This window comes from Rattus norvegicus, chromosome X, assembly GCF_036323735.1.
Source record: "Rattus norvegicus strain BN/NHsdMcwi chromosome X, GRCr8, whole genome shotgun sequence".
Lineage (NCBI taxonomy): Eukaryota > Metazoa > Chordata > Mammalia > Rodentia > Muridae > Rattus > Rattus norvegicus.
The window spans coordinates 109,138,529-109,391,514 of record NC_086039.1 but is presented as its reverse complement, the minus strand read 5'-3'; the positions used below and the strand labels follow the sequence as shown (position 1 = coordinate 109,391,514).

Here is a 252,986-nt window from a genome sequence, read left to right as displayed (position 1 = left end):
TCTCTCAGAGGTATAGCTTCTGAACTCTTGCATGGTGGCTAGGATTTTTTTAAATCCTTTTTTTCCATTTTCAAGTTTGTGGGCATATATATGACATATGTGTCTGTGTGTGCATACGTAAGCCCAAGGTTAATGTTGAGAATCATCCTCAATTGTTCTTTAAAGTGGCAAGTTTGAATTGAAATGTGTTGTGGCACAACACACACATCAGACTATTTATTGAAACAACATCTGGAATCCATTGGACTAAATAAAACATAATGTTAAAATCTTTTAAAGTTTAAAAAAAATGGAGTAGTTTAAAGACTGTGAAATTCATGTCTCACCAACCCTATCACCTCTGTGAACAACCTCGTCGCCCATTCTCACCACGCTCTGCTTCAGCCACACTACTCTCCCCTCAAAAGGCAAGTTCCCGGCAAGTTCTCATTTTTAGAACATTGGTTCTAGTGGCTCACACTACCTATGAATATTTCCTCTCACATATGAATAGAGAAAATTCTTTTTTTTTATCTTCTAGTCTCCACTAAACTGGTTTTCCCCAAGGTTTCCATTGTTTGCTTCCTGTTTTAAAAGGCAAGATTTTGCTACGTAGCCCTGGCTGACCTGGAACATCAGACTGGTCTCAAACTTTCAATGATTCTTCTGCATCTGAGGGTCTATGGAGTGCTGGAATTATGAGCTGTTTATATACAATTTTCAATTTTGACTTCTCACCAGACTTCTAATTACCCTGGACCTTTTCATTTGTTCTCCTATACAGTACTTTCCCCTCATCAACGTTTGCCCCATGATTTCAGTTAACTGGGGTCAACCATACCTCCAAATTACTAAATATTAAGTTCTAGCAATAAAAAAACCTCTCGTTAAAATAACTTTCCTTATATTTTATTTTAATTATTCTATTTTAATTATTAATTTTAATCCCTTACCAACTTAATTTATAAACTTTGCCTTTGACTTACATGTATAGGAAAAAGCAGAGTGCGTATATGATAGTAAGCAGTATCGTCAGTCTCAGTACACATCAGGGGTTTTAGAACATATCTTAGAAGGGGATACCATATTACAGTTTTCCCAGCAAGAGTGTATGATTCAAAAGGGTAAAAAATAATTTTGTTCACTATTTATTCTGAGGGTTTAGCACAGTGCCTGATACATAGCTTATGTGTGGGAAACTTTTATTAAATGGAAAACTTATGAATACGGGTTCAACCCATTTAAAATTTATTTTTCTGGAATATGAGATACAGCAAAACAATTTTAAAATACTTTAATGTCCCACATAGTGTCCAAACATTATTATCCCTCAAGTAAGACTTGGTCAAGGCAGTTATAAGTCTCATTTATAAGTAATGTTGCTTTGTAGTTAAAAACGAGCTGTAATTACAATAGATAGAGTCTGTATTTGGTTTGAGAGCAGGTTCAGAGGCAATCTGAGGTTTTCAAAGAGATCTATGCCATTATTGTGGAAGCTACATATGAATTAGAGAGAGAGAGAGAGAGAGAGAGAGAGAGAGAGAGAAACAAAACGTGAGAGTGGAAAATGGAAAATCTTGGCCTAAAGCATTTCACATATATTGTTTTTCACCAAAATAGTTTTGAGGAAATTGAAGTTTACGGGACTTTTAAAATATTTTTATCTTTCATATTTTAAATTTTAATACTTATGAATAGGTATAATATTGTCAGTGCTTATGAACCTACATATTATGTTTCTGGGGCTGGAGAGATGGCTCAGCCATTAAAGGCTAGGCTCACAACCAAAATTATGTTTCTGTTGAAAGATTCCAAAGAAGGTGTTTCAAAGACCATGTAAGTGCCAGAGCCAGGACTTCCAAAGTCACCCAGCTTGGGGACAGGTGTTCTTAACATGTGGATAAATCACTATGGTTTCAAGGATCAGGATTGATGTTGGCACCTATTAGACGCTTAAAAGCAATATGGTGAATTCTATCTTTCACAGTCATGGTCTCTCAAACTTAATATTTTGAAGAATAACACTTATTTAGATGCATTTAATACGGCATTTTAAAAACTCTAAAATATCATCATTCCTATAACAATGGATTGCCTTATTCCAAGTTAACAATGAGTTACCTTGCAAACAATAAAAAGAAGTATCATGTAGAATGTCATTTTACAGTTGTCTTAACAAAATTGGAAGTCCAGGGTAGGCTATCCAAGTCAAAATCTCAAGTGAATCTTGTGGTGTTATTTATTACACGAGGAGAGCAATCCGTACCCTAATATGCCCATGTTTAAGGCCTAGGATTTCTATCTGTAAGGAAACTAAAACAAGTTTGCAGTTTTCAAGCGTGCATTCTGTGTATCTGAGAATCTTCTAGTAACTTCTAGAAAAATGCTTATTTATACTATGAAGCAGAAGCACTTTAGGTGTATATTTATATATTGAATTTGGGAAATATTTTTTCTGTCCTAAAGGGAAGAACTATGCAGAAAGTTCTCCTTTTACAAATCATGTTATAAGAGTAAGAATGAGTCAGCTTCCATTGAGTAGTCTGAGATTGCTTACCTAGCGATAGTAGAGAGGCTGGAAAGGGTTAGTACCAGGAACTCTATGTTAACTGATAGTGTGACTCAACTTGCTGTGTACATTATAGGGTTTGGGGAAGCCTACTCCTAAGTAATTTGTATTGACACACTGTACAAACACATGTCATAAAGTCTGCTTTGGGAAAAAAGCACACGTATGAGTAGCTGCACAGCACCCATGTGGATAACACATACGTGTACATATCCATATTTAACACAAAGGCATCCTTGACCCTCAGTTCTTTCCATTCTTCAAACTATCAAGAATCATATTCTCATGCATGGCCTTGATATTTTAACCAGTTACATCCAATACTCTCTGAAAATGTCATACCTGATCAAAACGAATCCTAAAAGTGGATATACCTGATACTGAAATGAAAATACTGAAACATTTCACAAGTGTCCAAGATGGCTAAGGGAATTTGAGATATAAAAACAGGCTACCTAGTAATAACATTTTACTAGATGATAGCCGTGAGGTTACTTGATAAATGGTCACGTAGCTTGCCACTGGCGAAACAAGGGCTTATGTTCAGGTGAAACAGAAAAACCCATAGTCAATACACAGTCCCTGATTTCCAAGCTTTTGTGGTTGCCAAGAAGACAAGACATATACACACAGCACAGAGATTAATACTAAGTAATATAGGATTGTGATAGGTTGTGCTGTCAGGTGACACAGATAAGTACAAAAGGGTAATGTGACCTGTGTCAAGAGATGCTGGTGAATCCCCAATTATCATTGTTGCCATGAGTTGCATGGAGGTCTATATGGCATTCTAAAAATAGGAATTTCGGGAGGATTTGAACAGGATATTATTTGATTAACTGACATTTAGTAACCGTACATATTTATAAGGTGCAATGTGTCATTTCTATACACGTGCAATATGCAACAGAACACAGCAGTGTTTTGAAAATGAAAGTTTTTAATATGTGGTGTGTGTGTGTGTGTGTGTGTGTGTGTGTGTGTGTGTGTGTGTGTGTGTGTGAGAGAGAGAGAGAGAGAGAGAGAGAGAGAGAGAGAGAGAGAGAGAGAGAGAGAGAGTCTGAGAGTCTGAGGACAGGAGTAACAGAAAGGCAAAGGTCACTTACGTGAAAGTCCTGGAAAGAAACCAGGATTGATTATATTTGAAATAAAGAAAAAATTTGGAATGGGACTCAGGCATAAAGAGGCTCACAGATCACACAACAGAAAAGCTGTAGAAAACAGCCAAGTTGGTGAATCCATTGAATTCACTTAAAAGGAGAGATAATCAATAAAAGGTCTGGTTTGTTTTGTTTGTTTGTTTGGGGTTTTTTGTTTGTTTGTTTGTTTGTTTTGCTTGTTGGTTGGTACGTTGGATGTTAATTCTGTATTCTAAGTATTTTGTTTGCTGTAAGTAGATGTGTGTGTCTGTGTGTGTATATGAGTGTGTGTGTCTACCTGCACATATATGTGTATATGTGAGTGAGCATACATGTGTGCCTTTGCATGTGAATGCCATCAGCCAGCCTTAGTTCTACGAGCACTAATAACCTTTCCTTCCTTCCTTCCTTCTTTCTTTCTTCTTTCTTTCTTTCCTCATTTATTTATTTATTTATTTATTTATTTATTTATTTATTTAGAAACAAGGTTTCTCACATGTCTGGAATTTGCTAAGCAGGCTAACATGGGTGGTCACTGAGCCTCCAAGAACTGCCTGTCTCTTTTTTCTTGACACTAGAATTAATATCACGTACTACTGTGCCCTTTTTTTACATAGCGGAGCTGGCTAGTTTTATGTCAACTTGACACAAGCTGAAGTCATCTGAGAGGAGGGAATTGCAATTAACAAAATGTCCCCATAAGATCAGGCTGTAGACAAGCTTGTGGGGTCATTTTTTTAATTATTAATTAATGGGGAAGGCCATTGTGGGTGTCGTCATCTCTAAGTTGGTGGTCCTTTGTTCTGTAAGAAAGCAGTCTGGGGTATCTTCATCAAATCCCTTCTGTTAGAGCTCAGAATGCCCCATGGAAGAGGAAGCAGAACAAGAGTGAGAACCAGAGGGGATGGAGGATACAAGGAGAAGATGATGCTGTAAATCAACTAGGCAAAGCTCATAATTACTCACAGACATTACTAGACATGCATGGGTCTAGACCAGGTTGTTTATATATTATAGCTTTCAGTTTAGCATTTTTATGGAATTCCTGAGTATGTGAATGAGCACCTTAACTGGGGGTTCTTTCCCTTCAGTTTGTTTGCCTTATCCAACTTCAATATGATACTTTTTGGCTTTATGTTACTATACTTTATTTTGGTATATTTTGTTATTACCTGTTAGAAGTCTGTTCTTTTCTAATGAGAGACAAAAAAGGAGTGGATCCAGATGGGAGGGGAGGTGGGGAGCGATTGAAAAGAGTAAAAGAAAAGAAAACCATAATCAAGGTATATTGTATGAAAAAAGAATCTATTTTGAATAAAAAGAATGATGATGATGATGGTGGTGGTGGTGGTGGTGGTGGTGGTGGTGGTGTTAAAGCAGACTGAGCAAGCTATGAGGAGAAAGCCAGTAAGAAGCACCCTCCATGGCCTCTGCATCAGCTCCTGCCTCCAGGTTCCTGTCCTGTTTGAGTTCCTGCCGATTTCCTCTAATGATGACCAGTGATGTGGAAGTGTAAGCCAAATGAACCCTTTCTTCCACAAGTTGTTTTTGGTCATGGTATTTCATCACAGCAATAGTGACTCTGAACTAAACATGATTTCTAGGGATTGAATTCAGGTGCTCATGCTGGCAAAGCACTGAGTTAGTTGCCCAGCAACTGTATTGGGTGTGGGATGTTTTGTTTTTGCTGTGTTTGGTTTGTTCACTGAATCTGTACTGGACCTGTCACCAACTGATGGGCCATAGGCAAGTTTCTTAACATCTTTGAATTAACATTTCATTTTCTTAATCCTTTTGATAATATAAAACAAAGCCTACTTTATAAGAACTATAGAAGTTGTTATTTTCATAATGCTTAGGACAGCATCTACAGGCACTAGATGCTATCAGTGTGCTTGCTGTATAATTATTAATGTGATTCATTACCAGTGCAGAAATGTGAGAAAATTCTCATTTCTTATGAATATCTTTCTTCTGTGGGTAATAGAATAAAAGGATAAATATCAGAAGCAGATACCAAGAGGAAGGAAAGGAACCAGTTGAAGTTGGGGAGGAGTCATGTGGGGCAAGAAGGGAGGTGGATGAATGAAAGGAAGGTATAATCCACTACTTTCTATGCTAAATAATAAAAATCTTTTTTAAAAAAGAGGTTTGTTTTCTGGACCTTGGTTATCTCACTTAATATAGGCCAGAGTTAAACCCAATGGTCCACAGAACGAACAGAAAAAACAAGTCTCTGAGAAGCTAGGTGCTTCATCCCCATCTAAGATCAGAGAAGGCAACTGAGTTAGAAGAATATATCTCATGAACAGCCAGCAGCTTTTGGGAGAGCCCCCATTCCAGTTGTTAAGGACCCACATGAAGACCAAGTAGCACATCTATTACATATGTGTGGGGAGGCCTGGGTCCAGCCCATGTATACTCTTTGGTTGATGGTTCATTCTCTGAGAGCCCTAAGGGTCCAGGTTAGTTGACTCTGTTGGTGTTCCTGTGGAGTTCCTGTCCCCTTTGGGGCCCACAATCCTTCTTCCTATTCTTCCATAGAGTTCCCAAGCTCCATCCACTGCTTGGCTGTGGGTGTCTGCATCTGTCTGAGTCAGCTGCTGGATGGAGCCTCTCAGAGAACAGTCATGCTAGACTCCTGTCTGCAAGCATAACAGAGTGTCATTAATAGAGTCAGGGACTGCTGCTTGTCCATGGGATGGGTCACAAGTTGGGCCATCAACCAGTACTTTGTATTCATTCTGAGAATTTCATGCAATCTCTTTTGATTGTATTAATGACTCCCCCAACTCCTTCCACGTCTACCTCCTCACCCTTACCTGCCCAACTTCCCTTCCTTATTGTTTTAAGCACACCTAGACCTTTGTGGTCAACGAGGGGAGGGGGCACACCTTTAAAGAAAATCAGCTGTTCCTCTCCCAACACCTATCAACTGTCTCAACTGGGGGTGAGACTTTGAGCCCAAATTTTCTCTGGCTTGAGCTTCCTTAGGTCTTGTGTATGTTGTTCAGCACCACTGTGTATTAATATATAACTGCTGTGTAGTATAAAGAAAACACTTTTTACTTGTAATCACCCATTGCTCTGTTTTGTACAATCTTTCCACTCCCTCTCCCATGATGACCCCTGAGCCTTGTAGGAGGTGTGTGATACAGACATCCATTTAGGGCTGAGAAGTCCACAGGCTCTTAATCTGTGCACTGTGATCAGTTGTAAGTCTCTACATTAACTCCTGTCTATAGCAAAAAATACCTGTCTCTGATGAGGGCTGAGAGATAAACTAATGTATGAGGATAACAATAAGTCATTAGGAGTCAGTTTAAAATATGTCCATTTAACAGAAATAATTGTAGTAGTAGGTTCTCCCCTCAAGTGCATGATCTGTCTAGTTATAGGTTCTTGGCTCTAATAATGGTAGACATTGTGGATTTCATCTTGTGGAGCAGGCCTCAAGTACAACCAGAAAGTAGTTGGCTGCTCTCGTGACAACTGTGTCATTACTGAATCAGTGAGGACAACCTGCCAAGCTGGTTGCTACTGGAGCTCACAGGGCTCACAGCTGGGTAAGTTTGAACAATCACAGCACTATGGAAAGCTGACAAGTATCAACGAAGCTTGATTTCTCCACATCCCATGGCACAAGTATGTGGTATATTCTGTAGCTGGAGGTCTGGGAGAACTCACTGACCAAAAATTCAAAAAAGTGTAACAATTCCTGGCTCTGGAAACACACATATATATGTTCCCACAGTATTGCATTTCCATATGGCCTTTTCAAAAGTTCTGTAATAAATGTCACGTATAAACTGGGAATGTTGGCACAATTCCATTTACTTTGGTGGCATAGGCAGAAGGATCCTAAGTTCAAAGCCATCCTTGGCTTCATAGCAAGTTGAAAGCTAGCCTATGCCATATAAAGCCATATTGCTCATGTGTACACAGAGGAAAGAAATATTTGTCTTAGGACAAATAAGAGAACAAACAAAAACATAAGTGGGTCATCCAGGTGGGTTGCAACATGGTAAGAATGAGTCTAGCTGAATAGTGGCTCCTACCTTCGGACAAGACAAGTATGGCTCCCACAGATCCCGGTAGTTCTTGGTGCCACTTGAGGTGACTCATGATTTAAAATAAAAGGAACATCCTGGTTCCTACTATACTTTAATATTTACAATAGAGTTCACAAAGGAAGTTATATGAGTCTGGAACCTGGGCTTGGCCAAATTCACAGCCTGTTTGAACTCTTGAGAGTGTAAAAGAAATTTCTGTCTTCTTCCTTCAACAAAGGTATGTCTTTAACTCCAGGTTCTAGGTCACTGGGTTACAAGCACCCTAGTTGTAAAAGCCACAGTCTCATGTCTTTCTGCTCTGTTTAGTACTTCAGATAAGAAGGACTTATGGGTCCCACAGTGCTTTGTGGCAACAACACAGGAAGAAGACAGAGCTGAGATCAGCATGAACATGTGGCATTCTTAGTTGTCCAGCCCTGACAAATTGTGACCTCCTCTATTTGTTCACTCCATTAGTGAACTACACTGTGCCTTGAGGCCTGAAATACCCACAGCTCAGGGATCTTTTGCACAGTAGCTTGTTCCAAAGCAAACTGATAGGTCAACCAAGTTTCCCTTTAGAGCAACCACCAGGTAAAACTTATTCCCAGCCAGTGAGCTTCCTCCCCTGACTGATCTTGAGAGAGAGTCCCACGTGAGGCTCTCCTGAAGAATTCTAATATTCTCAGAGACTGTATCCTTCACTAAAAGAAATATCTTTTAATGATATTTTAAAAGAAAAATCTTCATTAAAAGAAATATTCTTTTAATGCTTCTAGGTGGATGAATGAGGTATATAGACCTATTGTTTCCTCTGTATTACCCTTAGAGAGAAGCCTATCATTGTCTGTGAGACATAACTAATGGGTATGTCAGAATATGCAGAAGAGAAGCCAGGGAAAGGGAAGTTAAGGAGAAAAGACTTTGGGAGTTCAATTGAAACCCAGATCTGTTCTGCTTTTGAATAAATAGTCCAGCTCTGCTGAGGCACAGGTGGAGGAGCCTGAGGAGAGGCTTAGCAATCAAGTGATGCATCATGAAGAGAGCATGGCCGACAGCATTGGAACGCAGCTCAGGTCTTTCATATTATAGGATGCCACACTTCTCCCAAGGTTCATGGCTTGTTGCTGAGGCACACTTTGTGGAGTAGAAGCTGGGTCTCCCCACTATTGGTATGACTTACTTGAGAGAGAAAGAAAGAGGTGCAGAAGTGAGAAACTCGAGGGACTTGTTCTAAATTCCAGCATATCAAATGAATAACAGATCTGGAGCCCTTTCCAACTGGGTGGAGGTACATAGTCTGTTCCCAACCCCAAGCAGCAGAAAAGAACTTTGGCCACTCTCCACCAGCTCATGATCCTCCCAAGGCAAACACTTCCTGCTCTGCTCTGCTACCTACATGAGAGCCTGTTGGGGTGGGAAGGTTCTGGGTAGGAGACATCTAAGGGAGTCATTTATCTGTAGAAAAGTCTGTTTGGGCCCCTGGGGCCCCCACCACTCATTCTAGCAAGGCAAACAGTCTTCACTCCAATGCTCAGCCAGGTTTTGTGTTCAGTGGCGGTAGATTGACAGTCACGTGATCTGACCCTTTGCTTTCTCTCTTGGCTCTTCTTTCAACCACTGTATACTTTCATCTTTTTACAATTATTGTGGCCTCTTTGTTATTCCTCAAACATGATTTCCATGCTATCACCTCAAGGCCTTTGTACTTGCTGTTCCTTCCCCTAATATGCTCTTCCTCAGTTTTGCTCACATGTTAGCTGTTTCAAAGATCCTGTCCTCAACTTCTCTCTCTCTCTCTCTCTCTCTCTCTCTCTCTCTCTCTCTCTCTGTTCAAATTCCTTTCTCCTTACAGCATTTTTGCCATTTTACATTATAATACACACTGTACTGTACTTACAATCTTCCTGCTGTGTGAGCATCCAGACATTTTCTAGTGTAGTCAGTCCTGTACTCCCATCCCCCACAGTAAGATGGCACACGACTTCAATTTTTTTTTTTACTGAATAGATGTGTCTCTAGAGAACAGGATTTCTGTGATTTCCTTAGTGCGTGTTTGCTTAGAGTTCATGGCATATTTATTAATTTTCCAAACAAATATTTCTTACATGCTCTTATGACTAAGGATTATGCACTCAGCATAGTGGAAAAAATGAGTAGGCAGGAAATGACAAAATGGTACAATAAACACTACATGAGGTTTCAGAAACATAGAGGAAGAACCTGGGGAAGTTTTCAAAGGAGAGAGATGGCCCATGAAGAAATACAACACATTAGGCAGAAGAACATTGAAGTGAAAACAGGGAGAAAAGCACTCATAGTAGAAGACACAACATATATAAGAATATACAGGTTAAGATGTAGGAAGAATGAAGACTACTAACCAAGAAAAGGCTGTACTTTGAGACCCTGGACTGCTATTCTAAATATAGAGGCCCCCTCCTATCTATACAGAATATGTCTGGAGGCTTCCAGTGGATACCTAGAACCATGGATAGTGTCAAGTTCTATGGCTATGGTTTGAATATGTAGTATTCTTCAAAAGAATTATGTTTAAGTCTTGGTCCTAAGCTGGTTAGTCCAATCACTGAAAGTGGGTAAGCTCATAAGAGCTCTTCTCTAAATGATGGGTCCATCTCTGGTAGATTCATAATCTGGTGGCATTATTAGGACATGCCAAAACTCAAGAGGTAGTGTTCAGTCTGAGAAAATATGTCACTGAGGATATGCTCTAGAAAGACATACCTTAACCCTAACCCCATCTCTCTCTCTCTCTCTCTCTCTCTCTCTCTCTCTCTCTCTCTCTCTCTCTCTCTCTGTGTGTGTGTGTGTGTGTGTGTGTGTGTGTGTGTCGGTGTGTCTGTGTCTGTGTCTGTGTCTATTCTTACTGATAGAATTTTAAAATGTATTTTATTTCTGCATCCTGGCTATAATAAGGTGAGCAGCCTCTTCTAGAGTCTCTTGCTGCTACGATAGTGAGCTTTGCTTTTGACCCACAGCAATGGAAGCAGCTGACAGACATCTTCTGAAACTGTGAGTCAAAATAAATCTTGCCCTTTTAAGTTACCTCTCTCAGATATTCCATCATAGTGGGATAAATGTAAATAATGCACTTATATATGCTGTGTTCTTGCCCTATACATTCTTCTATGCTGAAGTTTAATTTATGGGGTTTCAGAGTAGGCTCAGCAACTAAGATCTCCTTCAGTGGGCCTGAGTCTGGTTTCCAGCACCCACATAAATTGGCTCTCAAATGTCTCTAAATCCAGCTTCAGGGGACCTGACGTGCTATCCGGCCTCTACGAGCATCCACACATCCATGTGACATACAATCCCACAGACACATGTACATAAATAAAATGAATCTTCTTTATATAGTTTCATTTATAAATTAAACACACTAAGAGATTAACAGTAATAACTAGTAAAAATAATTATGCCAATATAATGCACTAAAATCACATAAAACTTAGAATATTAAACTTCACATGAGGGAGACTACTGTGGAGAGTTAAGCTTCTGAGACTGAATGGCAAATGGGAAACTTGCAAGGATATGGCCTAAAGACGTGCACAGCTAGAACTGTAACATTTGCCTTTTGCATTTAATGGCTGACATTTTAATGACTGAAATAATTGGAGCTATCCCATTGCGTATGAACCCTCTTTTTTCGTTGTTGCTTTGGTGAGACAGATTCTTAGCTAAGGAGTCAGCTCGGTGGGGCGAGCACTTGCCAAGAAACTAGGAGGACCTCAGTTTGGATCCCACATAAAGGGGTTAAAGCAGGCATCTGTAATCTTCACACTCTCACAGCAACGTGGAGATGTTCATGAGACATTCACAGGCCATTTCAGTGTTTCCCTCCACCCAAGAGTCCTCTACATACCAGTTCTCTTGCCCTCATCTCCTCCAAACGTAGCCATAAGACTAGTCACAGCTATGAAGTGGAGGAGTAGAAAATACAGGGAGACTTCATTGAGGCAGTAGTATTACAGCTGGACAAGATTTGCCAAGAAAGATATGGACAGAAAGACCGAGTAGATGAGGAAGCTACAATTATGTTCATTTTTCAGTTTCCTGAAGTAGCATCTTTGTGCCAGGAGCTCATTCTGTCCTAAGAAACTGTAACTTGGTACGTCACATAAGCACAGGCCAAGCTAAGGACTCTTCATCCTTCTGCTGTGGAGGCCCCTAATGAGTCAAACAATAAGTCCTGTTCCCATTCATGTGCACTAAGTGCTTTGTTGTAGCATGAAAATTGCAGGGTTTCATTTGCCAAAGAGTTAATGGATTTGTGAGACTGAAGCCGCTGCCTCTATTTTTCTTTTGCCTTTTGTGTGTATGAGAGAGACAAGGGATTCTTATTATGTGACCCTGGCTGGCCTAGCACTTACTATGTAAACCAGGCTGGCCTTGAAGTCACAAAGATTTGCCTGCTGCTGGCTCCAGACTGCTGGGATCAAAGACCTGTGCCACCATACCCAGCTCCTTTTGAGCTTCTCCAACTTTTCAGTTCTCAGGGAGCAGAGAATGAGCTGACAGCCATAGGCTAGGACAAGGCCTTTTTCTTTCCCACTGGTGCTTGCTTTATAATGAACTAAATGGTGCGACTTCATGGAAGGCATTGGGCCATTTGGGAGTCTCCTGATGTGTAGAGACGCCTGCATTTGCATGGTGCCAGAGAACAAAGTGGAAATTAGAGAGCTAATTTACAATGAGTTTCTGGCCTTTGGTGGAAACTTAAAATAAAATTTTAAAAAAGCAGAGAAAAGAAATGATTCAGAAACATTCTAATGTGCTGAGTCATCTCCAACCAAGGCCAGCTTTCCTCTCCCCACAGTCCTTTCTACCAAACCCCGCTCCCATTACCTGACTCCACGCTGATATCCCTCCTACTGGGACCTGTGCTCTGCCCTTTTGCCTCCTCTTTCCCTCGTTTTTTTTTCTCCCCACCTCTTGGTCTTTACCAACACCCTCTGCAGATATCTCAATTTTATAGAGATCAAAGAAAGTCTTTTAAAGGCTATCTGTAAGAGCTGTCAACTGGTTCACTACCCAAGGAATAATCTAAGCCTGTCAACAAAGTCCTAACAAATCTAACCTTAAGTTTAGTGACTGATGGAGAACAACTTTAAAGGAATATTGATATTAATTTTAACACTCTGACAACAGTCTACGCCTTCTTTCATTAATGACCCGAAGCCGTAAATACCAGATGCTATTCAGAAGCATAAAGTGGGCTGTCAGAGAGAACCTTTTGTGACTTACGATGCATTGAATCCAACACTCTCTGGTCAGTGTTTTATGGACAGCATAGTAAACACAGAAAACAACACATGTGACATTACAAATCAGCTGAGAAAAACAAAAGGCCCTACACAAATGCCACACAGGCAGACAGGACACAGCCACTTGTGACAGACAGAGAGGAGACACTGGATCGACAACTCCACTGCTTTGGTGGAACCAAAAGAAAAACTTGTGTTGCCAGTTTTTTTTTTTTTTTTACTTGAGATAGGATCTCATTGGGGAGCCCTGGCATGAACTCACTCTATAGATGAGCTGGCCTCGAACTCACAGAGATCCACTTGTCTTTGCTTCCTAAATGGTGTGATTAAAAATGTGCTTCCTGGTGCCCAGCTAGTATTGCTATATGTAACAAAGAAAACTAACTGTAAATTTGAATTTCAGACAAATGAGTAATAATTTATCGTGAATATTATGAAACATTTAGTATACTGTTATCCTAAGAGAGGATTTGTTGATTATATTATATTTGATTAACTGCACTGCCTGTAATTCATCTGGCAACCTAACATCCTCATTATTCCCAGTCTTCTTCAGATCAGCAAGGAAAATCATCTCCTTTCCTCAATGGGGTCATAAATTCATAAATAGTTGTCTTATCTAGTTTTTAGTAGACTCACCATACTCCTCACCATTAACTCTTTCTACTTTCCTATTATAAACATCTCAATAGTAACTTCAGGGGTAGACTTACCAGGGAAACAAACCTTTCCACTCTTCAATCCTTTGCCTGTCCAATCATACATACTTGGTTGAGTCCTTCTACTTCCTTTCCACTCAGGATCTCTTGAATTCCCATGACTCCATACGCCATCTTATGGTAGCTTCCCTCAACTTCTGTGCTTTTCCCCTCTTCATTTCACTTCCCAAAGCAAAGCTTCTGTTACTGCCACGTTGGGGAGAACTGGATATTTAGTCCACAACTCTGCTGTTGTTTCATATATGTTGGTCCTTAACATCCTTACTTAATACAGATATCACCAAGAATCAATTGGAGAACATTTTAACCCTTACAAGATCACTTGTACCTAGTATTAATCCTTATTCATACCTCCAGCTCCAGGCTCCAATAATTTACTTTATGTTTCTATATATTGGCCTATTCATGATTTTAATGTGGAATCACATTAATCTGGGGCTTTTGTATCTCACTTATTTCACTTAATGTCATTAAAATGAGTTTCATCTGATATTGTGGTCTTTTTACATTTTAAGTAATTTGTTTGTATGTATATGTATATGTCTGTGTGTCTTGTTTGTGGAGATCAGAGTACAACATGCCAGAGGCAGTCAGTTCTGAGGAAACTCAGGTTGTCAAGCTTAGAGGCATACTGTGCTTCTTCATACTGCCCTCAACTTTCAGCCATAATCTCAAAACTTCTCAGATTCTTGAAGGCTATTGAGTCTCTACCTTTGTTCATTAGTAGTCTGCCTGACAGACCTGATCTAACCTCTTTTTTTCCATTTTGAGACATAAAGTCTTTTTTGTTTTGTTTTTAGTTGTTATATATTACTTTTATTGTTTTATAGTCTAGCTGTTGCCCCCCTTCCGGTCCCCCTCCCAAAGTTCCTTATCCCATTCCTCCTTCCCTATCTTCAAGGGGATGTCTCCCCCTATCACTGCCCCCTCAGCCAGGCCTCAAGTCTCAAGGGTTAGGCATGTCTTCTCTCACTGGGGCCAGACCAGGCGGTCCTCTACTATCTATGTGTCGAGGGCCTCGGACCAGTTCCTGTATGGTACCTGGTGGCTCAATGTCCGAGAGATCTCGGGGGTCCAGGTTAGTTGAGACTGCTGGTTTCCTATGGGGTTGCCCTCCTCCTCATCTTCTCTCAGCCTTTCCCTAATTCAACCACAGGGGTCCCCGACTTCAGTCCAATGGTTGAGTATAAGTATCTGTCTCAGTCAGCTACTTGTTTGGCCTCTCAGAGGGCAGTCATTATAGGCCCCTGTTTGTAAGCACACCATAGCATCAGTAATAGTGTCAGGCCCTGAGGCCTCCCCTTGAGCTGGATCCCAAGTTGGGCCTGTCACTGAACCTCCTTTCCCTCAGTCTCTTCTCCATTTTTATCCCTGCAGTTCTTTTAGACAGGAGCAATTTGGGTCAGAGTTTTGACTGTGGAATAGCAACCCCCTCCACTTGACACCCTGTCTTTCTGCTGGAGGTGGACTCTATGAGTTCCATCTCCACACTGTAGGGCATTTCATCTAAGGTTCCTCCATTTGAGTCCTGAAAGTCTTTCACCTCCCAGGTCTCTGGTACATTCTAGAGGGTCCCCCCACCTCCCACCTCCCAAGGTTGCCTGTTTCCATTCTTTCTGCTGGCCCTCAGGGCTTCATTCCTGTCTCCCCGAGCCAATACCTGATCAGGTTCCCCTTTTCCCCTCCCTGTCCCCTCTGCCATCGAGGTCCCTCCCTCCCTCTATAAACCACCCCCATAATTGCTGTCCTCTCCCTCCCAAGTGGGACTGAGGCATCCTCACTTGGACCCTTCTTCTTGCTAACCTTTTTGAGTTCTGTGAATTATATACTATGTATTCCGTACTCTTTTGGCTAATATCCACTTATTAGTGAGTGCATACCGTGCATGTCCTTTTGGGCCTGAATTACCTCACTTTAACCTCTTCTTAAGACTTTATCTGTTAAACATAGCTATGAAGAGATGTTAAGTTTGTAAGTGTTGTGATTACAAGCAGGTGTGTTTGAAAGAGATTTTTCTTTGGAAACAGGCTGGCCAAGACCACTTGTTCCTCCTCCCTCTGCCTCTTGAATGCAGGGTTTACAGACATGTATCTCTACCCAGCTCCTGTGATTTTAATCATGTTACTACCTTCTCTAACCCATGAAGTCTACAGCCATAATTCCTTGGATGATTCCCATAGGGATGGAGAGCTGGCCCTTCACCAATTATTTATTCCAGAATATCTCAACCTTGAACCTCTTGACATGGCTGCTTTCTAAGGTAACATAATTCTTTGTCAGACAGGAGGAAGGGAGCTATCCTGTACATTGATGTTTTGCAATATACTAGTCTTGACTCACTGGAAGCAAGCCCAAACAGAGCCTATCTTTAAAACTTTTATCAGCAGAACATACTCGTTGAAATAATGAACTTGGATAAGATTATCCAGGGTTAGCATTGAACATAGGAAGAATATACTATGGAGAATTGATTTCTTTTTAAAGGAAGCTAAATAAGAATTCAGAGAATTAGGAATGATAGCAATTTAAATGTTACTACCACTTGCCATATTTGCTTTACAAATATCACCTCATTCAATACCAAACAAAATGTTATAATATAGGCATTATCATTCCAATTTTACTGAGGTAAAAATTGAGGCTTAACGACATGAGTGGAGTCTGATTGAGTCTTTACTAATAATTGTTAGCAATGACAGAGTTCAAATTCAAATTCGCTTGCTTTTGTAGTTCAAATATTTGCTGCAATGAAACCTCATTGTTCTGGATCTAAGGGATGGTAGAATAAAACTTCAGCCCAACAATTTTGGTCAGGGACAGATAAATACAAAAAAAATCAGTAAATTCACAACAAGGCTGTGTTGGTAGACTCTGGAAGGGACAGTTTTGGGGGAGACAGAAACTCAGGCCAGACCCTTCATAATTGAGGAGAGAGAGGAACAAAATGTTCAGATTCGACGATGAGGTCTGAGACAGGGCTAGCGTAGTTAGAGTAGCCTAGTGTCTAGGGAAGTTGTGTCTTCTGTGTTTTCTCAGTCTCTGACTCTGTCTGTCTATCTCTGTCTCTGTCTTTTCCTCTCTCCCTTCCTCCTCTCTCCTTCCCTTCCTCCTCCTTTCCTCCTTTTCTTTCTTTAAAGCAAGTTATCGCATAGCCTTCTATTGCTTTCTTTGTTTTCCCTTTTGTGAAAAATAGATTTTTTCCCTCACATAACATATCTTGATTATGCTTTCCCCTCCTTTTACTCCTCCCACTTCTTCCCATTGCCGCTTCCATCTGGAGTCATCTCTTTTCTGTAACTCATGGGAGAAACAGACTTCTATCAAATAACAAATTAAATTAAATATAGGATAAAAGAAAAATAGCACATTGAAATTGGGCAAAACAAACAAACACATGGAAAAGAACCCAAGAAAAGACAAAAGAAATGGACCCTTCCGTTAATCCTCTCACGAATTCCATTAAAACACTATAATCTGGAAGCCATAACATGTACACAAATGATCTGTAGGGTTAAAAGAGAAAAGAAAAAATATATGTTAATAAAATAAATAGGAATTTTTTTTTCAGGAGAGAAAAGGAGGAGGAAGATGAGGGTGAAAAGAGGAGGAGGAGAAGGGGGAAGATCTCTAACACCACATTGGTAAGACAAGGACCCTCCAAAGGTGCCACTGAGTTTGCTTTCTGTTGACTACTTCTGAGCATGCAGCCTACCCTTAAAGTAGTTTGTTTCGTTCAGTGAGGCTCCTTTAGAGGAAATTACATTTTGATTTGCAAGTGGCTACCAATTGGAGATAGCTTTTGGGTTAGGGATGGGGGCATGTGTCCACTTCTCCTTTCAATTCTAAGATCCCATCTAGTGCAGACTTGTGCAGGCACACTACTCTGCATGCTGCCCCAGTCTCTGAGTTCAGGTGTGCCTTGATACTGTTGATGTAGAAGGCCTTGTTTGCTTGGTGGCCTCCATCATCTCTGGCTTTTACACTCTTAGATCCACCTCCTCTTCTCCAGGGAGCTCAGAGGAAAAGGATTTTGATGGAGACATCCTGTTTAGGACTATGTGTTCCAAGGTCTCTCTTTCCTGCTGTGGGTCTCTGTATTTGTTCCCATCTGCTGCAGAAGGGATTGTCTCTGATGATGGCCGTGCAAGGCACTGATCTACAAGTATGAGGCTCTTTTCTTTTCTTTTCCTTTTACAGATTCAACAATCAGCAAAATGTGTTTTACTTATACATAACACAAAATGTAAATTCAATAAATTATATTTAATTATTAAGATACAAAATTCTGAAGATTCAAATGAACTACCATAGTTTAAGTGGCTCTTTTTCTCACACAATATATCCTGATTACAGTTTCCCCTCATCCTACCCCTCCCAGCTCTTCTCCATTTATTTAATTTCTGTGGATCATATAAATACACAAATCAAATCATATTTTTGCATATAGAATTTCATTATTTTAAAATCTTCACTTGGAAAGTTACAACTTTTCAATTATATCATTTTCATCTCATCAAAGATTAAGAGTATTAAAAGGTATTGTTTTGTGCTGCTGATGAACCAATATAATCACTAGGAAAGTACAGTTATTAACCCTACTCTACCCAATTGGACTGCTGATGTATCTGTGAAGTGTTTGTGAGTGGATCGAGCTGCTGCTGCTGACCTGTGAACTGAACTGCCAATTTCCAGACAATACAGACAAGAGTTGCTCCAAAGAACCTTTCTAAACAGGTTCACTTTCCTTGTATCCTTTCTTTCCCACTACCTCTGGTATGCTTTAATCTACAAGAGAAATTAAAGCATATAAGAACCATCATTAAAAATAAGGTTTGAAAAAAATTAAAATTACAAACAACATGCTCCTGTCTGCAAGCGTAACAGAGGATCATTAATAGTGTTAGGGATTGGTGATTGCCTGTGGGATGGGTCTCAAGTTGGGCCAATTATTGGTTGGCCATTCCCCCAGTCTCTGTTCTATCCCCCGTGCCTGCATGTCTTATAGACAGAATAAATTTTGAGTTGAAGGTTTTGCAGGTGGGTTGGTGTCCCTGTCCTCCACTGGGGTTCCTGCCTAGCTACAGGAGGTGGTCTCTTCAAGTTCCATATCCTTCCCAATGTTGTGTGTTGTTTAATTTTGAAAACTTATTTTAAATAAGGGTTCTTAAATGTTTTAACCTCCCTTCTAGCCCACTATCCATCAGAGGTCATGGAAAAGAAAAGTTATTAGGATACAGGGGAAATGGCCCTGTTTAGAAATAGTTCTTTAGAACAAATCTAATCTGTGTTGTTAGGATATATACCAGCAGTCTAGTTCGGTAGTGTCAGGATAGCAAACATGAATCAGCATAGGAGGCATAGACTAGCATAAACAGCCAGGCCTCCAGTGAATTAGCACGAGTCAGCAGAAGCAACCAGGACCAGCAGAGATGCCAGAAGTTCTCTGCCAAGCCTCTCTCAGCAAAGTGAAGATCAGTGAAGATGAAGATGTAAGACAAAGGAAGCATTACAAAATCAGTTCAATAAGCCTGCCATCACGGTCGGTTGGGTCCCTCCAAACATCACTCATCCTCCCGCAGGTCTTGCTTCACCACGTGAGTCTGTCTTAGCAAAACTCTATATGAATCTGTATCAGCTGACATCACTCTGCCAATTGGTCCAAGTCTAAGGAAGTGGCAAGAAGCTACCAGAATGCCATGAGAAGTTTTCTTTCTGTAAAGTCACAACAAATGATAACCATTAAGGAATGGCAAGGTGTACCAATACCATTATTCAGTATCGTCTAACGTCTGTTGGGTCTTTCTTAACATCATGTGTCCTTTCATCTGCTTTAGTAAAACACACTTTCATCTGTGTCGTTTCAGTTAAACATTCCTTCAAACATTCCTCCCTGTGTCTGCTTTAGCAGAACATCCTTTCACCTGTGTTTGCTTCAGGAAATCACTCCATCAAGTGTCTGCCCCATCAAAACACCATCTGACACAACCAACTTTCCAAGTAAATCATAAGTTTCTACTTTAGTTGTGATTTCTTGGGTGCTTCCCTTATCCCAGGTCTCTGTCTCATCCTGGAGATGCCACCTCCCTCCTCACCATGCCAGTTTCAGATTTCCATTCATTCTCATAGCCATCTAGCCATCTCTCCTGTCTCTCCCCACACCTAATCCTGAAGCCCCCAATTCCCCCTCCTTCCCTTTACCTTCCTCCATCTATCAGTCTCTTATGAATATTTTATTCCTCCTTCAAAGTGAGATTCAAGCATCCTCACTTGGGCCTTCCTTCTTGTTTAATTTCTTTGGTTCTATGGGGTGTACCATGGATATTATGAATTTCATGGCTAATATTCACTTCTAAGTGAGTACATACCTAATGCATGTCCTTTTGGACTGGGTTACCTCACTCAGGATGATATTTTCCAGTTCCATCCATTCGTCTATGAATTTCATGAAGTCATTGTTTTTGATAGCTGAATAATATTCCATTGTGTAGATGTACCACATTTTCTGTATCCATTCCTCTGTTGAAGGGCATCTGGGTTCTTTCCAGCTTCTGGCTATTATAAATAAGGCTGCTATGAACATAGGGGTGCATGTGTCTTTGTTATATGTTGCAGCATCTTTTGGGTATATGCCCAGTATAGGTATAGTTGGGTCTTCAGGTAGTACTATGTCCAATTTTCTGAGGAACCTCCAGACTAATTTCCAGAGTGTTTATACCAGTTTGCACTCCCAACCACAATGGAGGAGTGTTCCCCTTGCTCCATGTGTGAGAGAGTTTTGTTGAAAAATGTTTGTTTAGTGTAGAAGAGTCATAAGATACTCAGAAACTAGAGTTGTCACCCAGACCAGAACAATCACTGGTAGCACTTTGGCAATTGTCTTTATGAACTATCATTGTATTATGCATATAATAGACATATTTTTCTAAAAGTGAAATCAAACCATACACACTGTTTTCTGATTTGTTTTTTCAATTAAAAATATTATAGGAATTGGAGGGATTGCTCAGTGCACTGGCTGTTCTTCCAGAGGACCTGGGTTCAACTACAAGCACCCACATGACAGCTCAAAGGGAATCCAACAGTTCCAGGGAATCTTTCACCAAGACATGCACATGCAGGTCAAACACCAATGCACATAAAATAAAAATAAGTAATATTAAAAAGATACTATGGATGCTTTTCTATGATCACACATGTGCTCTACAAACATCATTGTAATCTTTTTTAATATTCAAAAAAGGGTTGTAGCAAAGCATCATTTCTTACATTGTCAACACCTAGGTTCTTCTTTCTCCTCCCTTTCTTTCCGCCCCCTCTCCCTTCTGCTTTCTCCCCACCCCAACCCTCTTACAAGCTGTTGTGCAGTGGAAGAAGAATTAATTCAGTCAAAGTGGGTTTAATAAATGTCATAGAAATATTTGTTTGAAAGGAAATTGTGTTGTTTTAGGCTGAATGATACTGGAACATACTTAGGCCCACCCCTGTGGGGGGGGGGGCGTGCGCGCACACATGTATGTGTGTGTACATCAGATACTGTTTCAGAAATCTGAAACAGTAAAGAAGTAGCAAAGGGAACGTTGAAGATACAGCTGGGGATCAGGGTGGGTTGTAAAACGGTACCAAAAGCTTCTTAAGAAAGAAGGAAGATATGGAGCACAGATGCCATGACTAAATTTACGTTGCTAATTTTGTGAAGGATTAAGTTGACTGGAAATAAGTTGAGGTTACTTATAGCCTCTACATCTAGAGTAAAGTGAGAGTCCAGCTGATAGGTTTGTTGAGAGATATGGAGTGGAGGATTTAGGGAGATAGGGGAATCACTTAAATGGCTTTTGGGGTGAACAGAAGACAGTGGTAGCAATGGACACATGATTCCAAGGCAGTGTTGAAAGCTGAGAACCCAGCTGAGACTAAAGCCAATTGCTATATAGAAATGGTAGAATTTTTAGTATGAACTACATTCAGATTTATGATATTCTGTAAGATAAATGGATATATACTAGAGGCAAGACTATTGGAAATAATGCAAAGGTAGCTGTTAGGACTGAAAATAATGTTTGGTTGAATTTTTGGTTTACTTGTTTTGTTTTGAGTCTCAATATGTAGCACTGGACAGCCTGAAACTCACCATTTAGACTATGCTCACCTTAAACTCACAGTTATCCTTCCACCTCATTCTTAAAAAAGCTGATCTAAAGAGAGCTGATAGCGTGCCTGAGAGATAATGGACAGATCACAACAGTAAGGAGCTAAATGACTTGGAAAGTAGCCATAGTCACAACAGAAATGTAGAGAGATAAGATTTTTGTCTTAGAAGAGCGTGTCTAATCACTAGGGTTGTTACCACTCCAGACCAAAAGGATAGGAACTGAAACTGTCTTGCCTAGGACTGATGCCACTCCAGATCATTCCAGTGCAAAAACTGTTACCCTGATACTTTTAGTATGTAGAAACTGTGAACTGGAAGCTGGAGGGAACTCTAGTCATTAGACCTTGTTACTATTGTCCATCTAAGAATCTGCTGAGAATAAATCCATAGAAAACCTCTCCTATATATGGCACCTCCTGTCTATTCCACCATCATCTATCTCCATATTGTCACATACGTCCTTGATGCTGCTCCTACCTGACAGTCCTCTCCCAGATTGATTGTGTATCTTTGCAATTATCTCACCCAGTTCAGCAAACTTCCCTAAATCCTTAGGCTCACCCAGAGTTCCCTTCACCCCTGGAACCTCACTGAAACCTGTTGTTAGGCTGGTGTACTGCTTGACCCAATCTCTCCGTTCAGATCATTATTTTCCCATGTTCCTCAAACAATAAAAGGAATTATACATAGTTTTAGCCACCAAAACTAGGTAAGATTGATGAAGCTAAGAAGTGCATGCTGACAGGAGCCTGATCTAGATGTCTCCTGATTGACACAACCAGAAGATGTTAAATACAGAGGCAAATGCTAGCAGCCACTAAACTGAGAATGGAACCCCCATTGGAAGAATTAGAGGAAGGATTGAAACCCCTTGCAACCCCATAAGAACAGCTATACCAAACAACCAGAGCTCCCACTACTCGAAGACTATATAAATGGAATGACTCATGGCTACATTTGCATATGTGCCAGATGATGTCCTTGTTGGGCACATACAAAAGGAGTAGCCCTTGGACCTGCCAAGGCTGGACCCCACCCCTATGTAGGAGAATGGTGGGGGAATTGGAAGGGGACAGACGGGGAAGGTAACACGCTTATAGAAGAAGGGGTGGGGAGGGGATAGGGGGCTTATCTCTGGGAAACCAGGGAAGGAAATAACATTTGAAATATAAATTAAAAATATTCAATAAGGCTCCCAAACCCCGTGGGAGAGAGACCTCACCGCCTGGTCAGGTGGGCACTCCTGAGGCTGCAGAGCGGAGGAGACCACCAACACTGCCCACCCCTGCCCACATCCCTGGCCCAAGAGGAAACTGTATAAGGCCTCTGGGTTCCCGTAGGGGAGGGCCCAGGAGCGGCAGGACCCCTGCGCCTGAGACACCGCCGGAAACTGAAGGAAACAGACCGGATAAACAGTTCTCTGCACCCAAATCCCGTGGGAGGGAGAGCTAAACCTACAGAGAGGCAGACACGCCTGGGAAACCAGAAGAGACTGCACTCTGCGCACATCCAGACGCCAGAGGAAAACACCAAACACCATCTGGAACCCTCATGCACGGAGGCTCCCGGAAAGAGCAGCGCAGATCTTCCCGGTTGCTGCCGCCACGGAGAGGACTTAGGCAGTACCCCACGAGCAAACTTGAGCCTTGGAACCGCAGGTAGGACCAACTTTTCCCCTGCAAGAAACCTGCCTGGTGAACTCAAGACACAGGCCCACAGGAACAGCTGAAGACCTGTAGAGAGGAAAAACTACATGCCCGAAAGCAGAACACTCTGTCCCCATAACTGACTGAAAGAGAGGAAAACAGGTCTACAGCACTCCTGACACACAGGCTTATAAGACAGTCTAGCCACTGTCAGAAATAGCAGAACAAAGTAACACTAGAGATAATCTGATGGCGAGAGGCAAGCGCAGGAACCCAAGCAACAGAAACCAAGACTACATGGCATCATCGGAGCCCAATTCTCCCACCAAAATAAACATGGAATATCCAAACACACCAGAAAAGCAAGATCTAGCTTCAAAATCATATTTGATCATGATGCTGGAGGACTTCAAGAAAGACGTGAAGAACTCCCTTAGAGAACAAGTAGAAGCCTACAGAGAGGAATCGCAAAAATGCCTGAAAGAATTCCAGGAAAACATAAATAAACAAGTAGAAACCCATAGAGAGAGACACAAAAATCCCTGAAAGAATTCCAGGAAAACACAATCAAACAGTTGAAGGAATTAAAAATGGAAATAGAAGCAATCAAGAAAGAACACATGGAAACAACCCTGGATATAGAAAATCAAAAGAAGAGACAAGGAGCTGTAGATACAAGCTTCACCAACAGAATACAAGAGATGGAAGAGAGAATCTCGGGAGCAGAAGATTCCCTAGAAATCATTGACTCAACTGTCAAAGATAATGTAAAGCAGAAAAAGCTACTGGTCCAAAACATACAGGAAATCCAGGACTCAATGAGAAGATCAAACCTAAGGATAATAGGTATAGAAGAGAGTGAAGACTCCCAGCTCAAAGGATCAGTAAATATCTTCAACAAAATCATAGAAGAAAACTACCCTAACCTAAAAAAAGAGATACCCATAGGCATACAAGAAGCCTACAGAACTCCAAATAGATTGGACCAGAAAAGAAATACCTCCCGTCACTTAATAGTCAAAACACCAAATGCACAAAATAAAGAAAGAATATTAAAAGCAGTAAGGGAAAAAGGTCAAGTAACATATAAAGGCAGACCTATCAGAATCACACCAGACTTTTTGCCAGAAACTATGAAAGCCAGAAGATCCGGGACATATGTCATACAGACCCTAAGAGAACACAAGTGCCAGCCCAGGTTACTGTATCCTGCAAAACTCTCAATTAACATAGATGGAGAAACCAAGATATTCCATGACAAAACCAAATTTACACAATATCTTTCTACAAATCCAGCACTACAAAGGATAATAAAGGGTAAAGCCCAACATAAGGAGGCAAGCTATAACGTAGAAGAAGCAAGAAACTAATCATCTTGGCAACAAAACAAAGAGAATGAAAGCACACAAACATAACCTCACATCCAAATATGAATATAACGGGAAGCAATAATCGCTATTCCTTAATATCTCTCAACATCAATGGCCTCAACTCCCCAATAAAAAGACATAAATTAACAAACTGGATACGCAATGAGGACCCTGCATTCTGCTGCCTACAGGAAACACACCTCAGAGACAAAGACAGACATTACCTCAGAGTGAAAGGCTGGAAAACAATTTTCCAAGCAAATGGTCAGAAGAAGCAAGCTGGAGTAGCCATTCTAATATCAAATAAAATCAATTTTCAATTAAAAGTCATCAAAAAAGATAAGGAAGGACACTTCATATTCATCAAAGGAAAAATCCACCAAGATGAACTCTCAATCCTAAATATCTATGCCCCAAATACAAGGGCAGCTACATATGTAAAAGAAACCTTACTAAAGCTCAAAACACACATTGCACCTCACACAATAATAGTGGGAGATTTCAACACCCCACTCTCATCAACGGACAGATCATGGAAACAGAAATTGAACAGAGATGTAGACAGACTAAGAGAAGTCATGAGCCAAATGGACTTAACGGATATTTATAGAACATTCTATCCTAAAACAAAAGGATATACCTTCTTCTCAGCTCCTCATGGTACTTTCTCCAAAATTGACCATATAACTGGTCAAAAAACGGGCCTCAACAGGTACAGAAAGATAGAAATAATCCCATGCGTGCTATCGGACCACCACGGCCTAAAACTGGTCTTCAATAACAATCAAGGAAGAATGCCCACATATACTTGGAAATTGAACAATGCTCTACTCAATGATAACCTGGTCAAGGAAGAAATAAAGAAAGAAATTAAAAACTTTTTAGAATTTAATGAAAATGAAGGTACAACATACCCAAACTTGTGGGACACAATGAAAGCTGTGCTAAGAGGAAAACTCATAGCGCTGAGTGCCTGCAGAAAGAAACAGGAAAGAGCATATGTCAGCAGCTTGACAGCACACCTAAAAGCTCTAGAACAAAAAGAAGCAAATACACCCAGGAGGAGTAGAAGGCAGGAAATAATCAAACTCAGAGCTGAAATCAACCAAGTAGAAACAAAAAGGACCATAGAAAGAATCAACAGAACCAAAAGTTGGTTCTTTGAGAAAATCAACAAGATAGATAAACCCTTAGCCAGACTAACGAGAGGACACAGAGAGTGCGTCCAAATTAACAAAATCAGAAATGAAAAGGGAGACATAACAACAGATTCGGAGGAAATTCAAAAAATCATCAGATCTTACTATAAAAACCTATATTCAACAAAACTTGAAAATCTTCAGGAAATGGACAATTTCCTAGACAGATACCAGGTACCGAAGTTAAATCAGGAACAGATAAACCAGTTAAACAACCCCATAACTCCTAAGGAAATAGAAGCAGTCATTAAAGGTCTCCCAACCACAAAGAGCCCAGGTCCAGACGGGTTTAGTGCAGAATTCTATCAGACCTTCATAGAAGACCTCATACCAATATTATCCAAACTATTCCACAAAATTGAAACAGATGGAGCACTACCGAATACCTTCTATGAAGCCACAATTACTCTTATACCTAAACCACACAAAGACCCAACAAAGAAAGAGAACTTCAGACCAATTTCCCTTATGAATATCGACGCAAAAATACTCAATATAATTCTTGCAAACCGAATCCAAGAGCACATCAAAACAATCATCCACCATGACCAAGTAGGCTTCATCCCAGGCATGCAGGGATGGTTTAATATACGGAAAACCATCAACGTGATCCATTATATAAACAAACTGAAAGAACAAAACCACATGATCATTTCATTAGACGCTGAGAAAGCATTTGACAAAATTCAACACCCCTTCATGATAAAAGTCCTGGAAAGAATAGGAATTCAAGGCCCATACCTAAACATAGTAAAAGCCATATACAGCAAACCAGGAGCTAACGTTAAACTAAATGGAGAGAAACTTGAAGCAATCCCACTAAAATCAGGGACTAAACAAGGCTGCCCACTCTCTCCCTACTTATTCGATATAGTTCTTGAAGTTCTAGCCAGAGCAATCAGACAACAAAAGGAGGTCAAGGGGATACAGATTAGAAAAGAAGAAGTCAAAATATCACTATTTGCAGATGACATGATAGTATATTTAAGTGATCCCAAAAGTTCCACCAGAGAACTACTAAAACTGATAAACATCTTCAGCAAAGTGGCTGGGTATAAAATTAACTCAAATAAATAAGTAGCCTTCCTCTACACAAAAGAGAAACAAGCTGAGAAAGAAATTAGGGAAATAACACCCTTCATAATAGTCCCAAATAATATAAAATACCTCGTTGTGACTTTAACCAAGCAAGTAAAAGATCTGTACAATAAGAACTTCAAGCCTCTGAAGAAAGAAATTGAAGAAGACCTCAGAAGATGGAAAGATCTCCCATCCTCATGGATTGGCAGGATTAATATAGTAAAAATGGCCATTTTACCAAAAGCGATCTACAGATTCAATGCAATCCCTATCAAAATTCCAATCCAATTCTTCATAGAGTTAGAACAATTTGCAAATTCATCTGGAATAACAAAAAACCCAGGATAGCTAAAGCTATCCCCAACAATAAAAGGACTTCCATGGAATTAGTATCCCTGAACTCAAGCAGTATTACAGAGCAATAGTGATAAAAACTGGTGTTGGTAGAGAGACAGGCAGAGACCAGTGGAATAGAATTGAAGACCCAGAAATGAACCCACACACTTATGGTCACTTGATTTTTGACAAAGGAGCCAAAACCATCCAATGGAAAAAAAGATAGCATTTTCAGCAAAATGGTGCTGTTTCAACTGGCGGTCAGCATGTAGAAGAATGCAGATCAATCCATTCATATCACCCTGTACAAAGCTTAAGTCCAAGTGGATCAAGGACCTGCACATCAAACCAGATACACTCAAATTAATAGAAGAAAAAGTGGGGGAGAATCTTGAACACATGGGCACTGGAGAAAATTTCCTGAACAAAACACTAATGGATCAAGGATCGACAAATGGGATCTCATAAAACTGCAAAGCTTCTATAAGGCAAAGGACACTGTTGTTAGGACAAAACGGTAACCAACAGATTGGGAAAAGATCTTTACCAATCCTACAACTGATAGAGGCCTTATATCCAAATTATACAAAGAACTCACGAAGTTAGATTGCAGGGAGACAAATAACCCTATTAAAAATGGGGCTCAGAGCTAAACCAAGAATTCACAGCTGAGGAATGACAAATGGCTGAGAAGCACCTAAAGAAATGCTCAACATCTTTAGTCATAAGGGAAATGCAAATCAAAACAACCCTGAGATTTCACCTCACACCAGTCAGAATGGCTAAGATCAAAAACTTCAGTGAGAGAAGATGCTGGTGAGGATGTGGAGAAAGAGGAACATTCCTCCATTGTTGGTGGGATTGCAGACTGGTACAACCATTCTGGAAATCAGTTTGGAGGTTCCTCAGAAAATTGGACATTGCACTACCTGAGGACCCAGCTATAACTCTCCTGGGCATATACCCAAAAGGTGCTCCAACATACAACAAAGGCACATGCTCCACTATGTTCATAGCAGCCTTATTTATAACAGCCAGAAGCTGGAAAGAGCCAAGTTTCCCTTCAACAGAGGAATGAATATAGAAAATGTGGTACATCTACACAATGGAATACTACTCAGCTATCAAAAACAATGACTTCATGAAATTCATAGGCAAATGGATGGAACTGAAAAATATCATCCTGAGTGAGGTAACCCAATCACAGAAAAACACACATGGTATGCACTCATTGATAAGTGAATATTAGCCCAAATGCTCAAATTACCCTAGATGCACAGAACACATGAAACTCAAGAAGGATGACCAAAATGCGGATGCTTCACTCCTTCTTTAAAAGGGGAACAAGAATACCCTTGGGAGGGGATAGGGAGGCAAAGTTCAGAACAGAGGCTAAGTTTAGAACAGAAGGAATGCCCATTCGGAACCTGCCCCACATGTGGCCCATACATATACAGCCACCAAACTAGATAAGATGCTTCATGAAGCAAAGAAGTGTAGGCTGACAGGAACCAGATGTAGATCTCTCCTGAGAGAAACAGCCAGAATATGGCAAATACATAGGTGAATGCCAGCAGCAAACCCCTGAACTGAGAAAAGGACCCCCGTTGAAGGAATCAGAGAAAGGACTGAAAGAGCTTGAAGGACCTTGAGACCCCTTAAGAACAACAATGCCAACCAACCAGACCTTCCAGGGACTACGTCACTACCCAAAGACTATACATGGACTGACCCTGGGCTCCAACCTCATAGGTAGCAATGAATAGCAATGGAAGGGGAAGCCCTTGGTCCTGCCAAGGCTGGACCCCCAGTGAATGGGATTCTTGGGGGGAGGGTGGTAATTGGGGGAGAATGGGGAGGGGAACACCCATATAGAAGGGGAGGGGGAGGGGTTGGGGGATGTTGGCCTGGAAACCGGGAAAGGGAATAACATTTGAAATGTAAATAAGAAACGCCCAATTTAATAAAGATGGGGAAAAAATAAGGCCATGAAATAAACATTCTTATATACACTTTTCAAATAAAAGAAAAGAAATGTAAATAAGAAATACCCAGTTTAATAAAGATGGAAAAAATAAATAGGGGGAAATAAATAAATAAATAAATAAATAAATAAATAAATAAATCGAAGTACCCCATCTTCTAGACACAATCTTCTATTCCCAGATTTTCACACTAATACTCTACCCATTCCTTTGGTCCTCAAGTCCATTCCTTAACGCTCTCTAATTAAAAATCACCCTTATTACTTAGCTATGTTTTCCTGGGTTATCATTTCCACAATCTTTCCAGTCTTAATTTTCATTGCCTTTGACTTCTTTTGTAAAATTTATACCCTGCCAGACCCATGCCTCTGTGCTACTGCTGTTAACAAATTTAAAGTATTAGGGCGGTTGAGGCAAAAGGTTACAAGACATGTCTGGGCTTCCAAGTGAATCAAGGCTAGCCAGAGTTACTCAGGAAGACTATGTGCAGAGACTGAGAGACTTTGAAAGACTCAGTCCAAAATGGAACGTATTTACCAAATGCATCGCCTCAGGGCTCAGGTATCTACAGGGAAGAGGAGGTAGACAGATTGTAAGAGTCAGAGAGGAGAGATGACTTCAAGGAACTGTCTTCCAATCACAAAAGGACTGGTGCACATATGCACTGAGAGAAACTGTGGCAGAATGTACAAGGTCTATACAGGTCCAAGCCAGACAGGGTCCCAGCACTGTGTAGGAGGGAAAGAACAAAAGCTCACATCTCTAATCAAGAATCTGCCTCCAACTGATAGCTCCTGGAAACGGAATCTTCCTGGGCATACTCATCAGGGTGGGCCCCATGCCCAGGAGTAGATGATCAACACAAAACAAACTCAATGGTATTTTTGGAGACTTTTGTCTCATTTTGCTTTCTTTGGACATTTTTGTCTGACCTGTCTTTTGCTTGATTTGGTTTTCATTTTTATGGTGGCTTTTTGTGTATGTTTTTTGATTTTTTTTTGCTTATGTTTGTTTTTAAAGAGAGAAAAAGAAATAGAGAGAGAAAGAACATAAAGTTGGGTGAGTAGGGAGATAGGAGAGGATGTTAGAGGAAGTGAGGAAAGGGAAATATTATTATAACATAGTCTATGAAAATTTTCAATAAAAAGATTTAAGAATGAGAAATGTAGCTGGAACAACTGAAGAGCTCATTATAAATTTTTATTTAACAGAAGTTAGTTTCAACTGGTGTGTGCCTTAACATTGTTTGGCAAGCTTCTGAACTCCATTGCATAAACTCTCTGCAACCATGCAGGCCATATTTTTCCTTTTAAGAAAATAAAAAATAGCATAATAATTAAAAATCAAATATAACAAGTATGCATGCAGAAAACTTTACAGAAATGCTGACTGTGTATAAGTTCATCAAGCTGTATATACTTTGGGTCTGGAAAAATTTGGTGTCTGCTCTTTTTATTTCTTTGCAAGTATTTTTAATAATAAAGTTTATATTAACATGAAGGTTTCCTGTAGTCTGGTAATTCTATGGAACATTGTACACTCAAACTTATTTTAAACAGACAACAAAAAAATTGTTGCTGGGCAATTGTGATGGCTGATGGCTCTTCACTGTTGTCAAGACTCCAGATGGTGCTGGCTGAGATATACCATTAACACCACTGGTGGTTCTGGTTACAGCCACTGCTGTGGGTGCAAATACTTTCAGTTCACTCAAGAAGAGGTATCCACTGAGTTTATTCCTCTCTTTCTTCCACCTAGAGTCTAGAATCACTGTCTTCCCAGCTACAGAATTAACACTGCATTTATTCACTCATGCATGCTACTCTCAGTCATGATGTGGATTAAATATATGCAGGATATATTAGATATATGCATTATATCTAACACATTGTATGTTCTCCATAAATGATACTTATTGTCAGAATTATATCACTGTCCTGATCTAAGTGTGCTTTTACTAGAGGTATTTAAACAGTGGTTCTATCTTCTCTGTCCAACTAATTTTATCAAAGTCAATATTATGCCCATGTATCTTTTCATACTTGATATACTTTGTACATTTCAGGAAGTCCATTTGTTAAATAGGATGATTCTTTATGTGTCCGCTCTCATTTCCTGTTTCTAGCTGGAATCTAAATAAAGAGCTATGGTTGTCAAGAGCACAGGTTTTGGTTTCATAAATTTGGATTTTTACTTTGCTGACTTGCTAACCCTTGTGGCCTTAGGTAATAATTTGATATTGCTGGGTCCAGGGACAGTATCACAAAATAAAATCTACTTCACAGAATTAAATGAGAAAATACAGCAAGGCTTTCCAAAGGTAAGTTTTTAAATTGCAAAAGTTCCCATCGCTTTTATTAATATCTGTTTCCTTTATGAAAGGTGGCATATGCTCGGTCTATTCTAATCTTGATTAAAGAGTAGTTTGGTGAAATGGGGCACCAGAGAATGAAACAAGTCGCTCCACTTTCAGCATTTTCAGGGAAGGTTTCCTACAATTAGAAAAGTAAGAAAACAAATGATCCATGTGATTGAAACTCACAATAAGGGAAAGCAATTGGGGCGAGGAAAGCAAGAAAGTGTGAAGTGAGCAAGAGAAATCAAAACAATTAAGGCTTGAGGCTAGAGAGATGGCTCAACAGTTAAGAATATTGGCTACTCTTCCCGAGGACCCAGATTCAATTCCCAGCATCCCTAGATGGTCTAATTCTGTCTATAACTCCATTCCCAGGGGTATTTGGCATCTTCTTTTAGCCTCTAAAAGCACTGCATACATGTGATGTACAGAGGTGCATGCATGCAGGCAAAATACACATAGACATAAAATAACAATAAAGGTTAAAAAAAGAAGTACCAGCCCCTACCTACATCACCAGCATCTGAGGCTGCCACTCTCAGGAGGTCTTTTCTTTCTTGATAAATTGTCTCTAGTTCTATTACTTACCTCACGTCTCTAGTGGAATTCTTTGCCCTGGAACATGAGAACCTGGAAATCTCAGCAGTTGCCTCCTGGACTCAAATCCATGACTATGACAGAGGCTCACAGATAAGAGAAAGCTTCAGAGACTAGTCTTCCAAGTAGTGACAACTTCAGGTGACAGTGACTGGATTCAAGGCAGTTAAGTGTTGGAGATGCTAAAAAATGTATCAAAAGAAAATACTATCATTGAGAATGCTATGTGAATACCAAATGGAGGGGCTGCGATTTTAAAGTGGGTACTGCAGCTATTGCCACATTGAAAATGTGTCAAGAGGTTACTGAGAGGGCCTGACCACTGAATTTCCTTTTTCTTTTGTTTAAAGCTTTCTCTAACTAAGGGCCCAGTAAGAAGCTTCCTATATACAAGGATGTTTTCCCCATCTATTAACTTGCCCCTCAGTCTATTCCCAGGCCTTCACATTTCCCCACCAGGTTCTCTTACCTATAATCCCAGCTACACAGGAGCCCAAGGTAGGGAATCTGCCTGGGCAATACAGTGAGATCCTATTAAAGGAAGAGTCAGAGGAAGAGAGGGATGGGGTAAATGGAAGAAAGGATAAAAGAAAGAAAATAAAAAGACTTGGGATACAGCTCAGTGGTAGTGTCTTTCAAACAATGGGTAAGGTCCTGATTCCCTAGGACCACAAAGACAAAAAAAAAAAAAAAAAAAAAAAAAAAAACCAAAAACAAAAAAAAACCATGCTCAAATATACTACATAGTAAAGAAACAGGAAGCTGTTAACTGACCAATAACACCTAATCTCTGATTAGGTTAAGGACCTAGCCCCTAGTTGGTTCCTAGGGGTCTAGATCACACAGGGCAAGTAGGTTTTTGAGAAGAGGGAGGGGAAGAAACAGCTTATCAGTGAATGTCCAATGGAGGTGGTAAGAATGCGGTTGCCTGGGAAGGAACTTCTGTTATAAGTGTGGGTCTGAATCTGGAGTATGGGGCTGGCACCTGCAGAGATTTCCAGTTTCTCGTATCACAGAACAAAACACTGCTCCAGAAATAAGAAGGTGAGGTTAATAGAAATAGAAGTTAAGAGAAGGGCACTCCTGAGAATGGGGGTGAACTGAGGAGCTGGGTCAGGAGTCTGAAGACCCTTTAGGTTATCTACACAATACCCCTTCTCCAGACACATTGTGGGCTTTACTGTCATATATTCAGTTGCATGTAGCCCAGGTGGGAAAAAGGCCCCAGTCTTCTTCCAACTGGCTTCTTTCACTTATTAGCTTGGTGCAACTCTCTACAGTCCTTACTGTCCCATTTTGTGTCCATTCCTACACAAGTCACCGGCCACTAGTACACATTTCTTTCATTTTTAAAATTTGATCTCTCACTCTGTAATGGTCTGCATATGCTTGGCCCAGGGAGTGGCCCTATTAGAAGGTGTTCCTTGTTGGTAGAAGTGTGTCACTGTGGGAGTGGGCTTGGAGACCCTCCTCCTAGCTGCCTGAGGATGCCCAGTCTGTTCCTAACTTCCTTCCGGGTGAAAATGTAGAACTCAGCTCCTCCTGCACCATGCCTGCCTGGATGCTGCCATGCTCCCTCCTTGATGATAATGGACTGAACCTCTGAACCTGTAAGCCAGCCCCAACTAAATGTTGTCATGGTGTCTGTTCACAGCAGTAAACCCTAAGACATACTCTCTCTGTGTCTCTGTCTCTCTCTGTCTATCTCTGTGTCTGTGTCTCTGTCTGTCTCTGTCTCTGTCTCTCTGTCTCTGTCTCTCTCTGTGTCTCTGTCTCTGTCTCTCTCTGTGTGTGTGTGTGTGTGTGTGTGTGTGTTCAGACATGTACCACCATATGACTCCACCATGTGCTGTACGCTTGTGCAGGAAGTACTTTCAGCTGCTAAATCATTGTGCTGGCCAAACCAGTAGACAATGCTCGACTCCTGCAGTAATGGGTGCTTAGAAGCTATTTTGTTTTCAAAGCATTGGTCCTCACTTGGGCTCAAAAGCTAACTAAAAGCATGATAAGTCAGTTATCTCTGTCTACCTTTAAAAGTTGTTTTTGTTATTTTCTCTTTTAACTTGGGTCAACCTGCCTGACAAGATCCATTAATCACTTAAAGAATACTAGTGTCCCGAATCTATCTCACCTCTCTTTGCCAGGAGCCATCAACTCTGGCTTGTGTGCATCTCTGTATTTTTGATCCAGATGAGAGCAAGTGAAGCTAAGGATGGAGCATAGTAAAGAAAGAAATTAAGATACCCCTTGTTAAAAGAGCCTGGTAAAGACAAAATTATTATGAAACTTGGGCAAAATTTGACCTTGGAGGAGGAGAAATTTACATTGAGTAAGGAGACAACAAAATAACACAAGTCTGAATGGCTTTGCCTGCAGACCCTAAGGAACCAAAAGGGGCCTATGCCACTGTCAGAGGGATTTGTTGCTGCTATGTGAGGTTATTAGAAAGAATAACAAATGGGGGTGCCTGGAGCAGCAGTTCAGCTAAAATCTCCTGATGTCCTCCTAAGGGACCTCCTGAAGGCACCATGGAAGTAATACAAGCCAGCATTCCACCTCTGGGCAGGAAATAAATATAGTTCCTGGGATCATTGATTTTTACCAAAGAAATTAAGATTATTATACAGTTCCCTACCAAAAAAGTTTCAGATTCAGGACCAAAAAAACCCACCCCATTATTTCCTAGCTGTTTCACAATTCTAGAAATTGCCTATTCTCTCTTGGACACATTCAAGTTCATTCTATGTTTCCTGATCCTGTGTATGAAGGTAAGGATAAATATAATTCCTTGAGAAAAAAAATTGTTGCTTTTTCTACAAAGACAGCTTAACAAAATTTTACATCATCAAATCACCACAGCACTCAGTAAAACTGTTCCCGCAGAGCTGCCACTCCTCTTGGTAATACCACTACCCCTCCCCCACCCCAATGAGTCTGTGTCCTTGTGACTTAAGGCACACAAACCTTACACATATCCTGTCTTGAGGAAATTAGCCTTTATCCTTGTATACATGGACTCATATTTCTCATTGCTATTTATGCCTTTGCCAAACCTGAGAAAGCTTTCAAAATACAATACAGCATTTGTTTTACTAACTTAGAGCTGTGGGAATGCCAAGGGCTTAAAAATAGACAATTCCCTTGTTTATACTTCAAAAGCCTTTCAAAATTGGTGTTTGACTCTTACTTCCTCGCACTCCACTGACATTCCCTATAGTCCACAGGGACAAATTATTATGGAATGAGTTTATCAGGTCTTAAAAGTCATCTGAATTTTTAAAATGCAGATAATAATTACTCAACTTCTTATCATTTCAAGCCTCTACTAAGATAAAAGACCTACTAACTGGGTAATTAAAAAAAGACTGGATATTTTTCCAGGAGAATCTCTGTTTGTATTTTCCCACAGGTCTCTATAGATGCCAGGACAGAGACTTCCCCACCATCACTTCCTTCATGCCCACTTCAGCCATCAACATCTGCAGGCTATGTCAGATATCCCATCAAAAGAAGACACTGAGGGCATGGTTCCTGATGCACGTGATTGGACTCTAATTCTATGTTGTTCTCTACCCAGGGGTTATAGGAGATATATAACTTGCTAAATATGGGTCTATTGCATATGAAAATAATGTTAGTATTCTGTCTAAACCCCATCCCACAGTTACCTGTGAAAGAATAAAAAATGCAGCTAAGAAGTCAGAAGTTTAAAAAAGCCCTAAATACCTCAAATTCCAGACCCTGCCCTCTACCTATAGGTAAAAGGTCACATTTCTTGAGCCTGCTCTCCCAGGAACTAGATGAAAGGACTTAAGATAAGGCCCTTAGAGAACAATCTTGAGAAACAGGAAGCTCCTCCCAGGAACTGGTGGACCATAAGGTTTAACAATCTTGAGAAACAGGAAGCTCCTCCTTGTGATTTTTCATTAGTATTCTCGACACTTTCTAATGACACCATCCCTGCCCCCTCGGGTTGTGGTTTCTCCCTTTAAATACCCTTTCTCCCAGCCTTTCGGGGTCGAACTCCACTGCCCCTGCGTGGGATACGAGTCTCGACCCCAGTGCACTGGTTCCTATCAATAAACCTCATGTTTATTACAGCAAGGACGGTCTCATGTGAGTTCTTGGGGGGTCGCATCATCCCAAGACTGGAGTGAGGGTCTCCCTGCTCCGGGGGTCTTTCACCTGGCAAAAGCCAGGTGTGCCTGACTCACTATTAAAGAGGCTGCTTGCTCCTCCTCTCTCTTGCTCTTGCTCCCATTCTGTCCCCTCGCCCCTCCCCCACTCTCTCCACAGGCTCATGGCTAGCCTCTACTCCTCTGTTCTCTCTCTCTGCCTTTCTCTGCCCCTACTACCCTCTCAACTCACCTCTCCATCCCCTGAATAAACTGTATTCTATACTATACCATCATGTGACTGGTCCCTCTAGGGGAAGGGATGCCTCAGTATGGGCCAGCGAAGGCAACCCCTTCCCCCATACCTGACTGCACACCCACCAAAACATATGCCCTCTCTATCTTTTTATAAACACAACAAATACTATTTGAATAATTGTATAAATTCCACCATGAATCCTAATGTTTTTTCTCATTGTACGTTAGCCAACTTAGGTTTTGTTACCTGTTAATTTTTTTCACAACTTTGGTATGACAGTTCTGCTATATATACCTTGGAATGGGTTGCTAATGTTCTCTTGCAGCCATACAAGACAACACTTGTTTTAGATGATGGAATCTATGTTAGCTTTTCTGCCTCTCTAATTTAACAAACGCACACCCCTAATCATGTAAATTTGTTATCCTGTAGTGCCAGGGAAATGTTAGTGATCCCCCCAAAAAACAGACACGAGCCGATCTGAAGGAACTTACAGCAGGGTATTTATTCTTTTGAGCTCCTCCCCCCCTACTCCCCCAGCACACCACCATCATAAAGGATAGACAGTTTTGGTGGTAGGGAGCCTTGAATATCAGACAAGGCTTTATAGTAAGCAGCAAGTGGGGCTGAGTATGCAAGCATCTAATTGGAAAGTTACTGTAGCCTTTAACATAATTGGCTAGTGCTGGGAGTCATATCATAAACTTAATTTCTGCTCCCCTCTGCATTGGTGGTTGTTAAGCAGGGGTTGGGCTTATAACCTGGTGGGGGGTGCAGGTTCCTTGGGGAAATAACCTGGCAATGCTGGTCTTGTTGGGAGTATAACCTGGCTATGCTGGTCTTGTTGGGAGTATAATCTGGCGATGCTGGTCTTGTTGGGAGTATAATCTGGCGATGCTGGTCTTGTTGGGAGTATAATCTGGCGATGCTGGTCTTGTTGGGAATATAACCTGGCTATGCTGGTCTTGTTGGGAGTATAATCTGGCGATGCTGGTCTTGTTGGGAATATAACCTGGCTATGCTGGTCTTGTTGGGAGTATAATCTGGCGATGCTGGTCTTGTTGGGAATATAACCTGGCTATGCTGGTCTTGTTGGGCATTAGCCTAGAGATTGGAGCTAGGCTCAGGATTTGTTGGGGGACAACTTGGAAACTAATACTATGTACCAGCCTGTTAGTTTACCTGAGTTCAAACTTAGGTCAGGTTCTCTAAAATGGAGATGGAACTTAAAAGGTTTGGCCTCTCAATCCCAAAATGTTCCCTTGGCATTTGATTACTCAAGCAAAAATTGATCAAGGTTTGGCAGAGTTAGTATCTTAGGGAGAGTCATACTTTACATAGGGACTCAGACTAAAACTATTAAGAAACTTTAACCACTTCATGTCATGCCAATCATAAATGGTACTCCTCTTATTGGACCAGAGATGTCCTAAGGGCAAATACAAACATATTTGCACAGTGTCTAAAATAATTTACAACTTGCTACTAAGATGGAAACTTTACATTTTCAGATTAATACCAGGAGCTGGTTAGCTAGTTTTCTAACTCAGCTAAAAATTTTGTTTAAAGTAATTTCATATGGAGTTTCCTTTCAAATTCAGAAGTTATTTTGCTTCTTTCATCTTTACATATGGAGGGTAAGCTGCAAAATAAAGATATTCATGTTTTATTTATTTGATCTGAATGGAGAAGATGTAGGGAGCCATCTAGGATAGTCTATGGCTAACAAGTGGACTTCCTGGAAGTGGTCCACCATTTTTGCATTGTCTATGATGGGTGAGCTGGATGTCAAGGTTCCAAAGAGACTTCATCTCAGGACTGCTTCTTGCAGCTAATATGCCTTTGCTGTGATTATTAAATTAATATAATATAATTAATATAATATAATAATCCCTGAGCATTAGCCCACCGCATTGATTTCCTGCAGATCACTGTAATGATGAACTTTTATGAATTAATGCAGTTTAGATGAATTAATGATTCTGTAGAATTCTTGATTTGATTCAAATAATTTGAGGAAGAAAGGGTTTAGAGATGGTCTTAGTTGTTTGGCTAAAAAGATGTAATAAAGTTAGAATCAAGAATAGAATGTGCCCACTCCTCATAATAAGAAATATGAGCTTTCATAATCACACTAAAATGAGAAATAAACTTGGGATAAAGTTGTGTTTAAGGATAAACGTTAGATCCAAGAATATAGCCACAAGTATACACTTTAAGGCAAGGCTATGCAAAAACTGTTGCTTTAAACTTATAATAAGCACATAGAATGAAACACTGTTTTGAACTTAATATCAATATCCTTCTGTAACTCCTATTTTATGTAACCTTTTTTCTTCTGAGCTTCCTTATGAATTTTTAAAAATTGTTTTATTTGTTTACATTCCACATGTTGCCCCTCCTCCATTCCAGTCCCCCCTCCAAGAATTCTTCACCCCATCCCCCATCCCCTTTGCCTCTGAGAAGGTGCTCAACCTCCCCTACCCTCCCCACATCCCCCTTCCCTGGGGCAGTCTTTATGGCATGAGGTGAATCCTCTCCCACTGTAGCCAAACAAGGCCGTCCTCTGCTACATATGTGCTAAGGGCAGCGGACCACCCCATATATGCTGTTTGGTCGGTGGCTTAGTCTCTAGGAGCTTCCAGGAGTCCGGGTTAGTTGATACTGTTTTATCTCTGAGGTAGTTTTCTAAAGAACTTTTAATCTAAGAAGGTATAAAAAGACAAAAGAAAGGAAATAAAGTTGTTGTTTGGATGGTTTGGCTTGGGGAGCTCTGTCTCATCCATCCATCCATCCATCCATCCATCCATCCATCCATCCATCCATCCAAATGTATGTGTGTTTTTCTATAAGTATGTGTGTAGGTATATGTATATATGTAAGCCTGCATGAATACTTGTGAACTGTGACAAGATGGTCAGACCAAGCCAGAGTATAGGTATATGAATTTATATGTGCCTGTGCATATTTAACCGTATAAAGCATTTTGATTATTTTCCTTCCCTTCTTCTCTGGCTCACAAGGAGTTAACTACCCAGGTCTGTGAAGGGCTTTGAAGGGCTGGCCAGACAAAGGAGGCTAGCAATAAATCCTTTACTGAATTCCCACTGCTAAACAGCATGCATTAATCACCAGATATTAGCACTTACAAATAAGAAAAAGGTTTTACCACAGAACAGTAAGAAAGCATTAAGTTTCCCTGCGCTTAATGAAGCACAGAACAGTCATAGAGAGCTAGAAAATAAAGATACAGTAGGGGATTTAGCTCAGTAGTAGAGCGCTTGCCTAGCAAGTGCAAGGCCCTGGGTTGAGTCCTCAGCTCTGAAAATAAATAAATAAATAAATAAATAAATAAATAAATAAATAAATAAACAAACAGCATTTAATAAAGCACAGAGAATCATAATGAAAAGAAGAAGAAAGAAGCCACAGAGAGCTAAAGAAAAAAGCTAGCAGGTTTCAGCCACAGAATAAGCAAAAAACTGTTAAAGTCTACAGAAGCCATCAGCAAGCACTCAGTACAGTTAGAGAGCCGGAAGGCCGGAGACCATCATCAGTCTTTAAATCTAAGTCCAAAGCTGCGTCCTGCTTCAAACCATTCCAGGCTGGGGAGGCTCCTGGCATCTCTTCAAGGCCAAAGGCATGGAGGCATCACAGGCGTGTATTGTCTCGCTGTGTGGGGGGACACGTGCACAGTGAAAAGGGAGTGCAATTTGTTCAGAACTAAGACTGCAATGAAGTCACATGAGGTATGGGAGGAAACAAGGCCAGAAACTCCCTGGATTCATTTTGTATTTGATTTTAAATTACTTTTAGTTATTGTATGACCACAACCCTTTTATTATTGGCAAATTGGTTGTGACCCCCACATTCTGTTACATGAAAATACATGGGTTGACAACCCACAGTATAAGAAGCTGAACCCTAGGATACTAACTCCTCTTTTGCTCACCTTCATGAGTTTAAACACGGATACACTGCCTTCCAAGCCAGTCTTTGACAGTTCACTGGTGTGTGTTTAACAATCAGTTCTCAGGGGAAAGAGTCTCTGCTCTGTATTCTGTTTGATAATTTATTATACCTACTCTCAGTATGACCAACTTCAAGCCACCAGTGTAACCTTATTGAAACGTTAATTAAAGAGGGGCTAGGGAGATGACTTAGTGGGTAAAGCGCTTGCTATGCGTATCTCCAGCATCCAAGTAGGAGCCCATCTGTAATTCCACCACTCTGCACATAAAGAACAGGGAACTCTTAGTTCAAGTGAGGGATCATTCCTCAAGATATAAGGTTGAAAGTAAGCTGGGACTTCCACACATGTTCACATGCGTGTGCATATGCACCCTCTCACACACACGTTTGCACATCACATACATATGCAGGACAAAAATAGGAACCTTAGGAGTAACTGAAGGTAAAAACTTCTAAAATAATTAGAAGCGATGAGTTTGAATATTATCTATATTTTAACACAATTTAATTATATTTTATTAATCGCTGTTGAGTAACTAATTTGCGAATTCAAAAAATACCCCCAAAACAAAAAGCCTGTCAGCTTTCACAGTCATCTGCAGCACACTACTGAAAATATTCTGGGAAAAATCAACCCTTTCCGTTATAAGTATGTCTTTCCCACAAGTGTGGTATAGAAACCTGTAAAATCCAACAAATAATAATCCTTCCTTGGACCTGTGCCCATCACCTGGTATATTAAAAGGATTAATATCCAGAATAAGAACACTTATACTCTTTATATTTTAATATATATATTTTTATTTTTATTGTTCTGAGACAGGAACTTACTATGTAGCCCTGGCTCATCTAGAAGTTGCTATGTAGATCTTGTCAGCTTCAAATCTGTGGTGCTCTCCCCACCAGCTGTCTTCCAAATGCTGCTATTACAGGAATATACCACCATACCTGGAAAGAACATGTAAATTTGAATCTCAGTCTTATCAGGAATAAGTTGGGACAACCTATTTGGACCAAAGGTTCGGAATAAAGGAATTAAAGAAGTGTTACCTTCAAATGACTTTCAGGGCAGAAGAGATGGCTCAGCAATTAAGAGCATTTACTGCTCTGGCAGAGGCCCCAAATCCAGGTCTCAGCAAATATACAGCTATTCACAATTGCCTGAACTCCAGTTGCCGGAGGGCCAACATCCTCTTCTGGACTCCTTAGGCTCATGTATGCATGTGGTGCATGTAACTCTCACAGGTCCACATACATGAAAAATTAAAAACCTAAGTTATCCTTTTAGACATGTCTGTGAGGGTGTACATGAATATATGTGTTTATAAGCCATATTAAAAGATAGCTGGCATACAACTGGGCACATTTTTAAAAATACAATTAAACATTTTTTACTGAAATAGTAAAAAGAAGCAAACATTTTCTTGTGTCTATCCTAAATTCATCCCTCTTCCTAAGAAATTTCTGATATTTTTTGAGCACTATAGAATATGTTCTGAATTTTCTAGAAATTGACAAATAGTGGGATTATATATTCTATGCTCTCATATGTTGATTCATTCGGCACCTTTATTATGAGATACACCCATATTGTATAGTGAGTCAATCATTTTCTCTTTTTAAAAATTTGATGTATTTCATCAAATGTTTACAACATAAATGTGTTTATCCATTCTTAGTGATGGCATTTGAGTTGTTTATAAAACTGTTCTAAACATTTATGTAAAAGTTGATGTATGTGTATACATGATATCATTTGTCTTGGAAAAAATACATAGGAAGGAAATGGTTTAGCTGTGTGTTAGGGAAATATTTAACAGTGTGAACAAGGTATAGTGGCGCATTTCTGTAATTCCAGAACTCAGCTGTGAAGTGGAAACTTCAAGTTTCTTTAGAAAGTTAGGTATGTCAAATGGTGTTTTGCTGGGCCACACAGGTGAAAGGCTGTCTTCCTAAAGCAAACATGCGAGACTGTATTCCTGAAGCAGATGCGGGTGAAAGGATGTTTGGATATAGCAGACAAGTGGAAGGATGTATGATGAAGGAGGATAATATGAGCCCACAGACATCGGGAGATGAGCATTGGTTTGCTTTGCTCTGTTTGCTATTCTTCACTAAAGACATGCCTTAAATAGCCTGGTTGAGCCCAACTTCTCATAATGCTGCCACTGAGAGAAACTCAAGAACTGCTCCTGAGGTTCCTGCAGAACCTTGCTGCTTCCTCAGCCTCACCTTAGGCTGGTGGGCACACATGGTGGTTTCTTCAAGTTTGAACTACAGCTGCCTGGTGTCTGCTTGCTGAAAGGACTGACTGCACTGCAGGTTCATGCCTGGTGTCTGCCTGCCGAGAGGACTGGTCTGAAGCTGTTAAATCATCTTTGGTGTTTGCTATGGGACTGAACTGCTGCCAAAGAACATCCAGCTCTCCTGCAAAGAACTATTGCTGAACAGGTCCACGTCCCCCATATCCTAATAACTTTTCTCTTCAACTGCCTCTGCTGGGTGATGGGCTAGAGGAGAAGTTGAACGCTTATTAAAAGTGGGTTACAAAAAATTTATGCCTAAACAGGAGGCTGAGACAGGAGCATTGTAAGTCTCAAGTCTGAGCTACATAGCAAAACCCTGTCTCCACAATGACTACATCGTGGGTCTACAAGTAAAAGCACTTGCCACACAAGCCCAGTGACCTGAGTTGGATTCCTGGAACCCAAGTAAAGGTATAAAGTGAGCTCATGAAACACCACCATGCATGCGTGTGTGTGAACACTGAGAAAAACTAATGAACTATATGTTAAACTAGACATACAATTTTACATCCCTAATAAATGTTTGAGAGTTCTGCCCATGTAAACGTTAAATATGGTCAATGGTTTTAATTTAAGCTGTAGCACTATCTCATGTGGCATTGATTTATATTTTGAAAATGTAATGAAATCTAATGAGAAATGATACTGAATGCCTTTTCATATGTTTAAGTGTTTGAATTTTTGGTGAACTCTGTTCAAATTCTTGCCATTTCAAAAATCAAGTTACCTTTCCATTAAAAAGTTTTCAAAATTCTTTTTTTTAACTTTTTATTGGTTATTTTATTTATTTACATTTCAAATGTTGGGCCCCTTTCCAGGTCCCCTCCACAAAACCCCTATCCCATCCCTCTTCCCCGCTTCTCCTATGAGTGTGCTCTCCCACCCACCTACACACTCCTACCTCACTTATTCTCATGGCATTCCCCCTACCCTGGGGCAAAGATCCTTCACAGGACCAAGGACTGTTCCTCCCATTGGTACCCAACAAGGCCATCCTCTGCTACATATGCAGCTAGAGCCATGGGTCTGTCCATGTGTACTCTTTGGTTAGTAATTTAGGCTTTGGAGACTCTGAAAGGTCTGATTGGTTGATATTGTTGTTCTTCCTATGGTTGCAAACCCCTTCAGCTCCTTCAGTCCTTCCCCTACCTCCTTCATTGGGGTCCCTGTGTTCAGTTCAATGGTTGGCTGTGAGCATCCTCCTCTGTATTTCTCAGACTCTGGTAGAGCCTCTCAGGAGACAGCTATATCGGGCTCCTGTCAGCAAGCACTTCTTAGCATCAGTAATAGTGACTGGGTTTGGTGTCTTCATAAGGCATAGATCCCTAGATGGGGTAGTCTCTGGATGGCCTGTCCTTCAGTCTGTGTTCTACTTTTTGTCCGTGTATTTTCTTTAGACAGGAGCAATTCTGGGTTAATATTTTTGAGATGGGTGAGTGGCCCCATCCCTCAACCAGGGGCCCTGCCTAACCTCTGGTCTCTACAGGTTTTCTCTCCCCTTTGTTGGGTATTCCAGCTAAAGTCATCCCTGTTGGGTCCTGGGAGCCTCTTGCTTTCCTGGCATCTGGTACTTTCTGTTGGCTACCACCCAGTTACCCATCCTGCAATGCTACACACATCTATTCAGCTTCCTGACCCTCTATACATCCCCTGCCCCAGTCTCCTCCCACACCTGATCCTGTCCCCCTTCCCCCCCTCCTTTCTTCCTCCTAAGTCCCTCCCACACTTTACCAACTGTGATTATTTTGTTCCCCCTTCTAAGTAGGACTGAAGCATCCACATTTTTATCTTCCTTCTTTTTGAGCTTCATATGATCTGTGAGTTGTATCATGGGTATTCTGAGCTTTTGTGCTAATATCCACTTACCAGTGAGTACATACCATGTGTGTTCTTTTGTGATTGGGTTACCTCACTCAGGATGATATTTTCTAGTGCCTTCCATTTTCCTGGGAATTTCATGAAGTCATTGTTTTTAATGGCTGAGTAGTACTCCATTGTGTAGATGTACCACATTTTCTGTATTCATTCCTCTGTTGAAGGGCATCTGGGTTCTTTCTAGCTTCTGGCTATTATACATAAGGCTGCTATGAACATAGTGGAGCACGTGTCTTTGTTATATGTTGGGGCATCTTTTGGGTATATGCCCAGGAGAGGTATAGCTGGGTCCTCAGGTAGTTCAATGTCCAATTTTCTGAGGAGCCTCCAGACTGATTTTCAGAATGGTTGTACCAGTCTGCAATCCCACCAACAATGGAGGAGTGTTCCTCTTTCTCCACATCCTCGCCAGCATCTGCTGTCACCTGAGTTTTTGATTTTAGCCATTCTGACTTGTGTGAGGTGAAATCTCAGGGTTGTTTTGATTTACATTTCCCTGATGACTAAGGATTTTGAACATTTCTTTAGGTGCTTCTCAGCCATTCCATATTCCTCAGCTGAGAATTCTTTGTTTAGCTCAGTATTCCATTTTTAGTAGGGTTATTTGGCTCTCTGGAGTCTAACTTCTTGAGTTCTTTGTATATATTGGATAGTAGCCCTCTATTGGATGTAGGATTGGTAAAGATCTTTTCCCAATCATTGGTTGATGTTTTGTCCTGATGACAGTGTCCTCTGTATTACAGAAGCTTTTCAATTTTATGAGGTCCAATTTGTTGATTGTTGATCTTAGAACCTGGACCATTGATGTTCTGTTCAGGAATTTTTTCCTTGTGCCAATGTGTTCAAGGGTCTTTCTCTTCTATTAGTTTGAGTGTATCTGGTTTGATGTGGAGGTGCTTGATCCACTTAGAATTGAGCTTTGTACAGGGAGATAAGAATGGGTCAATTTGCATTCTTCTACATGCTGACCTCCAGTTAAACCAGCACCATGTTCATGGATTGGCAGGATTAATATAGTAAAAAATGGCCATTTTGTCAAAAGCAATCTACAGAGTCAATGCAATCCCCATCAAAATTCCAACTCAATTCTTCATAGAGTTAGAAAGAGCAATTTGAAAATTATTTGGAATAACAAAAAACCCAGGATAGCAAAAAAACATCCTCAACAATAAAATAACTTCTGCAAGAATCACTATCCCTGAACTCAAGCAGTATTACAGAGCAATAGTGATAAAAACTGTGCTATAGTATTGGTACAGAGACAGGCAGAGAGACCAGTGAAATAGAATTGAAGACACAGAAATGAATGCACACACCTATGGCCACTTGATCTTTGACAAAGGAGCTAAAACCATCCAGTGGAAAAAAGATAGCATTTTCAACAAATGGTGCTGGTTCAACTGGAGGTCAGCATGTAGAAGAATGCAAATTGACCCATTTTTATTGCCCTGTACAAAGCTTAAAATCCAAGTGGATCAAGGACCTCCACATAAAACCAGATACACTCAAACTTATAAAAGAAAAAGTGGGGAAGAGTCTTGAACACATCGGCACTGGGGAAAATTTCCTGAACAAAACACTAATGGATTATGTTCTGAGATCAAGAATCGACAAATGGGACCTCATAAAATTGCAAAGCTTCTGTACAAAACAGCAGCCAACAGATTGGGAAAAGGTCTTTACCAATCCTACATCTGATAGAGGGATAATATCCAATATACAAAGAACTCAAGAAGTTAGACTCCAGAGAATAGCCCTATTAAAAATGAGGTACAGAGCTAAACAAAGAACTTTCAACTGAGGATTATCAAATGGTTGAGAAGTACCTAAAGAAATGTTCAAAATCCTTAGTCATCAGGGAAATGTAAATCAAAACAACCCTGAGATTTCACCTCACACAAGTCAGAATGGGTAAAATCAAAAACTCAGGTGAGAGCAGAAGCTGGCGAGGATGTGGAGAAAGAAACACTCCTCCATTGTTGGTGGGTTTGCAAACTGGTACAACCACTCTGGAAATCAGTCTGAAGTTTCCTCAGAAAATTGGACATAGTACTACCTGAGGACCCAGCTATGCCTCTCCTGGGCATATACCCAAATGATGCTCCAACATACAACAAAGACACGTGCTCCACTATGTTCAGAGCAGCCTTATTTATAATAGCCAGAAGCTGGAAAGAACCCAGATGCCCTTCAACAGAGGAGTGGATACAGAAAATGTGGTACATCTACACAATGGAATATTACTCAGCCATTAAAAACAATGACTTCATGAAATTCATAGGCAAATGGAAAGCACTAGAAAATACCATCCTCAGTGAGGTAACCCAAAGACAAACAAACAAACAAAAAACCCACACATGGTATGTACTCACTGATACGTGGATATTAGCCCAAATCTCAAATTACCTAAGATAACAATTCACCGACCAAGTGAAGCTCAAGAAGAAGGATGACCAAAGTGTGGATGCTTCACTGCTTCTTAAAATGGGGAACAAAAATATTCATAGGAGGATATGAAGACAAAGTTTGGAGCAAAGACTGAAAGAATGGCCATTCAGAGCCTGCCCCATCTGAGGATCCAGCCCATATACATACAGTATACATACATACATACAGCCCAAAACCTGACAATATTGCTGTTGCCAAGAAGTGCAGGCTGACAGGAACCGGATAGAGATGTCTCCTGAGAGACACAGCCAGAGCATGACAAAAACAGAGGCAAATGTTAGCAGCAAACCATTGAACTGAGAACAGGGTCCCCATTGGAGGAGTTAGAGGAAGGATTGAAGGAGCTGAAGGGATTTGGAACCCCTTAAGAACAACAATACCAACCACCAGAACTCCCACGTACTAAACCACTACCCAAAGACTATACATTTACAGACCCATGGCTCTAGCTGCATATGTATCAGAGGATGGCCTTGTTGAGCACCAATGGGAGGAGAAGTCCCTGGTCCTGTCAAGACTGGATCCCCAGTGTAGGGGAATGTCGGGGGGGGGGGACGGGAAGGGGTGGGTGGTTAGGTGGGGGCAACACCTTCATAGTAGAAGGGGGAGGGAGGATGGGATAGGGGGTTAATGGATGGGAAACCATGAAAGGGAATAACATTTGAAATGTAAATTTAAAAATATCTAATAAAAAAAAAGAAATGATCCTGCCTAATATTTTCTGGTTCTTACAGGTCAAAAGACATTATAAATAATGTCATTTCCTAGGTTCTTTATGGAGTCAAAATGTTTGAAGTGATAAAGGAATTTAAATCCTGGGTTGAGGAGATTTCTAAGTGGTTAATACCACTTTTGCTTGTCGATGTCAAAAGTTAATACACAATACTACATTGTAGCTAACCACCTTCTGCAACCCCATTTTCAGTGGATATTAAGAGCATGAACATTTTGCCCACACATATATGCAGGTACACTCTCAAAAATAAGGTCAGCTTAGACTACAGAGTGAAACATAGGTACTTTCACGGATATGTTTATCAGAAATAAAGTTATATTAAAAAATGAAATTGAAAACTCTTTAGAGTTTTCTGGTAGAGTCTTTTTTTCTGGTAGAGTCTTTATAGAGTCTTTAAATCCTGGCATATTCAAAATGGATAATTTAATTTCTTCCTTTCTTATCCATATCCCCTTCCTTTCTTTTTGCTTTAGCTAAGATTTCAAGCATCATATTTTGCTGTGAGTGTGAATACCATTCTTTCCTTAATTTTAGAATAATTGCCTTCAGATTTTTCACACATACTATAATATGATTGCATATAGCCTGTAGTTTGTTGAAGTGTATTCCTTATAGGCATCTATTAGATTAGCCTGTGACTTCTGTCCTTAAGTATATTTATGTGTCATGATGTGATATGGTGAAGGAGTCTTTTTTTTTTGCTTTTTCTTCTTTTGACTGAGAATTTCATACATACACATAATGTCTTCTTCCCAAATTTGTTCCCCCCTCCCTCCACTCCAATTCTTCCACTATGCCCGCATCTCTTTTCCTTCCCAACTTCAAGCACTCTATATTTTTTAACACACTGAGTCCACATGGTACTTCCTAAAAGTATGATAGGGTATAACCACATGCTCTTTGTGATGGTTTGTATATGCTTGGCCCAGAGCATAGCACTGTTAGGAAGTGTGGCCTTGCTGGAGTAGGTGTGTCACTGTGTGTGGGCTTTAAGACCATAGTTCTAGCTTCCTGGAAGTCAGTCTTCTCCTAACTGCTTTTGGAACAAGAGATAGAACTCTCAGTTTCTCCTGCACCATGCCTGCCTGACACTGCCATGCTCCTGCCTTGATGATAATGGACTGCACATTTGAACCTGTAAGCCAGCCCCAATTAAATGGCATCCTTATAAGAGTTGCCTTGGTCATGGTGTCTGCTCCTAGCAGTAAAACCCTAACTAAGACACTCTTGAATTCAGTTTGCAAGTGTGTAATTGAAAAATCTTGCATGTATCATGAGAACTGATCTATACTTGTCTTCTTAGTTCTGCTCCTATTGAGTTTGGAATCATAGTGAGGCTCGCTTCAGACAATGAGTTACTTCCTTTTTATCTTACAGTTTAAGGGATTTTAGTATTAGCTCCTTTTTTTTCCTTTTTTCTTTTTTTCCGGAGCTGGGGACCGAACCCAGGGCCTTGTGCTTGCTAGGCAAGCGCTCTACCACTGAGCTAAATCCCCAACCCTGTATTAGCTCCTTTTTAAAGGTTTGGTAGAATTTAGCAGCAGATCCATCCAGGTATGAACTTTTCTTTGTACAGGCAGAAAATGTTTCTCTACCTACTTTAATAAATGCTCACCCCCCCCCCCAGCCTACCACCCACCAGCGGTAATGGAAAAGAAACGTCATTAGGATATGAAGAAGTGGATCTGTTTAGAGATAATTCTTTGGGTACAAGTCCAATCCTTGTTGTCAGGATATCAGCAGTTCAGTCCCGCAGCAAACACCGAATATGAATCCGCAGCTGCAGTCCAGTCCTGTCAGCAGTCACTACTACACATCAAGGGCAGTTCAATGCAGAATCACTGCAAGGCTCTCCAAGTAGCCAGAGGCCGCAGAAGCTGTAGGAATCTCAGGAGAAGTTTTGACTAGTTTCTCTCTCTGGGGTCACCACAAGGGGAGCTCAGCAACGTAATGTAAGGTGAATGAATACATGTGTGTTGTTGTTGAAGAACAGCAGGGTGGAACAAATCAAACCAATGCTTGAGCTCCCACTGTCTGTGGGGTTATATTTATAGTCCTTCTGAACATCATGTGTCCTTTCACATGTCTTCTATAGCAAAACATCCTTTCACCTATGTCTGCTTCAGGAAAGCATTCTTTCATGTGTCTGCTTTAGCAAAACATCTTGTCACCTGACTTTCCAAAGGCAGAAGTTTCCACTTCATCTTTGTTGTAGGATTCTTTTTTAAATGTCAGTGCTCTGCCTGCATATACACCTGCACGCCAGGAGAGGGCACCAGATCCCTTTATAGATGGTCATGGGCCACCCTGTGGTTGCTGAGAATTGAGCTCAGGACCTCTGGAAGAGCAACCTGTGCTCTTACCCACTGAACCATTACACCCCTGTTGTATGAATTTAAAAAAAAAAACACTCTTTAGATTCTACTGCTTGCTATGGATGATCAAGTTGTTTATATCCACGTGACTGAATTATAGTTGATTTAATATGTATAGGAATTTACTATTTTTTTCTTGATTTCCTACTTTGTAAGTTCTCTCAGTATTCTCCAATGGCGGACCTCTGGACTTTATTTGGAATCTGCCATAATATCTCCCTTCTCGGGTGTAGTTTTATTGATTTGGCTTTTTTTCTTTCTTTTGATTAACTTAAAGATTGTCGATTTGATAAACGATAGCCTCTGATAGGTTCTATGGGCTGTCCTTTCACCTTTTCTGCTCTCAAGTTCATTGCTCTGTAATGCTTCATGTTTTAGGGCGTGGCTTTTACTTGCTTTTCCAAAACCTTGAGGTGATCATTATACTATTATTTAACTTCTCTCTGAGTTTTTTTTTTTTTTTTTTTTTTTTTTTTTTTTTTGGAGCTGGGGACCGAACCCAGGGCCTTGCGCTTCCTAGGTAAGCGCTCTACCACTGAGCTAAATCCCCAGCCCCCTCTCTGAGTTTTTAATGTATGTACTCAGAACTTTACTCTTCGAACTCTCTTTGTTGAATCCCAATGTTCTCACATGTTGTGCCTTCTAAGGCCGAAAAAAAAGTCCTCCCTGATTTCTTCTACTTCAAGAAACTATTTTTCAGGTTCCAAAGGTTTATGTCGTTTTTTGAGGTTCTCTTGTGTCTTGCCTGGGGTTACTATGGCTGTTATAAAATATCCCAATCAAAAGCAACTCAGGGAGGAAAGAGTTAATTTGGCTTCTACAATGAAGTCATAGAGAGGTACTGCTCACTGGCTTGATCCTTATGGCTTGTGCAACCTGCTTTCCTATAGAAGCTAGGATTACCAGCTCAGAGGTGGCACCACCCACCATGGGCTGGACCCTCCCCATCAACCAGTCACTAAGAAAATGCTCTGCAGGTCTGTCTGTAGCCCAATCTTATGGAGGCATTTTCTCAAGTGGAGGCTTCTTCTTCTTAGATGATGCTAGCTTGGGTCGTTAATATAAACCCAGTCAGAATATCTTGCTATTGATTCTCAAGTTTATTCTGCCTTGATAAGATGCAAGTAATTATTGTGATCATTTTGAATCTGTTATAACTTCCACTGTAGCCTAGAATATGATGTTTCTCAGAAAGTTCCATGGGCAAACCCAAGTACTCTACAAGAACAAGTGCTTTGAACCACTATGCCTAGCTCTCGGCCCCTCAGCTTGTCCCTCTGCCCCTAGGTCCTTGGTGCACGCCACTCTCAGCCTGACACCACCCTGCACCTTGGCCTTTAGCCTGCCCTTTGGCCCCATTACCAATCAGCTTGCCTCTCTGTATGCTACTCTGACACTCTGCTGGCCTTTCTGTCTCTTGGAGCATCAAACTGTCCCTAGATCCCTCAGTCTGCCTTCTGCCTCTCAGGCCCTTGGCCTGCTTCACTGGTTCTTGTACCCTTGACCTCTGAAACTGTCCCAAGGCCCATTGTCCCTGCCTTTTGGGCCCTTGACCCCTTGAACCGCACCTAGTTTACCAGGTGTGCTTCTTGGTATCTCTGCCTGCCTCTGCCACCTTGGCCTGCCTCTCTCTGCCTCTTGCAAACTTGACCCCTCACACTGATACTTGGCACATTTCTAGGCCTGTTGGTCTGCTTCTGTCCTTTGGCTTGCCCCTCCTCCCTGCCTTTAGGCCCCTCTGCCTGCCTCTAGGCCACCTAGCAAGCTTCATGGACCCTCTGCCTGACCATAAAACCACCATCATCCTGCCTCTTAGCCCTTCCCTCAATCTGTCCCAGTGCCCCTAGGCCTATCTATTAATTTACCTGACTCTTCTATATACCTCTCAGACCCTCCACTTGCCTTTTTCTTTCTAGGCCACTCAGACTGCCCTTGATCCCTTTGGTACATCTCTAGTCCCTTGGCCTACCCCTCCTCCCTGCCTCTTGGACCCTTGATCTGCCCCTGGCCCCTTGGCCTTCATCTCTTTCCCTTGGTCAGCATCTTGTCCTAGCAGCCTGACCCTTGGCCTCTTTGCCTGCCTCTCTGCCTTTCAGCTTCAGCCCCTCTAACTGACACTAAATCTACATCTAGGCCAGTTGGTCTTTCTCTCTGTCCCTTGGCCAGCCCACCCCCTGCCACCTCTTGGAACCTTGACTGCCCCTATGCCCCTATGCCTGACTGTAGGCCTCTAGGCCTGACTCATGGACCCTCTGCCTTCCCATAGGTCTGCCTGCCTCTCAGCAAGTCTTGAAGGCTCCCTGCCTGTACCTAGGCATCTCAACCAGCCTCTTGCCCCCTAGGCCTGCCCCTTGGCTAGCCCTTAGGCTCCTCGTCCCTCCTCTCAGCACCTCTGCCTGACCCCAGAACTATTCTCCGGCTTCTCCACCCCTCAGCCTGCCTGCCCCTGGGCCCCTCTTTCTACTCCTTGGTGTGCCTCCACCTGCTTCTTTGGCAACTCGGCCTGCCTCTTGACACTTTGCCTCAGCATGCCTCTCTGCCTAGTGTCCCCTCAGTCAGCCTGCATCATGGAATCTCTGTCTGGTCTTAGGCCTGAGCCTCAGCAGGCACCTCAGGACCTCTGCTTGCTCCTAGGCCCCTTGTCCTGCTTCCTACATCCCCTTGTCCTCAGCCTACATCTGTGACAAGAGGCCTGCCCCTTGGATTTCCTCTTGGTACTTCTACCTGTTTCTCAATAACATGGAATGCCCCTCATGTCTTGGTGAACCTCTAGTCCCTTGGACTGCTGCGTCTTGGAAACTTGTTTACCCCTAGGCCCCCAGGCCCCCATGGCTGCATCACAGACCCTCTGCCTGCCCTTAGGTCTGTCCCTCAGTAGGCCTCTGGGGCTCTCTGCCTGTACATAGCCCCATTGTCCTGTCTCTTGGCCTGAGCCTCCTGCTGCACCCCTCATCTGCACCCTTAGTTACCCCTCAGCCCCTCTGCCTGCATCTCAGCCCAAATGCCTGCCTCTTGGCCCTTTGGCTGCCCTCAGCTGGCCCTGAGGCCCCTTGTCCCTACTTTCAGCCCCTCTGTCTGCCCTTGGGCCCCTTGTTCTGCTTCCTGGCCCCAAAGCCTGCCTGCCCCTGGGCTTCTTGTCCTGTTTCTTGCTCTGCCTCTTGGCCTCTTTGACTGCCTCTTGGCGCCTCGGCCTGTCTCACTGCCTAGTGTCTCCTCAGACAGCCCCTAGGCCCCTGGGCTGCTTGGCCCACTTCTAGGCCCTTGGTCTGCTTCTCTGTTCCTTACCCTGATCCAATTCCCTGGCTCATGGCCTCTTGATCTGCCCCTGGTTCAGTGGGTCTGGTCTGCACCTTATTCCCTTGACTGGCTTCTTGGCCCCTGGGCCTGCCTCTCAGTCTCTCAATCCCTGGTCACCTCATACTGCCCTTCAGCCCACCATTTGGTCTCTAGGTCATTTGGTCTCCTTCTGTTGGCCTGTTCCTCCTACCTACCTCTTGGCCCCTTGGTCTGTATCTCTTATGGTCTGCTTCTTGGCCTAGCTGCCTGCCCCTCAGCCCTTTGGCCTGGCTCTGTCTCTAGCACCCTCAACCCTTCAAACTCTAGGTCCATTGGTCTGCCTCTCTGTCCCTTGGCCTGCCCACCCACCCATCCCTTTGGAACCTTGTCTATGCCTAGGCCCCTCTGCCTGCCTCTAGGAACCTAGGCCTGCCTCATGAACTCCTTGCCTGCCCTTAGGTCTGCTTCTGTAGCTCTATGCCTGCACCTACACTACTCAATTCAGTCTCTTAGACCCTGAGACTTCCTGTGCCCCTAGGCCAGCCAACCTCATCTGCCCCACAACTCCTCTGCCTGCCTCTCATCCCCTCTGACTTCCCCCTTTGTCCCTTGTCCTGCCCCATGGCCTGCCTCTTAGTGAACCTGTCAGGACCTCTGCTTGTCCCTACCCCCCTGTACAGGCTCTCAACTTCTCAGCCTGACAGTTGTGGTACTAGGCCTACGCTTTATCTGCATCTCAAGCCCTCAGATTATCTCTCAACAACTTGGACTGGACCCGCATGCCTTTGGTCCACCTCTACTATCTTGGTCTCCGCTAGCTCCCTGCCTCTTGGTACCTTGCTCTCTACCTTGCCCTGCCTCTCTGCCTCTAGTACACTCAACCCCTGAACTGACTCTTGGCCCACCTCTAAGCCAGTTGGTCTGCTCCCCCTGTCCCTTGGCCTAACCCATCTCCCTGCATCCTGAAACCTTGTCTACCCACAGGCCCCTAGGCCTGTCTTGTAAACCCTCTGCCTGCCCTTAGATCTGTCCCTCAGCAGGCCTCTGGGGCTCTCTGCCTGTGCATAGGCTTATTGTCCTGCCTCTTGGCCCCTGACCCTTCCTCTATGCCCCTAGGCCTGCCCCCTTGGTTTGCCTCCCTCTCATCCCAACTGCCTGCTTCTTGCCCTCTTGGCTGCCCTTAGGCCTGCCCCTCAGCTGGCCCCTCAGCCCCCTGTCTCTCCTCTCAGTCCCTCTGCCTGCTTCTGGGCAACTCAGCCTGCTTATCCCGGGCCTCTTCTGCTCCTTGGTCTGCCTCTTGGCCCCTTTGCTTGCCTCTTGGTACCTCAGCATACCACTCTGTCTAGTGTTGCCTCAATATAGACCATGGACCCTGGCTGCTCACCCCATCTCTAGGCCCTTGGCCTGCTTCTCTGTCCCTTGTTTTGACCCAATTCCTTGCTTCTTGGCCCTTTGGTCTGCCCCTGGTCCAAGAGGTCTGAACCTTTATCCCCTTGGCTGGTTTCTTGGCCCCTTGATCTGTCTCTCAGCCTCTCAATCCCTGGTCCCCTCATATTGCCCCTCAGCCCACCTCTAGGCCATTTGGTCTGACTTTCTGTCCCTTGGTTTGCCCCTCTTCCCTGTTTCTTGGCCCTTTGGTCTGGACCTTGACCCCATGGTTTGCACTGTGTCCCCTCAGCCTGCTTCTAGGCCTCTCTGCCTAATCCTGGCCCATTGGTGTGCCTCTCTTCCTAGCCCACCCTCAGCACTACCAACTTCCCTCTGGCCCACCTCTAGGGCAGTTGGTCTGCTTCTCTGTCACTTGTTCTGACACAATTCCCTGGCTCCTGGCCCCTTGGTCTGCCCCTGGTCCAATAAGTCTCTACCTCATTCCCTTGGCCTGCTTCTTGGCCTCTTGACCTGCCTCTCATCCACTGGTCCCCTCAAACTGCCCCTCAGCCTACCTCTAGGTCATTTGGTCTGCCTCAGTACCTTTGCTCCTCCTCCTTGCCTCTTGGCACCTTGGTCTTTACCTCTTTCTCATGGTCTGCTTTTTGGCCTGGCTGTCTACCTCTAAGCCACATGGAGTGTCTCTCTGCCTCTAGCACCCTCCACTCCTCAACCTACCACTCGGCCCACCTCCAAGACTGTTGGTCTGCCTGTCTGTCCCTTGACCTGATCCTCCTCCCAGCCTCTTGGCAATTAGTCTGTCCCTAGGCCCCTCTGTCTGCCTCATAGATCCTCGGCCTGCCCTTAGACCTGCCCCTTGGCCAGCTCCTAGGGCTTTCTGCCTGCCCATAAGCCTCTTAGCCTGCCCCTGTGCACCTATTCCTTTCCCTTGGTCTGCCCCTTGGCCCTTCTGCCTGCCTCTTGGCTTCCCTTTCTACACCTTAGCCAGCCACTAGACTAGCCAGTCAGCCTACCCCTCAGCCCAACAGCTTTCCCCTGCACACCTCTCTCTCTCTCTCTCTCTCTCTCTCTCTCTCTCTCTCTCTCTCTCTCTCTCTCAGTCGCTCGGCCTCTCTTCCTAGGCCCAGATCTAGCTAGGCTCTTTGTCCATGTCTGTCCTTTGGCTTGCCCCTCATCCCAGCCTCTTGACATATAGGTCTGCCCTAAACCCCTCAGCTGGTCTCACTGCCTCTTGCACCAGTGGCCCTTCACCCATCCTCTCTGTTCCTTGGCTTGTTCATCCCCATGCCTCTTGGTCCCTCATCTTCCCCTATGACCCTCTGCCTCTTCTCAGCCCCTCAGGTTTCCTCTGTGGTTCCTTGGCCTGCCTCTCTGCCTCTGGACACCTAGGCCCAACAGACTGTCCCTTGCCTACCTCTAGTAAAATTGGTCTGCCTCTGTGTCCCCTGGCCTGCCCTTCCTCCCCACACCTTAGCACATCTGTCTGCCCATAGGCCCTTTGTGCTCTCTTTAGGTCCTCTGCCTACCTTTATTGCCCCTTGGCCTGCCCCTCTGCCCATAGGCCCCTCTGTGCCTCCCCCTGGACCCTTAGCCCCATGGCCTCCTCTTAGGCATCCTAGACCTCTCCCCCAAAACCTGGCCTGCCTCTCTGCTACTCTGCCTTCCTCTAGGCCCCTTGATCTGCCCTCAGCCTACCCCTTGGTTTGCCTCTGAGCCTCTCCCACCCTTGGCCCCTCTGCCTGCCCCTCGGCCCATCTGTAGGTCCATTGGTCAACCTCTCTATCCTTGACCCCTCCTCTCTGCCTCTTGGCCCCTTGCCCTACCTCTCACCCTTCTGCCTGCCTCTAGACCCCTCAGCCTGCCCCTCTACATGCTCTTAACCCTGCCCCCAGGCCCCTCTACCTGCCCTTAGGCCCTTAGCCTGCTCCTAGGACCCCCAGCCTGCCCCTGTGCACCTAAGCCTACCCCTAGGTCTATCCCCTTGGACCCTCTGCCTGCCTCTTGTCTCCTTGGCCTGACCTCAGGGCTACTCCCAGGCCTGTCCTTGGTCAACCAGCCTACCATTCAGCGGACCACTTGGCCTCTCAGCCTGCCCCTGCGCCCTTAGTCCTGCCTCTTGGTCTGCCTCTCTCCACCCCTATGCCTCTCTTTCTCAGCCACTGCCTCTGAGCCTAGACTCCTGGGCCTGCCCTCCTGCCTGCCCCTGCCTGTCAGCCTCCTGGGCCTGCAGCTAGGCCCCTTATCTTGCCTCACTAAGCCTAGGCCCCTCAGCCTGCCCTTCAGCCTCCTCTTTGCCTAGTCCCCTTGGTGCTTGGCCCCTTCTGTTTGCTCTCTGCCCCTAGGCCCCTCAGCCTGCCCCTGTGCCCCTCAAGCTTGACTCTGTGGCTCTCAGCCTTCCCCTGGGTCCTTCGGCCTGCCCTTTGTTGTGCTCCTTGGCCTCTCAGGCTGCCTCTTGGCCCTCCTTCTTGCCCTTAGGCTGCCCCTTGTCCTGACCTTCAGCCCCTCATCTTTCCCCAGCAGTTAAAAGGACACTTCATGAGGATAAGAATTTAGATCCCAGTACCATATCTGGTATTTCACAAACATCTGTAACTCCATCTCTAATGAATAAGGGCATCCTCTTCTGTATCAGAGGGCACTGAAACACATGTAATGCCTATATTTATACAGACACAGATAGACAGATACACACACACACACACACACACACACAGAGAGAGAGAGAGAGAGAGAGAGAGAGAGAGAGAGAGAGAGAGAGAGAGAGAGAGAGAACCTAAGCCTAAGTATTAAAATAAAAATTGTAAAGAAAAATGTTGGAGTAGCTTCTTTCTGGATCCCTAAAAATTGCAGACTCCGAAGTATGTGTGGTAAGGGAAGGGAGATGTCTATTGAGGATTATGTTCTTGGCTTCCATGAGGTATGCTGGTGCTGAGCCTGTATTAGAAATGTGTCTGATGTTTGACAGATAGCTCCATTTTAATATTTCCCCCTCTTTTCATATCAGGAGATTCTGCTAACTACCCTTAGTGTTATAGTTTGTGGGCTGGGCAGGTTCTCCCACTTGACTGAAATCCCACAGTTAACCTCTTGTGGTTAACAGTCTAGCTGGAAAGGTGTATCTTAAAAGCCTTGGGAATGAGTGAAGCTTCCACAGGACCGTCTATACAGGCAAAACTATATTTTTACTTTCAAAGTCCACTAAATAGTAATAACTTGCTGTAGGTGCTGGGTGGTCCAGTAGAGTCTTAGTTCTTTGGGTTCATTAACAAAGTGACTTTCATGGCAGATGGGTAGTTTCTGAAGCAGCCTTATGAAGGGGAAACATAAGGGTTCTTTGGAAAGTCATTTGTGTTGGATGGTGTTTTGCTTGGGTAAACACGTGAAGGAGTGTTTTCCTGAAGGGGACAGAAATGAAAGGATATTTTACTAAAGAAGACACTTGAAGGAACATTTCACTGAAGCAGACACAGGTGAAAGGATGTTTTACTAAAGCAAGCACATAAAAGGACGCACAATGAAGGATTCTTCATTAACACACATATATTAGTTCACCTTACATGTGTTGTTGAATACCATTTGTCATGACTCCATAGAGAGAAAGGAACCAAAAAGTTTCTGGGTATGGTGGTGGCTCCTTGATACTTCCACAAGCTCTGGCCAATTGCAGAGTGATGTTTGCTGATACAGACTCACTTGAAGTTCTGCTAAGACAGACTCATGTGCTGAGGCAAGATCCATGGAAGACAAGTGATGTTTGGAGGGAGTATAAATAGGACTCTATAGACAATAAGAGGACCTTGCTTGGAGAGCTAGCTGTACAATGCTTCTTAGTCTCATGTCCTCATTGATCTTCACTTTGGCAAGAGAGGCATAGCCAAGAACTTCTCCTGAAGACTCTTGCCAATTCAGCTGAGACCTGGCTATCTAAGCCAGATCTGACCACCACTGCTGATTCGTATTAGCTATCTCCACTCTAGTGAACTGGACTGCTGGTATATCCCTGAAGTGTTCGTGAGTGGATAGAGCTGCCACAGATGGCCTGGGAACTGAACTGCTGATTTCCTGATAACACAGATGGAATTTGCTTCAAAGAACCTTTCCTAAACAGGTCCACTTCTCCCATATCATAATAACCTTTCTTTTCCAGTACGTCTGGTAGGTTGTGGGCTAAAATGGAGGTTAAAGCATATAAGAACCATCATTAAAAACATAGTTTAAGAAAAGTGAAGTTACAGACCCACTCATTAACTTAAGAGTCAGGACTATTATGTCCTAGATGTAGTCTCAATTTATTAAGTTGGTTTCCACGCACCAAGTGCAGAGCTAGCCTTCTCCATACATTTCATATAGCGACAGTCTTTTAATTTGAAATCTATTTTTGTGAAAATATATTCATATATCCTCTCCTGTCTTTTACATTTAATCTATTTAAGTTTTATGTTAACTTTAAGAAGATTTATTTTTAGTTATGTGTTATGTGTGTGGGTATGTGCACCTGAGTGCAGATGCCCTTAGAGGCTAAAAGGTCTCACATCTCCTGGAACTGTAACTATACATGAATATGAGCTACCTGATATGGGTGGTGAGAATTGAACTTGGGTCCTCTGTAAAATCAGTATCTGCTCTTAATCTCTCCAGTCCCTGTTTTTTAGGTTTAAAGTGGGTTTCCTATAGGCAGCATGTACTGGGGTCACTACAAATTCTCCCATTCTACCAATCTCCACCATTCCCCCCATTTTGCATTTATTTTTGAGATTATAATGTAATTACATAATTTCTTCCCTCTCTCCTAACCTTCTCATATACCCCTCCTTGTTCTCTTTCACATTCGTGGCCTCCTTTTTTTTTTTTTAATTGGGTTCCCATAAGCTATTGGCATGATTAAGTTTATATCTACAGTCTTGTTATGTTTTCTTATGTTTCTAATATTTGAAATGGAACTTTCTAGTTCTTTGGAAAGTTAGTTATGTCCAATGATGCTTTGCTGGGGGACACAGGTGAAAGGATGTCTCACTAAAGCAAACATGTGAAGCAGGTACAGGAAAAGGATGTTCGATATAGCAGGCATGTGAAAGGATCCAAAATGAAAGACTATAAATATGACCCCCAAAGTCAGTGGGAAGTGAACACTGAGCTTTGGTTTGGTTTTCACTGCCTTGCTATTCATTGTTAAGGAAATACATGTATTGGTTCTTCTTACATAGCATTGTTGAGCTCAACTTGTGGTAATGCTGCCACTGAGAGAAACTTGCCAAAGAACTGCTCCTGAGGTTCCTGCAGGACCTTGCTGCTTCCTCAGCCTCACCTTAGGCTGGTGGGCACACATGGTGGTTTCTTCAAGTTTGAACTACAGCTGCCTGGTGTCTGCTTGCTGAAAGGACTGACTGCACTGCAGGTTCCTGCCTGGTGTCTGCCTGCCGAGAGGACTGGTCTGAAGCTGTTAAATCATCTTTGGTGTTTGCTATGGGACTGAACTGCTGCCAAAGAACATCCAGCTCTCCCGCAAAGAACTATTGCTGAACAGGTCCACGTCCCCCATATCCTAATAACTTTTCTCTTCAACTGCCTCTGCTGGGTGGTGGGCTAGAGGAGAAGTTGAATCTTTATTCAAAGTAGGTTGCAAAAAATTTATGCCTATAATTGTTCAATGTCTGAAACACCCCCATAGCCTCCCACATACAATTTTTGAGTTAGAATAAGAGGATACATTGTCATTTTTACTTCAACATATCCGGAAGTAGAAGAACCCCAAGTTTTGTTTTCTCATAGTGACTTGCTACTTATACTGTGGATATTCGCCAACCCCTTATACATGTATGCCAAGCATGTTTCAATTGATCTATAGAGTTTTTAACTTTATTTTATAATGTAACCTTTCTACATTATGATTCTTTTTTTTAAGTTTAATATTGTCAATGAAGTGGAAACTTCTGGTTTCTTTGGAAAGTCAGTTATGTCAAATGGGTTTTTTTGTTGGGGCACACAGCTGAGAAGATGTTTTGCTAAAGCAAACACAGGAAAGGAGACATGATGCTAAGAAGAAATATAAACCTAATGGATCGTGGATGACGCTGGGTGGTATTGGTACACTTTGCCAGTCCTTACTGGTCATCATTTTTCATGACTTCATGGTACAAAATGCACCAAAAACAAAACAAAACTTCTGGTGGTATTTTGGCAGCTTCTTGTTGGACTTCTGTGGCAGATAGGCTGACTGGCATGGGAAAGTAGAAGTTTCTGGATATGTCAGCTGATACAGACTCACATGGTGTTTTGCTGAGACAAGACCCATGGGAGGATACATGATGTTTGGAGGGACAGTGATGGTGGGCTTGCATAGCTACCTTTGCAACACTTTCTTGGTACCATGTCTTTGTCTTCGCTGATGATCACTTCGTTGAGAGAGGCACTGCAGATCACTCCTTGCCACTCCTGCTAACTAGTGCTGATTCAGCGGGAGGCCTGGTTTTTTCTGCCACGTTGTGTCACCACTGCTGATTCATGTTTGTTATCCTGACACTACTGAACTGGAGTGCTGGTATCCTGACAACTGGAGATTGAAATTGCCCCAAAACACTACTCTACTTCTAAACAGCATAGAGAGAGCAGAGCCTCATGGCTTCTTCTGGATCCATCTGCCATTGCTGATTTGTGAATGGTTTCTGAGCATGGATCAAGCTGCCATTGCTAATCCTTGTGCACTGAACTGCTCATATCCTGAAAACAGATTGGGTTTGCTCCAATTAATTATTTCGAAACAGGTCTACTTCTCCTGTGTCCCAATAACCTTCCTTTTCCACTACCTCTGGTGGGTGGTGGGCTAAAAGGGAGGTTTAAGATTTAAGAACTCATATTAAAAGTAGGTTTTAGAAAATCTAAGCTTACAGTCAAATCTTTCCTTTTCCTGTCAGTTTTTCTGCCATGAAAATGCCTACCCTGAAGGACAGAGAGACATAGGTAGACAAAAGAAAGTGGACTCCTCAAAAATGTCAGCTTTTTGCTCTCATATGACATTTTAAGGAAAAATGGCAGGAATACCAGGCTGGGGTTATCCAAACTGGACCAATAGGGGGAGGGGAATCTATGAAACATAAAATGAGACTTACCAGCTTCATTTCAGTTCCTTTACTGGCCTCTCAGCCCCTCCCACCATGAAAGCATAAAGCTGTTACTCTCCTGTACTCTATAACTTGGTCTTGTCTTTCCTGGACATTCAATTCTTCGTACCAGGGAAGTGAGCACAGTGACTCTCTAGACAACCACCAACGCCCTTATTAAATGCTCTCTAGCGAATCCTTTTCATTTATTTTCCTCTCCCATGTCTCTCCCCTTTCCTTATTTCTTTTCTTCCAAAAGAATCTCAACCTGTAACTCACCCAGGCTGGTGTGGAATTTACTACACCCAGGGTAGTCTGAACTATCCTCTGCGTCAGCTTCTTGAATGCTGAGATTACATGCTTGAGCCATGATACCTATGTTTCTTTTCTGGTTGAAGAGATATTGGAATTTGGTAGCTGCTGGGAGAAATAAAGATTGGGACCCCCCGGTGGGCTGATCCATCCCCTAACAACCAAGAGTATTTGATCAACAAATTGGATTTGATGGGCTTTACAAAATAAAAAAAATGCACACTCAGTGAGGATGGATTTTGGAAGAGGTGTGAAAAGATCACAGTGCTGGCTTTGAAGATAGAGGAAAGAACCATCAAGCCCAAGAGTAAATCAGCCTACAGAAGCTACGAATACAAGGAAACAGCTTTCCCTCAGAACTGTAGCTCTGTTAGCCTCTACACTTTACACCTATTGGATTTCTGACCTCCAGAATTGGTTTAAAACATCCTTGGACTATTATTAAAGAAAACAAAAAACACCCTGCCTTTGGCATTCATCTGTAAAACTCAGAAGGCTGAGAACAGATGATCACAATTCTTATTCATGTCTGAACAATACAGTGTTCAGAGGTAGCTTGGGCTACACAGTAAGATGCCCTTCCAAAAAAATTAAAGAAGGACCTGAAAAATGACTATTTAGTGAAGAGCTGGAGAGATGGCTCAGAAGTTCTTCCTGAGGACCCAAGTCTGAATCCTAGCACCCACACTGCATGGCTTATCACTGTAGCTACAGTTTCAAGGGAACAATGCCCTATTCTGGACCCACAAGCAATTGCACTCACATGTGCATATTTCCTTGAAACAGGTACATACATAATTAAAATTAAAAATGTATTTAAGAAGGTGGTTCACTGGGTGAATGTACTTGCTAAGGATCCTGGTGACTTGAAATCAATCCCCATACTAAGAGAGAAGCAGTCACGCACAACTTGTTCTCTGACCTCCACACATGCATCCTGGAGCATACATGCCTTCCCCAACTCACAAATAAATATCTGTTAAAGAAATTAAGGAAAAATAAAAGAAGAAGAAGAAGAAGAAGAAGAAGAAGAAGAAGAAGAAGAAGAAGAAGAAGAAGAAGAAGAAGAAGAAGAAGAAGAAGAAGAAGAAGAAGGGAAGAGGAGGAATAATGAGGCAGAGAAAAAGATGGAGGGGGGAAGAAGAAAGAAAGAACTCTCATATATGGTTTGATTTATATTTGTTTGTTTTATTCCAGTGCTGGAGATTCAACCCAAGGCCTGCACATGCTATAAAAGCGCTCTACCACTGAGCTAAATCCTAAGCTTTGAGATTTGGTTTTAATAAAAAGTCTATTAATTACAAAAGTAATACATGCACATGAGACAAAAGGAAAGTTCTCACTACTTCCCTACTTGTCAAGTTCCCCTAGTCAGAAGTAATCACTCTTAGCAGTTTCTTGTATGTTTGTATGTGTGTGCATGTGTGTTTGTGTGTATATGTGTGTATTTCCCATGGAAATATGTACATATATACATAATACATATACATGTATGTATGTATATAATTTTATAGACTAACTGTAAATACACACGTTTGTACATACAGTTTTGAAATTATTCACTTAACTTTATATCTCTAAAACATGGTTTTATGTATTCTAGGCTGTCCTTGAACACATCATGGAACCGATGTTGGCCTCCCTGTCTTCACTTTTCAAGGGCCGGAGCGCCACGCATGGGCCACTGCAGCGGGCTCCTTGAGTCTTTATAGGACTGGCTGATTTTAATCAGATTTTTACCTACTGCCAAATGTAGCAGGGTAATCAGAGAGCACAATAGTAGAAATACTCAAAAAAGAGCAAATTCATCTTTCTAAACCAACACAAAACTTGACATATAATTAATACTCAATAAATGTGTTAAATATCTAAAAAATAAAGGACTGGAGGAATGTAAGGACAACCTACAATCATTCTTCTCAGGTCAGATGTAGTCTCTCTACTGAGAGTTACCATCTTCTAAGGCAGCTGGGAATAATACGCAATGCCGGATGAGGACAGTTCTATCTCTTCCATAATAAGCTAACTTCATCCAGTATGCATACTGAGTTCAATGACACAGTTAACAACACCTCTAGAACAGCAAGAAAAGCTAGAAGTCCAAAAACTAGAATATTGTAAACAGGGCATCAAATGGGGAAAATGCCTTGCAAGGTTATTATCACAAACCCAAGGTTCTGGCCTTGGCCATGGTCACAGAATGCATTAAATAGCTTCCAGGTAGAAGTCTTAAGTTTAACAAAGCCAGCTTCCTTCCTGATAATCCCACACTCTATTCGTCCTTATCTGACTCTGTGTTATTTTCCTTACCTACTAAGCCCTTTCTCTGCATGCCTCATCTATGACTAGGTAGAAAATAGTAAGAGATAGAAAGAGGGTTCTAAAGATCAACGTTGTCCTGAATAAGACACTGTGAAGAGTGAGGAATGAGCTAGTCTTGGGAATCCATGTACAAATACAATCATACTTGAGAATAATTAAACGTTCTAGAAGGTTGTTGACACGGGGAACTGAAGAGCACTCTTAAGGAGTCTGGAGTGGGCTGTGGCAGTTGATGAAATTATAATGTAAATATTTCTCTCTGTTTACTGTTTTGGTAAACTGATTACAAATACACCCTGTAATCCTGTGGTCTTAAAGGCACAGTATGTGTGCACACGTGTGCAAGTGCATGCATGTATGTGTGTGTGTGTGTGTGTGTGTGTGTGTGTGTGTGTGTGTGTGTGTTCTTCTAGGGATAAAAATCTACGGTTTCACACATGCTAGTCAAGCACTCTAACCCTGAGTGCACTAGCCATTACATCATCATCTACCTCAAGCCGATTCATTCTACAATGACACATCAAGTACTACATCCTTCATAAAACCTTCCTATTCTTTCATTTATACTTGCAATTTTACTTAAAATCATTACCATAAGAAAAACATGTACGTGTATACTCTTTTGAAATGGACACTTGTGTTTTCTTTGGAAAGTCAGTTATGTCAAATGATGTTTTGCTAAAGCAGATACAAGAAAGGGCGCATGATATTTAGAAGGAATATAAATATAACCAGAGAGCAGATGGCGCCGGATATTGGTATGCCTTGCTATTGCTTACTGGTCATCGATTTCCACGACTTCATAGAGCGAAACACACCCAGAAATTTCTGGTGCTATTCTGGCAGCTTCTAGACAATTCTACAGACTCAGGCTGATTGGCAGAGTGAAGTGGAAATTTCTGGATATGTCAGCTGATACAGACTCACGTGGAGTTTTGCTGAGGCAAGACCATGGGAGGACACGTGCTATTTGGAGGAAGCAGAAATAGAACTCAATGGACAGTGACTGCGGGCTTGCATAGCTGGCTTTGCAATGCTTTGCTGACCTTCACTTCCCTGAGAGAGGCACAGCAGCGAACTTCCGGTGTTCTGCAGGTCCTGGTTCCTCCTGCTGACTCATGCTGATTCCATAGAGGTCTGGCTGTTTCGGCTAGGTCCTGCCACTTGTATCATGTTTGCTATCCTGACACAACTAAACTGATGTGCTGGTATCCTGACAGTTGGAGATTGAAATCTCCCCAAAGAACTATTTCTAAACAGCATAGAGCAGAGCCTCGGGGCTTCTTCTGGATTGAGCTGCCTCTGCTGATTTGTGTGAACTGAATTGCTGATACTGTGACAATGTAGATTGCATTTACGCCAAAGAACTATTTCTGAGCAGGTCCCCCATATCCTAATAACTTTCTTTCCCACTATTTCTGGTGGGTGGTGGGTTGGAAGGGAGATTGAAGCATTTAAGAACTCTTACTAAAAGTAGGTTTTGAAAAAAACTAAGTCTATATTCTGGTTATTACCTTACTTTATTTTCTTTAAGTGTGTGTGTGTGTGTGTGTGTGTGTGTGTGTGTGTGTGTGTGTGTGTGCATGTGCATGTGCATGTGTGTGTGTGTGTGTTATTTCTGTGTGGTTTCAGCATTGGGGCGTTGAAACACCTAGCTGTATTCTAGTGTAGCTAATCACAATTTTCCTGAACACCATCTTTCCAGTTCAGAAGGCTCTTCAGACAGCAAGTAAACAAGATACTATATGCATGAAATATTGCTTGGATATTTCCATTAAGGTGCTTCTGCCTATTGCATCCTCCCTAGTGGAATGATTTATGTAATATACCACAACTACTGTTATGTGTTTCACATATGTGTCCTCCTCAAAGTTTAAGAGATTTGGAAAAATAATACTCTGTAGGTTTTAGGGATGGCTGATACAAGATGAAAGTGTATGAGCTATCCGTTCAGAAGCTTTCTATAAAAAGCTACCAATTGAGTCCAGGCTTACAAATTTTTAAAGCTTATGGCTTCCTAAATGTATCTTTATATAAGTGATCTGTGTTAATGCCATAAAGAAAGGAAAGGAATCTTGTTTTAACATAAGGGAACAGATGTTTCTACAGTAGTTTTCCTTTCTCTTTTAAAAGATAATATTTATATGTTTGGTTACTTTTTCTGCCTGTGTATGTACACGCCAAAACCTAACATCAAGACAGGTGTGAGCTGGGGCTGGAGAGATGGCTCAGCGGTTAAGAGCACTGACTGCTCTTCCAGAGGTCCTGAGTTCAATTCCCAGCAACCACATGGTGGCTCACAACCATCTGTAATGAGATCTGATGCCTTCTTCTGGTGAGTCTGAGGACAGTGACAGTGTATGCATAAAATAAAATAAATAAATAAACCTTTTAAAGAAAGACAGGTGTGAACTGCCATGTGGGTGGCTAGGAATTGAACCCAGAACATTGGGAAGAGCAGTGAATACTCTTAACCATTGGGCTATTTATCCAGACCCCGGTTCCTAGTCTTAAATATAAGATTCTCATTCTGATTTACAAGATGATAGAACTCAGTAAACCCATCCATCCAATTATCTAACTTCTTCCTGTTTTCTTGTATCTCAAGTCACTTTACCTTTTGAAAATAAGAAAGCTACAGACAATATCTGAAGTGGAAACTTACGGTTTCTTTGGGATGTCAGTTGTATTGGATGGTGTTTTCTGGGACAGACACTTGAAGGAGTGTTTTTCAGAAGTGGACACAGGTAAAAGGATGTTTTGCTAAAGCAGACATGTGAAAGGACTCGTAATGAAGGATTCTTCACTATTGACACGCATGTATTGGCTTGCCTTACATTGCATTGATGAGCTCCATTTGTTGAGACCCCATAGAGAGAAATACACCATAGAACTTCTCGTGAGATTCCTGCTGCTTCTTGCTGCTTCCACGAATTTGGGCTGATTGTCAGATTGATGTTAGCTGATAGAGACTCACATGCTGAGGCAAGACCTGCGGGAGTTCACATGAGTTTGGAAGGAGTATAAATAGGACTCAACAGACAGTGACTGCTGGCTTACGTAGTTAGCTTTGCAATGCTTTGTTGGTCTTGCTTTTTCTCTGATCTTCACTTTGTTGAGAGAGGCACAGTAGAGAACTTCTCCTAGCATCCCTGCTGATCCTGGTCGCTCCCGCTGACTCATGCCGATTTGGTGGAGGCCTGGCTGCTTCTGCTAGGTCGTGCCACCTCTGCTGATTTGTGTTTGCTACCCTGACACTACTGAACTGGACTGCTGGTGTATCTGTGAAATGTTTGTGAATGGATGAAGCACTGAACTACTGATTTCCTGACAATACATATCGGATTTGCTCGAAAGGATTTCTAAGCAGATCCACTTCCCCCCACATCCTAATAACCTTTCTTTTAGACTACCTCTGGTAGTTGGTGGGCTAGAAGGGAGGTTAAAACATTTAAGAACCCAAATCTAAAGAAAATGGTCTAAAAAATCTAAAGCTAATGGTGTCTGTTGCCTTAATAATCCTAACACACCTGTTGCATTAAATAATCCAAGGTGCTGCCAGTCTTCCTCAATACCTAATAGAATGTAATGGTAAGCCATTAGTGCTGAAGACACCAAGGTACTGACTTGGAAGCTTCCTCCTTGCTGGCTAGCTTTCATGGTGCTGGAAGGTGCTATGTAGGCTGCTGGCAGAGAAACACTATCAACAGTTCTACCCAGCTTTACACAATGCAGCTACGATAATGACCAGTCTGGCAACATGTGTCTATTGGTTCAATAGTGGCATGAGTTGTAAGAGTTACCACTCATTTACTGATTAAATTGAAGGCACACTGCACAGATGGAGATGCTGATACTGTAAACCTGGGCAAGAACTTGTGAGTGGGTAAATCACAGGCCCTAAGGAAGAACCTACTAATATTGGTCTGTTTAACTGACATAGTGTCACATTACAGTTTAAATATGTCTTCGTACTGATGGATAAGTATAGCTCTTAGTCCTTATCAGAGAAGCTTCTTCTTGCAATGGATGGCAGGTAATAAAAAGACTCAATCGGTCAAAATGCAAAAAGAAAATAGTATTAGGCCATAAATGGGACCAGGACATACATACATACATACATACACACACACACACACACACACACACACACACACACACACACACACACGCACACCACCACCACTACCACCGAAAAGATGGAAAACTGTATAGGCTGGAAGCCAGAGTTTGAGAAGGAATGCTGTGAAACTGTTTTGTGCACATGGAATGACCAGTGAGCTCACTGGAGCTGTGGCCACCTATATAAGGACCTCACACTATTGAGCCTGATAACATTTCATCATGTAAAGGGGAAGAGTTCATAGGCTGAAACTCTTCTCTGAGGGACTACTGATAGGGACAGGAGGTGCAGGGAAGGGGTGCCCTTTCTTCAGTGATCTAACCTATTGGCTTAGATTTTTCAAAACCCACTTTAATAATGGTTCTTAAATGCTTTAACCTCCCTTCAGGCCCACCACCCACAGAGGTAGTAGAAAAGAAAGGATATTATTAGGATATGGAGGAAGTGGACCTGTTTAGAAATTGTTCTTTGGGGTGATTCCAACTTTGTTGATAAGATATTAGCAGTTCAAAAGGCTAGCAAACCACCAAACACAAATCAGCAGCTTCAGTCCAGTCCACTCAGCAAACGCCACACATGAATCAGCAGCAGCAACTCAATCCAGAAGAAACCGCGAGGCTCTGCTGGATCAGCATGAGTCCATGGAACCCGCCAGAATATAAGTTCTTTGGAGATTTACTCTCTACAAAGTCACGACAAGCACAAATCAGAGCATCCTTAGTGGACACTAATGAAGCAGTGCAAGGCGAATCAAGGCATGAGCCTTGTCTCATTGTCTGTGGTTGTATTTATATTGTTTCTAAACTTTATGCATCCTCTCGCAGGTCTGCTTCTGAAACATCCTAACACCTGTGTCTGCTTTAGCAAAACATCCTTTCATCTGTCGGCCCTAGCAAAACATCATTATGGCCTGAGTCCCCCCAAACCCAGAAATTTCTATGTCACTAACCATTCATATATTGATCAATAACCTTCCACCTATAATCATCAATGCAACCCTATTTAAACTCAGATGATCACAGACAAGACATTCACTAACCATTCATATATTGATCAATAACCTTCCACCTATAATCATCAATGCAACCCTATTTAAACTCAGATGATCACAGACAAGACATGAAGTAGGCAGCAGATTTGTAGGGAAAAAGTGTTTCAGTGGGAGAATGGGAGATAAGAGTTTATCTGGCTAAGAATGACTAATATTCATTATTCACATACATAAAACTGGGAAATAAATTAATTTTTAAAAATTACAAGATGGTTCTGTTCTTTCCTATCTTGTCTAATAACTATGCCACTAGTTCGTTTGATTTGTTTCATGAAGCATCACCATTTCTATTTCTTTCTCTACAAGTATATCTAGCTCAAAACAAGGCAAAAAGATAGATTAAAAAAATAATTACCCGTTTTCTCCAACCCTACAAGTTCTTCCAGCTATGACTTCATGTGTTTTTCCCATATAAATTTCTGGGCAAAGGGCCTTCTAACTTGGTGTGGTGGCTCATACCTATAACCCAACTTCAGGAGACTGAGGCAGAGGACTGGAGTGAGTTCCAGGGTAACGTGAGCCTGAATATGATATGAGACCCTGTTTTAAAATAAAAATGACTCACGCCACATCCAACCTCTCTACCTAACCAGGTCCTGCACATCTATCTCCAGGATCTAGTCCAGTAACTGCCTGATCCTCCCATCCATCTCCCAATCCCACATCAGATCTAGCTTGGGTCCCAAATTCAGTGCCCTGGCCTAGTCTGACTATTACTGCCTATAACAAAGCTAAACTCCAGGTTTTGTCAGGCCCTTCTCATATGATATCCAACCTTTCCATACAGCCAGATCTATCATCACAGTCCAGGCTTGGACCAGGATACACATCCAGTATACCAGTCCAGGCCTCTCTTTTCACCTGACTTTATTCCACCCAAGCCATTTCCAAACACTAAGCCCAACCAACCCATACATCTTCTCTTCTGCCCCAAATTGCTCTGTCCACACCAGACGCAGAACTATCTAAAGTCCATAAAATGAAATCGCATTACAAATATGTGAATGATATGAAAGATAAAGGCTGAAGAACAATTATAACCTTCATCCAAGAATTCCAGGATGTTAAAGAAGACACTAATAAATAGATAGTTAAGGAAACTTAATAATAGATAGTTAAGGAAAGATAACTTAAGGAGAGTCTAAGCTATGCCAAAGAAAAACACAAACCTAGGGGTAATGGAAATGAGGAAGATAATCCAGAATTTGAGACTGAAACTCAGTAGTGTGAAGTAGAAACTTATGGTTTCTTTGGAAAGTCAGTTGTGTTTGGATGGTGTTTTGCTAAAGCAGACACATCAAAGAATATTTCATGGAAGCACACACAGGTGAAAGGATGTTCTGCTAAAGCAAGCACGTGAAAGGATTCTTAACTATCAACATGCGTGTATTGATTTACTTCACATTGCGTATTTGCACTCCATTTGTCTTGACTCCATAGAGAGAAATGCATCAAAAATCTTCTGGTCGTATTCTGACAGCTTCTTGCTGAGGAATAGGCTAAAGGGCCAAGGGGTAGACCTAGGGGCAGGACAAGGGGGACAGGCACCGAGGAGCCTGGGGACAAAGGGGCAAGCCAAGGCCCAGGTCGAGGGGCTGAGTGGCAGGCAGAGGTCACAGGGCCTGGGGCCAAGAGGCAGGCAGAGTGGCAGAAGCAAGCAAAGGTGCTGAGTGGCAGGGAAAGGTACTGAGGGGTAGACTGAGGGGCAGGCCGAGGGGTCAAGTCATAGACTGTGAGGCAGACCAAGGAGCAGGACAAGGGGGTCAGGTGCTGAGGGTCCTAGGGTAGAAGGGCAAGCATAGGGGTAGGATGAGGATCTAAAGGGTAAGTGGAGGGGTTAAGAGGCAGGCAGAGGGGCCAGGTGGTAGAGAGGCAGTCAGAGGGACCAAAAGGCAGGCAGAGAGGACAAGGTGCAGACTGAGGCAGGAAGGATGGGCAGGCAAAGGGACAGAAAGGCAGACCAATGGGGCCTAGAGGTGGGCTGAGGGGCCTAGGGGCAGCCTGATGGGCCAAGAGGCAGAAAGGCAGCCAGGCCAAGGGGCCAAGATGCCCAAAGGCAGGCTGAGGGGCAGGTCCAGGGGCAGGGCTAAGGGAAGGCAGAGGGGTAGACTAAAGTGGCCAGGTCCCAAGGGGGCTAAGGGCAGGCAGAGGGACCACAGAACATACCAAGGGGTTAGTAGGTGGGGAAGAGTGACAAGCCAAGGGACCAAGTGAGCTGAGAGGCAGCCCGAGGGGCTGAGAGGCTGGCCCAAGGGCAGAACTAAGAGCAGCCTAAGGGTAGGCAGAGAGGTCAAGCAGCAGACAGGGACCAAGAGACAGACTAAGGGACAGGCCTAAGGGCATGCTACGTGACCTAGAGCAGGCAGAGGGCCCAAGATCAGGCCAAGAAGCCAAGGAGCAAAATGAAGGGCAGGCCAAAGGGCCTAGGGGCAGGGGCAGGCTGATGAGCTGAGGCAGGATAAGGGACAGAGGTCCAGGTCAATGGGCCTAGGGGTGGGCCCAGGGGCTAAGGGGTTAAGGAGAAGGCCAAGGGTGCTAGGCACCGAGGGATCCACAGGCAGTCCAAGGGACTGAGAGATAGGCCGAGGGGCAGTCAGAGGGGCCAAGGGGCAAAACAAAGGGCATGCTGACAGGTCTGGAGGAAAGCTGAGGGCAACTCGAAAAGCCAAGACAAACTGAGGGCAGAGTCAGGCAGAAGGACAGGCTGAGAACCCTATGGGCAGAACGGCAATCCAAGGAGGCCAGGTGCTGATGTGGCTAGGGGCAGACAACAGGTGTAGAGGTGGGCAGAGGAGGAGTCTGAGGGGGCAAGGGGCTGAGAGGCAGAAAAGAAGGCCAAGAGGCCAAGAGACACGCCAAGGGACCAACAGCCAGGCACAGGGGCAGAAGTGCAGGCTGAGGGACCAAGGGGAATGCAGAGTGGGCCTGAGAGGCCAGATCTTTGACATTTAGACTCCATTTTAGAGAACCTGACCTAAGTTTGAACTCAGGTAAAGTAATAGGCATTAGTTTTCAAGTTACCCCTACCAACAAAAACCCAAGCCTAGCTCCAGTTTCTAGGTTCACCCTCAACAAGACCAGTGTCTCCCGGTTATTACCCCCAACAAATCCACAGCCCCAGGTTACAAGCCCAGCTCCTGCCTAATGACCACCAATGCAGAGAAGCAGAAATTACATTTATACTTTGAATCCCAGCACCAGCCATTTATGCTAAAGGCTATAGTAACTCTCCAATTAGATGCTTGCACACTCACTCCCTACCCACCACACACCCACCCTCCCACCCCACCCCTTCACTCCTGCTTGCTGCTTACTTTAAAGCCTTGCCTCAAAAGATTTTCAGGACTCCTCTCTCCACTGAGAACAGTCCTGCATGTGAGAGGTGAGCTGAGGGGCCTGAGCTACCTGGAATAAAGACCCTGCTGTGAGTTGCATCGGATCAACTCTGCTCATGTGAGAGGATGTTCTGCTAAAGCAAGCACACGAACAGACATGTGATAAAGGATTCTTTACTAACAACAGCCATGTATTGATTTGCCTTAACATTGTGTAGTTGAGCTCCATTTGTCACTACTCCTTTAGGAAAAATGCACCAAAAATCTTCTGGTGGTTTTTCTGGTGGCTTCTTGCTACTTCTCTGGACTTAAGCTGATTGCCTGACACAGACTCATGTGGAGTTTTGCTAAAACAGATTCATGTGCTGAAGCAAGACATGTGGTGAGGCAAGACCCATGGGAGGACATGCGATGTAGGACTCAGTGGACTGTGGAGGGGTTTGCTTGCATAGCTAGTGTTGCTTCTTGGACCCAGTCTTCACTGCTCTTCATTTAATAGAGAGGGGCACAGCAGAGAATGTCTTCTGATGTCCCTGCTGGTCCTGGTCACCCTGCTGACTTGTGCCAATTTGATGGAAGCCTGGCTGTTTCTGCTAGGTCGTGCCACCTCTGCTGATTCATGTTTGCTATCCCGACACTACTGAACTGGACTGCTGGTGTATCTGTGAAGTGTTTTCGAGTGGATCAAGCTGCTGCTGCTGACCTGTGAACTGAACTGCTGATTTCCTGACAAAGCAGACAGGATTTGCTCGAAAGAGCAATTTCTACAAAGGTCCACTTCCCCCATATCCTAATAACCTTTCTTTTCTACTACCTCCGGTGAGTGGTGGGCTAGAAGGGAGGAGAAAGCATTTAAGAACCATCATTAAAATTAGGGAGGAGAAATGTCTAAGCTTACTCAGAGGCGTAGAGTGGTAGAGAGGCACAGAAACAGAGCCTGGGGTGAAAGGCAGAGAGGTAAGGGTAGAGAAGCAGAAAGGCAGAGAGAGGTAGAGAGTCAAGGATGCTTAGAGGCATACAGCCAAGAAGAAGAGGAGAAACCAAGAGGGAGAGAGAGAGGCAGGAGGACAAAGGGGCAGAGAGCCAAATTCAAGGAGGCTAAGAGTCCAAAAGGCCACGAGGCCAAGATGCAGGGAGGCCAAGAGCCAGAGATACAGAGAGTCAGAGGCAAGAGAGTTGGAGGAAGAGATATAGAAGAACATACAGGTAGAGAGGTAGAGGCAGAAAGAGGCCATGAGAAAGAGGCAGAGATCTAAAGAGAGGCAGACACCAGTGGATTTCTGTAAGTTCAAGGTCAGCTTGATCTACAAATCAAGTCCAGGACAGCCAGTATTACATAGAGAAACCTTGTCTCTGTGTAACAAAAAGAAAAGGAAAAAAAAAGAAAAAGAAAGAGAATAAAGAAAGAGGGCTAGACCTAGGAATCCTTGCTCCTATATAATAGATGTGCAGCTTGGCCTTCATGTGGGTCCGCGACTATCCCAACATGGATACAACTGGAATGGGAACTATCCCGAAAGCTGCTGCCTGTCTGTGGGATGTGTTCTTCTAGCTGGCCTACCTTGTCTGGCCTCAGTGGGAGAGGACGCGCCTAGTGTAACAGAGACTTGATTGATGTACTGGGGGTTGGGGGGTAGGGCACCCACTCAGAATAGATGGGGGATGGGGAAGGATTGTGGGAGACAGTGACCAGGGGGCAGTGAGCAGGATGTAAAGTGAAGAAAGAGAGAGGGAGGGAGGGAGGGAGGGAGGGAGGGAGAGAGAGAGAGAGAGAGAGAGAGAGAGAGAGAGAGAGAGAGAGAAAGAGAGAGCCAAAACCATCTGAAGTGGAAGCTCAGGGGTTCTTTGGAAGGTCAGTTGTGTTGGATGATGTTTTGCTGGGACAAACACATGAAGGAGTGTTTTCCTGAAGTGGAAACAGGTGAAAGACTAAGGCAGACTCATGAAGGAACGTTTGGTAGAAGCAGACACAGGAAGAAGGATGTTCTGCTAAAGCAAACAGTGACAGGATATATGATGAAGGAGTCTTTGCTAACAACAGTTATGTATTGGTCTGCCTTATATTGTACAGTTGAGCTCCATTTGTTGGGACTCCATAGAAACACCAAAAACCTTCTGGTGGTGTCTAGCAGTTTCTTGCTGCTTTCATGGACTCGGGCTGATTAGCAAAATTATGTCAGCTGAGAGGCGGCACATTGCATGTGCTGAGGTAAGACCCATAGAGGACATATGGGATTTGGAGGGTATAAATAGGACTCAATGGGGAGTGATGGAGGCTGAGCCAGGCTTGCTTATAGAGCTACCTGTGTAACACTTGTTGGTCTCAAGTCTTGACTGATCTTCACTTCACTGAGAGAGGCACAGTCAAGAACTTCTCATGGTGTCCCTCCCTGGTCTGTCCTGCTAACTGCTATGGAGGCTGAAGCCTGGCTGTCTCTGCTCGGTCATGCCACTGCTGCTGATTCCTGTTTGCTATCCCTACTCACCAAACTGGACTGCTGGTGTATCTATGAGGGGTTTGCCAGTGGATCAAACTGCTGCTGCTAACCTGTGAACTGAATTGCCAATTTCCAGACAACAGAGATGAGAGATGCTCCAAAGAACCTTCCTAAACAGGTCCACTTCCCCTGTATCCTTTCTTTTTTTTTTTTTCTCAGAGCTGGGGACTGAACCCAGGGCGTTGCGCTCGCTAGGCGAGCGCTTTACCGCTGAGCTAAATCCCCAACACCCCCCCACCCTGTATCCTTTCTTTTCCACTACCTCTGGTGGGTGATGGGCTACAAGGGAGGTTAAAACATGTAAGAATCATCATTAAAAATAGGTTTTGAAAAAATTAAAGTTACAACCATCTACCTGTTGTTCATATGAAACACATCTTTAAAGATAGATGGTGCCTTAGCATAAAAGGATAGAGGAAAGTATTCCATCCATTGGGAGCAGGTATCAAGGAGACATTGCTATCCTAATATATGACAAAGTAGACATGAAACTAAAAATAATTAAAAGAGATAAAGGAAGACACTTCAATTTAATCCTAGGAACAGTTAACCAAGAAGATAGTACTATCCTAAACACATATGTACCAAACTGTGGTGTGCCCATTTTAAAAAAAAGTACTATTGGATTTAAAGACACAGAGTAACAACAATCCATTCATTAATTGTAGGTGATTTCAATACCTACAATTTTTTGTAAAAAGCAGGGCATCTGGACATACAAAACCAGATAAACATCAGAATCCAATGGCATCATACATCACACAGACTTAACAGATATCCAGAGAATATTTCACCCAAATGCTACAAATATGCATCCTACTCTGGAGCACATGGAAACTTTTCTAAAATAGACCACATTCTGGGACACACACACAAAAGAGCCTTCTTTATTCTCACTCCTTGCATCCTATCTTAGCACAATGAAAAAAAAATGACAATAAAGGAACCTCTACTAAGTACATAATAATAATACTGAAAGAACAATAAAAAACAAGTCCAAGGCTTAGATGGATTCACAGAAGAATTGTACCGAACTTCCAAAGAAGATTTACAGTGAATCTTCCTTGAACTATTCAAAACAATAGAAGCAGATGGAGCATTCCCACACTTCTGTGAAGTCAGTATCACGTTAATACCCAAACCAGGTGAAGACACATCAACAACGACGAAAGGAAAGTACAGTCCAATATCCCTGATTAATGTAATTTTTAAAATCCTTAATTAAATATTTCCACACAGAATACAGGCATACATCAGAAAGATTATACACTGTGAACAAGTTGGCTTTCTATCTGAAATGCAGGGCTGATTCAACACACTCAAATCAATAAATGTAATAAATTACATAAATGGACTTAAGGACTCGAATGGGGAAAGGGATAACCGAGCACATGTAACTGTGCTCATGGATGGAGCTCCTCTACAGCCATTCAGCCTAGGTTTAACAGTGTTTACAGAACAGTGACTGCTCATCTGTCTGCAGACCAAGACATATGGAATCATGGAGTGTAAGTGGACTTTCTGTGTAGCTGTAGAAGTAAAATTGTCCCCACCTTTGCAGTCAGTTTTGAAAAGGTGGGATGAAGAAAAGTCTCAAAATACACACTACTCTAAGAGGCCATGGAAGGAAGAGAGAAGGGACTGGCATTGCCCTCGGCACCCTGTTAACACCCTTTAGGTACCAGACAATGTATATGGATGGCAACCTGGTGATCTCCCCAGGCCCATTTGCCCACACATACTCTGCTTTATACGTCCATGCTCCAGCAATATCACAGTCTTGTAATTGTCCAAACTGCCACCAACAAGTACCATAAACCATACCAATTATTATCTGGGTACTGCTGTTCAGGCTACTCCTAAACATAGACTGCCCTTCTCCATCTTTACCTACATCTCCCTTAACTACAGCCCTGAGATTCAACTGAACTAACTCTCTCTCTCTCTCTCTCTCTCTCTCTCTCTCTCTCTCTCTCTTTATAGAAGTTTATCCTGATCACCCCGGATAGGTTAGTTGTAACCTGCTATGGCTCCTTTGAGACCTTGAGATTGTTTCACTACATTATTCAGTTTATTTCCCTTTCTGCCCTGAGACCACTGCCCTCAAAAGTACACAGAACCTTCGACCTGGTCTTTTCTGCTGGGACAGACTGCTAGCTAGTTTGCTCCCTGGAAAGATGCTATATCCTGAAGCATACCAGAAGACCCACTGCACTCAGAACATTTGACATCATATCCTGAGGCATCCCAGGAGATCCACTATACCCAGGACACCACAGCTTGAGGGCATCCCAGGAGTTCCTCTGTACATAGGGCAACTGGACAACTGACACCACAGTCTGAAGACCATCCAGGGGGCTCTGAGGCAAGCAGGGCAACTGACCCAAAAGACTGAAAGCCTCCTTGGAGTGTGGCTGCACACAAGGAAACAGAAACCACAGTCCATTCATACACACACACACACACACACACACACACACACACACACACACACACACACACCCTGAGAATAGCTTCTCACAGGACAACAGTTTGACTCCTCCTCTGAAGACCCAACAGTCTGAAGGCCTCCCAGGAGATCTACTGCAGCCAGGGCAACAAATCAGCAGCTTCTCTGCCCCTCTGAATACCCACCCTCCAGTTGGAAGGCACCACAGGAGGTCTGCTACAACCAGGGCCACAGGCCTATCAGGAGACCTGGTGCAACCAAGGGACAAAAGAGGCAGACTCCACACAAAGTCACTCAGACCAGCAAACACGAGGGATAACCAGATGGTGAGAGGCAAGTGCAAGATCATAAGCAACAGAAGCCAATATATATGGGCATCATCAGAACCCAGTTCTCCCACCACAGCAAGCCCTGACTACACCAACATACCTGAAAATCAGGAAGCTGACCTAAAATCCTATCTCATGAAGATAATAGAGTCCTTTAAGGAACATATAAATAACTCTCTGAAAGAAATACAGGAAAACACAGGTAAATAGATAGAAGCCCTTAAAGAGGAAATAAGTAAATCTCTTAAAGAAATGCAGGTAAACACAATCAAACAAGTGAAGGAATTGTATAAAGTGGTCCAAGACCTAAAAGTGGAAGTAGAAGCAATAAAGAAAACACAAATGGAGGCAAACAAGGAAATGGAAAACCTAGGAAAGAGGTCAGGAATTACAGGTGTAAATATCACCAACAGAATATAGGAGTTAGAAGAGAGAATCTCTGGTGTAAAAGATACAGTAGAAGAGACTGAGACAACGGACAAAGAAAATTCAAAACATAAAAAAACTCTAAACCCAAAACATGCAGTAAGTTCAGGACACACTGAAAAGATCAAATCTAAGAATAATTGAAATAGAGGAGAATGAAGATTCCCAGCTCAAAGAACCTGAAAACATCTTCAACAAAATTATAGAAGAAAACTTCCCCAACCTAAAGAAAGAGATGGCCATAAAAGTATAAGAAGCCTATAGAACACCAAAATCCCGACACAATTCTTCAAAGATGTGGAAAGAGCAATTCTCAAATTCATCTGGAAAGACAAAAGCAAAAACAAAAACAAAAACAAAAACAAACAAACAAACAAACAAACAAAAAACCAGAATAGCAAAAACTATTCTTAACAATAAAAGTACAGCTGGGGGAATAACCAACCCTGACCTCAAGCTCTACTACAGAGCAATAGTGATAAAAAAAACTATATGGTGTTGGTACGGAGACAGGCAGATAGATCAATGGAATAGAACTGAAGACCCAGAAATGAACCCACACACTTACACACACTTGATCTATGACAAAGAGGCCAAAAATATACAATGGAAAAAAGGAAGCATCTTAAATAAATGGTGCTGGTCTACCTGGCTGTCTGTATATAGAAAAATGAAAACAGACCCATATTTGTGACCTTTCACAAAGCTCAAGTCCGAGTGGATCAAGGACCTCAACACAAAACCAGATACGCTCAATCTAACAGAAGAGAAAGTGGGAAAGAGCCTTGAACTCATTGGTACAGGGGGAAATTTCCTAAACAGAACTCCAATGGCTCACACAATAAGATCAAGAATTGATAAATGTGACATCATGAAATCGGAAAGCTTCTGTAAGGCAAAGGACATAGTCAATAAGACAAATTGGCATCCTACAGATTGGGAAAAAATCTTCACTAACCCCACATCTGATAGAGGGCTAATGTCCCAAATATATAAAGAACTCAAGAAACTAACCACCAATAAACCAAACAACCCAATCAAAAAAGGTGGTACAGAACTAAACCGAGAGTTCACAACAGAAGAATTTTGAATAGCTGAGAAGCACCTAAAGAAATGTTCAAAGTCCTAAGTGATCAGGAAAATGCAAATCAAAACAACACTGAGATTCCACCTGGTCAGTCAGAATGACGAAGATCAAAAACTCTGGCGACAGCAGATGCTAGTGAGGATGTGGATGAAGAGGAACACTCCTCCATTGTTGGTGGGATTGCAGACTGGTACAACCATTCTGGAAATCAATTTGGAGGATCCTCAGAAAATTAGAAATAGACCTACCTAAAGACCCAGAAATACCACTCTTGGGAATATACCCTAAAGATGCCCCACCATGCCACAGGGGCACATGTTCCACTATGTTCATAGTGGCCTTATAAGTGATAGCCAGAAGCTGGAAACAACCCAGATGCCCCACAACAGAAGAATGGATACAGAAAATGTGGTTCATTTACACAATGGAGTACTACTCAGCTATTAAGAATGAGGACATCCTGAGTTTTGCAAGAAAATGGATGGAACTAGAAAATACCATCCTGAGGGAGGTAACTCAGACCCAAAAGGTCATGCATGGTATGTTCTCACTAATAAGTGGATATTAGCCACACAGAAAAAGAAAACCAAGTACAGAATACTCAAGATACAGTCTACAGAACTCAAAAAGGTCAACAAGCGGAAGGGTCCAAGTGAGTGAGGATGCCTCAGTCCCACTTGGGAAGGAGAAGAAAGCAGCCACAAGGGAGAGGGAGGGAGGGACCTGGGAGCAAAAGGGGTAGTGGGAGAGGGGAATACGATCTGGTATCAGGTGTGGGGAAAGGACTGAAGCCCTGAGGACCAGCAGAAAGAATGGAAACAGGTGACCTCAGGAGGATCCACCAGAATATACCAGAGACCTGGGAAGTAAGAGACTCTCAGGATTCAAATGGGGGGGTGACCCTAGATGAAATGCCCTACAGTGGGGAGAGGGAACTTGTAGAGCCACCTCCAGCAGGAAGACAGGGCATCAAGTGAGGGATGGAGTTGCCATCCCACAGTCAAAAACTCTGACCCATAATTCTTCCTGTCTGAAAAAAATGCAGGGATGGAAATGGAAAAGTGCCTGAGGAAAAGATGGTCCAGTGACAGGGCCAAAGTGGGTTCTAGCTCAAGGGGAGACCCTAAGGCCTGATATCATTGCTGAGGCTATGGGGCATTCAGAAAAAGGGACCTATCATGACTGCCCTCCGAAAGACCCAATAAGCAGCTGAAAGAGGCAGATGAAGATATGTGCACCCAACCAATGAACAGAAGCTGCTGACCTCTCTGGTTGAATTAGGGAAAAGCTGGAGGAAGCTGAGAAGGAAGGCTACCCTGTAGGAGGACCAGCAGTCTCAATTAACCTGGACCCCTGAGATCTCTCAGACACTGGATCACCAACCAGGCAGCATACACCAGCTGAGATGAGGCCTCCAACACATACACAGCAGAGGATTTCTGGGTCTGGGTTCAGTCAGAGAAGATGCATCTAACCCTCAAAAGACTGGGAGGTCCCAGGGTGCTTAGAGGTCTGGTGGGGTGGGGACATCCTCATGGAGACAGTGGGGGGTGGGGAGGAGATATGGAATATGGAACAGTCAGAGGGTGGACTGGGAGGGGAATAAAATCTGGAGTGTAAAAATAAATAAATAAGTAAATAAGTAAATGATTTTTTAAAAAGTAGTACACAGAAGATATCTGATATCTTATTCATATTCGCAGAGCTCTTGGCATAATTGTTTATCATATAAGATATATTCAATAAATCATTGATAAGTAACCTAAGGTGAACTTTGTCATCATGAGGACACAATATCTTACTTCCTCTTAACCTTGTAAACATCCAGTCTTTTAGCATTTTTATAAATATCCAATCTTTTAACAATTTTCTAATTGTATTCTTTTGCTAATTTTATATATGACTATAATATATTTGTGTCATATCTTCCTCCTTCTCTCCTCCAACTCCCCCTGTACCTCTATCCTCCTCTCAAATTCATGTTCTCATTCTCTATTTCATATATGTGTATGTAGAGCTGACTACTTGGGCATAGAGAACCTATCTGAGGGCTTATCCTCTCAGAAGCAAACTGACACTCCCTCCCTCAACAGGCTTTGACTCCTGTATATCTTCAACTATGCATAGGTCTGTAACCCTTTCCCTGTCTTTGCTGGATGTTGACTAATACCTAATCCTTCTGTTGTTAGAGCCAGGGCCTCACTATGCAGCCAAGGTTGGGCTTGAACTTGCAATCTTCCTGCCTGAGCTTCTGAATGCTATGATTACAGGTGTGAGTCACTCTGCTCACTTTACATAGTTGGTTACTATTTTTTGTACATCTGTCTTCTTGTCTTTCTCCTAGATACCCTAATTACTAACTGACCTCTTATATGTACTTTCTGGTGATTCGTGCTAGAACACTTATAGAGAAAAATACAGTTTAAGGAATAAACTTGCCAGATTCAGAACCTGGCAAGCAGCTCAAAGAAAGTACCTTTCTTCCAGTCCTTACAAGTGCCAAGGAATACCCTGCCTTCTAGGAGTTATTCCTGGATTTACTCCAGCCCACCATTTTTAAATAATCCATATCTTTCTCTCACCTATTTTGATAATTAGGTGTTTTTGTACTGATTTCAGCTCTGCCATATGAATTCTAATGCTCAAGATTTATTTGACGTCAGAAAATTATAGCTACTCTGTGTGATTATATGTATTCAGCAATATTAGACACTGCTATGACCTTGTCGTGTGCTAGATTATAGAGGCTTAAAAGTTGGCCTGAAAATACAGTATAAGCATGCTAGTTAAAAGAAGAAGCACAAGTGAATTGGGAAATGGTGGCACGATTTACATCAAAACACACAATGGTCTTCCATCCTAACAAAATGACTTCTTGCTCTTAATTAGAACATTTATGGTGGCACACATGCTGGAGGGTGATGCCACGCTGGTGCTACTCTACATTTAAAGAAGTGTTAAGATGTATTTCAGCTAAGTTTATGTCAATCATGACAATAAAGGTCCCATTCATATATTTTTGAGAATAACACTGTGAAAGTCCTACCCTTTAAGACTCAATGTTATGCATAATTCCCTCTGGTTGGTTGGTAATGAGCACTCTCTGGAGCTTTTAAAACCTAAAGATATCACTTTGGAGTGGAGAAGCAGTTTCTATTGCAGCCTTGTAATCAGCTCTTTATGCTAAGTTCAGCTCGACTCCAATCTACCAAATTGGCTTTGGACTGTGGAATTTTCACACTAAGGCTTAACTTTCCATTATGTGTTGCTGTTCTGAATACCAAACACGAATGGCCACCTGGCCACTGGTTAACTGCCAACAGAGCATAGTTGTACAGTGATTAAGAGTTACTGTGTGTGCATATCAGCCTGCTGAGCTAGCAGATGGACACTGACCACAGAAGGTGGAGACCTCCACCCCTTGAAAGCATACCGTTAAGAGTTTCATCCCCCTGGAGTTTCAAAGACACTGAAAATGTTCTCATTAGCACACTGGTGGTTATGAGAAATAGAAAAGCAACTGGCTTAACCTGTGGCATCTCCTCTGCGCTAAGGGTATATCTAATAGGGACATTTACAATTGACTTCTCTGTTTGATCATTATATTGACTTCATGTAGCCAGCAAGCAGCATTATCTCCGTTTAACACTCAAGGATACTGAAGCTCTGAGAGATCAAGTTATTGTAATCATATACATGATCAAATACATGGTTGAGCCAAACCTAGCATCCAGGTCCTGTGGTTTTCTTCTTCTTTAATGTTATTTTTCTTAGCAGTGAGATATAAACTGCCTGTTATCTGCCTCTGTTCCTGTGTTTAGATCCAAGGAAGACAAGGTGTCTATTGGTAATTGTATTTACTTTACCATTTTGCCTAGGTTTGGCCTACCCTCAGTTTTCCCCTTTAAAACAAACAAACACTGCAGCTGTTTCCAACTAAATTCAACATGCCCATCTGTACCCTTCTTCCCAATTTTGCCCTCAACAGTGACTTACTAGAGTGTGTCAGCTTTATACATTGAATGAATCAGTGCATCACACAGCATCCGTTCTCTAAAATCCTTGAGTGCATTTTTACACCTAGATGTATTAGGCTCTTACCTTTGTTGAAGACACAGGCATGAGTAGAGTACTGCTACATGCCAACCTGCAAAGAGATTTAGGAAAGAAATCAACTTCACTAGGCATGATGGTACATACTGTAATCCCAGCAGTCAGGAAAAAGAGGCAAGAGGTTTGATGCGTGTCCAAAGCTAGCCTGCTATAGGTGCCAAGGTTGTTTCAACCCACCACCCCAATTATAGAGGAAAAAAGAAGTTAATTTTATCCCAGATTTTTCACTCGCCATCCCTTTCATATCCAGCCTTGAGCAAAAGCTTCCTAAACACAGACTCTCCTGGTACTTACCACAAGGTCTGTAGTTTGCAGCAAAGGTGTTTCAACCCTTCATACAGGACCTGCATACCCTTGTCACCTCTCAGATGTTGATTGCTATAGAATGCAATGCATAAATCCTGACCACACACTCTGGTCCAGTGACAAGTCTGCAACGCAGAGAAGGACTTCATCATCTCACCTGCGCCAGGAAACTTTAGGACTCATTTTTAAAAGCACACTAGAAAATCCAAATGCCATGTAAAAAAGATCCCTTGGGCCAGGGATAAGCAGAGATTCTGGGAAAGGGATGTTTTATTCCCACTATATTGACTTCCTATTTTTCTTCCTTTGAGATTCAGCCAACTGGACAAAAAAACAATACTTAAATTTAGGGGTTGCCGTGACGCCATAAATTCTATCCATGCCTACAGCTCATGATATTCAGGTCAGATTCATTAACTGTCAGGCTGTTTTAATCCTTCACATAACAATTTCAGTCCCAAATCCCCACTTTTATTATGAATTAGCAGCAGTCTTTTTTAGTTCTGGGTAGAGCTGGGGACTCATGCAAGAGGCTTACAACAAGCTGCAGAGAGGGGCTACTTAGAAAGTCTAGAGGAATGGCAAGATGATTAGGCTCTTAAAATCCCCAAATGCTAAAGGCCAGGAAAGACAAGGGCAAGAACATACAAAACATTCTCAGTTGTGTCCTTTTCATGCACCAGATTTTAACGAAGATACAGGACTCCTGTGTCCCCTAGGACATTACCAAAAATAAGTGGTTATTTTAAAGTCTAAGAATTCTAACCAGGTAGCAAGTTCAAGCTAATCAAATTAAATGAGAAAAACAGTCATTAGTACTATTTTGTATTTCTGAGGACATTCTACCAATATCCTTGCTTCCTGTCTGAGGCCCAGTTCCTACCTCACCTACCCAGAGAAGCCCCTCCTGAGGTCTCCAGCTCAAAGAACCTTCTTCATCTTCCTTGGTTCAGCTGATGTTTGTTATATAAGTGTCCCTAAGGGCAGCTTTGTAATCTGAAGACCTTGTTATGACATCATTCATATCTAGCCCCCATATCTAGCATACATAGCTTTTCTTTTTTATTATCACTATCATATTTTTATTATTTAAACTTAAATATTTTTATCATATTCTTCCCTTCTCCAAAGTAAAGTAGAAATCTCTAGCTTCTTTGGAGACACAGTTAGGTTATAATGATGTTTTGCTGGGACAGACAAGTGAAAGAATGTTTTGCTAAAGCAGACACATGAAAGAATTTTTTTCTGAAGCCAGATGAAAGGATGTTTTGCTGTGGCAAACATGTGAAAGAACACATGATGTTTAGAAGGAATATAAATATGACCATACAGACAGTGGGAGCTCAAGCATCAGTCCTCTTTGCTCTGCCTCACTAGTATTCGCTGACAACCCACATGTATTGGTTCACCTTACATTGTGTTGCTGAACTTTGCTTGTGGAAACTTCATAGAGAAAAACTCACCAAAGAACTTCTTGTGAGGTTCCTGAGGCTTCTTGGCATTTCCGTGGACTCAGGCCAGTTTGGAGAGCCTTTCAGTTTCTTCTAAATTGAACTGCCCTTGCTGATTTGTGTATGGTGTCTGCTGAGCAAACTGGACTATAGTTGCTGATTTGTGTTTGCTGTTTGCTAGACTAGACTGAGAACAACAAATATTGGAATCGCCTCAAAGAACTACTTGTAAACAGGTTCACCTTCCCCCTGTATCCTAATAACCTTTCTTTTCTTTTCTACTACCTCTGGAGGGGGGTAGGCTAAAGAGGAGGTTGAACCCTAATTAAAGTGGGTTGTGAAAAAAGTATGCCTATAAGTTGTTCCAGATTCTCTCCCCTCCCCCTATTTATGAAAGCTTTTCTTTCTTAAGAAGACAAAAACCCAATACAAGGATAAAACACCCCAAACCAGCAAAACAAAATAAAATCACAATAAAAAACAAATATCAAATTGTAATCAAATAAAATCACAGAAAAAACTGTGGAGTCCAATTATATGTTGGTCAACTACTAGTTCTGAACATGATGCCTATTCTAGAGTAGTTGTTATACCCAGTTTGAACTCTATTGGACAAAACTGATCTTCGTTCTCCCAGGGGTAATAGTTTGTTTGTTAATGTTCAGTTGTGCTGGACAAACAAGATGGCTTCCTATAGAAAAATCAAAATAGATACACGCTTATCAACCTGCGCAAAAAATTAACTCTAAGCGGATCAAATACCTCAACATAAACCAAATACACTGAACCCAATAAAAGAGAACGTGGGGAATAGCCTTGAACTCATACAGGAAAAGACTTTATGAACTAAACACCATTAGCCCAGACCCTAAGATCGACAACTAACAAATGAGACCTCATGAAACTGAAAAAAAAATCCGCACAGTATAGGACACTGTGATTTGGACAAAGTGGCAGCCTACAGAATGGGATTTTTTTTTTACCAACTACACATCTGATATATAAAGAACTCAAAAAACTAGGTATCAAGAAAACAAATAACCCAATTAACAAAATGGGAACGGGTCTAAACAGAGAATTCTCAAAAGAGGAAACTCAAATGGCTGAGAAACTTTTAAAGAAATGTTCAACATCTTTAGCCATCAAAAAACGCAAATCAAAGTCCTTTGGGAGTTCATGTTACACCTGTCTGAATGGCTAAGATCAACAACACAAGCTCATGCTGGCAAGGCTATGGAGTAATAGCAACATTCCTCCATTGCTGGTAGGAGTGCAAACTCAAATGGCCACTATAAAAATCAGTGTGACATTTCCTCAAGAAGATGGAAATCAATCTACCTCAAGATCCAGCTATATCACTTTTGAGCATATATCTACAGATGCTTCATTGTACCACAGAGACCTTTGCTCAACCACGTTCATTGCTGCTATATTTATAATACCCAGAAACTGGAAACAACCTGCATATCTCTCAACAGAAAAATGGATAAAGAAAATGTGCTATTTTTAAACAATGGAATATTACTTAGGTGTTATTAAAAAATGGCATCATGAAATTTGCAAGAAAAATGAATGGAACTAGAAAATCATATGATATGTGTTCCTTTATATGCAGATATTAACTGTGAAGACAATGATAACCATGCTACAATCAATAGAACCACAGATGGTAGGGGCTGGAAGGAAGAGATCTTGTTAGAAAAGGGAGTAGAATAGATAGTTATGGAGTGATGGGGAGCTCTAAAATGGGAAGATCAAGTGGGGAGGGGAAGGAAGAGGAGGAGGGAGGGGGAATACAAGGAAGGACAGCTAAAACTGTCAGAGGTAGTAGTAGTATGGAAATCTAATACAGCAGAAAATTCCTAAAATATATGCATATAAAAAGACAATCCAAATGAAATCTCCAAATCATGGGGGAAACAGAATCCCAACTGTATATCTCTTACCATATGCAGTTATTCTTTATGTAGTTAATACAAGTATAGGGTAGATTTTGGAATCCCATCCTCAGTATACTGTAGAATTAATTTCTCTCATCCCTAATTTTAATAACGGTTCTTAAATGTTTTAACCTCCCTTTTAGCCTACCACCCACCAGAGGTAGTGGGAAAGAAAGGTTATTAGGATACAGGGAGAAATGAACCTGTTTAGAAATAGTTCTTTGAGGAGATTCCAACCTTGTTGGGAAATCAGCAGTCTGGTTCAAATGAATCAGCATTGGCAGCTCGATCAATTTGCAAACACTTCACAGACATACCAGCAGTCCAGTTTGGTAGTGTCAGGATAGCAAACATGAATGATCAGGTGGCACTACATAGCAGTGACAGCCAGAGTCAGCAGGAGGGTTTAGGACCAGCAGGGATACCAGGAAAAGTTCTTTGTTGCACCTCTCTCAGTGAAGTGAAGATCAGCGAAGATGCCAGACCAAGAAGCATTGCAAAGTTAGCTGTGCGGGCAAGCCTCTCTCACAGTCTATTGAGTCCTATTCATACTCGCTCCAAATATCATGAGCACTGCACAGGTCTTGCCTCACCATGTGTCTTTCCTTAGCACACAAGTCTGTCTTAACAATCTCCACTTGTCTCTATCAGCTAGACATCTTTCTGCCAATCAGCCTGAATCTACAGAAGTGTCGAGAAGCTGCCAGAGCACCACCAGAAGTTCTTTTGGTGCATTTCTCTCTATGGAGTCTCAATAAATGGAGCTCAGCTATGCAATGTAAGGTGAACCAATACATGTGTGTCGTTAGGGAAGAATCCTTCATCACATGTCCTTTCACATGCTTGCTTTAGCAAAGCATCCTTTCACCTTTGTCTGCTTCAGCAAAATGTTCGTTCTAGAGTCTGCTTTAGTCTTTCACCTGTCTGCTTCAAGAAAGCCCCCCTTCGCATGTTTGCCTCAGCAAAACACCATTAAACTGACTTTCCAGGGAACCCTTAAAGTTTCCACTTCACTGTCCCCTGAATGCAACCGAGAGCTAAGTGAGAGCAAAGTGCTGAGATCTATATATTGGAGCTGCATAATCAAGGGAAACCAGAATTCAGCCTAGTGGTCTCTATTTTCAGACCTAAACTACATTAAAATACTTAATTGTAGTGAGGAGGAAGCTATAGAAATCATGTCATCATCTGGACCTGGGCTCCAAATTCTCAGTCCTTTGTGTAGCCAAGCACAGATGGCAGGGAGGCAACTCTAGAAGCAGAGCAGTCCACTTACTACCACTAAGGGCTCAGGGTTATCAGCCTCTGCTGTTACCCTCAGGGTAATGGCTATGTACCAGATGCACCTTTCAAATCTGAGACCTCTACTGCCTAAATGTCTCAGTGTGTCCATGTCTGACCCTCCATGCTCCATATTTGTCTCTTGGTGACCATCACCTATCTAGACTCCTAAGTACCCAGAAAGTGCACATTTTCCTATAATCACACCAATGACCAATGTGAGTGTGGTTAACTGTCTGAAATAGATGAGAGAGAGAGAGAGAGAGAGAGAGAGAGAGAGAGAGAGAGAGGAAGAAGAAGGAGGAGGAGGAGGAGGGGAGGGAGGGAGGGAGGGAAGAGACAGAAGATAGATAGATAGATAGATAGATAGATAGATAGATAGATAGATAGATAGATAGATAGATACTATACAGTTTTTGCTTTTGAATGCATTTGCATGTTTGTGTTTGCATGCATCCTTGTGTATCACAGCACATGTATGGAGGTGAGAAGACATCTTCCAGGGAGGCATTTTTTTTTCTACCATGTGGATCTCCAAGATCAAACTAAACTTTTCAGGCTTGGTAAGCACCGTCACCCACTGAGCTGTCTCAGCAACTCTATAAACACACATTCCATCTTCTCTTGTTTCCTGGCTTTGGCACACGCTGCTCCCTGTGAGTACCTACAGTCCCTCCTCTTTCTGCTGTCATTTCTTCATCTGTATAACTCCTATTCAATATTGTTTCTCCTCACACAGGTGCTCAAATATTTCATCCTCATATTTCTTGATTCTCCATATCTTATTTCACATTAGGCTAAATTGTGTATACTTTCTATGTTCCTATAGCACATTCTCTATTTTTCTTATAGTATTTTTGCCAATGGATTATTATCTATTATTTTCTAATCTTTTTCCTGTTCAGGGCATCCCTTGAGGGCATAGTTTATGTCTTAAGCATCTCTATTTTTAAGCATCTATCATAGTAGTGAGCACCAAGTAATTTATTAAACAAATTAAAAAATTAATCTCATCCGTAAAGAATAAGGAATTACCTTTTACCACAACCATTCTGTTTCCTGAAATGCCATTTTCTTCACAGACAAATTGGTCTGCCACCTCCTCCATTGTCTTGTGTCAGAGATCTCTTCCCAGTATTTGAAACCAACCAGTATCTGAGAGTTGCAATTCAAGATAAATTACCCTGGAAGGTTCTGGAAAGAAGCTTCTGTGTGAAAGATTAAAATAGCAAGCTGTATATTGCAGACATTGACAGAAAGGACAGTGTGATAATTTGTTGCTGCTTTACTCATATCATTCTTGTCCAATTTGTTTGGGGGGCAGGGTATGAACAAGGCAATGATGTCATTCTTCTGCTCTCTAAAGCTTGTACAGGTGCCTTAGCTCTTCTGCTTCCTGTGGGGTGTTAGCTTCCATTCTTGGCATCAATTAGTGGCCCACTGAGCTTGAGTTTAGTGAAACCAAATCAGAAGCCAAGCTTTGCAATCTCTGTGAAAGTTTAAAAGATCCAGACTGCAAGTTACAGAAGGCTAAATTAAATTTCAATTGTTGGTTACCATTATGCAATGATTTTTAATATAAAATTTAATATAGGTGCTATTTCTGTGATCACAGTGCATTCACAGAATCACAGGAGGAAACAATAATAGTGCAGTCTCTTAAAATGTCCCTATGTAACATGATTCACAAGGGAATTTTTATTTCAAGTATAAATATCAATGAAAATAACGCACATTTATTAAATAATTACTTTCTACTAATTATTGTGGTAAATGCTCTGAATGTCTGATTTCCTTTAGTCTGCACAACAGCTCAGAGGTCTAGATCATTATTTCTCTGTTGGCAGAAAAGGAAATGGAAAGCTGACACCATTAGGCTAAATACATAGCAAACAAGACATAATTCTAAATCCAAATATATCTGACATTAAGGTCCATGGTATTTGTGCTAGGTAGAGTTTTATGTCAAAAGGAGGAAACCTCAACTGAGAAAAATGCCTCCATAGATCCAGCTGTAAGGAATTTTCTTACTTAATGATTGATGGGGAGGGCCCAGCCCATTGTGGGTGATGCCATCTGGGCTGATGATCATCCTGGGCTCTATAAGAAGGCAAAATGAGCAAGCCATGGGGATCAAACCAGTAAGCGGCACCCCTCCATAGCCTGTGTATCAGCTCCTCCCTCCAGGTTCCCGCCCTGTGTGAGTGAGTTCCTGGAACCTTTCTCTCAGCAAGTTGCTTTAAGTCATAGTGTCTCGTTGCAGCAATAGAAACCCTAAAACACTTGGTTTAAGGATTTTAGTTTTAGTCCCTTCATCAAATTTTATTTATATATTTTTCTTCCTTCCTTTGCCTCATATTCTTTGTTTTTCTATTTACTTTCTTTTATTTAACCTTTCTTCATTTTTCCCTTTCCAGCCTTCTTATTTAATTCACTTATCATCATTACTCTTTTATTTAATTTCTAGCTTTATAACTTACTGAGGTGGTTTGAGGGAAAATGCCTCCTATGGGCTCATCTTCTCACAAGCTTAGTTCTGAGCAGGAGGAGGGGGTGTGTCCTTGTTGGAGAAAGTGTGTGACTGGGAGTGGTTTGAGGTTTGAAAGTCCACACCAGGCCCAGGCTCTCTCTTTGCCTGCTGCCTGTGGACAAGGATGTAAAGTTCTCAGATATTCTTCCAGAGCAATGCCTGGCTGCTTTCAATCCTCTGAAATGGTAAGCAAGTCCCTAGTTAAATGTCTTCTTTTTCTTTTAAGAGTTGCCTTGGTCACGATGTTTCTTTACTATAACAGTACCATAACTAAGACTCATTACATAACATACTTACTACATAATATACAGTACATAACTACATTTTTTTTTACCATTTCTTTGTATATAGTGGTAGTGGTATAGCAGTTGGTTTTAATTAATTTAATTGTATTTCTATATCTGGATTGGTTTAGTATTGTTGCATTTATATTCATTTTCTACTCTGTAACTGGTCCTGGGAATGGAGCCTTCAAGAAAACCGTGCTCATTAAGAAGCTCCCCGAATAAAACCAGAAGAAATACCAGTTCTAACACCTGTGCAAATCCCAACTCAGAAACACAAATACCCTGAAACAACAAGGCAACATGACTCCTCCAAATGATTACAACTTCTCAACTACTGAATCTAAACACTGGAAGGGTTGGAATGTCAGCCAAACATTTAGAAGCCTCATCACAAAGAAAAAAAATGATCAATGAAAAATGGCTCAAGCAAATGGATAAACGAAGTAAGGAAAATCAATTCAGGAACTGGCCAGGAAATTTATCAAGGAAATTGAAATTTAGAAAAAGTGGGAAAAAAAACTACTGGAAATGAAATACTCAGTATGCACCCCCCCCAAACGAACCCGCTGTGAATAGCATCACTAGTACAAGACCTATGAATAGCATCACTAGTACAAGAACTAGTACAAGACAAGTTCAGAGAAAAGTATCAGAGACTGGGGCTGGAAAGATGATGTAGAGTTTAAGAGAATTTGCTGCTATTCCAGGGGACCCACACACACCAGCACCCACATGGTGGCAACCCACCAGCTGTAATAACAGTTTTGGAGAATATAGGATCGTTTTCTGGTCTCTGCCAGCATGGCACAAGACATACATGTAGGCAAACCACCCACACACACAATATTTTTAATTAAAAATAAAATAAATAAAAGTTTAATTAAACAAAAGCAAGTAAAGGAGTCAGCACATACCTCTCAATAATAATCCTAAATGTAAATGCCTTAATTCTTCAGATAAAAATCACAAACTATTTGAATAAATTAAAAAAATCAAGATCCAGGTGTTAATTGTCTATAAGCAACAGAGCTTGTTAGTAAAGAAAGGTTAAAGCAAAAGGATGAAAAAGCATGTATAAATGTAGCAAGTTGAAGCTAAAAACAAGCAAGGGTAACTGTAGTTCTAACAAAACAGTCTTTAAGGAAAACTTAGGCAAGACAAATATGATTGTTAAATATTATAATGAGGGGTAAACATCAATTTCATAAAACACTACTTCATGGAAGAAAAGACAGGTTTGGGTACAATAATAGTGGGTGATTCAATACCCATTATCATTAATAGACCAATACTCTTTACCTTTTTTTTTTTTTTTTTTTTTAAGTGTAAATTTTTCATTTTATTCAAAGTTGGTACAGAAGTTCTAACATTTCCATAAAATAATTACTATACTTCAGATACAGGACAAAATACCACAGAAAGGAACGGACTTTGCAAGAAATATATTCATCTTAAATTTTCAAATACTTCTGAAGGCTAATGCGGCTATACATGTTTTTATATCCCATTCTTTTCACTTTCTTTATTTTTTTTTATTTATTTTTTTTTAATTTTTCTTTTTTTTTTTTATTAACTTGAGTATTTCTTATATACATTTCAAGTGTTATTCCCTTCCCCGGTTTCCGGACAAACATCACCCTCCCCCCTCCCCTTCCTTATGGGTGTTCCCCTCCCAAACCTCCCCCCATTGCCACCCTCCCCGCATAGTCTAGTTCACTGGGGGTTCAGTCTTAGCAGGACCCAGGGCTTCCCCTTCCACTGGTGCTCTTACTAGGATATTCATTCCTACCTATGGGGACAGAGTCCAGGGTCAGTCCATGTATAGTCTTTAGGTAGTGGCTTAGTCCCTGGAAGCTCTGGTTGCTTGACATTGTTGTACTTTTGGGGTCTCGAGCACCTTCAAGCTCTTCCAGTTCTTTCTCTGATTCCTTCAACGGGGGTCCTATTCTCAGTTCAGTGGTTTGCTGCTGGCATTCGCCTCTGTATTTGCTGTATTCTGGCTGTGTCTCTCAGGAGCGATCTACATCCGGCTCCTGTCGGTCTGCACTTCTTTGCTTCATCCATCTTGTCTAATTGGGTGGCTGTATATGTATGGGCCACCTGTGGGGCAGGCTCTGAATGGGTGTTCCTTCAGTCTCTGTTTTAATCTTTGCCTCTCCCTTCCCTGCCAAGGGTATTCTTTTTCCTCATTTAAAGAAGGAGTGAAGCATTCACATTTTGATCATCCGTCTTGAGTTTCCTTTGTTCTAGGGATCTAGGGTAATTCAAGCATTTGGGCTAATAGCCACTTATCAATGAATGTATACCATGTATGTCTTTCTGTGAGTGGGTTAGCTCACTCAGGATGATATTTTCCAGTTCCAACCATTTGCCTACGAATTTCATAAACTCGTTGTTTTTGATAGCTGAGTAATATTCCATTGTGTAGATGTACCACATTTTCTGTATCCATTCCTCTGTTGAAGGGCATCTGGGTTCTTTCCAGTTTCTGGCTATTATAAATAAGGCTGCGATGAACATAGTGGAGCACGTGTCTCTTTTATATGTTGAGGCATCTTTTGGGTATATGCCCAAGAGAGGTATGGCTGGATCCTCAGGCAGTTCAATGTCCAATTTTCTGAGGAACCTCCAGACTGATTTCCAGAATGGTTTTACCAGTCTGCAATCCCACCAACAATGGAGGAGTGTTCCTCTTTCTCCACATCCTCGCCAGCATCTGCTGTCACCTGAGTTTTTGATCTTAGCCTTTCTCACTGGTGTGAGGTGAAATCTCAGGGTTGTTTTGATTTGCATTTCCCTTATGACTAAAGATGTTGAACATTTCTTTAGGTGTTTCTCAGCCATTCGGCATTCCTCAGCTGTGAATTCTTTGTTTAGCTCTGAACCCCATTTTTTAATAGGGTTATTTGTTTCCCTGCGGTCTAACTTCTTGAGTTCTTTGTATATTTTGGATATAAGGCCTCTATCTGTTATAGGATTGGTAAAGATCTTTTCCCAATCTGTTGGTTGCCGTTTTGTCCTAACCACAGTGTCCTTTGCCTTACAGAAGCTTTGCAGTTTTATGAGATCCCATTTGTCGATTCTTGATCTTAGAGCATAAGCCATTGGTGTTTTGTTCAGGAAATTTTTTCCAGTGCCCATGTGTTCCAGATGCTTCCCTAGTTTTTCTTCTATTAGTTTGAGTGTGTCTGGTTTGATGTGGAGGTCCTTGATCCACTTGGACTTAAGTTTTGTACAGGGTGATAAGCATGGATCGATCTGCATTCTTCTACATGTTGCCCTCCAGTTGAACCAGCACCATTTGCTGAAAATGCTATCTTTTTTCCATTGGATGGTTTTGGCTCCTTTGTCAAAAATCAAGTGACCATAGGTGTGTGGGTTCATTTCTGGGTCTTCAATTCTATTCCATTGGTCTATCTGTCTGTCTCTGTACCAATACCATGCAGTTTTTATCACTATTGCTCTGTAATACTGCTTGAGTTCAGGGATAGTGATTCCCCCTGAAGTCCTCTTATTGTTGAGGATAGCTTTAGCTATCCTGGGTTTTTTGTTATTCCAGATGAATTTGCAAATTGTTCTGTCTAACTCTTTGAAGAATTGGATTGGTATTTTGATGGGGATTGCATTGAATCTGTAGATTGCTTTTGGTAAAATGGCCATTTTTGCTATATTAATCCTGCCAATCCATGAGCATGGGAGATCTTTCCATCTTCTGAGGTCTTCTTCAATTTCTTTCCTCAGTGTCTTGAAGTTCTTATTGTACAGATCTTTTACTTGCTTGGTTGAAGTCACACCGAGGTACTTTATATTGTTTGGGTCTATTATGAAGGGTGTCGTTTCCCTAATTTCTTTCTCGGCTTGTTTCTCTTTTGTATAGAGGAAGGCAACTGATTTATTTGAGTTAATTTTATACCCAGCCACTTTGCTGAAGTTGTTTATCAGCTTTAGTAGTTCTCTGGTGGAACTTTTGGGATCACTTAAATATACTATCATGTCGTCTGCAAATAGTGATATTTTGACCTCTTCTTTTCCGATCTGTATCCCCTTGATCTCCTTTTGTTGTCTGATTGCTCTGGCTAGAACTTCAAGAACTATATTGAATAAGTAGGGAGAGAGTGGGCAGCCTTGTCTAGTCCCTGATTTTAGTGGGATTGCTTCAAGTTTCTCTCCATTTAGTTTAATGTTAGCAACTGGTTTGCTGTATATGGCTTTTACTATGTTTAGGTATGGGCCTTGAATACCTATTCTTTCAGGACTTTTATCATGAAGGGGTGTTGAATTTTGTCAAATGCTTTCTCAGCATCTAATGAAATGATCATGTGGTTCTGTTCTTTCAGTTTGTTTATATGATGGATCACGTTGATGGTTTTCCTTATATTAAACCATCCCTGCATGCCTGGGATGAAGCCTACTTGATCATGGTGGATGATTGTTTTGATGTGCTCTTGAATTCGGTTTGCCAGAATTTTATTGAGTATTTTTGCGTCGATATTCATAAGGGAAATTGGTCTGAAGTTCTCTTTCTTTGTTGGGTCTTTGTGTGGTTTAGGTATAAGAGTAATTGTGGCTTCATAGAAGGAATTCGGTAGGGCTCCATCTGTTTCAATTTTGTGGAATAATTTGGATAATATTGGTATAAGGTCTTCTATGAAGGTTTGATAGAATTCTGCACTAAACCCGTCTGGACCTGGGCTCTTTTTGGTTGGGAGACCTTTAATGACTGCTTCTATTTCCTTAGGAGTTATGGGGTTGTTTAACTGGTTTATCTGTTCCTGATTTAACTTCGATACCTGGTATCTGTCTAGGAAATTGTCCATTTCCTGAAGATTTTCAAGTTTTGTTGAATATAGGTTTTTATAGTAAGATCTGATGATTTTTTGAATTTCCTCTGAATCTGTAGTTATGTCTCCCTTTTCATTTCTGATTTTGTTAATTTGGACGCACTCTCTGTGTCCTCTCTTTAGTCTGGCTAAGGGTTTATCTATCTTGTTGATTTTCTCAAAGAACCAACTTTTGGTTCTGTTGATTCTTTCTATGGTCCTTTTTGTTTCTACTTGGTTGATTTCAGCTCTGAGTTTGATTATTTCCTGCCTTCTACTCCTCCTGGGTGTATTTGCTTCTTTTTGTTCTAGAGCTTTTAGGTGTGCTGTCAAGCTGCTGACATATGCTCTTTCCTGTTTCTTTCTGCAGGCACTCAGCGCTATGAGTTTTCCTCTTAGCACAGCTTTCATTGTGTCCCATAAGTTTGGGTATGTTGTACCTTCATTTTCATTAAATTCTAAAAAGTTTTTAATTTCTTTCTTTATTTCTTCCTTGACCAGGTTATCATTGAGTAGAGCATTGTTCAATTTCCACGTATATGTGGGCATTCTTCCCTTATTGTTATTGAAGACCAGTTTTAGGCCGTGGTGGTCCGATAGCACGCATGGGATTATTTCTATCTTTCTGTACCTGTTGAGGCCCGTTTTTTGACCAATTATATGGTCAATTTTGGAGAAAGTACCATGAGGAGCTGAGAAGAAGGTATATCCTTTTGCTTTAGGATAGAATGTTCTATAAATATCCGTTAAGTCCATTTGGCTCATGACTTCTCTTAGTCTGTCTACATCTCTGTTTAATTTCTGTTTCCATGATCTGTCCATTGATGAGAGTGGGGTGTTGAAATCTCCCACTATTATTGTGTGAGGTACAATGTGTGTTTTGAGCTTTAGTAAGGTTTCTTTTACATATGTAGGTGCCCTTGTATTTGGGGCATAGATATTTAGGATTGAGAGTTCATCTTGGTGGATTTTTCCTTTGATGAATATGAAGTGTCCTTCCTTATCTTTTTTGATGACTTTTAGTTGAAAATTGATTTTATTTGATATTAGAATGGCTACTCCAGCTTGCTTCTTCTGACCATTTGCTTGGAAAATTGTTTTCCAGCCTTTCACTCTGAGGTAGTGTCTGTCTTTGTCTCTGAGGTGTGTTTCCTGTAGGCAGCAGAATACAGGGTCCTCGTTGCGTATCCAGTTTGTTAATCTATGTCTTTTTATTGGGGAGTTGAGGCCATTGATATTGAGAGATATTAAGGAATAGTGATTATTGCTTCCCGTTATATTCATATTTGGAAGTGAGGTTATGATTGTGTGCTTTCATTCTCTTTGTTTTGTTGCCAAGATGATTAGTTTCTTGCTTCTAGGGTATAGCTTGCCTCCTTATGTTGGGCTTTACCCTTTATTATCCTTTGTAGTGCTGGATTTGTAGAAAGATATTGTGTAAATTTGGTTTTGTCATGGAATATCTTGGTTTCTCCATCTATGTTAATTGAGAGTTTTGCAGGATACAGTAACCTGGGCTGGCATTTGTGTTCTCTTAGGGTCTGTATGACATCTGTCCAGGATCTTCTGGCCTTCATAGTTTCTGGCGAAAAGTCTGGTGTGATTCTGATAGGTCTGCCTTTATATGTTACTTGACCTTTTTCCCTTACTGCTTTTAATATTCTTTCTTTATTTTGTGCGTTTGGTGTTTTGACAATTATGTGACGGGAGGTATTTCTTTTCTGGTCCAATCTATTTGGAGTTCTGTAGGCTTCTTGTATGCCTATGGGTATCTCTTTTTTTAGGTTAGGGAAGTTTTCTTCTATGATTTTGTTGAAGATATTTACTGGTCCTTTGAGCTGGCAGTCTTCACTCTCTTCTATACCTATTATCCTTAGGTTTGATCTTCTCATTGAGTCCTGGATTTCCTGTATGTTTTGGACCAGTAGCTTTTTCCGCTTTACATTATCTTTGACAGTTGAGTCAATGATTTCTATGGAATCTTCTGCTCCCGAGATTCTCTCTTCCATCTCTTGAATTCTGTTGGTGAATCTTGTATCTACAGCTCCTTGTCTTTTCTTTTGATTTTCTATGTCCAGGGTTGTTTCCATGTGTTCTTTCTTGATTGCTTCTATTTCCATTTTTAATTCCTTCAACTGTTTGATTGTGTTTTCCTGGAATTCTTTCAGGGATTTTTGCGATTCCTCTCTGTAGGCTTCTACTTGTTCTCTAAGGGAGTTCTTTATGTCTTTCTTGAAGTCCTCCAGCATCATGATCAAATATGATTTTGAAACTAGGTCTTGCTTTTCTGGTGTGTTTGGATATTCTGTGTTTGCTTTGGTGGGAGAATTGGGCTCCGATGATGCCATGTAGCCTTGGTTTCTGTTGCTTGGGTTCCTGTGCTTGCCTCTCGCCATCAGATTATCTCTAGTGTTACTTTGTTCTGCTATTTCTGACAGTGGCTAGACTGTCCTATAACCTGTGTGTCAGGAGTGCTGTAGACCTGTTTTCCTGTTTTCTTTCAGCCAGTTATGGGGACAGAGTGTTCTGCTTTCGGGCGTGTAGTTTTTCCTCTCTACAGGTCTTCAGCTGTTCCTGTGGGCCTGTGTCTTGAGTTCACCAGGCAGGTTTCTTGCAGGGGAAAAATTGGTCCTACCTGTGGTTCCAAGGCTCAAGTTTGCTCGTGGGGTACTGCCTAAGTCCTCTCCGCTGTGGCAGCAACCGGGAAAATCTGTGCCGCTCCTTCCGGGAGCCTCCGTGCACCAGGGTTTCAGATGACGTTTGGTGTTTTCCTCTGGCGCCTGGATGTGCACAGAGTGCAGTCTCTTCTGGTTTCCCAGGCGTGTCCGCCTCTCTGAAGGTTCAGCTCTCCCTCCCACGGGATTTGGGTGCAGAGAACTGTTTATCCCTTCTGTTTCCTTCAGGTTCCGGCAGTGTCTCAGGCGCAGGGGTCCTGCCGCTCCCGGGCCCTCCCCTACGGGAACCCAGAGGCCTTATACAGTTGCCTCTTGGGCCAGGGATGTGGGCAGGGGTGGGCAGTGTTGGTGGTCTCCTCTGCTCTGCAGCCTCAGGAGTGCCCACCTGATCAGGCGGTGAGGTCTCTCTCCCACGGGGTTTGGGAGCAGGGAGCTGCTGCGGTCCGGGATCCGCCGGTGTGGGACTTCCGGTAAACACAGGAAGTGCCCGGCCTTAGAGGAATTTTGCCTCTGTGTGTCCTGAGTTCACCAGGCAGGTTTCTTGCAGGGGAAAAATTGGTCCTACCTGCAGTTCCAAGGCTCAAGTTTGCTCGTGGGGTACTGCCTAAGTCCTCTCCGCTGTGGCAGCAACCGGGAAGATCTGCGCCGCTCTTTCCAGGAGCCTCCGTGCACCAGGGTTCCAGATGGCGTTTGGTGTTTTCCTCTGGCGCCTGGATGTGCACAGAGTGCAGTCTCTTCTGGTTTCCCAGGCGTGTCCGCCTCTCTGAAGGTTCAGCTCTCCCTCCCACGGGATTTGGGTGCAGAGAACTGTTTATCCGGTCTGTTTCCTTCAGGTTCCGGCAGTGTCTCTACTCTTTACCTTTAACAGACTACTCAAGATAAAAAAAAATTCACAGTGAAACCACAGATGACAGAGATTTAACCAAGATATATAGGACACTCTTTGCAACAGCTTTGACATGCTTCTCAGCAGCAAATGGGACCTCTAAAAAGAATACAATCTACAACACAATCTACAACGCAAAAATTATTTTTTTAATTTCTCAGGTCATAATGGAATCAAATTTCAACTCAATAGCAAGAGAAACTATAGAAAATATATAAATATATGCATAATAAGCAACACTCTGGAATGATCACTGAAAATGCAATTAGAATTTTTAGAATACAATAGAAGAAGCTGTAAGAGGGGAGTTTGTAATTATGAGTACTTACATAAAGAAATTAGAAAGACTATGCTATCCCTGTGGTAAGAATCAACTACCATACAAACAGAAATCACATGATTATTTTAACATATTGTTTAAAAGGATTTTCGACAAGCTTGATAAAAGCCCTGAGAAATTAGGAATAAAAGGAAAATATCCCAACATACTATAATGTTAGGCTAAGAAAGAGAAAAACAAGAAAGCATTTCCTCTAAAATCAAGAAAGAGACAGGGTTGTCTATTTTTCTCCATTGTTATTCATTTATTCCTTTAATTTTTATCCAGAGAATTTAGACAAGAGAAATAAATAAAGGGACTACAAATAGAAAGGGAAGAAGTCAAATTATCCTTATTTCCAAGTAATATGATCCCATACTTTAAAGTCCACCGGGATAGATAATATTGTGAACTTGACAGGACCCACAATTACGTAGGAGACAAATTTCTGCATATGTCACCGAAGGAATTTAGATTTGGTTAATAGAGGTAGGAAGATACAACATAATGTGTGTGGCATTGTTCCATGTACTGGGATCCTGCGGGGACAGTGAGCTAAGCATCAACATTCATTTATTTCTGTTTTCTTACTGTCTCACACTCTGGTCACCATAATGTATTTATTTACCATGATGGACTATACTTTGAATCATAAGCCAACATAAACCATTCTGTTCTTACATTGCTTTTGTTACAGCAGTAAGAAAAATAACCGTTATATTCATGAATATTAAAAGTTATTGGATCTGCCTGCCCCTAAAGGCATTGCTGGTGTGGCTGCTGGGTCACATGTACATCAGTAGGCAGCAGAGAGGAGAGAGGCTGTCTTCCCTCAGTGTTCTGACCTGTGAACATCTGGATGATTAGCCTAATATTCCCTGACAAAAGGGGACCTGAGCCAACAGGGAGCTAGCTTAAGATGACCACCGGTCAGGCACTGCACACATTGGGCAGGGAGACCATGCCTGGGATGATCCCTTGCCAGTGCCATAATGTGCATAGCACTCCAAGACCACTTCTGAGATGACTCAGACATTCAGAGGACCCCATATGCCACCAAGAGAAACAAATACTTAGTGTAAAAATGGAAGAAAAAGAAAAAAAGAAGGATGTGGGTACAATGAAGAGAGCAAAACCGGAGACTCCAGGGTAGTGAGGGGCAGGTTGACGTGAATAGTTGGTGATGCCACCTGGGATCATATGTTTCTGGTCTTGGCTGCCACCCAGGGACAGGTTAATGTCTGAGGGCTGTGCAGAACTGGCCCTACCCCTCATCTGGGCATCCTGGGAGAGCTGAGCCTAGCAGCATGAAAAGCAAGAGAGCTGACCCCATCCCTCACCAACTGCAGTAGTGAGGTGACTGTACCCTGCACATTGAGGGAGTTGTAGGTGAACCGGTCCCCAAGGAAAGCAGCACAGGAGAGCTGGCCTTGCCACTGATCTCCTGTGTGGTGGCATAGATTTGGGAGAGATAACCTCCTTGCCCCTCACCACTTGTAGCAGGTAAGAGACCTGGCTCTGGGGTCATAAGAACAGGAGAGCTGCCCTTGCCCCTCACCAGCTGCACCACTCAGGAGAGTGGGTCCTGCACCTACCTAGGCACCACAGTTGAGCTGACCCTGGTAGTGGGGGCATGAGTTAGCTGGGTCCCAAGGGCAGGAGCATGAGAAAGCTGACCCCACAAGCTCTCTGCTTTGTACTGATATGGGGGAGGGAGAGCTGGCCTCTGACCCTTATCCCTTGTCACCTATGGCAGGTGGGAAAGCTGGCCCTGGAGTTACAGGAGCAGGAACTAGCCTTGCACCTCACCAACTGTTATACTCAAGAGAGGTCACTTCACCTGGCCAGCAGGGTATAGCTGGCCCTGGTTGTGTAGAATGCCAGTAAACTGTTCCCAGTGGTGTGAGTGTGGGAGAACTGATGGACTGACCAGCTCAAATACCCCTCAGGCCTAGACGAAGGACTTTCAATTGGCCCACTCCAATATCTACCCCATCAATGAACTGCTGGATTGCATGAAGGGGCCAGGCCTACAGATCCAATACTACAGTATCTCCATGACACAGCGCAACAACAGGATATTCATGAGTGCCAGTGAGATTCCAATATAGATAGAGTAGCAGAAGCCAGAGGCCTTGTACCATACTCATTGCAATGAACATTTGCACACAAAAAAGTGTGGACTAAAGGGTATGCTGTGGGACACACTGTGACATACTACAGCCTCCACGATGAGATTTTTTTCTCTGTGGGGAAGGAGGTTGCAGTGGTGAAGGGTGGGTAAGAGGGGAGGGGAGATGAGTGGGATTGGGATGTGTGATTGAAATTCAAAAAGAACCAATAAAAAGTTTAAAAAATATATTGGACCTGGTAATCAACTGCAGTCAAATAAAATGATACAAAAAGCAAAATGTAAAAATTAGTTTCCAGATAATAATGAACATACTGAGAAAGAAATCAAGAGAAACAATTCAATTCACAACATCCAAAAAGAAAGAAGGGTGTCTAGCTAGGAACAAAAGTAACCAAGGTGTTTTTTCAAAAGGTTAAAATAAAAACTGAAGAACTTGAAGGAGATATTAGAAGAAATGAACATTGACTTGCAGAATTAATACTATGAAAATGGTTAATTACCAAAAGTGATCTACAGAGTCAATGCAAGCCCCATTAAAATTCTAATCGTCTTTCTCAGGGAGACAGAAAACACAATGGTTTATTATGGCAGCACAAAAGACTCCAGATCGACAAACCAATTCTGAGCAGAAAGAGCAGTGCCGGAGGAATCGTAGTACCGGATTTCAAATGAGAGTGCAGAGCCATACGATCAAACCCAGAATGTTGCTAGCACAAGAGAAGGCACATAGACCAATGGAATTAAAAAATAAGGCACAATTTAAATGCACATAGCCACCTGGTTTTCAAATATCTCCAGCAGATAATGAAGAAAAGACAGTCTCTTCAGCAAATGGTACTGGAAAATCTGGATGTCCACATGTAGCAAAATGAAAAAAAAATCAGTATCTCTTATCCTTCATGAAAACTGATGCAAGTGTCTAGGGCTGACCCTGTGACACAGCTATCTATCCACACTCCAATCCTGCCCAGAGAGAGCAGGTCTCCTAGGAGTGCTGACACACTTAAGATCACAAGGACAGGTTGTGCAGCAGAGACTGAAAGAAAGGCCATCCAGAGACTGCCACACATGGAGATCCATCCCATATACAGACACCAAACCCAGTCACTATTGCTGATGCCAAGAAGTGCTTGCTGACAGAAGCCTGATATGCCTGTCTCCTGAGAGGCTCTGCCAGAGCCTTACTGATACAGATGAGGATGCTTGCAGCTAACCATTGGACTGAGCACTGGGACTCCAATGGAAGAGTTAGAGAAAGGACTGAAGAAGCTGAAGGGGTTTGTAACCCCATAGAGAGAACAACAGTATCAACCAAACAGACCCACCCCCAACCCAGAGCTCCCAAGGAGTAAACCACCAACCAGTGAGTACACATGGAGTGACCCATGATGTCTAGCAGTATATGTAGCAGAGGATGGCACTGTCCAGCATCAATGGGAAAAAAAGCCCTTGGTCTGTGAAGGCTCATTTCCCCAGTGTAGGATAATGCCAGGGCATTGAGGAGGGAGTGGGTGGGTGAGAGGGGGAGTATCCTCATAGAAGCAGGGTGAGGGAGGAGGGATAGGGGGGTTGTGGAGGGGAGACTGGGAAAGGGGATAACATTTGAAATGTAAATAAATAAAATAACCAATATTTTTAAATAAGAAAACTGATCCAAAACTGGATCATCAAGACCTGAATTTAAGACTTCAAAACTTTGAACCTTCTAGAAGAAAACAGAAGAAACACTTCAAGTTATAGACATAGGCAAAGACTTCCTGAAGAGCATTCCAGTAGTCCTGGATATAAGAGCACAGACAGAAAAATAGCCCTACAGGAGATCAGAATGCATATTCAGAGCAAATGAGACAACACAGTATAGAAAAGCAAGAAAAGATTTAACATATTTATATGTCTGACTATAGTTATGATATATAATATATTATAATCTCAGACTGTCAAACACCAAAAATGGCATCTGATCAACAAATAATCAAGTTCTTAAAGTAAGAAAAAAATAGATATGAGGAAAAACTTTTGATACCCTTAGCCTTCAGTGAAATAAGAATCAAAGCTATACTGAGATATTAGAGAATGTGGAGACAGTAACAACACAACCTTAGTGTAAACAACTATAGAAATTAGTATAGAGGTTCCTTAAAACCCTAAAAATAGAAATATCTTCTATTATATCTGATACTGAAGTTAGCATACAACAGAGATACCTGCACATTCATATTTATTAAGGCACTGCTTACTATGGCTAAGTCTTAGAGTTAGGCTAGATGTCCACCAACAAAAAGTGCATAAGGAAATATATATTATATTATAATATGATACATATAAATATATAATATATTTTATATATTATAATATTATATATTTTATATAGGATAGATATAATGAAGTTGTATTCATCCATAAGGAAAAATAAAATTGTGGGCTAAGGAGATGGCTCAGTGTAAGTACTTGCTGTACAAGCATTAGGACTTGAATTCTAATCCCTAGCACCCATGGAAAAAGCCAAAGGTGGCACCATGTCTCCATAATCCCAGTGCTGAGGGCTCAAAACATGCAAAACACAGGAGCTCTCTGGCCAGCCAATGTACACAAAATCTCCAGTTCTAGGTTCAATAAGAGACCACATCAAAAAAAAAAGTTAGAGATAGGAAAACAGAACTGAGGGTAAAAGGCATTTGCTTTCAAGCATGACCTGAGCTTGATACCTAGGATCCACATAGTAGAAGAAACCCATTCCTGCAAGATGTCCTCTGACTTCTACATATGTACTGTAACACATGTATATGAATAAATAAATAGATGTAATTAAAAAATAAAGTAGAGAAATGATTGCAAAAGATATCTCTTAACTGCTGAGCCATCTCTCCAGCCTACAAAAGATCTCAATATCAATGTCTGGCTTCCAAATGTGACAGCAGAGGGAAGGATATTTACATATATATATTCATACATATATAGCATACACAAAAACTTCATTAAAAATAGGAAAAAAATCTTGTTGATTTTAAGAAAATGGATAAACTTGAGGCCGTGTTGTTGAGGAAATGAGCCATAGTTAAAACACCAGTGTTAAAGTTTTGTCTTATGCAAAATGTATCACACACACACACACACACATGTCGTATCATTTACTTGTTATATGATTTATCATATTTATCATATATTATATGATATGACAAAGTAGAAGGGGTACTATACTATCTGAGGTGAAGTGGGGGCAGTAAGAGGGACAAGAGAGGATAATGGGGCCATGGCTATGAGCAAAGTACAAAATATACACGTGAAAATGTCAGAACAAAAAAAACTATCTTTTTATATAATGAATATATATTGATAATTTTAAAAAATATTTACAATTATCTAATATTATCAGGAAAATTATCTTTTCTTCTGTTTGGGGAAATATAATACATCTTCTCATCAACTTAAAATAATTTCTGCGTGTGTGACTGTAGGCATGTACTTGCCGAGGCTGTGTGTCTGTAGGTCAGACTGTAACCTCCGGTACCCCTCCTCATGTACATCTTGAGACAGTATCTCTTGTTTTGCTGTTAACAAAGCCAGGTTTCTGAGTCACCCGTCTCTGCCTTTCTTCTACCCTCAGGGGCACTGGGATTACAGATGCCACCTACCATATCTGGCTTTTGTAGGTTCTGCGGATTTAAAACTCTGGTTCTCCATCTGTGTGGCAATTGCTGTTTTTCCACTGACCCTTGTCTCTAGCCTCTAAACATTTTCATAACAACAAAAATCTCATTTAGAAAATGCTCTAGCTAAGGTTGGTAGGGCACATATTTAACCTAGCATTTTAGAGGCAGAAGCAGGATAATTTCTGTGAATTTGAGGCCATCCTGGCAAAGGCTACACAGTAAGATCTCTCTCTCTCTCTCTCTCTCTCTCTCTCTCTCTCTCTCTCTCTCTCTCTCTCTCTCTCTCTGTCACACACACACACACACACACACACACACACACACACACACACACCATACCACCTGATACTCCTATTGCTCAAAGAAAATTACAACTAAAATATCATACAGTCATATGATACTCCAGATTTTTCTTTGTTCTGTTGTTAAGACAGGGTTCCTCTCCCCACTGCCTCTGCACCCCCCACCCCCTTGGAGCTGAGGACCAAACCCTGGCGCTCTACCGCTGAGCTAAACCCCAATCACACGACAGGTTTGCTTACTGCACAGGAAGACCAACAGCCTGGACCTAGCCCCTACACCCCAATGTAACAGATGTGCAGCTTGGTCTTCATTGTTTGTCCAAAACAACTAGAGCAAGGGCTAGCTATCTCCGAAGCTGTTACCCGTCTGTGGGATATGTTCTTCTAGCTGGGCTGCTTTGTCTGGCCTCAGCAGAAGAGGAAGTACCTAGCCTCACGGAGACTTGATGTGCAAGGAGGGGGGCCCCCAGGGGGCCCACCCTCCCAGGGGAGAAGGTGAGGAGGAGGAGGGATTGTGGGAGGGAATAATCGGGAGGGGGAGACTGAGATCAGGAGGTAAAGTGAATTTTAAAAGAAATTCCTCATCGCATAATAGACCTCGCTGTTTGGTTCCCCAGATTCCAGAGATGTTGGATGCGTAAACTTGTATTCACTGCAAATTACTCAGTCTATGCTTCTTTAATAAAAACGGAATGTTAACCAAGAAAAAAAAAATACAGGGTTCCTCTACAAAGACTCAACAGTGCTAGAACTCCTTCTATAGACCGGCTAGACTCTAGCCTCGAACTCTTGAGACCCACCTGCCTCTGCCTCCCGAATGTAAGGACTAAAGGTGTGCACCACTGTGCCTGGCTAATATTAGAGGTTTTTAATACATGCATATCTATTTTCTTTATAACAAATGAAACCAAAGAGAGAAGTTTTAATTCATTTCCCCTAACTACCCCTTTAAGCCCACCTCCCCCAAATAATAAATGTATGGCATTTATACTCTCCTACTCTGGTCGACCTGTCTGTTTATCTCTCTATGTTTATGGGCATTTTATCTGCATGTACGGCTGTACCAGGACACAGGATCCCATAGGACTATACAGTAAGACGTTTGTAAACCTCCAGACAAGTACTAGGAATTGAACTCGGAACCTCCGCTTGAACTCAAAACCTCAGCAGGAGCAACCAGTGTTCCTAACTACGGAGCCTTCTCTTCAACCTCCTCATTGTGCATTCTAACAGACATATAAGTACTTCTGAAGTCGGGGTAGGATTGCTACCTGCCTAATCTCGGAGAGCTTTAGTAGAATGGGAGAAATGAAAGAGACCTGATTACAAACTACCACGTGGAGGAGAGACACTGACTGTGGCGGCCATGTGGAGGTTGGAGGTGCTTTGTTCAGGGTAAAGAAATGACCACCGATTACTACGGTGGACTACGCAGATAGAGCGTCCCTGAGACAGCGCCCTCTTCCTGGGGGTAGTGCCAGAAAACCCTGTGTGGGTGCCATTTGAGTTCCTGAACATTCCATCCATACAAATGGCGTTGAGGGCATGGGATAAACCATTGCACAATGGTGGGTATGGCTTGAAACTTGCTTAGATCGTTAATTCTTTTTTAGGGTTTTTTTCTGTTTCACTGTTTCTTTCTGTCTTCAATGGGTTTCAATACTACCAACAAATAGTTATCTCTCTTTTTTTTTCCTGGTAATTAATTGCCCCTCCCTCCACCCCACACCCTCTCATACATGCATCCCCCTGCCAGTCTTGTAAGTTGGAACAGTCCAAAAGCAAAAGTCGCGAGATTTTCAACGAGACTTTGCCCTCCCACGTCCTTTTCCTTTTTTTGGGTGCTGTCGCAGGTGCAAGGCAAGTGGTCTTCTGTCTCTCTCGCCCTTGTTTTGCAGACTGGTCTTATAATAGGTACGTTCGGCTCATACTTTCTCAGGCCACTAGCTCTCAGAGAGGTGAGGGCTGGTTTGGCTTTTGTTTTGTTTGTTTTTTGGGGGGAAAGAGGGCGTGTGTTCCAAAGATTCATAGATTAAAGTGGTTGGAAAGTCACAGGGGAAGGGCAAGCTAAGGAACTGATGGGAGGGTGAAGTCCCCCTTTAGGGTGCTAACAAAGACCCACAACAGGTTCTCTTCTTCCAGGGCCAGCAAAGCCCCTAAGGCACTCAGCCACCATGAATCCCGATGATTCCACTAGTGGGTTCCGGCATGCCAAGGTGGTAATGTTCATCAATGAGCAAATGTCCAAGAACTCCAAAGGCCCCGAGTTCTACCTTGAGAACCTGTCCCTGTCCTGGGAGGTGGTGGAAGAAAAGCTCAAAGTCCTCCTGGAGAGTAGCGAGGTACCTCGCGAAGTTCAGGAAGCCTGTGCCTGGGGCAGTCTGGCCTTGGGTATTCGCTTTGCTTTTAAACAAGCCCAGTTGCAGGGGCGCAGAGTGCAGTGGCTGCATGACTTCGCCAGCCTGCACAGGTCGGCAGCACAAGGCTTGACATCAGATCTGAAGAAGCTCACCGAGCAGCAAGAAATGGAACGCAAGGAGGCAGCCTACCAGCTCCAGTTGGCCCACACCAAACTAGCAGAGGTGCAGAGAGATCGCGACTTGATGAGACTGAAGCTACTACATGCAGTAAGATTACCTCCTAACCCAATGTTAGCCCCACCCCTTTCCACCCCTATACCCATACCCCATTCCAGGAATATGTTTCAACTCTGCTCACTTCTCCCCAGGAGCTGAGGGCTGTTCCCGTTGCACAGATGCCAATCATGACTAGTGCCCCTGCTGTTGCTGTTTCTCCTGCTGCTGCTGTTGCTGCCGCCGCAGCTGCGGCTGCGGCTGCGGCTGTAGCCGCGGCCGCGGCTGCGGCTACAGGGGCACAGACAGGGCCAGAGATACAAAATGCAGGAGAGAAAGAAGCGGTGACAGCTAGTCGTACGGCAGAGTGTATACCAGAAAAGGAGATGGATGGGGTTATAGCCATGGCTGCCCCTAGGGCATCCACAGTAGCACTGGAAGGAAGCACCCCGGAGCAGCTTTCGCCTGTGGAAAAGAAAACTTATCCCCTGGAAGTGGAGGGGCAGGAGGAGGGGGGAGGCAAATCTATGGAAACACCCAAAAGTTCTGCCTCTAAGCAAATGGGTCTCAGGTCCTCAGCCTCCGCACAACCGGTTAATATCCAACTCCCTGTCTCCTTTACATATTCATATGAAAGCCCCTTCCCAGTCACACCCACCCCATCCCCACCACCAAGCACAGTCACAGAACCTCAGATGCCGCCCTACTTCATGGCCACTGACATGAATATGTCCGAAACCGAGGGCCCAACTGTGTACCTCCAAGATCCCCCTAAAGACAGTTATGAGAGCAGACCCTTGCAGCAGAGAAAAACATTTTGCATACCTGGGGATTGGGATTGCCCTTGGTGTAAATCTGTGAATCTTTCGAAGAAGGATTCTTGCTTCCGTTGTGGGAGGCAAGGCTGGCTATCCAACTCTCAGTGAGGTTTTTTTTTTTTTAAAGTAGTACAGAATAGAAATCTCCCAAATGGGAAGTTAATTTTCAGAGGTAGGAAAAGGAAAATGGGAGGGGGGTTCATGGGAATGGGAGGGAAGTAATGGGATAGGTACAGTTGGTATGGGAGGGGCAAGTTTTGATAATTTCTTTTGTATTCCAGATTGTTTGCATTCGATACCCTTGAACTGCTTCAATGCGGGGGGGGGGGTGTTTGGGTGTGCATATGTATACCCCTCCTGGTACAGCTAAATATGCAATACCCCACCCTTTTCACAAACCTAGACTTTAAAAGATAGAGCTATAGTGGTTATTCAACCCATTCTGAGACAAAAAATTTCAGGCTGGTGGACCTAAACAGAGAATCAGCTGACTGATAGAGTCAGTGGATCACTGGAAGCAGCCCATTCCTGGTCCTGGCTAAGGTAGGGAACAGAATCGGCTGTTTTCCAGACATTTTTAGACTAATCCTAGTAGGAGACTCCAGGGAGCTGACAGACACAAGGAGACACAAAGGAATTGATCAACTGGCTTCAGAGAACTCAGCTACGTTTTATACCTCTGCAGCTGTGTTACATAAAGTTCCCTTTTTACCTAGGCCACTTCTTTGTAATTTCAGAAGTTTTGAGCAACTAGATCATTCTCATATCAGCTAACTTTTCTTTTATATCTTGATTTTTTTATTTTTTTTAAACAAGGGCTCATATGGCCCAGATTGGCCTCAAATTCATCATGTGGCTGTTGCCAGATCCTCCTGCCTCCACTCCCTAAGTGTTGGAATTGACAGGGGAGTTGAACAAGTGGAGAGCAAACAGTGGCGACTCCTTTCTGCCAAGGCCCCGAGAATAAACTGGATAGGACACTTAGGTTCAGTGGGATTCTATTGGCAGAAATAGCTCAAACCTAGGGTGACTGTTCCCATGAGTGAACGGCATAGGAGGCTTGAAATTTGACAGAGTAATATCACAAGAAATTAAATGAGACCTGGGATAAATTAACCTCAGGTTTATGGTTGACTCAAATTAACATGACAGAAATTTGCCACCCCTATGAGAATCCTGAGAGACTACAGAGGATGCCAGCACCAGGTACAAGCAAGGACGTCCACGAGTATCCAGCCTCTTAACAGGACTCTTCCCCAGCCCCAGTGGGCAGAACAGATCTGAACAGGAAACTTATGCCAGCTGCTCCAAGGTGAGGCAGCTACTGAAAGTGCACAGAGAGTTTGCCAGTCCACACGGGCCAAAGCATAGTGCTAGCTGGTGGCATTCTCTCTTCCAACATGACATTATGCTAAATGGAGGAGAACGTGGATTTGAAAGACTCAGTATATTCAGAAAGGAAAGTGGAACAGAACTCTCTCAGTGGGAGGGGAGTGGTGGAGGAAGGCGGGAGTGGTGGGGGTAAAGGATAGGTGGGTGGATCAGTCTGTTTCTTTCCCTTTATGGCTATAAAGTGAGTTGAGAGGAACTGTATATGTGTTTTAGTCCTCAGGTAGAAGGAAGAAGGACTGTATCTGGACTGGACTGAGACACAAGTGGAAGAGCCCCGACTATCTCCCAGAGACTATGAACCTGGAGAACGTGAAGCTGTTGTGGCCCATGGGACACCTGTAGGAGCAGAAATGTGACTTTGGATTGTCTGTCATTGGTGAGGGTACAGTTACCTCCAGGATTGCAGACTAGATCCCTAGCCTGCAATTTTGTGAACACCCTTTGTGCTTGGTTATCTCCATCTACTGCAGGGCTTCCTACCCTCACTTCGCGTGACATCTGGATTTGGAGAGTTCTTTGCTGTGGCATAGGAGGTCCTGTGTACTGTAGGGAGTTCAGCAGATTCCTAACCTCTACCCACAATATCTCTGTCTGTGTGACCCACTCCTACCCCTTCAGTTGTGACAATCAAAACTGAAAACTGCCGCTGCATACTGCCACGTGTCCACTAGGGGGCAAAAACAACCAGAGTTGGGAACAACTGAGTTGACAGTTGAAGGGTTTAGCAGTGCTGATAAAGTACACTATCATAGAGGCTGAAGCTGGCTAAAAAAGGTTCATCAGGTCTAGTGTTTACTTTGGAAAACTCAGGGTGGTAGAAAAGTAGAAACCAAACTGCCAGGGCTGAGGAGTGAGGGGGACCTCTACCCTCTGCAACACTGGTTTCGACCTTTAATGTTTCAAGTGGTGGTGACCCCCAACCATAAAATTATTTTCATTGGCAGTTCATAACTACAATTTTCCTACTATGATAAATTATAATGTAAAATGTCTGTATCTTCCAAAGGTGACCCCTGTGAAAGGGTTTTTGACCTCCATATAGGTCACAACCCACAGGTTGAGAACAACTGCTTTACAAGGACTCTAGGCTTCGAAGGGAAGGGAGTAAAGGGAGAGCCATTTTTAAGAAAGGGTTATTCTGTCAGCCAACATTCTTGGCAAAATATATTGGATACAATTTCTAACTAGCATCTAAACTCTGATAAAGGCAGTACGAGTTAAGGTTAGTAACTTTTGGAGCAATTTCCTCGAAGATAAAACAATCCAGCCTGCAGGAAAGCTCCTGAAGACTTATTAGGAGAAACTTGAGCCATTGAAGGAGATATACAGAGAAAGCTTTAAATGGGAGAAAAAGAGGAAAATAGTCTTGTATAAGGCGTAGGAGGAATAGCCAATGGTAATAGAAGAAAAACAACACTATGAAAGGGACCATTGTTTCATGTATATGTATGTTATATGTAAATATGTTACAAATTTGTGTCTACAAAGTTTGTATTTCAGTAAGCATTGAAAAGATATGGAAAAGACATTTAGAAAAGAAAATAGGCAGGAAACAGAAGGCAGTGTGGTATCAAGGTATAGAATAGAATACAGGAAAGTTTTTTCTTTATGTACTTCTGTGTTTTGAAAGTAATAAGGTGTTCACAAAATAAAAGTTTTTTACCCGCTTTAGTTTGGAAATGCTATTTCTTTCTCAAGGATAGGAGGAAAAAAGGACAGCAGACAGTGTTATCTGGCAAAGAGGCGACCGTCCAGGGGGTAGCAGCTGACTGTGTGGGTGGGTGTTATGTTGGCAATGCACCTGCAAATGAGTGAGGTCAGGAGTCCCGGGCAGTGAAAGGAGTTCACCTTAAGGTATTAATGAATGTAAGAATTGGACATGGACGGAAAGAACATCCAGGTGCAGGGAGTAAAGGAGGACCAAACTGAAAATAAACTTAGACAATCGGAGTCCGGTGAAAATGGATTGCTCTTCTGAGACCCAAGAAGGGCACCAAACACAAAACTTAAAAAAATTATCACTCTCATTTTAGCAGGAAGATCACATACTAAAGGACAAAAGGCAAGAGGAATGAAAAGAGTTCTCAGATTGATTCATTCCTACCCATTTAGGGCTTGTAGTATCTTCCCTTTTGCTGTTCAACTATAGAATAGATAAACTGAGTCCTGGCTATATTTTTCAGGTTCAATCTTCTAGAAATGTAATGTCTGATTGTGGGGCAATGGCCCATGAAAGGAAGTCTGATCCTCAGTCTAAAGGCTTGAAGCCTCAGACATCCTGAAGGAACAGTAGGAGCTTCACCTGCTCCCAGCACTAGCCGCCTGTCACATAGTCGCAGCCCACCCCCCCATAGATTTGTGGCCATAAGGGCAACACCCCAAGCCCTCCCACATGTAGATGAGGCATCCCTAACATCTCAGACCAAGCCCACAGGTCACATAGGCTCAAGACAGAGATCTCTGTGCTAATTGAGTACCGGGAGGTCTGGAGGGCATTGCCAATAAGCTTTCCTTCCCTGACGCGCCTCCCTGCAAAAGGTATTTAATCTCAGGCTCACCATGAGAAGTGGGGTATGGTTTTATGCATCCAATTTCTGCCATGACAACACTTCAAAAACATGGACACTCTTTTCATCAAGATCAGCTGTGGGGAGCCACAAACAAAACCTTCACCTGCAGAGCCATAGTCTAATCTCCAGTAGAAGGCCTCTCTGCACTCCCAGCCACAACCACCACCAAGCCTGCTGCCCATCAAGCCAAAGACAGCAATCACAGTGGGACTAGGCAGAGCTCACCTTCCCCCTGACCCCACCCCAGGCTATACCCAGCCTGTGGACCCAGATTCCATTCTCAGCTCTTCTGCAACTCCCAGCAGAGCCTGGATGTCCAAGAACCTGAGAACCCCATGGTTCTGGCCTCCCAGGCCTCAGGACCCCCAAGCCAGATCTGGCTTTCCCACATCTCAGACTGCACTTTCCCATTCCAGAGTGGTGCCTTGGGGCTTCCCTACAGCCCAACACCCACCCTGGCAGAGCCCTAGCCCAGCAAAGGTGTGGGATAAGTGCAGTCAAACTCTTGAGTTCCACCTTCCCGAGTGGCCATGCCCAGTGGTAGAAAGGTCTCGGGCCAACACAACCCAGCATCTGTTAACCCTGGCTTTATCTTTAATACCTTAGGAGTTTAAAGCAAACTTCAACTTACTAATTTTGCAGTTTGAAATACACAATGCTTGACAGAACAGGTGTAGCTGACACATTGGCAAATTGTCCAATTTGAAGGCTCTAAAGGAGATGAAAACATACAAGTAATTTAAGAGGTGAAGGACTCTAGGGGCTTTTGCCAGCCTTACACCTACTACCTCGGGGCTAGGTTCCAACTTCCCGCCTCAGGTCGAGGCTAGGCCAGGTTCTATTCTCCACGCACAGGAACATTCTTGAATAGAAAATTCTCAGAATGTACTGACTGATGCTTGCTACCCAGTAGACTTAAAGGTCAATATGCTTAGCCAATAAGTTCAAACTAACTTGCTTAGGTAACCTGTGCCCCTAAAAAGTATCAAAACTGCTTGTAATAGCCATGAGGTTCACCTTCTAGTCACTTGTCTAGAGGGACTAATTGAAGGTCAACCCCAATGTGCTGGAAAATAAACCTGTTGCTTTTGCATAGATCTGCGTCTCGATGCCTCACTCAGGGATGCCTCAAAGGAAGTACCACTGCCCGAGGGTTGAGGGGGTGGGGGAGTCTTACATTTGGAGGCTCATCCAGGATTTAAGGAGACCACCGAGCAACTACCAACTAGACTAATCAGAGGAAAAAAGACTGAGCTCAGCAACAGACGGCAAGTGTTTGTCTGTGTTTGTCTTTTGCTTCTACTTTTGGCCCGTGAGCAGTGTCCGCTGGAAAGCCTCTGTTCTGCTGCAGTCATTTTCAGCAGGCAGATATGCCTTAATGCCATGACCATGGGGAGTCTGGAGGATGCTTCAGGCCCCGCCCCCCACCCCACCCCGGAAGGAGTAGGGAGGACTACTCTCCTTTTGGAACCCGCTAGACTCAATACCAGTCAGAGCCAACCAAGTCACCTGATTACCTGGTTTCTGCGCCTGTGTCAGGGGCAAACTGTGTGTTGATCTAGAAGAGGATCCCCCTCTTGGATAAAAGCTTTTTCATCTCCTAGACTCTCACAGGTCCTGAGGATGAAGGAGAAGAACCCCATAGAGACCAACGAGTCTATAAAGAATATCCTCCAGGACCCTTCCACAGCAGATCTGCTGCTGTTGGATCCTCCACCCCTTTAACCCCTTACCATGGTCCCAGTTCCCATGGCCCCTCCTCAAGGATCTCCCTTGAGCTCTCGTCCAGTGTCCCTTTACCACCCCACTTCCTCTGGTCCCAGCAATGGTGGAGAATGGGGAGGGACCCTCAGAATTGGGACTGGCCATGGAGACCCAGAGCAAAAGGGCCACTTCACTTGATCTAACAGTGGCCCTCCCTCTCCGAGCCTACAGGCCCATAGATGAGGATGGCAATCAGGCCATGCAGTATTGGCCTCTCTTTTTGGCTGACTTGTACAACTGCAAGGCCCATCACCCCCCTCTTCAGATAACCCCAAGGGGCTAATTCATCTCAGACTGTTTTATTTACTCATCGGCCCACCTGGGATGATATCCAACAACTTTTGAGAGTGCTCTTCATGACTGAAGAGTGAGAGAGGACAATGCAGGAAGCCAGAAAGAATGTCCCCTCAGACACGGGGGCATCATTGATTGACCAGGCTGTCATCAACAGTGGATTTCCCCTGACTAGACCTGACTGGGACTTTAATATGACAAGAGATAAGGAGCTCCTGAGGGTCGCAGAATGACCCACCAATTTGACCAAGGTATGTGAGGTTATGCAAGGATAAGACTAGTCGCCCTCAGCTTTTCTAAGGTGACTCATGGAGGCATTCCACCAATATACACTCTCTGACCCCAGCAGCGAGGAGCACAAAGCTACTGTGACCATGGCTTTTATAGACCAGGCTAGTAGAGATACCAGGTTAAAGCGTCAGAGGCTAGAAGGACCATAGGATAAGTTGATAAGGGATTTAGTGCAGATTGCTGAGAAAGTCTGCCATAACAGGGAAACAGAGGAGAAGGAGCAGAGGAAAAAAAGAGAAAGACAATGAAAGGGAGATGAAAAAAGAAAAGTGACAGGAAAGGAATTTACAGAGAATCTTGGCTACAGTAGTTAGGGAAAGCAGAGAACAGAGACTCCAACCAAAGAGAGAGAGAGACAAAATCCCTTGAAAAGGACCAGTGCACATATTGCAAGTAGAGGGGCCACTGGCCCTGAGAGTGCCCCTGGAAGTGGGAAATCCTAGGCCTTTGGAAAAGCTCTCCCAAATGGCAAAGGTGTTAGCCCTGGGGGAAAGACAGCGACTAGGGAGGACAGAGTTCAGACCCTATCCCTGAACACAGAGTAACCTTGAAAGTGGAAGGGAAACCCACCCAATTCTTGGTGGATACTGGGGCCCAACACTTAGTCCTCCTCCAAGCTGATGGGTCAATCTCTAGCAAAAATCGTACCAAAGGGGGGGGGGCACTGGGACTAAACAGTATTCATGGCTTACCCAAAGAGCATTGGACCTAGGGATGGGCCAGGTACCCCATTCATTTATAGTCATCCCAGACTGTCCCTACCCTCTATTGCGGTGAGACTTACTCTCCAAGATGGGGGTCTAGATATACTTCCTGCCTGGCAGGCCACAACTAACTGGCCCAAAAAGAGAATCCATACACATTCTGACTACCAGACTAGATGATGAGTATAAATTATTTGAAACCACCTTTACTCAGAACCAGGACTTGACTTGGTGGTTGAAAACATTTCCATCACTCTGGGTGAAAGTGGAGGAGATGGGAAAAGCAAAATTATTACCACCACTACCACCACCACCCCAGGTGGTGGTAGAACTCAAGGTACAGGATACCCCAGTGTCACTCAGACAATACCCTATGTCTCGGGAGGCACGGGAAGGTATTAAGTCACACATTTTTAGGCTCCTCCAGCTTGAGGTATTGCATAAGTGCCATTAAGCCTGGAACACACCACTCCTGCCAGTTAAGAAGCCGGGTACTAATGATTATCACCCAGTCTAGGACTTACGAGAGATAAACCATCGAGTGGCCCACCCTACTGTGTCTAACCCATACACTCTGTGTTCTTTGCCACCTTCCAGAATTTGGTACATGTACTTAAACTTGAAAGATGCTTTCTTCTGCCTGCTCTTGGCATCCCAAAATCAAGAACACTTTGCCTTTCAATGGAAAGACCCAGAGGATAGGACCACTGGTCAACTGACATGGACTAGATTCTCCACTAGTTGGGCTCAATCTGGCCACCTTGCTGCCTAATCCAGACCTCAAGCCACCACAGAATGAATGTCAAGAAATACTGACAGAAGTCCGTGGGTGGAGGAAAGACCTCTCCAACAGATCCTGGGGATCCGAGGCTCCCTGGTTTACAGATGGGAGCAATTTTCTCCATGAAGGTCAGAGACGAGAGGGTGCTGCCATGGTGGACTGCACAAATGTCATCTGGGCTATACACTCCCTGGCACATTGGCACAGAAAGTGGAGCCAATTGCCCTCACCAAAGCCCTGGAACTGGGGCCAGCAAGAAAATTAACATCTACACGGATAGCAGGTATGCCTTTGCCACAGCCCACGTCCACAGGGCTATATACCAAGAGAGGACTGCCCACAACAGAGGTAAAAGAAATAAAAAAACAACAGGAAATCTTGGATCTCTTGGATGCCCTGATGAAGCCAGCAACTGTGAGTATTATTCATTGCCCAGAACATCAGAAGGAAGGAGACTCAGTGGCCCGGGGATCAAGGCAGACCAAGTGGCTCAAGAAGTGGCTATGTAGGAGCCTCTCCCAGTTATGGGCCTACAAGAGACACATGCAGGGAACTGAGATCGGACTAAGGGATGGCCTCACTTAGAATATACAACAGAAGGTAGAATATACAACAGAAGGAAAGGCCCAAATTGCTAGCCACACTTTTGTGCACTCAAGAAGGGAAAACCTGGAGTACCCCAGAGAACAAGCAAAAGACTCACTTGGCTGAATGCACAAATGGACTCATTAGGGGATAGGAAGCTCATCCAAGCAGTCAAGGTATATGTAATGAACCTTAGGTTTTAGCCAGAGAGACAGTAGAACAGTGTAAGTGTAAGTTATGTGAGCAAGTAAATGCTTATGTGGCCAAGAGTGAACAGGGCAAGAGACCTCGGAGAGAACAACCTGGGGTATATTGGGAGGTCGATTTTATGGAAGTTAGGCCAGAAAAATATGCTTACAAATACCTCCTAGTGTTTGTAGATACTTTCTCTGGATAGATTGAGGCTTTCCCCACCAAGTGTGAAACAGCTACTGTGGTAGCCAAAAAGATATTAGAAGAAATCTTTCTGAGATTCGGAATGCCCAAGGTAATTAGATCAGACAATGGTCCTGTTTTTTGTTTGTTTGTTTGTTTGTTTGTTTGTTTGTTTGTAAGGTAAGTCATGGATTAGCAGAGATATTGGGGACTAATTGGAAGCTCCATTGTACGTACTATCCCCAGAGCTCAGAGCAGGTAGAAAGGGTGAACAGAACCCTAAAAACGACTAACTAAATTGACCTTGGAGACTGGTGCTAACTGGGTGGTGTTCCTTTCCCTGGCCCTGTTCCAAGCCCAGAACATCCCCTACCATTTTAACCTGACCCCTTTTGAGATTCTGTTTGATACCCCACCTCCCTTAGTATCCACTGGGCCCTCCCTGGAGCTATCCTAACTCACTAATAGGAACCTCTTCTTGAGGCTCCAAGCCCTTCAGTCTATACAACATGAGATTTGGCCCAAACGGCCTGCCTTGTATGCTCCAGGGATGTCAGAGACCCTCCACCCACCACCGCTTCCAGACTGGTGACTGGGACTATGCCCTCGGGGGACATCGGGCAGTTGCTGGAACCTCAGTGGAAGGGACCCTTCCTGGTACTTCTAACCACTCCCACAGCCCTCAAGGTGGACGGTATTGCAGCCTGGGTGCCTGCTTCTCATGTGAAACCTGCAAATGTCTCGCTCTCTGGGGACCCTCGCTGGATGGTACAGAAGATGGGCAATCTGCTCATGTAACCAGACTAACTCTTCTGGACCTTCAAGCTGGATAGTCTCCACCATCCACCATCAAGCCTGGTGGGCTTGCACCACCGAGTTAACCGCTTGTGTGCATGGAGAAATTCTCAATTCCTTCCACCTCAAGGGTTTGTGTGATAGTCCAGTTGGTGCCCCCAATAACCTATTATTCTGAAGAAACTGTCCTCCAGGCTCTGTTGGGGAACCCAATTGGAAGTCTAATGTTACAGAAAATAGAACCTGTCTCTTTGACCTTGGCCCTAATTTTGGGAGCAGGCCTAGCTGGGCAGGTACTGGGATTGCAGTGTTAACCCTACAAGATAAGAATTATAATAGCCTCAAAGCAGATTTTGATAAAGATATTCAACAGCTAAAGAAATCCATCTCCCATTTAGCCCTAGCAGAGGTTGTATTACAGAATAGAAGAAGGCTAGATTTGGTATTTTTACAACAGGGAAGGTTATGTGCCACATTACATGAGGAGTGCTGTTTCTATGTAAATCACTCAGGGGTGATTAGAGAGTCCCTAGCCGAAGTGTGAGAAAGCTTAGAGCGATGCCAAAGAGAGTAAGAAAATTCCAAAGGCTGGTATCACTCTCTTTTTGATGCCTCCCCTTGGTTAACACCCTCATATCCACCTTGTTAGGACCTTTAATCATTCTCCTACTACTGTTGACCTTTGGACCCTGCATATTGAACAATATTAAAGAGAGAATAGGCACAGTATAGCTGATGGTATTGTAACCACTATTATACTGGAAGATCAGTGACTTTTCCCAACAACATTTACTGTATAACATTTTTAACAGTTTTATATGTGTTTCCTGTATATGTTTACATGCATGTGTACATGGACTCCTAATTAGGAAGGATACATGCACATAAATACCCATGCATGTGCATATGTTCCTCAATTGCTTTCCACCTTATCTTTTAACCTCTTATTGATTCTTTGTGAATTTCACATCACACACTCCAATCCCATTCATCTCCCACCCCTCATTATCCTCCATCTATCCTTGCAAACTCACCCTCCCCAAACAAACAAAATCGCACTATGGAAGCTGCATAGAATCACAGTATGTCTCACAGTATACCCCTTTTGCCCAAGTAGCTTTACTTGCAAACGTTTGTTGCAAGTAGTTGTTGGACTGTGTCATGGAGATCCTGCAGCTTTGGTTTGGCAGGACTGGCCCCTTCATGTGTTCTAGCAATTCATAGACAGGGTAGATGTTGGAGCAGGTCAACTAAAAACCCTAGATTTGGGCCTGGGGTTTGTCTATATTGTTTATCCTACAAGTTCTCCTGTACCTGCCCTACCAGAGCCAGCTCTCCTGCTTATGACAGATGGGTCTGTCTCTCCCGCACCCACACCACACCACAGATAGCTCTCCAGCAATGCCCTGGAGAGGGGAAGAACCAGCTCTCCTGTTCTCACAACCTCAAGCCACTCAGCACCCACACCACCAGGGCCACCTTTACTGTGCTGCCCAGGTAAGGTACAGGGCCTGCCCTCCTAAGTGCTGTAGCCAGCAAAGAGCAGAGCCAGCTATTGCACTATCAGGCCCTTGGGGCCAGCTCTCCCAAGCTGCCCAGACAAGGTCAGGGCCTGCTTTCCCAAGTGCTACAGCTGGGGAGAGGAAAGGACAGCTCTGCATAGCCCTTAGACATCAAGAAGGTCCCAGGAGGCAGCCCAGATCAGGGACATCCACATGGCCTTTGGTGGTAACATGGGACATGGAAATCAACACAGACCCCCTACTGCTTTAGGGCCATGACCCAGGCCAGGAACTGTGTTCACGTGTGCCATGGCCTCAGGTAGCAGCCCAGGCAACTCAACATTAGGCTCTTCCTCACCACCCTTGTGTTTCCAGTTCCTCCTCTCTTCATAGTGTACAAACCATTCCCACTTTCTTTCTCTCCCAACTCTCTACCACATACTTGCTCATTGTGGTGGCACTGGCCATGTCATGGCTGGCATCTCTGGGTGTCTTTTATGTGCTATATGGTGGCTAGCATGTCTCTCTCTCCATCATATATTTTTTAAGATTTATTTATGTTTATTTTGTGTGCATGGGTGTTTTGCTTATTTATATATGTATGTATGTCTATGTACTATGTGTGTACGGTGCCTGAAATGGCCAAAAGTTGGCATCAGCTCACCTGGGACTTGAGTTACAGAGATTTGTGAGCCTCCATGTAGGTGCTGAAAATTAAATCTAGGTTCTCAAGAAGAGCAGCAAGTGCTCTTACTTGCTAAGCATCCGTCTAGCCCCATATGCCTTACTTTTAAGATAGGTTTACTCACCACACAGGAGCTCACCAATTTAGCAAGGGTAGCTGGCCAGAGAGCTCCAGGGATCCTCCCTTTTGTGTTTCCCCAGTGCTAGGATTCCAGGCACATGTGATTCTATCTAGATCTTGACATGCACATTTGGTGTTCTGTGAGAGTAACATGTAAGGGATGAGTTTCAACAGGTTATCACGTAGGTTTTCTGACACACACACACACACACACACACACACACACACACACACACAGGACTAAGATGGCTACTCGGTGGAAATTTGTTGTGTAAGAGAGGATGAGCTAGACATGCTGTCTTGCTGATGGCAAAATACATGGAAGAGTACAAGTTATATGGGCTAAAGAGCCCTTCCTAAGGTTCCAAAACTTGAACCCATAAAAAGCATCGGATGGTAAAAAAGAAAAAAAGAGTCAAAGGTGACCACTTACTTAAAAGATCAAAAGTGTCTGATGCCCAGTTCACCAGCCCAGATGAGGCTATTCATCCAAAAACTGAGGAAGAGGTTGATTCAGATGAGACCTTGAGACTGGGATGAAGCTTTGGTGACTCTGGTAAGTCCTACAGTAGGACATGATCATTGTCATGTAGGAGAAAAACTTAAATAGAGCCAGATGACAGACTAGCCTCTCAACTCGATTTATAAGGTGCTAAAACAATCAAACACAGATTTGGGGTAAGAGGAGGCCAACAAAGGGATCTCTCTGAGTCACTTGGAGGCAAATGTAGATAGGTTTTCATCCAGCTGGAGTCCCTCAAGATAAAAATGATCGAAGATAAAATTCAGTCTTTGGAAGGCCTTACAGCATGCAGGACTTCCCCACAAAGGTGGGTATACAAAAGAGGGGATGATAACACCTACCACACATACACTATAGAGGAAAAAGGTCTTCAGTTTTAGAAACCTCCCCAGCTGCTTCCCTAATGGAGTGGCTAAGGACATCTCCAAGTCACAACCATTCAGAGTTACTGAAAGGCCCCATGCTGAATTGTGAATTGGTTAATCTTTTATTAATGTTAAAATATGTTTGGGTGGATCGTGGAAGCAAGTATGCTGCAGTTCCTATTGGCCCTTAGGAATACCAGAAGCAATAAATATCAGTTGGTAGACACACACACACACACATACACACACACACACACACACACACACACACACACACACACGCAGATTGTAGGTTAAAGGGATTAAACTTGATCAAAGATGGGCAGTTGCCTTCCTTGAGTAAATTATGTACATTGTTTACTGGATAAGTATAAGCAGAGCCAAGGAGTAGGGTAACTATTATCCCACCTTGTCCCATGCGCAGCAGCCAGATAGCTGACACAAATGGATACAAAACTTCCAGGAGAGGAGGAGGGCTGCAATTGGGATATAAAGTAAATAAAAAAAATTATGGGGAAAACAGTAAAAAAGAAGACAGAGAGGAGAGAGAGAAAAGTGGGAGGAAGGGAGAGAAGGAGGGAGGTAGGTAGGGAGGGAGGGAGAGAGGGGGAGAGAGAGAGAGAGAGAGAGAGAGAGAGAGAGAGAGAGAGAGAGAGAAACTACCTCCATTAGATCAGGCTATAGAGAAGCCTTACAACATTTTCTTAATTCATTATTGATAGGTGAGGATCCAGCCCATTGTGGGTAATGCCATCCCTGAGCTGGTAGTTTTGGTTGCTGCTTATTATGGTTTCCATTGTGTGAAAAGACCCCCAAAACCAAGGCCAATCTTATAAAGAAAAACATTTAACTGGAGCTAGCTTATAGTTTCAGAGGTTTTAGTCCATCATCATCATGGTGGGAGCATTGCAGCATCCAGGTAGACATGGTGCTGCAGACAGAGCTGAGAGTTCTTACATCTAAATGAGCAGGCAGCAGCAGAAGACTGCGTACAACACCGGATGGAGCTTGAATATACATAAAACCCCAAAGCCCACTTCTGCAGTGACACACTGCCTCCAACAACACCACACCTACTGCAATAAGGCCACACCTCCTAATAGTGCCCTTCTCTATGGGTCAAGCATTCAAACACATGAACTTATGGGGGTTTCATACTATTGAAAACCACCACAGTTGCTTATAAGAAAGCAGGCTGTGGGGGAGCAAGCCAATAAGCAACACTCCTCCATGGCCTCTTCAACCGCTCTGGGTTCCTGTCCTATTACAGTTCTAGTCTTCACTTCCTTCTATGGTGAACTGTGATATGGAAATATTAGCAAAATAAACCTAAAGTACAATAAACATCATCAGATGTCGAGCATGCCAAAGATTGTGGGACATTCACTAAGGAAACCAAATGCAGTTAACTCAAGAGTAAAGCTAAGTGTGCTTCGGGTGGCAGAGCTGGAAAGGTTGAGCTACCCCAGGCTCTTTGGAGGCCAGATGATGAATTCTATCATGAGCCACATAAGCCTGATTCAGAACTGCAGGGTTTGATTTTTTTTTTTTCTGCTTGGTTTTCATCTTATTTTGACCTGATTTTTCCTTGCTATGTGCCATTATTCCCTTTTGGAATGGGAATGTTTACTCTGTTTCTTTAAATGTTGGCAGTATGTCACATGTTTTGTTTTTGATATAGAGGCTCAGAGTTAAAAGACAGCCTGAGCCTCAGAAGAGATAACTTTACACTGATAGTTCTGAAAACTGTTAGAACTTCAAAGTCTGTGGGGCCTTTGAGAAACGAACTAAATGCATTTCGTATTATAAGATGACCCTGAACCTATATAAAGAAAGAGTAGAAGGTTACAGTTTAAAAGTCAGGGGTGGGGATATGGCTCAATGGATAAAGTATTTACCATACAGGCCTGAAGACTGGACTTGACATACCCATATCTCATCAGGTTAATACCAGGTAGGTGTGGCAGCTTGCCTATAATTGCAGCACCTGAAGGCAGAGCCAAAGGATGCCGGGAGCAAACTGGCTAGCTGTATTAGTCACATCAGCGAGTGTTTGTATGTCAAGTTGACAGGGGATGCTCTTGTGATGTTTGGTACTGATTGCCAATTTGACAGGATCTAGAGTCACCTAGGTCACACACCTCGCAGCCTGTTTGTAGGAGAATTTCTCATTAGGATAACTGAGACAGAGAGGGCCAACTTAAATGTGGGTGGTACTCTTCTATGGACCAGTATCCTGGACTGAATAAAAAAGGAGACAGTGAACTGAGGAGCAGCATTCATCTCTCCCTGCAGCCTGACTATAGATGCATGCCGTGTAGTGGATGGCCTGCTTTCTGTTTCCGCTATGATGCATTCTTGGCCATGATGGACTATAAACAAAAATGAACCCTTCCTTTCTCAAGTTGCTTGAGTAGGATATTTCATCTCAGCAATAAAGAAGGTAACTAATACACCTAGAAAGGTGTTTTTAGCTAATATCCAACATAAAGCAAATCATAAGAAGTCCCATTAACATCTTCTCTTAGGGTATAGGCATTTTAATTTACATAATTAATGTTAAGTCAGACTTTTATTGATGTATTTTTGGTGCTGGAGTTTCAGAGTCCTTAGTTGGCTGGATCAGTTGGTTCTGGATCTGTTCTAAGGCAAAAGCATCATGGTGAACGAGCTTGCTGTAACAGAGCTGCTCACTTTGTGGCAGCCAGGAAGAAGAAAGAATTCCTCCCGTGTTAGTGGGCTTCTTCCTTCTTCCTTTTTAATGTATATCGACCCCCAGCCTATTGGATGGGTTTTTCTCCATTGAGCTCAGGTCTTCCTTCCCTCCTTAGTTAAGCCCCCCTGGAAATGTTCTTCCAGGCAAGCCCAGAAGTATTCTTTATTGATATTCTAGATCTTTTACAATATGGAAGTTTTAGGCAAGAGTGTCGTAAAGGAGGAAGGGTTTACTTGGGCTTAGAATTCTAGGGATTATACAGTTTTCTGTGGCAGAGAAGGAAAGGCGGCAGCAGTTTGAATTGGCTGTTCATGTTGCCTCTGCAGGGAGGAACCAGGTGACATATAATGGTACCAAGCTGTTGAACCCCAAGGTTCAGAGCCACTTGTTTCATCAAAACTATGTGTAGTAAATGTTTTACAAAGTTCCAAACCTCCACCACCAACTAGAGAACAAGTATTTCAACATATAAGCTTATGGAGGGCATTTCGCATTCATACCACAACAGCGCCCAACGTGGTAACTGATTGAAGGATATGGCATGGCTGAACAGTATTTCAACAAATCTATACAATATCTACATTCAAATAACATAAACAAATACTCAATCCAAATTCTTGTACACATAGGTAAATAAAAACACATATATCCACATCCTTGGTTTCTGTTGTTGTTGTTTTTAACAACTGCATACATTTTAAAGTGCGGCACATACAGTTGGCAAGAAGGTAGGACACAAGGAGGGATAAAAGTGGATAGAAGAAAGTGATGTATAGAAAGGCAGATGTTAGATTATCACAGGAAAGTGAGCAGTCTCTTTTTTTTTTGTTCTTTTTTTTTTTTTTTTCGGAGCTGGGGACCGAACCCAGGGCCTTGCGCTTCCTAGGTAAGTGCTCTACCACTGAGCTAAATCCCCAGCCCCGTGAGCAGTCTCTTGACAATAACCAGCCTCTGCTCTCCATAGGAAGCGGCCATAAAAGAGAACAGGAAGGCTTTCCTATATGCTTCTCTCTACTTCAGTCAATTACTCACTTTTCTCTCCAGATAATACACTCGAGGTGCCAGCAGGTCCCAAATCTTTGCTTTTCTTCAGAGTATTCATCCTGGAAAATCAAGAACATTGTGAGCTGTAAGAGAGATGCTAACATAATAACTCTCTATAATGTATTTTTGGTGCCTCCAGTAGGAGGAAATTCCAAGACTGTAGAGTCAAACATTGTTGTCTAGAGGGTTAAGAAACCAAGATGCAAAGCCAGGCATGGTGGTTGTGATGGTTTGCATATGCTTGGCCCAGGGAGTGGCACTATTAGAAGGTGTTCCTTGTTGGAGGAATTATCACTGTGGGGGTGGGCTTGGAGACACTCCTCCTGGCTGCCTGAGGGTGCTGAGTCTGTTCCTGGCTTCCTTCGGGCGAAGATGTAGAACACAGCTCATTCTGCACCATGCCTGTCTGGATGCTGCCATGTTCCTGCCTTGATGATAATGGACTGAACCTCTGAACCTGTAAAAACTCTATAAAACTCACATTGGTCATGGTATCCGTTCACAGCAAAAGACTCTAACTAAGACAGTGGTACATGTCTTAATTCCTGTGCTCATGACGTAGAGGCGGGTAGATCTATGTGAGTTTAAGGTCAGATTGGCCTACAATGTGAGAACCTATCCCATAAGAAAAAAGAAAGAAAAAGAAACAAAGGAAGGAAGGAAGGTAGGTAGGTAGGTAAGGAGGGAGGCCCAGGCCCCAACTTTATTTCTAGCTAGATATAATATTCTTCAACTTTTAGGATCATATTCTTACTTTTAATATGGTTGAGGCAATACCAGGCCAAGTTTCATTGTCACTATTTTATGAACAACTACTCCATCTGTTTAGTCAGGGTTCTTCAAAAAACAGAACTTATATAACTATTACATTCATGTATTTAATTATATAGTATACACATTTAAGGGGAATTTATTGGAGTGGCTTACAGGCTATGATTTAGCTAGTCTAACAATGACTGTCTCCTCAATGGAAAGGCCAGGAAGCCAGCAGTCATTCAATTCATGAGACTGGACATCACAGCAATGCCAATCCAGTGCTAGACCCCAAGGAATTCCTCGATTGCTGCTGGTCTGAGTCTATGTTGGAATGCCAAAAAATTGGGATCTAATAGGAGCAAAGGAAAGCCTCAGCAACAGGACACAAGAATTTGCCAGTTAGAGTGAGGGTAGGCAGGCAGGCAGGCAGGCAGGCAGGCAGGCAAAAAGCAAGTTTCCTTCTTCCATGTCCGTTGTTGGTGGACAGGCACCCGAAGATGTGGCCCCGATTTAGGATGGGTCTTCTCCAAATGATCCTAACAAGAAAACCCTTCACAGGCATGGACAGCTCCTTGGGCTTTACTTCATTCCAGATGTAGACAAGTTGATGAGCAAGATTAGCCATCACGCAGTCCTAGCTGCACACTGGGATTGCTTTCACGGTCGCTTCTAAACCTTCATTGTCTTTGCACTACCACTTGGTTTCTTCTTCTATGCTTGGTAATTTATTTATAGATTATACTTACATATTGTATGATATCATCTTTCCCCACTAAATTGAATTACTGGGTCCAACTTTCAGCTTTTCCCACGCACCTTCCAAGTCTACACAGACAAAAAGGTGGTGCTTAATTTCCAACCAATGGCAGCTAGTTCACTGGTCTGAGAGTAGACGTATGCAAAGCACAGCTGCCGTAACTTAATCATAGGACTGCAGAAAACCTGGAGAGCCACTGCAGTCTCAATCAGAGTTGCCCAACAAAATACGACTAATCAGCTGCTTTCAGCTGCCCTCCAAATCCGTAAGAACAAGTTCTTCCGAAGCAATCAGAAATGTTATGGGCTTTGTTACATTGCACCATGGCAAGGGCCAATTGATAGTTCCTGCTTGCCTAGACACCATTTGGAACAGAACAGATACCCATTTAATATTTACTGGCTAAATTGAATGGCTAGCTTTTAAAAAGAATGTAGTTGACTGGCCCGCTATGGGGCAGTAGACCGTGAGAGGATGCCTGGTAAGGTCAAGCTAAGGCTTGAAGCCCCAGAAACCCAGAAGAGAAGGTAGGAGCTTTGCCTGCTCCTGTCCCCTGTCCCATAGCCACAGCCCCCACCCCACATAGAGAAAAATGTGGCCATCAGTCACTTAGGAACAATGCCCACAAGTCTCTCCTCATATAGATGAGACATCTCAGGCCAAGCCAATAGGAAGCACCTGCTGTCAGACCCAACCCACTCCCAAACTGTACATAAGATGCTATCCAGAAGGAATAAAGGTGTGTGAGAATCACTCCTAGAACATGTCACAAAAGCTATACCACTGCCTGGGAAGAGAACACTCCTGAAGTGTTCACCACCAGAAATTCCCCTGCGCTCTACTTGCAAGCTAACTGTGCATCCGACACCACCCCAGTCCCCAGACCTCTTACACTAAAATGAGTTCTAAACAGTCCTTTGAATAGTTAGGTTTTCCATCCTTAAATTAAAAATATATTTTCTGCATATAGGTGTTTTGCCTGAATGTCAGTATTGCCTGGTGCCTGTGGGGTCTGGACCTGTGCATCAGCTACCCTGGAACTGAAACCACAGGTAGCTATAAGTTTCTATGTAAGAATTGGGAATCAAACCCAGGTCCTCTCGAAGAGCAGACAGTGCTGCTATCCTCTGAACTCGTCAGCATAGCATCCTTACTATTTTCTTTGAGACAAGGTTTCTCGGTAGCCTTGGCTGTCCTTGAACTCACTTTTGTAGACCAGGCTGGCCTTGACCTTAGACATCCACCTGCCTCTATTTTCTGAGTACCAGGATTAAAGGTGTATTCCATACTGCCCAACACCATCCTTAATTTTTCAATCTCGATTAAAGATACCAGAGTCAGGTGTACTGCTCCCCAAACACCCTAAGCCCTCTGCTTCCTGACTTCTTGAGGCATTGTTTTTCCAAGCATCATCAACTGAATTTGAATAACTCCAATACCCTTCTAAATAGTCTTACTTTTGTTTACATTATATTAAATCAATCTCTGTTGCTTACAATGAAATAATTCTGATATAAAATGAATCCCAGAGATTGAATTAAAGTGGAGAAACCTTTGGGGAGTTATGGAGGGGAGACTGAAAGTAGTTCGTAATCTGTACTGGAATAAAGGCTGTAGCATGGTCAATGCTAGACTAGAGAATGCTATACATTGCCCCAGATCCCCAGCAGTGTGGATGGGATCTTTGTGCAAAATACTAAAAGGTCCAAGATGACAAGTTGAACTACACTGAACAGTTAAATTATAAAACGTTAAAATGTCTTAAGCAAATTTCCACAGCAACAATAAATGAGGACAATTACATTACGAGAGTGAGCGTAGTGTAATCTCTATACCCAAACTGCCAAGTATAAGGAGATGACATTACAGGCCCACCTCTCTTATGAACATTAATTCCAATTGGATACGCACAAGAAAAGTACAAGAAAATATTTTTAACAGCTGGAAATTTCCTTCTCTATTATTATTTAGGGGTCTCTCCCCCCTCTCTGTCTCTCTATCTCTCTGCCTCTGTCTGTCTCTCTGTCTCTGTCTCTTTCTATCTCTCTGTCTCTTTCTCTGTCTCTGTCTCTGTCTCTCTCTCTCTCTCTCTCTCTCTCTCTCTCTCTCTGTGTGTGTGTGTGTGTGTGTGTGTGTGTGTGTGTGTGTTTATGCTTCAAAAGGGTTTTTATATAGTCCTTATAGAAGGACTTTTATATAGAAGTGGAAGATACTTCTGGTATCTTTGGAAAGTCAGTTATGTCAAAGCATTTTTCTTGAAGCAGACACCAGTGAAAGGATGTTTGGCTAAAGCAAACACGTGAAAGGACACATGATGTTAAGAATATAAATATAACATAGCAGACAGCGGATGCTGCTAGTGGTCATCATTTGAAGTGACTTCAGAGAAAGAAATGCACCAAAAACCAAAAAGAAATGCACACACAGAGAGAGAGAGAGCGAGAGAGAGAGACAGAGACAGAGACAGAGACAGAGACAGAGAGACAGAGAGAGACAGGGGGAGAGACCCCCCAAATAAGAAGGTTCTTGCCACTTCTGCAGACTTGGACCAATTGGCAAAATGATGTCAGCTGATACAGAATCATGTGGACTTTTGCTAAGATAGACTCATGTGGTATCTTGCTGAGGCAAGACCCGTGGGAGGCAAGACTCATGGGAGAACATGTGATGTTTGGAGGGAGTATAAATAGGACTCAATGGACATTGACTGTTGGCTTGCATAGCTAGCTTTGCAATGCTTCACTGGTCTTACATCTTCCCTGATCTTCACTTCGTTAACAGAAGTGTGGCAGAGAATTTCTGGTGTCCCTGCTGGTCCTGATAGCTCCTGCTGAGTCGTGCCAATTCAGCAGAAGCCTGGTTGTTTCTGCTGGGTCATACTGTCACTGCCAATTCACATTTGCTATCCTGACACTACTGAACTGGACTGCTGGTATATATCCTGACAACCCAGAAAGGATTTACTCCAAAGAACTATTTCTAAACAGGTTGACTTCCCCAATGTCTTAATGACCTTTCTTTCCCTCTGGTGGGTGGTGGGCTAGAAGGGAGGTTAAACCATTTAGAAAGCCTTATTAAAAGTAGGTTTTGAAAAAGCAAAGCCTACAGTCCTGGCTAGCCTGCAACTCAGCATGAAGACGAGGCTGGAATCCAATTTGTCCACCTACCTCTGTTTCCTGAGGGCAAGGATAAAAGTTGTGTGTCACCATTCCTGGCAACAGCTGTCAATTTGGATAGGTCAATTAGCATTTAGCATTTCTAGATCATTTCTGCTAAATACTAATAACAAAGTACATACAGAAATAAGTATTGAATTAACGGTGAAAATTTAAAGCACCTCCAGGTATTTCCAAATGCTCCACAGGGAAGTACTTTTTCCACAGATTAAGAATCAGTGTTATAGGCATTCACACTTATGAACACAGAAACAGAATATGCTGAGTGAAATAATAATAACTCAAATATTGCAGTACATTTACAAGAATGCATCCTGTCCAGAAAGAGTTTATCCAAGAAATACAAAGAAGGCTAGCATTTAAGGATCTCTCAATGTGAAATAGAATGCTGACTCCTTATCTGGAGTAATGACAAGTAAAAGGGCTTAAGTTTATTGGGCTTATCAAATAGGGCACAGATAATTATTACAAAGCAATTCTAACTGACAAATGCTGAGAAGTGTAGAATTGGAAAACCATTACTTGGAAACCCTTCATAAAATCATTTAGAGAACACTTACCAAATGATTAGTAAAGCCATTGAGAAAGAAGACAAGGGAAAACTTGACAATAGAGTGGTCACATCTCTAGTACCTCAATCCACTTGTGTTTGTACTAAAAGTGAGGCGAGCAGACATTATAAAAATAAAAGTTCTTAGCCTCAACAATAAACTATCCTTTCTTAAAATATGAACAAAGAACACGAATCTCAAGACTGTTTCCAGACGACATTAAATACAAGTAAAACAACGGGAGGAGGGAACAATCAGCCAAATCAAAAACACAGGACAACCCACAGGACAAATTCCTGACTTCTTCAACAAGCCAGTGGTAAGGGATTTAAAGAAATGAAGCGGGGCTGGGGATTTAGCTCAGTGGTAGAGCCCTTACCTAGGAAGCGCAAGGCCCTGGGTTCGGTCCCCAGCTCCGAAAAAAAGAACCACAAAAAGAAAAAAGAAATGAAGCACTGTTTGCTTTTAGCTTTGAAAAGATTTAACATGAGCAAGGGAGATGGAGAGATAGATGTCTCAGCGGTTAAGAACACGGGCCGCTGCTCTTGCAGAGGATCCAGGTTTTATCCCCAGCACCCATACGGTGCCTCACAGTCATACATAAATCCAGTTCCAGGAGATCTAACACACTCTTCTGGCCTCCTTAGGCACCAAGCAGGTACGTGGTGCAGACACATACATGTAGGCAAAACACTCCTACCCATAAAGTAAAAATTTCAAATTTAGAAAAAGATTTAAAATTATTATAATCAGAGAGAAACCGAAGCAGTGAGGTCTATTAAAACTTGCATACTTAAGAAAATGCTATGAGGAAACTGTTTGTTTCATATATTTAATTAAAAAACAAAACAAGCCAGAGCAATTTGTTTACAATCATTAATACCACATTAAATTATCTATCATAAATTCCTAGAGCAGAACAGGAATACACAGGGCATATTATTCTGCCTTCGAATATATTTAGAATGTTCCAAAATAAAACGCTAGTATTTTCCATTTTAAAATAAATAAATAAAATAAAAAGATTAGATATAACCTAATACAAAAAACTGACCTTGGTTGGATCTAGATTCCAACGAATCTCAACATTAAAAGCATTGTGGGGTGACCACGGAGATGGCTCAGTGGGATACGCACTAGCTGTTCCAGCACCAGGACCTGAGTTCAGATCCCATCAATCACAGAAAAGCCAGGCGCTATAGTGTTTATCTGTAACCCTGGCACTGGAGAACTATGGGAGAAAGCAGATTCTTGGGTTTCATTGGTCAGTTTAGTCCAAATGATGTGATCTAGATTCAGGAAGACTCCCTGTCACAAAAACATAAGGTGGAAACCTCTGGTCTCCACATGTACACATAGGAACACATGCAAACACTACACACACACACACACACACACACACACACACACACACACACAATTTAAGCAGCATTGAATAAGTACTAGTATAATAAAAGTTGAAAAGTGAAAAAGCAGTTTAAAAATCTTTACATCATGCTAGGATGGGTTGGTGTGGAAGGGTCCCCTCCTCAGAGGAGAAGAGGAGGGGGGAAGGGGGGGGTTCTATGTGAGACAAGATTGAGAGAAAATGAAGGACTGTGATCAGGATATAAAGTGGATAAATCCACATCAATTAATGTTTTTCAAAAAGCTGCAAAGAGGCAAAAACTGAAGTCATTTACTTGATAAAGGCTAACTCTTAGAAGCCACATCAAACAAAATACTTAATGATGAAGTGTTAGAAATATTCTCAGTTATTCTCACTTAAGGAAGTAAATAAGGATGTATGATGTTTCTACAATCTTATAGTGGCTGTCCTGTCCGATGCCTTCAGAAAAATATCTTTTAAAGAAGGTAATGGAATACTCCAAACCTTTTAACAAATACTCAGTTATGATGGTGCATGCCTTTAATTCAAACCCAGCCTGGTCTACGTGGTAGGTTCCAGGCCAGTCAGGGCTGCATAGGAAGATTCTATCTCAAAAAAAAGCAGCAATAGGGATGGTGTGGGGTTGACAGGATTCATATACTGTATGAAATTCTCAAAGAATTAATAAAAATATTTTAAAATGAAATGACATGATTTCCATACATGGAAGTGGAAATGCGATGACTGGATGATGCATTGTTACATGTCATGCTGAGTCTGCACATTTATGGACAAATATATGCTAATGGAAAAATGAACTGAACTTGCACAATTTACTCTATTTCAGGGATGCGCTTTTTTTTTAATAACTAGATGACTTTACATTGCTTAAGGAAGAAGCCAATAAGTCCAGGCTTAGTGAAATATGCTGTAACCCCAGCACTCAGGTGTGAGAGACAAAGGGATCAAGATCAAACCTAGTCTGGCTTAAATGAGACCAGCTCTCAAAACCACAGTCAGAGCCAGCAAGATCTCCACAGAGTTGTTTGGTTTTGTTTTATATTATAATATGATTAAATTTTCCTTAGCTTTCTTCCCTCCAAACCCTCTCCATACACTCCTCCCTGCTCCCTTTCAAATTCATGACCTCTTTTTACATTAACTGTTAATTTACATTAACTTTTTACATTAACTGTGACCACATCATTCATATATATATATATGTATGTGTATATATTTATACATTTTGAAAAATATATATAATATATATATATATATATATATATTTCCTGTCCTCCACAAATCTTGCCTCACCAGATGTAGCACATGAGTCTGTCTTAGTGAAACTCCATGGGAGTCTGTATCAGCTGACATCACTCTGCCAATTGACCCAAGTTTGCAGAAGCATCAAGGAGCCACCAGCACACCACCAGAAGTTTTGGGTGTATTTCTCTCTATAGAGTCACAAGAAACAGCTCAACAACAACAATGTAAGATGAACCAACTAATCAAAGGCCACTTCACGTGTCACTCCTTGAAGTTTGCCTTCTTAGCCTCGAGAGTAGAACAATACAGTGATAGTCAGGTATGGGGGTTGGTTTAAATGTCAACTTGCCACAAATTAGAATCATTTCAACAGGACGCATCACCTGAAAGTTTGGTTTCCCTTAAGGTAAAGTTTTGCATTATAGCTATGGCTGGCCAAAAATTTATTCTCCTGCCTCAGCCTCCTGAGAGCTGGGAATACAGACAAATGTGAGAGAATATAGCACTAATTTTGCTCCTTTCTGTGAATATTCAATCATATTTACCTTTTTTTTCTGAGACAGGGTCATTTTATGTAGCTCTGGCTATCTTAGGACTTGCCATGTAGAATAGGCTGGCCTTGAACTCAGAGGTTCTCCTTCCTCTGCCTTCCAAGTGCTGGGACTGAAGGTGTATACCACCATCCTTGGTCTTCTATTTTCTGATTTTAATCTAGCACTTACGGTGTAGCTACTGCAGGTCACTCCATCTAGATCACTGCTACTCCTCCCAAAAACCACATGAAATATTCAGCACCCTTACCCCCTTCATCAAATAAGAGGTTGTTTTGAGGGACGATCTCACTGTATAGTCTAGGCTGGCCTCAAAATCATTATCCTCCTGCCTCAGCCTCCTTTAGTGCTAGGAGTATCACCACATCTGGCAAAGAGATTGGATTGTGACGTACCTTGTACAAGATCACACAAGTGAGAGAGTGGTAGAACGGGCTATTACCAAGGGACAAATGGAAAGAAGACAAAAGGCTTGAATGCCAAAGCAGTAATCTAGATGAGTTTACAGAGGACCTGAACACTGTAATTCAAAATGAAGTCCGACTTACTTTCAGTGTATAACATCACAAGATGGACTCAGAAAGCTATGGATGAGGGTAGCACATGATGTACCAAAAAAGAAGCCACAAAGAAATCAGCTTAATATCTTCTATCTGGAATAAAATAGTTAATACCCTTACACGTGTATATGTGAAGTGTACACACACACAAAATAGCCCTTATGGAGGGTTCCGCATTCAACTAATTTGATTTTATTTGAGAACCAAAAGTGATTGAGAAATAACTTGAACTGAGTAAATGTAGACTTTTCTAGGTAGAGATTTTCCTTGCTATTATTATCTAAACAATGTAGTATAACAACTATCTATACAGCCTTTATGGCATAGCATGTGTAACTAATCCAGAGATGATTTAATTACATTCTGGTGGTAGCACATTTCTTTAAATCTCAGCACTTGGGGGGCAGAAGCAGGTGGATCTCTTGTGAGTTTGAGGCCAGTCTGATCTACACAGTTCCAGGCTAACCAAGGCTATACAAACAAACAAACAAAAAGGAAGTATACTGTGGGTATGTGCATAGTGGATACTGTAACTTACATTTTATATAAGGCTCAACAATGTAAGAAGTAAGACACAGCAATGCCACCTGATTGTGGAGGTCATAAAAATTGGGTGGCAAATATAAGGTTTCTAAGAGTACAGTTACCAAAATTTAATTCAGAATTGAATTCTTACTAATCCAACATGCTTCTGGCTATGTTCCCCATCACGCAATTTCACTGTAGGCTTGGCTCTGAGCACACATGTGCATTGTGTACTGAGCATGCTGTCATGAGCACAGCAGATGCTACCTGAAAGACCACAGCTCAGATTGTACCTCCTACATATTAGGAATTGTAGCACTTTATTGTATGTATGGTTTCCTCCTCCAACAGAAACAGGATGGTTTAATTTAGAGAAAAAACATACTTTTAATATCCCCCTACTGTCATGTATTGAATACTTTGTATTGTGTTAGGATGTTCCATTTTTAAATTGCTCTTTGAATTGCTGACTTGAAATTCAAAAAAAGAATTATCAGGTAAATTTTGGCTTACAGTTAGGACAGCATTCCCAAGAATTTCTGCAAAAGCACTAAATATATCTGTGTTTTTTTGTACTACACATTAATACAAGGTGGGGTTCTTTGCTTTGGTGGTCATAGAATTAAAGTTATCATTCATCTCTGAAAACTGTAATATCATGATTTAACTCTGTATTTAATAATTAAGCACATCCACCTAAAATGCTGATTTCCTTTTGTATTTAATAAATGAAAAAATATGTATACCAAAAATTATCATAGAATCAATTTCTTTATGATTATCCACTGATTTTTTTGCATTGTAAACCTATCTACATATCTATATACCCAGAGTATCATCAAATTTTCTTGGGCAACAGTGTGTCAAACGTGGGAAAAATTGGAAAAAAGTTTTTTGGGTTTTTTTTTTAGATTTACTTGTTTTATTTTGTGTATGGATGTTTTACTTGTATGTATATCTGCATACCACATGCATGTCCAGTGACTGCAAAAGTCAGAAGCGTGCCTGGGATCCCCTGGAACTGGAGTTCACAGACAGCTGTGAACCACAATGCCAGGTCCCGCATGGACTTGGTGGGCACAACATGACATGGTTCTTGCAACTGGGACAGGGGCATTGGACGGACGTAGGTCTCCATGACTGTCAATGGCTGCCATGGGCATAAGGCTTGTTATATGATGTACATATTTTCGTGTCCCTTGGAGGAATGTCCTCTCTATTAATGACTTCCTGATAATCTGAGACAGCACCAGTCTGGGTGGAGGTGTGGCTACTGCCTCAGCAAAATGGTAAACACTGGGACCTTCAGGACTGCCCTTAAGGATGTGAACAAGGACTCTAAAAACATGAGCCCAAAAAATATATAATTTCTCACCAATGCAAATTATGAGGATGCAACATGAATTATGAGGGGCTTCAGGAATCTAAAGGAACAAAAACAGCTGCATGAATGAGCCAGCTTAACAGAAAAATACAAAGGCAGGCAGATTCCTGAGTTCAAGGTCAGTCTGGGACACAGGGAGTCCAGGCAGAGGTGTGGTAGAAATGGTAATTTCAGGATGGGGTCCCACCCAGCTAGCTTAGCATCTGTGCTTAACAGAGGCAGGCAGGTCTCTGAATGCTTTCGCAATGTTAAAATAAAATGTGTGCTTGCAGTCTCCTAAGAATTAAGAGGCTTAGGTCAAGGGATGTTGATTTATAGGATAATCAAAGGGAACGTGGAGTAAATGACTGGATTGATATGTAAATAAAAGCAGGAGATGAGCTATCCAGAGAATTAGGATAGCTAGAGAGAAGTGCTAGAACTGTCGCAAACAAAACACACACACACACACACACACACACACACACACACACACACAGAGAGAGAGAGAGAGAGAGAGAGAGAGAGAGAGAGAGAGAGAGAGAGAGAGAGAGAGAGCGCACTGTCTGGAGCTCTCCAGGGAAAGCAGGCTGGAAATCTGTCTCCAGCAGAGCATAGGCCACCAGCACAGACCCGTGATTTGACTTCAAGCCTTTTGTTTTTGCCACTCCCAAGTACCCCTTCTTTCAGAACCCCTCTCCCAAGTCAAGGCTGGTCCTTGCCACCACCGCGTGGGTGCTGGGAAATAAACCTGGATCCTCTGCAAGAGCACCAAGTGCTCTTACCTGCTGAGCTACCTCCCCAGTCCTACAAGTGTCGCTCCTAGGACATAAAGGGAGCACTGGATACCTGCATGCAAATTCCTAGATATGGTGCTACTTATTCAATGCTTCCCAGGGGTTAAGAGTTTATTATAGTCGTACTTGCACTTCTAATTTCCCTGTGAACTCATCCAATTTTGTGAGTGTAAAAGGCACAGGAACATTAAGGACACTGCTTAGGTTTACAGTGACTCGGTGGTAAAGATGGGGTCAGAACCCAAGCCAGCTGATCTCTCAGTCACTTATCCAGTGACGTCTCACCCTTGGCCTCCCACACACCGGATGTGCTGTGTAGTACTACAACCTTGTTTGGCAATCAGTTGGCAAATACTCTCCAATACTAATGATATCCCGGATAGACTAGGGGAGGGACAGGGTATGCAGGTGTTGCATACAGTGGAATTCTGTACTTGATGTGCAGAGCCCATCCTCCTGTAAGCTTACTGGGGGTGTGTCCTTTCTCACAATCCTCTCACTCTGAGGACTCCCTTTCTCACAGAACCAGCATACCTACCTTCAGTCATACCAAGTAAAAGACAGTCCCGAATAAAGACTAGATAACAGGAAGTCTTCTGTCCCATGTCTTCTGTCACACATTCAAAAGACACTACAACAGCAAATAAACTTGTCTGGGTCTGTTCCTCTCCTAAGTCACGACTTGTGAACTATGACTAGCCACTGTATGAACTCTAAGCTTAGAAGCAAACTATAGGCAGTTAGAGAGGGATAGTGAAGAGTTTTCATAGATTGACCACAAGTCCGCGTCACTTTTCTGCCCAACTGAGAAAAAAGAAAATAAACAAGCAAAAACGTGTAGGTAAGAGCCATGACGTCCAGCAATCAGCAAAAGCCGCTCAGATGTGCAGTGTCAACCCCAGGCACTTACAGTGTCTGCCCCGACTCCTACTTTGGATTAGCCTTCCTGGTGATTTCCCCCTCCCCAGCGCATGCATGCACATGCATGCACATGCAAGTACAAGCATGCACACGCGAACCTGTTCAGGTAGAACACCCCCACCCACTGCACCTCGCTCCCAGGCATGCACGGAAGCACGTATGCACACACGCAGGTGCAAATGAATACAAATCCCCTTGCACACACGCCCACACAAACTCCACTCTAAGTCCACATTCCCTTGCACACCCTTTTCGGTTGAATGTACCAAAGTCACTGAGTGCACAGCCCCAACTACAGCTGGGTAAAAACATCCATTTGCATCTCCTCTGTGAACCACTTCACACACACACACACACACACACGCTCTCTCTCTCTCTCTCTCTCTCTCTCTCTCTCTCACACACACACACACACACACACACACACACACACACACACACACACACACACTGGGCAAGACAGTGAAGACCTCCAGCCATCTTGTATTGTTACTGAGGCCATTTCAGGACGTTTATCTTCTTGATGGAGAATCCCCCTGGAAAATCATCCAACTCTATTCTAGGGCCCGAGGTCTTGATACCCGACGTGTTATATCTTAGCTTCTATTCAACTGCTTACTTGTACAAGCCTCCTTAGGCAGCTGATACCAGGATGTGGGTTTTTTTTATTTTTATTTTTTATTTTAAAGGCCCCTTGCTCAAAATGCTTGGGGTTACACTTAAGTCTGGAATACTTGAGTGTATGTAGTCCCCACTTCCCCGAACAAAACTTCCAATTGGCAAAAAAACTTCCAATTGGCATCTCTGGTAGTGCTCCCCCACATACATTCATTTCATCCCTCACACACGTATCCCCACCTCCGATCCCCTGCATGCCTACCCTACCAGAAGCAAACTTTTGAGGCTTACCAAACTGGCCCTCCTCGTGCAAGGACCAGGACCCGCTCATGGCAAAAACTCAAAGCGGAATCATAGTCTCTCAACCCCAAGGGGCTTCTGGTTGGCTATCTTCTACTTCTACGTTCAAGTCCCAAAGTTAGGGAAATGGCACTTCCCAAGGGTATCCAGAGCCCTGGGGAATTAGGGTCGCTGAGTCCTGAGGGAACTTACTTGATTTCCAGGCTGGTTTCATCCAGTAAAAGGGGGAGGGGCTTTTCTCAGCCTCCATGGGGAAGCACTCACTGAGTTTGCAAAACCAATTTGCTCTTCTTTCACTTTCTGCCGGCAGCAAAGAGATTCTGCACTAGAGCCAGGAAAGCCACGCTCTCAGAGGTGGGGAAAGGGGAAAAAGACTCCGGAAGTGAGGCGGTCCAGAGGGAGTTGCCTAGATAGAAAGTTAAGAAGGCTCTGCCGAGAGGGAAGAAAAGGGGGACTCAGGGAATAGAAAAACTGTGCCTAGGGTAGTTTTCTTTTTTAATTTAATTTTATATTTTACTTATTCACTTTACATCTCACTCACTGCCCCCCTCCAGGTCACCCTCTCCCACAATCCTTCCCCTATCCTCCATTACCCATCCCCTTCTCCTCTGAGTTGATGGGCACAAAGCGTACCTGACCACCCTCAGACCAGTTGGCCACCTCAGGCTGAGCAGCAGTGAACTCGGGCGCTGGTGCGGTCCATTCACCCTGGAATTCCTTCTTGGTCACAGCCTTCTCAGCAGCAGCCTGCTCCTCCTTCTCAATCTCCCCTAGGTCTCTGTAGAAGTAAAATCAGGCAAAACCTCCCATGGGTGTTCACAGGAGATAGTACCTCGCAGGCGCAGGCGGAGTACTTCCTAGGCCAGCATCCACCACATGGGACCAATGAGTGAGCTCCCTTGTTTTTTGCATTGAATGGCAATGTCCACATAGCGCAGGGGAGAGTCAGTGTTAACACAGAGCAATGGTGGGCAGACTGACTTAAGAGGCCTCTGTGAGGGGCTGGTGGTCAGCCTGGGAATCGGTCACCACTAGAAGCTGTGGCTCCCTGAAGGCTGACGGGATCTGCTTAGTGAAGGTCCCAGGTGTGAAGTGGCCAGCACTTGGAGTGGTTCCTGTGGCAACAGCAAGCTTTAGCACAGCTCGCTGGCCAGTGTTCCCGGAGGAGATAATGCTGACAGCAGGGTTCTCAATGGCAACAACAGTGCAAGCTGCAAGCAACAGTTTCTCCCAGGTCCTCTTCAGATTTATGATGTAGAAACCCTCCCTTTCCTTTTGTAGATGTTGTGCTCCATCTGAAAGTCAAGGTTGGTGCCACCTAAGTGGGTGCTCATTTTTGATAATCTGCTCATCTAGTTATGATTTCTATGAGACCCGGGGCTGTGTTTCTTAGAATGGTTGTTGAACCTGACACATAGACACTATCAATGCATGATTTGCTGAATACGTGAATGGATGGATGGATGGATGGATGGATGGATGGATGGATGGATGGGTGGATGGATGGGTGGATGGATGGATGGATGGATGAAATGAATAATAAATTAAACTAGTGGCTAGACAAAGATTCTCTCCTCTGCCACATAAGTAATGGACACATAGTAAGTAGTTCAAAGAGAAGTCCACAATAGTGGAAGGTGGCACACAGGACAGGTAGGTTGCCCTACCAAATGACTTACGCCAGCCTTAGGAAGTGGAATGGTTTTGGCAATTTCTTATATGGATATATGGGAATATGTCAAAACAGCTGATCTGCCTTTTCAAATGGAACTATGTGTCTGTGGCTTGTACAGCTAGTGAGGAAGGATGGCTGGAAGGAGAGGTCTGAACAGGAAATCTCAACAAGAATGATGGCACGAATGGTCAGGCATGAAGGTGCAAGGCTGAAGCATCAAGTGGAGAGTTCTAAACCAGCCTGGGCTATGCAGCAAGACTGTGTACAAACAGAACAGCAGAAGTGTGCAAATGGATGGGGAAGGTGGTACTCTGAAATTCAGTATGTGTGAAGGATCATCAAACAACGTATCTCAGGGCGCTGATAAAGTAACAGTATGTCGTCTCCCTTTATGTTAAGTTTAAAGTGTTCCTGATGAGTAGATCCTCATAGCCAACATTCTTGGTGGCTGCTATGCCAATTACACTTACATAAGTATATTCACTGAAGTCTCATTATTGCAGATCCATGCTGTTTAGACAAGAAGAGACCTCGAAATTATCAGGATAAAGCCAGGCGTGGTGAGACACAGCGGTAATATCAACACTTGGGGAAACTAAGCCAGGAGACCCATGAGTTTGAGGTAAACCTGGCCTAGATAATGATACATTGCCTAGAAATAAAAAAGATGCTTGTCACAAAACCTAAAACCCTGACTTCAGTCCCTGGGAATCACGTGGTGGAAGGAGAGAACAGACTCCTGCACCTTGTCCTCTGACTCCCACATATACTCCACAGCACAAGTACACCACACACACACACACACACACACACACACACACACACACACACACACTCATACACACGCGCACACACACACGCACACACACACTCACACACACACTCACACACATACACACACATTCACACACACATTCACACACACATACACACACTCATACACATGCACATACACACACATACACACACTCATACACACGCACATACACACACACTCACACACACATACACACACATTCACACACACACATACACACACTCATACACATGCACATACACACACACATACACACTCATACACACGCACATACACACACACGCACACACACACACTCACACACACATACACACACATTCACACACACATTCACACACACACATACACACACATTCACACACACATTCACACACACACATACACACACTCATACACATGCACATACACACACACATACACACACTCATACACATGCACATACACACACATACACACACACACACACACACACACACACACACACACACACACACACACGTATGTCGGGACCGGACATCCGAACTAAGCAAAGCTAGAGCCCTGCCCCGAGCAGATTCCTGAGAAGGACTTGACCTTTTCAAAGAACTTGTCCCCTGTATACTGTTGCCTCCTTGTCTAAGGAGAATATCTTGCAGTTTAGTGATTCACCTTATGTCCTTGGGCACTTCCCTGTACTCTCCCCCGCCCTAAGCTTCAGTTCCTGCTTCAATTCCTGCTTCAGAGCTTTAAATGCTGTACATTCCTCTCAATAAACAGACCTTGACAAGGACACTGCTTGGTCTTGCTCCTCTTTCCCGCCCGTTCTCTCGCAGGTATGGGTCCCCCTCGACCCCCACAAATAACTGGGTCCCTGCAGGCGGGGGCACAGGTACACACATTCACACACACACTGTGATAACAACTTTTTGTTTTAAAAATTATTTGTGCAAAAGCTGGAGTGATCCTTCTGTTAAGAACACTTGCTGCTCTTCCGGAGGAACAGAGTTCAGTTCCCAGCACCCATGCCAGGCAGTTTATAATGGCCTATAATTCTGTTTCCTGGGGATCTGAGTCCGTCTGCCTTCCTCCACAGGCACCTTCACCTCTCTCTCCCTCTCTCTCCCTCTCCCCTCCCTCTCTCCCTTTCCCTGTCCTCCTCTCCCTCTCTCTCTCTCTAGCACACACATACAGAGAGAATAGATAATTATTCGTGCAATGCAATTTACAGTTGAAAACCTAAGAGGGCAGAACATTTGGCCCCTGTGATTCTCTGACTTTGTTACTGACTCTTTCAGGACTCAATTTTGATATATTTGAACATTCCTTTAGTCCTCAGTCCACTCCAGCCTGCTGCCGTGTTACAATCAGCAGGAGGGAAGGAGAACAAAAATTCTTCAGCAGACCCTGACTTTACTCCCTTTTTCTTCCTATGGCTCCCTCCTTTACCTCAAGAAAATCAAACCTTATAGAAGGGCTTTACCCCCCCCCCCATTTTGGCATCCCTACACTTTCCAAGTATGCCCTGCAGGCTCTGAGTCTTAGAAGACTGCATATGATTCCCTTCCCAGAACACTGGAGAATGGGAGAGTGGGAACAATGGCTTCCAGGCCACCCTCCATTTTTGTTCTATCTCATAGGAAAGCTGTCATCAGTCACTTTCACTTTGCCTCTCATCATCTGGGTTCTGATGAGATCCAAGGTTTCCTAACCATTTTCCTCACCATAGATTGTAGAAGATAAAGCCAATTCATACTGTTAGTAGAGTTGGCTTCTGAGTCGTGGAACGTTCTCCAACACACACAGCAGTCCTAGGGCCATTTGGAGAGAGAAAATTCCTCATATATGGGACAAGAACAACCCAAAAGTACACTTTTTGACTGTTTTTTTCCCTTTCACTGAATTTAAAAGTAATTCATTTTATCTTGACCACTGCATCCCTCAGACCTTGGGCTTAGTGTCTTGCCTTGTGTATGTCAGGTGCTTGTTATACCTTTCACATTTCTGGTACATGACAACACCTTCCTTTATTCCTGAAGGAGCTGAGCTGAACAAAAAGATAGAAATTACTATAGGCTGTTTCCTGCCAGTCTGCATCAAAGGGAAACTTGCGTTTTCTGGTTTTTTTTTTTTAATCTAGCTGGAGAAGTGACAACCCTGCTCTGTAGTGTGTTCTAAGGTGTGCTTCGCAGATAGCAGACTTTACATCTTTATTCCATTATCTCAACGATCCGTTTTGTTCCAAAATATGGCTACTATAAGCATGTCACCACATCGCCAGCTGATAGATTGTTTACTTTTTCCCTTTTTTGCAGGCTGATTTCAAGCTTCTGATGTAGCAGAGACTAGCCTCAAGCTCCTGATTTTCCTGCCTCCACCTCCCAGCCTTGAAAACCTGGAAATTCCAAATTTGCCCTCCTCAGCTTGTCACTGCTGAATTATATCTGTGTAATTGATTAGAATATTACTTCTCCCTCTCAAGCTGTGAGAAAATGCCTGATAAAATTAAGAAAGGGCTGCTTCTGACTTACAGCTTGAGAATATAGTCCACGATGGTGGGGAAGTCATATGTCGACAGAATTTTGAGGCAGCTGGTCCCATTGCATCCACAATGAGAAATCAGAGAGAAACACCATCCTCAGCTGGGAAATTCATAGTGTAAAGAGTCAATCGCACTAGCTATCATGCCATGTATATTGCTCAGCTATGTATGCTGCAAAGACACTGACATTCTGGGACTGCTTCTGTTCCTAGGTAGGGGAACATAAAGTACCCTTGCTTTTTCTGCTATCACACTCAATGAAGCTGGCTTTTCCAAAAATCACAACACACACACACACACACACACACACACACAGAGAGAGAGAGAGAGAGAGAGAGAGAGAGAGAGAGAGAGAGAGAGAGAAAGTACGTGCCTGCTTTATCAAAACCTTAGTTGTAGACAATAATTTCATATTTAGTACTCATTCAGGCTACTATTAATGCATTAAACCCCTAGTGTTTCAAGTTCTTGTCTCTTTTCTGTCTTAATTGCCTTGTCTTTGAGCTACGCATCCTTGATCTGACCACTTTCTTCAAGATACTTCTCTATGACTTTTGACTGATTTGCTCCATTTTCCTCTTAGCGGCAACTCTGAATAGGATATGGCTAATCCAGGCCCAAGGAACCTTTTAACTCCCCCAGACTCCTCCTACAGGCCTGATGTTTAACAATAAGTCAGTCAGCTTGCTTCTTTGTGATCATGTTCCGGTCTTAATGGATTCTAGCAATGGGAGGTTAATCGTTCTTTAATTCTTGCCTTCTGCCACAGCATAGGAAGCTAGGTGAATCATGTTCCCTTGGACCTTGGACCCTGAGTCATTTACCACCTTCTGGAAACTTCTGAGCGTCTTCCAGTTAGTCTTCCTTCCCCCATTAAATTCCAATGAAAGACAACCAACAACTCATGAATACATATATATTTATTTTAATTCATAATATAGCATTTGGATGGGTTGGGATCTTTAGAGAGGGTAAGACTGTGTAATCCACAGATGCTCATATTTCTGTTACTAGGAGAGACACTATTGGTCCAGAGCTCCCAGTACAAACAAGCCTGGGGTAAAGCATTTGATAAAAAATAGTCCAACAATAGTCTAATAAATATTCTAGCCAATAACAATAACACAGCATATTTCTGAAGCTGGCAGACCACACCATAAAAGGCAGTTTTGCCGGACCTGATGGCAATAAATCTGGCCAACTTGTAATACACAGCCAAACACAGCCCAATGGCTCTGAGGCTGGAATTGGCTTCAGGAGCTACAAATAAGTGTGGGAGTGGGTCATGTCTACCTGCCTCGCATATTTCCATTCCTCGATGGAATGGGTTCCAGCATCTAAGCTTATTCAAAAGTCCATCCACGAACTGATCCATCCAGGTAGTCATATACAAATATGTAAACTGAGAGGATTCACCTAGAATGTTTGAGCTGAAAAGCATATATAAGTGATTCTGTTACAATATGAACTTCACTGCATCCAAAGACACACAATGGAATTAACATAATAAAAACACAGCCAGATGCAGTTACTCTTATAAGTAGCAAGAACATCAATGTGGCGTTTAAAATTTCTTTTGTAGTCTCAAAACAAGCTTAGCTTTCGTTTGTGCTTTCTTTAATAAGACGATATAAAAAGTGGAAACAAGCATAAATTGCAGACAGAAAATAATTTTCTAGGAGAAAAAGTTCAGGATAGTTAGAGCGAGTAAAGCAACAACCATGTTATGGAATCATCTTTCTCGAAGATGCAGAATGGTCATGTCCCATTTGTGCAACTGGCTTTAGCTAGAGTCAGACGCCTCTGGTCCCTGCCATTGCCAGTGTTCTAGGAAAGTCTTAAGTTTACTGAAGTCAATAACTGGAACTCACATATCCCTCTGAGGGGTTTGCCATCATTTTGTTTCTTGGAATGCATTTCATTACGTGCCCCAGAAGTTAGCATTTCAGAGCCAAGCCTTCTTGTTTCCCACAAACCCCATTTAATTTTTCTGTTTATTCAGTAGGTGTAACTCTGCCTGTACTAAAGCTTAAATCTACCTTTGAAGAACAACAATGTTCATTGGAGTTCATGAAAATATGAGCTATAACTGGTAGAATGATGTCACATGCTCCAAAGACGATTCTCCGTAACTGCCAATCTGCAACAATGTTCGTTTGTATGTATAAGGCCTGGTACATTTACAAAATAATACCAATACAGACTAAAAAAGTAACCAACTTGCCCCCAAGGATAACAAATACCACAAATGGACATCACAGTTAAACAGAGCAATTTTGATCATTCATACATTCTTTCACAAGCATTAGCCAGGCAACTACTTTTTTCCAGACACTGTGCTGGGTATTAAAAATACAACAATAAAAGCCACAGCCCTTACCCCCAACTTAGTCTCACTCTAGGGAAGATTATTATTATTATTATTATTATACATTAAACTTTTGTGTGATTCAGAATAACCTGAGAAGCATGTCCCAAATATAAGTTTCCTTATGTTCACAGATACTTTAATTAAGTATATCAGGAGCACGGGCCAAGAATCAATTGTTTTAAGGAACAAATCACTAACAGTGCCTCTAAAATGGGCCTTTCAAGGATGGCATTGATATGACGTTAATTGTTGCTGGGATGTGGAGAGTGCTCAGTGTGCCAGGGGAGAGCCACGGAGGGCCACAAAGCCAATTTCAGAGATCACTAGTTAACCAGAAAAGACGGGATAAGGAAAGCAGTCTAAGCTGCAGTCAAAAGTAGAATGGGCAGCTATAGTGAGTTTGCTCATTCCCTGATGAACCGTAAGGTACGCATAACCTTTAAAGTCAAAGAAACTGAGTTTGTTACCTGGCGTGTAAATCTGAGTCTTCCTTTTGTATTGGCACAGGCCTTGCTTTTTGTGGTAGGTAAGCAAACAATCCGGAAGGTTCGTTAGGTGGGACTCACAGAGATATGTCGTCTCTTGTGCATTAAGAGTGAGACATTTGACAGCAACGACTTCATTTTACTAATATGTGCATTCTATCAGCAGTAACGTGGCATCATTGAACAAATTAACAAATAAGAATCCTCCATGCTAGTAGAACGAGGGGCTAACGTTTGACACTGTATCAAGGCTACATACAATCCAGGGAATGGCCACTGCTAGCACTTAACAATTACACAGTAGTAATCATTTTACAAGTACCAAGGAGTAGATTTGACTCCTGGAAGAAGGCTCTATTTCTCTGGCATTTCTAATTAATCTCTGCAAACAGAACTGGTGAAATCACAGACTGTGAAGCTCAATTTCTGTGATGAAAAGTAGGATGGAATTTATGTTTTTATTTGTCACGGAGGGAATGCAAGGGAATGAAGAGTATAAACAAAATTCCAAAACTAATGAGTATTGAACCTCTTGAGGAAAACAGCATTTCGGGAGTGCTTCGTCTGAAAAGATAAGTACATTTGTATGCATATAGGTATTGAACCTGTAACACTCCATTCTTACTGCTCAAGTAAGGCGAGTTCTGAAGAAAGTCCATTATGTAACTCTATTCTTAAGCCTAACTCTAGTAACTTTGTATTTGAGAATAACAAAACTATATTTCTTTGAAATATTCTATGACATTTTTAACAATTCAAATGAATCTCCTCCATTAATATCAACGAAATTATGCTACACAAGACCCTTCTACCAGAATCGATTTTCTATGTAGCATTAGCATCTCCTGTACAATCATATCCCCAGATCTCTCCTCATCTAACCAAGAGCTCTTCTCACTTCCTGTGTCTCGATTGCATGTGTGTGCATGTGAGACAAGAGGGAGGTAAGAAAGGCTTGAAGGGAAGGAGAGAGAAATGCTGGCTAACCGTGATGTTTCACCTAGGGGTTAGGAGTGGACACTATGATTTATTTTCCTTTTCCATATATTTCTTATATAAATGCACAAATTAAGGTTTATTGTGTATATGTAATAGATAAAATTATCTGTCATTTTGCTCATAAAACGAATTCAGCCATTTTATATATTATATATGCACATGTATGATGTTCCCAAAACACCTCAATCATTAGTTTATTAAAAAGTGACATACAATAAGTGATAATTTGACACTGTGCAAATTCTACCTGGCCACACTAGCCATTGCTAGAAAGGCTAATTCCTAACAGTATCATTTATACTCCCAAATCACTGGGAATTTTAAATTTTCCAATGACGCCAGAGATATTCTCTAAAATTCTTCCCTGGTGGCATGAACCCAGACCATTCAGATTAATTTGTTCTGAGTAACTCAATACATGAATTCAAACATAAGTTTCAATGCACAAAAATTAAGTCTACAATATCTAGTTATTTTGGGTGCTCCCAACGAACTTTAGTTTGTATCTCATATATGGAGCACTAATGGAGGCTTGAGAAGGGCAGAAGTGCTGAACCGGAGAGCCAGCGACTTACATGCTCTCTTGACACTTAATGACAAGCTTTCATCCCCGACACATACGGGGATTCTTGAGGCCTGCAGTTGCATTCCTGCCGCTCAGGATAATCAATAAAATCTGGGGCAGGCAAGCCAGACAGGATCATTAGGGATTTGTTCCAGATTGTGAATGTTGGACAAACTGGAAGAATGAAGGTAACATCAAAAGTATGAAGATGGAGAGAGTTAGCTGGGTCATAGAAAGACAGCATGTTGTTGTCATAATCCAAGAGGACGCCTAGACGCTTCAACTGTGGGGGCACATCCACCAGCATTTCCTTGTTGTTATGTCGCACCACGAAGTGACTGTTGCATCGAGAGAAGACCCAGGAAGAGGCATTCTTGCCAATCCACTCGTTCTTTGGAGCTGATTTGTAGGCAATACCGATTGCATACCTGAGACAGTGGAGAAGCCAGAAAAACATTTATGAACGATTGGAGGTGTGCTAGACATTGCTTAGGGTCTAGGAGTGACTCACTACATGCTCCTTCCTTAAAACATTTATACTTGCATACAGAATGCTAATGTAATCGGAGTTTGTAAAGCCAGTAATTAGAGTGATACAGAATTTCCTATCTCCTAGCCCAGTAGATTTTCCAAAATTTTATCTTTTAAAAACTGGCAAGACTTTCTAGGACTAATTCTTATCAAAGATCTCTTTTTTTATTTATTCATTTATATATAAGTACACTGTAGCTGTCTTCAGATACACCAGAAGAGGGCATCGGATCTCTTTACAGATGGTTGTGAGCCACCATGTGGTTGCTGGGAATTGAACTCAAGACCTCTGGAAGAGTAGTTGGGTGCTCTTAACCGCTGAGCCATCTCTCCAGCCCTTATCAAAGATCTCTTAACCGTGACTTTTTAGTATCTTAGTTGTGCTCTACAACTGAATCTCCTAAGAACCTAAAAGCAGAGAAGATGAGAGAAAGAAAGAAAAAAATCCCACTCACCATGTTGAAGAACCCATGACCACCTCCCAGTAGTGGCAGCCACTGTCAATGAATATATTTCCTGCTGCCCCATAACACCCCGTGCCACTAAATCTCTCCGGAGTGTGGCTCTTCTTCAGAGAGCTCTCGTCCTTCTCCATCTGCAATCCATCATTGGAGATCTTCAACTTCTTGTGAGTCATTTTGGGATCTAGTTTAAATGGTTGGCCTGAAAGAAAAAAAAAGTAAAAGAAGAAGGGAAGGGAAACTATGATGAAACATTTACGAACTGTGTCTTTCCCCTCCAGGACCATCATTAGCAGGGGACCCCCAATATGATGATGTAGGTTGGCTGCACTTTGAACTATATTAGGAAAGCAGGCAAGAGTGTCAACTGGCAACTAAGAAGAGAAGTCATCCTCCCAAAAGATAACCTTCATGCATTATTTTCCCTCTGTGAAAAAACGTGGGTATCTCATTTTGCTGGAAGTCATATTCCAAGCACGGAGGAGAAAGTGTTCCCATCATATATTATGATATTAAAAGGGACCACTCCAAGTCTCACATCCTCAAATGTGAGAGCTGCAGAGAGCGCCCATCCTCCATCAATCCATCATTGGAGGTCTGCACCTTCTTCTGAGTCATTTTGGGACCTAGTTTAAATGGTTAGCCTAAAAAAAGTAAAAGAATGTCTTACTTCCATGAGTGGGTTGGGATATAGGGAAATTTTTTAAAGGAGTGTTGCAATGTTTGAGGTAGGATAGTCTTTGTGTTAATGAGGCAATTGCTCACAAAAGAAAAAGGAAACAAAAACAAAAAACAAAAAAAAAAATAAAACCAACTCAGCAACAGATGTTTGCTTCTTTGAAACTGGAGTGCGCATATAATTAGGCGACTTTGTTTGAGTGGCTGCTCCATCATCAATGATGAAAGATAGCATGTGCTTTACTACAGAGACCTTTATAACCATATGACAAAAACACTGTCCTGTGACCCCAAGTGCTGGGTATTGAAAGAGGTTTAGTGTACAGTATGCCTCTGTGATAGACACTGTGTGTTTATACAGCATCCATTCCTTACTTCTTCTCTCTCTCTCTCTCTCACTCTGCCAGCCTCCCTCGATGCTTGGGATGACTAATAAAAAGGAAACTGAAGTCAAGCAGAGTGGAAGAAAATTCTGATTAAGCTCCTGTTTCCTTGATTAAAGGCTTACCAACGTTTTCTCTTCTTCCTACTTTGAAGGGAAATATGACATCAGAGGTTGCACTGGCCATCTTCTGGCCTTGTGGGTGAACTGATGCACAAAGACAGAGCTCCAAGCTTTCAAGAGATCTCACAGCTGCTATACTAGTCTTGAGTTGGCTGCCTTCACACTTCTTTCAGTGTGTGACAGGCAGTTAAAAACAAACAAACAAACAAAGACCACTATTCACTTAAACTACTTGGAAATCCTTGCTAAACTCTGTCGGTGGTGATCAAGGGCATTCCTAAAAATATGGCTTCTCTGTGGTAGAGCTTTGCTAGATCACCACAAGTAATACACTTTAACTTAATTTTCTCCCAAGCATAGGAGACAGGGGTGGAAGGCAGAGACAAACCCTTCCCTAACCTCATTCCAAGCTGTGCTATGTATGTTTTAGTTCACAAACACCCCTGGGCACCAACAAATCCTTTACCTGAAGCACAAGCTACAACAGTAAAGCCCCTCTCCTCAGAGCCACTGCTCTGGGAGTCTACTCGGGTTAACTGTCCTCCATGACACAGAGAGCAAAAATGAGTCTTTTCTCCTGGAATCACAACTTACTGTTTGTTTTTAGCCTGGTGGGTTCACTGTTCCGGCTGCCTGCTTGATTTATGGCTTTCACAATAAAGATGTAGCGTGTCCCACTCTGGAGTCCATGGACTGTGTAATGGTTCTGCTTAATGTTGGGCACAATCATCCAGCTGTCCACTGAATTGTACAGGCCTGAGAAGTAGGGAAAGACAAAGGCATCAACCAACAGGTTTTTTTTTTTTAAAAAGTTAGGATTTAAAAAAAATATACACTGAAAATCAATTATAGCCACCCAAGTGAATTCATTTTCTTTTGAGTCTTGAAAGATATAATGAGATGAACTAGCACTTACGATTCCACTAATTAATTTTTCCATGCACTTAGACTTGTGCCAGGCTTCTGGCATCTAGCAAGCACTGACAAAAGCTAGGGTATATTGTTTTTAATGCCAAAGAACACAAGAATGGTCAGTATTCAAAATAGCAGGATCCTCACAGTTATGGACTACCTGGGTCCTTACCGCTAAAGTCTGTTTCTGTGCGAACTGAGTCTGGCCTTGGATGGATGGAAACATTCCTGTACAGAGCTCAGTATTATGAAACTCAGAGCAGAAAGGACACCTACACATGGATTTCCTTCATTTTTCAGAGGAAACAATGATGGAAGGAAAGTGGCTTGCCCGTGGTCATAGATGAGGCTTTTATCGTATTCCAGTGATCTATGCACTGTATCAGTGTGTGGCGAGTGAGTGACAATATGCCTTTGTCCCTGTACACCAGTGAGATTTTCAGAGCCATATTACTCCTGCCCTTCCACCTCATGTTTACCCTTCCTTTCCAGATTTGCTGGACTTCAAAAGGAGCCAAGATGATATGAAAACAAAGTAGAATATTCTTGCTTTTATAAGATGTTGGGGTTGTGTTTTATTTTGTTTTAACCTCTTCCAGACTCAATCCCCATCTCATGTTCTTCTTGGGTCATGTGGTCCAGAATGATATTATAATCCAAACGATGTTTCTTTCTTCCCAAGCAGGGAAAAGGATCTCAAGAATGCTTTTGCTTTTGAAAATAATCTTGAGATTACAGATATAGTGACTTAAACAGGATGAAATATATTTAATTAAAAGTAAGTATTTGGCTGGGTTTTTTTTTTTGATAAAATGAATAGTGATGCTACTTTAATGGGTTTTTCTTTTTTCTTTTTGGCTTCCCTTTTCTGTTATCTGTTTCTCAGTTTAACGTGTTTTTAAAATACAGTTCTACTTGAAGATGGGAAGGAGAGGGCATGGAAAATGAGAACCAATTTAAGTCATGTTTATGGAGTTCTAATGAAGAATTGAGTGAGATTGAAAGTTAGAAATAGTGTTGTGAATATTTTACATGGGATCTGGTCAAGAGATTTATAATTAACTCGAGGTATGTAGAGAAGGCCTAACTTAGTATTTAAAATGAGGCACAATTTAAGCACGGCGATACATACCTGTAATCCTAGAACCTCAGAGGTAGAGGCAGGAGGATCAGTCTTTCACAACCAGCCTTGACTATAGAGCAACTTCCAGGCTCAGTCTAGGCTATCTCAAAACATCAAACAACAACCAGCCAAACAAACAAAACTCATAATGGGCAAACAAAAAGGTACACTATAGAAATAGGACAAAGATTCATTGAGAGGGGGCTGGAGACATGGCTCTTCTACAGGTTGGATTCCCAGCACCCATATGGCAGCTCACACCTGTCTGTAACTCCAGTTTCAGGCAGTCTCACACCCTCATAGCAGTGCACATAAAATGGAATTAAACAAATTTTAAAAAAAGAATTGATTGATATATTAAGTGAATCTTGTCTTCTTGTGGAAAGGGATAAGGTCCCGAACTAAACTTTTCCTTAACTGTGTATCATTGGACAGTATGGGCAACACATCACGGGAAAACTTTTATCACTAAGAGAAAACTGCAGGCTCTCAAAAATTAAAAATAACAGCTACAAATATTCTACATGTGAAATACTAGGTAGCTGTAAAAAAAATTGAGGATGCTCTCTATGAGCTGATAGGGAATGATTTCCATGAAATGCTGTCTGCTGAAAAGGTCTAACTAGAAAAGATCATATATATTTTATAGTATTTTTGGAGAAAAGTAACGAATAAATTATATTACATTTTCTTGGACTTCCAAAAACTATAACAATGGTAATGATAACCAAGACAACAACAAAGTTGGTCACCAACAAAGGATGAGTGCGGAGGAAAAAGGGATACCAGAGGAAAGGCAATTTCCCTGACTATACTGTTTTACATATTTCCCTTTAAAGAAAAATTTCACTAAAATAAGTGCGAAAACTGAAACTAAAGCAATATATTCTAATTTCACATTCAAAAATTACATTGAAATTCAAAAGGTTAAAATTAAATCAACTAAAAAAGGGAAAGATGGGTCTAAAGGCAAACTGAAACAAATTAAAGCCACTACATTTTAACGGAAGAATGACCATAAAACATACAGGTGAGGGTAGGACCTGTTTAAGCACTCCTCCATGCAACTACATACTCAGTCCCTGAGCGAATCGATTCTGAAATATTTTAGATGTATTACAGGGTGGAGCAAATACTTATTGATGTTCTTGAGACCCAAAATCCTTATAGTGGAGAAAAGAACATGCATATGGAATGAGAGAAGGCAAGAAGGAAGTCGTGGAGATGAGTTAGAAGTGGGTGGTCTTGATGCGAATGCATGCTGTCTGGCTGCAGTTTCCTCACCCTGGCTGTTCTACAAAAGAAATAAAGAGTTGTTGGGCGAGGAGACTTAGAGCCCAAGGTATGGAGAAGAGACCACTGAGGAACTGCTTGCAGGCTGTGCTGAAAGCTCCAGGCTTGCAGCTTTCCTAAGCCATGGTCCATTTTTGGTGGTACAGTTGCTTTTTTGCATCGTCCCTGTATTTTCAAGTAACCTTTTACCTATACTCTTATTAGTTACTCTGATAAAAATTCATTGGGTCAGCAAGTTGGACTGTGGTACAATAATTTCTTTGCTCTATTATGGACTCCCTTTCTGGAGTGAGTATACTGTGTGTGTGTGTGTGTGTGTGTGTGTGTGTGTGTGTGTGTGTGTGAGTATGTGTGAGTGTGTGTGTGTGTGTGTGTGTGTGTGTGTGTGTGTGTGTGTGTGTGTTGGCTCCTCGGGAAAAGCTTCTCACAGAGCAATGTATGACTTCTAAAATATATTCATTCAAAGATTCAACCAACTACAGATTTTAATGTGTTTTTAAAAAAGATTTATTTTTAGGTTGTGGGTGTTTTGCCTTTGTGTATATATGTGCACCGAGTATATGGAGTATCCACAGAGACTAAAAGACAGTGTTAAATCCCATGGAACTTGAGTTACACATAGTTGTAAGCTGCCATGTGAATGCTGGGAAATGAGTCTAGGGCCTCAGTAAAAACGTTTAGTACTCTTAATCACTGAGGCATCTCTGCAGCCCCACAAAACTACAGATTTAAAGATTTGAGATAGGACTTTACCATATAACCCAGGCTAGCCTGAAATTTCCTACATAGACTAGGCTATCCTTCTATTCATGATCCTTCAACCTTAACAATATAATAACTATTTACAGAATTTATATTTACTAGACAGTGTAGATAGTCTAGAAATTATTTAACATATACAAGAAGATGGCTATAAGTTGTATGCAAATATTATACCATTTTATGCAGGCATCTGAGCATGTACAGATTCTGGGATCCTCAGGAGGTCATGTAACCAATCCCACATGAATACTAACAGGCACTTTAATGTTTTCATATTTGTATAGAGATGTACACATATGTAGAGTATGCACATGTGTATATGTGCTGTTTTGAATGAAAATGTCCCTAAAGGCTCAGATGTTTAAATAATTGGTCCCCAGTTGATGTCACTGTCTGGATAGGTTTTAGGGGTGAAGTCTGGCTGGAAGAAGTATGTCATTACTTTTTAAAGGTATGTGCCATTCAGAGTTCACTCTCTTGACTTCCTGTTTGTAGTTCAAGATGTGAGCTATCAGCCTGAAATCAGCCTGCTGCCATACTTTAATGATGCCATCACACTCTAAGTCATAGGAACCATAAGTCCAAATAAATTCTTCGTCTGTAAGTTGCCTGGTCGTGGTATATTTTCACAACAATAGAAGTAACAACTCAGTATTTTACTTGTGTGTATATGTGTGTGTACTACTAAGGTTTTAGCTTCTAATGTCACTGTCGTTCTAAAAGTAACCAGGGCTCCTGGGAAAATAGATGATTTGAAGGTTCGGACAGGGTAAAGTTAAAATGAGTCTGCAATTTTTTTGTTAGGACAAAAAGCAAACAAAATGCTCACAAAAAGGATGGGAAAATATCACACAAAGCCTGGAAATGTCTTGAAAGGCCCTCACTGGCTAAATCTGGGACATTCACACAAGAAAAATGAAGGTAGTAAAGAATTCTAAATCATGGATGGTAATGCATCCATGAGTCTCTCCTGATGAATAAATAAAAACAATGAGACAGGGAGAGAGGCTCTTGCTACACAGAATATCGACTGACAATTTGTAAGTGTGGGAGAGAGTCCTCAGCTGGAAAACTGTCATTTCACAATCGACATCTCAATACCGGATAGAACAAAAAGCATCAATTGATGCTCAATCACGGGTAAGAGTGGGGTGAGACAGCATTGAGGAAGAAGCAGGATAATTTTTTTATGATTTTTAAAGCACCACCATACAGATTGCTTATTGGTAGTGAAAGAAAGGCACAGTACATAATTTTAAAAGTCAGGGAACATCATGATAAGGTAAGCAAAATTAGCATCAATAGTATATAGTGTAAATGGACATTGCATACCTCTGGATCCTAAGAAGTATACTGTTGCCGTTATAGTTTATCACCTATGCAGTATTCCAGCCAGGAATGCAGATAACTGAATGCACATGACCTGAATATAACTGTGAGGAACTATCAAATGAACCTAAAGTAAGAAACAGTGTAAGAAGAGACAGGGTCTTCCTATGTAGCTCACGCAGGTCTTGAGCTGTAATCCTCCTGACTCAAACTTCTTGAGCTGGAATTAGTGATGTGTACCACTACATCTAGAAAATGAGCATTGGTTTATATGTCAAAAACTATCAAAGACAAAGAAGGATTGAGGAAGTCTACTAGGCAAAAGGAAGCCAATATATGATAATTAAGTCCTAGGTTATAAAGGTCAATTCTGGGCTCTTTATATATTATAACCAAATATATTGAATTAATTGTCAAACCTGGAATGCGAATGGGAAGTTATATAAGAGAACTGTTAACTTTTTTTTTTTTTGGTTCTTTTTTTCGGAGCTGGGGACCGAACCCAGGGCCTTGCGCTTCCTAGGTAAGCGCTCTACCACTGAGCTAAATCCCCAGCCCCTAGAACTGTTAACTTTTTTGAGACAAGAGTCCCATTATGCAGCCCTGGCTGGCCTTGAACTCTCGAAGATCCACAAGCCTCTGATATTAAATTTCTAAAAGTCAACAGATGTGTAAAGGATTAGAGAACACTGGAGAAGAGGAAACAGGAATAATGTAAGAGCCACAAGTTAGCAAGCAGAGACTTGGCTTGCCTTCTTGTGTGCAAGACTCAGCCAGTGTAATCAGAACTCAAAGTAGGTGTGGAAGCTTGCCCTGAATCTGCATAAGAATGGGCCTATCAGAGCTCAGGACTCTATAATACCAGTTCTAGGGGCTTTCATTTCTTCTGGCCTTACAAACACCATAGATACACATACATACATTCAGACTAACATATACATAGACACAAATAAATAATCCAAAAACAAAGACTGAGGCCATTGCCAGTCGGGTATGGATGGAAGAGGGATTCAAGAAACTTACCCTTCCCTGATAAACTATCAGATTCTGATAGATTCAGGTAGAGAGGTAATGGCTGTCCTAAATTATATACCTTATGGTGACTGCACTAGGTTTCTGTGGCCAGTTCCAATATAAAGGTCATACAGACGGCCCTGGTTAAACTAAATGGAATCACAAAACAAAAGCAAAAGGTAAGATTCTGGGAAAGGCCCTCATCAGGGAGGGGAGTTGACAGAGATGTGAGAGAAGAAAGGGAGTTGGGAAGAAAGGAATCAAAATACTCTTGTTCACATGTATGAAATTGGTAAATACAAAAATAATCAAATTTAAAGGACATTTCCTTATTCTTAGGAAATATACAGTGAAAAGCTTAGGGGTGAACAGAGGTAATAGGAAAATTATTTTCAAATGGTTCTGAAAATACAGAGTTAATGGTAATAGAAGAAAAAGTAAAATATTAACAGTAGGCAAATATGGGTAAAAAGTTGAGTATTCCTTGTGCTAGTATTGGAATTTTTATTTTAAAATCGCTCTTATTTGTGTCTGTAGGTGTGTGTGTGTGTGTGTGTGTGTGTGTGTGTGTGCATGCATGCTTGTGGGTATGTAGGTATGTGTGCATGTGTGCATGCATGCTCGTGTGTGTGTGTGTGTGTGTGTGTGTGTGTGTGTGTGTGTGTGTAAGCCAAAGCCTGGGTGTCATTCTTCAGGCACTGCGTATTATTTTTTTTTTCTGATATAGAGTCTCTCAGTGGCTTGGAACTAATCAAGTAGGCTAGGCTGTCTGGCAACCAAGCCCAGGGATCTCCTTATCTCTACCTCACCAGCACTGGAATTACAAGTGTGCTACCCTGCTGAGATGTCTTTACATAAGTTCTAGGGACTGAACTCAGGTTCTCACGCTTTACCCACTGAACTATCTCCCTAGCTACTGTCCTCAGATTGGAATGGTGAATATATGATTCTGTGGGTATCAGCAAGACTTGGTGCAATGGGGCCTACACATGAATTATGGAAATAAAAATACCCTTCTAATTCAATGGAAAATGCCAAAATATGGAAATTCAAGAGACAGGGTAAACTTGTGTGGTGGAGACAACTGCGTTACTGAAAAGATAATGTGATAAAGTTCTATGTTTGTGGCAATGTGCTACAGACTGCCTGACCAGATGAACGTTACGTCCAATGATTTTGTAAGGCAAAGGAAAACATTGAACCAAAAGGATCTGTTGGAATTCTCATTTAGCTGAGAGAGTATCACCTGGAACCTATTGGCGGGGTCATTTCAAAATGAGAAGACGTGGTAGGAAAGCTCAGAATCAAGAGGGAAAAGTTTGGATGGGGAGGGAGAGCTACCTCTTTTGACTTAACTTCAACCCACAAGAAAGACATTTTTTTTGACCAGGTAAGGTGACATATGCCTATAATCCCTGTACTCTGGGAGTCTGAGGCAAGAAGATTACTATGAGTCACAGGTGAACCGGGCTTCCGTAGCAAAACCCTGCCTCAAAACAAAAAGAAAACAAAAGAAAAAACAAAAGGAGGGGGGAGGAGGAAGAAGAGAAGGAAGGAAGGAAAGGAGGGAGGGAGAAAGTGAGAAGGGAAAGAAGAAAGGAATTTCTAGATAATGACAATGTGAAAATGTCTCAAGAGAAATCAGCTGTCAGCACTGAAGTTCAGTCGGCCTTGGCAGGCCTGGCTGGCTGATAAGACCAGAACTGGGAATCAGCATTAATATTTCTTTCTAGTAAAATGGTTGACCATTGCTTTTAATCCCAGTCCTCAGGGAGCAGAGGCAAGGGAATCTCTGTGAATTCCAGGCCACTTTGGTCTACACAGTGAGTTCTAGGCCAGCTAGGGCTACAGAGGAAGCACTCGTCTGAAAAAAAAAAATTACTCACTGTTGCCTGAATCTTTGCTGCAAGGCTTTGCGTTTTGTCACTAAACTTTTCTGTCAGTGTTTTAAAGCGCAGAAGTCAGGCTGAGAGGAAAAGCAAATGTAAGGAAAACAGAAAGCAGCTCAAAGAGGATTCGAGGATTCGAGGAGGATTCGGGCATGGCAGGATGCAGAATCAAGATGACAAGACAATGGGGCTGGGGATTTAGCTCAGTGGTAGAGCGCTTACCTAGGAAGCGCAAGGCCCTGGGTTCGGTCCCCAGCTCCGAAAAAAAAGAACCAAAAAAAAAAAAAAGATGACAAGACAAAATGTAATAGGCAGGAAGGCAAAGCTGTTGAGTTTGAACTGTGTGGAGACAGAAGTCATCAAACATAGGAATCTCAGTTAATTATAGGCTTGGAAAAATTCAGTAATCAATGTGGCTGCCAAGAAACGTACAGAACAAGAGGGCAGAAGCTCATGTGCGAGAAATATAATCCATTGATTAGGGACACCCTTGCATTGGTTGAGTGCTTGCCGACTATGTAGAAAGCCCTAGATTCCGTCTCCAACATTACATAAAACTGAGTTCGGCAATACATGTCTATAATCTCAGCACTCAGCCAGTGGAGACGGAAGACTCTCAGAAGTTCAAGGTTACTGTCTACTACACAGGAAATTGAAGGCCAGCCTGAGCTACTAGACAGCCTGCCTCAGAGAAGATAAAAAATAAAGATATCCTTTGGGGAAGTCATAACCCTTTCAGAGTACTTATATTCATTTTTGACACAATGCATGTTTTAGATGCACTTTGACCGACAGTCGACAGTCCATAAAACAAATCTCATGATGATAAAAGCCCTTAAAAGCTGACTGAAAGGGAGCAACTTGAAGAACTAAAAAGGTTGAGTCATAAAGATGAAGAAATTTAGTAGTTACATATGAGTTACCTAAAATATCTGAGCAACTGTTATGCGAAAGATAGAATGTTTGTTAATGAGGCACAGAAAGTTTAATTAAGAAACCTCAAGCTTGAAGTCTGACAGTCACAGGTTCTGATCTCAATCCTTTCTGAGTTCTGTGTCCTTGGGAAACTCAATTAACTGCAGCACCAATTTCTTCTTGTGTGAAACTTGAATCAATTCAATCTCGGAAGGCTAAGAGCTTGTGAAGACTAAATGAGATAACAGACGTGAGAATGGCAAAGCGGAATGCACACATAGTTTACTTTTGTCCCTGTTATTTACAAAGAGAACTGGAGACCATTCATAGCTGTCCAGCAATCAAATGGACTGCTTTCATGAAAATGAACATTTCCTCACTAGCAGCATTCAAGCAGAGATAGTTACTTGTGGGTAGAGGAGAAGATTAGATCAGATACTTTCTAAGGGACAGTCCAACTCTAAGATGCTTATAACCTTGTCATTAGTAGCAACTCCTTTAGGCCTTTAATTACAAAGGATTCTGGAGCTTTGAAAACAGGTGGTAATTTTTACGTTTGTCATATCTTGAACCTGTTCTCAACTTCTGGGAAATAATTATTCTTCCCCTATCAGGAAGTTAAAGGACAGTTCCTGTTTTTGATACTGGCTTCCAGAAATTACAGTGTATACTATAAGAAGAAACCTATTAGAGCTTGTGACTTCATAATCTGAAGAAATGCCCAGGGACAAGGGGTGCATGAACCAAGCAGCTTAGACTGGAGCTGCAGGAGGCAAGTGCTTTTAAACATTTTGCTCCCTCATCTCTCCACCCCAGTACTGACAAAAAAAAAAAAAAAACCCAGAAGTTTGCCCAAGAATTGTTACCAGCTAGGAAAAGAAAGCATGAAGACGGTTTATTTGAATAAAGTCTATTCATGCTGTTCTGTGAAGAGAGACAGAAATGCAAAGTACAAAGTAAAAGAAAATATTATTTTGCAGCTTTGCCAATGCAACTGCTTGAATTCTGCTTTGATTCTCCTTGGATCCCATTGCTCCCACCCCAATGAAGTGAGGGGAACCTTTCTGCTCAATTCCTACTGACTGCAGCCAATCAGTTAAGTTCCTACTGCGCCTGGTCTTGGCTCCGGTTCACTAGGAGGTGAAACCATCCTCACATGTAGGCTGATACAGCCTTTTAAACATATGTATTTACCGTTGTGGCCCACTGATACTGCTGTTTGTTTGTTTGTTTGTTTGGGGGTTGTTGTTGTTGTTATTGTTTTGAGATAGGCCTTGAAATTATAATTCTATTGCCTGAACGTCCTGCATGTTGGGATTATCAGCATGAGCCACTGTACTTGGCTCCACCACTGCTTTTTTATTTACTGGATTTATTTGTGGAAATGAAGAAGTAGCAAAGAGAAGAATGACAGGGCAGAAGACTGACCTACATGTTCATAGACACAAATAGGTGGAATAAAAGAAGCAATGGCCTTTGAAGGGAACTTTCTCTTATCATGATAATGAAATGGAAGGAGACTGAGAGAGGGGGCAGGGGGAGGGAGATAGAGTTCACTCACGTGGAATGGTGGTGACTTAGCTACCCAGGAACAAATATTAAGCAGCACTTTCGGTCAATGGAGTGATATGGATTAAAGGAAGGCTACGGGTTACATAAACCATTAGGGATGATCCCAGCGACTACCCAGCAGGGAAATACACGACTTGCTTATCATTCATCAGTAATGTTTTACAACACCCTGGGGAGCTTACACTGTCTATGAAAGTCTATACTAAACAACCTCACATGTCTTACAAACACTTGCCTCGTGGCGCACCGGCCAGTCTTGAGCAGCTTACTGCTTCCTTACATTTCCTTATCTCTGGCCACAGGCCCCAACTACACCATGACTTACTGATGAAGTTAGCCTGGCCAGTGAATATGGTGTACTGAAGCTCATAGGAGCTGATGCTGAACTCGTCGTCTGAGATCCAGTGGACCGTAATGGTGTCATGGGAAGCAGTACAGAGTTCTTCTCGGATAGATGGTGGGTTTGGAGCTGAAAGGAGAAATGAAGACAGTGGTAAGGAAATACCTTGTCTCAGAAGTAGTAGGAGTTTTATTTTTTTCTTGTGGGTTTTTTTTTTCCCCAGACATGGGGATTAAGCCCATGCTAGAAAAGCACAGCACCATCCCTAGCTTTATAGAAATTCTCTTAAAGGACAACAACCATGCAGACTGAAGCAATGTGTTGAGACCTCAGCTCCCGCTAAGTACATCCGTGACAAATATGTAAGACTAAGTTATTGTAATGATTTCTCCAGTTTTCTAGAATGCCTTTAAAGGCACATATAGAGATAGCAAAGCAAAATACTGTTTTCTCATTTCATGGACTTCAACCTATGTTTACTTCAAAATGATTTCTCCTACGCATTTGACACTATTTAAAATGCAAATTGATAAGAATTTCCCACTGTAAAATGGGCATGGTAGTTACCTTATAGATTCGTTATGGGGAATAATGATACAAAATTAACTTACAATGTCTGGAGTGAAGCAGATAATAAGTAATAGGTGCGTTGATATAATAAGAATATAGCTATGAACAACAGAGTGATTGTGTACAGACTCTGCTGCAGAGATGACCATACGATAATCCCGAAAGTGGCCAGCATTCTGAACAAGCTGGTGTCATCCTTTACTATCTTGTTTTTCCTTCATGGATATTGATTAGTCTTTATTTCCGTCAGTTTAACAATTGTAGGCTGTCACCTCTGACAGCTATTTTTTTTATGTGAAAAATGTGTCTGGAAAACTAATCCTGAGTCCGAACAGCTCAGGGGACTCATGTGGTGCATTATAAGAAATAAATTTGATTTTTTTGATAAAGCACTTCTTTTTTTACTACTATTGAAGCCTGAACGATATGTAACACTGATCAAGATCTCTGCCAATGAGCCACAGACAGATGTCCACTTTTATGTCACATGAACTAAAACATATTGTTTCTAAAGGTACATGTGGTCTACAACCGTACCACCTGAAGCACACTTGATCTTGTCTGAAAAACTACACATACTGGAAAAGTGTTATTTTTTTCATTATTGCAAATATTTTCCTTTTCAGTTTACTCTAGACAAATGGGTACAGAAGGAAAATAAATAAATACAATGGGGGGAGGAAAGCACAGCTCTTCCACACCTGTTAAATAGTCTAGCCCCTCCAATAGTTTCTTTTCTCTAGAAAAATCTAAAGCAAAGTTTTCAAAGGCATCATTAAAATTGATGTCTGGAATCAGAACTTGCGAAGATGCAGTTGCCATAGCGACCCTGAAAAGAAAAAAAAAATACATCAATATACATCCAAATAAGCTTGCAACCTTCATCTAGTGTTTGATTTCTGGTTTAACGAGGTAAAAATAAATCACTTGTAAGTGAAAATACCAGATCTCTGCCTTTCCAACGGAAACGGTTTCCATTTTAATCGTAAGGAACCAATTAAGAGTTATACCATATTTACACACATATGTTCGCCCCTCAAACACACTCCGCCATCCTGTCTTAATTTTGAGAAGTAAATACAGGATTTTTTCCCCTCTGCATCATTTTCCATCTGGCAGGCAGCATCAAAGTAGACCTCTGCTGGCTTGGGAAGAGCAGCTTCAGATTGCTTTCTGTCTCCTTTTTCCGTGCTAACTAAGAAACCAACGTGTTGGGTTAGTGTCTCCCCATTAATACTATTCATTATTTGATCTTTTAAAATATTCATATTTCATTGCATTATTCTCTAATTGCATAACACTGTGATAACTATGTTCCCACCGAAATGTCTCTTTCCTATTTATGTATTTATTTGAGATAGGGTTTTGCATATCCCAGGCTAGCCTTGAACATGCTACCCAGCCAAGGATTACCTTGGAATCCTGTTTCGCCTCCTTATGTCTCCTGAGGGTCAGGGAGATGTGCCACCATGTCCCATTTAGGAGGTGCTGGGGATTCAACCTAAGGCTCTGTGTATGCTATGCAAACAGTCTGCTAACTGGGTTACAGTCTTAGGCTGTCCAACTAACTTTAAGAGACACAGGAATAGGTTCCTATTTTACCTCCTATATCTTCTTCTATGGTTCCTAAAACAATGTTGAACACATAGTGAATAAATATGTGTTGAACAAGTAACTGAGTGACTTACAAAAACAATATAATACTAAAGTTCATAGAATGCTTAGTATATATAAGGTTCTGTGCAAGAACATGAAGAATCTGCATAAAGTATCTAATTTTCTTCTACCACAATGTTATACAGTGGAAGTTATTTCTATTTTGTAAGCAAGGAAGCATGCACATTTAAAAGCTAAGGAGGCTGCCAAGATCACACACAATAGTAAAAGTCAAATTTTAATTGAAGCCACGTTTGTCTGATCTTAAATTCTGTTTCCATAACCGTGTACATTATTCCTAATTTTAAGTATACATTTTATGTACATCAGCAATTCTTATGATCCAATGGTTAATTAGACTTATGTGGGGAAACTTTTACAAAAATATTCAGATTTTAGTCCAGTATCAGACCTTCTGAATCAGAATTAATGAAGTTCCTTGTGCATACAGATAGCAAAATGGAAGGAAACATTATCTTGCAAACACTACGGAGGTTCCAGTGGAGAGAGGAAGCATGGGGTAGAGTAAAATCAGAACAGCAACTTTTATACTGAGCCATTTGTAAGGCAATGAGCAATTGGGCAAATACATATACTACATATCTACAACCAATAGCTTGTGCCTACTTCTGAAACCATAGATGTTTCTAGAATCGATTGCATGACAGCAAAAATAAATGAGGGGTTAACCGCATACAACTGTTTTGGATTTTATTTTTGGTATTGTTTTATCTTGTTGTTTTTGCTTTAACAGAATCTGCTGTACTTTAGGCTGGCCTTCACCTTCCTATGTACTTAAGGATGGCCTTGAGCTTGTGGTCCTTTTCTAGTACCACCTTAGTGCTAAGATTAAAGGGATACAACTAGATGCCCAGCACAAGACAATCTTAAGGTTTCACAGTGAAGAGCTATTTTTCTAGTATTTGATGAATAATAATCTTAATATTAAGTCAGAAAAATTGGTCATAATTTTTTCCTGGCCTTCCCAATATTTTTCTTTTATTCATCTACCTATCCATCCATTCACATACCCAAACGTTATTAAGCAAAACTAAGGTGCCCTACACTGTGCTCCATTGTACAGATATTCAAGGAAACAGGTTCACTGTGATCCACGCGTTCAATGAGCTCAGAGGTCATGGGGAACGAACAGAGACATTAAATGGGGAATGCAAGGAGGGTATGGGAAACACAGGAACATGGGACCAAAGACAACTCTCCCCAGAACAAGTTTCTGTTTTATTTTGGGTTTTGGTTTTGGTTGGGTTTGGTTTGGTTTGGTGTTTGTTTGTTCCTTGCCTTAAGACAGGGTTTCTCTGTGAAGTCTGAGCTGTCCTGGAACTCTGTAGGCCAGACTGGCATCAAACTCAGAGATCCACCTACCCCCGCCTCTCCAGTACCAAGATTAAAGGCATGCACCACTGTGCCCAGCTGGAAGCTACTCTTAAGCCATGACCTACATGATGATCAGTTAACAAAGGCTTAAAGGGTGGAGAAAGAGGCAGAACCATGTGAAATATTACATGCTATGTTTTTAACTCGAGCCTTTAACCTAAGAATAAGAACAGGAGACACTGGAGCAATTTAAGTAGAGGAATAATGAGCATAAATTTCTGTTTTAACAATAGTTCTAAAGCTGTAGCGGAAGAAGTGTGAGCTTCTCAAGTGAGAATCCTCCTTGAATGCCTTAGCAGCAGATTTTTAAGTCACTTAAGAATAAGCAGTAAGTGAGGTAATGAGGCAGGATAGTAGGACAGGGAAATTAGGGACTGTCTTCTGTAAGCCTTCAACTGTTAAGGAATCTCACAATAATCCCCACATTTACAGGAAAGGCACATCTTTTTTTTTTTTTCTTTTCTTTTTTTTCGGAGCTGGGGACCGAACCCAGGGCCTTGCGCTTGCTAGGCAAGCGCTCTACCACTGAGCCAAGTCCCCAACCCCGGAAAGGCACATCTTAACACCCTTGTGTAACCTTTGGACCCTGGTTTTACCTGATCAGGGTGAAATCTTACTCAAGGTTCCTACAGCCATCCCATTCCTTTCCTTATCAAAATGAAGAAAAGAGACAGAGGAAGGGTGTTCCCTTTAAAACACCTTGAACTGTGTAAGTTCAAAACCCTCTAAAATCTTCTATTGAGCTACCGCTAAGGAATTCAAGGGGGATGTCCTGTGAGAGGCCCATGCTCATACTCTCGGACATGTCGCATCCGTTCCCTGAGCACTTTTCTTTCTATTAACACCCCAAGTTCAAATCTGTGTCACACGTTCTTCCTAATAAACTCCAATTCTGCACCATACTGACTCAATCTGAAATTCTGCTTGCAGCCTAGAACCCTGGCTTTGCTTGAGTGCAGGCAGGTCTCTGAAAAGAACTCTGGCTGCTACTGGTGACATCCTAGTACCTTGTCTCCTGCCGGACTCCCACTGTCTGTGGCAGGTACAAGAGTGTAAACAAAACTGAAAAACGGAGTAGAGGACTTATTAAGCAGTCACAAATTCCCAAGTTGAATCTATAATTTACTGTACACACAGACACAAAGACAGACACACACACACACACACACACACACACACACACACACACACACACAACTTGAAAAAAATTCATTAAAAAATCAAGAAGTAGAGCTGGAGAGATGGCTCAGCGGTTAAGAGCACGGACTGCTCTTCCAGAGGTCCTGAGTTCAATTCCCAGCAAGCACATGGTGGCTCACAACCATCTGTAATGGGATCTGATGCCCTCTTCTGGTGTGTCTGAAGATAGTGACAGTGTACTCACATACATACAATAAATAAATCTTTAAAAAAAATCATGAAAACAATGGTACCTTGAGGAGGTCAGTGGATAAAAGTACTTGTTACCAGACCCCATGTGGTAAAAGGACACAATCGGCTTGCATAAGCTGTTTTCTGACCTCACACATGCAAGTCCACACACATACCCACAGAGAGACACAAATAAATGAATAATAAATAAATAGATAGATAAACAAATAAATATAAAAATTAAATAACAACAGCAGCAATACGAAAACAAGCCAGATGTGTTGCATAACTGTAATTCCAGAACTCAGGCATCAGGATTCCCACAAATTTGAGGCCAGCCTGGACCACAGGGGTGTTCCAGTTCAGTCAAAACCTTTTTTTTTAATGTTTTAAAGCCAGACTTTTATCCACTGACCACCTCAAGGTACCATTGTTTTCATGATTTTTTTAAAGATTTATTTATTGTATGTATGTGAGTACACTGTCACTATCTTCAGACACACAAGAGGGCATCAGATCCCATTACATATCCCAGAAATCCTTCTGTCTCCATACACCTCAGAGTTGGAGTTCCAGGCATGAGTAGGGCATTTAGCTCTTGTGGGTGGTGGGAGCTGAACTCTAGTTTTCATGATTACACAGTAAGTGCTCTTAACTGCCAAATGATTTCATTGACCCCCTTCAAAAAATTCTTGCAAAGCAAATGAGTGAGATTCATGTAGTTATAAGTATAAATGCACGTAGTATACCATATGTGACCTAATCCTCTAACATTGGAGACTGAAATAAGCATATATATATATATATATATATATGTGTGTGTGTGTGTGTGTGTGTGTGTGTGTGTGTGTGTGTGTGTGTCTTACAATCCTATGATCCTAAATGCTAGTGGTGACTGGAAGATTAAGACTGTGTTAAAAGTGACAATACCGGTTGCTGGAATGCTCCCGTGGTCTGTGTTTCTACATTAGCATCCCACTGCAATCTTTCAATAATAATAATAATTATAATAATGCAGATAACATAGAAAGTATTGAAGGGTCATCTCTTCCCCAGCCAAAATTTCATTTTATCTGAAGTGATGGTATTTAATACAATAAATACAATGAATAAGGATGGTGATGAATTTCAGATTCTGTGAGAGACCAGAGAAAAAGTATTTATGTTGGGTAGGAGATATCCATCTATTCCATGCACTTGAGCCCATGAAAGGTTTACAGAGAGATTTGGGAATCATCAACATAGCAGTTGACTGTAATTAAATGGTACTCGAAGCCTTAAAAGCTAATTGATTTGTTGTGAAAATTGTGTGGGGAGAGAGGATACTTTCCTAATACTGAATCAGGAAGAACAACATTGTTGAGGAAATAGATCATGGAAGACCTGCTCTTAATGGCAGAGAGAGAAGTGGGGGAGGGAGAGAAGGGAGAAAGAGATGGGGGAAGGAAGGTGAGAGAGGGAAAGTAGAGAGAAAGAGAGAGAGAAAAGAGGAAAAGGAAATCAAAGTAAAGCAGACGGTAATGGGAATTTTTATGAGACAAAACAGCGAGACTGCAAGTAAAAGTGGTCAGTAGGGACACATGCTACTGAGATACCATTAAGATTAAAGGGAAAGATGAAACAACGGAGCATCTTTTATATTTAGCAACAAGGTCTTCTTCTGGTGACCTTGAAAAAACACTTTCAATAATGTGAAGATGGGACACAACATTTCAGAGGCCTGCAGACTAAGGACAGTTAAATATAGTGGCTTAAATATGTATTTCATCTCTGCTTTCCTACAATCCCACTGGAAAGAAAAAAGAATAAAAATGACCTAGACCCACAAAGACAAAGAGAAGGAAACAAATGGATGCCAACAACTAGGAGATTATCAACAAATGTTTGGAAGCTAGACAAGGGCAGATGTGCCGTAACCAACAACAGAGCAGAGCAAGCTGGATTAGGAAGCCAACATCAAGCTGATTTAGTGACACAAAGTTGAAAGTTTGCATGGAGAATAGCTAGAGCCCTGGATCCACTCAAACAGCCTGCCCTTTCCTCAGCCTGGCAGGAGATGTGAGCTTTACTTCGGCAGAATTTTGACAAGTCTGGAAAGACTCAGTCTTCTTCCCTGCTTGGCTCCTAGAATGCTGACAGCTGTGCTTATGAGCTTGCCCCTCCTCACCGCCCCCTGCATATACACCCCCTCACCAAAAGCAGAGGGTGCAGGATTCCTTCCCAGGCAAGAAAACACCTACAGTAGTGACAGCTGAGATCCCACAATAAAAAAACTGGCACTCCGTTTTATAATTCTACAGTGAAGTTCACCAAGCAACAAATTGCCCCCACCCCCTCACAGCTTTTCAGCACCCTTCAGCGCTAAAATTCCACAGGAAGTGAAAAGTTTACCAGGTATTCATGGAAATACAGAAAGTAATGTAATGGCCCAGGCAGGAGAGGAGCTATTAACCAGACACTCGGGCCTCCCCCTTCAGCTATCAGAGGACCTGAATAAGGAATTGCCAAGAATTATCTTTTCCCCAGGAATCCCATGCTGGGGCTAGGGAAAAGCTTAACTGCTGATCCCAATCAGAGAAGGAGCTTGCGACCTAGAGCAATATTTCACACAGTTCTGATACCTTAATCTACGTATATTTCCTGACTTCTGCTTCATCTTTTCTATAACATTATAAAACTTGAATAGAAAAGACTGAAAGAAACTAACCATCTTTCTATGGCTCAGCTAAACTGTAATAAATTAATTTTCATTTATCAACAACTTGGCTCCTAAATTCTTTTTAAAGGAGGCATATTTATGAATCTAAGTGCCTATAACAGAGAAATTAACTTGGAGAAAACAAAGACATTGCAGGACTTACAAAGAAACAAGCAAATAGTTCACGTACACAAAATAAGAATGTTAAGAAAGAAATGAAGACCAAGAAGTCTCTGCTCTGATGAGGGTGGAGAGATGCACTGGACTATGGGCATAGCAATAATCATCACAAGTCACTTTAATGCTGAACCATTTAGCACAATAATAGTAATAGGTTATTTCCAATGGATTATGACTTACCTAACCATAGGTCTTGACCCCAATTCTTGGCCTCATTAATGATTCCCATTATGACTCCCATCTCAGGAAGTAAGCCTTTGATCCAAACCAGAGGGATTGGTTATAGCCACAGTACTGGTGCCACTATTACACCAGGGGGACATCCTGCCAGCCCAATCCTTATTGTAGCTCCCAGAGTTCACAGTTGGCTGATATTGATGGTTATTTTTCTCCTCCGGTAGTTTATACAGTACTTTCCAGCACTATGGAAATTATCCAGGACGGATGAAGCTTTCAGAACAGTACCTGCTTAATTTCTCCATGTTTTTTGACTCAAGTATGTGGTGTCTTCAGCAATAAATTCTAGCCACCAAGTTTTGGAGGGTAAACAACAAAAAAAGTAATGGTAATAGTCTGTAATGTCCTGCAGGAGACAACAGTTCGAAAAGAGATAACCCATTCCTTGCACTGAGATTTTTTGTTTTATATGTTAGCCTGTGATAATTTAGTTGGGGTATTATATCTGCTCCTATAGGGTAACTTCATTTAAATTCTTCCTATCTTGATAGATAGATAGATAGATAGATAGATAGATAGATAGATAGATAGATAGATAGAGACAGACAGACAGACAGACAGACAGACAAATAGATAGGCTTCTACAGTAGGTTTCCATGTGATGTTTTTGACAGTAGATAACAAACAATCAATACAGAGACCCACAAGTGACTAGCATGCAAAGAATAAGTCATATTCTTCTCCTCAAGGCCCATGAATATTCAAGGAATTGTAGGCATACAAATTTTAAGAGTCTGAAGTACTGAAGGACTTCAAAGAACCAGTTTTCTGGGCACAACAGGGCTATTGCACATATGAACGCACAGCAATTCTGAAGACATGTGTTAGCTCAATACATACAAAAATTTCAGAGTGGAAAAGAGAAGATGCATATGAAGACCCACCCCTAGCTGAGGAGCTATTTGCATTTGATAGCTGCTGAGAAAAGGCCTGTCAGGTTTTTTTTAACAGTTGTAAACCCTGGTTGATCAACTCCATTTCATGGCAGGACTCACATCCAAGAACTAGCTGAGTAGCACAAACTGTATATGATGGATTAACAAAAAGAAAGAACACAAAACTGGGTAGCTGAGGAGGTGGGGGTGAATATGAGAAAAGTTGGGAGAGAGGGTAAATATGATCAAAATATATTGTTTGAAACTTTCAAAGAATCAATAGAATATTTTAAAAAAGGAAAGTCTCTTGTAAATAAAAATACAAATGCTAAAGTTTAATTTTAATAGAAAGAGGACCGAAAACTAAGAAATCCAGGGTGGCAGCTCATACTTATAATCTTAGGACTTGGGATGCTCAGGCAGGAGTATTGCTCAGAGTTTGATGACAGTTTGGGTTGGAGAGTAAGTTCCATGCCAAAGGGGCTAAAATTGAGGGTCTGTTGCAAGGAGGCCTAATATTGTATCCTTGCTCATGTTTGGAAATGTTTCTCCTGCTCTTTTCCTCTAACAATTTCACTGTTGCAGGTCTTAGAGATAAGATTTATGCAAGGGTTTGTCTGGCATCAATAGGAGGAGAGGTCTTTGGTCCTGTGAAGGTTCCTTTCCCCCAGTGCAAAGGAATAGCAGGCTGTTGAGGTGGGAATGAGTGGGTGGGAGTGGGAGCATCTTCATAGAAGCAGGGGTAGGGGGAATGGGAGAGGAGGGAACCAGGAAAGGGGATAACATTTGAAACACAAATATATAAACTATCCAATAAAGAAGGGAAAAAGATTTATGCAAGGTGAGAGGCCTGGGTCTAGTTTCATTCTTCTACAGTGGATACCCAGTTTTCCAATCACCATTTGTTGAAAAAACTGCTTTCTCCCCGCCCCAATATGAATGTCTGACATCTTTGTTAAACACCAGGTAGCTGTAGTTGTGTGGGTTTGTGCCTAGATTTTTTTATTCTAATCTCATTAATTTATGTTTCTGGTTTTTTAGTCAGGAATCATGTTAGTTATTCTAGTTAATATGGCTCTGTAGTATGACTCAGGAAATGCTGTGAACAGTGGATAAATAGGATCTCAGGAAATGAAAGGAAATTGTATAGCAAAGGAAATAGTTAAATGAGTGAAGAGATAGAAGAAAATACTTGCTAGCTTTTTTTCTGTCGGAGGGTTAATTAATATATAGAACATCTTCAGAACCTACATAAAAATATCCAGCCAGATATGAAAGTGCACACCTCATATTAATTAATATTAATTAATATTAATTAATATTAATTTGCATGCTGGAAAGGCAGATTGGCAGATCCCTGAGGCTCCCTGCACAGATAACCTAACCTACTTGGTAAATTCTAGGCCCGTGAGAAGTATGTTCTAAAAACAAAGTGGATGGAGACTGAGGATTGGCACCCAAGGCTGTCCCCTGCTTGACACAGGCACACACATACAATTGTGGGTGGGAAAACACATGTTCACCTTCATTACATACATGCATGTATACACACTATCAAACCCAAAAGTAGAAAGATGAAATGCAAGCAGTCAATAATCATGAAACAATGTTCAACTTCATTAGCCATCAAAAAGTGCAAATAAAAACTATGCTGTGATTCAATCTGATCCAAGTAAGAATGATAGCCATTTGAAAAACAATAAATTTTGGCCAGGATGTGGATAAAAGAAAACCCTTATATACTGATAGTGGAAATGTAAACTAGTAAAGTACTACGGAAGTCAATATGGAGGTTACTCTAGAAGTAAAAATAGGTATGTCCCAGCTAAAACATTGATGGGTAATTTCCCAAAAGATTCCAAGTCACCATATCACAGACATTCTTATACATTAATGTTTATTACAGCACTATTCATAATAACTTAGTTATAGGACCAACCTAACCAACTTACTCCAGTCAGTACTGTGCACTGAGTACTGTGATGCATCCTTGGTTGTGCAAATTTTCTCTACCATAGTTCCGAAAGTCAAATATAGACATGAAAAAAGTAGGACTTGTTGGGCTGATTCAGGTAGGATTTTGTCAGGGTGATTAGTTAAAGGGCAATGGGAAAGGGGATTAGGAAACTAGAATGACTGGCGTGATAAATCGTAAAGCCCAGAGAAACTTAGAACAAAGTAGAGCTAGGTCACTGGTAGGAAATAGGGAAGACTACAACTCAAAGACTTAGAGGTCTTAATAAAGATGTATTTGATTTAAAAAGAGGTTGTGGTTAGAAAATGGTATGCTTTAGTTTATGACTGTGTGATTTTGAGTGATGACGGTGGTGGTGGTGGTGGTGGTGAGGTGTGGCCTAGGAAGTGAGTGGATGAAGTAGATCCCACTCAGTTGGGAGTCTCTGGAGAAGATATCAGAGAAGGTGAATGGCTAGGTAAGCATGGGTTAGCTGTCCAAGTCTTCAATGAATGAGAGGGGAATATGTATAGAAGATCATATCTGGACTAATTGTCTACTGTAGCCCCTTGAATAATTGGTGGCTAATTGGATAATGATTTACTTTAGAGCACAGACTCTGGACCTGATTTATGAGTTCTCTGATACACTGGAAGAAGGTTCATGACATTAACTTTCAAAGAACAAAGAGATTAAATAAAAGCCAAAGAATTACTTCTCTAAGGAATTTACACTAAATACAAACAACAAAAACTGTACATCCACCCACATACATACAGACAACAATAAATGAACTCAATGGGTTTGGCATGGGCAGACCCATGGCTCCAGCTGCATATATGTAGCAGAGGATGGCCTTGTTGGGCACCAAGGAGAAGCCCTTGTTCCTGCCAAGGCTGGACCCCTAGTGCAGGGGAATGTGGGGGGGTGCAAGAAGGGGTGTGGATAGGGAGGGGGAACACCCTTCTAGAAGTGGGAGGAGGATAGGCTAGAGGGCTTATGTCCTGGAAACCGGGAAAGGGAATAACATTTGGAATATAAATTTAAAAAAATCCAATAAAAAAAGAAAAAAGAAAGAAAGGTCACATGAAGTAGGGAGGAAAAATTTGTGTGGGGGATGGGAGAGGAATTGGAGGCAAGAGAGGAAGTGAAATTGATTTAAGGAAATAAAAACATGCATAGGCCTAGGAAGGGCACATCCTCTCTATGTAACCTGGAGTTTGTCTTCCCACACACCACAACTATCACAGACTGCTCAAGACCTAGCAGGAAGCTAAAGGCACGAGGTAGCCCTATGCTGGGTTCTGCATTAATAGAGCTGGCAGGCAGCAAAGGCAGAGAAGGATCCAGGAATCTGCAGGGTAATTTGTCACTAAGGCCCAATAATTACCGAGCTGGTAAAAATCTTCAGGTGGCAGCTACTACACAATGCCTGAAGAGAATGAAGTGACTTTATGGCAGCCCCCTTTCACAAGAGCAGGCATTTCAAGCGAACATAAGGAACACGCATACCTCTCGGCAATATTTTTTGCAGACTGCAGAAAGCGAGCTTGGTCGTTTTCCTTTAGGATATGCTCAGCCTGGTTGATGAGGACTGTTGACCGTTCAAGACACTGGCGGCAATTAGCAACCTGCTGGGCCAACTTTCTCAGTTTCATAACCTTAAAAGAATGGGTAAGAGAAAAGATGACATAAAACATACCGTGCTTAATTAAAAACGATAAAACAATATGAAGGAGATCTGCCGCAGTGATTCTAAAAATAAGAGTAATTAATATCCCATGACCCCTGAACCAACTGTTCACCTTCTCACCCTACCTTCTGAGTCTCCTTTCCAGTGTATAACCTGATCACTTACACTGCATCCAGCCCTCTACATCCGACATCCTCTTTGGATTGATAACATTGTTCTGATTCTAAAAGCAATGCGTGTTAATTACAGAAAAATTTAAATACCAATGTTAAAAGCACTTCTAGCACCTAGAGATCACTATTGTGTACATTTTATTGGCAATGTATTTTTGCACATATTTAACAAAAGTACCTCATTTTTATTTATGAGTATATATTTACATGTATATATTTCTAAGTACCTATATACCTACCACGATGTATTTTTGGAAACTTGAGCTCATTGTTAGCTGCAACCATTCAGTATGACACAAAGTATTGGTCATCAAATGAGGTACCTATAACTCTACACACTGTGCCCATAGAGTGGGGTTATAGTCATTATCATTTCCCAGCGGCCTCACTACATACAAAAGTTGCATGGAGATTCTCACCTGATGTCTTTGACTCTTACTCTTTAGCTCCCTGCTTAGAAATCTGCCATTCAGCTGGGTGTGGTGGTGTATGCCTTTAATCCCAGCACAATGGAGGCAGGGGTGGGTCTCTGTGAGTTTAAGTCCAGCCTGGTCTACATATTGAGGTCCAGGACAGCTAGTGCTGTTACACAGAGAAACCCTGACTCCAAAAAAAAAAAAAAAAAAAAAAGAAAGGAGGGGGGAGGAAGGAAGGAAGGAAGGAAGGAAGGTAGAAAGAAAGAAAGAAAGAAAGGAAGGAAGGAAGGAAGGAAGGAAGGAAGAAAGAAAGAAAGAAAGAAAGAAAGGAAGAAAGAGAGAAAGAAAGAAAAGAGGAGAAAGTTCATTGACTCATCTCTTAAGTTGAGTAAGTCAAATGAGATCATTTTCTCTCTAGCAATTATTATGGTTTTCCTTTCCATGTGTTCTAGCATTAGTCTAGTTTACATCTTCCATAACTCATACCAGAAATTGCTGTATGTCTCTAAGCTTTCCTGGCTTCAGTATCATCATGTTCTGATTTACCATGCATACCTCTACTATATGAGAATGAGCCCCTTTACAGAATCATAATAATATCTCAACACTTTTTGTAAGGCCTACGCAGTCAAAAAGTTGATCACGTTTCTTCTGAGCCAATCCATGTTTCTATCATCATTTCTTTGTTTTTATTACCTTAAAATACGGGGGAGTAGAAGCTAGAGAGATAGTTCAGTGGTTGAGAGTAACGATTCCTTTGCAAGAGCACCCAGATACTAGCTCATAACTGGCTATAACTCCAGCCCCAAAGGATCCAATGGCCTTTTCTTGTTTCCAAGAACATTGTATGCACATGGCGCACAGACATACATCCAGGCAAAACACCCATACATACAAAAATCCCAAAACATGCTAACGTAAATTACCCAAATCCTAAATAAATGAACAAACACACACACACACACACACACACACACACACACACACACACACACACACACATGCCCCAACATCCAGGTTAAAGTATAGAATGTTTGCATCACCCAGATCTGCCATCATTTTTTTTTATCAGACTGGTAGCAAAAGTCAAGCATTACTTCTTGGTACCTCTCCCTATGACCTCATTTCTTTTTTATTTTATTATTCAATTTCCAACTGCCATCACCAGGAATGAACTCTGACTTTTGTGAGAAGTCACTGCACCTTGGCTGCCCTGTGGTTTACCTTTGTCTCTTTGATTTTGACGGCAATCATTTGTTTCCTCTGCTGGATGATCTCTACCAGCTCGTCACACTCTTCCATAAGTTTTGCCTCGTGCATAGCAGTATTCACCTGCCAAGAGAGTCCAAAGTATTACACAATGATTATTGCTTTTGTCCCCTGCTGGCTCTAAAAGGTTCGGACTGACAGCTAAACATGCACTTCTTCCATACCTCCCTCCATACGATCCACTCCTAGAAGAAGAGTAGAGATGATGATATTAATGATGCAAAGGCATTGAAGCACCACAGATAGGAAGCTCTCCAGGCCTCTGGTAGGTCATGATGGTTAATGGAAGGCTGGGCAGAAGGACAGATGAGATGGGGGCATGTTTTTCCCACCGTGCAAATCCCTTTACTCCATCAACCTGTCCTCCTGTGGTTCTTTCAAAAAGAAGGCAAGAAGATTCATGTATTTCAAGGAAAGAAGAGCCTCTTCCACAGGCACAATGATATTACGATTACAGTGCAACAACATATTTCTGTCTTAAAAGGCTTTCAGTTTTCTGATTTTAAATATGTGGATGTGCAGAGAGATTTTACATTAAGCATATGAATGTGTAGATATTTTTCACAGAGTTGTCATAATGTTTTACTCATATTTCTTGGCTTAGAGAAAAATTCCATCCAATATCTAAATACTTTTCCTATTTTGAGATCCTGTCTCTACATCAACATATCTCTGCCACAAAGTCAGGATGGAGTTGAATAAAAAGCCACTGTTCATTGTCTTTCCATGGGCAGATTTCTTTACCTCCTTTCTTTAACTACTACTGATACTGGTTGGTACAAAGTCCCCAGGAGGTGCTAAAATGAATGCAGAAGATCATGGGTTTCACCAGATATAATGACGAAAGGAAAGATGAGCAACATCATTGAAGCATTCACATGCCAAACACCACACAGAAAAGTAGTCCATGTATTAAAATACCATTATAACTTTGTAATACAGAAGCCATTTTTTTCTCACTTCCCAAATGTAGAGACTGAGGCTTTGAGAATTTTAGTAACTTGTTCCATAACATAATGCTAATTAAGTACCAAAAGCCATATTTCAAATTGAGCTCTGTTAAATAAATCCCTGGGCTAGCTGAGGGGGAAACATCAGCAGGGGCTGGCAAACGAGCTTCACTTCCATTCCAGCAACACATGGAGCACTGGCCCAGAGAAGAGCAATCATTCCAAGAGTCTATTCAAGGACCACTTGAGCAGAGCTCTAGAAAGCTGAGAAATAGACAATGGTTTTCTTAAGAGCGTCAAAAGGTAAGGAGCTGGATGTGCTGTATTAGCTGGGGAGGGGGACTGCATGTCAGTCACTCTCTTCAAAAATCCCTCTACAAAATCCAACTTCAGCAAAGTATCTGCCCCTGGGCTGTGTTATCTCCTTTCTCCTTAGGATCCCTGCTGGATATTTTTAAATGGTTTTATTAATTATTTTAGAATTCCATATAACATATTTTGATCATATCCACCCTTAACTACTTCACTTAATCCCTCCCAGATCCACCTGTACCCTCCTCAACTTCCTGTTCTCTTTTCCAAAGCTTAAAAAAAACCATTGAGTCCAATTTGTGCTGCCTGTATACTTCTGGGTGTGGAGTCATCCACTAGAGCATGGTCAACCTACCACAGGCCACATCTTTAAGAAAAAGTCACTCTTCCTTTCTGAGACGCCATCAACTGGACATAGTTCCTCAGTTCCTACTGGAAACTTTCCTATTTCTTTTATAAAGATCTTTTTAAAAATTGCATGCCTGAGTGTTTTACCTTCATGTACATATGTGTACCGTGAGTGTGTCTGATGCCTTTAGAGATCAGAAGACAATGACATTTCCTCTGGTACTAGAGTTATGGATGGTTGTGAGCCAACATGTAGCATCTGGTAACTGAACTGAGTTCTCTGCAAGAGCAGACCATTTTAACCACTGAACCATCTATCCAGCCCCAATTTTATATTTCTTATCTAATTAAATTGTTTGTCACTTAATGGCAACCCTGCTTTTCTTTATTACCCCTTTCCAGGAGGAATGCAGTAGGGACAGCGTTTATTTATCCTAAATGAACAGTCCCTCTGGCCCTCCTCCATTGTTGTTTGTTCTCAGGCTCCTCTCTCTTTCCCTAAGTTAGCTCTATTTTCCCAAGGTAGGCATCATATCATCTCAAGGAACTCCCATTCCTCTAGGAATAAGAGATCTACCTAGTTCTCCCAGGGCTATTGCTTAGAGATCTGGAAGCAGACATTACCCATTAGTTTTTTTTCCCCCAGGCTGCTACTGCTATAGCAGAGAGTGGCACCATGCCTTGGTACTTGTAACTAGTCCTTGGATTAACCTCTGCAGAACACTCATGGTATGCCAGACACCACTGTAATAGATTATATTTATCGTCTTTCAATCCCCCAAACAATCCCTTCTGGAAGGTATCAGTATTTCCATTCAATATAGAAGAAAACAGGAGCCCAGAGAGATTAAGTGACTTGTTGCAGCCTACACAATCAGGAGTGACAGAGACAAGACAGGCTCCAGAGGGGTCCATTCTGATGGCGCATTTTTAACAATTACACATCCTTCCTCTCACGTCCACTATAACAACATCTGTGTTTGCTTTCTGATAATCAGCATCCTTTTTGCACTACCCATCTCTATTTTGGCATCCTTTTTCTTTAATCATTTTAGATGTCTTATCGTTCCCCTAAAATACCATGAATTCGCCTGTGCTATACTTTTCCCTGAAATTATCCTTTTATTTGGCAGGGCATGTCCTCATTTATTGAGCAAACTTCTATTTATCTTCCAAGGCAAAGTCTGCAATCATCCCTTCTTTCCCTTTTCCTCATTGGTAACTATACAATCAGGCACTCTCCTGCTTACATTTACATAACACTTGCTAGATAATTCAGTAATCGTGCTTACTATTTTGGATCACTGTAATTGTATTAGCGTGTCTTCCACACTTAACAGGAAGTCTGGAGGCAGAGATTGTGCTTTGTCTATCTACAGAATAGGGAGTGGTGCATCATAGACATTATGTCAGTATCTGTTGGAGTGAACTGAATGACAGTCCTACAAAAAAAAAAAAGGGCAACGTCTACTGCTCATTTGCTACGTCCAATTGGTTCTTTGTGTTAGCATAAACTCAGCATATGGGAACTAATAATGAAATGATTTTTCCTTCATGTCTACTTCTGATTTACTCACCTTTATCTATAATGTTATTATAGTTACTTGGATTTAGTAACTATTTTGAAAAAAAGATTTTTTCTTTCTTTTCTTCTTGATATTTTAATACAATTACATAATTTCCTCCTTCCCTTTGCTTCCCTCCTCCTACCTGTCCCATACGTTCACTCCCTACTTGCCTTCAAATTCATGGCCTCTTTTTTCACTAATTGTTGTTACATGCTAGTGTGTGTGTGTGTGTGTGTGTGTGTGTGTGTGTGTGTGTGTATCTGTGTGTGTATATCTGTGTGTGTGTTGTTGTTGTTGTCGTCTGTATTCCTAAATATGACTTGCTAAATCTGTATGTTATTTGTATGTATATTTTCTTTTCAGAGCTGATAATTTGGTATTAGCAACTGATATGCACTTCCTTGGGAAAGACTTTCTCCCAATCTCAGGATTGCTTAGTCGCTCGTACTTCTTTGTGTAGGGTTGAAGCCTCATAGTCTTCTCTCTCATCCACCTTGGGGGAGTCACGTTGGTACGACTTTATGGGTGCAGCATCTGAGATCACTAGAAACAGTCTCATAGCAAACTTGTCTGTAAGAGTCCATGTAAATTCTCAACACTTCCAAACCCCTTCTTTATTGTCCTTTGGATCTCCCTAAAATTCCTCTAGTAATAAGATGAGGATCTGAGCTAAGTTGCCAATACATTGACTCCTTTATGACCCTTTGCACACTTTTCAAAAGGCCTCTTTAACTGAATTCTCTGTTCTCAAATAATTCTTTTGCCATGCAGCTCCATAATTCTTTCTTTGCCTTCCTCATCAAACATTTATTAAGCATCTCTTTGTAAGATGCATTATGCAAGGCCTTGTCTTCAAACACTTAGCAATCTAGATGAAGAGGGTTGGTGTGGGGGTGGGTGTTTGAAACGCATCAAGGTAGGATAAGAACCAACTGAGTCATGCCACCTAGAAACATAGAAACGGGAAGCAAACAGGACACTTTCAGTGAACAAGTGTAGAAGACACCAGAAGGCGATGAGACATGTACTAAAAAGGAAGGAGTTAGAGATTTAAAAGTTAAGAAGGAAGAAATTTAAAATGCAAACAAGGTTTGAATGAGACTCCATGTAAAGAACTTTATGATATTCTTGAAAAATTGACTTTTTAAGATTTTTTTATGTATGCATATGTGACTGTGTCTGTACATGCACATTGGTGGGAGACACATAGAGACCAGAAAAGAATGTAGGAGCCTCTGGAACTAGTATCCCAGGTGGTTATGAGCTACTTGACATGAATGCTTAGGAACTGAACTCCAGTCTTCTGAAAGAGCAATTAGTTATCCTAACCTCTGAACCATTTCTCCATCTCGAGGGGAAGGAAACATTAAGTTTTTTCAGAAGAAGAAGCAGCATTGGATTGGATGGGCTAATAACAAACTTAAGGCTGATTTAGGAAGTTGATGGGCTGTGAACAGGACAAGTCAAACATGAGAAACCATCTCCTGATGGTTAGTCTTCATTGCCAACGTGACCATTTAGAATCACCAAAGAAACAGAGCTCTCATTGTGCCTATAAGGATATTTCTAGAAAGCTTAACTAAGGAAGGAAAACTCACCCTGAGTGTGGGATGCACCCCAACATGGTCTGGAGTCTTAGACTGGATTAAAGGACAGAGCAAACCTGCTTCTTCACTGCAGACACAGTGTGAGCAGCTGTCACATTCCTGCTGCCCTTCCTGCTCTCCTATTATAGACCATATCCTCCAACCACCAACCACAATAAACCTTCCCTTACTTAAGTTGCTTTTGCCAGGTATTTTGTCACAGTAACAAGAAATGTAGGTAATATACTCTTCGCTCGAAAATCTTTAGTTAAACAATGAGCTCCCTGAGAAGAGATTTTTCCATTGCTTTGTTCCTTCCACTGTGCCTGGCACAATACCTTGTACAAAATGATTACTTACAGAACATTTGCTGAAAGAATTGGCCCAGTAATATAGCTACATGTATGTACATGTGTATGTAGATATGCCATAGTAAATATATTTTGTTGAGAAATTTTAGGTCAAAGTATGGAACCTAGGATGGGGAAAGACTGGGAGCCATTGCATTAAAAAAATAAGCACAACTAGTAGAGCAGAAAGTTGGCTGAAGAGGCAAAATTCCAAATCAAGGCTAAAGCAATGACATTAAAATGTTTCCATGTCAAGAAGCAGCCCAGAAGAGCAAGGTCTTGAAATGTTTTCTGAACAGGAAAAACTCCAGGGAAAATCTGTCTTCACGATGTGAATAAAACAACTCAAATTGCTTGAAAGGCATTTGAAAGCCCAGTGTTTTGTTTGCAGTTTTATTTGAATATACAGTAAGGTTATTTCAGTTACATGTTAACCCTTAGTTTAAAATAACTCAGGTTGTCTCAATAATTGTCTTTGGCAAATTAGTCGGTGTGTGAAAGGCTCCAGTTCTTGATTTGAACTTTGTTTCGAGTTGGTGGGCTTGGATAAATGATTTTATATACATTTATACTAAATTTTATGTATAAAAATTCATCTTCCTTGAAGATACCAGTGGAGTAATTCCGCAAACCTGTTTGTGTGAATTTACTTACCTCTAAAAGTCTTTGGGGAGCATTCTGTGATATTGAAGACAAATAATCTTAGCCTCACTCTTTCAAAGACTAAGTACTAGGCACCCAGGCTGCCCTGGGAGGTACCCAGGTCTTACTGGATCTACATTAATTTTCTTCTCAATTGCAGCAAGAACTTGACTTGCATATTGTTTTCCAACTGTATGCCATTCCTCTTTTTTGAGTGGTGAGGATTAAACCTAAGGCCTCATACATACTAAGCAAACACTTTACTACTGAGAATGCCCCAGTTCCAAGACTAACTGTAAAATAAGATCTACTCTTGTCATCGTCCACCCTTCCCTAGTACAAGTTCACAAGTCCTCTGTTGAGAGGATTGTTACTGATAGTCACTGCAAGAAAACAAATACATCAGGTGTTCACAAATACCATAGGTTACAGACAGCTTTTTTAAGTAAATAGCTATTTTGGCATGTGCTTACATTCTGTATTGGAATGTAAGTGGCCTAGACCCTTAGCTCCTTTCAGAAACATTGTATTACCTTTCCTTATTGCTACATACCTGACAGAAGTACCAAAGCAATCTAAGGAAGGAAGAGCTTACTCTGGCTCACGGTTCCAGTACACATCAGTGCAGGGGAATGACAGCAGAGAGACCTTGAGACATCTAGTTACATTCCATGGGCAATCGGAAACCAAGAACAGTGAGTGCTGGTGCTTAGCGGGCGTTCTCCTTTTTATTCACTCTAAGACTCCACATAGATCCCTCCCACAGTTACAGTGGATCTTCCTACCTTAATCAACTCAATCTAGATAATCCCTCTCAGGCATGCCCAGAGGCTTAGCTTCTTGATGTTTCTAAACCCTCTCAAATGACGATCAATAAGCCATCACCAATGCATTTGACAACTTTAAGGGGAGATCTCTCGGATGCTCATTTTTCAAGTCTTTGTTTTATTCCCCTGTTTAAAGTTCCTCTGCCTTCTCTCTGCCTCTGTGAGAAATGTCCCCACCCACTCCTTCCTCTTCACCCTCACATCATCCACCCTATAGAGAGTTCAGGAGTTCAGAAGGCACTAAGAATTGTGGTTCCGGTGGAACAATACCTATTTACTGGTAAATTAGCCCAGATACCCAGACTGCTTTCTGGATCTTCCATCTCAAGTCAATGCCAAACAAGGAAGTGTCTGCTCAAATAGATCATCACCCTCCACCTAGGCATTTCTAAAGCTCCAGCATTAACGGTCACTTGGAGAACCCTTTGTTTCAGCAAACAGTGAGTGCCTGCCATTTACAAGGAGTGGAATATAAGGATGAAAAACACAGTTCCTGCCTTCAAGGCACTTAATGTTTAGTAGAAAGAATGAAGTGTGAATACAAATAATTATAATTTAAAGAACATTCAAATAATATAATGAAATACACTAAAGCCCCATGAGAACATACCAGGAAGTATCTAATTCTGCCACTTGATAATCACAGAAGATCATAAAATGTCTTCTGTAGCTGATCTGGCTTAGGTAAATATGCAACAGTTGGGCATGAAGAAGTGGGGTTAGAGGGAGGGAAGCCCAGGCAGAGAATGATTCGAATAAAGTATAGAAAGTATAGGTAGGAACTATAGAGAATGTGCCCTGTGAAGCAGATCAGATTGCACAGACAGTGGAGTAAGCAAGTTTGGAAGCAGCAATGCAGGGATAGGGAGACAGTCTAGTCTGGTGTATAAACTGCTTGTTGCATAAGCATGAGGACCAGAGTTCAGATCCCTAACATACAAGCAAAAAGTCAGGTGTATCCCTAAGCACCCATGACTGCATTAGGGCAGGGAAAGGACAGACAGAGGACTCTGGAGCTCACTGGCCGACAAAGAGTCTAGCCAAAACAACAAGTTCCAGCTTCAGCAATAAGACCATGGTCTCAAAAATAAAAAAGGTGTAGAGAAACTGGAAAAGACATTCAGATGTTTTTCGACACCCTCCACAGGCACATTCGCATATAGGCACAAGTTTCTGTACACATGCAGAGAGAGGGAGAGGGAGAGGGAGAGGGAGAGGGAGAGGGAGAAGGAGGGGGAGGGGGAGGGGGAGAGGGAGAAGAAGAGGGAGAGAGAGAGAGAGAGAGAGAGAGAGAGAGAGAGAGAGAGAGAGAGTTCGTTTTACAAAGGATATTTAAAATTGGGCAAAGTGGCTTGCACCTATACTTATAGCTCTGAAGAGGCTGAGGCAGGAGGTTTCTGAGATCAAGTTCTCCATGAGAAATAAAGCAAGAAGGTGTTTTATTAAAGAAATGGGGCTAGGGAAGTGATTTTGTGGGTGCCTGCCATGCAAACATGAGGACCCCAGTTTAGATCCCTAATACATGCATGAAAAAACCACACATGGTGCTGGGCACTTTCAGTGCTAGTTTTGAGGGAAAACAAGAACCAAGATGCCTAGAACTTACTGGCCTGCTAGTCCTGCTGAACTGATAAGTTCCAGAGTCAGTGAGAGACCCTGTTAAAAAAATAACGCACGGAGGAGTAGAGAGAGACACCCAATAGCAGCCTCCTGCCCCCTACATGTGTACATGCATGTACATGCTTATGCACACCAAAGAAAACCATGAAGGTTGCAGATATACTATGGAAAGATGTGCTGCCATTTTGAATCAGGATCTTACTGTTATAATAACATCAAAGCATATAGGGAGAGAAAACAGGCACAGGACCCAAAGAAGTGGGGGAGGACACAGCAAACTCCCCATTTCCTGTTTTCCTGTTACTATTCTGTTTGTTCGCCTCACACTCTGCAACATCAGACAAAAGAGCCTAAGTTGGGCTGGAGAGATGGCTCAGGGGTTAAGAGCACTGACTGCTCTTTCAGAGGTCCTGAGTTCAAATCCCGGCAACCACATGGTGGTTCACAACCATCTTTAATGACATCTTCAGGTGTGTCTGAAGACAGCTACAATGTACTTATGTATAATAAAGAAATAAATCTTTAAATAAAAGAATCTGAGTTGGAAGTCATTCACATGCAGTTGCTTTCTGTGCAAGGGAGATGAGAAGGGAAAGGGAGAGGTAAATTGGACAGCTGATGAATTACCAAGAAGCTGTTATGAACAGCTTTGCCATCTTACAAAGCTGCAAAAACATTATTGCTTTTCACAACGATGCCTTCAAGAAAATGCAATATTTACGAAGCAGACATGGTAGCATCAAAGCTAAGGTGTTAAGCCAGATCGCACTAAAAGGACATATACACACAACCCCCATCATCAGCACCATCACCTCCCGCAGACAGCTGCTAGGTTCAAAGGAATAAAAGGAAGAAGAGAAATCTTTTATGTTGTGTCCAAAACACCACAACATTGCAAAGACAGTAGTGAAGATTTACATAAAAACAACGGAAGGAAGCAAGACTTTCTCCAATATGCCTGATCTGTTCCTTTAGATTTGGGAAAGGTGTCCCAAAACTAATAAATATATGATGTTAACATGATTTTTAGCTCCTTCTAATTGGGGAACTACAACCTAGGAGGTAAGCAAAGGTCACGTGAGCAAAGTTAAGCAACTCTAACAGCCTCAGATCCTAAGCTGTTTTTGTTTTCTGGCAAGGAAGGGCCCTGAGACATTAGGAAATGGGTGAGCAGTAGCTGATGAAGCCAAGCAAGTCGGAGATGGAAACTAAGCCATCTCCAGTGGTGTAAGAATGCTAATGAGTCGGGCACCAGACAGATATTGACTAAGAGACAAATTTCCTGTCAGCTTATAGGACAGATACACAATACTTAGCACTTTGTGCTGCTTATCACTTTTCTCATTACTTCATGTATTTTAGCTGCTTTAGTTCACCCACTAGCCCTCCGTGGAAGGCACTGTCATTATTCTTTCTGGAAAAGAAATTAGGAAGCACAGAGGTTGTAGAAATTTGAACAAGGTCATATAGCTAAAGTCAAAGCTGAGATTTAAAACTAGGCAGCCCATATATGTCTGATTTTTAACCACTGTGTGTAGTGTGTGTGTGTGTGTGTGTGTGTGTGTGTGTGTGTGTGTGTGTGTGTGTGTGTGTAAGTGACAGACAGAGGCGGAGAAAACAGGTTTCTCCACCTCTTAGTGATTTCTATCAAGACAACCACATTTTCTAGATTTAATTGCAGGAAGCACTTTGTATGTTTTTCTTAGTTTTATAGGAAAACACAATACATAATTAACATATGTAGAAAATGTAAATGGTGTACACATCTGTATGTGAAAATATATATTCCATGCTTATTTTACCCTTGCCTAGCTACAAGAAAATCTTGACAATACAGGGACAGGCCAGTTTGCTCCACATACCTGTCTTATGAATGGCTTTTCTAGAATAATTGAATATGGCAATTTCTGTACTGGGTTTGGAGAACTTTCTCCCCAGGAGTCAGACCAAACCTTTGAAAGCTTCAGGTTAGTTACTGTCTCCCTCAATATGTCTCCTTTTAAATATTTATTTATTGTATAGCCCTACCCCAGCTTCCCCTCCCTTCTTTCTTCCTCCCAATCCTTCTTCCCCACCCTCACTCTCTCCCTTGCCCACCCACCCCTCCTCTGTTTCTCTTCAGAAAAGGTCAGGCTTCCCATGGATGTCAAACAGTCATGGCTTATCAAGTTGCAGTAAGACAAGGCACCTCCTCTTCTATTAATGCTACATGAGGCAAAGCAGGAGAAGGAGGGAGACACAAAGACAGTTAACAGAGTCAGAGACAGCCCCTGTTCTTGCTGTTAGGAGTCCCACATGAAGACCCAGCTACACAACTGTGACACACGTGGAGAGGGCCTAGGCCAGTCCCATGCAGGCTCACTGGTTGGTAATTCAGTCTCTGCGAGCCCAGTTTAGTTGATTTTATAAGCCATGTTCTTGTGGTGTCCTTGACCCCATTGGCTCTGATAATCTTTCCTCCCTCTCTTCAGCAGGATTTCCAAAGCTCTGCCTAATGTTTGGCTGTTGGCCTCTGCATCTGTTTCCATCAATATACCCTTTTATACAAGGCCATTGCTTAGGACATGAAAGAAAAAAAAAGCAGCAAAGGTACGATCTATGTTTCTCATCTAGTGTTTTATGTGCACAGTTAAATTTTCCTTGTGAAATGAGATAGAGACCTACTTTTTATAAAATCCCTCCAGAGGCCACCTCCTGTAGTCAAGCACAAACCCCACTGGAGTGACAGGAACACTAACCCATCCACAAAACTTTCAATCCAAAATTTATCCTGTTTACAAGAAATGCAGGCACGGGAGATGGGGCAGAGACTGAGGAAATGGCCAATCAATAACTGACCCATCTTGAGACCCATCCCCTGGACAAGCACCAATTCCTAACACTATTAATGATACTCTGTTATACTTGTAGACAGGAGCACATTGTGCTCTGAGAGGCTCCACCCAGCAGCTGACTGAGACAGATGCAGACACCCACAGCCAAGCAGTGGATGGAGCTTGGAGACTCTTATGGAAGAACAGGAGGAAAGACTGCAGGCCCGGAAGGTCTACAGGCCTACAGGAAGACCAACAGAGTCAACTAACCTGAACCCTTGGGTTTCTCAGAGATTGAACTACCAACCAAAGAACACACATGGGCTGGACCTAGACCTCTCTGCACATATGTAGCAGATGTGCAGCTTGGTCTTCTTGTGGATCCTGAATAACTGGAATGGGGGCTCTCCCAAAAGCTTTTGCCTGTACATTAAATATGTTCTACTAGCTGGGCTGCCTTGTCTGGCCTCAGCAGGAGAGGATGCACCTAGTCTCACAGAAACTTGATGTTCCAGGGTCACAGGGATAACAAGTGGGAGCCCACAGGCTCAGAGGAAAGGGGGAGGGGGAAGGATTGTGGGAGGGGGTGATAGGATAGAGGCAGTGAGCAGAGTATAAAGTTATTCACTTTATGTATGAGAATACATACATACATATATACATACATAGCCCAACAGAACTATGGACAGATTAGATTTGAAAAAGATTGAAAAACCCCATAGATTTCTACCTCATCACTTTATTTCTAAATTGTGAGTTCTGGAAACAGGACGGAATCATCCAACATTGTGTAGAGCTATGTTTAAACTGCTCATCTGGTGTTCTTTCACCTCATTACTTTTCTACTACACAGTAACCGGTTATACAACCATCAGGAGATACAGGTCTCTAAGTCATACCTCTATGCATTTACTTTACCAATATGAACATTTATGCAAGCATACACAGAAAACTAATATGAACTACCCCAATATAATAGCCCCAAACTGGAAACAACTGAAATATTCCCTGCTGAGAGCAAGGATAAGCAAAAATGGAACATTCATACAACAGAATACCCTCCCAACCATATAAAATCATAGAATAAAACTATCAATACAAGTCAAATGGATCACAGAGGCATTATGAGTGACATAAAAAAATCATAATATTTTGAATACTGTATGATTCCACTTACAAAACATTACAGAAATGACAAAATTATAATGATGAACAGACCAGTGGCTGTAAGGAAGACAGATGTGACTACACTTCAAATTGGTAGCACATGGGATTGAACAAACAACTCAGTGGTTAAGAACGTTGGCTGCTCTTGCAAAAGACCCAGGTTTAGTTTCCACCATGCACATCCAATGATTCACAACCATCTGTAATGTCAGGGCCGGGGCTTCCAACAGTCTCTTCTGGCCTCTGAGAGCACCAGGTATGCATGCAGTCAGTGCACAAACATACATGCAGGCAAAAGATCACATACATAAATAAAATAAATACATAAATCTACTTTTAAAATGGAGGTAGCACATGTGAGTTTGGGGGACATAGCAAAGTGATACTTAGTTACAGTAGTGGTCATGAGAATATATACATATGACAAAATAAATATACTCCTCCCCCAAATAAAAATGCAAACAAAAAAGAAAAGTCTCTAGAGTTCCTATAAGGTTTTAGGCACGCCTGGGGAGACAAACACTTCTGTAGTTTTCTGACACTCTAACAATTATAAGTATCTGGTAAAATAGTTGAATCCTATATGTCAATCTCTCTTCCTCTGTGTCTCTCTTCTCCCTCCACACACATATCATTCTGCATCCTACTTTATTTTATACCAGTCATAATTCGTAATAAGAATATTATTTTTAATTTTGTGCCCCTCAACTTGGATGCAAGCTCTTTAAAGATGAGGACATTGTTTTGTTCACAACTGGATCCACAACATGTAGCCTAGTGCCTGGCATATTGTAGGTAAGCTACGAGTATCTGTTGAATAGATCAATAAAAATGACTGTGTTGACTCTGAAATCAAGATATAATGAAATCTATACTGTTACCCTTTTACATCTGTAAGTTTCATATGTGTGGATTTAATCAACTTCGTATTTAAAGTATCTGAACAAATTGGCATCCGTATTGAATATGTATAGATATTTGGTCTTATGCCCAAGCAATATAGTATGACAACTATTTATATAGCATCTACACTGTACTATTATTAGTAATCTACAAATATTTAAAGTATATACAAGGATATAGTTAGATTATATGCAAATGCTACATCATGCTATGCCAGGGACTTGAGCATCTGAGAATTTTTTGGTATCTGAGCCAATCCTCCACGGATACTGAGAAAGAACTGTACTGTGTTACATTTCTTCATTTACATGAGACAAAAATCTCTTACATTTTCTTTTTACAAGATTGCTCAAAATTGTTTTCTTTGATCTGTTTTGTCATTTCAATATTGTTTACTGAAATATGAAAAACAAAAGAAATGTCTAAATAACAACATAGGTTTTAGGAGAACACATATTTAAAAATACTTCCTTTCTTACTGTTGACAGAAAAAAATTACCTTACCAGGGTAATTAGCTCATCCTGCTGGGGCATTAACAATTGTACTTCTAACAACTAGCCACCAGAGGGAACTATCTACTTAATTATCAATTTCTTAACAGTGCCAGTATCAAGTCATGTGCTGGGTATAAAAAAGAAGTTTATATACCCCATTTTATTTATCCATTTTTTTCCATTGAGGGACACCTAGGTTGTTTCAAATTTCTGTCAATTATGAATAAACCCACTATGAACATAGCTGAGCAAGTGTCCTTATGGTAGAATGGAGCATCCATTTGGTAGGTGTCCAAAATTAGTATGGGTGGGTCTTGACGTAGATTCTCAATTTTCTCAGGAACAGCCATATTAATCCCCATAGTGGCTGTACAAGTTTGCACTCCCACCATCAGTGAGGACATGTTTCTCTTGCTCTACATCCTTGCCAAAACAAGCTGTCACTTGTGTTATTTATCTTAGCCATTCTGACAGGTGTAAGTTTTGGTTTGCATTTCTCTGATGGCTAAGGATGTTAAACATTTAAGTGCTTCTCCGCCATTTCAGAGTCCTCTGTTGAGAATTCTCTATTTAGATGTATGCCATATTAAATTGGATTGTTTGGTTTTTTGATGTCTAGTTTCTTGAGTTCTTTATGTATTGGATATTGGCCTTCTATCGGATGTGGAGTTGGTAAAATATCTTTCCCTACATTTACACAATGGAGTACTATTCAGCTATCAAAACAATGACTTATATGAAATTCATAGGCAAATGGATGGAACAAGAGAATATCATCCTGAGTGAGGTAACCCAGTCACAATAGAACACACATAGTATGCACTCACTGATAAGTGGCTATTAGCTATAAAACAAAGGATAATCATATTACAACCCACAGACACAAAGAGTTAGGTAACAAGGAGGTTTAAATGGAGGAATGCATGGAGCTCCATGGGACAGGGAAATACAATAGATTTTGCTGGTCTAGTAGGGATGGAAATAGGAGGGGATCAGATTGGGGGAGATATGAAGGGAGAAAGTATGGGGAGAGGTGACTAGAACTGGAGGGCATTTGGGTAGAGACGTAGTTCAGAGGAAACTCCCTGGAATCTATGAAGGTGACCCTAGTGAAGTAATAGGGGATTTGGAGCCTGAACCTGAACTGAGCATCTTCTGTAACCAGGCAAGGCTTAGTAGTGGTGGGGAGGGACACCAACCCAGTCACAAAACCTTCCACCTACAATCTGTCCTGCCTGCAAGATGTGCTGGGCAATGGTGGTGCAGAACTTGTAAGAGTAGCCAAACCAATGCTTGGTCTAAATGGAGGCCATGCCACGAGAGGGAGCCCATTCCTGGATGATCAGGAACTGGAGGCTGGGTAGCCCAGAAACCTAGGATAAAACCATACATGGCCAAAAAATTAAGAAATGATTCCTAATGATGCCCTGCTATCTTCATAGACCAGTACCTAGCCCAATCATCATAAAAGAGGCTACCTTCAGCAACTCATGGGAAGTGATACAGAGACCCATAGCCAAACATTAGGCAGAGAGTCCAGGTTGGAGGTCTCCATCAGCTCCCTCCTCTTAGAGCTCAGGGAACCCCACAGAAGATGGAGAGGCAGAATTTTGAGAGCCAGAGGGGTCAAGGACACTGGGAGAGCCAGCTAATAAACCAGATTCATGGGGGCTCACGGAGACTGACGTGGAAATTGCAGAGCCTGCACTGAATTGTGCTAGGTCCTCTGAATATATGTTACTGTTGTTGGCTTGTGTTTTGGGGAGGAACTCCTGACAATGGGAATGGGAGTGTCTCTGACTTCTTTTGCTTTTACTTGGGACCCTTTTCCTCCTACTGGGTTCCCTTATCCAGCCTTGATATAAGGGTTTGTGCCTTGTCTTAGTGTAACTTGTTCTGCATGTTCAGTTGATATCCCTGGGAGGCCTGCTCTTTCCGGGAGGTAAACATAGGAGTAATGGATCTAGGGGAGCGAGGAAGGGTAACTTGGAAGAGTGGGGGTGAGTTGCTGTTAGGATGGATTGCATGAGAAAAGAATGAATACAGTTTATTTTTTAAAAAATAGAGGATACCTTACTCTTGGAGTTTTGTCTGGTAGAGAGAAAAATTAGTACACAAAAGTGCAGAGGTGAAAGTTTGATTAGGGTGCTCTGGGCACAGGAAAGGGAAGAACCTAAAGTGGATGTCTTTGTGGAAGGGAAGTGACATGATGCATGTGTATTGTAGAAAGCCCCAACTTTTGGACAGTACGAAACCTGGATGGAGTGGATGACAGATGAATCAGAAAAAAACCATTAGGCATAGTAGTTTTCCAAATGACCACAGCAAAGCCATGGCTCCTGCCTTCAGGAAGGAAGCTGATAGTTCAATACATGAACTATCATGGTCAGGAAATTTCAGTACAAGAGGTGTCCACATGGTGCTCTGCCTGAGTTCATATAGCATGTGGGTGGCAATGGTAGTCCCCGTGAGTAAGTTTCTGACTGCTAGGTGAGCTTATTCAAAGCTGCCCTGACTGTGCTTCTCTGTATAATAGAAGGAGGGAAAGACAGGGCAAGTAATGGAAAGTTTCTACCTTCTTTAGTCTCAGACTGGGCTGCAGGGAAAATTTAGTCTCTTTTGGCACTCATGTTTGTCATAAGCATTCTTCCCCAAGACCTTTGAAGATGAATACAACATTCAAATATTCTCTATACACATTCAGAGCCAGCAATCTGTACTGGAAGGTATAGGGAAATGCCAAATCCGACATCCAAGGACAGGCAAGAAATTTTTCTGAGAAAAAAAGAGATTCTTTCAGAAGTGGTGGATTTCCAATGACAAAACACAAAATCCTCACTCCCTGTTCAGAAAAGGCAGATGACCACTAGAAAAAACAAACAAACAAACAACAACAAAAACAAGCAGAAGAATGCAATCAGCTAAAGCAGAGAGTGCATTCCTCTGAGCTGGAGAGGTCAGGTCAAGAATGAGGAGAGGAGAGAAGCCCCAGGTAAAAGCCCTAGGGACAAGAACATGAGGAAGCATGTTTGAGCACGTAACTGATAGGAAGTCTCAGAATAGTCCCCATGTCTGTGACAAAAGACAAGTATGTCTTGAGGATATAGTTCGATGGGTCACATGGCAGGAAGCACTGGTGCACTTGATGGGATGAGTTTAAAAAAAAGGAGAGAAATATCTAAATTAATATGTTGATATTTGCCCATCTATTACACACATACACACATGCATACCACAGAGAACATGTTCTAAGTATAAATTCCTAAGGACAGTATCAAGGAAGTTCTCTGGAACTCCTGGAATAACAGCCTATCTTCAGCAGACCAAAATTCTATTAAAATTGAAAATGGTTGTTTAAAAAATGAGCATTAGATCAAAATATATTTGCTAGATAAGCCTTCTTTACAAGTGGGCTCAGTTTCCTCTACTCTATATAGGGTAATACTAATACCTAATCTCAGAGGGTTTTGCACATGTTTATTAAATACTTTAACCCAGTCATCTTACACATTTTCTAATGTGTGATAAAATGTCAGTTTCCTTTTGCTTTTGTCTCTTTTCACCACTATATATATAGAGAGAGACAAAACATCGTGGGTCAGGCATGATTTGGTTTTACCTGCCATTGCTTAGCCCTTCTCTTACTCTTCCATCTATAGCCACACCTCTTGATCCCATTCTCGAACACAGTGACCTCCACACTGTAGGACAGGGTTAGCTCATCTCTAAAAGGAAGACAGACTCTCTTCTTGGTGCCACGCTATCACACTTCCTATCATTATTCAGAAGAAAAGGTCAATGCCGAGAGGGATTGACTCTCTCCCTACCAGGAACCACACCATCACCTATTTAGTATCATCATTCAGAGCAAAGGGACAATGGTGGGAGAGAAGTTAACCACTGATTTCTGACAAAACACCAATTACATTTGATATGGTAAGTTAGAAAAGAATTTGGCTGGTCCAAACTTGTTTTTCTGCTCTGGGATACCCCATAATTAACACAATCCCCAGGCTTTGAGGGCCAAAAGGTATTTGCTGGAGTCTAAAAGAAATGGGTGTCAAAGAAAGAAAGGTAACTACCATATTCTTTTGGTTATAAAAATATAACACTTTAATTGCATTCAGATTTAGTCTTCTTTATAGTGCTTCTGGAGGGTGTTTTCCATCTGTTCCGTGGGCTCCAAGCAGAGTAAAATCTCTGTATACAGGAGGCTCATTAAAATACTTGCTAACACATCGGTGAATGTCTACTTTCTCTCATTCAATCTCCATTCTATGTAGCATAGCAGGGAATCAACCTATTAGCCTGCCTGCCATTGGGGTGGGAAGGAGAGTCAGTTATTAAAATAACAGCAACTATGGCACTATAAAAGTGCTGCTGGAGTCACAAGGTAACAGATGTACCCAAGGATCCCACTGAGTGTTCCCTTGCTGTGAAAAGTCATTATATATACATATACACATACACATACATGTGTGTGAATGGTCTGTGAAAATAACAGATAATTTTAAAGTTTCTGTAAGCTACAATACAGACACACACATATATGTATTTGTGTGTGTGTGTGTGTGTGTGTGTGTGTGTGTGTGTGTGTATATGTATATGTATTTTCCTGTGTGTTTTTACATAAGTTTTATATTATATAACTCTCAACTACTTTCAGGGTAAGGCAAGTAAGTCTGTATCCCCCAACCCAATAGTTGCTCGACATAAGCCTAACTTTATAGAGCCCCTTTCTCATACAAATTTGCCCTTAGTGACACCCTTAACTTTATTCACCCCTACCTAGTGAGGACATGGGGAGAAGAACAGTGCTGTATAGTCATCATGGTTTAACAGAAAGAGAGCTCTGTGAGATATTTCATGTCTATATTTATCTTCACAACAAGCCAAGAGGTATATGGAACAGACAGTGATGTCTGCATTTTATGGAAGATGAAACAGGTCCATAGGAGTAAAAGAAAAAAATCAAATAAGCTTGTTAGTGTTGGTTCCAACATGAGCTGGGCTGCCAAACTCCAAAGCAGTTTGTATATGGCCCCCACCCTCCCTCCCACCCTCACTATTCCCTCCCTCCTCCCTCCCCCTCCCTCTTTTACAAGGTATATTGTAGCTAAGAATTACCTTAAACTTCTGATTCTCTTGACTCTACCTCCCAAGTACTAGGACCTCATTCAGTGCTGGACATTGAACCCATGAAGGGCTCAATGTTCCGTAGCAATGGGGCTATATTCCCAGCTCACCATTAGAACCATCAAAGTAGTCCTGTTTTTTCATCATGCTCTTTGTAGCTAAAACGATTATTTAGGAAAATTAGCCCCTCTTTTTTGTGTGTGTGACGGTTTTCATGTGCTGTTTCTGTGTTTTATTAGTACCTTTTTTCTACCCCGGGAGGCAGCAGAGTCAAGTAGAAAGAGCTCTGTATTTGAAGTCAAGTAAGCTTGTCTGGATTCCAGTTTTGAAACTTGTAAGAGCAGTGACCTTGAACAAATCACTTATCTTTGAGTTTATCTTTCTGAACTGTAAAACAGAAATAACACTTAATCTCAGAAGCAGTTGTGAAAACCAAATGAACTGAAAGAGATAGGGATCTCACCGTACCTAGAACATAGTAGGAGTTAAATAAATACGGATTTCCTTCCCCCTTGCTCTCCCACTCCAACCTGCTGTGCTGCATTGAAAACAGGCAACACTGCTTTCGGCCAAGGCTGAAAATCAGGCTTTGATTCCTGATCCTACTTGTCTTACTGCAACACAGGGTGGCTCACATTTCAACTTTTGGGTGATCACTTAAAATGGCTACTCTGATAATCATTTAAAAAATCTGGTTTATGGGGCTGGGGATTTAGCTCAGTGGTAGAGCGCTTGCCTAGGAAGCGCAAGGCCCTGGGTTCGGTCCCCAGCTCCAAAAAAACAAAACAAAACAAAAAAAAAATCTGGTTTATGCATGTGTGTCCACGTTCACATGTTCACAGTCTTCCTTGATTGTTCTCCATGGTTGTGTGTGTGTGTGTGTGTGTGTGTGTGTGTGTGTGTGTGTGTTGTTGTTGTTGTTGTTTATTGAAACAAGGTCTCTCACTGAACCAAGAGCTTGCCAATTGGCTAATCTAGCTTAGTCATGTTCTTCCCGGCTTCCTCAATGTTTGCCTTCTCAATTCTGGGATTGCAGATGTCTACCATAGTTCCCACCTTTTATATGGGTTCTAGGGATCTGAACTCCAACCCTCATATTTGCACAGCACGCACTTTATCCAGTAACCCATGTCCCAGCCTTGCATAATCTTTTGGTCGCTATTTGGCATACACTAGGAGCCTATATCTTGTGTGTACACACCCAGTGGGTGACAGGGGGAGACGCACACACATACACACAGTCAGGTGTATGGACAGGAAAAAGTGTTGCTTAATCATTTAAAATTTTAAGTTATTACTTAGACATTACTCACATGTTTTTAAATTCTCAGATAAACCAGTCTTCTTCCATTTATTAAGCTAAATCCAGAAAGTCTGGGTTGCCTTTATTTGGCTAAGGAACTAACTTACTTTGATCTGAATAAATGATGATACTTCATGCCTGTGATTTCTTGCCAAGTTCCGATTTCAGGTCCTCACAGCTAGATTTCAAATGGACAGTCTAGCAAAGAACATACCTACTACCATGCAGTTTCCCACGGGCTAGATTTAGATAGTCAATTTGGCTTAACCTGTACCTAGATTTCTTTGTTGTCTAATTCTCCCCAATGGAGAGTGGCAGTCAGTGGACAAAAAGGAAGATACAGTGAGCATAGAGAAAAACGGAGCTAGTCCTGGGATGGTGCTATAGGATGTTGATAAAAATGGCTTTGGAGATGAAAAGTAAGCTCTTTGGAATGTGACTGACAAGAGGGTAATGAAAGCTTTAAACTGCTTTCCTTATACATTTTGACAGGTTTTAACTGGTTATAGTGTAAACATTACTGCCATCTTAAATAGTTTTGTTATGAAATTGTCTGAGCATATTTGAAGCTAGACAGCATGATGAAACCCCAATGTGTTCATCCTTTCACTTCAAAAGCCATCAATGTTTCTGTCTGTTTGATTTGTTCTCCTTCCTTTCTGCCTCAGTATTTTAATGGAAGAAATTATTTCCTTCCCCAGTACTTTAGTTTACATCACAAAAAAGAGATTTTTATTGCATAATGATTGACATGATTTCTTAATACCAGAGTCTAATGCGTGTTTCATATTTTGACTTTACCAGTTATATAAAGAAGTACCTTGCTGTTTGAATCTGGTACTTTATGAAGAAGAATTTGATATTGTTGTTTCGAATGCCATACATACATAAATACTGACTATGTTTTATAGTGGGGGAAAAAAGCCCTCGTTTTTTACTCCGCACCCTTAACATTATCCTTTAAAAAAATGAAGAGTTTTATCTGGGCGTGATAGATTGTGCCTATCATCCCAGAACTTAGGAGGCAATGGCAGGAGGGTCAAGAGTTCAGGTCAGACTAGGCCAAAAGTGAGCTCGAGATCCCCCTGGGCTACACAAATCTCTGTCTCAAAATAACCAATTGAAATCGGGGCATGGTGGTGCACACTAGTCCTCCTGGCACTCAGGAGGCTGAGGTGGGATGATTTTGAATTGAAGGCTAACCTGGGCTACTCAGCAAGATCAAAGCCATAACTACAAGATCAAAGTCAAAACTGCATGAGCTAAAGATGCTGGAGTCTGCTGCAGAAAAGAGAACCATGGTGGTAGCACTTACCTTGTCCTTTATAAAAAAGCAGGCCCTTGTAAAATGGTATTTCATTCATTCACACAGCATTGTAAATTTCAGTTCCATCAAAAGAAAACAAGTTGTAAAGCAAGCATTGGCAGAAGAAAAGATTATCCCAAGATAGAACAGAAAGCGAGATACTCAGAGCATGCAGCGGTGGCAGAAATTACGAAAGGCAATTAAATAGTACCGTCTAACATGAGACAATCAAATGTTCCATTAAAATCATTTCTTATTTCACTGATTTTCTTCTGTATTCAAGCAACTCATGTCTGGAAAATTCAGCTGTCTTATTTGTCAGTATAACCCTAACCTAGTCTCAGCCTTAGCTGCCATCCAACATCTATCATTCTACTAGAGAGTTGACCAAACGGACTTGATATCATGCTGCAGTGACATGGGAAGGGGAAACATGAAAGAAAGCCCCACATGCATGTTACATTTTTTGCACGAGGGTGTGAACTGCCTCAATAAATAGAGGTTGTTGATGATATAATTCAATACCTTTAAATTGAGAGTTTCACTATAGCGTATAGGAAATAAATACTTTACAAATGGGAGAAAGTCTAAAGCTGCAACTAAGTGATGGGACCCTAGGATTCAGGAGGCCCTGAGTTCTACCCCAGGCCTGCAAAAGAGAATTTAGGATAAAGAGAAATGATAAGGTGAAAGGTATGGCTACAGTATAAAAGAGATCAAGTTACAAAAACTAAGAGGGCTGGGGAGATGGCTCAGGAGATAAAAGCACTTGCTGCATAAGTAAGGGACCAGAGTTCAAAGCCCTAGAACCCACATAAAATACAGGCTTGGCAGTGTACAGCTCTAGTAGTTCTAGCACTAAGGCGGGGTCAGAGACAGTTGGCTCCCCAAAGCTCAGTGGCTTTGAGCAACAGCGAACTCCAGATTCAGAAAGGGACCCCGTCCCAAGGGGATAAGGAAAAAGTGACAGAGCAGGACGCGTACATCATCCTTGGGCCTCCATCCCCATATTCACATGCACATAAGAATTTAAATACTTGAATAATACTATCAACAAATCAATATAAGAGCGCTGTACAGAATTTTGTAGCTTACAGAAATTTTACCTTCTCTTACGCTCAGGAACATTCACAGTCACAAAGAACAAAATTACATTAAAATAGTAAGGAATTTATAATCTAGTCTCTATGATCTTTATTCTGCAAAAGAGAAATAACGTCACAAAAATATGAATATTCAAATCCTTAACATTTATAAATGAAGAAACTGACTCTTATATAACTCTAAAAAATCAAAATTAAAATTGTTAATCCTATCAAAAACAACAAAAGGGCACACACAGTCTTTTAGGTGTTTTGGTGTTTTGCCTGCGCCTATGTCTGTGTACCTTGTCTGTTCAGAGTGTAAGGAAGCCAAAAGAAGGTGGCATATCCTGTGGAACTGGAGGTGCAGTTGATCGTTAGCTACCGTCTGTGCGCTGGGAGCTGAACCTTGATCTATCTATCTCTAGATATCTATCTAGCCATCTCTCTAGCCCAAGGGCGCAGTATTAATACCAAACATATATTGGGTACTGTTGAAGCTTGACTCAAAAGACTACAAAATGATAAATAAATTAACCATTTAATCCAAACATTTAGAAAAGGAAATAAAAGTAAGTTAAGGAGAGGACATTCACTTTTGGAATGAAATTGCCATCAGTAGTGATAATCATAACTAAAAAGTGCTTATTTGAAATATAATTAATGAAAAGAAAAAGAAATCAAGAAACCCAGAGGCAGATCTCTGTGTTCAAGCCTAGTTTACACAGAAAATTACAGAATGGCCATTACTACATATGAGATCTTGTCTCAAAAATGAAGAAAGAAAAAAAGGAAAGAAGGAAGGAAGGAAGGCAACACTAACAATGGAAAGGGAGATACACTGATATCTAAAGACAATAGTGGGATGGCAAACATACAACCGTTGGTCATAATTTGTGGACTTATTTTTATGGTATAAAATTCCCACCATGGTCGATTTTAAGCACCAGTATGTAGCCAGCCACTATCCCCAAATTCCAACACACTACTGGATATATACTAACATATTTACAACAGATTATTACATATAAACTTATGACATACAGCTGAAATGCATTGAAATATTATCTAATTTTGCCAAAGAAGTGGAAAAATATTGAGACTAATAACTGTATTGAAGATTGGAAGGTTACTTAAAGATCTTTTCTTTTTTTTTTTTTTTTCTTTATTAACCTGAGTATTTCTTATTTACATTTCGATTGTTATTCTCTTTCCCGGTTTCCGGGCCAACATCCCCCTAACCCCTTCCCCTCCCCTTCTATACGGGTGTTCCTCTCCCCATCCTCCCCCCATTACCGCCCGCTTGAAGGGGCTTGAGACCCCATATGAACAACAATGCCAAGCAACCAGAGCTTCCAGGGACTAAGCCACTACCTAAAGACTATACATGGACTGACCCCGGACTCTGACCTCATAGGTAGCAATGAATATCCTAGTAAGAGCACCAGTGGAAGGGGAAGCCCTTGGTCCTGCTAAGATCTTTTCTTAAAAGGCTCCAGGTCCGAGGGGGAGGGGTTAGGGTGATGTTGGCATGGAAACCGGGAAAGGGAATAACAATTGAAATGTAAATAAGAAATACCCAATTTAATAAAGATGGAGAAAAAAAAGGTTCCAGGTCCATATAGTTGTGGTGATACATTCTATACTCTCTTAGAAGAACAGATTAGTCCCATATCATAAAGATAAAATGATCTCAAATGCCTCAGGTGAATATAGTATACTATCAAACTATACTATAAAATACCCAAAGCCTAAAAAGATAATGAGGAATAATAAGACCATAGGTGTGTTTCACTTCTGGATACATTTCTAAATTATAAATTCAACCTAAATACATTTAAAAATGAATCTAACAGGATAACGAAGGAGTAAAATATCACTACACTAATAAAAGAATGACTCGACATTAGAAAATATACCAACATAGGGAATTATGATAACACATTCTAAAAATTTTTAAACAAAATTCAGCAGCCAAACCAAATGAAAACTCTAAATTAAAAAAAAAGTTGCTTGAAGATGGTAAAAAAAAAAATAGCAATCATCCCACTAATGGCAACAGGCTAAGGCCCTTTCCAGTAAAATCAGGAACAAAGCAGTTCTTGATGTTTGGTTGAGGCAAGAAAATGAAGCAACTGGTGTATTTTTGTAAAGAAGATAAAAGCATCTCAGATAATCCAAGAGACTACTCTACTATAGATCCAAAATTATCAGTAAGAAAACCCATAAAATCAAAAGCTTTCTCCAGCTGCTTTTTAAAAGTGAAAATGGAAAAATAACACATTCTCAGCAGGTCTAAAAAACACCTAGGAATTGATTTAACAAAGGGGTACAGTTTCTATTATAAAATCTTTATATATATATGTATATATATATATAACATGTGTTAAATAAATAATAAATTAAATATTAAATTAAAATAGATATGTGTTAATAAAGAAATGATCCCAAAAATAAAAACTGAAAAAATATATAGATGTACTATCATCAAATTTCTTGATAAAAAGCCCTATCATAAAAATATATTTCTTCCAAAAATATTAATTACAACCTAAACTGCATATGTTTTATAAATGGATAAAAGTATTTTAAAGTTCAGATGAGAAAACAAGTGTATAAAACATTACAAAATAGATACCGGACGTTAAATATGCTTTGTTTTTCTGGTTTGTTTTGTAACAAGCATTCCCTATATGGCATGGCTGGGCTGCATTTTGTAGCCTAGACTGGCACTGAAGTCATGGTACTCCTGCTTCAGCCTCCCAAGTGCAAAGATTATAGATAAGAGTCATTATGTCCAGTCCACGTTTCAAAGCCACTACAATAAAAATAATAAAGCATTGGGACATGAGTAGAAAATGAAATCAGGGGTTGGGGATTTAGCTCAGTGGTAGAGCGCTTGCCTAGAAAGCGCAAGGCCCTGGGTTCGGTCCCCAGCTCCGAAAAAAAAAAAAAAAAAAGAAAAGAAAAGAAAATGAAATCAGTGGAACAGAAAACAGTCTAGAAGAATTAAGTTGATGCAAAGACTTGATATATGGCTAAGGCAACATATCCATTCAATGAGAAAAGGACTTTTTGTATTGTAGCAAATGGCCTTCACACAGTAACTATGTCTCTGGAAGTAAATTTCAAAATGTTATATATTCTAAAATAATATTAGGTGTGTTAATGTCTTAAGATATGAAAAATAAAATCATTTAAAATGTGGCAGGAAAGTTTATGGAAGGCCTGGATATGTAGAGTGCCTGTACAGCTTGCATGAGGCCATGGGTTTTATCCTTACCACCACCTAAACTGGGTGCACTGGTGTACATCTGCAATGCCGGCACTTGGGAGGCAGAGGCAGAAGTGTAAGGTCATTTGTGGCTGCATATCAATCGAAACTACATGAAGGCCCTATCTCAGACGGAAAAAGAAGAGAAGGAAAGAGTGAGTGAGGGAGTGAGGGAGTGAGGGGGTGAGAGAGAGACAGAGAACAGACAGACAGACAGACAGACAGACACAGAGATTGATACAGAGAGAGAGAGAGAGAGAGAGAGAGAGAGAGAGAGAGAGAGAGAGAGAGAGAGAGAGAGAGAGAGAGATTAAGTTAGTTTGTGGAGAGAATTCCACAATAAACTCTTCTCACCCAATCATTTCCATCCCCTTGGAAAACATTATTCATTTTCCTGGCTTTCTGTATGTGTGAACTATGAAAAGACTAACTCCCCTTTAATTTTGTGGTGGCCAGCTACAAGCATAGCAGCACAGCCCCCCCACTTCCAGCCCCACCACCTTCTTCCTCGCAGCAAAATCATAGCACTCCTACTTCAGAGAGAAAATAGACATGTCATCGTAAACATTTCATCTTAAAATATCAAACAAGCACATTCTTCAACCATTTTCTCTTCCTTCTCTAATTTAGAGAGAGAAGGGAACTGTCTCTTTTTCTAGAAAGCTCATCCCTCTAGAATCTCATTTTCTCCTCTTTTGGTGTCCTCATTTATTTACTTAATGCCCTTCCCTGTTCCTGCCATTCAGTCGCTCCCTGACAACTGGTAAATTTCCACTGGCGTTTAAGGATACTTGTTTGTCATGTCATTATAAAAACTGAAAATCCTTTTACTTCCAGAAATATGGTCTCTGCCAGCTTTCATGACACCAACCTTGTTTTCTTCCTAACATTCAACTCTCTCACACACATTGTAAATGCCAGTGCTCAGATTTTTATGGTTTCGGGGTTGGGATTTTTATCTTGTTTTTAGTTTGCTTGGTTGATTTTCCTTTTGATCTCTCCTTCATTAAAGACTGATCTAGGGTTTTTCATACTAGGAAAGCAATGTAGCAGGGGGCTACATTATCTTTTACTTGATTTTGATGCAATGTCTCACTAAATTACTCAGCATGATCAAGCTTTCCATGTTTTCCCACATCAGCCTCTTAAGTAACAATCCATGCCCAGCCTCATCTCACACATTGCTAATGTTTCTTCAATTGTCATTAGATGCTAGAGTTTTGCCTATTTTTATCGAGATAGAAATGACATCCTATACGAGCAATACATTTGAAGTTAATAATCCACTGGCTTTGTGTAAGTTTAAAGACTGATGTAAACATTTGCACAATCCAATCTCTAAAAGAATTTTTAAAAATAGATTCTGTATATGTATGCATTCATGTGGATGTAGATACCCATGGAAGCCAGAGTAGAGCATCAGATGCCTTGGAGCTAGAGTTACAGGTAGTTCTGAGCCCCACAATGGGGTTCCTGGGAATTAAAGTCTTGTCCTCTACAAAGGCAGCAAGTGCTCTTAACCACAGAGCCATCTCCAGCCCAGCAAATCCAATTGGAGAACAATTGTATTCCATCAAAAGGGATCCATATTTTGCCTCATGTACATCTGCATCCTATATCCTTCCTGAAATCCCCATCCATACACTTAACTACCTACTGGGCTATTTTGTTTATCTAAAAACAGGCAGTACAGACTGTTTCCAAAGCTGAGCTCATCTACTTCCCACTAGATCGAAATCATCCCTAATGTTCCTACAATGTAATGAATGAAGTACCACATGACTCACTGGTCAAAAACACTGGCTTCCACTGTTCCGAAGAATCATCACATTCCACATATGTCACTTACTAAGTATAACTCCAATCCAGTTCTTTCTCTGTCCTTTCTAAGTATTACCTCACTACATCTAACAAAAACATCTTTGTTAAACTAATGTACCCATCCAAGGAATGTGTATGGAGGGCAACATGTGCCAAGCCGTGAACAAGATTCCCTAACTAGTCTGTTCCAGTGTTTTATCTTCATGGTACCTTCTTCCCCCCACCCAATACTAGGGTTAAATTCATGGTCTTATGCATCACTGAGCTATATCCCTAAATCTCCTGCAGAATTCTTAATCCAATAGTCACATAGAAAAATGTACCCACACCACAAACACACACACACACACACACACACACACACACACACACACACACACACACACACACTAATTCTGCATTTAAAATAGCCCCATGCTAAATATCAGTTGGCTTTTCTCTGACTTTAGGGTAAATTCCAAACTTCTTAACATGATCACAATCCTTTGTGATCAGGTCTCTCCACGCCTCTGTAATCTCATCGTTTACTGCTCTCCTTGAGCAAGTCCCTTATCTCAGCTGAATTTTCTCAAATGGAAACTAAGGATAATATAAGTGTCTGTCTCAAAGGTATTGGAGGGGATTAAATGAAATAATACATGTAAATTACTTAACACACTACCTGGTGCATATTAAATATTAATAAGGGTTAGCTACCAGTGATGGTAATAAGAATGTTAGCTTTTCTCAATTCCACTCAATCATGAATTCCTATTTTTAGTGTTTGCCGTTTCTTTCTATGGTTGGCTCTGCTAATTAGACTATAAAGTACTTAAAGGCAGGCATCATGGCTTTCACTCCTGCTAGAATTCCCAATAGCACTTAGTACAATGCTAAGCACACAACAGAGCTTAATTAATGTTTTTGATAAAAGTCCACAGAGAAGAAAACTGGGGAAGTTTTAGAGACTCACTGGAAAGGTGATTTATTTTTTTAAGTACAAAATATGGAGTGGTGGCTCAATCTTGTAATCCCAGCAACCCTAAAGCAGGAGGATTGCTGTGAGCTTGAGGACAGCCTGAACTACATTGTGAGCCAAGGCTAACCTGGGTTAAGTAGTGCAATCCTGTATTTAAAACAAATCATAAAATTATCAACACCCCCCACCCCCACTCAGAGACGTATTTGTTTTTACCTTCCAGCCTAATGTGTCACCAGGGTAGCATGGAACTTGGCAATAGTCACTGTTAAGTCAGGGGACTCTTTTCAAATGGTTTATTGCCAATATCCTGTTTTTGACAGAAGTGGAGTGGACTGTGAAAGCATGAAGGTGCTTAATTCTATTCTCTGGCAAACAGGCACTATGAAATTTGCCTGCTCATCTGTGATATCAGGGTTTGCTTCTTAAATCAGCATCCAATCTAGGCTATCAAAAATAATATAAATCCCATTCCGTTAGAAAGCCAATCAACTTCTCCTGAATTGATTTGGAGCTCTTGGCTGGTGACCAAGCAGCAATCAGAAACCCAGAAGAACCCCCAATGGGCTTAAAGACTCAGGGCCCTTCAGATGCTAGAACAACACCCCACACCCCACCTCAGGCCACTGCAAGGAACTTAGCAAGAACTGTGTAGCATGTTTAGTACAAAGCAAATGAATGCTTTGTTTTGTTTCCTCTTCCTTTACACATCTCTTCTCTCTAGCTACCATTGTTCTTTTTCCCTATCTAGTGCTATCACTTCGTGTCCGAAGAGTGTCCCTGGACCTGATGTTTCACTGCTAAGACTCTTTGGGTATTCAGATGCCTGATGTCCCATTCCAATGAATGCTTACTTGTACACAAACTATATTTGAAGAGCAAATGGTGGAATCATGTGGTTTTATGTAACATGGACTCTAATTGGTACAATAAATCTTTGAGGAGAAGACTTATAGCCTTAAAATTATTCCAACATCATTTTGGCCTTTAATTTTACTGAGGAGAGGGTAAAATAGACTTATGTAAGAGAACGAGGAGTTGCAGGGGGCAAGTCAGCTCTGTACATAAGAGACAATATTTTTGACTAAGAAATAAATTTTTCCAGTGTTGCTCTAGTTTTTCCCTTGTATAAAAAATGCCAAATATTTGAAATAAAGAATTGAAAGAATCCTTTACAGGGGAAGAAAATCCAGGAGTCAAAGCAATGTCCACAAACACAAACATCTCAGTGGCCAACTGCCTCCTTTCCACATAGAGCCTCTTTACAATCCTCCCCCCCCAGCCCCTGTTCCCCCACAAAGCACTAAGTACAACACTCACACAGCCATCTATGAAGTAGGCAGATATGTAGTATTGATGCATGGATACTGAGATATATGCTAGAGAGATGACCACCATGGGGAAAGCAAGATCAAATAATGCTCAAGTGTCCCATGGGCTGAGACATAGAATCACCTTTCTGTGCTGAAGAAGTAGCTAACATAGTGTTCAATTATCATTCCATCGAAGAACAAGAGTTCAGCCCCCCCAACTCCCCCCCCACACACACACACAGGAGCACGCACGCGCGCATTCATTCTTGCAGAGAAAATGAAATGCTTTCACTGTGGTAGTATGTTTATTTTTAGAGTCTGTTTTCAACGTGATAATATTAAGTATACTTGAGGCAACACCTCTTTACTGCCAAATTCTTTGAAACTGTTTAGGAAACTTGTGTCTCAAAGACACTCTTTTGTGCTGTCGTCATGCCCAGCCTTTAGCAGAAGGACAGTGCCAAGCAATTTCAACAAGCCAGCCTAGATCCCAGAGTAGACTGGCAGACTCTAGGTGGTATAGTGCTCATGTCTAGAGCTGACTACCTCATTTTCCGTACTCGCATGGTCCCCAAACAATCTGAGCTCTGAAAGTATGCTGCTGAGGGTGCCTTCATTCTCCTTCTCCTTCCTCCTCCAAGACAAGCTCTTAGGATATGGAACATAACCTGGGCTATCAAAGATAGATCAAAGGCAAGAATATATGTCTATGAGGCTCAGACTAAGGAAAGCCAAGGCTCCAGACATACCATCTGATCTTCTAGAGATTCAGAAATTTAGCAGAAGGAAAAGTAGGTTCTCCAGAGCTGTCTCCTTATATGAACCAGTGACCAATGAACAAATGGGCTTTCTAAGCTACACATCGAAGTGCAAAGACCTGAAGGTTTGGAACCAGAGATTTAGAACTGAATCTCAGTTTACTGTATGACCTTGAGTAAGGCATCTCATTTCTCTGACCCTTAGGTGCATTGCTTGAAAGTGGGCATGTTACCGACTCCACCACAATGTTGTCACAAATACTAAGAATGGAAACAAGAATGCCTCTAGCACAGTGTCAGGGATAAATTATTCAAATATGATTCCCTTCCCAGTCCTGGCTAAGCATACCATGCAGCTGGGCTTCTCTTGAAAGACAGAGATAAAAAAAAAGAGTGTCTCCATAGCTGTGGGTGCATGGTAGTTGTCATAGTGGTTGTTTTAGTTTTATGCCAAAGTAACTTTTCCCCTTTAGGTTGAGATGATATAAGAGAAACTGGAGATAAAAGTTAGAGGTATTCAAGGGTGCAAGTCAGGTTGAATAGGTCTTTAGCTCAATTGCTAGTATTCTAATTAAAAATGGAAAATCTGGGCAACGTGTGAAGAGTTAAGCAGGAAAGACCAAAATTATCCAAATATTCTAGTCATTTAGTGAATTCTGAAATTTTATAGTACTGGGAAATAGAGGAGGAAGGTAAGTGTGATGGTTTGTATATGCTTGGCCCAGAGAATGACACTATTAGGAGCTGTGGCCTTGTTGGAATAGATATGTCACTGAGGGTGTGGGCTGTAAGATCCTTGTCCTAGCTGCCTGGAAGACAGTCTTCTGCAGTTTGCCTATGTAATAAGATGTAGAACTCTCAGCTCCTCCAACACCATGCCTGCCTGGATACTGTCCTGCTCCAGCCTTGGTGATAATAATGGACTGGACCTCCAAACCTGTAAGTCAGCCCCAATTAAATGTTGTCCTTATAACAGTTGCCTTGGTCATGGTGTCTGTTCACAGCATGAAAACTCTAACCAAGACAGTAAGCAAATAGGAAATGGGGCTACAATATGAGAATTGTCATATCACAGGGCTGCACTAGAGCAGAATGAAAATGTATGCCTCTGTGTACTCTTTTGACTAAGACATGACCACACTTGAAATCTTACCCATCCTACAGATATGGGAGTTGGGGAATAGTATTAATCTAAATCCATTGTATGCTTAAACCTCATCATGTGTCTGTACCCTCAAAATATTCCCTCTGTAACACTTAACATGCTCAAAAATGTTATTTTACTCCAAATACATCAAGGATTGTCACCGAGCAGTTTTAAAGAAGGACTGAATGCATTAGGTGTCTGAAAAATTATAAAGTGTTTTCTTTTGTAGTATAAAAATAGGTTGTGCCCACACTTCAGATTGCACAATAGATTTAGTGTCTCTATCTACATCAAATGTCAATTGCTATATACTTAATAAGATTGAATGTAATACTCTGAATTAGTCACTGCTGAATAGACTGACTAGGTCAGTATGCACTTATTTTCCATTGTTCGTGAAAACTATTTTCTCCACCTATAATTCCACAGTGGTTTCAAAATGGGTATTTGAGTCTCACAATGCGTTGGTAGCCCTCAGTCCTTCCTGGGATCTGTCAAGTATGCTTTTCTTGCTCTTCCACCTCTTATAAAAATGCTCGCTGAACATTTTTGTCCAACAAACACTAAATCCCAAATAACTCCCTATCTTTCGAAACTCCTCAAGCGGAAAGCATTTGTTCTTCTCTAAAACTTTTCTTTTGGGGCTGGGGATTTAGCTCAGTGGTAGAGCGCTTGCCTAGCAAGCACAAGGCCCTGGGTTCGGTCCCCAGCTCCGAAAAAAAGAAAAAAGAAAAAAAAACTTTTCTTTTGCCCTTCCTGGGAGGCAGTAACCTAGAGGAATTTGAGCATGGTAAGGAACGAGTTTACTTAAGTATCAGTGGAAAGAATCCCTTAGTTATGCTTGTAGAATGGCAGTGAACAGTCACCTACTAAATAAAAACTGCTTAACTTTAAAGCTGAAAAGTACCAGCTCACTGATCATAAAGCATTAGGTTGTCATGTTTGTAGGAGTTACATGCAGTTTTAGTAAAAGAGCCATGGGACTGAGATACCCAAGTTTTAGGTGTTACAACTTCATTAACACCATGTCTCCCCAAGGTAGGCTCCAGTACACATTTGCTGAGCTTGAAATTAATTGGAAGCCTTATTGGAATGACTGACTTCCACCTACCCCTTATATACAGTAACAAATATATCTGCGAGTCCTAAGGTTAAGGAGAGAAATCTCTGGCAATAAGTTTCGTACCCTAAGCAGTTGACAACTGCTCCTACCTACTTCTCTCCCTATTCTACCCACCCACCCACCCGCCCTCTCTCTCTTCCTCTTCTTTCCACTATCACTTATGGAGCTTTGACCTTACACCAGGCACACAGTCATGGGTGCTTTATCCAAATTACCCTACTTTTCAAGACACCAGTAGAAATTGTATTGCTGAAGAAACGGAGGTTGAGAGAACCCATCTGTCCTAATGTTATACTGCTAGTGCAACTGCAGTCCATTCAGCTCCAAAGCTACCATAACATACTGCAATCAAGAACCTACATAGCATGTCCAGGAGAAGCAAATTATAACACTCAAAGCTTTGGATCTGGGCAACATAGTCCTGTGTGGGAAGGGTGGCTGGATGCTAAGTCAGGAAGGGGAGGTTGAGCACGCATGACTGGAGGCAGTGATCTGATTCCTATTGTTAGGCAGTAGTAATTCCTATTGTTACTTATCCAGAAAAAGAACAATAAACAGCTAGGAGATTGCATATGTGTATGTGTCCAATTGCTCTGCATGTCAAAAGGATAATAATTAGCAGTCCATCTCTCTCATGATCAAGCTTCTTCCAGCTTGCATCTCCTTCCAGCTTGCTTTCTCCTTGACCTCTCTAAATCTGTCTTCCGCTCTCTTCTTTGCACATCCCCTTCTCTTCAAATACCATTAGTATCCTCTTTGATGTCTCCATAACAATGGACTCTATCCAAACTTCCCCATCATGAAGACGTCTTTCCCTTTGACATTTTGTGTCTGTTTCGGATGGCTTTCATCCTCTCCTTCCACTGTTCCTTCCATTTTCTCTCCACTCCCCCTTCAGAGTAAACCTTTAGTTCTTTCCACAGATTTACAATGCATTTCTGATCCTGACTTTTTAATTCTTTTACCTTTTTAAACACAGACCAAACCTTAGTGACCCCATTGAAAGTACCAGTCTATTTGCTTGAGGAGAGGTCATTTTGTTGCTCTATTTTGAATGACAAACAATTGGACAAAACATCTGCCTTTCCTGAATGTTCTCTGTGGCTTCAAGTGCTACTTAGATAGTGGTAACTTCCAGGGTTTCCTCTTTCCAAGACCTCTCTCCTGACATCCAGATTCAGCCAGCTAGTCGCTAACCAGGCATTTCCTATCTGACTTTCCTATCCAAGCACAACAAACCACCAATGTCTAAAAAGAGCTCCTTTTATATTTCCTCATCTAGTTCAAAGGACTAGATATATTCATTCAGTCACCCAAGGAAGAACTAATCTGGGGATTAGCCTAGTATTCCCCTACACACGGTCATCCATGGCATAGCCAAGTTATATTTACTTTACCTTCTACAAAAGGTTTGATTTTATCCATACTCCCTAACCCTACTGACACAGCCTCTGGAAGGCCCTTCATCTTTCCCTATGTCAAAGAAGATCTATGGATTTAAGGTGGAATGGTGATAGACTGTCCCTGTATCAATAACAGTCAAAGTAGTCAGTTGTGACCTTTAACTCCTGCTCCAACTACCTTCCCACAATCTCGGCTATTTTTCCAAGCTCAGAGTTTATCCCACTAGTCATGTGTTTAAAATCATTTCACAGATCCTCAGACTCCTAAGAAAAAGTCTAGACTATCTGCCCATGGCATACAAAGCCCTTCATTTTCTGGGTCCAGGCTATTTCTTCACACTTGCCTCTTGCAATGGTTCTCAAATGTTAGATTTGGTAGAATCAAATTTCTGCTAGTCCCCTGATTATCTCTTTGCTGATCACTTCTTTAAATTCCTGCATTCGTCTCCTTCAATCATTTATCTCATGTTGGTTGGCAAAAGTTTATTCATTTTCAAGGTGATGCCACTTTCATTTCCATTCTGCATCCTTTTCTAAGCCCCTCGGCACATCTGGATGCTTCCTCCTCCATGCCAGCCTGTCATCTTACATTTATCTTCATTATAACAAGGATTCCTTCTCATCCAATTTGCCACTTTGTCTGACAGGTTCTCGACCAATCTGCATGTGCCTTGGAGGCAGGAACCATTTTCTATTTATTGTTATCCACCCAGAGCATGGGTACCATTTCCCCCTGCAAGGTGACATTTGCACCTTCATTAATATCGCTGCTGCTTGCCTCTCCAGAGGGTTATTTCTTCCTCCTTCAGCATTAAGCTAAAATGAATTTTCTCATTAAAAAAAATCCCCCTATTGGACTCACTTCACTGTAATTACTCATTCATTTTTATTATATCCTCCGTGGTGTGTGTGTGTGTGTGTGTGTGTGTGTGTGTGTGTGTGTGTGTTCAAATGGCTTAGATTCTATTCCTACTTCTAGTTCAACTTCCTCATTGTGTTTAAGGATCACTGCTTGAAATAATGATAGCACTACTTTTAATTAATTTCCTTTAAAATGTCTATTTTCTTACAACTCAAAGAAATGGTTAGACTAGTTAAACACAGCTTTGCCCTTCCTAAACCCAGTACCCAAGCAACAGAAACAGAGATGGAGAATAGAAAGCCACCTCAACTTTCAAGGCCAAAGAGACAGAGATTTCCAAAAGGCCATTGCAATGAAGAACTGCTAAGAGACATAGAGCTTAAATTCCTCAGTGCCAGAGAAGTGCTTCCCCCCCCACTCCATCCAGTGCCCTCTCTCCAGCTCCTTTGTTCTCCCCTGTCCCTTGTCTGGACACTATAGAACCGTCTGGCCCCATGGAAGGCTTGAGAAGAGCCATAGGATATCAACTTGCTCCCAGAGCTTCTAGGGTGGATTAGAGCTTATATTGTAGCAGTTGAGAGAAAAGTAAAAGAAAGTGGCTCACAAAATGTTCAGGAAAGTATTTGTTTGTTTAAGGTGCTCAGGGTCTAAAATGTCAGAACCAAAGTGAGAGGGGATATACTACCTTCACTCGTTCTCTCTATACCGCATGCCGCTTTATACACTTCTTTTCTTACTTGAAGCTGTACTTGCCTAGCCAGACTGAAAGTCCCTGGAGATCCTCAACCAAATGTTTTTTTTTTTTGTATTCTCTAAACCTTTCAGCATACCACATACGTAGCATGTGCTCAAGAAACACCATTGACGCACGGATTGGTACGTAGTTAACTATTTTCTTCTCTGGCAAATTTTCAGGAATGCCAAAAGGAAGTAACCATCTGTCGGTATACATTTTCCCTTAGCTATGCGTTATACAGACATTTCCTTTGGAAAAATAAACAAAGGATGCTTGATGAGCCAGAACAAAGAACTAAATATAGAGTTCAAGTGGCCAGAGTATCAAGGTCAAAGCATGCCCTTCCTTAAGCAGATTAAAGGAGAGCTATGGATCTGCATAACCCCGTGAAATGTTTTCCAACTATCTCTTTTCCAGCCCCAAATGAAATGATTTTCAACTCTCTCTTTTGGGAATTCGGAAAGTTGAGCTGAAAGGATAAGCTGAAATTCAGCTAATAAATCTGTGGTGATCTTAATCTGTTTCTGTAATAATAGGAAGACTCCAGCTTTGTTTACTTTCTGAGGAGAATAGGGAACAGAAAGAAAAACTAGGATGGGGAGGCAGTATTTATGGACTCTTTATGAAATGTCAACCTGTGACAAAAACACTCTCCAACAATAAGGACGGGGAACAGGTTTGGCAGGAATATAGCCTATTCCTGATCTTGCCAAAGTGTCGTAGCTGGCATCCTCCACCACCGCCCAATGTGAAGCGCTTAAATTACACTGTGAATATAGTCACTCTCTACAGGCAAATCTGGATAAAATAAAATGGGGGGAAAAGTCCAGACACCATTCAGTGTCTGGCTCTCATAATTAGCATTATCCTACTATTTATTTCAGTGTATAAAGTACTTACGAGTATTCTTGAAATCTCAAGTCCCTCCTTTAACTGCATTACTAATCCTGGGGCTTGTCCCGGAGCCTTTTGGACATACAGGTTCTGTGTTGAATGAGTATAATAGGTAGTCTGGATGCACCCTGTTATTAAAGGGGAAGGTAAGGGCATATCTCTAAGCTTTCAGAAGGAATGAGGGCATAAAGAACAGCCATGGACTACCATAAACCATCCTAGAGGGCCCTGTCCAGCTCTGAGTCTTATAAAAGAATCTTATGAATTCTTTAGGAATCTCATACAATGTACTCTAATCACAGTCTCCTGCAAACCCTTTTCCCCAACTCCTGCCAGATTCACTGGCAGCTCCTTACCACTCCTCCCAACTTCATTCAGGACAGAATCCTAAACTAAACAGACCATGCAGTCACTTCTAAAATATAGCATAATATTCGACACTATTATATCGCCTTGCTGTTCTGTGTTGGCTCTCAGTGTTTTATTCCATTATCCTGAACAGGTATGACCACATACGAGTAGATTTTTACAGCGTGGAAGCCATCCAGTTCATATATAGTTTGCCTAAGCTATTTTCCTATACCTAACATGATAACATATATAAAAAGTTAGTAGCAAAAGCTGACCTTTTGTGTAGCCAGATGAGACAGCGGCTCATATAATGGGATTTAACAATCATCTCTAAGGGTGCTACTTAAATAGCTACTTTGCTGGATCGCCATAGGATTCCCTCTTGCTAGCTAGCTCTACTTCCTCAAGGCATGGGTTAACTTCTGAATGCTAACATTAGAAAGCTACTTTAATGATCACTTCCTGGGCCGTGATGTTGCTCCATGGTATAGCGCTTGCCTAGCATGTGTTCTGGCAGCCAAAGAAAGAAAAATCACCTGCTAGCCAATGGCCAGAGTGCATTCGCCCCTACTAACACAATGATGGATTGTTTTATGAGGCCCGCTGCGACCATATCAAAAGAACAGAGCAAATAATAAAAAAGAACCGGTTTCATAGGAGAAGCTAAGGGAATTCTGTGGAAGAGGGGGAGGGGTGAGCCAGAGGGCTCAAGGGAACCACAAGAGAACCCACAGAATTAAGTAACCTGGACTCATAGGTGCTCACAGAGACTGCACTGACAATCAGGGAGCCTGTATGGGTCTGACCTAGGCCCTCGGCATATATGTTATGGTTGTATAGCTTGGTATTTTTGTGGATCTCCTAGCAGTGGGAGCAGGGGCTGTCTCTGACTCTTCTGCTCACTTTTGGGACCCCTTTCCTCCTACTGTGTTGCCTTGTCCAGCCTTGAAATAAGGGGATGTGCCTAGTCTTGTTGTAATTTGATATTCCATGTTTGGTTGATACCCCTGGGAGGCCTGCTCTTTTCTAAATGGAAACCGAGGAGTGGATGGAGGAGAGAGAATAAGGGTGCTGGGGTGCTGGAAAGAGAGGAGGGAGAGGAAACTGTCTGGATGCAATATGTGAGAGAAACATAAATAAATAAATAAATAAATAAATAGGCACTGGTTTTCAGCATGGCTGTGAACAGATGGGACAGTGCTATGCTTAGGTGAGGCTGGCCAGGATGATAAATTTCCCAGGAGTCAGAAGATGAGATTTTAGAGAGATTCTAACATGAAAGCACAACGAGATAAAACTTTGCTTTTTTGACTATTCCTTCCTCTATCCTTAATAGTCTTTGGATTAGAATGAATACAGTGCTTGGTTTATTTTTAACCACACTTTATTCACTGTTATCTATTACTCCACTATCAATCATCAAATGCTAAGCTAAGGGACCCCTTATCCAATCTTTTGCTTACAATATTCTCTTGTCCCTTCGGCAGGGCAGATTTCTTACACTATAATCTAAGAGCATAATCAGAAGCTTTGATAAAATGTAATGCAAAGGAGTTCTGACTGGTTGAAACTACTCAGAAATAATAACTTTCTACTTTGTCTCTCCCTTCTTGGAAAAAAAAATGAGGCAGCACAGAAAAAGAACAAAATCAAGTAACCATTGACAGATCCATGCCTTATGAAATCTGGAAAGGCGGTGAAAAACACAGTGTCATTTCTACTTTACATTTTACAGGGAAGGATGCTGACACAGAGGTCCTATCCAACTTACACTCATGTACCCAGTTAGTTCATAGAAGAGGCAAGTCGGGAATTCAGGTTTCCAACTAACAGTACAATGCTCCTTCTTTTCATTCTTTCTGCTTCTCCCTACACCCACATCATCCCGTTCTACAGTTTGACATATGTGTTTCACCTGTACCTCACATGCTCTATACAGAGCAATGCCCAGTGGAGATTACACTGCTAGAGATGGTCATCATTTAAGTATGTTCACTATATTAGAAGAAACTCAAGATTTTAAGAAGATCAAACAATTGGGGGATATGGATTTACTTATTCATAAGGATTCATTGTATGGAGATATTCCTCAGTCTTAAACAGGAAGCCCAAACTGGGGTTGTGATAAGATTATGTCATCATTTAAGGCAAAACAAACTTGATCTCTTACATTTATCAGCCACACAAGAGTGAATTATTAGACTCCATATAGAATTAGGAAAAATGACCCAATCACTGCCCATGAAAAATCCTATATTTTCACTGGTTTATATTTAGATTTTAAGTATTATTAACAGTTATTCCATAAACTCACACACAACAAAATAATGTATATGAAGTTTTGTATATGCTTTTAAGAGAAAGAAGAGAGAGTAACAACTTTCTATTACTCTTTCCTGCCAAGAAGAACTGAACTGTCCTTCTAAGCTCTTTTAATATTCAATGTCAGTAATATTGTTAAACCTTAGATTTACTTGCACAGCAGTTCATAATTCAGACAACTTAATCATAGAAATTATTTGTTGATAACAAAAAGACTAGGTAGAGGAAATCAAAACTAAGTGGCAAGATGATAAAGGAGGATACAGCGTAGACCAGGGCTGTGGGATGAAGGGAGGTGAAGCCAGGCAGTGGGCAGGTATTGATGAATGGAAAGAATGTTTATTGAGTGACCATCACCCTACCCTAAGAATTCATGATTCCCCAACTATCCCCAAATGACTTTGTAAGTGATAATATCCAGTTTGATGAAGAATTGCTTCCTGGATGCCTCTCATACCATCTACTGTTCGAAAAGACGAGAGCTCCTCTTCATTTCTTCTTTTCCACAAACCATCGGCATTAGCAAATCTGAAAAGTCACCTTTCTTAGGACAAAATTGCTAAAGGCACGAGAAATCACCTACATTATAGTTCAGTCCTTCACCCCAAATGGCTGAGCTACAGTCTGGCAAAATTAAAGTCCCTCACAGATCACCCTGTTCAGATCCACTGAAAGAATTGCAAATGTCATTGGTACATACCTCAACTTGCTGGCAGATCTGTATTAGTTTGGCCATTTGATTTTCTAGTTCGCTGTTGCGCTTAACCAGGTTGGTGAGGTTCATCTCGAGAGTTTGCTGCCATCACAGAGGGTATGAAGCCAGCAGGAAAAAGGAGAAAGGGAGAAAAAGAATAATGAACTTGAGAACCAATGTAATATGGAAATCAATCAGCCAGAAAACTGAGCTCTCTCTCTCTTTCTCAGGGAGGAGGCACGAAGATGAGACGGATCCTCAAATCGCCCATGTTGGCTTTACACTTACAGTGATCTTCCTGCCTCAGCCCACGAACTCCTAGAATTGTAGGTATATGCCCCTCTATTGAGCAAGTGTTTTACTGCTGAGTCACACAGTCAGCTCAATAGAGTCGTATTTCAGAATTATCCAGTCTGCTACAGGCCAAAATGTATATCTGCCCTGATTGGAAAAGCGGTACCACTCAGAACTTTGTAGACTGGTTTGGGAATTTACTGACATCAAGACAATTTTTTTATATAATTTTATATTATATCTAACTTTTCAAACCATTTCATAGTCATTTCCTTTTACTCTCAAAAAATTCATCAGTGTACGACAAATAGGGTAGTTATATTACTGCCTTTTTTTGAATGAATAGACTAACAATTAAAATTTAATGTGTACATGTGCATGTGACATATGCAAGTGCACATACATGTGTGCATACATGCTTTTGGAGACATGGGACAACTTTGAATTTGATTTATCAGGAGCCATCCACCTTGCCTTTTGAGAAAGGACAGTCATTTGCCTGGTGCTTGCCAATTAGGCTAACTGCCTTGCCAGTGAGCCCCAGAAATCTGCCTGTCTCTGCCTCCCTAGCACTGGGATTACAAGTTTACATCACCACACCCAGGATTGTGACATGGGTTCTGAGTATCACACTCAAATCTTCATGCTTACACAGCAAGCTGCTTACCAACTGAATTGTTTCCCCAGACCTAGAGTTTATTGAATGATTACTTCTTGTCAGACACATTCTGTCAAACAATTTCAGATGGGATAGATGAATGGTAGAACGAGGGCAGAGTTTCACTGCTATAAAACAAATATGTAGCCAAAGGTAGGACTGAAACCTGGATTCCTAACAAGTCCAGAGTTTTGAATCAATACTCTAAAATGTTCTGCATTTTTGTTTATAATATTATATACTTAAATGTGATATTCACCCAAAGCAACTTTTGTAACTCACGGTTTTTCTTTCCATAGAAGCAAAGAATTTCAAACACAAAGCCCGATTCTATCTAGAAAATATCTACTATTTAACATCATTTCGTGATACACAGCTCCTTTTAGGTCCACATCAGAAACACTTTGCAGGTATTTTGAACATAACATAGTTCTACAAGTACGTATAACTCTAACATATATTTCAGTTGAGCAAGGTACTCTCTCCCATTCCTTGCATGAAAACTAAAATATGTCTCTCTATATTGACCAAGGCTGTTCATTCTTCCCTATCCCCAAATATTAGCTTTGAGAGCTGCTTCCCCTGGTCTCAGTATATATTACTCCCGTGTCCATTATCTCAATATCTCACCAAATCTGTTCCAAACATAATACCCCAATTTCCTGACCCTCGCTCTGGTCCTATTCTTTCCCTGGGTCATGCTCACTGTTTCCTTGTTGTCTTCATGCTATTGAAAGAAGGGGTTGGAAGGACACTAAGGAGCAAAGAGACATAGAGAGAGGGGACTCATGATCTTGGATCCTTTCCTGTCTAGTAAGTAGTTATGGCTCCTTAATAACTTTGGCATTGTTTATTGAATGGGCCTCAAAGGCTATATCTATGTACGTCTAGGCCAGCTAATCTGATTTCACTTGTTCTTAGACAGAATTTTGAGAACCGGATAAACTCTTGTTTTCCCTCATGTCAGATTGTGATGATGAAATATCTCCCATGGACTCAGGTATTTGAACAGTTTAGCACTGTTGGGAGAGGTTATAGGAGATGCAGTCTTGGAGGAAGTGTATTGTTGGGGGTTGGGGTTAAATAAAATGGACTCATAGGCCCATAGAAAGTGTCACTATTAGGAGGTGTGGCCTTGTTGGAGGAGGTTTGTCACTAGGGGCTATTTGAGGTGTCAGAAGCTCAAACTAGACCTAGTGTGACAGTCTCCTCCTGCTGCCTGCCAATCCAGATGTAGAACTCTTGGTTACTTTTCCAGCACCTGCCTGTGTGCCACCCTGTTTCCTGCAATAACAATAGTGGACTAAGGTTCTGAAACTTTAAAGCAGCCCCAATGAAAGAATTGCTATGGTCATGGTGTCTCTGCCCAGCACTAAAACCCTAAGACCGTGAGCTTAGAAAGCCTTACCCCATTTCTAGTTCACCCTCTTTGCTTCTCATTAGAGTCAAAGCAGTGACTTCTTGGCTTCCTGCTCCTGTCTCCATGTCTGCTGCTAACTGCCAGGCCTCCCCACCATGATGGACTCTTATTCTTCTGGAACTGTAAGCCAAAATAAATTCTCTGTCTCTAAGTTAGTTTTGGTCCTGGTGTTTTCTAGCAATAGAAAAGTCTCTAGTACACAGATTTTTCTTGATTACCTTAGCTTTAGTGGAAGTGACCCACGCCACCCCTGATTTATTTCATTTCTTTCTTGAGGTGCCTTTCTCATCTTTCTTTAATTCTGTTCCCATCTAATCTGTGCTCTCAATAGAAGGGATTAGGGAGAAGGAAAAGAGAATGACAGCAATCATTGAATTAGGCGCAATCACTGAACTAAATAGATGCTAAAGGGATAAAGAGGAAATGACACTTCAGAGATTTACTATAGCGAAAACATATTGAGCATCTACCATGTTAATGTGCAGCAACTTTAAAGATGAGGAAGCTGAGAGGGATCTTGAAGGACGAGTAGGACTTTAACAGAGATAATGATGGCATGGTGTTTCAGGGACAAAGAATAAGAGGAGCATAATAATACAGCAGCCAGAGTGGTGGCACACACCTGTAATCCCAGCCACTCAGATAGCTGAGGCAGGAACATAATTTGAGTCCAGGAGTTTGAACTGCTGTTCAGTTACTATGTACTGAACAACATAGTAATACTTACACTCTCAAAAAATATTGTTTATATCCAGGGATCAATAAACAGTTTAGTTTGGTAGAACATAGGGTACAAGAATGGAAAAAGAGCTTTAAGCCCTGTTTTGCTGAGTATGGTTATATACACCATTAGTCCAAGCACTAGAAAATAAATATAGGCAGATAACTGTGAGCTTCAGGCTAGCAGGGGCTAGAGAGCAAGTTCCAGATCAGCCAGTGCGGCATAAGTCGAACCTGTCTGGGGTGGAGAGAAAGACCTATTTGGAGGATGTTGAATGTACAAATGAGTTTGTACCTATTTGCTTTAGTGTTGAATAAGGAAATGACATAATCATTTGGGACATTTACCTAGCAGCAATGTGGGGAGCACAGAAAAACAGGAAAGCCTGGGAGGCAGGAACACCGTGAGCATTCTGCAATATTCGAGGCAGTTACAAATGCGCATCTGGGCCAAGCTCAGGAGATAATCAAGAGAAACATGTTTCAGGAAAAGACTGATCACTGTCAAATGTACAATGACCAAGAGAAATGTGAGAATTTATTTTAAAAGATGAGGGATGGACTGGATTGGGTAATCAGAGGTCCCAAGTAACCTTTGTACAAGGAGTTTCAGTAGGGTTTTGGAAATAGATGCTAAATCATGTGGGAGAAGAGTACCTCAGAAGGCTGCAAACCTAGACTCCTCTCCAAAAGTTCGACCATAAAGTGCATAGAATAGAGCTCACTTTGATCAAAGAGGCTAGTGTAAATTAGAGAGGGGAAATCACTAATGGATTCAATCAGTCAAAGACTTCCTCTGGCTGAGTAGTCCACATTCCCAGATAAATGGAAATCACACATATCAAAAATCATTATACTGAGATATTTGATGACTAGCCCATTTGAGCAACAAATCCAGAGAAGGAACACTCTCTTCAAAATTCTGTGTTTCCCACTACAGTGTGTTTCCAAATTCAAACATAGATTCCATCGGGAGAATGTTTTTGAACAAGTACTTGCAACCTGTTGGAACACTGGCCTTGAATGGATTTATCATAAATAATTCATACTGCAGAGCAGAACTAAGATCCCTGCTGTGTGTTCCTCATTTATGGCCCTGAGCTGAGACTCGTGGCTTGTACAAAGCTACGGAAAAGAAAAATTAGGGCTGAACACATAATTTGGGGTCTGGTTAGACTACGGGCCTTGGGTTACCATCACAAAATTATGGCAAATGGTTAGTTTGCTCTGGCCCCCCAGCAATTTACAGAATGCTGGTCCATTTTAACGACACAGTTCTAGGGCTGACAAGATGACTCTAATTTCAACCTTGCTTCATTAATATGAAAATGCTTTGAAAAATAAATCTTGGGCTAATGAAAACACCATCTGTTGATGGCTTTTTGCCACTGTTTTCTTACATTATAAGACGTAATTTGGGGGGAAACACTGAACATTTACTTACTTCCAGTCATTTGTAAGGAATGAAAACCTCCTTTCAAATTGGAATTGGTTCTCAATAATGACCATATGCGGAGGGAAGCAGAGAACTGAAGCAATTATGTGTAGTCTGTCTCCTCACCATTTCCAAGATGCCCAACACTCAGAAATCATGGAGAACTAAACTTTCAGGGCCACTCTCGGTCTGAATGACATGATTGATTTGGCCACAGAATTATCTTGTCTATACCATGTCTAGTAAACAAAGTTGATTTGTGTGTGTGTATTTGTGTGCACATGCACACAAAATCTTTTCATGTCAAAATAAACATGTCTCTTTGTTATTGTAATTCAGTTTTGAAGAATCGCTTTGTTTTGCTCTTTCACATGGATTCCAGTTAATGACTGGGCTAGGTTCCCTCTGTCTGAGCCCTGTTAGTACATTCTCAAAACAGTTGAACCATGACAGCAAGAGAGCCAAAGTGGCAGGGGAGATTGGAATGGAGATATCTGCTGGGAGGAAACAGGGACAGGAGGTTGGCAGGGAAAGCAGGATGAAGTTCCCATTTCCTGCTGCAGGAGGTTACCTCTGAGTCTCTCTGCGTTTCCCTTTTGTGAGGGTGAGAAGCCATGTTAGCTTATGAAACTCTGAGGCCCTCTTCACCTTCTAATGACTACATTCTAGCTTTCACAAAATTGTAAGTATGTCTAAACAGCACAAAAAGAGGGGACGATTTGGCTGACTTCCATAATTGAGATTGTAAGAGGCCTGTGTTAGCTAAATTGGCAGTCTACACTGACTCCATTTTCACCCTAATTCCATTTCATTTGCGTTGTATAGGCCTGGCCTTTTTGAGCTCTACAGTTCCTTTACTAAAGAACACGATTTTCTGTCCAGGAAGCCAGGCACAGACCACTCTTCTTTCAGACAGCATCCCATTTTTCAAAACGCCCTCTGTGACTCACCTAAATAATTGCTTTTTAAAAAAAAATTCTCACTTCTTTAGATACAGGTTACTTAAGGTAACATTCTTCTTTTCTACTCTCGCAATAAACTTAGTCATATTAAAAAAAACAGATCTTCATTAAAGGCAGAGAGGTTACACTTATGGCACAGAGCTGGCCTGGCTGTTCCATTCCATGGAGGCATATGTAGTTACACACACATGAGCACTTACACACATTGACCTGACACAGCAAGTCTTAAAGCCTGGAAAGGGGTCCAGCTCTTCAATTTGTTCTTTTCAGACATCTAGGGCTCCATCAAAAGCCTGTTTTCTAACTAGCTTTCCAAAAGATCCAGGGAGAATATTTTCTATACCTAGGCAAGATTACAACTTTGGGGCTTCAATATGAGGACTGAACCCTGGGACAAAGGGTTGGAGTGAGAAAGAGAAAAAAAATCAATCCCAAAGTTAAGTGTTCAAAGATTAAGACAACTTCCATGCATCTCCACGAATGTGATTTAGTCATAAAAAGCAAGAGAAGGGTAGAAATAGAGTAATAAGGTGGGAAATAGGAAACATAGGAACAAGGACCAGAAATGACTGTTTGCATTAAAAACCAGTAAAAGTAAAATCATCGTCATCATCGGGTCTATGGATATAACTCAGTGGTTCAGCACTTACTTAAAATGTATAAGGTTGTATGTTCAAAACCTCAGTGTGGCAGGAGGAAAACAATTTACAAAAAAAGGAGTGCTGGTGTGTGTGTGTGTGTGTGTGTGTGTGTGTGTGTGTGTGTGTGTGTGTGTGTGTGTGTATGTACATACATCCATCCATCCATTGGGAATCCTAGCACTCAAGAAAATGAGGCAGAAAGATCATCCATGAGTTCTAGCCAACATAGTGGGAACCTGTCTCCACAAGCAAAACAAATATGTGAGTGGGTGCCACCACTCCCAGTCATCACCCTTTTGTTATTTTCTTTTTTCATCCTATCCATATGAACATTCCCTGCTCATTCAAAAACCAGAAACTAGAATCTTACTATGCTTTGCAGCTCATGCTCTACCTTCTCCTTCTTCTTTTCCCAAGTGTTTGTCTTAGAAATGCTTACTTTGCTTTTGCTTCAGTCTGTCACTTTATATATCAATTACATATGGCCTTTCAACAACAGAACACACCATCTGGTCGACAAACTGAAGCCCACATCCTTATGCCAGAGTTTATTCTTTCCCCCAACACTTATTTGCTGTTGTAGAGACATAAGCTATGTCCTACAATGAGATGCAGATGATGTTCTAGGTGTATATCACACAGGCCGACTCCACTTCTGGTCTGTTAAAAAATGGCAGACTCTCGAGCCCAGTGAAATGGGTTGTCACCGTACCCCATTTTCATTCAGATGTCTTTGCAAACATTGAACACAGACTTGAACCTCCACTTCTGTGTTGACCAGGGATATTACTTGAACCATTCTACATGTTTCCCTTCCTCTTCAGATGCCTGACAGAGTTAACTAAATATCTAGCTTAAACAGGTTACTTTTACTTGGGCCTTCTAAACAAACCTAAATGTAGCATTTATTTTGATAACACTCATCACGGTGAGTAAAAGTCTCTGAATTCTATTCTCCTCGCTGCCAATCTTTTGGCTACAATTTTTTTCTTTCTCTTTCATCTGTTCTTCCTTCATATATAATTTCTGAGCACGAGTGTGCTGAGAGAGTCAACCCTTGACCTCCTTCTCAGCTTGCTTTTGGGTGGCTGACCGTCCATTCTAAAGCCAATTAAATCTATTCCTCTAGCCATTTTTCAGCCACTGGAAAAAGTTGAATTTCAATTTCTTCTAGATCTTTACCCTTAACACTTCTTGGAACATTCCATTGGTTCCACCTGTCAGATGTTTGAATGCATTCTACTCTCTTTGCCAGAACATCCTTATTCCCTGACTTTGCCCCAATTCCTCAATAAGGAAGTCCAAAACCCAGCCAAAGTCTCTCCCACTGTTCTTCCAAGGCTCTCATAACTTCTTGTGCTTATATTATTCTGTGACCAGGTTCTTAATTGTCTGTCTCTCCCTGTTTCTCACCAGGGCTTGAGATTAAACTGTGTTTATCCCTGGAACAGCATCTCATAGGTGGTCAGCAAATATTTGACAAAGGAATGTTGAATGACCCATAATTACAGGTTGTCTCTTCCTAACTTCTTTATTTACATCTTCAGTGCCTTTTTTTTTAAGACATCCCAATTCAAACATTCCTCTTTAAGTCTCTTCACCATCTAAAACCACTGCAGCCATTCATCAAGCCCTACTCAGGTCTTTCCTCGTGGAGTCTTTCCAATCTGACCCTTCTTTGATCACAAATCCATCTCCAATTCTCAATTCTGCGTCTTGATGCCATCTTTTTTCCTGTCCTAAACTCTGTGCTTCAGAGCAGCCTGTGCAAATCTCTATCATGTTAGCAATCAAACTGAATTGGATTTTTCAATTGATGTGTTTGTCTTCCCAACTAAGCTCAAAGCCCCAGTGTGACAAAGCCTGCGCCTTGTTTCTTGTAGCTCTCACTCCCGCCACAATGTCCAAAATGCACGATACACAAAGTAAGTGCTCATTAATTGTTAAATGAATGAAGGATTCTCTAATCCAAATCCCTGATGCTACAGTTAAAGGTTCTTCTATCATCAAGTGAGACAAAGAACAAGGCACTCTCATTATATCCAATGTTCATGAACCTAAGAGACATTATATTTCCTTCTTCAAGTGCCACTCCTCTAAACTCAACAATTCTTTTTCATTACATGTATTATATTTGTGTTGTGGGTTCGTTTTTCCAGTAGCAACACACAAGATCCTCACCAACCCGAGAGTAATCTGAATCATCCATCATCTTTTGAAGTATGCTCAAAGTAGTGATTTAGCTCAACCACTAGTGACTAAAAGATCTGGGACAAAACAATCTGAAAACATAAAGGGGAGAACACACATAAGTGGAGTTTCTATTTGCTAAACTTGCTCTTAAGCTAGAGAGATGGCAACAGAAAATATCTTCCAGCACAGACTCCTATTAATACTACATGAGTGCAGAGCCAGAGAAATCGATGAAATCTTGGAAGGAAAAAGCAAGGATTCAGATCAGTCCTAGAAAGCAGTTTTAGTAGAGATGAAATTAAAATACACTTACTCAGACACCCACATAAGCCATTTACAGAAGTATTCAGATTTTTTTTTGCTTGTTTTAGAATCATGTTCTGTTTTCTTATCTTTGAGACACAGTCTTGCTATGTAGGCCTGGCTGGTCCAGAACTCATTATATAGATCAGGCAGGCTTCAAATTTGCAGCAACCCTCCCCCTTACTGTATGCAAATGCTGAGATTTAGGCATATGCTAACATGCCCTTGCCTATGTTTGCTTTTGTGTTGTTTTACTTTGTTTTGACGTTTGGATTTTGTTTGTTTGTTTACAACACATTCTCATGTATCCTAGGGTGTACTCGAACTCACTCTCAGCCAAGAATGACCTTGAACTCCTGATCCTCCTTCCTCTACCTCCCAAGTACTAAGATTGCAGGCATTCAACCCCATACCTAGTTCTAGATTTATACGTACTTGTGATGGGGGGGGGAGAGTGGAAAAGTTCAGAGACAACAGAGAAGCTAGCGTCATAAGCAATGGTAACTTTCGGATCTGGAGTTGAAGGGTGAAGACAGGCTGAGCTGAGAAAGCCCTTGATGTTAGCCTTCTTATCCACATTTGTCCATTACAACCCATGCCTCAACGAACATAAATCCCAAATATATTTTTCATTTCTAAGTTTAGTAGAAATTTCATCAAATTGAGTGCTGCTTTTCTTGCTATCTTTAACAACTGTTATTCTAGACCCAAGTAAATAAGATTAGAAACAACTTTCATCTATGGTAACCCATCCTGGTCTATACTGAAGATTTTTTAATTGAGCATAGAGGTCTGGCTCATTTATTAGAGTGACCCTTAACCTTGCATGGCCTCGCTTTAGGATAGGTTATTTTTGAGTCTCTAACCCTCCCTAAAGTGCCTACAGAAAGTCTTACACTCATGATCCCCACCTGCCTAACTTGTCAGTAGATATCACAGATGTTCATCTTTATATACAGTGACCCACATTGATGGGCACACTGATACAATGCCAGGGAGGCATTCTCGGTCACAGATTCATGCAGAAATGTACACCCTTGCGGATGATGATGCCTATATATTTATGCAAATATACCAACTTCCCAACCCAGTCTCTCATAAAGATATGTATCTTCTCATGTTTATATTCATACTCATATTGGCTCAGAAATAATCAAATGCTTACTGGTACATATTTGAAAGGGCATCTGTCTTAGCTAACAGAAGTGGGTGTCAAGTGGGAGCACAGACAATTGACTGGGGAAAGGCAGTAGCAGAATGACAGTGAGTGACAGGACAACAGAGTGACTGAGTAGGAAGAAGGATAGCAATCAAAGTGATGGGATTCAACAATATCTTTCTTTCCAAACTTTGAACTCTTTCTGTAGCTTTCTTTTGAACATTCTTCAAGTCTTATATCTCCTTACTCTTCATCTGGGAATGTTATAGCTCTGTCTCAACCTTTGTGTGTGTGTGTGTGTGTGTGTGTGTGTGTGTGTGTGTTGCTTTCCAATGGAAAAAGCTTAATCTAGTTCCAGGTAATATATTGTAATAACAAGAATCTTAATATGTAAATATAGCTACATTTAATAATTATTTGTAGTGGTGAATTAGAGGAAATAGAATGAGAAAAGGAAAATGTGCTTGTTTATCCCTTTCAGGAAATTCCTCTATTCCCCCTGGGTTTTTTATCAACTATATTTTTGGCAGGCTGTGGGCATGGAAATGTGAAGACATCACTCTCAAAGAGAATTATAATAATCACGTCTGATTTATACAGATGTCATCATGGGGTTAGGCAGTTGAAAAATCCAGTAATCAAAATGAATAGGCACTTAAAATTAAGGACATGTCATACATTTGCTCACGCTCTGGGTTTGAAAATTGTCAGTAGTTCACAGGAGGCATTTTTAGACTTCCAAGATATTCATAATGGCAAGAATGGTTTGTATCTACTAAGATGAGAACGAAATCAAGCTATGTTCACTAGCATACTTCCTACAACATAATTGTAACACTGGGCAGAATGGTTCTGACCTATAATCCTAGCACCCAGGAATCAGATTCACGAAGACTGTGAGTTCAAGGTCAGCCTGTGTTACATAAAAAAACAAACAACAAAAACTAAATCAAAACCTTGCCCCCCAAAAATAGAACAAACAAATAAACAAAACCCCCATGTCATTATGAAGACCTAATTTCTTTGGATTTCTTAAAGAGGTATGTTTGGCGAACACAAAGGAAAATAACCAAGAACCAAAGACATTGTATCTGGCCTCAAGGAATTTATGGTGTCTCTAGAGTGTGTTGGGGCAGACTTCTGGGGTCTGGCTTGAGCTCTAAAAAACAGGTAGAGTTCCTAAGCAGGCCAAGAGAAGAACACTGGTGAATGTCGAAAAAAAGCCAAACTGGACATTTTGTACGCAGTTAGGAAGTTCATCCAAGTGGATGAAGCTGGCAAAATTGAGAGTCGTGAGGGGGAAATGTAAATGAGCAGCAAATGATAAAAAGCAGATTTTAGAATATCAAGTTGAAGTCTACCAGCAAGAGAGAGGCACTGAAATTGGCTTCTTTATTTGAAGCCAGCGTTTGATAATACAATAATATTAGTCTTTTATAAGGGAAGGAGCTCGTATAAATAGAAATTCTGAAATGTGAAGCAGTTTTATACAATGCAGCATATATCATGAATTAAGTAAGGTATGTGTAACTGTCAGTACCATGAGTATTGTTTGAACTAACTAAACTACTGGTAGTCTTCTGAAGGTTATGTTTCCTGAATGTCAACCCTTTAGGCATATTATACAAACAAGATCATAAAACATATAAGTGCCCCCCCCCCATAAGTCCTCAGCTCTGTTAAAAAAAAAAGCTAGCTCCCAATTGCTCCAACCTTTCTTATATAGCACAATGGTTGGTTTGGTTTTTGCTGAACAACATTTTAGGTCACTAATCCTAGCTAAGGAGGTTGAATATAAAAGTAAAAAGAAGCATTGCATCAGCCGATAACCATAAAAGTCAATGTGTGTGTGTGTGTGTGTGTGTGTGTGTGTGTGTGTGTGTGTGTGATAAGAGTCAATTTGTGTGTGTGATAAGAGTCAATTTGTGTGTGTGATAAGAGTCAATTTGTGTGTGTGTCTCATTGATAAGTGGCTATTAGCCCAAATGCTTGAATTACCCTAGATGCCTAGAACAAATGAAACTCAAGACGGATGATCAAAATGTGAATGCTTCACTCCTTCTTTAAAAGGGGAACAAGAATACCCTTGGCAGGGAATAGAGAGGCAAAGATTAAAACAGAGACAGAAGGAACACCCATTCAGAGCCTGCCCCACATGTGGCCCATACATATACAGCCACCCAATTAGATAAGATGGATGAAGCAAAGAAGTGCAGGCAGACAGGAACCACATGTAGATCTCTCCTGAGAGACACAGCCAGAATACAACAAATACAGAGGCGAATGCCAGCAGCAAACCACTGAACTGAGAACAGGACCCCCGTTGAAGGAATCAGAGAAAGAACTGGAAGAGCTTGAAGGGGCTCGAGACCCCATATGAACAACAATGCCAAGCAACAAGAGCTTCCAGGGACTAAGCCACTACCTAAAGACTATACATGGACTGACCCTGGACTCTGACCTCATAGGTAGCATTGAATATCCTAGTAAGAGCACCAGTGGAAGGGGAAGCCCTTGGTCCTGCTAAGACTGAACCCCCAGTGAACGTGATTGTTGGGGGGAGGGCGGCAATGGGGGGAGGATGGGGAGGGGAACACCCATAAAGAAGGGGAGGGGGAAGGATTAGGGGGATGTTGGCCCGTAAACCGGGAAAGGGAATAACATTCGAAATGTAAATAAGAAATACTCAAGTATTTAAATAAAAAAATTGTGTGTGGGTGATAAGAGTCAATTTGTGTGTGTGTGTGTGTGTGTATGTTGTGTGATAAAAGTCAATTTGTGTGTGTGTGTGTGTGGTGTGATAAAAGTCAATTTGTGCATGTGTGTATGGTGTGATAAAAGTCAATTTGTGTGTGTGTGTGTGTGGTGTGATAAGTAAATTTGTGTGAGTGTGTGTGGTGTGATAAAAGTCAATTTGTTTGTGTGTGGTGTGATAAAAGTCAATTTGTGTGTGTGGGTGTGGTGTGATAAAAGTCAATTTGTGTGTGTGTGTGTGTGTGTGGTGTGATAAAAGTCAATTTGTGTGTGTGTATGGTGTGATAAAAGTCAATTTGTGTGTGTGTTTGTGGTGTAATAAAAGTCAATTTGTGTGTGTGTGTGTGTTTGTGGTGTGATAAAAGTCAATTTGTGTGTGTGTGTGTTTGTGGTGTGATAAAAGTCAATTTGTGTGTGTGTGTATGTGTGTGTGTGTGAGAGAGAGACAGAGAGACAGAGAGAGAGAGAGAGAGAGAGAGAGAGAGAGAGAATGTGTGTGAGTCAGTGTGTGTGGGAAAGGTATAGTCTTTCCCTTTTCTGACAGAATGCACTGTCCTCTCAGAGCCAGGGGAATGTGCTTAGGTTGTTTCTCCCACAGCGTCTGCCATCGAGCTAGCTTTCTCCAGTCTCTCGAGGACAGAATCAAGGAATCAAGGTGAATAACCACAAATGTTTTTCTAATTTAAAATCAACACAAAGAAGGATGTACACACGACATTAAGTCAGGCTTTTCTGTTTTATGCGGTGAAATATAGCCTTTCATACTTAGCACTGGGTGGAGGAAATTACCTGAGTCTCCCCCACCTCCCTTTCTCTCTCTCCTGCTTTCCCTTCCTCTCTCACCACTCTCTCCTACACACACACACACACACACACACACACACACACACACACACACACCCTCCTTTTCCTTTTCAGACAACACAACAAACCACACAGTTGGGAATGACTCAGATGTTTCCAGTCTCCATCCAAAAAGGAGCAAAAATAGTTTCCACTTAATTTATAAACAGATTTTTCTGCACATTTCCTAAAAATTAAGGGGGAACTATCAAAAATATAGCCACTCTTTCTCCAAAAATTACTGATTAGTCATGGACCGAGACATCTTTTTATAAAATACACTTGTGTTTCCCCAGCCCAGGAGACGAGGACTAGAGCTGTATCCTGTCAAATGCCTGATGTATCACCCCATGTTTTCAGCTATTCTGAACTAGCCAGTGTTCTGTAGACAGACTTTTTCTACTCAGCCTCTTTGTTATCTCAGCAGTACATATGGATGCCAGCATTTCTGTGTGGAACAGTTTTCCCAGCCAATGCTTATTACGATGCTAACACCTGAAAATAGTTGGCACTGATTACCCTATCCTCTCCATGTCCCTCACTCTGCTCGCTCCCACCCCCGTCTTTGGCCATTGTGAAGCTAAAAGTTATGAAATTGTGTCATTTTCCTCATGCTGCTAATCACAGACCTACGGGATGTGTAGTTGCTGGAGCATAAAGTGAGCTTCAGAGGGGAAATGGCAGTTAAAAAAAAAAAGATGGGGTTGGGGATTTAGCTCAGTGGTAGAGCGCTTGCCTAGCAACCGCAAGGCCCTGGGTTCGGTCCCCAGCTCCGAAAAAAAGAACCAAAAAAAAAAAAAAAGATGGTTGTCTCTGCCTGGAGACTCCTTTTCAGTGCCAGTCTAATTACTAAGCAGGTCTGTTACCATTCACCAACTCACTTAGTGGAAGAAAGTCTCAATTTATGAAACTTTAAAATGTAAGACTTGGACTAGACCAGGTGCATGGCCTAGCAATTTGATGACTCTAAGAATTTAAGTCAATAATATTACCCTTTGTAGCCCTACAAGAATGAACTGAATAAAATAAAAAATGTGTTTATTTATTCTCTAAAATGAAAAAATGCCATTGACTCTTAAATATATATTAGAAGGAAGGTCCAGAGAGCGTGCAGTTAGATTCTATTTGAGGCTGCTAATCTTACTATTCATTTAAACACTTAATTTTTTTTGTTAGATTTCATTTAATTTTATAATGAACACATAATTAAATGTGTGAAGATATAATAGTTCTGGTAGAAATAACAATTGTTTTAAATTATACAACAATGTGGGCAATTACACATTTAATTTTTCTATAACAGCATCTAATGTACAATACAGGTTTTAATCCTCCAGAAGTCCTGAGACATTACCAAATTTAAACTTTTTTTCATTGAAAATATTTTTTCCATACAATATATTCTGATGATGCAAAAAATATGGAATGCTTCACAAATTTGCATGTCATGTCTGCACTGGGGCCATGCTAATTAATCTTCTATCATTCCAATTTTAGTGTATGCGCTGCCAAAGCCAGCACTAAGCATTTTATTTAGTCTGGAATCTGTGTCAAGTAGCTTCCTCCTTGAGAAAAATTATACCACAGATCAGGAAAGCAACAGGAATCCAACACTTGGCTACGTCTGACTTTCATGACCATCAAAGTGAGGTAACAGGCACTTGGACTTGCAAACAAATATTACATAACATAACTTCACACAACGTCCCACTGAGCACAAAGAGACTGGAAACTTGGAAGATGGGGCCTGTAAACAAGTGTGTTAGCTTGGGCCTACGATAGCAAAGCCAGGCACAAACTCAAATTCTAGGTTCCATAGCCATCACTTTCATTTTACGCTACTCCGTGTTGGAGTACCCCTCCTGGGTTGCTGATCTGTGGTGGAAGAGCTAGCTCCAAGTGAAGTACTCACTGGCAACTTGCAGTGGCCAATGCCAAGCATTGCTTTCCTTGCTGCCTGGTGAGGTATTGTGGTTGTTGTTGTCTCTCGCAAAACCAGAGCTATAATCCAGGGACTTGGCACTTGCTAGGCAAGCACTCTATCCCTGAGCCACATCCCCAGACCTTGCCAGCACACGTATATACTAATGTCCTCCACAGATCTCTCGTCTGCATAGATATACTCAGACACCTCCACCCACACCTCCACAGAGACCCACCCAAATGTATGCAAATTAACACACATGCTAATTGCAGTACACCTACACAGGTACTCATGTACTGAATAGACGAGGTGGAAAGATCGTAGCAAAGATAGATAATGCACAATGGGTCACAGAGGAGAAAGACTGCTGTTACCCTGGTGAAGTACACCATGGGTTTCCTTCCCCAGAACTGCACATAAATACATAAACACAAGCTGGCTTATGTAATACATAAGTCCCCGAGAAGCTTGCAGTGAATAGGCTATTCCGGAAGAAAATAACTTGACTTACTTGACCTATAGAAAAAGTGATCCAGTTTATTGGGGACCTTGCTAACTGTACAACTATGTACTAAATGAGAATTGTGAGGGAGGGAATACTGCTTACCTTTAGTTTCTCAAATCGATCATTCAGAGAAGCGACCTGATGGTCTCGGTGACGACCCACCAGTTTGCATAAGGCACAGATCAATTGGTCATCAGATACACAGTACATGTTCACCTTCTCATTCTCATGGTCCAGACAGGTAATCCCTCGAAGATGTGTGTCTGAAACTGGTTCCACCAGGCGATGGCTCGTGAAAGGTTTCTTGTTGGGGTGTGTGGCCCGAAGGCACCGGTCACAGTAGGAGACCTCACAGGTGATGCATGTCTTTACAGCATCTCTCGGAGGGTCCTGCTCACAGAACTGACATGCAATTCGCTCACTCGACATGGCGGAACCAGGCCTGTAAGTCCTCTCCCGACGGCTCTCACTTGGAGAATTGGGCCCACTGACTGAAGCCTTCTGGAAGCGATCAATAATGTTCTGCAGGGTCACATTCCTCTTGAGGCCATCCAGGCCCCGGTGATTCAGCGAGATAACATACCTGCATGTAGGACACTGAAAAGCAGTAATGGGTTCAATGGATTCACCGGAGCTGCAGCTTGAGACCAGGATGCGGTGAGCACAGCTAAAACATAGGCTGTGAGCACAAGGGAGCAGAAGGGGGTCTTCAAACAACTCGAGGCAGATTGGACAGGTCAATTCAGACTCCAGTGTTTCCATCTTTAGTGAAAATAATCCTGCTGAGGCATTAAGAACCGCAGAGGCTGGGCTCTCACCTGCAAGTAACACAAAGTAAGAGTCATTAAGTATTTCCAAAGGAAAAGTGATTGCAGAATAATTATATTGTAACCAATGGAGACTTTCAGCCTGATAGACTCCCCAGGGATGCTTAAGCAATAGGAATTATTGGGAAATTAATCAGGAAGTCTTTCTGCACCCCACTCTCTTTCAAGCCTTGTTTTAGACACTTGCCTGAGGTTTGTTTTTGTTTTTTTTTTCTTTTCCTTCACTAATAAGCAGAAGCAAGTGGCTACCTCTATGTCTTCGTTTCCTGATTAACATTACCATTCCAGCTCCCACGCTCGGCATGGATCATTTCCTCCTAAATTCTCCCCTGGCATCTCTTCTCTGAGACTGTGATGAGTTGGAGGCCCCACAAATTTCTCAATCCCTATTCTCCAATATTGTTCTGTATTTCATGTCAAGGCAAGATATAAGGGCTGCTCCTATTTTACATCCAGTGGAAGGAAAACAGGGCTATATTTCAAACTAGCTCTCTCCTTTCTGAAATGATTCCATTCCAAGTGCCTGCATGGAAAAAAAAAAAAGACAGACAGCTTTGGGAAAATGCAGTTTCAGTGCAGAATGATCCATTTTACTTCAGAGTGTGAGCTTGAATTACTTTATATTAGCACACATGGAAATCGGTTTCATCCTATCTCCATTAAGTTGAGTCATTAGAGATAAGAGATGATGGTTTTCCCTTTCACTTTCTCAATCCCTAACCTTCGGAAACTCTTTCATTTGGTCAAGTTGAATAGGGAAGAATTTCAACTATGGACTTAATCAGTAACTGCACCTCTGCTTCTATCTGGGTTTCTCGTTACAGATTTGTTCAACTAGCACTTGCCTGTTGCAAAACTTGTCTTCCATGTGGGTTTTTTTCCCGTGCTTTCTAAAACATGACTAGATAAAAATCAAGATCTACCTGGAAATTGTAAGTTGAACAGCCAGAAAATGTTCACTCTGGGAACCTTTGTTTTCATGCAGACAGGGGAGTAAAAAAAAAAAAGTGTCCCAAGTGACAGAGCTAAGGAGTCTTTTGCTTTGTCCATTTTTGCATGGTCGTTTCAGAATTGGACATACAGCTGTTGCTATGAGTCTTTGACATTCTGAGTTAGCTCTCAATAGAAAGCATGTCTCCCTGATGTCGGTGCTATTAATAAAAGAGAAAAGGGCATCTCTTGGTTTTGAGGAGTCTTGTTCCTCTCAGTAGCATTAGAAATCTTCATCAGGACTTGAAAATTTGATTCTTCCAGTGGTATTTGTTCAAATATTGTCAGTGAGTAGTAATATGTGCATAACCTTCTCATGGGAATCACAAACAGTGAGTGCAATTATATCTAGCACTTAAGTGAAATAAATGTATTCATGGAAGATGTTTCTAAATCAAACCTACTCAATGTCCTGAAACTAACCAGGTATTTCATGGAGCCTCCTACAGTAAATTGGGCTATAAATGGGAAGGGTTTCTTTATAAGACAGCCACTCCCAGTTAGGTTACTGGGTTCAAAGGTTTGCTTAGCTATGTTTTAAAAAAATGAAACGTGATTTTTTTATTTTATAATTTTCAGGTACTTAAACATATTCATCCATATGTTTGCAGAGGAACCTAATAATTGGATATGCCTTTAGAGAAGAAAGATTACAACTTCCACACAGGGGAGGACTATTTCCTTAGATAATTTCATCTGATAGTCAAATTAAACACAGCCATAAATGAACTTACACTCGCTGAACCATCCTTGCCAAAAATTGCAACATTTCCTTAAATGGTGAATGTTATCATCCAATCCTAGAAAGTGTTTATTACTTCAAATACTGGGCACTTCTAGAACATTCACATTAGCACACATATATGTATTTCCTACTAATTGTCTCCTCTCCTGGAGAACAACAACAATTTTGTATTTTTATTCATAGCATGATTATGCCTGGCACAAAGTTGGTATTCGATAATGGCCAATAATGTGTTGCTCAGACCAAAAGTAAGAAGGTGCATTAGTATTCATTGATTATTTAGATGTGTTCTGAGTACTGAGCGCTTTATGTACATTAAATTCTTTCAGGACTGTGAATATGGTATTAGTACTAGACCCATCATATACTTAGGGAAATGAGGCACAGAACATTAGCAAGTCAACCAGAAACACAAACACAGAGCTGAAGTCACCATCATACCAATGCCTGTGCTTTGTCTCCTACACCTTTATTCTGATCATCCCACCTCCTTCACCGAAGTTATCTTGACTATTCACAAGAGCGTTTCTAAAGGGCCGGTTTCCGCTTCTATTTCTGTCTCTCTGTCCCTCGGAACCCTCTGCTTCTTTCCGACTCCTTCCTTTCGGTCTATCTACATCTGACACTGTACTTTATTACAATCTCTTTCGGAGCTCTAAGCATTCCACAATGTCTGTGTTGAAAACTACCTAGGTCGGTCAGAAGCATCGCACACAGTCACATTTACGTGTTCACGCGTAGATAGAATCAGATAAGATGCCACAGCTTCCCTGTCCTTAGAGGGTGCTGTATAAACTCTTCCATATTGGGGCTGGAGAGATGGCTGAGCGGTTAAGAGCACCGACTGCTCTTCCAGAGGTCCTGAGTTCAAATCCAGCAACCACATGGTGGCTCACAACTATCTGTAATGGGAGCTGATGCCCTCGTCTGGTGTGTCTGAAGACAGTTATAGTGTACTCACATACATAAAATAAATCTTTAAAAAACCTCTTCCATATGGAGAAGTACCTCTTCAATTTCATATGAATCCCTAAATTGTGTTCCCAAATCAATATGGCGCTCAAACCTCGCTATGAAATTAAATTGGGGAAACACATTCTGGGTCCCAGGAGCCTTGTATAAAGTCAAAGTAGTAATTTTTAACTAGAGGTTTCTGGGCCTCCTAGAAATGTCTGCAGTGTGTGAATGCCATATGCATTTGTCACCAGAAGAGCATTGTTCATAGCTTTCAAAGGACTCTTGGAGGTGTACATAACAGTAGAGTTTAACCCAAAACACAAACAAAAGAAAATATTAGAAAGGATAGACAAAATACAGAAATGTATTTAAATGAGTCACAACTTATGATGTTTTCATAGAACTGCAGTGAGTTAAAATAAGTTAGTTACAATCAACAATGTCAGACTGAGGCTGACCCCTAACACTTGAGCATCCTGTTTCCACCGGACAAATGATGGGATGGCTGGCATGCGCTACCATGCTGGGCACTCCATTTTATTTTATTATGACGCAGTAACATCATTCGCCAATTTGAGGGGTTGAATAATTTTTGCAAGTTCCTCAAACATTTGTTCAGTCATTTCTCGTGTTTTAGGACTCCTGGTTGTCATTAGCGCTGTTTTGCCATGTCTGCAGCTATCCTCCACTTCCCTACGTCCATTGTTACCCAAGCATCGTTACGAGACCAACTATTGTCTTTAGACTTTCCTTTAAAAACTGGGTACCATCGTTACAAAGAATGTAATTTGTTCAAGGTCATATTTGCTTACAAATAGCATAGAAAATATTCCAGTGTCGAAGAAAAGCCCTCTAGAAACAAGCCTGTGCATTTACAGCCAACTCATTTTTGACAAAGGTTCCAGGAGAATTCGGCAAAGAATGAATAATTTCAACAAATAGTTCTGGGAAAACTTCATCCTGACATGCACAAGAAATGAAGTTAGAAACCTATCTCACAACACAGAAAAACCATTAAAACCAGGCATGGTAGTGTGTGCTTGCAATCTTAGCCTTGACGGGTGGGGCCAGGAGGAATGTCATTGCAAGTAAGCTCAAGGCCACTACGGACTACAGAGTGAGATCTTGGGCTACAAAACTAACCCCTCAGTCTAAAGATGAAGATGGACCAATCATCTAAGAATCAAAGCAGCAAAAGTCTTAGAAGAAAAGATGCATATAAATCTGACATGACTTAGATTAGACAGCACGATTTTTTTTTTAGATCACAGAAAAATCACAATTAACCAATAAAGATAAATGCTACTTCATCCAAATTTAAACCTTTAGGGCTAGAAATAACACCATTGGCAGAATGAAAAGGCAAAGGATCCTCCTGAGAAGATAAACAAATAGCCAGTAAGCACAAGAAAAGATATCCAACATCATTAGCCATTAGGGAAATGCAAACCAAATAAACACAGTAGAACAGCTATAATAATACAGAGGATCGAAACAGAGAAAAGTAGCAGGTGTCTACCAGGATGTAGGGAAATTGAATCCCTCATATATTACTAGTACGGATGCAGAATGGTGCAGCTGCTTTGGGAAATAGTTTGGCATTTCCTCCAGAGTTAAATGTGAAGTTGCCATCTGATCAAGCAATTCCACTCCTAGGTCTGAACTGAATAAAATAAAAAATGTGTTTATTCAAAAGCTCATGCACACCAACGTTCATGGCAGCAATATTCATGGAAGCCAAGAGCAAAACAACCAAAGCCCATCATCTGATACATGAAAAATCAAAACACAGTTTGTCCTTAGGATAGAGTATTATTTGGCTATAAAAATGAATGGAAATACTGATAGCACCTGCAATATGAACAATCCTTTAAAATAGATTTCCAAATGAAAGAAGCCAGTACAGAAATGTAGTATATTGTGTGAGTCCCTTTATATGAAATGCCTACAATAGGGAACATCATAGGAATAGAAGCATAATCGCAGTCAAGGTCTAAGAGAAGGAAGGAGCAGGTGTGAGTACGAATATGGACGGACTTTCTTTCTGGAATTTTGACAATGTTCTGGAGTTAGATAGTGGTGAAGGCTGCACAAGTTTTTTACTATATTAAAAACAATTGGGCTGTATACTATTATGGTATGTATGGTGACTATTATGCTATATGAACCACATCTCAATCTTTAAAAAGAGATTCAAAGTCAAACCAAACTCTAGACTTAATATAGCTTAATACTGTATAGTATCAGTATGTTGCAAACTGTGTGATTATGCAGTGAGTATAAGCTATTGGATTACTTACTTTTATTTTTTTTCCAGATAGGGTGTCTTGTATCTCAGCAGGCCCTGAACTGGCTAGGTAACTAAGGATGACCTTGAACTCCTGATTCTCCTCCTCCACCTGCTTAGTGCTGGAATTAACAAGTATCATCACTCCCAGCTTGAATAGCTTATTTCCTTTTTTCTAGGTCACTGATTCCCTATGTAGGTCTTGGGATGCTCTGAGACATCTACAACATGTCAACAAGTGTCAGAAAATTCTTAAGCCTCACTTCTTATTCACTTAAAATATTTAAATTGCTGCTAAAACACTTAATTCCTACCTTTATCACAAAATACTTTAGCAGAGGAAGGGACACAACAAAAACAAAACAATGAGAAAGTGTAACTTCAGAAAGTCTTGAGAATTGAAGAGCTTAGATTTAGAGGGTTATAAAGACAGCAAAAGAATGTGAATCTGATGAGTATGACCCAATGGCAGATAATCACGACGCTTTCTCCAGAAAACACAATTGTTGTCACAAATGCATTAACTAAATGTACAAAGTGGTAGAAACAACTGACATTTTAAGAAATAAATATCCTTGTGCCTACAACCTAAGAGTTCCATTCCAAATAATTTAGTTACTGGTGTATAAACAAACATGTATGGTTTTGCTCTTTCTACTAGAACATTCTTCCTGCATGGCTTATCTTCACAGTCTATCCTCGTCAGTCTGAGCTTTGTTAAAAAGTAGGAAGAGAGAGGAAGGACGGAGTTACCAATGAAAGTAGACTTATTGGTGATGCATTAAAATGCTGTGTGTGCCTCTATAGAAACACAAAAAGGGTTTGCCTCTCCCTCCCAACTCTCTTTCTCTTTCTTTTGAGACAGGGGCTCACTGAATAACCTGGGCTAGGCTCAATCCTCTTGCCTCAGCCTTTCCGTGCTGAAATTACAGTCATGCACCATCATTCCTTCCTAAAAGGTAGAGGATTAAGATTTCAAAACATATCACGTTTTGCCTTTACAAGATGAAAAATTGAGTCAAGTATTGCCCTCCAAATCTAGCATTAGCTAACTCTGATCGAGTTATGATCAAGTAGCTGTGATCTGCACTTGACAGAATTCTATTATTTCAAATGCCATTTGAACATAACTAAATGCCTACTTATCCCAACAGCTAATAGCCTATCTAGTTTTCATCTTCTAGATCTTCTGAGTATGGCTCCCGACTCTTACTCTCTCCCTGGGGAGCTACAGTCTACCCTTCTTCCCATAAAAGCCACAAATGTGAAACTAAGCCTGACCTTTTGGGCTGTAGATGAAGAAAAGAGCTGCATTTTTATCTTTAAAAATAATACAAAAACTATTCTTTGGGATATTAGCTTTAACCTTTCACGATATTAGCATTAACTTCTCATGAGACTTTCCTTAAAATACTAGAAACTATCCATCTTCCTTGGAGTATGACCAAACAAGTCCTGGCTTAGTCTGTTTCTTCAAGTACAAAATACTGTTCAAGTTGAACTAGAATCACCAGGCATTCCTTTAAGATGCTTTCTAGATCAGATATCCTATTATTATAGAGTTCTTTCTATTTATTATCATGCAAATAAGATACCTTGGATGCTATAAACTAGCTCTTAAAAGCATGACTCTCAATCACCGGTGTAACTAGTCAGGCTAAGAAGTGATAAGCATTATCACCAAGGTGACAAGACGCACAAGTGTATGACTGTCCTTTGTCTAGGCTGATGTGAAGTGCAGTAGATGTTTTTACTTGCTGTACCTCAAGGAAGGTTTATTGAATGTTCCAGTGAACAACTAAAGGGGAGGGGAATGCCTTATGAGTATCAACCAATGAAAACATCTTCTAGACCTGAAAAAGAAAACTAAGGGGTTGGGGATTTAGCTCAGTGGCCGAGTGCTTGCCTAGCAAGCGCAAGGCCCTGGGTTCGGTCCCCAGCTCCAAAAAAAAAAAAGAAAAAGAAAAAAAAAAAAGAAAACTACCAAATCGAAGAACATTTTGATTAGTGGATGACACCTTCAAGTTCAGAAAAGCTCATTTGAAGCCCCTTGGATGTTGGTACATGGCTGTAAACCCAGCACTTGGAAGGCTGAAACAGGAAGATTACAAGTTAGTTCAAGGACAGCCTGGTCTACATAATGATTTCAAAGCCAGCTTCAGGGGTTGGGGATTTAGCTCAGTGGTAGAGCGCTTACCTAGGAAGCGCAAAGCCCTGGGTTCGGTCCCCAGCTCAAAAAAAAAAAAAAAAAGCCAGCTTCAGTTACACAGCAGCTGTGAGAAATAAATCTGACATAAGGATAGCCAATGGGGATTTAGCTCAGTGGTAGAGCACTTGCCTAGTAAGCACAAGGCCCTGGGTTCAGTTCTCAGCTCCGGAAAAAAAAAAAGAAAGAAAAGACAAAAAAAGGATAGCCAATGCATAGAATTCTTTATATTCTATATGATGAGAACTCAAAATAGAAGCAAAATGGAGGTTAGGTAGGTGGTCAATGACGGTAATTAGTTCAAATAATAATATATCTGTATAGTGGTTATATTTTTTTTAAAAAATCACTATTTCATTCTTTTACTAATGTCTTCTTAAAGTCTTCTATCTAACAGTACTAGCTTATGATGCAGGTAAAACATTTAAATTCTTTGGAGCACAGCTTCTTTATCTTTTAGCTCAAAAGCACCCTGTGCATGCATTGCATATTCCCTTGTGATGATCCCATGAGGGTAAAATAAATTAACCCGTTTTAAAATTACATTTACTTGCATCACACATTTACACACGATATACCCAGAACACTTTTTTCCCAAGCAAGAAACACCTGGAAATTCATCACAAACAAATTATTGACATGATAGAAAACAATCATACTTTTCCACACAATCCCAGGAAAACCACAGTTTTAACTGTGGTGATTCTGATGCTCATATGTCTTACCATTAAGGTTTCCATATGGTCCTTCAGAGGGAAGAATTATTTCTAGTGTTTTCTTTGTTCTGTTTCTTAACAATTTAATGATTTTTATTTGTATGTGAATTGATATTTTGCCTGCAAGTATGTCTGTGTGACGGTGTCAAATATTGGAGTTGCAAAAAGTTATAAGCTGCCATGTGGTTGCTGGGAATTGAACCCCTGTCCTCTGGAAGAGCAGTCAGTGCTCTTAACTGCTGAGCCATCTCTCTAGTCCCTCTGGTGTTTTCTTTGAGGCTCCCATCATATACGACAAGAGCTCAGAACCGAAGGTTGATTACTGGCTAGGACAGAGAACTGATCCAGTTCCTGACTAACAGGCATTACTAACAGGCATTAGTAACAGGCATTACTAACAGGCATTACTATAAGGCCTACTTACTGTAACTAGTCAGGCTAAGAAGTATAGGATTGGATAGTACATGAATTGAATGTTATTCCTTTCTAATAAACAGCTCCTAAATCTACCACTTTGAGTGTTTTATATAATTAAGTCATCACAAATATTAAAACATAAAAATAACAGAACCAAAAGTCTTAATCTGCCTCCAATACAAAAGATTAATCAAAGTCTGATCAAAATGCATTATATAAATGTATAAAATTTTCACAGACTAAAAATATTATTTTAAAATGATTAATCAAAGTAACCAAAGATAGATTTGCTGAGGTAACTTATAATGTTTGACAAGAATTGTTAAGTATGATTCATAACGCAGATTCCACTGGCAGAGCTGTGAGACTGGGGACAAACGAAGAACAGCCTTCTTTACGCAGGCTACTAGTGTACATTCTCATCCATTTTAAGATGGAATTTCCAACCCTCTGGGTTTGTTTTCAGTGACGCATTTTTAAATATACAGTGATTTTTAAAGTATTCAGTGTCCTACTGCCATGGGCAGTCATTTCCACTTCTCCATAATAAAACTTGTAATATATGTATGTAGGGCACCCTATTGAATGTTAGGCTGTGAGGACCCCAAGTTCTGATCAGTACCAAGAAACAGAAAACAGAGGCCTATTTGAAATCAAGCTTCTCCTCTCCCCGGAACCACATGGATCCTAGCAACCCTGAACAAAAGGCTATAGACGAAGTGATAGAGGATTGTGGACTATAAACCATTTTTTCTATCTCTGGACTGCACACACACACACACACACACACACACACACACACACACACACACACACACGTACACTTTGCTGCCTTAAGTCAGCGTTGTCTCCTATGCCTACATATTATGTTCCTATCAGAGAAAATTAGAAAATATTAGGATTTTAGATGTCAGGAAGAGTTGTCATTATAGAATGGGTTTTTATCAGATCATCTGGTCTCTGTAAGAGGATGACCCAGAGCCAGAGGATACTGTTCGTCCTCACCCAGAGGAGTCTGACCTGCAGAAAGAGACCGAGACAAAGCCCAAGGTCAGGCAGTCAGAGTGCTGTGGAGAAACAAGAACCCACACTTTTCTAACCCAGTTACACTGAACCAACATTGTAGTGTATACTCTATTCAGGCAAACAGCTCATGGAGAAAGTGACGGTGGGATCGTGTCACTTTTTTTTTTCCTCAAAATCCCTCTGCCAGGTTTATAGACTTTCTGGAAGTCTGACAATCAAAAATGTTATGTGACTATGGTCATAAAGAATAAAAAGATGAAAAAAGCAGCAGACAGAAAAAGCCACAGAACAGACTTCTACAGCCCACAGAAAACTTTGGGTAGTGTTTTAATATATGAAAATGGGTGGCGACGAGATTCTTGGCCCTTGAAGGCAAGAAGTGAGGATAAAGGGTGCTAAAGGTCTGCACAGAGCAGACAACAGCGTAGGACTATCTTCTCTTGCCACTGCTCATCTGAACTTCTCACTGTGGCTCAACCAACACACAGAGAAGCCATTTTCTGGCCTCCTCTGTTACCACTCAGTGACGATCAATGTATTTATTAAGGATCTGGAAATACAGACAGCACAATATCATATTTTGTACCCAATTTTCAAAAACAGTGACTATATTTAGGGCTAGTGAAACTGCCCAGCAAGTAAACTTGCTAACTACCCAGACTGGTGGCCAGAGTTAGATCCACAGAACCCATGCAGTGGAGGGAAAGAGTAGATTTCCACAAGTTTCCCTCTAACCTCTGCATGTATGCTATGGCACATATGCATGTACCATATACATGGTCAGAGGCACGCAAATAAAGAACTGTTAAAATTTAAGTGACTGCCTTTCAAACCTCTTGAACTGTGTTCTATCCATCATGAACGTGTTATACCTCACACTTTGATGATATAGTATTTCATGTAAGGACACTACGCACATCATAGACACAGCTTTCTTTTGTATAGAAGACAGAACAAAAAGTCAATAATACTAAATGGAGTTGGAGCATCCTCCTATCCCCTCAGACCTCTTCTAGCAGCTGAGTCCCATGGCCAATATCTAGAAATTTAGGAAAATCTAGAAAGATTGTATGACAGACAGACAAAGCCAAACAGTTATCTCTTAAAACAGTCACCTGAGACATAATTGTATGCCTCATCCCTGACTTTGTCTTTTGGGGTTTTACATCCCTGTTGAGAAAGAGAAATTCTAGTTCTAAGGGACCTAACAATCAGAGACAGTGTTCTTCACTCTTCATCAAGATGATGAGGTTTGTTGAGTGATTACAAAAGCATTCTTCTCTAGTCTCCCTCCTAATTGTTGCGGTGTCAGCAGATTTTATGGGAGGAGGGAATAGAAAGGCTCACTACTCAGAACACTACTTGGATGCAATTATGACACTCCACCAGCACTATTTTAAGGCCTGCAAGTTGGAGCAAGTTGCCCTGTTCTTAGAGGAGGGATTAACCAAACCAATTTTATCTAAGTCAATTTGCACTGTTCAGATGATATGTTTGTGAAGCAAGCAAGCCACTCATTTGCAGCAAGTGCCTCTCAGAAGTGGTCTTGCAAGGTACAACATGCTAGGTAGGAATCACGGGAGTCATGAAAGTAAATAGGAGAGACAGCTCTTCATGTCCTGTAACTTCTCTCCCTACTCCACACATCACGCACCCTGACCTGATCGAGCCTTGGAGATGTAAGTAGAGTTTAGCATAGGGCAAATATGAGCCCAAAATACTGGGTCAAGTGCAGGGCCTCCCTCAACACAGCCAGCAGAGGTGTCTGTGCATTAAAGGTGCTTTAAAAAATATTGACTCATGGCTGCTAGGTGCTAATTGTGCTTCTATAGCCAGACCTAAAGTTATCTGTGACACTTTTTATTGGGCATTAACTAACTCCCCTCCGCATAGGCTAAAAAAATGGGTGAGGTTGAATATTCAAATGAGTCTGACTCAGACTGTTAGGGTAAAGTGTAATCAATATGATTTATGACTCGACTTAAAATCATCACCATTACTTTCTATGCCTAATTGTATATATGTTCCCATTCAGTTGCACATACATTTGCGAAACAAATTGACTTAAGATCTAAATTACAATGATAATTTGAATCCCAAGGGAACTAATAAGGGCAAATTAAGGTTTGTGTAAATTAGTGTTCCCATTTATATCCAGTCAATCCAGTAACCCACTAAGGGATAAATGAAATGCTTTCACTGGAAAGTATAATGCCAAGGTTTATAGAATCCTTTTATCTTCAAAGGACCAAGCCAATACTCACAATACCCAGTACACAATATTATGCCTTTTATGCAAGTGCAGCATCTGTGAAAGAGAGGTCATACAAATGTCTAAAGGCCGTAAAGCCAATGCAACGTCACATTTGGAATGAACTCTCTGATCTTCTAGGCTCCTAGGCTTGTGTTTCAACCACATGAATCAAGTTTTGTAAGGAACAATCAAGAGAAATCTAATTCATATTATGCGTCTGTATTAAGCTAATTGATTGAGCAGGAATATATAAAAATAGCAAAGATCGATTCTCCCTCGGGGCAGTGCTGAGTGGGGAGGAGGTGAAAAGGGTGGGGGTGCTGGGATAGGAATCTAGGATACAGCAAAACTCCCTAAGCAGAAGGGAGCAAGAGTGTGAACTCTTCGTTTGCCAACTCCATCTTCTATTGGAATATTGTCAGAGCTGATTCGATTTCGGAGAGGAAATGGAGTGGGATTAAAGTCAGCCCTTATGGTCCAATTTGAGAATCTCATTAATCCCCACACAATAGTTGTCTCCTATTACAGTTTCCAATGTCTTGCTTCATAAATACTCCTCAGAGACAAACAACTAATGCCATTCACCAGCCCCACCCTCCAGAATCTTCAAAAAAAAAAATTCAAAGTGATTGAAAAGCAAGAAGCTGCACTGCTGGGATGTGCACAGGTCGACAGAGAAAAGCTGAGAGTGCAGGGACTCTGGGAGAGATGTGGCAGCTTAGATGGGAGGCAGGGATAAGAAGAGGCAGAATAGTGACAGCACATAGTGAAGAGAGAGGGGAAAGTGAGGAGTCCAACCATCCCGGGATCCTAATTTCCTGCTCTAAACCGAAATGCCTCCTAAATAAATAAATAAATAAATAATATGCTGCACGTGAAGTGCGAAACAACCTAAGCCAGCCCATCACCAGTAACGTTACAGTAATTCTTAGGAGCCCAAAATGAAAAAGGCTCCCGTGTCTCTGTTTCAGTCGCAGTGTGTCCTGTGGACACACTCAAGTTTTCCCTCTTCCCCCCAACGGCGCTGCTTTTACAGCTAGGCCAGAAATAAAGAACCACCCAGACAGAGACTTGAAGATCACTTCCCCAGCAGGGGGAAAACAAGGGAGGGGGGATTAAGTTTCTCCCGGGCTCTTGCCCGCAGGGTGTCCACCGCATCTCTGGCTGCTGCGCCAGCACCACTGAGCCAACCGCCGACCTCCGGGCGCCGCCCGGGCCGAGGACGCCGTGGATTGCGGGAGCGTGGGAAGGCGGCTGCGCCCTTTCCCAGACTTGCGCCTAGGCGCCAGGAGAGCTAAGCCGCTCCACTGCTTTCCCCTGGCTCGGCCTGGCCAAGCGGGAGGCCTCGGGCCGTTCCCCAGCCTGGGATCTAGGAGTGCAAACTCCTTCCCACGAGGGCAGTAGCAGGAGTCCGGGTCACTACCGTGTGACAGACAACTGGGACTCCGCCACTGCCACCTGGAGCCTCGAGGACCCAGTCCCGTCCGGTCCCCCCCACTCTCCCAACCCCGAGTGTCCTCAGCCAGCGCCGGCCCCGGCGGCACCTGAAGAGCAGCAGGAGCTGGCCGGGACCAAGCCCTGCGCGGGCGGCCACACTAGCCACCCCCCACCCCCGGGCCTCGGCGAGGGGACGCGTTTTACCCATATTGTTCCCGGGTGTCAGCCATCTCCTACGCGCGCCGGGAAGCGCCGTGCGCTCGCTGGCCTCCACAGCAAGCTGGCTCGGGCTCCCGCGCAAGCTCCCGGGCCGCTGTCGCTGCCGCCGCCGCCGCCACCACCACTCTAGGCCGCCGCCCGCCTTCTCCGCTGCGGCCGCCGCCGCCGTTGCCGCCGCGCAGCAGCCGGGATCCGCCAGCCCGCGCGCCCCACGGGAGACAGCACGGAGACCGCGACGTTCCGGCGTCTAGGTCTCCCGGGCTAAACTTAAAGAGTTTTCGCCTCTCAGTCCAGAGGCAGCTCCATGACACCACCGCAGCACCACACTGTCATTTCCGCCGCCGCAGAGGAAAAAAAAGGCAATCCCTTCGAAAGGAGGGTGGAGTGGGGGCAAGCGGAGCGGAGACTGACACCCTAAGGGAGCACGGGGAGGGGCCCGGGCAGAAGGGGCGCTGGGCCACCTTCCTAGGCTCACCTTCCGCCGCCCCCGCCACTCCCAGCTCCCCGTGCCCCTCCTCTGGAGGCGCGCTTACATGTTTTCTCCCCTGGCAGGAGTGACCGGAGAAACCTGAGCAAGCAAAGGCAGCGGGTGGGTGGGGTTCAGATTACTACTGTACCTACCAGCTGATTCCAGCAGCCTTTTCTCCAGCACCCTGTCATCTTGATGGAAGACACGGGGAGAAGGGGACTGACTGAACAGGCGTGTGTGTGTGTGTGTGTGTGTGTGTGTGTGTGTGTGTGTGTGTGTGTGTGTTTGCGCGTCTACAAGCGAGCGGGTGGTATGTGTGAAGTACAGAAGGAAGACTGTGGCCAAACTCTTCACCCACCCACCTCCCTTCTACATCCACAAACCCCCAGATTAGAGCAAGGGAAAAGGCTGTTGCACTCGCCAATGAGAAGAGTGTGCCTGGATCCTCCTCACGGGTCCTACTGGTGAAGCTGTTCTATGCAAAGTTAACTAGAGAGTAAAACAAAAATAGTGGAGGAGACAGAGAGGGGCAGACAATTGGAGGAAACCCAACCCCTTTTTCTTTTTACAAAGGGAGAATGGCTATGTTCTATTGGCCTTGGGCACAAGTTGTTCCGGTGGATTGAAGCCACTAAAAGTGTAAGGGGGTAAGGTTTCTTTTGCACCTTCTGATCATTGACCAACAATACAAGAGGGTCATTACCAAGAGGACAATGAGGCAGATGCTAGCCATCCAAGAATTCAATGTCCCTATTAAGATCCATTCGGAACCCAGGAGTTTCTCATTGGTCTGGATACAGCCTGCCTTTTGACCCGTCGTTGGCTCAAAGACCACCACACCCACTTAAAAAGTAGATGGGAGAAGGAAGCCACCCCAGAGGATACTCTTTCTAGTACCACTCATAGAGGGAAAAAGAAAGCAATCAAAAAAAAAAAAAAAAACAAAAAACAAAAAACAGCCCTTCTCACATGGGCCTCCCATTACTGTGTTTGGGAACAAATCCAAAAAGAGAAAAAAAAGGTAGATGGGTGTGTCTTGTCAGGGAACCAATAGCAGTCAGCCAACAGCACTGTTAAACAACCTGCTAGAGAACACTGGAGTGGAAATGAAGGGGAAAACCCAACCACATTACCTAAAGGGAAGTACAGTGCTGAGAGATGTAAAAGTTAATGCGTCATATTCTAAGCACAAACAACAAAAGCAAAACCAGACAAATGACACTACATAGGACCAACACCTACACAGCAGAGTACACAATCGACACATTGGGAAAGGGAGAAAATGTTTAAAATCATATAGGATAAGGACTTACTATCTAGAATATGTAAAGAAGTCATGTGTTTTAAAATGGGCAAAGGACTTGAATGGGTATTTCTCAAAGAAGAAACAAATAGCAGATAATAAGGTGTTTAACATGATCAATCATCAGGAAAATGCAAAATCAAACAATGGAGATGTGTTGCATATGGTTAACAAGACTAGACTCTGTTCTTGGCATGGTCAGATGGGTAAATTCTATACCATGAGACCTTTGACACAATAAAACACTTCATTTCTTTTAAGCTCATGAGTCAGAAGTCTGCTGGGCACATTCACCACCCAAATGTTAAAAATAATTATATATGTATATCTTATGTCTGTGCATCTTTATTTACATTTGTCTGGAGTCAGTCTGCTTGCTGAAAGACCTGGGCTGTTAGTAAGTGAAAAAAAAGGGTAAGTAAGGAACAGATATGGCAAGTAGAATGAAGGATGCTATGGACCAGTGGGAGAAGGAAATGAAATGTCCTTTAAAGCATACATGGTTTCTGGCTTGGATTTTTGAAAATTTTCTACAAATAATTTGTTTTGTGAATGTACTTAATGCTACTGAATTGTACACTAAAAAGTGGTTAAAGTGGCAAAGTGCATATGAAAAAAGCGAAAGAAAGAAGAATAACACTAGACAACTATAGTACACCACAGGAAGAACAACAATATGAATTATCCAGACCCTCCAGAGCTCCTAGGGACTAAACCACCAACCAAAGAGTACACATGGTGGGACCCACGGCTCCAGCTGCGTATGTAGCAGAGGATGGCACTGTCCAGCAGCAATAGGAGGAAAAGCTCTTGGTCCTGTGAAGGCTCATTTCCCCAAAGTAGGGGAATGCCAGGACATTGAGGTTGGAGTGGGTGGGTGGGAGTGGGAACATCCTCATAGAAGTTGGGGGAGGGGGAGGCGGTCTGGGAGAGAGGGTAAAGGGGATAACATTTGAAATGTAAATACATAAAATATCCAAGAAAATAAAATTATAATAAAAAATCAAAAAAGAAAATCTAAGAGCCTGGAAATACCTTGTACACGATTCAAACCTAGAACTGACATTAGCTTTTATGGAGATCTTTCAATAACTGCATATTACACATTAAGAATGTTTTATGGGCAGGGCATAGTGTGCACGCCTTTAATCTCAGAGCTGAGAAGTCAAAGACAGGTGGATCTCTGAGTTCAAGGCTGGCCTGGTCTGCAGAGTGAGTACCAAGACAGCCAGGGCTGCACAGAGAAACCCTGTCTTGAAAATTAAAAACAAAAAGAATGCTGTTTGACAGTTTAAAACAAAGCAAAACAAAAAGAGTATGGCTACGAAAAAAATGAGTCACAAATCGAAGAGTGAAATCAATTGGGCTCCAATCTCATTTGGTAAGATCCCCACAGTGCAATGGAGACTTTCGGGTGTACCTGAACAAAGCTAGCTCCATCTTGGCGGAGCTAACAGTAAAGGCGATTTGCTTTTAATGGCTTTTCTCGCCCTTTAGAAATGGTCCCACCCTTTGTATTTTGGCCACATCTCCCCTGCACCTGAGTTTCCAGTGCTTCAGAAAGAGTCTCTGGCTTACTACAGCTCTGCACAGAACTCCCCAATCCTGCCTTTCCTCCCTAGGGAATGTTCTGGACCTTTCCTTTCCCCTCCTCAAGACTTAACAGCTGCTGGGTTCCTTTCACAAAGGACCTTGCTAAGTGATTAAGGAATTCAATCAACTAACTCAAGCTAAATGTTAATAGCTTCATTTGTCTCTCTATTAGGAGATAATATTTTAATTTTAACAGAGGCCTTCAATGTATTAATTCAAAGGAATGACTAATGGCTTGTGTGGGTGGGAGTGGGGGATGGGGAGATTTTGCTAATCACAACACATAAGCAGCTGCTTTGAAAATATCCCCACTTTCAACGGTTTTATGCAAATTGCTCACTGTAAATTTATTAAAGTAAATGTTTTGTATCTGGCAGGAGATGCAAAATTGGCTGGGAGTAAGTGATGAAATTATTTGTTTATAATTATTTAATGGTTACCTTTGTATATAACATATGTTGATACTATTAACAAAATAAATCTGGGCCCATAAAAAAAAAGGATGTTTGACAGATTCAGCTGGAGGTGTTTAATTGAATTAGTCTGAAGCTGACTCACCACGCCACAGGCCTGCAGTATGAAAGGGACAGCTCATCGGGCTATTTTTTTTCCAACTGAGAATGTAAGGGGGAGGGAGTGGCTCCAGATACTTTCTTCAGAGAATAGCACAGAGGCCAGTCTGTTCTACAAGGGGAAAAAAATCACAGAAGGGTGATTTTGTTGTACAAGAAAATCATTGCTTCTGCAGAAGGGGACCTTATACTGCACTCAAAAGAAGCAGCTACTTGTCTGAAATCCAGAGGTTGACCAAAGGCTTCTCTAACCAAGCAGTTCTTAACAGGATGGTGAGAAGAAAAGCACTTTTGGCATAGTCTCCTCAATTGGACACTGTTTGAAAACTCCAGTGGTAAATGGACTCCATGGGCTGCTTGAGAGAGAGTGGTTCAAAATAATTATGTTCCCACTGTGGAGAAATAGCATGTGCCTGGTGCATTTCATTATTTCATTTATACTTGGCTACCGTTTTCATCAGTTTCATAACTTCTCTGAATTGTTATGATGAACATGTATGTTTGCTATCTGCATTGCCTTGCTTCTAGAGTTTTAATGTGCCATCAAGTCCAATCCAAACCTTACCACTGGCCAGACCTTCCCAATAACTTAATGTCTGACTTCCGCATGCATACCTTTCTAGCTTTTCCTACCACGTCACTACATGCTCCTGGGCTTCTGTTGTTTCTTCCTCCTGTTTTTCTAGCTCTGAAGGCTATATCCCACAGAGCTTAGGCCTGGGCTCCCCTTGCCATAAATAGTCACTTCAATGGGAGATCCTCTAGGCCTATGATTTCTAGTGAGATTCATATACTGATGGATGGATCCCAGTTTTATTTCCCCAGCTCAGATCTCTTCTTTGGGTCCAAGCCCTCACATTCATCTGGGTACCTTCAGGCTCCATCAGGCTGCCTACTAGGCAATGTTAACCATGAAAGGACCTCTTCCTTTCTGTCCCATTCCATTTCATTTAGTGGCATCACCCAACTACCTCAAACAGACACTGGGTGCCATCCTTGACATTTTCCACACCCTAGCGCCCAACCTCTAACTGGTAATCGAGTCAGGTTTTCATTTTCTCACTTCTGGCCAGTGATCCTTGCAAAATGGAAATCTAATCATTTAAAGGGGATGGGAAAGGTAGAATTTGCAAAGTAATGGCCAGGAGAATAAAAGTTGGCTTGAAGTCAGATGCATTGTTGTTGCTCTTACCCATTTCAGTATGTCTTTTAGGTCTTTGAGCACTCTACCTGGGGCCACGATTATGGCCTCTGCACATGACATCCCTTCTGCCTAGAGCAGAGACAGCCAAACCTTTTTTTTTCCGGAGCTGGGGACCGAACCCAGGGCCTTGCGCTTCCTAGGCAAGCGCTCTACCACTGAGCTAAATCCCCAACCCCCCAAACCTTTTTCTGTAGTAGGCACATGGAAATATTTCAGGCTTTGTAAGACATACGATCTCTATCCCAACTACTCATCTCTGCCATTACTGCAAAAGTAAAATTAACAGTACATAAACAATAAAAC

At 41.7% G+C, this 252,986-nt stretch overlaps 2 protein-coding genes, 1 long non-coding RNA gene, 2 other non-coding genes and 1 pseudogene across 10 annotated transcripts; 2 read left to right on the top strand and 4 right to left on the bottom strand.

The window, feature by feature from the left end:
* The first annotated feature begins 91,796 nt into the window (after positions 1-91,796).
* Positions 91,797-113,392, top strand: Tex13b (testis expressed 13B). Of its 3 annotated transcripts, none has more exons than XR_010061376.1 (4): positions 108,638-108,852; positions 109,081-109,565; positions 109,667-111,641; positions 111,935-113,392. XR_010061376.1 is itself a non-coding variant. In XM_008773472.4 (4 exons), the coding sequence occupies exons 1-3, from the start codon at positions 108,678-108,680 to the stop codon at positions 111,611-111,613; spliced, it is 792 nt and encodes a 263-aa protein (XP_008771694.3). In that variant the 5' UTR covers positions 108,659-108,677; the 3' UTR covers positions 111,614-111,641; positions 111,935-113,392. The 3 variants fall into 3 exon arrangements, 2 of the variants coding, with proteins under 2 accessions (XP_038956191.1, XP_008771694.3); XM_008773472.4 differs by having other exon boundaries at positions 108,659-108,852; positions 111,482-111,641; XM_039100263.2 differs by lacking the exons at positions 108,638-108,852; positions 111,935-113,392 and adding an exon at positions 91,797-92,050 and having other exon boundaries at positions 109,667-111,619.
* LOC120099487 (small nucleolar RNA SNORA17) lies at positions 101,602-101,728 on the top strand. The gene has a single exon (XR_005498658.1). It is a non-coding gene; the product is annotated as a small nucleolar RNA SNORA17 (small nucleolar RNA).
* A 13,392-nt stretch (positions 113,393-126,784) lies between the features above and the next one.
* Positions 126,785-140,697, bottom strand: LOC103694504 (uncharacterized). The gene is made up of 2 exons (XR_005498284.2): positions 140,538-140,697; positions 126,785-126,894 (listed from the first exon to the last, which is right to left on the bottom strand). It is a non-coding gene; the product is annotated as an uncharacterized LOC103694504 (long non-coding RNA).
* Positions 140,698-140,924: 227 nt separating this feature from the next.
* Rpsa-ps18 (ribosomal protein SA, pseudogene 18) lies at positions 140,925-141,679 on the bottom strand (annotated as a pseudogene).
* A 4,578-nt stretch (positions 141,680-146,257) lies between these two features.
* Positions 146,258-248,458, bottom strand: Mid2 (midline 2). 4 transcript variants are annotated; one of them, XM_063280153.1, is made up of 10 exons: positions 248,164-248,458; positions 233,564-234,279; positions 217,657-217,752; positions 177,542-177,649; positions 175,548-175,696; positions 164,371-164,498; positions 163,085-163,228; positions 152,545-152,706; positions 150,762-150,969; positions 146,258-150,203 (listed from the first exon to the last, which is right to left on the bottom strand). In XM_063280153.1, exons 2-10 carry the CDS (start codon positions 234,221-234,223, stop codon positions 149,801-149,803), a joined length of 2,058 nt encoding a protein of 685 aa, XP_063136223.1. In that variant the 5' UTR covers positions 234,224-234,279; positions 248,164-248,458; the 3' UTR covers positions 146,258-149,800. The 4 variants fall into 4 exon arrangements, with proteins under 4 accessions (XP_063136223.1, XP_006234310.1, XP_006234309.1 ...); XM_006234248.5 differs by having other exon boundaries at positions 162,995-163,228; positions 248,164-248,342; XM_006234247.5 differs by lacking the exon at positions 248,164-248,458 and adding an exon at positions 247,528-248,099.
* LOC120099415 (U6 spliceosomal RNA) lies at positions 232,447-232,553 on the bottom strand. The gene has a single exon (XR_005498603.1). It is a non-coding gene; the product is annotated as a U6 spliceosomal RNA (small nuclear RNA).
* Positions 248,459-252,986: the final 4,528 nt, after the last annotated feature.

Excerpts from the sequence above, each read along its gene's own strand:
- Tex13b (XM_039100263.2), top strand. The coding sequence starts at position 109,113 with ATGAATCCCGATGATTCCACTAGTGGGTTCCGGCATGCCAAGGTGGTA. Across the intron at positions 109,566-109,666 it reads GACTGAAGCTACTACATGCA|GAGCTGAGGGCTGTTCCCGT; the intron begins GTAAGATTACCT and ends ACTTCTCCCCAG.
- Mid2 (NM_001191889.1), bottom strand. Across the intron at positions 152,707-162,994 it reads ACTGGCCGGTGCGCCACGAG|GCCTGTACAATTCAGTGGAC; the intron begins GCAAGTGTTTGT and ends CCTACTTCTCAG. Across the intron at positions 150,970-152,544 it reads CACCAGGCTAAAAACAAACA|GCCAACCATTTAAACTAGAT; the intron begins GTAAGTTGTGAT and ends TTTTTCTTTCAG.